General features: G+C 40.4%; 16 protein-coding genes across 31 annotated transcripts; 7 read left to right on the top strand and 9 right to left on the bottom strand.

Moving 5' to 3' along the window:
- Positions 1-10,326: 10,326 nt before the first annotated feature.
- On the bottom strand, positions 10,327-11,298 carry ora2 (olfactory receptor class A related 2; the record flags this gene model as incomplete). Its single annotated transcript, XM_080461314.1, has 1 exon — positions 10,327-11,298. The coding sequence occupies one exon, from the start codon at positions 11,296-11,298 to the stop codon at positions 10,327-10,329; it is 972 nt and encodes a 323-aa protein (XP_080317440.1).
- A 4,533-nt stretch (positions 11,299-15,831) lies between these two features.
- ora1 (olfactory receptor class A related 1) lies at positions 15,832-16,773 on the top strand (the record flags this gene model as incomplete). The annotated part of the gene is made up of 1 exon (XM_080461316.1): positions 15,832-16,773. The coding sequence occupies one exon, from the start codon at positions 15,832-15,834 to the stop codon at positions 16,771-16,773; it is 942 nt and encodes a 313-aa protein (XP_080317442.1).
- Positions 16,774-17,937: 1,164 nt separating this feature from the next.
- On the top strand, positions 17,938-27,479 carry phtf1 (putative homeodomain transcription factor 1). 3 transcript variants are annotated; one of them, XM_080461301.1, is made up of 17 exons: positions 17,938-18,205; positions 18,393-18,512; positions 18,944-19,000; positions 19,096-19,165; positions 19,276-19,434; positions 20,043-20,226; positions 21,359-21,479; positions 22,040-22,234; positions 22,386-22,634; positions 22,874-23,002; positions 23,689-23,958; positions 24,507-24,638; positions 24,741-24,827; positions 25,015-25,170; positions 25,272-25,367; positions 25,612-25,737; positions 26,727-27,479. In XM_080461301.1, the coding sequence occupies exons 2-17, from the start codon at positions 18,483-18,485 to the stop codon at positions 26,745-26,747; spliced, it is 2,082 nt and encodes a 693-aa protein (XP_080317427.1). In that variant the 5' UTR covers positions 17,938-18,205; positions 18,393-18,482; the 3' UTR covers positions 26,748-27,479. The 3 variants fall into 3 exon arrangements, with proteins under 3 accessions (XP_080317427.1, XP_080317428.1, XP_080317429.1); XM_080461302.1 differs by having other exon boundaries at positions 22,386-22,592; XM_080461303.1 differs by lacking the exon at positions 22,040-22,234.
- Positions 27,480-28,088: 609 nt separating this feature from the next.
- Positions 28,089-41,443, top strand: pfkfb2b (6-phosphofructo-2-kinase/fructose-2,6-biphosphatase 2b). Of its 5 annotated transcripts, none has more exons than XM_080461304.1 (17): positions 28,104-28,308; positions 28,699-28,846; positions 29,525-29,650; positions 31,255-31,351; positions 32,778-32,844; positions 33,057-33,131; positions 33,998-34,054; positions 34,211-34,335; positions 35,328-35,535; positions 35,692-35,838; positions 36,916-37,020; positions 37,169-37,298; positions 37,401-37,463; positions 37,541-37,605; positions 38,809-38,976; positions 39,625-39,647; positions 40,212-41,443. In XM_080461304.1, exons 2-17 carry the CDS (start codon positions 28,771-28,773, stop codon positions 40,279-40,281), a joined length of 1,602 nt encoding a protein of 533 aa, XP_080317430.1. In that variant the 5' UTR covers positions 28,104-28,308; positions 28,699-28,770; the 3' UTR covers positions 40,282-41,443. The 5 variants fall into 5 exon arrangements, with proteins under 5 accessions (XP_080317431.1, XP_080317430.1, XP_080317432.1 ...); XM_080461308.1 differs by lacking the exon at positions 39,625-39,647 and adding an exon at positions 30,463-30,635 and having other exon boundaries at positions 28,119-28,308; positions 40,212-41,407; XM_080461305.1 differs by lacking the exon at positions 39,625-39,647 and having other exon boundaries at positions 28,089-28,308; positions 40,212-41,407.
- Positions 41,444-42,147: 704 nt separating this feature from the next.
- yod1 (YOD1 deubiquitinase) lies at positions 42,148-46,465 on the top strand. Its single transcript, XM_080460841.1, has 3 exons — positions 42,148-42,208; positions 43,334-43,546; positions 43,845-46,465. The coding sequence occupies exons 2-3, from the start codon at positions 43,339-43,341 to the stop codon at positions 44,540-44,542; spliced, it is 906 nt and encodes a 301-aa protein (XP_080316967.1). The 5' UTR covers positions 42,148-42,208; positions 43,334-43,338; the 3' UTR covers positions 44,543-46,465.
- A 1,497-nt stretch (positions 46,466-47,962) lies between these two features.
- Positions 47,963-53,695, top strand: LOC308108156 (specifically androgen-regulated gene protein). Its single transcript, XM_080460911.1, has 4 exons — positions 47,963-48,019; positions 51,195-51,345; positions 51,563-51,758; positions 51,859-53,695. Exons 2-4 carry the CDS (start codon positions 51,241-51,243, stop codon positions 52,995-52,997), a joined length of 1,440 nt encoding a protein of 479 aa, XP_080317037.1. The 5' UTR covers positions 47,963-48,019; positions 51,195-51,240; the 3' UTR covers positions 52,998-53,695.
- A 1,064-nt stretch (positions 53,696-54,759) lies between these two features.
- kif17 (kinesin family member 17) lies at positions 54,760-61,709 on the bottom strand (the record flags this gene model as incomplete). The annotated part of the gene is made up of 14 exons (XM_080461145.1): positions 54,760-55,245; positions 55,509-55,632; positions 55,726-55,787; positions 55,899-56,157; positions 56,575-56,803; positions 57,198-57,295; positions 57,393-57,499; positions 57,659-57,824; positions 57,926-58,020; positions 58,154-58,606; positions 59,543-59,732; positions 60,005-60,106; positions 60,467-60,613; positions 61,479-61,709. The coding sequence occupies 14 exons, from the start codon at positions 61,707-61,709 to the stop codon at positions 55,058-55,060; spliced, it is 2,451 nt and encodes an 816-aa protein (XP_080317271.1). The 3' UTR covers positions 54,760-55,057.
- Positions 61,710-62,789: 1,080 nt separating this feature from the next.
- sh2d5 (SH2 domain containing 5) lies at positions 62,790-68,398 on the bottom strand. Of its 2 annotated transcripts, none has more exons than XM_080462331.1 (10): positions 68,260-68,398; positions 67,670-67,734; positions 67,512-67,592; positions 67,353-67,427; positions 67,120-67,266; positions 66,206-66,406; positions 65,407-65,590; positions 65,050-65,155; positions 64,283-64,442; positions 62,790-63,681 (listed from the first exon to the last, which is right to left on the bottom strand). In XM_080462331.1, the coding sequence occupies exons 2-10, from the start codon at positions 67,718-67,720 to the stop codon at positions 63,472-63,474; spliced, it is 1,215 nt and encodes a 404-aa protein (XP_080318457.1). In that variant the 5' UTR covers positions 67,721-67,734; positions 68,260-68,398; the 3' UTR covers positions 62,790-63,471. The 2 variants fall into 2 exon arrangements, with proteins under 2 accessions (XP_080318457.1, XP_080318458.1); XM_080462332.1 differs by having other exon boundaries at positions 62,792-63,681; positions 66,206-66,367; positions 68,260-68,396.
- A 1,364-nt stretch (positions 68,399-69,762) lies between these two features.
- Positions 69,763-77,844, bottom strand: hp1bp3 (heterochromatin protein 1, binding protein 3). 4 transcript variants are annotated; one of them, XM_080461441.1, is made up of 14 exons: positions 77,683-77,795; positions 77,195-77,272; positions 75,822-76,002; positions 75,582-75,635; positions 75,188-75,250; positions 74,898-75,054; positions 74,664-74,801; positions 73,716-73,775; positions 73,204-73,343; positions 72,914-73,004; positions 72,611-72,770; positions 72,264-72,375; positions 71,800-71,964; positions 69,763-71,339 (listed from the first exon to the last, which is right to left on the bottom strand). In XM_080461441.1, the coding sequence occupies exons 2-14, from the start codon at positions 77,253-77,255 to the stop codon at positions 70,793-70,795; spliced, it is 1,929 nt and encodes a 642-aa protein (XP_080317567.1). In that variant the 5' UTR covers positions 77,256-77,272; positions 77,683-77,795; the 3' UTR covers positions 69,763-70,792. The 4 variants fall into 4 exon arrangements, with proteins under 4 accessions (XP_080317567.1, XP_080317566.1, XP_080317568.1 ...); XM_080461440.1 differs by having other exon boundaries at positions 75,582-75,659; XM_080461442.1 differs by lacking the exon at positions 75,582-75,635.
- A 1,817-nt stretch (positions 77,845-79,661) lies between these two features.
- Positions 79,662-133,922, bottom strand: eif4g3a (eukaryotic translation initiation factor 4 gamma, 3a). 2 transcript variants are annotated; one of them, XM_080461623.1, is made up of 35 exons: positions 133,354-133,922; positions 122,168-122,240; positions 119,060-119,227; positions 116,564-116,656; positions 116,271-116,330; positions 114,834-114,866; positions 107,655-107,834; positions 106,280-106,391; positions 105,974-106,134; positions 104,245-104,379; positions 102,780-102,972; positions 101,173-101,955; positions 100,224-100,312; positions 98,268-98,550; positions 97,907-98,031; positions 96,130-96,249; positions 95,651-95,809; positions 94,649-94,846; positions 93,151-93,297; positions 92,804-93,040; positions 91,605-91,709; positions 90,618-90,756; positions 90,189-90,313; positions 88,753-88,843; positions 87,605-87,722; positions 87,266-87,486; positions 86,841-86,953; positions 86,266-86,438; positions 85,522-85,647; positions 85,240-85,321; positions 84,684-84,782; positions 84,251-84,397; positions 83,288-83,369; positions 83,000-83,146; positions 79,662-80,976 (listed from the first exon to the last, which is right to left on the bottom strand). In XM_080461623.1, exons 1-35 carry the CDS (start codon positions 133,515-133,517, stop codon positions 80,795-80,797), a joined length of 5,463 nt encoding a protein of 1,820 aa, XP_080317749.1. In that variant the 5' UTR covers positions 133,518-133,922; the 3' UTR covers positions 79,662-80,794. The 2 variants fall into 2 exon arrangements, with proteins under 2 accessions (XP_080317749.1, XP_080317748.1); XM_080461622.1 differs by having other exon boundaries at positions 83,000-83,369; positions 104,245-104,370.
- On the bottom strand, positions 133,922-164,438 carry ece1 (endothelin converting enzyme 1). 2 transcript variants are annotated; one of them, XM_080461625.1, is made up of 19 exons: positions 164,222-164,438; positions 156,570-156,656; positions 153,419-153,557; positions 150,411-150,623; positions 150,161-150,285; positions 149,903-150,049; positions 148,370-148,435; positions 147,077-147,265; positions 146,814-146,956; positions 145,711-145,825; positions 142,321-142,431; positions 142,135-142,233; positions 141,344-141,421; positions 141,145-141,248; positions 140,716-140,826; positions 139,282-139,349; positions 138,960-139,150; positions 138,300-138,395; positions 133,922-136,597 (listed from the first exon to the last, which is right to left on the bottom strand). In XM_080461625.1, the coding sequence occupies exons 2-19, from the start codon at positions 156,654-156,656 to the stop codon at positions 136,421-136,423; spliced, it is 2,259 nt and encodes a 752-aa protein (XP_080317751.1). In that variant the 5' UTR covers positions 164,222-164,438; the 3' UTR covers positions 133,922-136,420. The 2 variants fall into 2 exon arrangements, with proteins under 2 accessions (XP_080317751.1, XP_080317750.1); XM_080461624.1 differs by lacking the exon at positions 164,222-164,438 and having other exon boundaries at positions 156,570-157,233.
- Positions 164,439-167,690: 3,252 nt separating this feature from the next.
- Positions 167,691-187,106, top strand: alpl (alkaline phosphatase, biomineralization associated). 2 transcript variants are annotated; one of them, XM_080462626.1, is made up of 12 exons: positions 167,691-167,952; positions 173,296-173,451; positions 174,417-174,536; positions 176,245-176,360; positions 177,211-177,385; positions 178,262-178,437; positions 179,627-179,767; positions 179,875-179,944; positions 180,067-180,201; positions 182,795-182,986; positions 183,083-183,202; positions 186,312-187,106. In XM_080462626.1, exons 2-12 carry the CDS (start codon positions 173,379-173,381, stop codon positions 186,575-186,577), a joined length of 1,584 nt encoding a protein of 527 aa, XP_080318752.1. In that variant the 5' UTR covers positions 167,691-167,952; positions 173,296-173,378; the 3' UTR covers positions 186,578-187,106. The 2 variants fall into 2 exon arrangements, with proteins under 2 accessions (XP_080318752.1, XP_080318753.1); XM_080462627.1 differs by lacking the exon at positions 167,691-167,952 and adding an exon at positions 168,724-169,056.
- A 17,566-nt stretch (positions 187,107-204,672) lies between these two features.
- LOC308108197 (guanylin-like) lies at positions 204,673-210,107 on the bottom strand. Its single transcript, XM_080460969.1, has 3 exons — positions 209,989-210,107; positions 209,396-209,582; positions 204,673-206,284 (listed from the first exon to the last, which is right to left on the bottom strand). Exons 1-3 carry the CDS (start codon positions 210,058-210,060, stop codon positions 206,214-206,216), a joined length of 330 nt encoding a protein of 109 aa, XP_080317095.1. The 5' UTR covers positions 210,061-210,107; the 3' UTR covers positions 204,673-206,213.
- A 4,655-nt stretch (positions 210,108-214,762) lies between these two features.
- Positions 214,763-215,989, bottom strand: LOC308108707 (guanylin). The gene is made up of 3 exons (XM_080461876.1): positions 215,825-215,989; positions 215,401-215,593; positions 214,763-215,276 (listed from the first exon to the last, which is right to left on the bottom strand). Exons 1-3 carry the CDS (start codon positions 215,897-215,899, stop codon positions 215,218-215,220), a joined length of 327 nt encoding a protein of 108 aa, XP_080318002.1. The 5' UTR covers positions 215,900-215,989; the 3' UTR covers positions 214,763-215,217.
- A 22,479-nt stretch (positions 215,990-238,468) lies between these two features.
- On the top strand, positions 238,469-244,604 carry nmur3 (neuromedin U receptor 3; the record flags this gene model as incomplete). The annotated part of the gene is made up of 2 exons (XM_080461146.1): positions 238,469-239,315; positions 244,177-244,604. 2 exons carry the CDS (start codon positions 238,469-238,471, stop codon positions 244,602-244,604), a joined length of 1,275 nt encoding a protein of 424 aa, XP_080317272.1.
- Positions 244,605-246,232: 1,628 nt separating this feature from the next.
- On the bottom strand, positions 246,233-271,449 carry lactbl1b (lactamase, beta-like 1b). 3 transcript variants are annotated; one of them, XM_080461263.1, is made up of 8 exons: positions 271,194-271,449; positions 264,345-264,422; positions 261,018-261,264; positions 259,627-259,733; positions 257,878-258,035; positions 250,940-251,187; positions 249,582-249,687; positions 246,233-248,601 (listed from the first exon to the last, which is right to left on the bottom strand). In XM_080461263.1, exons 2-8 carry the CDS (start codon positions 264,402-264,404, stop codon positions 247,623-247,625), a joined length of 1,905 nt encoding a protein of 634 aa, XP_080317389.1. In that variant the 5' UTR covers positions 264,405-264,422; positions 271,194-271,449; the 3' UTR covers positions 246,233-247,622. The 3 variants fall into 3 exon arrangements, with proteins under 3 accessions (XP_080317389.1, XP_080317391.1, XP_080317390.1); XM_080461265.1 differs by having other exon boundaries at positions 261,018-261,143; positions 271,194-271,425; XM_080461264.1 differs by lacking the exons at positions 264,345-264,422; positions 271,194-271,449 and adding an exon at positions 261,469-261,715.
- Positions 271,450-287,432: the final 15,983 nt, after the last annotated feature.

The following is a 287,432-nucleotide window of genomic DNA, read 5'->3' on the forward strand; positions in this document are numbered from 1 at the left end:
CAGTCTTATGGACGTGAAAAACTAGCGTGGTCGTCTCTGTGAGAGTTGCAGGTTCAATTTCTCTTCGTGCCTGCGTGGCACATGAGGCCGCATCAATCATCTCCCTCCAACTTTGGCGGTCTCTGGCTGCGAGCTCTGCCAATCTCTAATTCGAGGTCGGCTTCCAGTTTACAGGCTAAAGCAATTTTGCCTCTTCCGGACTTGTTCAGGAACTGGTGTTATTTTTGTCTGTCTGTTTAGCTCCTCGTTGAAACAGTTGAAAAGGGAATATATTTCAAGGCACACAAACACAGGCAAAATAAACCTTTCGGTTAAATCGAAACAAATTTTAAAAAGTGAGTTTTCAAAAGACATTTTCAGGAAATGGAGCAAAGTCGGCCAGAGTGATATCCTACAGCCTCCACACAACCTTGCAGCTCTAATTGCAGAGGCTTCATGAGCAAATTCAAATCCGGAACAATCAACATTGACACATCCGAGGATCTCAGGGAGCTGCGGGGAACAGGGGGGAATTAAAAGACTGGTCAAATAACTGAGGGCAAGGTGGCTCAGCGCTTTGTGACTAAGGCATGATATTGCAGAATCGATGCTTGACGCAGCAGGTAGCCAGTGCAGAGCAGCCAGGTTGGAGGAGACGTGGTTATCAGAAGTGGAATCGGCTTTAAAGACAAACACCTTTATAAATAGGTCTCAGCTGCGGTGACCACAGATGGCAGGCTGCTGATCCACGTTTATTCGTACAGTGTGTCCCTGAGTGGCGACATCATTACTGATCAGCACCTGCTTACATGACAACTCTCCTGCTGGATACTAATTCAGAAATTATCATCACAATAGTTTTTGTAATACTACAATGAACAGGACAAGACAAAACATGTGCATGGGGGGAAACCGGCGTCTCTATAAAGACTAATCTGGTGCTGCTGCTGTTCCATTGATCGTCTGGTTTACTGTGGCGCTCCTCCAGACAAATGAGTCAATACATTATTCAGTGCATTGAGACTCCTACAAAACATGTGACACTGGAGAAAACTAGTGGCCTCGGCTACCTGCCTACCTTTAAACATCTCTATGACATGAGCACAACACCGTGTTTGGGATGTTCTCTTATTTGTGTTATTTTTGCTGTTTTGACACCTAACTTGTTGAAGCAAGCATTATTAACAAATAATGACTAAATCCCGAGAATCAATAGTTGACACATTTCATCACTTGTTCTTTCATCAGTTTTATAATGAAAATGCTCGAACAAGTCTAACATCCTTCAGTCGTATTAATATAAGCTTCTTTTAAAGCAGGATGGCTCACTCCAGGCGTTTTGCTTCTTTTTGTGTTGACAGTATTGGTATTCCGCTGCCGCTGAAGTGTGACTGCAGCAAAGCTGAAAATTGCAAATATTTCAGCATACGTTTCCCGAGGTAGAACAATTAGGACCAAATAAATCCAGTCGTGACCAGAGCTGCTTTGAGACAGACAGTGTGTGAATTTTTTGACAGGAAGAGAGCCGAAAGTACAAGAATTTATGTGGAAGGATGAAACAACTGTGAAGCTAAAGCGTCACTGGATTCTAAGTTGAGAGAGGATCTGTTTAAAACAAGCCTTAGAAAACTTGAGACACTTTAAAATGATGCAAAAGCAGGACAGAATTAAGAATTAAGGTCTGTTTGGATTATCAAGTCCAATCTTCACAATAGATTAGTGGCGTCACAGCAAGAATACCGCAGTTTGACTCTGGACCTTTCTGTGTGGAGTTTGCACATTTCCCCTGTGACTGCCATATTTTCCAGACTATAAGTCACTTGATCAATGAAGAAGGAAAAACATATGTAAGTCGCACCGGTGGATAAGTCACATTATTTTTCTATACCCAGCTGTAACCACACTGTTGTTGAACCTCGGACAGCAACTGCTTCGCAGCTTCCATAGTTTGATCAGTAAATGTAGGCAAAGGTGCCCCAGACCTCTAGGGGGCACCAAACGTCCCAGTTTACTGCGTGGTAGTTGCTTTTGAGCCATTTTCATCTTACATTTTGTTCTGAAAATTTCCACCAACTTAGGCCTGCATTATTGTGCATGATTGCAACTCCTCTCAAAGTTAAATTCTAAATGGTTTTGCACTTTGGTTCATGCTGTGTTCACATGGTGAATATTCATTTATCAAGATGTTTTTCATCCTGGCACTGATCTGGGTTGTTTCTGGGTCTGCGTCCAAAACATAATGTAACAGCAAGTGAGTGTGTTGTTTACTCTGGAAGGATGAACAATGGCCCAGCAGCCTTTATTGTTTTTCCTCCAAACAAGTTAATCCTGCAGTGCACTTTAGAAATTGAGCCAAGTGCCAATAAAACTATCTACTGCAGTTGGCCAGACTCCACTTATGTCTTCTGTCAGACTTATTTATGACATCAATGCTGCCCGTACAATTTCAATACTGTACGAACAGTGCTGAAATTGCCCCTGCATGAGTAGTAGTTTAAAAAAATCAACAGATGGCACTCTCTCCTCCCCCATTAACATGTGCTTAGAGGTGCAGTCTCTGATCTGTTGCTCCAAGCAGCAGCTCAAACAGCCATAATTTCTTCTGAGTTCGCTACTGAGGCTTGACCACAACCACAAAAGCTTTGGGGCTGTGGTGCAGCAAAACCAGAGCAAAAACCCTCAGTGGGCCTTTAATTTGTGAGTCTGTCCACCTCGGCAGACTTGTTGAAAGCGCAGTCGTTCCAGCCCCTGAGCTGAGCTGATACTCTGATACGCTCAACTCGGAAAAACTCTTCTGTCTGAGCGTTCCACTCATGTCTTTTGTAATTACACTGACAGCAGCTGTATGATGCACAGAGGAACCATCAGATCTATTATTCAGCTTTAAGTGGGTGGAGCAGCACCACTTGTTCTGAAAAAGCACAAGGCGACTACATTTTTTACAGTATGTAGGAGTAATGCTCCTTATTATCACATGCCAATGACTCCCCACTCAACTGCATGACATATATATATATATATATAAGTGTTCACTCAGACTTTCCCCTGTTAGACTCAGTAACACACGCTAAGTTTGACTCCAAGCAAGCATTATGTCCTCGTCGTTTTTCTCAAAGGTTATTCTGCAATTCCTTCACCTGTGTGATGGGTGGCAGTGGTAAGATGAGGCACGTACAGCTGTTGTGTTAGCACATGCCCCGCGTTGTATAACTTTACAAGGTCTGTCGCTCTGAGGCACAGATAGCAATCTACGCCTGTTTAATAGAGCAATCATAAATGTCTCCAACAGCTTTGAATTCAGACTTGTCTTAAAGCTTCCTGCTGCTTTTAGGGCTTTTGTGAGCGATGCCAAGACTGATGAACATATTGGACGGAGCATTAAAATTTCTCAACGCGCTAAACTCATTAAGCTCAATCAGAAGTTAGAAGACAGAATTAGAAGACACAGACATTACTGTTGTTGAAACACTCCACTGCGGGATCCTCACAACAATCAACAGCAACAGTGACAACTACCAGCACTGCAGGACAGAGCTGCACTTTGTGTAATAGCTTAACAAATCCCCCGAAGGGAGAATTAAGGAGGTGGGCATGATGTGCTGAAGCGAACCACCTCAACATACTGTTACTGCCGAGATGCCGTGCTTTGCGGGCTTGCTCCGTCTTGTCTGCATTCCACAGCGGACTCAGGGAAGTGGCTCGTGGAAAATTCCACCATTGTGGCATTTAAGGGGCAAGATGAGAAAGATAAAGGGCAGGATCCTTGTTCCTGCTACAGTGTGAATTAAACATGGAAAAGGTTGTGTTCCTTTTCGATCAAAGGTATTTCTTTTTTTCTTCTTCTTTTTTTTGGGGGGGGTTACAACCAAGTTGAAATTCATAAATAAGATAAAGCTTGAAATTATTCCACATTTAGCAGACTAAAACAAAACGTATTTACCAGTAACAGAATATCTTGACATTTTCAAGCACATGCTTCTGGGTGCAATTTTACTCTCATCATCCCTGTTCATTAGAAATGAGCCTCCACCACCACCAACGGCTGATTGTCTCTGCAAAGCACTAAAAGTGGATGCAGGGGGAAAAGTTATCTTGGCTTTTGTCCAGAGGTATTCAACATCTCAGAAACTCGCTAATTAACACGTTCTGCCTCATTTGTGTAGTCTGAACGAAAAACCGAAGTGCAAGCTGACTAAAAAAAGGCTGCAGCCCGCCACCCAGCACCTAAAGTCGCAGTGCTGATTAAATTAGGCAAAATATAGCCTGCTAATTTTGTGACATTTAGAGGTGCTTCCCTTTTGACAGAGCCTCGGTGCAGAGCTCACGTAACTGACTTCAGGCTTCAGGTTGATATTTACTATGCAGTTATAAAGTGCCGTCCCTTGTCTCATGTGACTCTCGGCAAGAAAGTGAACGACTTTCCCCGAAATGTCAAACTGTTCTTTTAACTTCTCACCTTATTTAAATGGAATTTCTCTGGTACTTCAGCTGAGTTCGCAGGGCTTCCAAACTTTAACGCCACAACGTAAATCCAGTGCAACATTGATGAAAAGTATGTTAACAGTGTGTTGGTTTGTTTGTTTGGTACTGTTGGTGTTTGGGATATACGTGTCACCAGCCATGTTTGCGTGGCCACACTCAGTCTGACATCTCAGATTGAGCGATCTGCTTTACTTCCCCCATTTTCCTCAGAGCACCCTGCGTGCCGACATGCGCACAAAGCTCAAACGTTGAGAAGCAACAAACCCTTCGTAGACTGTTATCAGATCATATTGAGGGTTAAACCATTTCCTGTAATCTGGTCGGACCTTCTAGCAGATAGGGCCAATTTAATCAGAAGTGTTTGCATGATGCAATTATATTCTGATCTTTGTTAAATCCAATCATTTCAATGTCACCGCAGCTCACAAGAAATAATCATAAACTTGTATTTCATGCTGTTTATAAGCACATAAATGCTATCATTTTACGAGTCCCCTTTTCTCTGATTCGCAAAATGAAGTTAACAGAGGTAAGATTAAGACTAATGTGTTGCTCCACAATCCTCTTCCAGAAGCACATAAAGTGTATCTTTCAAAGACAGAACAGAATGTTTTATTTGGTCATTAAAAATGCTGCGACGCCTTGAAAGCAGGTGCTTTCAGTAGATATTTGTTGTGAATGCTGTATCTCTTTATTCTTCCATTCAGCTCTTAAAGTGCACAACAGTGTTTAAAGCCGGTGACGAACATGGCGGCTCCCGTTTCTGTAACAGATCTGATTGCATAGGCGCAATGTTTGGGGTCACTTTTGTGCCACAGAGTTAACGCACATCAGTGAGACTGGAGGAATGACTTTACAAAATATGGAGTCTTTTCTGCTGCTTTCAACTCTTCCATTTTTTGTAAACTAGTTATCCCGCTGCTGAATGTTCCATATGACTCAGAATCAACTTTTAAAAAACACTTTACATGGTATAAATATCCATAAAGGTGCCATGTAACGTCTGTATTGAGAGACGTTATCATCAGATTGTCTGAGTGTTGCATAAGAACCTGCATATTACTTTCTTAAGCGATCCAGTGCCGCTACGTTGCTTATTCAAATCGGTATTCATCCATTTTATTCAAAATAAAGGACTAGTGTGCTGAACCAGGAGTTGCCGATACAGATTCACTATTATTCCTTGAGTTTAATTTCAACTTTCAAACCCCCTGTCAGGAGCCCCACTGCGTTAGCTGCCTTTTAACTGCAGTCATTTAAAGAGATTAAAATCTGGGCGCTATAGGCTTACGCTTTCACGCAGCATTCAACATGAACCAGCGTCCCTCGGGGACACTGGATCGGCTCATCAAAGAATAAATCTCTGCAAACTGACAAGTCAATGAAGCCAGTTCGTGACTGATACACATTTATTTCTCCCTTTTTCACGTTAAAAAGATATCTTGATCTCCTGGAGCCTACCTGCATGAAGATGAAACAAGCACTAATTCACCCCTGAGTAATAGACTATGTGCTATATATTTACAGAATACTGACGTAGCACACACAGATACTTCGGTTCATGTCAGGGCAAGTTTCATCTTAAAATTCAGCCAATTCAAACTGGAATCCCCGACTTTCTGCTGAAAGATGATTCATATTCAGTTATTTCTCAGAAGCTCATATGACATATCCATGCCTGTTTGTGCAGTTTTCTCCTACAACACAGCAATCCAACTTTTTTTTTTTTCCCACTCCCTATTCTCATCCTCTTTTCCATACAAAGTAATACACTGCCGAATAGGGAGCAGTGCATCTTGAATGTCTTTCAAGTCTCAGCACAGCAGCACATATCTTACCTGAGAGTGGTGGAGTTGCAGCAGGCTGCTGCCCTGGGGCTTCTAAGCTTTACCCCTCCCCCACCCAAACCTTATGGTCTGTGTCCTCACTGATGCACTGGAGACAGATATATATACACACCAGTGGATTCCATAGACAAAGAGTGTAAAAAGTATTTTTTTCCCCCTCGTTTTGCTCATGTACGTGTTATATTTTGCATGTCTGGAGTGGATTTAACTCAAAACAAAGCAATACACTTGTAAACATGTGCATGCAAGTCTTTATCTTACATTTTTGGCCGTTTAGAATTTATCAAATGTAACATTTTTCTTTTAAAGATCTTAAGAAATGCTTGTTTTGTTGCTTGCAGAAACGATCTGCAGTTTGGTTTTATCTATCTGGCTGCAATTAGATCTTGAACCTTCAGAAAAGGATATTGCTCATATCACTTCAAAAAAAAAAGACAAATAAGTAAATTTTTGCAAAATTCAAACTCGTCCTTTGATATCATTTTCCTACAGTCCCTTTGTCTGAACTATATTGAGCTATTAAACTCTGCAGCTTGCAGTTTTATGCCGACATTAAACCTGATCATCAGCCTGTTCTGTGAAATGGGGATTATTGAGGACAAATTAACTGTTGGCTGAGACAGAACAAGTCAAACTTTTGCCTCGACGTTGTAACTTTTCTTTTCACCATTTTAAATACAAACCTCGTCTCTTTGGTGCAGCGCTGCATTCCAGGCAAGCTGGAACACGACCGTGTGTGCGCTCTGTCTGAGGGAATCAGTTAAACCGGGTGGATGCAAGGAAATGGGTCGCACATAACCAACTCTGTACCACAAGAGTGAAAAAAAAAAAAGAAAAAAGAATAAGTTAAAAAAAAAAACTATTTTACTCAGGTCACCTCCTTGCAGGTATTCTGAGGTAAAGTTTAAAGCCACCATGTTGCTTTTATTCAAAAATGTTATTTGATTTCAAGAGGAACAATGATTCAGAGCCACTCCTAAGATTTGTTTTTTTATTTTTTATTTCTCTTCTCACAATTTACGCTGCACTTAAAACAAACAAATGAGTTGATTTACATAGAAGTACAGTTTCTCGATGGCATTCTCCACCAGCAGCTTCACTCAAACTGGGAATAAATCCCCCAAACAACACGCCTAAAGAAACAACCCTTTGAAGGAAAGGCAAAGACGGTATCAGCAAACTTAAAAAGGCCTTATTACGTCTGTCATTTCCATAAAATTTAGGTTCTGAAAGTACCCGGGGATGTGTTTATAACTGATACATTTTTCTCCAGAGTAATAAGCTCCAAAGTTTCCAGTTGCCAGAGTCTTGCCTGTATTTCTCTTTACTGGAAAAACACATCAATGAGGGGAATGTTTTGTGGATGAATTTACAAAGTTATAGTTTTATCCGGAAAACAAAGAAGACAGTTACTGACTTAATTGATGTGTAATTGAATTTTTAACATTTATGCTTGATTTTGTTTATCAATATTATTCTATTTGTAATTTAAAAAAAAGTATTTTCAGTTATGTTTGCTTGTGTTTAATGCGCAGATGTTGTGTTTATGTAAAATGTGCTGGGGGAGGAGATTTTGGTTTAACGTTCAGTTCTTGAGTGAAAAGGACTATAATAGGGTGTGGACAGGCTCTGGGGCAGGAAAAGTGGGAGGTTTACGCTCGTTCCTGCTTTGCCATTGGTGGAGAAAGAGACAAAAATGCCTGTACCTGCTGCAGGTAAACAGACTGACAATCAGACACTGCAGAAGTGGATCGGCTGAGGATATTTAGTGCAGCGCGTCGATTTTCTTTTTATCAACCACTCTGGACAACTTGATTGTGCAGGTTTGTGTTGTTTACTTTGTCTTACAGCAATCGGGAAAAAAAAAAAAAACTGAAAAACTTGTCGATTCTTTTTCGTAATTCACTTGTGTTGTCTTTTTTTCCAGATGGTGTTTTGTTCTTAACCTTGCCTTGTCAAGCAGGTAAGTTGAGCTTTTGAACTGAAGCAAAAAATAAATAGATAAATACATTTATTGGTGTACAGGTTTGGTTTAGTGTGCAGAACTTATGTCCTGCAAGGGCAATGCAGGGGGTTTTATGGGTGTTCAAGAGGAGAGTGAAGCAATAATAGAGGACTTTGGTCTCTAGGTGCAAAACTCTACCCAGTATTCATCGTGCTCAAAAAGCTCCAGAAGGATGGAAAGCTGTGAAAACAGGTCCTGTCTTGTGCAGGGAGAGGCCTGTCTGGCACACCCTTCCAATACACCCTGTTTCTCACGCAGGCAGAGACTTGAGCCTACACTCCTCTGGAACCCGTCTTTCATGTATTTGTTCCTTTCAACTAATCTGCCACTTTTTTTTTTCCAGACAGAAAGAGAAGGAATGACATCATTGAAAGCATTGAAGTTAAACATCAGTGTCAACGTTCCCAGTGATTCCACACCAGAGGCATCAGTGCGCTCGCTGCTCTTATGAAACCATCCATGTATTCTATCCTTCATTCCACCGGAGTCTGTATAAAGTGCCAATCAGATTTCAGTGGTTTGAAGAGTAAGACACATGGAATTTGTCATCTGAAGAGAGCTTTAACAAAAAAAGGACAATTAAAATCTCATTATTAAATATCCTGTTAGTTGCTGGGGGATTTTTGTTTTCTTTTCTTTTAGGTTTGTTTTTTTGTTTTTTTCCTTCTTTTTTTTTTTTTTTAACAATAAATGAGAATATTTCTGTGTGACATAAAAATATGCCCGTTATTGTCCTTTGATGTCAACTTTGTGGTGAATGCAACAGTTCTGCACAAGCACCGGCAGAGGACTTCTCCGCCTCCTCACCTGCATTGCGACAGCAGTTGAAAAACGCTGCACTGATTGCACTTTGGAGTTATTGCGGGATCACAGAGTGCCAGTGGCCCCACTTTATGTCTTTTGGACTGTCACTCAGTGAGGGTTGTTATGTCCTTACCCTGTCTTTCTGTCCTTGCTTCTCCAAGACACGGCAATTACATAATGACTCCTAAATTTCCACTTTGCCACATCCGCAGCAAACTCCTCGGAGCTTGTGCCAAGATGTATTTCTGTGTCTCTAAAGGCGCTGCACCCCGTCACTCTGCTCAGAGAACTCAGACATACGTTCTCAGCATTGTGTTAAGTCATTTATCACAAAGCAATGAACATATTTTTTCTCTTTCTCTCTAAAGAATATAGTTTTCCCATCAGGTTTTTAACCAATTCACTGTGGGACAATTAACCTGCCTCATTAGCACGGGACATTTCCCAGATTCTATTCAAAGCCTTAATTATAGCTAAATGGGCAGCTGGAAGTAATTTGACAGCTACATTGAGCCCCGAGTCACCCAACTATAATTCTTCCACCCAATTAAGATGGAGGGAATGTAACGAATAAACTAACAAAACAACTTAGTGCAAGATCACCAGTGATTTGCACCAACTTGTACTCGGTAGGAGGGGTGTTATTCTTCTTTAATTATAGACGGTGGCACAATAAATCTAATAACTGTCATCAGCAGTAGAACATATCTGTCTCATGAACATGCAGGAAAAAAATATTTTTTTAAATCCACACCTACAGAAATTACTACAAAGGAAAGATGAGTATTTGCAATTCTTGTCGCAATAAATGATTAATTATAGTGTACACGCACATACTCCAATCATCTTGATCCTTCAGACATCCAATTACAGCGTTACCCACGCCAGTGATTACAGATCTTGTTAGCCTATTGGTGTGAATAAATTAAGACACATGAGAGTGTTTACCATTGTTGTAAGCAGGTAGAAATGACAGAGATTCAAGCTGCTTAAAAAGTGTCTAATAAAAGATTTGATTATTAGAGTACATCGAGTACCCCGTCTCCTAACAGCCCATGTGATGAGCACGTAATTATCCTCACTTCAAACACCTGAGGTAATTTACCAGCTTGTTACAGAGACAAAGTAACGCCCACATGACCCAGACTTTAGGAAAACGTTCTCAGCTTTATCTGTAGCCTTGTGAACCATCAACCTTCCTGCTGGGCCTCACATGGTAGAGAGACTCGTGGCTTTTTCCACTACAGGATTCTCCTGCGTTAAGCACCTCAGTCTGCTATTTACCTTCCTGTTCGATACAATTATAACCAGAGGACTTAGTGCTGCATACAATGAGGAAAAGAATATACGGAGGTCTGATATTAGTGAGGAACTCATACTTTTCCTAACAGTGAGGGTGTACACCCAAAGCCCATTGTCCACCCCGTAGAGGACCACATACAGGGTCACCAGAGTCACCACAGCTTTAGTAGCTCGTTGCTCAGCTCCACCACTTCCACCACCAGCACCGCACCCGCCGCTGCTGCGCAGTCCTTTAACTTGCTGGCTGTGCTTGTAAAGAAAGACCAGGATGATCAGACTTGCGAGGGTCATGAGGGCCATTGGCACCACATCTCTGCCCACTTGGGCTGCGCCATTAGCCTGTTTGGACAGCTTCGAAGGGAAGTTCACGTGGCAGAATTCCACATTTATGGCATCGTTGGCCAAAACGGACTCATTCTTGGAACTAAAGGAGAACAGTATGGCTGCCGTGGTCATGCAGGTGTTAAGGGTCCAGAGGATGAGAAACACAAAGGACAGATAGTTTGACACAAAAGAGCGGACAGAAACCCAGCGTGATCCGGGAGGCGCTATGCTCAGGCACTGGTAGGCGCTCAGCAGGAAGGTGAGCCAGATTGAGAGGGCGCGTGATGTTCTGTAAACAAAAATCACAGCTTTACAGCCTGTGTCACCAAAAACATCGGCCAAATGGAAGGAGGCGAGCATCTCCAGCAGACATCTAACACCAACCACCAGCAGGTTGACGCAGGCCAGGTGCAGGATGATTGCATCAGCCGTGAGAAGCCGATTCTCCTGATAGAGCAACAGGAGGAACGCGACGATCACCACAGTGTTACCTGGAACTCCCACAACTGTGAGAGACAGATAGAGCATCCCACGAACAAACACCTGGGATGGCATTCCTGCAGTGAGGAAAAGGAGGGGGGAAAAAAACAACTCATCAGTAAAGTCACATTGTAATGTCATACTTCAGAATGAAATATAATAAGCACCTCAAAATGATAAGAAATCAAGTGAAAAATCCTTGAAGAGTGGTTCACACCTACCCGAGCGAAGTCAAAGCTGAAGAGATCCTAAGTGGACCTTGTAAAAGACACGCTGTGATCCCCCTCTCTCCTGAAGTAGTCAGGTTGTTTGTGTTCTTATACTTGCAAACAGGTAATGACTGTTGGATCTATTTAGCATGGTCCATTGACTCCTCTTCCCTCAGCCTCCAATTACTTGAGATCAATTCTGATGGCTGCTTCTGTGGCCTCACTTGTGTTCAGACACCCAGGATAACACTGGAGAAGTCCAAAGAGCTAACCAGAGGGCTCAAAAACACACTCTTAAAGGCAAGACAGTATTTATTAGTACCATGTTTATCATAAAAAAAATAATAAGAATTTTTCAATGTCAGACTACTCAATACGTCTTCTAGTTACTGGTTCTATTTATAGGTTTTGTTATAAACCCCTTGACATTGCTTTTTTTTTTTTTTTTTTTTTTTCATTTCTGCAATCAATTTTAAAAGCCACTATCTATTAAAAGAGCCCTTCCTGTGTTGGTTAGCCAGATACCAACGCCACAGTGTCCTCCAGTGGAGAAAGATGAAACAAAATAAAAGGCCAGGGGACAATCCACTCAGTGTGCGCGATAGATCACTGGCACTTTTCATTTGTAAAGTGGGACATCGCATCCAATTTAGGAATTGTGTAACTCATCCAAAGCCATAAAATTTCTAAAAATTGAATTGATCCTAAACTGTGAGGCTGTTGTGTGGACAAATGGGTGTGTATTGAACATGATTTAACTGCAACATGTCCCACTGCAGAAAACCAGGAATTAATATTAAGCTTATATTTCATAAGCACATGAGATTTGTCCTCTATTGAAATTTAAAACCCTTTTAATGGAGAGTTACAAATATGACCCTACTGGTTACACTTACAAAATCTCATATAGGCAGAATGTACCAACTGTGGGCGTTAATATTTTTGCAACATTCACAAATTCTTCATTCTCTCTTCACTTTTGACCTGAGCAGCACTGTGATATAGATTTTAACGCTCACTTGAATTTAATTTTTTTTAATTGAAAAAGATTAATTCGAACACTTAAATATTACACCCAGATTTGCTTCAAGCTTCCATGTTTTGCAATCGGTTAGAATGTTCTTTTGTGTGCATACAAAAGGCCAAAAGTCTTGTTAAGTTAGTTCAATAAGTAACGCTTAACCATGTGTTATTGTGAGTGTGTGTGTACAATCGTGTCTCTCTCTCTTTTAGCCCAGAAATTGATTGCCGACCTGCTCAGCATGCACCCTGCCCTTTGGACAATGATTGTTACGACAGGTCATCACCTCTATGACCCTTACTTAAACGAAGAAGGTAAAGGGAAATGGACTTATTCTGTTTTTACCTGAAGTTAAAGTGACATTGAAGTCAACTGAAATTCAGAAACACATTCAAAAATTTGATATTCACATGGTTTGATTTTATCAAGGATAAAAACCTGCAAGATTTTTGCAGTGGAATAACTTTTTTCAGTGTAATGTTTTCAACACCAGAATATAGTGTTGCGGAGGAATCTCTGTGGCAAACTTCTTCCATTTCCTCTAGGAATTCTTAAAGGTGTGACAATAAAATGTTGCTTTGCACACATTGTACGGATTGATTTGAGGTAATTGATTTGTCTTGAGCGTAATTGGTCTTTCTGGGTCTCGTTTGCATGTTCTACCTGTGCATGCATAGGTTCTCTCCAGGATTGTCACATTTCTTCTCACGGTCTAAAAACATACATTTTAACTTAATTGGTGGCTGTGCGTGTGTGTGTGATGGACTGCAATGCAACCCTAACTTAGATAAAGCAGTAAAATGGATTGATGGGGTTTTCTTGACTTTATTCATCTTATTTTATCTATCAAATAGGTTGAATGGAAAGAAAACTACAGACTGATACCTCAGAATAATCAGCAGTTTGTAGATTCGATGTACTGATCAGACACTATTTTTATTTTTCTATTTTTCAAACAGTTCAGTTTGTGGGACTGTTTTTTTTGCACAAGGTTTTTGGCCGAATAAGAGAGTTCAAGTTGTACTGAATTTAAGTTCAAAACAAATCCAAGGGAAATGGAGGTCACTGGCCCCCTTTCCTTTCAATACAAACAAACATGAGAGTCATTGTGACGCTGAAAGCCTCTTAAACTAGACTTTTGCTCTGGGGCAGATTAACCAGCACGGTGAGAGAAGTCAAAGCTGTTGCCCTCACCGAGGCACTAAAAGGAGCAAAAGGTTAAAAAGCAAGTCAACTGGTTTGAGCCAAAAGAAGCATTCATTTTAAGACCTCAGAAGGAACCTGCTGATGAAATGCACTCCTCTGAGTTTTAGTGTCTCAAACAGCAGCATCAACTGTACATTGCGTCAAGTCCTATTATACATGCAACGTTATTGGCTTGTATTACTCTATTCATGTACGCATTTATTAACACGTTACACTTACATTATTTCAACAAGCACAGAAAAAAATATTAATGCCAACATGTTATCTGTGTATTTCGACATGATCTGTGTAATATATATACATGTAGCTACATTTAATCTATGAGGGCTTTATTGTAAGTAAATGTTTAAAAAATTAATCATAAAGTTGTGGATGGAAAAAAAAACAATTACACAAGTGATGAAGTAAAAGAACTGTCATGGAACGGAAAAAAAAAAGAAAAGACTTTTAATCTTACAATGTAGTGTACTGTACATGTTGCATTCCCCTGAGAGGGACATGCTTGAACTTGCCATTTTAATTAGCTCTCTGAACATGTAAACATGTATAAAAACACACAAGGAGATTAAAAAATAAAAATCCCATGATGATTTATTCCGAGGCTTTCTCCCCTGAGAAAACAAGCCTCACAAACAACAGCTTCTGTCCACTATCTGTATTTTACACCTGAGTAACTATAAAAAACGAGCAGGTGTTGAGTAGATTCAGTGGCACATTTACTATTTGCTACTGTTTAGATGACGAGCAAACCAAAGTGTGGATTTCAAACTCCTCTTGAAGTGCAAGTCTGTGCTGAGAGTTGCAGCATAAATGAATAATGGCTGATTGTCCCTACGCCCCCAATTAGTACAGACATGCATTGTTATATGGTTAATTGTCTTGTTCCTCTGCGTCTTTTAACATGCTCCCAGGACATGAAGGGGGAAAGGAGCACACACTGAAGCACCAGCTGTGCATAAGAAGGCCTCTTGATGGCTCATTCAAGGCATCATCAGGCTGCTTTTGCATCAACAATAACTGCACACTGTTGTCTCCTCGGGGGTTGCTTAACTGTATTTTTCAGCTCCCTCGGGGGAATAGAATTAGAATATTTCTAAAGCGTGATGTGTGGTTTTTCTTTCAGTAGACACTGAGTAGTGACGTGCATTTCAATGACCAGAAAGCCACTCATGTTAAGGGTTTACATAAGTAATAAATCAATATGGCCATACACAGCTCACAGCTCACACCATTTCGACAATGATTCATTATTTTTGCAACAATAAACAATGAGGGAGAAAAAGTCAGTTTAACTCAGTAGGAAAACATTGTATTGTTTGATTTTTCTGTTGGAGAGAAAGACAATGCCATAGTGTTAGACAAGTATATCTGATAAAATAAAATACACTTATTGTATTGTAAAAGTTTATACATGGTGTAATATTCTCTCCATTCATGCTTGATTGATTTTGTATAAAAGTAGATTTTATCTGCACTGTTTTTCACTTCAAAAATATGGGAACTACATTCACAAGCCGTATCCTGGAAGTATTCAAATTTTGGGTATGTGACTGTCACTTCAGTATGCAAAGCAGCCAAATAGTGTCTGGGGAAACATTTAGAGCCAACTATAATTCTTAAAGTTAATACCAGCATTTATCTATAATGTACTCAGATTACAGATTCTTCATAATGGGTTTATGAAAACATTGGAATACAGTGAGGACTCTTGATTTTGTCCCTCACAAGCGAGGCTTGTTAATTAAAGATATCCTAATGTTAATTTGAACAGGAATAATACACTGTGTTAACGTCCATATAGGTGCCTACTGTTTTGAATAAATGTGTTTATGCAGTGCTTGACCCCTGAGACTATCGAAGTTAGTTTACTAAGTTGTGTTAATTTTCCAATATGTGGGCTGAACAATGTAATCTTGGCCAATGGTCTTGAGGGGCATCACGGATTATAAATTGTAGTTGCACAAGCTGTTCTGCATTTAATTCACCACAGGCTTCAAGTGTTGTCTGCGGTTTCAGGTGAGCATGATGGATGACACAATTGCATTCACGGTATCTGTTTCCTGTGTAATTTGATGTGGCCAACTTGGAAGATTTATGTTACACAGGGTGAATTTGAACCGATCTGTTTTTCTGTCTGCTTTGCAAATCTTGATCTGTGCAGGCTTTGTCATCATGGACCTGTGTGTGACCATCAAAGGGGTATCCTTCTTCTTGCAAACAGGTCTGGGCATCCTAGGGAACACAGTGGTACTGCTGGCATATGCCCATATTATTTACAGTGAGCCCAAGCTCCTTCCAGTGGACATGATCCTGTGCCACCTGGCTTTTGCCAACCTGATGCTGCTACTGACCCGCTGTGTCCCCCAGACAATGACCGTGTTCGGGATGAAGGACCTGCTGAATGATCCGGGGTGTAAGGTGGTGATCTACGCCTACCGCATTGGCCGAGCCTTGTCAGTTTGCATCACCTGCATGCTTAGTGTGTTTCAGGCAGTGACCATTGCCCCTGCTGGGCCTTGTTTGTCCAGATTAAAGTCTGCACTTCCATCGCTGGTTCTCCCCACCTTTGCAGGGCTGTGGCTCCTCAATATGGCCATTTGTATTGCCGCCCCTTTATTCTCAATGGCTCCACGAAATGGCACTGTCCCAGCCTTTACCCTCAACCTGGGCTTCTGCCATGTGGACTTCAGAGACGGCCTGTCCTATGTGATTAACGGGGTGGCTGTCTCTGGAAGAGATTTTGCCTTTGTTGCTCTGATGGTAGGCTCCAGTGGTTACATTCTGCTGCTTCTTCACCGCCACAGCCACCAGGTGAGAAGCATACGTCGGCCTCAGGGCGGTGGGGCAGAGACCAGGGCTGCCAGGACCGTTTTGACCCTGGTCGTCCTTTATGTGGTCTTCTTTGGGATTGACAATGTCATCTGGATCTATATGCTGACCGTAGCAAAGGTGTCACCAGTTGTTGCTGACATGAGGGTGTTCTTTTCGTCTTGCTACGCCTTTCTCAGTCCATATTTTATCATTTCCTCTAACAAGAAGGTCAAGGCGAAGATAGTCTGTGCAGCTGAGCAAGACCTGCCGTCAGTGGACACTCAAGAATCAAATGACAAATGACTCTGTCTCTATCTTGACAGCCTGCAGACTCACTGAAAGACAGTCGAGTTGTTTTCTCAGACCTTATCATTTTGAGCATTTGCGCACGGATGACTATTATTTAGAAAAACAATGGAGCCTTCAGGAAGTGGTAATAGAGTGTATGGATAACTGTGGAGTAAAAAGCCTTTTTGCTTGTGTATGTACTGCATAGGTTCATCTTAATCATAATTATACTCACATTTTAAATATGTGCTCTGTATTAGTGACATCTGTTCACTGGTTAAACCAGTCGAAAAGTTTTTTTCAAGGTGGTCGGTGTGTAACATCAAATCCTGTTTTCTTCACTAACAATGATTAAGAATCAATGCAATGCAAAACAAAAACCAACTAATATGATATATGATGAGTGTATAACCTTGCGTGTATTTTTATGTATCTTGGCAATTATTGGTGTGAGAATATACTTGTTGTTCTGTATACTTTCTAACTACATGATTTAGTTTCTTAATTTTTTTTTTTATTAACATGCAATATCTGTAATTGGTTTGATTTCGTAAGCTTAGGTAAAAGTAGACATTGCTACGTATATTTGTGCATTCTTACTGGCAATTTTTTACAGGTACATTTCAATATTCAAGCATTGGAGTTTTACTTTGTGTAATCATTTTTAAAAGCCTGGGAAACAACTTAGAATTTGAATTTAAGTTGCCTCCTGAGAACCAATATTGTATGAAAACTTTAACAAAAGAAGAGTCTCTCAATCTTAAACTTCAGTGGTAGATGAATAAGTGTTTGAACTAATTCTTATTAATATTGTACAGGAGACGAAGTAGGCATAGTTAAAACACATTTTCGTTTGGAAATAAGGGATTAAAATAAAGTTATGCTTATTTATCAAAATGATCGCTTGCGCATGCTGCTCTATCAGTGGTTGAAAAATGATGGAGGTTTCGTAAATTTAGCCCTGGGTTAAATCTTGCAGGAATTGCTTTCCATCAAAACAGCGTGGAAGTTTTATCATTCAAATATTCATTTTTATAGGTCAATAATTTGATAAGGATTAATCTCTCAGGTAATGTTCTGTTGGATGAATTATCCGAAACCACTGACATGTTCACCTGTCAGACCTTACTCGGGGGAAAAAAGATTTGGCCACAAAACCCGGAAGAGGAAAGCGGAAGAACGAAGTAAAAAAAATGAAAAAAAGTAGTGAAGAGTTGAAGTAAACGTCTGTGAAGGTATCACAAGAAAATACTTTAAAATGTGACATTTAAGTTTATTATCTTTGAAACGTCGGAGAAGAAGAGGAAACGTGAGGACTTTATGTCGCCGATGGTTTCCATTGGGGCCGCTGAAACGATGCGAACTGATTAATTTCAGGAGTGTTGTGTGATGATCGCTGACAGTTTCTTCCAGTTTGGGGCAGTTCTACCGAGCTGCTTCTTTTCAGGTGAGTTATTTTGACTGCAGTCAGTGTTCGCCTGTTTGCATGTACCTGCTTTTCCTACCACATTCCACGTCGACTGCGCGTTTTCAGCTCATTTTTAGCATTTGGTATCATGTTTTGATCACCTTCCCTCTGACTTACCCGGTTTTCCCATCCGATTCTGCACGTCTGTGCACTTTCCTTTGTTTAGGGAACAAATGTGGATTTCTGCCCAGTCCTCCTCTCTTCACTGTGAAATGACCTGATCCGAGTTCACTGGGTTTTTAATTACCTGACGACAATGGCCAGAATAGCCTGGTATCAAGAGAAGGTAAGACTTTTCTATACAGACTGGCCCTTGTTGATTACAAAGAGCCACAAAACAAATGGGTTGTTGATGTTTACCGCTGACATTCTGGATTATGTGCATCCAGTACTTGTGACTGAACTGGTCTTGTACCTAAATCTCAATCTGCTAATTTAATAGCTATTTATTTTGATATTAAACAGCAATGAACTCTTTTTATATGCTGCTGGTTTTGGAATGTGTAATGACAATAAAGATTGTATTATTACATGGTAGTTCACAAGATATGCGAACAGTTAAAGCAATTTCTCAATTAAAAAAAAAAAAAGATCTGGAACTGTCAAAAAATGGTAGGTACACAACAAAACCCCAAATTTAACTATTTGGATTGATGTACACGTCACCTAAATTGTTTTATTTAGAGAAAAATGGTCCGTGTGTTGTTTGTGTTTCAGATCGGGGCCTACGATCAACAAGTTTGGGAGAAATCACTGGAGAAGGCAGATTTAAATGTAAGATATTTAGATTTCTGTGTACGTTATTAAAGATTAGCAAATTTGCGTTACGACTTGACACAAGCCCAAGTATCTTATGACTTTTGACTTAGGGTTTGGATAGTAAACCAAAGAGGACCGGTCACATCAAGTCAGACCTCATCGATGTTGACTTGGTACGAGGTGAGTGAAAACAAAAAATGACTTATATAATTTATATTAGGTTTGTTTAACAAACAAAACCCTACATACCAAGAAGGGACCAAATGTCATTATCTCTTTCTTCCCTGCAGGATCAACATTTAGTAAAGCCAAACCAGAGAGTCCGTGGGCGGCTCTAACTCGAAAGGGTCTGGTCCGAGTGCTGCTGTTCCCGTTCTTCTTCCAGTGGTGGATCCATGTGACATCCAAGTCCATCTCCTCATGCATACTCATGCTGTACCTCATGCAAGGTTTACCCACGTTTCTTCTAAAATTTTATATTAGTTTAAACCTTGAAATGACACTAATCAATGTCCACGTAACATAATTCCTTTTAAAATGAATTGTGCTTTGTTGTGATCATTTCTATTGAACAGTTGTGCTTTGCCCGTGGGTATCTTCCTCTTGAAGTTATTTACATAGTTAACAAACATGCAGATTAGATCTGGAAAACCGGGGAATCCTTTATCACCCTCTTCTCTGTCACTATTATCCCATCCATCATTAATGTGCTTTAAGAGAAAAAGAAAATAAACTTATTGAAAGAGAAACACTTGTCAAATGAAATATTGTTCTTTTAGTTTTTTGTGTTTGTAACACCCTAAATTAATGATCAAATGCTGTTTCAGATTCACTATGTTGCTATTGTTTCTATCAGACAAACATATTCCCATTATTCAATATGTGTACTTTCTTCGAAATTTTAGTATTCCATTCATTTTATGTGCAGCAGTAAAACTGTTATCCATCCCACCTTAGCAGCACAGAAGAGGCCTCATTAGTAAGCATGAATTCTGTTATAATGTCTCCCCTACGAGACCGTTTTGTTTACTGTTGCCAAATGTTTTGCTCCCCTCAGTGGCATCAGCGGTGCTGTACTTGGAGGTCCCTGGGGCGAGTGCCAACGAGGTGTTTGGGCCCATGTGCCTGATGCTGCTGCTGGGTACCGTGCACTGCCAGATTGTGTCGACTGAGTCCAGCCGGTGGCCCTCAGGCAGTCCAGCTGCCGGCAGCACCACCACCAGCCCCGGGCGCAGGAGGAGGTAATTTTCACATTGTTAGGCACCGCACGTTTGTTTTGCTTACTCACTATCACAGTCTTGGCTCGTGCAGGAAGTCCCACGTTAAGTCACAAAGATATGACACGAGGTCTACCTGTGCCTTCTAACCATGACAAAGTGTTCTGCTTTGTCATCATTAATTTATTCTCTGTTTTTCTATCCCGTCCAAATATTGTCCAACGTTCACATTTCACTACATATCAAAACAGACAAGAAAGGGGAAATACATTTGTATAGAATGTTTTTGCAACTATTCAATTTAAAGTGCTTTACATCCACAAACAGGAATGCCAACAAATGCAGAAAAATTAAAAATATTGTAACAGTATAAAAAATTTGCTGTTGCATCCAATTGCTTCCACTTTGTTATTGTACTACTAATAGTTGATTGTAAGAAAAATTCCCAGCTGGACTCATTGCAGAGGTGGCATCCGATCACTCTACCACGCTGGAATTCAACGAGCTCTTGAGAGTGAGCCCTTCTTTCACAAATACACCCGAATGAAATGACTTGAATAGCTGAGCAAATACATTTGGCAATATAATATAAGTGATTACTAAAAGTCAAACCGAAACATTTTCAACTTCATTTCAAAATGCCTCACAGCTGGCGCTCGTTCCAAATATTTGGTTTTGTTGTATAAAGCAGCTTCTGTAGCTAAAGCATGACAGGATTTTAACTTACCTTGCTGCACAAATAATTCTTTCTTGACTTGGAAGAGCTTGAGGATGGATAGAATTACAAGATGTATTAGATATAATATAATAAACAGAGGTCAAGTAAACATTACTGCATTTATCTGTGCGGTGAGTGCTTTTCAAGTCTGAGTACAGTCTGTGTTATAAACTCATATCAACCCAATCATCACTTCAGTAAAAGCTTTAAGTGACTGACCGGAAGAGGACAGCAAGAATAATTGTAGTGATTGTCATTTTAAATATTTTAAATTTAAATCTGCAGCATACTTGATTTTGAATGTGAGTGACTGAGATGAAGCCTATTATATAAATTATACTGCATTACCACACTGCTGTTTTAAACTGGCACGGTTGTGTCAGTTTTTTTTTTTGTTTTGTTTTACCGTGATTTTAATTTTAATTTTGTCTTCTTCAGGCCGAGGAAAAGCAGAGGGGTGAAAAAGCCTGAGGAGAAGACTGACAGCGGGGACACGGAGCTGCAGGGGCCCTGGCAGTTTGAAGAAAGCCAGCGATCATACAGACAGGAGGAGGGGAGGGTACAGTCACTCATCGCTTTTGTCAGTTATTTTTAGTCAACAGGCGGATGTCGTATGTCTGAGTTATAGTGGGAGGCGTCGGAGTCAAAATCCAATTTCTCAGCTGTAAAAGCAATTTGCCCAATTGAAGAATCTAAATGAAATACCTTCTGTTGGTGTGTAAGTTATGAACATGAGCTCGGCTTATTTCCTCAAGTCTTTCTACAAAGACAGGCACATTTATTCTCTATATGAATTTATTTTAATGTTGGCACATAGTTGACTCTAGTATAGGAAAGCTACCAATGTTTGTCAGAATATAGTAACCTGGAATAGACCGTCTCTCCATTCATCACTATGCAAAACTACAAGATTCATTACGGTCAGGTTGCCTCAACCAAAACCTTTGGGAACGTGACCTTGTGCTCAAATAGGTGTTTAGTAATAAAAAAAAGAAATAAGATAGTTGAGACCATACTTTTTGAAGTCTAATTCATGCAAACTGCTTTAAATCAGACAAAAAAGTTAATAAGATTCTTGTGGAAACATTTTTAAAATGATGTTTTGACATCTTCTGAAAGACCAAAAGAAAGTCGGGGTTCGGGGCGTCAGACGAGCTCTCCAGTGAGGAAGACGAACCCGTGCAGCCGGTGGAAGTTATTCGACCATCACCACTTCATGAGGGACGGCCCGCAGACAGGCCAACATCTGCCCCAGTGTCCTCTGTTAGGAAGAGGAACCTGATGGCCAGCCCCAAACACACACCCAGGCCCCAGGTGAGCCGCACTGCTTCATTTAGTGCGAGTGGGACTGAAGATAGAAGCGCCAGACACGTTTCAAGTTGTAGGCACTACAAGGCAAGCTTATACTTGTTTCCAGAGGTTCAGATCTTGCTAAACGAGACACGTCACACGGTTCTGTGCGCAGGAAGGCGGTGGAACACCCACCAAGGTGAAGCCACGTGAGGTGGACCGGCTCAGGCCAAACGTGGGCTCCCGTCCCGCCTCGGACACCGACGACACCATGTGGGAGGAGCTCCTCCAAGGACCGGACTCTCCCTCCACAGGAAGCAGTGACAGCGAGGGAAACGGGAGGTACAACGCCGGGATAACGGCCCACCAACAAACTACGACTGTGAGCAGCGATGATGAAAGCCTACAACAAGGAATCACCGGAGTGAGACAAAAAAAAAAAAAATCATTCTAACTCTTCAAACAATGTTATTTTATGAAAAGTAGGATCTACTGATTTCTGTTGAGTGCTCCTTAAAATATTAGCAGTTCCATTGAGTAAATACGTCTCACAGGACTTAAAGTAGTTCGCTTTGCGTCCATGGAAAGACGAGACGTCGCGGAATTGCACGCTACATTTGCACAGGTTGTGAACAGGATGTCATGTCTTGTGTTGGATTTCAGAGCCAGTTGTCCTGGCTGCAGGCGTGTCATCCCTCCAAGGACCGTGTCAGTGCCATAATATGGGAGCAGGGCGAGTGTAAGAAAGCAGACATGTCGGTGCTGGAGATCAGCGGGATCATCCTCACACGGGTACGCATGACACTCCTTACATACGACGACTCCTCACGAATAACCTATCACCAGAAACATTTGAAACCAAGGAACCAGAGAACCTCATGCACACATTCAAACCCACTGACTTGCATTTTACGTCGGATTTCATATGAAATTTTTTGTGGCAATGTTTTATTCTGATTATTATGACTGAGCGAGACTATTCACTGTTTGTGTTGATGCATCGCAAATATATCAGCGACCACACAGTGGTGGCGTGGTTAGCTGTCTTGCCTCACAGGGTTTGTACGTTTCCCCTTTTTTTCAGTTAGTTTGCTGTGGTTTCCTCCCACAGACCAAAATGGGCCATTTAGTTGGTGTTTGTTGATGTGATTGTGAGTGTAAGTGGTCGTCTGTTTCTTAGTGTTGCTCCTGTCTTTTGTATTGTTTTTTTTTCTTCTACTTTCTACTTATGTACTTGTATGTTCTTGTTTTATATGGACCTGTGTCTGCAAAAAAGATTATTTATAAGTACCTTGCATTTACCAAATATGAGTCTGGATTGGCTCCAGCCTCCGGTGTTCTAAACTTGGTAAAAGCTTGTAATTAAGATTGTTATCAACAACATTGAAGAGAGATTTCAGTTTGCATCAGTATGAAAATGCTGCTCTGTTATTACATGTCGCCTGGTTCAGATACTCTCACTTGTCTCTTTCATCCAGGTGAAATTAGTGGAACAGGGTATGGGTTACCTGGTCTTTGGTGGCCTCATGACGGCCTCCCTGGCTCTGCTGCCCTTCGCCTTCCGTTTGGCTCAGCATCTGGACGTGTCGAGCCTCGGCTCCCTCTCCCTCACAGAGCTGCTGGAAATGGCGTTCGGGCCCCGTGACGCACGGGCCTACGCCTTCTTCCTATTAACAACTGTGCAGCGAGTCTGCCTCTCAGGGCTGTTCTTCTTCATGATGTGTGTGGCAGAGAGGACTTACAAACAGGCGAGTGGCGGCTTTGGGATGGAGTTGGAGCTCTGATTTCTAACCAATCTGCAACTGATTTGGTCATTTTTTGAGTATTTATTAAGCAAAATGTCAACTAATCTGTGACTCCAGCTAGAATTAACACCAGTATTAAAAAAAACAACAACACACATCTCAGTATAAGGCAGCCCGGCTTAAACATCATTGGAAACTACAGCCTTCAAATGATCGACATCTCTGATTATCCTAAAAAAAGGAGGCAGAACTGTCGTATTGACTCATAGATTGTACAAATATACCTAATGAAGCAATAGTGAGGGCATATTACTGGGATATAAACAAAAGTCTGAGTATCACAGCCCATTTACTTACAGTTATTCATTTCTAAAGATGCGTTTTGTTTCTCAGTAAATCACAATTTCCGTCACTTTCTCACTTTGCTGCCATTTGCATCTGAGCTGTTGCTGTTGCCCACATACCATAAAACAACTATTCACTCGTCCTTCATCTTCAGCGATGCTGGAGTGTTTGTCGTGTTTACGAGTCTGTGTTTGTTTGCATTCCAGAGACTCCTATTTGCCAAGTACTTCAGCCACCTCACATCAGCTCGCAAGGCCAAGAAATCGGAGGTCCCTCATTTCAGGCTGAAGAAAGTGCAGAACATAAAAATGTGGCTGTCGCTCCGCTCGTTTCTCAGGGTTTGTGGTCTCACCTTGTCCTTGATACTGCTCTGCCACTAGGGGGCTGTCATTGACTCTTCGTTCCTCTTAACGGCTTTCTTTTCCAATTGTTCGTTGCAGAGACGAGGGCCACAGCGATCCGTTGACGTCATTGTTTCCACCATCTTCCTTTTAGCGCTCTCCATTTCATTCATCATCTGTGCGCAGGTCAGTCATAGAGCAGTGCATCGACTTTGTGTGGTGAAACAGTGATGAGAAAACGTCGCTGCAATCTACCAACATCATTTGCGTGGAATTGAGCCATAATGTTAAAATAATGAACATTTGACTAAGAAAACATCATTTTCACAACAATGCGCTGAATATTAGTATCGCCACTGTCGCTTCCGTTCAGCTTCTTCACAGCCACCAGACAATCCTCCTGTCGCTGACAAACTGGGAGCTGATGGTGTGGGCCTCCTCCCTCATCCTCTTTCTGCTTCGACTGGCCACGCTGGGCTCGGAGACCAACCGCAAATACAGCAACTCCTCGGTGCTGCTCACTGAGCAGGTGAAGCCTCCAGGCTGCGGCTCACGTTCTTGTGGATCCGGCCAGTTTCTATGCGATATCTTCTAACACAAATCTAACACCAGGTCTGTTGCTGTTTGCAGATAAATTTATATCTCAAGATGGAGAAAAAACCCAATAAAAAAGAGGAGCTCAGCATTGTGAACAATGTTTTGAAACTGGCTACAAAACTGATGAAGGTAAGAATGATTTTTTTTTTCTGACTGTTTCAGATTCTTGATTTTCAATTGACAGTGAAATTTTGGGTGCATTTAAACCCCCAAATGAGAGCAAAAACGTCATTTGTAAATTATACATTTTAGATATTTTTATCTTGTTAAAAAGGTTTTAGAGATTTCTGATCCCTGATGACTTTATGCCAAGAAATGTAAAGTAGCTGTATGAACGAATGCATTTTTGAGCCCCTTTGTTCTCCCCCTTCAGGAGCTGGATACTCCTTTCAGGCTGCTTGGTTTAACAGTGAACCCTCTGATCTACAACATCACCAGAGTAGTCATCCTGTCTGCAGTGTCCGCCGTGGTCAGCGACCTGCTCGGGTTCAACATCAGAGTAAGTAAAGTCCTAAAGATGACTTCTGTGATTATGCTGGAGAGAAACACAAAGCAAAGCTCCTGGGAGGCGCTCTGCACACAGGATAGTTAAATGAAAAAACAAACAAACACACTTTTCACTATGGGAACTATTCATTTGCTTCAGTTCAGGGATTTTTTTTCTTTTTTCACACTTTTGACTAATTTGACACAATCCCTGTAATAGCAGATCACCCTCTAAATGAATTATAACTTCATATAGTCCTCGGAAAGCACACATGGGAACCTCAGACACCCTTTGGTTCTATTTGAGTCCATCTGGCAGACAAGCTGGCAACATGCATATTGAAAGGTGAAGGTGGGTGCCCGTGTTTTCTCGCAAATATACAAGGTGCTAATGTTAAATAGGGCGATAGTGTCAAGACTCAAAGAAATAATGGCATCACATAAATGGTTTTAATGTATAAAGAATGAATTGCATCCATAAAGTTACATTTAATCGTGATCACTCTTCAGGAAGCCATGAAACTTTCCACAAGTGATGCATCAGGTTCGGTCTCTGTGTAGAATGTGAGGGAAGGAAGGCATAAAGGGCATATGGTGCAAAAGGTGAAAAAAAACAACAACATCCGAATAGACACCAATGAAGCCATTTAATCCTTTTTCTTTCCTTTTGCATGTAGTTCTATTAAGGCCTGTCCAATAACTAAATGAGTGCAGCCTACAACATTTAAAAATGGATGCGTCCTCATAATAACCACAGATCTTTTGGAGTGGTGGATAGTTATGGGGATAGTATGAAAAACTAAGCGTATCTAAAATAACCCCCAGCTCTCAGTTTGTATTGCAGATATATGAGACTGAAATTAAAGACACTCCGAATCGGGAATACCTTAAAATATAAAGTCTCTATTAATTATTCACACCACTGCAATTTATGTAATTGTTGTTGGGTTTTTTTTGTTAATAAATTAAGATTTTTTTTTTCTTCCTCTTTATAATTTTCAGTTATGGAAAATCAAGTCTTAATGTGAAAAGAAGACTAACAACAGTCACACACTGGACGCGGGATACTCTTCTTCATCTGCTACAAACAGTCTCTCGGCTACAAAGAGTGTGCAAACCTACTGTCGAAAGAATTGTGTTGAAACGTCTGTCTGGATTTCGTCGGTCTTTCACAAGCCTGAGAAGCTCTGACAATCGCTGACTGGCAGCACAGCTGACCTGGCAACGCACAGTTTCCATCAGCTGCACCACTGACCCAGTGCCTCACCTGCGACCTGCGAATGTCCTGCCGTAACCGGTTAAAAATAGCAACTTCATCTTCGGGATACTTTTCTGTTTGTGTTGCATCCAAATGTACAGAAATACAGTTATGTGGACACAATGCAATGTACATAGTCTCTTCCGTTTTGTTGAGTTTCTTATGAAAACCAAGTTAAACAGTGTGCTATCCAAAGCCAGTGAATCAAAAGGGGTGACTACATGTTTCTATTAAATCATTCTTCAATTCCGATTTAAAACTTTGTTTTTACTATTTATGGAGGAGCATTGTGATTGTTTTCTTTACTTTATTTATTTGGGGGATCTGTTTTGGCACTTGTTGTAAGACTGTAAATCAAATGACTCTGTAACCACTATCTCTTTCGTTTTGTATTGAGGACCACTGTTGATTAAAATAACTGCAAAAAAAAAAAAAAAAAGGTAGTTATGTTCATTTGAAACTACCTGAAAGAGATGAATAAAATACATTTTATTGATGATTGCATGAGGGGGTTTATTTCTAGAGCATGTTTGTTTTTTGAAAGTTGATCTGTTTTTGTATTGCAAATGTCCAAAATGCATAACAAACAGGGCGCATTGTACATATATCAATATTCAATTCAACCAAGTTAACTGAGACAGGTCAGGAACAACACAAAATACAAAGCAAAGATTTTATATATATATATATATATATATAACTTAACTATCTTTGAAAACCCTACAAATTTAAGGCAGAACAGAAAATGCTATGTCAATGTATAGAGAAAGAAATTAAAGTAAAAATTTACAAAATAAAAAAAAACTAGGGCATCATCACAACAAGTTAAAATGTTCAAATATTGATTGTAGTTTACATGTTTATTTTCAACCAATCTGAGAGATTGAAGATATCAAATCATTCTTCCACAGTTTTGTTTTTAATTTATTAATCCAAAAAGTACAGTCATAGGGGAGAGACCATACTATTTTGTAGATCTGTCCAGAAATGAGGAATACTGTTGTTTTTTTCACCCTAATCCTCTGCAGGTTTTATTGCCTCGTGCAGTGGCGCACATGCTTGAAGTGGATCTACTATCTATTTTACGGTAAACGGGGAGGGACTGACGTGGAGGCACACCTCTTGCTTGGAAAGACACCAGCCGAGGACCGAAAAGGCACCTTTAGCGACAAGGACAGGCCGAGCAGACTGGCTCGTCCGGCCGCAGCAGGAGGACGCAGACTCCCGGTGCGGCAAATCCGGCGGAGACTCGCGAACCGAGCCGAGTTGAGCCGAGCGCGCGCGCGGCGGCGTCCCCGCATCGTATTCGGCCCCTGCAAGATTCAGGTAATGAATGAAAACACGGGACTTCTTCCGCCGTCAGACAGCCGTCGTGTGTTGTGATGCGATGCCGGGTTGAACTCACTCACCCCCGGTGAAGGAGGCACGTTATTGCTTCCCTCGCCCATGTGTGGTTTGGAGAATACAGAGCTGCCAGCCAGGACTTTTATTTATTTATTTATTTATTTTATTTCCCTCCGTGAGCAGATGATGTGGCAGCTCCTTTTCTCCTCACCCTGAACCCATCTGCTTCTGCAGTCTACGTTACCTCTGACATAAAGAATCTAACGCCTGATCATTCATTTAAACAGTCCTGTGTGGAAAATAACCGAAATCCCTCTTGGTGTGAGACTGATTCCCTGACATGTTCAATATGTCTGCTTTTCTCTGTTTCAGACCTGCAATGCTCCTATTGTGAGAGGCCGGAGACACAGTGCTGCGGTTAAAAACGGGAAACTTTATTTCAACATGTCAGGCAACAGCAGCCCTGCAAACTCCACAGAGTTCAAGAAAACCGACTTGAGGATGAATGAGAAGAAATGCTGTAAGTCGCCGTCTCTAAGTCCCCCACAATTTTAATTTCCTCTGCCTGAGTGCTCCCTAAAGTCTACAGGTGTAATACAACACCATGTAAGATTGTTTGTTCCTGATTAAGTTACAAATAGATTCTCACGCCTCGGCTACATCTCCTCTCAGCACACGCACGCATAAGAAAATTGCCCCCTCCATCTCTTGAATTTTGCAATGCACTTATATATATATCCTTTATCTTACTCCTTAACCACCGACCTGAGCTGTTAAATCCTTCTTCAAGCAATAATGTTTTCTATTGTGATTCTCGTATCCGAACTTATGATTGCGGTGAAGTAAAAATACTCCATGTGACACCCTCTCTGCTTTCCAGGGTTTTTAAGAAAATTGCTTTTTCTCTCTCAGGATGCCGCCTCCTCTAATTTCCTCAGATCACATCACTCGGCTCAGGCCACTCACAATATTGGCGTCCGACGAGACACTTATTTTTGTCCAGTACACACATGGCCTAGTTTTCATTATCGCTGCAAAATGCACTTTTTTTTTGTTTTGCATCAGTCGTGCTGAAATGTAGATTGTGTTCCTGCTTGTTATTTTCATATCTTCACATTATCTTTCATAGAAATGGACAGGCGTTGTTCGCACCGGATTGTGCTTGATGTGTGTCGATGTGCATGTCTGTCACGTGCAGCTTGGGCTTCCTATATGACGAATTGCCCAACAGTGATTGTGATGATCGGCCTGCCGGCGAGAGGGAAGACTTACATGTCCAAGAAACTCACGCGTTACCTCAACTGGATTGGAGTGCCAACCAAAGGTGGGGTCGCGTCCGCATTGCATTTCTGTTTGTTACATGCGTCTCGTGACGTGTGAGAAACGGAGTTTGGGTCAGGAAGAGGGTCTGCCCTCTCACCTTTGACCTGATACGAACGGCGATGGCGTGGAGATATTTAGGTTTGACGGTAGAGAAGGCAGAGATGGACGCAGATGATCCGAGAGGAACAAGTGCAGCATATGGTGACTTGTGAATAATTATTAATCCGTATTAAACTTTAATGCTGAAGCGAGACACTTTGTTTGACTTCAGTACTTTATATAAGCTTAATATTAAAAAATTTTTTAAAAGAGATGCAATCGATTTATCAAAGCCAGTTTGATTATCTTGTTTAATAAAAAACCTTTCAGTGATCTGATCATGTGCATTAATTTTTTTTTCTCATTTATTATTATTTCCCTAAAATGTTGGTTATATAATGAAAAGACCTTCATCTACTTCATTTATGGCAAAAGTGCCTCTGTCCTTATAGACTGTTTTTAATTTAATTTGCTTGTTTTTAAACTATAAAACACATCGGGCCACATGTTTGCATGAATATGTACTTGAAGTTAAGAAGTTAGTGGTTTCTAGGAGAATACCGTGCATTATGTTGGTCCATATTACTCAGCATAGCAGCATAATAAAAAAAAAAAGTCAATGTTGTGTAGTGATCAAACGAAAACATTAATGCCTAAATTCCACAGTATAACCTTCAACATCAATATGAAATCAGCTGTGAATAACTCGAGAGAGAGAAACCCAGAGTACCCGATGTGCATGGTTAAACGTTGAACTATATGTGTGCCCACTAGTGTGGGCAGTGGTGACCTAGAGGGGGACTTCCTTGGGATCGGACTTTCACAGGTTCGAATCCCACTGCTGACAGGTTACCACTGTGGGGAAAGGCCCATGACCCCCCTCCAGCTCCGCGGGCGCCGTACCGTGGCAGCCCACTGCTCCTAATTTCCCCAAGGGGATCAATACAGTATGCTTGATTTCTTTCTTTCTTCTATATCTGGCCTGTCGGGGGTAACGTAGTCACAGAAAGTCGGCATACAGACTCAAAAGAAAGTGTAAATGTGTCGTGCTTATCCATCCATCCATCCATCCTTCTGTACCACTTTATCCACAACATGGTCAGAAAATGCAATCTAGAGATGCCATCACATCTCAAATGCATGCTTTTTTTTCTGGCTGTGGGAGAGAACAGGCCCAGAGAAAAACTCGATCCAACCAGGGATTTTCCAACACTGCACAGTGTAATCATAACAAGGTAAAACAGAAAGATGTGGGATGAAGTCGTTCCCCTATTGGAACGGGTTCTCCGAGACTTATCTGTGGACTGAATGACAGTGGAAGTCAACTTGGTGACACAAGTAACACAAAACCCTATAGTGATGTTGGAAAAAGTCATATTCTTTTACACACAAACCCCCTCAAACTTTTCCAACGCAAACTTGCACACCAAAATGAACCGAACCGGGACTCTGCTTACTCATGTTTTCAGCTCATTTCACAGTTCTACAAGATGTGGTTCTATATATTTACTGGAATATATAAGAGCTGGCGGCACAGCAGTGTTAACGTCGTCTGTTCTTTTTCAGTGTTTAACTTGGGCGTGTACCGCAGAGAGGCCGTCAAGTCTTATAAGTCCTATGACTTCTTCCGTCACGACAATGAGGAAGCCATGAAAATAAGAAAGTAAGTCTCATTTTATTTACCGTGAAGTGACCACGGGCACCTGATTAGCCTTTAAAAGGTGGCGTTTATATATATATCCTCTGCCCGGCAGTAGGGAGGACTGTAACATGTCGACTGTCTGAGCACCCCGGCATAAGTCTGCTTAGTATTCTGCAGCTTCCACTGCCGCATCAGTGACTAAGCTGGTTTTTTTGGGGGGGATTTTTTTATTTTTTTTTGGCAGTCAAAACTCCGTCTGGGTCAGCCCAGACTTAATACCTCCTCACACTGATAAACACACACATCACAAAGTGTCACCGACACGTTTCCATGAAGGGCCTTTATCTCCTTTTGTGGTTTTATCTGGTTGGTAGTAATTGACATGTGGGTTTGATGCACGCAGCCCTCGTGAAAATGTGACAGACTCGTGACAGGGTCCCAGTGCTGAATTGTGACCTAGATATTAAAGAAGCTGCCGCTGTCACTCTGAAGCCGACACGGGCTCTCCGGGGAGCTGCGTGGGTACACAGCCCGGGTCAAGCTGTAATGGTGAATAACTCTGAAGCGGTGTTATTTTATTACTGGATGGATCAGCTCACCCGGAAAATCTGACCACGTTGAGAAAATGCGACTGAGAAAAGTCACAGAGTCACCTCCTTTTTTTTGAGTTACGTGAAAATGGAAGATTGGCTGTGAGTGATTTCATGGGAAGAAAACAACAGCGTCTCTTTGTGAACTGCCTCTGATTTGGGGAAATAGTTTTACAATTTTTGGAGTGCAAAAGAGAGAACTACTCTGATTACTTTGTTCTCGTGTGACTCTCAGCAAGACAAAATACATGTATTTCCCCAAAGGATTTATTTTTTTTGCGAGAATAATAACGTGCTCTTGAGTAAATCCTGCCCATGTGCACTTCAAAGCAGATTGAATCAACCTAAAAAAAAAATATATATATATATCACTTGTCTTCCAATAGATTAGTCCAAACGAAAACACTGCACACTAGGATTTATGGATTATCCATTCTGTAAAAAAAAAATAAACACACTTAAAAGTGTCATTCGTCAGTGGTTTGTGCAAAACAATTAAAATATGTTGCACCTTTATTATATTGAATTGACAGCAGCTATTTTATCGCATGATTAGACACTTTCCACGAGGATACACCAATAAATGAGAGACATTTGAGGAAAGTTATTTTAATCAAAAGAGATGGATTTCCCTTTCACCATAAAAGATGCACATCGCTTTAGATCACCAGTACTTCTCGTACTTTTATTTATTTTTAATTTTTTAAATAGAAATCTTTAAAAAGAAAACATTAAGAATCACACTATTTGCAATATCTTTAAGTCACAATCTTAACATTGACAGGTAAACCTGAGTGAGTGTGAATCTTTAGCTTCCGATAGAGGATTGCCGTCATGTTCTGGTCTCTCTCCCGCAGGCACTGTGCTCTAATCGCTCTGCAGGATGTGAAGGCATACCTAACAGGGGACGGAGGGCAGATTGCAGTAAGCTATTTATTCTTTATTAACCCTCTTTTAAGCACATCTTCGTCCAATGCTGGCTTGTGTCTTGACGATGGCTCGTCTCCAACAGTTCTATAATATCAACAACTGAAATGCATCTGGTAGTAGAAGAGTTGTGATCCACTTTCCCGACACAATTGCCATTAAAAATCAAAACGTATGCCCATTGTCTTTCGTCTTTTCCCATTGATCAGGTCTTTGATGCCACAAACACGACAAGGGAACGACGAGACCTTATTCAAGCTTTTGTGAAGGAGAATGCATTCAAGGTGAAACTGTCTTCTCTGTATTTTTGTGATATTTTTGGAGAAAATTCATTCTATTGTACGCAAGTAAAATAGTTTCAACTTCCACAAATAGTTTGTTACCTGATTAGAAACACTGTGTTCATAGTAGACATTTCCCAAAAGGTTGTTTATTCTTAGGAGTCATCACTCTTTGTTTTAGTTTGATAAAATGGATTGTCGCCATTACGACATACTGAAAAAGTAAACTGCGTGCATATGGGTTGGAAACCCATGCATGCACAGGGAGAACATGCTTACAGATCAAGAAGCATTCAGAAAATGGATCTTCTTAGATGTTAAATTAGGAGGTTTTTTAACCCCACACATTCAGTGACAGTCTTCATATATTTGCGGGAGAACTGAAATTGTTTTGATAGTTGGAAAAGCATGCTTTCTTGTGCTTTCTTGCTTTTTGCCAGTTTCCACGATCGCTCATATATCTGTCTATTTCATAGGAAGCTACTACTCCCGGCAAGCAGCCAGTTTACTTCAGCAGTTCTAACTTTTAAGAGGTAGAAAAACGCTGTGTCTGTAAATGTTAGATTCTGCCTACCGGCACCTCTGAAGCTCGCTAACTCAAAGAGGCTATTTTCGTTGCTTCCTCTGTACGTTGTAAATTCTGAAACACTGGTTTCTTTGCAGCCAAGTTACAAAAGCTGGAGGAGTTACCGCCCCTCGCAGAGCTGTAGTTTATGTCCGGGATATAAGACCTTGAAAACTCATCTCCTATATATATATTTTCAGAAAAACATTGATTTTGGTCGTGTGACCAAGAAAGCGTCTTCATTTTTATCAGTTTCATTATGAATCAGCGTAAATAACCAGTGAGTTTCCGTTTTTCCCAACAGGTTTTCTTTGTGGAGTCGGTGTGTGATGACCCAGAAGTCATTGCTGCCAATATTCTGGTATGATCCTATGCCACCTTTGTGACTTTGGTGTTTGACTGCCAACTTTTTGGCCGGTCAAACCTCTAATCTATTAATACTCCGACTATCTGGAGTGTCATGCTGGAGCTATGCACTTCACTCACATTGTTTGAATGTGTCATATGCCTGTGATAGGAAGTGAAGGTGTCCAGTCCAGACTACCCCGAAAGACACAGAGAAAGAGTAATGGGTGACTTCCTTAAACGAATTGAGTGCTACAAGGTCACTTACCAACCTTTGGATCCTGACGACTATGATAAGTAAGAATTCATTCATTCATAAACCTTTTTTCATATTGATTAAATAGAAGTTAATAATAATCAATAGTTAATTAAAGCCGCAAAGCAGCGTTGAACGGGTCCTCGCACAACCACGCACGTTGGAACGTGGTGCACGCCGAGGTTTGGTGCACACGGATGGAAATTTGGCCAAAAATTTGACTTGAAAGTCCAATAAATTCTTTAATTGGTGGTCCTACGACTATGAATGAACATTAGCATATTTATTTGTTCAGGACAGCACTGTAATGACACGTGTGACGTTTCACGCAGATCACAGCATGTAGAGCAGAGTTATACGTCATTTCCTGTTTCATGGCGAACTATCAGATATTCACTGGAGCGCCGTGGCCACGCCCTTTAAATGTTACTCAAAACTCATCAAATTTGATCCTTTTCACCAGGAAGGCCTGTTGTATATGCCGGCTATATCTCGGGTCTCTCGGACTTAATACCTTTTAGCGTTCTCTTTCGCGCGCAACGCAAAATGGCTGTTGGGTTTTGAGTATCGGTGTCAGGGACACGTTTGTGCGGCTCAACGTGCTGCATAGGTCTACCAAATTTTTTGTACATAGGTGAAACATGTTAACTGTGTTGCTCCTCGTAGATGTTATGAATGTGAAAACAATGTAGGGGGCGCTATGGAGCCAGACACATGCGCAATGGCCATAAAATATAAAACGGTGCTGACGTGTGTGCAAATGTTCACGAAGGTTTGCATGTTTAGGCAGTCAAAAATGCAGTAGTTTGTGCAGTAGTAGAAGAAAGTATAACAATAAAAATAATAACGATAATAACAATAATATTTCCTTAAATTCAAATAGTGTCTCGCTCTGCTTGGACTCTGACCCTAATAAATTGTCCCTAAGGTATGAACAAAAAGGGAGAGAATTAGATCTTGCAAATCCAAAATGGAACACTAGGTGGTGACAGTAATCAACCTTTTAATTGGAGGATTTTTCTGGCTCCTGCAGGGACCTCTCCTTCATCAAGGTGATAAATGTGGGCCGGCGTTTCCTGGTGAACCGGGTGCAGGACTACATCCAAAGCAAGATTGTCTACTACCTCATGAACATCCACGTGCACTCTCATTCCATCTACCTGTGTCGGCATGGAGAGAGCAACCACAACGTTGAAGGGCGCATCGGAGGGGACGCTGAACTTTCCCCCCGTGGGAAACAGGTATGATTTCCCAGACTATCCAGTATAATGAGGTGGAAGAAGTACTGTGGTATGATATCACAAACACCCGATTTGTGACCCTTTTTTTTTTTTTTCAATGAAATTCTCTCGGTTGCTCGTCTGACTGTGAATCTAATGAATCTCTCACACCCTCAGTTTGCCCACGCGCTGCGACACTTCATCGATGAGCACAAGCTGTCAGACCTGAAGGTGTGGACGAGCCAGCTGAGGAGGACCATTCAGACCGCGGAGGAGCTCGGCGTGCCTTACGAGCAGTGGAAGATCCTCAACGAGATCGACGCTGTCAGTATCCTATCGCATCAACAGCCCTCATCTCAAAGCTGTGTCAATCATGAGCCGCCGTCTGTGTGAGATGAGAAGGAATTTCCCATCGCGCCATCTCTGAATGAAAACTGATATAGAGGCACCCAAAGAAATTGATGTGTCAAATTTTATGGTGTTATATTCTTGGGGTTCTGATACAAAAAGTCTTTAAAAAAAACATGTTCTGTAAAAACGAGTCTTGTTCAAAAGGATAAGTTTAAAAAATATATATATGGATAATCTATATTTTATAACATTTTGGTTTTACATAAATTGTGTAAAAAAGAAAATTTGCTGTACTTTCATGCAGAAAATATGAGATGCCATTAATACTAAACATTGTTATTACTACAAACAATTCCTGAGATGTTTGTTAAGTTAATAATATATACTTGAATGTAATTGCAAGTTTATTGTTTGAAATATATTGAAATTCTGCTAATAATCATGTCCAACCTATATTTCAAATAAATGCCCCTGCGTAACAAGGGCAACCATAAAACGAATCATCACATAAACATTTAGAGAAAATGATATACTATTTGCTCTCGACTAAAACCAGACAGAAGAAACAAGAAATCTTTTATGAAGGTGTAAATAGACTTGATATTTAAGTCGGGTAAAACTAAAATGGTTTGATGGTGTAAACCCAGCTCACTGTTTCTTAACAACGGGTGAAAAATCCAACGCTTGGTGAATTCGATAGGCAAAGTATTTGTTAGTGATTCATTCAGATTTGAGTATTTCTACCCTGGTGAAGGTTGTGTGAGATCTGAAGTCTTCAAGGTTTAGAATGTAGCTCCTTTCTTTTGTGACCCATTTTTAAAATCGCTAAGATTGCCTTCCGGTTCTCTTGTCTTCCTCCCTGTCAAACTGACTGACTTCTTGAACTGGTTTCTTTATATAGTCATTTATCTAGGTGACCAAGTCTGTCTTTGTGCTTTCTCAGACATGAATCAGAAGGATTTAAAACATTTCTCTGCTTCACCTGTCGTTACTGTTAGTTCGTGCTCATGTCATGACATGAGACATAAATGTTTTGTACGTCCTTTCCAGGGTGTGTGTGAAGAGATGACGTATGAGATGATCCAGGAGACGTTTCCAGAGGAGTTTGCTTTGAGGGATCAGGACAAGTATCACTACCGCTACCCAGGAGGAGAGGTCAGCGCCCACACTTATCTCTAGTTTGTTGTTTAGCTACAAGCTCATGCCACATTCTCAAACTGCCAGCATTTGTCATGTATGATTCCCTTGTATGTACTGTATTTGAGAATGAAATAGTTTCGTTTTCTTTTTTTCTTTTCATTAGTCCTACCAGGATCTCGTTCAGCGTCTGGAGCCGGTTATCATGGAGTTGGAGAGGCAGGGCAACGTGCTGGTCGTCTGCCACCAGGCTGTGATGAGATGCCTCCTTGCGTATTTTCTCGACAAGGGTGCAGGTTAGAATTAGTCAGAAGCGGTCCTCAAAGCGCCTTACAATGTAAAATCACCTTCACTCATTCACAGTGATGTCATTGTGTGCTCCTTCCTCCGTTCCACAGATGATCTTCCCTACATGAAATGTCCGCTCCACACAATTCTCAAGCTCACTCCGGTTGCATACGGTGAGCATTCGCATGAGAAACATTCGGGCGGGGAAAAAAAGGAACTTTTAAAGTTAATTCATCTTCTTTCTTTCTAGGTTGTAAAGTGGAGATGTTTTACCTTAATGTGGAGGCGGTAAACACACATCGAGACCGGCCTCTTGTAAGTCGCTCTGAACAGAGCTGAAGCCGTGACGTTGTTGAACTATAGCGCACTTTTTAAATTAGGCGATAAATATGAGTGTAAAATGTGCTTGTTGTCCAACCACAGCTCATTAATCACCAAATTTCAGTATTGGGTCGGTAATGTAACGAGGCTGCTGTTTGTTGTGTCTCTTAGTTTAATGCAGTTACAATCAAATTGCACATATTCCCTTAATGCAAGGCTTTGCTTCCTTGATTCCTTTCCTTACATGCATCTTTTGCTATGCTCTTTTTTTTATATCTTTAAATTTGGCCTGGCTGGAGCTGTTAATCGTTGATTTTGAAACCTACCTCAGTTGAAGCTGTGGCTGAGCATGCGATTTCGCTTGGCTGATCTGGTCATTCCCTTCTCTCTGGTTGCATCGTGACTTAAACAAATATCTTAAGGATACACCAATCAGCCATAACATTATGACCACTTGCAGGTGAAGTCAACAACAAAAATAATGTCTCCTTCATGACACTTGTTGGTTGATGTCATATATTTGGTAGCAAATCAACTTTTCATCCTCATAGTTGATGTCAGAAAGAGAATAATTGAGCGTAGGGAAGTCAGTGAGTTTAACTGGGTCAAATAGAAACAGTTCCAGCTAGAAGACCTGGACAGGGCACCTCTAAAATTTAACTACCTGTGCGGTGTCCCCAGTCTGTAGAGGTCAGTATCTTTGAAAAAATGGTCCAAGGGAGGAGAAGCAGTGAATCAGGATCAGCCAAGGCTCGTGTGAAGGAATGGTTGACCGATGTCGTCCAGTCCAACCGAGATGCTGCGATCGCTCAACTTACTGCATAACTGCTGGTTTTGATAGAAAAGTGTTAAAAGCACAGTACATCGCAGTTTGATGCATGTGGTAATGATGTAATGGCTGATCGGTGTCTTGTGCATTTGAGTTGATTTCTGACATTTCTTTCAATTAACAACATTTCTATGTCTTGACTGTAATGCATTTTGGTCCTCTGAGGGCAACCAGGGTGGTGCTGCTCCTGTTCACTGATGGTATCCATTGTGTGGAGGAAAAAGGGTTTCACTCGCTGGAAAATCTGGTTCAACTGTCTCAAGTGTTGCTGAGTTTGGGCGTGCTGCTGTGTCTCGTCAGGTGTCCCACACTGTTATACGTTGCCAGGTCTCTTCCTTTAACGGCTGCGGTATTTCATCTTCTGCCAGGGTAAATTCCCGAAGGACTCAGTCCCCTTACATCGGCGGAATAGTTACACCCCTCTGTCGAGTCACGACCAGGTCAAGCGGCCCAGGCTCTACAGCGCAGGCAACCAGCCCTGGCTCCCACTCGCCCCCACCCCGGTGGCTCTGATGCCAGAGGGACTGCAAAGCCAAGTTAGTGACACAGTCGCAGGCTCCCCCTCGAGATTTCTCACCATCAGCTGTTCTCGATCGTCTCCCACCACAGTCGTAACCCTGTTTGACATTCCCTTACCTGGTCTATGGATCCCCGTGTTTCAACTGATGTACATGAAATCCACCTATCCATCTGTCCTCCTCTATCAGGGCATGTGTTAACGTAGTTTTTCTCCTATCAGATGTTTGTCTTGCATGATCTCTGCCTCATCTCCGGGCTGTTTCCAGCTTGAATATGCAGACCAGCATGCCAAGTGTTTGCTGAAGAAAAGTTCCACATGGAGTCAACCTTTACTGGATAATAGAAGACACACAAACATCAGCGACACCCCCTAAACTACTTTGTTACAACCAATCATAGACATATATGCATCAGTCTACTCTCATCTATTATATAGCTGTTGAGTTCAAATGAATCAAAACCTCATCCTGGCTCAACAAAACAAAAATAATCTGATTTTATACACTGAAAAATGAAAGAAATTTCAGATGGAGAGAAAGTCTTTAAACTTTAAGGTGCATATTCATTTAATAAATGTATATTTGTTGGCATTGCCTTGTGAGTGCAGTGCTTCAGCCTTTCTCCATATCTCTATATGTCTCTTTCTCTCCACATCTGTCTTACAGACTCGGATAGGAAGCGGTTGTCTGTAAGTATTCTGGCGGTGGAGTACATTTCCCCAAACATTCATTTTCTTCCCCATTATTCCACTCATGCCACTTTAACTCATGTTGTTATATGTTTCCATAGCAATGTATTTATTTTCTGTTTCTCTGACAGATCAGACATTTTGCACTGAGAACGTTGTACTCAGCTTTGGTTCGTCTCAGCAGCCTTATCGACAGAAGTCTCATCATTTTGAATTATTTTAAGATCTCATTATACACCGTGTCTATAATGTCAACGGCTTCAATAAAGTGCTTTGATAACAGTTCTTAATACACCAAAATATATCCTGTGAAACAGTGATTAATGTACAGCATTATAATAGAGGGAAATACACGGAAGGGGATAATGAGATTATTAATGAATTACTTACTGAGAACACATTAATATAGCACATAATGGCCTAATTTTCAAATTTAAACCTAAAGCTCCTGGGCTGCCTGGGAAGCTATTAGCTTCCTCACACAGGGTTTGCTCCTGTAAGAAATTAATTGGCGAACATAAGTGACTTTTTTTTTTTTTTTTTTTTTTGTTCCTCCCATCGAAGGAATCCCTGTGCGAAGGAGATGACTTTGACAGCCCAGAAGAAACTAGTGGCTGTGTCCGCTTCTGAGTGAAGGAGATGGAATCGACTCGAAGCCTTTGCTCATGTTGAAGTGTGGACGTTGTTCGGGTGCCGTCGATGATTCAAAATACATAAATACACGTGGGTTATTTTAGCCTCTCTTTTCAGTATAAGGCCATTTAAGCACGAGGTGACGATGTTTTTATCCGTCTCAGGCTTTTTGTCCGTCCTCTGCATGCTTTGAACTAGAAGCCTTTTTATTAGTGGCATAAACACATTATGCATGTCCACCAAAATAAAGCAACCAACCCAACAGAACCAAACATATTACCAGTGTGGCAACGGATCCTCATCATCTCACAATTCAATGCCTTACTGACCTGTAAATGTATGATATACTGTATTTATGTGTAGAACAGTTCCACTGAATGTAAAGCTTCGAGTTGTGATCGAAAAAAATCTGGTTTCGTGATTACAAAGAGGAGGTATTATGAAGTGGATGCTACAGAAATATTTTTGTAATGCCAACACATCTACACTGTTTGAACAATCAGTAGTTATGATTCTTGTCAGGTGTGTTACTAAATCATCCTCTGTTTAAGTCTTAATTTAAGAAAAATGTGTTTGTCAGGTGCCGGACAGTCGAAGTACCTTATTAAGATTTTTTTCCATAGATATTAGAAGTATTATATTTTGAATGTGTTGTTAAAAAAAATCTGTTATGCGTTACCGGACATACTATACTCCAGGAAAGCAAGTTTGCAAACTTATGGTATTATAATACTCCATATATCTCTTGTTCTTCTTACTTCTGTATTCAGTAAAGGGACTTTGTTTAACAAAACAAGCCATCTAATGTGTTATCTGTTTCTTGGCGTTTGTGATCATGTTACAACAGCATGTATGAATGGCATCATGCTATTTTTCTCCCTTAACGCACACTATCTTTTTGTTTAATTTAAAAATATAGAGTGGTTTAAGTCAAGTCCAGTTGCAAATGTTGATGAGTTATTGCCCTGCTCAAAGCAGCCCACTGTGCCTTTTAAGCAGACAATAAAAGTGAATTTTGAAGGGACGAGACTTTTGGCCTGTTCTGTTTGGTTAAGTGGGCTTTCTGCGTGATGAATATTACCCTGTGACTTTTAATGTAGATTAAAAAGTGTGCTGTTTAAGTTGTACTATGTGAAATTGAAGTCATACTTATTGTTTGAGGTATATTGAGTTTCATTCAACTAAAACATGACATTTTGCATATACACATAAAGACGTGTTGACTGATTTGCAAGTTACTTCAACAAAACTGAAGTTAAAGTTCAACCCATATTTCTTTATGTCATCTGTGAGCAAATAAAGTGAGAAATATTTTATAATAATGGATAATATTTTAGCCACATAATGAAATAACAGGATTCTTTTCTGTTCCCATAGTGGTTTAAACATTGATTTTATAAATAAAAGAAAGCCTACAAGTTTGGTCCTGTTGGTGAAAATGTGGACCACTAATGTAACACAATCTAATGTTTTGCTCTGGTAGGTTTTATGTGACCAAGGTTAAAAGTGAGGCAAGAATCGGTCTTATTTACTTTGGTCTCCAATACAAAATAAACTTTTATGTTATTTTATTTTTAACACTCAAAAGAAGCCAATTTCACTGCTTTAGTTTGTTGTGCTTGTATGCTTAATTGAATTTCGCCTACATGTTATGGGTTTTTACAGGAAATAAATGCTCTGGGTCTCTGTGAAGAAGACATTTTGAAGTATTCATCCTTTTGTTTGACGCTTCTGGAGAAAAGCCAACATTTATCAAAAGTAAACGACGAAAAGTGAACACTTTTAACATTTTCGCACAAACCGCTCTCCACTACAAGACTGACGGGTACGCGCGTGGCCGCGCTGCGCGGTGACGTCAGGAGGACGCACGGTGACGTGCTCACTGGACGTTTATTGTTTAAGGCAGGCACCGCTGCAGTCAACGACAGGTAAGAAAACACAGCTTTATACATAACGAGCCTCATTATGTCCACGGCCTTGTTGGCAGACTAGTTTTATTCTTTGATAAAAGTGAAACGGTTCAAGGAAACTGTCCAGTTTGCGGCCAGTTAGCCGGCAGGATAGCATTGCTAACGTTAGCGGATGATACTCGATAGCTGCAATCTGCATTCTCTTTGACAGCGGTCCTGTTAGTTTCTTTCTCACATTTTCAGCTCCAGAGATCTTTAAAGTTTTCACTGCGTTATAAAGAGTTCTGAGTACATTTTTTATTTTTTTTTATTTTATTTTGCTGGCTTTTCGTTGAGTTTCCGTTCGCCGGTTAGCCTGCTGTCTGTGTGTCCCTGTGAAGTCGATCACGAGCAGAACAAAGAAAGCAAAACAAAAGCAACGTCGCTGTCATGTGTTTTTAACGCCACTGTTGTTCTTCATCAGCGCTTTGATTGTTGTGTTCAGATGGAGCGATTGTGATCTAATTGTCCCTGGTGGGATCTCTGAACCACACTGCTGCTGCATGCATACAAATTCAGCCCACCATGTTAACCACAAGAAGAAAAAAAACAACACACAAATTCACGTTTTTAGAGGAAGTAGTTTGGATTTATTTATTTTTTTACACGTTTTCTAAAACTTTCATGTCCATATGTTTTATTTAAGTTGGAAAGTCCTTAAACCTATAGTTTATTGGTATATTCCTCACTGCTGGTGTTTCTCCACTGTCAGCTGATGTCTGTTAATCCACAAAGTCTGTCAACAACTTTTTCAAACAATTCAAACTGAAGGAAGTCATGGGCAACTTCAGAAAGCTGTTGATTCAGTAACCACAACTCGTCTATCAGGTCTAGAACCCAATAGGTTTCCTCCAAAATGAGTCGGATCACAAGGGAATTGAAATGATCATTATACGTAGTTTATATTATTTCGTGTTTTGTCAACATAACAATCACTTTTAACATGCATGCCTTGTCGAAAAAGGCACAACAGCGACATTAGTTTAATGTGTTACGCAAAAAAAAACACTCAGTTTTCAGGTGGTTTCACTGACAAAAAAACCCAACTTATCAGACAATTATTAAAATAATGATGTGTCTGTTTTGTTCCCCTTGTTCTTGCAGGCAGGATGTTGCGGCTACGCTGTAAGACCAAAAATGGGAGCCACATCATGCAGGGCTTGACTCATCAGTCCTGTGTGCAGGAGTTGAAGAGGAAGGTGGAAGAGCTGACCGGTATACCATGCGACGTGCAGAAAATTATGGTCGGCTACCCACCTTCCAGCCTTGATCTTCGAAATGGAGACGCCCACCTCAAGGATTACCCCATCAAATCAGGTCTGCTGTCATAGATTTCATATTAAAGTTCCCCGATTCACCGTATAACTGCTCTGTGTTTCGTGGCTCAAAGTCGTGGATTGTTTTTCATTCTTTAATTAGCTCATACTAAGATTGGCACATTTTATTGTCTTGAAACGCAAATACACAACACGAGATTTCGAGACGTTTCACGTTGAGTTTTTACAGTCATTTATTTGAACGGTTGGCTGTCTGCAGAGAGGACGGTCTTTTCTCCTTGTCTGTACAAACTGTCGGCAATGACGCTGTCGTGCCATTGCTGTCTCATCCCCTGCAGGAGACACGCTCATCGTTGAAGAGGAGAAAAACAAGCCAAAGCCTCAGGAACATCCCGTCGTGACTAAAGCGCCGCGCCTCGAAGCCTCGCCTGTGCTGGCACGCCGGGTGGTGCCGGCCGACAACTCCTGCCTCTTTACCAGTGTTTACTATGTGGTGGAAGGCGGGGTGTATGACCCCGCTTGCGCCCCGGAGATGCGAGGCCTCATTGCCCAGATCGTGTCCAGTGACCCTGCAGCTTACTCCGAGGCAGTGCTGGGAAAAACCAACGAGGAGTACTGCGCCTGGATCAGGCGTGACGACACCTGGGGAGGGGCCATCGAGGTGTCCATCCTGTCCAAGTTTTACCAGTGCGAGATCTGCGTGGTGGACACTCAGACAGTCCGGGTAGATCGATTCGGGGAGGATGCCGGCTACCACAAACGCGTGTTGCTCATCTACGACGGCATCCACTACGATCCGTTGCAGAAAGAGATCCCCGGCTCCGACGCCCCGCCGCAGACTATCTTCTCCACCACGGATGACGTGATCCTGGCCGAGGCTCTGGAGCTGGCGGACGAAGCTCGCCGCAAGCGGCAGTTCACGGACGTTAACCGCTTCGCGTTGCGCTGCATGGTGTGCCAGACGGGCCTGGTGGGACAAAAGGAGGCACGCGAGCATGCCAAGGAGACGGGCCACACCAATTTCGGTGAAGTGTGAAAGTTGTCTTGTCTGTGTGTCTGCCCCCCCACCCCCCCCCACGGTCACAAAAACAACCCCCGCCACCTCGTTCCCTACGCCTGGCTCTTGTCGGTCTGTCTGCTTGTGTGATCCTCTACCTCACATTATCCGGCGACGTGTCTGGAGAATCTGCAGGCACCGTGTTCAGCCTCTCAACCTGTTCAGTATTACTTTGAACTGCTGTCAGAAACGCCACTGCAGTGCGCCGATGTCATCAAACCATCGTGTTCAGTCTGCAAGGGATGGTTTGAAATCTGTTATTACCGGATCAAAAAGAATATGCAAACAATTCTTAGGATTTGTTTTGATCTGGCGTGGCTCGAGGTAATCCTGATGGTTCGCACCGACTTGCCTCTCCTCGCCCAGGACTGATAAACAAACAACCACTAAGAATTATTTGCACCGTTACGTGATCCCTTTCACTGTTGTCTTAAACGCAGCACACCAGGTTTGACTGTTATTCACCGTGTTTGTCATGTAGCATGTTTTGTCTTTTTTGTTGTTGTTGTTTTGGGGGTTGTTTTGTTTGCTTGCATGTTTGTTTGTTGTTTTGTTTTTTTTCCTCTTGCGGACAAATGTCAGAAATTCTTCCAATACTGAGATGATTTAGTTAAACTTTAGATATCTGAACTATTCAGTAGAGATGGCCTGTGTTCATGCTGGATTCATCTTAACATCTCATCTCATCTGCATTTATTGAGCGGTGGCCATTGAGACTGAGCTTATGCATTTTTTTTTTTTTTTGAAGTACCAGAACATATTGCAAGCTGTGGTCCAAGTTGGAGTGACGGTGCGTGTGAACCTTCTTGTTTTTAATGTCATTTCTCTGTGGGGCTTGTTTTTGAATGAGACAAACCGTTTGAAAACAAAACCATAATGGTGCTGAAAACAAAACTCTGTAGCTCATACTTTTCCTTCATGGATACGACAGGCTTTCAAGCTTCCTTTTTTTTTTTTTTTCCCTTATTTGAGTGTGCAAGTTTTAAAATGTCATGATGCTGTAAAGACTCATCTTTATTAAAAAAAAAACATGTTTTATCTTGAGAGTTTCGATGAGCACTCGGAGGCTGACGACAAACGTGACGCGTGACTGAGGCATGCTGTGTAACATCACTTCGGCTCACTAAGTGAATTTAACGTTCAGGTACACGAGTTCCTTTTTTTTTTTTTTGTTTTGTTTTAATAGTTGCTTTAAGTTTAATGGTTGACTACAACACGGAGGCGCATTTCGGTTTAAAATGTAGTGCATGTTGTCCAAATACTGCCACTACGTTCCACTCTACATTTTGCACAACTGGAGCATGTTCTCACTTCTCATCGTCTGCTGATGCACACTGCCTACGAGGATGACGCACGTTCCCGTCTATGTTGAGCGTCACTACCATGATGACCAGATCATGGCCTATCAAATGAGGGATCGGCTCCCGTTTCATTGTGGCCTCATGCTGTGCACAACCAGTATTTATATTTCACAACTCTGCAATGGGAATCCTGGTTGCTCATTTGTTGCCAAAAGCTTTTAAGTTTGAAGGTGAATGATGCGACTGGAACTTTCTTTTTGATTTACCGTTAGTTGTGGTTGGGGGAAAAAAAAGAATTTAAGAATTTTTTTTTTTTTCTCAATACATCTTTGAATGTGAATCGCTAAGAATTTATTCTGCACCCCACCCCATTTTTTTTAACATTTGGTAATATTGTTTGATTTTAATAGTGTTATGGATTAATAAGCTTACATTAAGGTGAAATGGGTTTGTATTTTTTATTTTTTTTCATTATCAAGTTCTCATGACTAACAATAACAATGAATGTTGCTCACAAAGCACTACAGAAATAACTGGATTTACTTGATTTTATTTTTATTTTCTTCAGTGTTGTGTCACAATTAAAGGTTATAGCCAAGCGTGTTGTGTCCGCCTCATTTTGTGTGCAAATGTTTTTCACTTTTGTTTCCTGTTTTTGTAATTTTACAGAGTTTGAAAAGGTGACGTGTTAAAAGTAATTTTGAACCTACAGGGAAAATAGTATTAAAAAAAAAACAACATGAGGCTAGTTATGAGTCATTTCTGTTACTCCTATTTATGTCCCGATTCCCTCAGGAATTGAACCCTCATTGACCGGATAGCACTGATCCTGCACGATCATGGTGGGATTACACTTCCTGCATGTTATTTAAAGGACAATCTACAGGCTCTTAATGGGATTTAAGATTTATGCGCTTGCTGTTTGACCAACTGCAGCAGCTCCATACTACAGGGAAGATGTCCAAGAGCTCCTGTGCAGCTATTATTGCCTTACCAAGCAATGATTAGATAAGCGATGAGACTTGAATTAAACCTTATTTCCATTTGTGTAACATATCCCTCTATTGGGCTTTGGTCATGACTTAAATTTAAATCTAATCGGAAAAACCATGGATATAACCATAATCTAAACCTGCATCCATTCAGTGTGCCACCGTCTCTACAGGTTGGAAAAGTTTATTTTAATCTGATGGTGGGATTTCAGTTTGAACCAAAGTAATTGGCAGGAACAATGGTATTCATGTGAGTCGGCCATTTCAACTTGGGTTCTGTTGGTGAGAATGTTTTTGATATCCAACATCACTTTGTAGGAACTCTTCAAAAATAATGCAAAAACAAGCTTGTAATCATATAATGTATTAAGAAGTGATTTTCGATGGTTGATAGCATCAAAAAAATTTTTTTTAAAAAGAAACAGAGGACTGAATGAAACACATTTGAAATAATGATTAATTATTTAACCTGCTTGGATCAAAGCTGCATGTTTGTTTTGTGCACATCCCTATACCACCTTTCAAATGCGCTCCTGGTTAAGGGCCTTGCTCAAGGGCCATTAGTAGCATATTTACAGTCACAAGTTATCTTCCTTAACTTCCAAGCGAAGGTTGGGCTTCTTTAATTATGGTGGGTACCGCATAGGTGTCATCCCCTCTATCAATGGGCCAATGAGTGATTAATTTAATCAATGCATTTGATCTTGTACAACTTAAAATGCACTTTTAAAATATTTAACAAATAATTGCATTGTGTTCATTTAAAAAGATATATATATATCCTCTATGATCACCAGTTTTGCTACTTTTTTTTTTGCTGTTTTTGCAAAATGTTTGTTTTTCCAGTTTCCCGTCAAAAAGAAAAAATGTTGCATAACAAAACAAAATTCAATTTTTTTAAAAAGTCAGAAAGTACACAACAAAGATACGCGCACACACATTGTACTGTAGAATATGAGTTATGAATTAAGGATTACTATAAGTAATGGAAACAGATTACGGGTTCTGTAACAGGGAGGACAACAGGTCACGTCAGAGGCAGGATGCCGCTCTCTGATTGGCTGAAAGCCTAAAGCACAAAGTCCCCCGTGCAGGTGTCTCAGGCCAGTCTCTCGAGGAGCAGCGGAGGGAGTGAGTGACCGTCGCGCGCCTTTTCAGAGAAGGTATGTGCCTGATTAATGCCACAATTTCATAGAAAACTAGAGCTTTGGGAAATGTTAGACTACTTAAATACGTTTTAGGCTTATTATTGATATTACGATTATTTATTGCAAAGGTCATCTCAATCATGACTGGCAAATGATGGCAAGCCAAACATTTCTAGTTACATAAAAAAAGAAAAGTTCCCCCAACTTGTTTTAAATGTTTATATTTAGTACCATAATGTTTTCAGCATCTTATGGACTTGTTGACCAAGATGCCATTTTTAGACACTCAGTGTACTCGCTATTGTCCGGGGGGATGTAAACTGATAGACAGACTGTAAGTCAGATGCATTTTAATTTCAAGATAATCATGTGATGCCAATTGTACTTGGTGCCTGAGGTACTACAATGAAATTCAAGAAGAACATTGAAGGCCCTCCCTGTTACATAATCCCTTGTGATCATCGCATTGAAGATAATAAACTTTTCCAACTGCCTTTTTTTTTTTTATTTCTTTACAACTGCAATCAAAACAAACTGCAAACACTAAGATATTATTGTCCTGAGCACTGCTCCATGGCTGTCGCATTTATTGCTTTAACTTCTGCCTCATAGAACAGTGTGTTTGCTCATCCTGTCCTGGTTTCCATGGGTGTTGCTACTGTTTTGACAGATGTAACATACCAGGTTTTCATAAATTCTCATTAAAGTATAAAAGGCTTGTGCTCTGGATATGGTCAGCGGAGCTAAATGGCCAAGTTTTCTCCTGTTAAAAGAGCAGAAGCGATCAGTCACAATAACTGGTTTCGCAGAGTTTCCACCGCTCAGAATTACCTCTTGACCTGCATTCAGCAAGACAGATGGGTACAATTACATATGTGGATGTCACCATGGCAGCTTCAACATATGGAAGGACATGGCAAAGCATTAACACTCAACAGAAGTGCTTTTGTGCCTCCGCTGGCCTCCCTGCCAGCCAGTGCCTCCCGTGTGTTGAGACTTCACACAGGGGTCCCTTTGTACTATCACAATCTTCTCTTCTACATTACTATCATACCTTGAATGTATTTAAGCAGTAAAGTTTTTCTCTTTAAAATTGTCATGCTGAGCCACTATTCCTTCAGTCTTCATATAGCTTGACAGATATGCTTTGATCCAAATTCATTTTTATCAACAAAAAAAACTCTGGCATTTACAAAGAATGGGCTTTTTCTGTGCAATAACAAATAAGAGTAAGCCAACATGGTCAAGCTGGATATCATGTAACTTTGGGGAGATCATTGCGGCAGTCCTCCATTCCCTGTGAAACTGATCCGGGGAAGGGAGATTAGGAGGGCCATGTGTGCTGTAATCTAAGTCACATGCAGTAAGAAGACTAGTTCGATATCTGTCAGAAGCACACGAAGCTAAGGGAGAGAGCCTTTCTGTGCCGGCGAAGCACTGCAGTCATCAGAAAGGCTGTGTGCGTGTGCGACACGCCAGCAGGTTATAGGATCCTGATCCATGTAGACATGAATGTGTTAAAAGCCACAAAACAGAGAAACTATTATTCATCCTTTATAAGACAAAGTCGGCCTCTGAAGGCAAACTAAAGTGATTTGAGCCTTGTCAGACATTTCAGGTGATTTTTGTTCAGTTCTGCAAACCGTTGGTCAAGAGTAACCAATCTATAACAATGAGCTGTTTAAGTTGATTATACAGTTAAACATTTAGTAGCTTAACACCGGTTATCTATTAGTTTTTTTGTATTGCTGACACAACAATAAGGATATTCTTGTTTGAAAACTCGTTCTAAGCCGCTCCGCCTTAAAGCGGTCTGGACGAGCTATAGGACGAAAAAGGAAAACTTATAAGCCCATTATTAATAATGTATGTGCAGTAAAATGCTACTGTTATGCAGTAACTCTTTTTTGTATTTTTGGGGGCAAGCCTGTAAACACAAACTGCCACAATAAAAGCACCTGATCATGATGAATCAAGGCCGAAGTTTTGCACTCTTATGTAAGTTTTTCTTATTTTTTAATACAGTTTTGTAAGTTCAGGGCGACTGTAGGTCCTATTCAGCCCCACAAAACAAAACAGCAATTTATTTTTACACTATGGGACGATTAATCTAAAAGAAGTCACGGTCAACAAAGAGATTAAAGGTAATCTCTTTGTTGACTTAATCCTGGATTGTCCTTATGTACCTTTAATGTATATGTTGTCTATGTGAACTCAGGGTGCTTGAACCACTTTGGTAACGATCACTAGTCACACGGTGTGTAAAATCAAATGTCCCACTCATTTGCTAACATGTAATTGTTACTTGTTTTTTCTGTCGTCTTCTGAAGACAACCTGAAGACATCTTGTCCTACAGAGATGAAACTAAGTTTATCTAAAACCCTAAAATGTGACAGATTCTGTTTCAGACATTTAAAGTGAAAAGTCAACGTCTTCCCTTTGTATTCTAACTGAGATTAATATTCATCTTGGTTCTTGTCGCGCTTTAGTTTGTTTTGAACCCTTTTGAAATCCTCTCCAATCAGAAAGCAATGGAAAAACCTATTTCTCAAACCAGGGCTGAACTTTTCCATACAAAGTTGGACTTCCCAAACAAGTCCCAGACTCACATAAGTCGACACACTAAAGCCTGGACATTTTACATATGGACTATTTTTTTTTTTTTAACCAAACCCGAACTCCTTAAAACAAACTCAACCTTGAAAATCCACACCATTATTTTTTTATTTTTTTGTCAACACATATCTGCACTCTTCATAGGCAGACCTAGATTCTTTAAATAGGATTCACATTCTTTATTCCACACTTGAACTTTTGAACGTAAACATTTCAGTATTTGAATTACGCCTGGATGTATAAAACTACAGCTGAATTATTTAAAAGAAGCCCAGACTCTTGTTACTAGACACTGTAACGTTTCAACAACAACTGGATTCTTTCGGCCTGACCAGGACTCAAGAGCCTCAAATTAGGCAGCGACCAAACCGGGATATTTTAAAATAGTCGGTTCAAGGTGACAGAAGATGAAGCTTTGGGGGGAAAAAAAAAAAATGTATAAGGTCCTATTTTTTGTTTTTACATTACAAATGTTACCGTTTTGGATTTTGTGGAAATCAGTTCGTACGTTTGCCATTAAAATGAATATTTTGCCAAAATAAATTTGACTCTATTTTTTCTATTATCTCACAGGGAAAAATCGTCTCTTCTACTATCCTTGGACAAGTAGGTTACTAAAATGCCCCAAAGTGATACCTGGCCAGGCGGCACTGGGTTGGAGCCGATGTACGGCATGGAGAGCGCTGGGAGCTGCGACAGTGTCGTCAGTGCTCATTCTGGCAGTGTAAGTAATAAAAGACTTACCAGCTTTAATCTTTGGATCTGTACAGTTCTGCTACTGCTTCTGATACGAAACCACTTGAAATGCCGAGACTAAACTACGTTGACGACTCCGAGCTGAACTATAAAATTTGGATGTTGTGCGTCTAGTGAAATGTTTTTTTGAATATCCTGTTGTGACTTTTTCATCATGAGGAAACTATTACCCGTGTGTTTTTCAGAGTGACGACAGTCTCGACCACCTGTCTGCAGAAGAAAAGGCCTGCCTCATGTTTTTGGAGGAGACCATTGATTCTCTGGATAACGAAGAAGATAGTGGATTGTCAAATGACGAACCTGACCAACTGCCTGTTCCTGGCAGCCTTGCTTCCAAACTGGCAGATCTGTCAGCCTCGATGAGCAAAACCAAGATGAACGGTGAGTTAATCTCTGGAATTAGCGATACAGTAGTCCACTAGAAGCTTTGAAGGGAGATTCGTTGTGTTTGTAGTGACAGTTGCGCTTGCTTGTCTTTCAGGTTTGGATGAACGTGCGTCTCGGAAAATCAATAAGGACAATGTTGAACCCAAGCTCATTTATAGCTACCTGGTTCCTACGCCCTTTGTTGCGGCAAACAGTGCTCCGTGTTCCATATCCGGTCCTAAAACAGTCCTCTCTCTGCCTCCTGTCACGTCTAAAAGCAGCACACCCGGTCACAAAGACAAGCAGAAATGTTCCAGCTCCCCAGTACCTACAGAGGTTGAGGTTGCAGTACCCCCCCCATCAAAATCACAGGAGTACTCAGGTAGAACAGGCGATGGTCCTCTGCCGAGAGGACCTCTGTCTTACGAGGCTCTTGTTCATCTGCGGAAAAGTGCTTCGGCAAAAAAAACTCCTTTGTGTCCCACTATTGATCACACTATTGACTCGGGCAAGCCCGCTCCGACACCAGTGGCTTCAAATCTTAAAAATAATCCAAGATCTGGCAAATCCCACACAGAGGCTCCCAAATCTAAGGCAAGCACTCCATTTGTGCTCCCAAAACCCCAAATCATTCCCGCCAATGTTCCAGTGAAAGCGCAAAATGGATCCATGCCCACAGACTCCTCAAACAGTATCAAGCATGCGAAAGATCCCCCAGTGGTAAGAGTTGAGGCTTTGCACAAGTTGGGTCTCGTGACAGATGAAGAGCCCGAAAATGATGACGTAGCTCCCCTGCCTCAGCCCAAATCTCACTCCTCTTTGGACCCAATGCCCAACAGATTCACAAGAGGTCCGCCCAATAGCAATACATCCAGGAGTCCGTCCTTTTGTTACTCCCAAGTGGCCACAGAGCCGAAGAACAGGCCGCTGCAGAGCAGTGCCAGTTTCCATCACTACTCCAGACGTGACCAGCAGCCTGTGTCTTCATCACATCCCACACAACCCACCGGGTCGAGGAAAACTGGTATGGAGCGTTCGGCCACCTTGGATAACTGCCCTGAAAAGAATCCTGTTGCATCTGCAAAGCCGGCAAAAACCAGCTATACCTCCCCACCCAGAGCCCCGGAGCCATCAAAGTCCCAGCCTGCATCCCGAAACCCCTCAAACGTGGTGGGATACACGGTGATGGTGGTGCCTGGGATGGGGGCTGATCGAAAAGAGGCTCTGAGAAAGCTCGGTTTGCTCAAAGACTGAAATCACTGAACGGCAGACGTTTGACTCAACAAGTATAAAGCGGGAATTTTGGTACAATGGCACTTTGGCAAACCGAAGCGGAACTCCAGGATGAAGAAGAGGAAGATTTTAAAGAACGACACGAGCACTCTCCATTTAATGATAACTTTAGCAAAGCTTTACGCTCAGAAGTGTGTCTCCACAATTACCGTCAAGAGTAAATGAAAAATACGCACTCATTTTAAAAACCGGTTAAGCTCAGCGCACCTGCTGAAAATCACATCTTCCTGCGTTTGCTTTAGTGAACTTAATGTAGGCAAAGCCCAACAAAGCACAGCACTATAGTGAATTAGAGTGCACACGGGTGTGAGCACCAATCAAGTCGGTATCGTTATGCTTGTTTCACAATTCACAGATGTGCCTGTTAGATTATTGAACGCACTTGCTGGATCAAAGATCAAAATTCGAGCTTTTCATCATTATGAAGCCATTTTTCATTGTTTAGTAGCTTTTTTTGTTTTCCTCCAATCTGTAATGATAAATAAGTAACCTGTTCCATTTTGTTTTCATACTGTATACATGGCCTTAAATGTGTGTCCATGTAATTGCCTTCATTGTCTAAGACCTCCAGATGAGATTGTGTAAGTAGTATTTCTACACGCTTTCCTTTTTTTCATACATGTCACTAATAATAATAATAATAAAAATATGTGTGGGTCATTTTTTGCATATTGTTTTTTTATTATTATTTTTTTTAATTGTAAAAATAGAAATACAGTCAGAATCTAAAGCCAACATTTTTGATTAATGACACCTTGTGTCTTAAAGTCACTTTAGTTTGACTTTTTATAATAATTCCAGCGTCCCCACAGAGCTTCTGACTTAAACAAAGTCTGTGAACCTGCATAGTTCATTCAGCAATCTTGTTACATGACTGTCAGTCAAGCTACTCGTCTTACACGCCGTTCAAATGATGAGGAAGCCGACTCAGCTGTTCTTCCATTAGCCGATTATCCAGAGCGCCACCTCCCCGTGAACTTAGGAGACCGACGCCGTCCTCTCTCCGTTTCCTCAACATGCCTCACGTCTAACATTTCCAAATTGGTTTCGGTGGCTGGTTTCAATGGCTTGGCGTTTATTGCGTAACAGCCTTAAAGCCTCTCGATTGGTGTTTGTTGAATTATCGTAAGAGACTACTACAGTGGCCTTCTGTTTAGTTTCTTCTGTGTAATGGACCCACCCAGAGGGCCGGTCTGGGTTTTGTGTTTCTACACACAGGCAAATAAAGGGTGTCAAATTTTTTTTTTTGAAACTGACACGGCTGTCTGCCGCTCAAGTAATATTAAACAATAGAGAACGAAATCAGGCCATAACCGAGACGAGAAATATGATAAGAGTTTTATAGTTGGGAAAGAAATTGAACTGCTCTTCACAATTTTGTTACTTTTCTTGAAGATGATACCCGATGTTTAAATAATGAAATCATCAAGTTAGTGTAATTGTTTATATCACAACCAAGACAGGTGTAAGAATTTACGAATCTGTATATGGAACAAAGTAGCAGCACTTCAAAATTTACTATGGACCATCCAGAGATAAAGTATCTTGTAATATGAAGTACCTGTCCACACTGCAGCCATGACAACAGCTCTCCTGATCAATTTGTCATCATGACACTATATACTGAACTATCACGTGTGAGACTTTATTACTGTCAACTGATGGCCACAATACTCTCAAGTAAAAAAATAAAAAATGAAGTGAGTGCAAGTAGCAAAGGTTTGGTTAAACTGGTTTCTTTTATTTCTTCAGGAGCAGGAGTAGAAATTCACATTTTTGGGTAACAAATTCCATTCAAAATGCGATAAAGTAAAAATATCATGGAGAAGCGCAGTGCAGAAAATCAAGGATAGGTAGAATATCATGCAGAATTATCATAACTCATACAAACATGACACAACTGAGCGTGTAATGTAACTCAAGTGTCCTCTTAACCTTCACAGTATATTCACTATTTTAATTTATATACTATCACAAAACAGTGAGGTGTGTTCAAATCATATAAATGGCTGGGAATCCTTTCAAGTCCTTTCCTCATGTTGGATGTGCGTTTTGCTTTTTTTGCGCTTCGCCTTGGACACCGGGACATCCAGCGACTCCAAACGGAAGGGACGAGGCAGGACGGAGTCTGAGCCGACGGGGGAGTTCATGTTAGAGCCGCTCACAGAGAGGTGGGCTGCCACGTTCAGCAGGGGCGGAGAGTGGACACCTGCATGAGAAGGGGGACGATAGATGAGACAAACGCTGGAAGGAAGCATCTCGATAAAGCTGGTTTAAGAGAATGTATTTAAAGACATTATGAAAAAGGAAAACCGGCATTGACAAATGATATTTAAACAGTACAAACGAAGGACACACATGAGGGTTTAATGTATGCAGGTGTGGATGGACGGATGGAAGGACTGAACGCACACATCAGCTGCTCGAACTGTTTGTGTTTACTTGAACATGTCAGCAGTTTGTGTGTCTCACCATGTCCCTTGGCGGCTTCAGCTCCCAGCAGCTGGCTGGCTCGTTTTGGCTTGAAGTAGCTGCTGGCAATGTTCTCACTGTCACTTCGGTCCAGCATTTCCTTGTACCTGTCTTCTTCCATCTGCTGAAACACACAGCAGTTATCCTCTGTGAGTATGTCAGCATGTGCGTTTTAAGCCGAAAAGATGATGCATGAAAAACAAACACACACACACACCATAAACGAGGCTCCGGCCTCAGGGCCCGTGTTTCTGCAAGGTGATGGTTTTGGTGCCACTGCTACGCATCGAAAAGGAACGAATATTTCAAGAGAATGAGCCAAACAGGAAAAACAAAAGATAAATACAATCTCATCAGCTGCCGTATTGATGCCCTTGTCATATACCCCACCTGAGGGTAGTGTCGTTTTCTGCAGGATCACGTCCGGCAGCCTCCAGGTGGCGCTGTCCTCGTCCCAGACGGCCTCTTTCTTCAAGCGGTCCAGGTTGCTGTAGTTGCAGTCGCGACGCACCAGAGGAACCATTCGCTCCAGCAGGCTGTGCAACAGCTGACCTTCTCTCTCCAGCCGGCGGATGGTCGTCAGGTAGTCCTTTCTCTCCTCCTCAAACTCGGCCTGCAGGTCGCGGATCTCCAGTTTTGCTGCTTTCAGCTGTTTAGACACATTTGTAAAAGGTTTTAAGGCTTTATGGTCGAAGCACAAATAAAGTGCACGTTGGTGCCTCAAGCTCATTTCTGTGGCAGCTTGTTTTGTGTCGATCCAAAAACCATTTTGAGGTTTTGAGGTGCCATCCAAGAACGGTTTCAACACCACATCAGCAAACCCCCGAAGACACAGGAGTAGCCTACTTGTTCAGGTTAAGAAAGTTAATAAAATACTTTAATTCCCGAGTTATATGAGTCTCCAGGGGATTGATGTCCAAATTTGACACACTTCATTAAGATAAAAATGTACCTCTTCTAGGATGTTCTCTGTGTGTAGTTAGATAAGATGAAAACATACAGTGTGCATTTTTAGATAATGACAAAAGAAATAAAAGTTAAATATGCAGTATTTACAGTCTCTGACCTTTCCCTGGACTTTGACCAGCATGTGGCCTTTGGCATGGACTTCTTCCTGAATGGAATTGTAGACGTTCAGCAGCACACTCTCGCTGTCCTCGCTGTTCTGTGACAGCGCCTGGATGAGCTGCACTTTCCTCTGGTCAGCCAGTTTCTGCCTCTGCCTGTGTCTCTGTTGGAGCTCCTTGTTCCTGGCCTGCTCCCCTCCCACCACCTCCTGTTCAAGCTGCTGCAGTCTGGGTAGAAGTACATAAACAGTGTCACTGGATGAAATGACAAAAATAAATAAATACATCATGTAAATATTACTGTGTTCAAATGACATGACACACAAGAGGCCTGAGAGGAATCCCTAATTATTGTTTAGGTGTGTTTGTTTGTTGTTGTTGTTGTTGTTTTTTACACAATGGACTGATGGATGGATGGATGGATGGATGGATGGATGGATGGATGGATGGATGGATGGATGGATGGATGGATGGATGGATGGATGGATGGATGGATGGATGGATGGATGGATGGATGGATGGATGGATGGGATGGGATGGATGGATGGATGGATGGATGGATAGATAGATAGATAGATAGATAGATAGATAGATAGATAGATAGATAGATAAAGCAACTAACCTCTCCAAGACATGCTTTTGGTCCAAACTCCCTGTTGTTGGGACCTCGTCTCCCCCTGAATGCTCTTGTACACCGACTTCGTCCTGCAGTACAGCGGCCTGTCCCGACAGTGAAGAGAAGCAACATTCGGTTAGTCTCGTCCATTGTTGTGTTTTTGTAACTTCTAACAAGCTGGTCGTGTTTGTGGAGAACCACCTTGGTGGGGAGGCTTTCTGCAGTTGTACTGTGGCACGTGGGATCAGTGCTGAGACATTGCTCTTCCTCTGGCTTCGGGGTTACACAGCTGGAGCTCACCGCTGCTGCTAAACAACACGACGCATAATAATGTCAGTGTACATGTGGTGATAAAAACAAGAATTGGTCAGAACCTCACTGTTTTATAAAAAAAACGTTTTGTTAAAAAATCAAATGCATGAAGTGATTTATTGACAATCTGTCAAGGAGCAACACTCTTGTTGTACCATTTTTAGAGACAGAGCTCCCCCTGCTGGTTTGAGCCTTCTCCAGAAAGGAAAGCTTTGATTCGTAAGAGGAGCGCAGGGCAGCAATGTCCTCCTGCAGTTTTGCTTTAGACTCCTGCTCTGCATTATAGTCCGCCTGCAACTTGGCCAGCTTCTCCTCATAGTCCTGTGGCGAGAGCAGAATGCAGACCATAAATCACACGGTTCTCACGCAAGGCACACATTGATATGAAGTGATATATCGGTGTGAGAATGGTCTCCGAATGCCTCTTTAATCTTCTCCTTCCTTGCTTCAGTGCCACTGGCTTGTGGGGTTGAAGGAGCAGGAAGAGATACCTCAAACAGTTGACCTGCCAACAGAGCTGCACAAAAAAAGTTTTCTAACAACTTGGATCATAAAAATGTATTAAAAAAAACATGTAAATGAAAATACAATTAATATAAAGATGTACATTTAAAATTAGCCAGACGAAGCCCTTAGACGTTAAAACTTACATGAGAGGTCAGCAGAGCCCAACTGGCCTGATATGAGAGCCCGCAGGTTCTTGATCTCCTGCTGGTACTCTCGCAGCAGGGCGTCCTTGGGGTCCTCGTTGATTCGGGGCCGGTTCTGGATGCTTTTGGCCCGGTTCGCGTAGCGCAGCGTGCTCAGGCTTTCCTCATAGTTGTTGTCCGCCGGCGAGAGACAGGCGATCATCAAGGTGCGCGTGTTTCCTCCCAGGGAGTCCTGCAGCAGCCTGGTCAGCTTGGAGTCCCGGTAGGGGATGTATTTGGAACGGCCATCCACCAGGGCGGAGATGACGTTCCCCAGGGCCGAGAGTGACAGGTTGATCTTCGTGGCCTCGCGGAGACGGTCGCCAGTGGCGCCGGTTTTGGACTGACGCTCGCTTCCCGCCAAGTCCACGAGGTTGAGTTTTCCTGCTCGCAGATGGTCCTGGCCGTCTGTATCTTAGAAAGGAAATACAGAAAAACACAACTTTTAGGTTTGCCTCAGTACTTTCTTCAGAGACGAAAGTTCCTCTGTCAAGTACTAAAACTTAAAGCGATACTGTTACATATTACACACGTTTTTATTTTATACCTGTTGAGCTGCTATAACTATAATGTTAAACATGTAGAGACAAACAGTGAATGAATCTCGTTGGAAGAAAATTTTGGGTGTGAGAGTTTAAATGGAACTAAATTACCCATCGGTGTGAATGTGAGTATGTGTGGGTGCCCGTCTCTCTCTCTCGCTCTGTTTGCTCTGTGACCGACTAACCAACTGTCCAGAGTGTACCCTGTTATTGTCAGCTGGGATCTGCTCCACAAGTCTGAATTATATAAAGCAGTATAGTAGATGGACATAAAGGCTGATTGGTTCTCAATCCCATATGCATATCAAGGAAGACTTTAGTTCACTGGGGTTGTGTGATTACGCCCCAGAGAAGGAAACTCTTGCTTCTTTTCTTAGCATTCACTGAAACATTACTTCTCGAAAATAAAAACAGACATTTTAGTCAATCTGCAGATATGATTGTCTTCATTAAACACACCTCCAGATTTGGCTCTTCCATCACAAAAATTAATGAATGAATGAATGAATCAATCAATCAATCATTATATTCAATTCCAAACATTTGGTTTATAGTGTTTAAGTAACTTTAAACGCTTCTTTCAAGGATTACATTTATAATATGTTAGTTAGATTGTTCCCTAAGTGTCAATTTCAGTTTAAAATAAATAAAAAGCAGCATTAGGTTGTGAAAATCTTCTTTTTTTTTCTTTTTTTTTTTTAATAAGGTGCTCTTTTTATACCATTTTGTAAGGGTATATATAACAAAACAAAAAAGCTTTTCAAGCTTGCGTTATAGTCAAAACCTATTCTGTTAATTACGTGCTCACCAGTGCTGCAAATCTCCAAATGGATTGTGAAGATTGAGTGGGAGCGGGACGAGTCCTTGTTCATCAGCGTGTAGCCCACCGCCCGGTTCTTCCAGCCGTGCTCTATGATTCTCTCACACTCCCTCACGCTGTGCACGGTGTGCATGGACAGGTCCCGTACATACACGCCACGCTCCGGGTGCTCTTTCAGCTGGGCATTCAAGAGTCACATAAGAAAAAAAATACCCACACAATTAAAACATCCGTCGCCCTGTTCAGACACCTTGACCTTCAAGCTGTCAAGTAACAACTGTGCTTTAAGTCACAGTGGCAGCACGCACCATACAGGACATACGTAAACAGAGCACAGTGCCACAAGCAGAAATATATCATCTATTGTTCCTTCCTAAGAAACCACTTTTCTTATGCCCTCTGCGGTTACAAGATGTGGAGCGGTTTTGTTTTTTTGAAACAGAGGCTTACCTCCAATCTCTGTTTGGTGTCGCTTCCCAGAAGGTCTCTGATTTCTTCATTGTAAATCTCTAAGTAGGAGGCCCTGACCAGGAATTTGGTATTTTCTGCACACTGGCTTGCACCAAAAAAAAAACAGATGACATATGATTATTTCTTCTGAGCAAACAGAATCTCTGACAAGCCTGGACACAAACCGTAACCACCACACTGTTGACAAAAGCATATTTTCCCCCTGCAGAAGAAGCTGCCGCTGCACATTGAGTGAGTATTAGAGGTACATTCAAACAGCCACTTTTTACTCTCTTATCTTGAGTACATTCCAGAATCCTATTTTACACAAATGATAAAAGAAATCAGTGTGTTTAATGTTATTCCACCAATACTTTAACAGGAAATGCAGCATGTCTCTGGGGTTTTGACTTGAACTTGTGATTTCCTAAGAGGAATTTGGGAAAAGTTCCATTAATTTACCTGAATGCTCTCAAAAATATGTTCAAAGGCCCGGGGGATGACGCCTCTCTGAGACGTCGGCTCAGACACACCCTGCATGGTGAAAGACTTGCCACTTCCAGTTTGTCCATAAGCAAAGATTGTGCCATTGTATCCCTCAGTGACACCCTGCAAAAACCATTTCACAAGGGCTTGTTGTGCAGCAGGCGTCATTCAGGAAGATGACAAGGTAAAGATACACACAGAGATTTCTCCTTTCATCCAATGGAATAAACAGGAGTAGTTCAAAAGTACATGACGGGACAAACTTTATTTTTTTTAAAGCAGAAAAAGATGTCAATAAAACTGTATTGTTGATGTTTGACACATTCAAAAGATTTAAAATATCGACATTCCCACTCTAAAAAATCCATCTCCAAAAAATAATTGTACATTGAACAATGACTATATTTATGGGATGATTAGGATTCCATAAAACCAGATACTAAAGTGAATAACATTATTTAAAAAAAAGGAAACTATGGGCATCTTAAACACACACATTAGAATAAATAGCATTTTGGTTATATAAACAATCTGAATATAATATTAGCATTAGAATTATGAAGCGGAAATCTGTAGCAGAAATGACATGAGCGGCAGTGAAGGTACTGGCATACACATGACCTTTGCATATGTCTGGCTGCAGGATAATAAGTTATAAATGAGACCTGAAGTAATTTGCAATGAGATATAGGCTCCAAACTGACGGTGTCCAGTGACCAGTGTGTTACTCTTGTAATGCATAGCTCCCGGTCAAGATCATCTATACGCATGATTGACTAATCGCCGATGCTAAATGATTGAAACAAGGTGAACTGCAATGTAAAGGTCAATATAAACAGTCAATGTGTTGTGAGTTTGGTCATGACTCTGTGGGAAACTGAACTTGAAATACTTGAGTACGGGATTTTGAGTAATGTTGAAGATACCGCCAAGCCTTTAACCTCAATCCAGACAGACGGGGAGTTAAAACAAAAAAAAGACCACGTACCTCCACCAATGGATAAGCAATCTCATTGTACATCTGCTCCGTTGTCTGATCAATGTAGTAGGTCCCATCAAAGGTGAACTGCTTGGGGGGCTCGTCCACTGCCCCGGGCTTCTGGATGAAGCACTGACAGCGGTGCAGGTCCATGGACAGCACCATCTTGGAGCTGAGCGCCTTCTCCCTGTCGTTCAGGGGCCTGCACCTGACGATCACCTTCACCGACTCCGACCCCATGTCTCAATGGCCAAACCACAGCAGCCGGCTGTGTGCCGCCAGTGACGTGTTAAATCCAAAGAAAGAAAAAGAGCAAATCGGTCTAATGAGCACAGTGTCCAGAGGGGAGAGACGCCTCAGCTCACCTGGACAAGAAGTTCTGGAAACCAAAGACTCACAAAACGGTCATCCGATTTTACATAAAGCCTTTAAATTCCTCTGAAAAGACACAGGAGGTGGTATTATGTCCACACACGGTGCCGACTGACCTCCTCGGGTATCGTTTCAGCTCTTTTGCCATCCCGCTCCGCTGCTCTCGGTGGTTTGAAGTCGCCTAGCAACTGTAAACAACCGTGAGGTTAGAAACTCTTTCAAGGCGGCAGCCATATTGGTGAGGTCATTGAAGGCCATTGATTTCTCCACAGAAAGGCAACAGTAAACCCAGGGAATGAAATACAAATTTTTATTCAACTCTCTAAGCTTATATTAGTTTTCAACTCTGGGGGGAAAAAAACACTTTAAATTTCCAGCAAAAGGACTAAACCACACACACGGGTGTACTTTTCAATTTTTGTTAACTTCCTTTTAATCATGATGCAAATTCAGCTGAACCTAATGTAAAGTTTAGACAGACAGCTGAGCTCATGTGTCCCAGTAGAGGCCAGTAAAATCCTACGTGATTCAGACAATTTGAATTTAAGATTACCGGTATGTAAAAAACATCAATTTTATTTCTCTTCAGTAACTAATAACTAGTGGTTTAGAGAAGTAACTAGTAACCAGAGGTGGCTGTACTTTTTCAGCTATGGTTTGATGGTTATTTGTGAGTATTTTCAGATGACTTTTAATTTGTAGATTAATGATCCACACTGAAACTGCAGAAGTGGACAAATTAAAATTAAAATAAAAATTTAAAAAGTCATCAAGCAATCAGTTGAACCACAATCTGTGTCAGTACTACAGATTACTGAAGTTTGCACTTATGTATTTGAGCACTTTGTACTTTTGCACAAATATCTGTGTGCAGGCACACGCCCCTTAAATCAAGCTGTAGATGAGGGCGACCAAATCATTTAGACTTAAAATAACAGGAAACACGATGTATGACGACAAGTCTGGTGGTTTATTTCAAACACAGATGAGCAAAGTTTGAAAATGTTAGTATATAATATTAAGGTTTCCATGAAAGGTCATTCCTCACGAGAAACATTCAAAGTGTGCACAACATGACGAATATAAGTGCGTTACGCTGAAAAACATTCCCATCCGTTTTAAAAAAAGAAACTGTCGCTTTGGCCATAATCTGGTCTAATGAAAAAAAACGGGACATGTTGAAACTGAAAATAGTCGACATTTTACTAGTGGCCACGAAAAAAAAACAACAATAAGAAGAAATTCTCAGTTATACATGTCTAAAACACAGAAAAGTGCAGGCAGCAGTATCATGTCACAAGGAAACAGTAAAATTTGATCGTTTGTGCTCCGCCTTCACAAACTAACTGGAGCTGATCATTCTAAAAAACACACGCCTGATGCCTCGCAGGCTCGCGTGAATATATATATTCATGATATTAAAAAAAGACACTTAAAAAACATAAAAGCAGCATTTTACGAGCAAGTATCACTGTTGAAGTGACTTGCAAACGGTTTATATATCAGTGCATGTGTTTTATAGTTTGTGACGATTCTCCGCAACACCTGTGCTTTACGAGTAAATGTGCTAAATGTGTACAAGAAATATCCTCTGATGCCGTTGTTTCCCCGTGTGTCACTATCCTGAGGATTAGGCCCATTGCTTCGAGTGCCGGGTACTTTGATTCTTGGCTCTGCTCGAGTTCTTGCTCGGCTTCGCCAGCTGCTGATGGCCGCCGCTTTCCTCCCACTCGTAGCAGTGGTTGACTCGGGCGCAGCTCAGCGCGCTCGGCAGATCGTCCTGGCTCTCCGTGTAGGAGTCAATCAGCTCAGCTAAGGAACTGAACTCAGTCTTACATTTCTGTAATGAAAAGAAAAACATTGTGTAAAAAAATAATAAATAAATCATGCTCAAGTAGGACGGAAATGTGGGTTTTTAATTTGCTTTTTCAACAATAAATCATGTAACATAAGACACTACTTGCATGAGGTTATGTTAAAATAAGTATTAAATAAGTCAGTAAATACATTATTGTCCATCAACAAATGTATTGTCCCGGAGATGAAATCTTCCAATTTGATTTATTTCTTCTTCTTTTTTTTTAAAGCCTCAGCTGATTTACCTCATCTGGACACTTTTAAATAAAGTCTGACCGTAAACATTAAGTGTGAGGCATTCTTTAGTCTGGTAAAAGCAAAAATTAAATAATTAGTCTCACTTAATGAAAAAATAAATATCTTCATATATACTGCCACATCCAAGAATGTCTGACACTCCAAAAAAAGCCCAATACTAAAATGAAACTTTTATTCTTTTTTTAAAATCTTATTAATAAGTAAATGAATAGAAAGGTACAGTACATCCAAACACGCAGTTCTCTGAATGCTATTCCGTAGTTTTACTTTTCCGTCTCAAAGTTCAACACAAGTTCAACTCGTAATGAGTGAAAACGTTTATTTACCTCCAGCAGGAATTTCCCTTCATGGGTGTTTTCTATCAGGTAGGTGATCAAACCAGAGGGGGAGCGAATGATGAGGGAACCACATTTCTGTTTTTTGGGATGCGGACACAGAAGATAGGATCCGAGGACGTCGTCTGCCAGCAGTGAATAGCTGCTGTCACTGCAATAGACGGGATAAATAATCAGTGACGTATTAACAAGGAAGTGGCTCGACGCGGCAAAAATAAAAGCAGATTCCTAAAAGGCTGGGACAATTTGCAAAACGGAAATGAGAGAGAGAAGTAAGCACTTGCGAGTCTCAAAACGATTCGTCATTCACCACTAAATCAGATGTTGAAAGTCGGATATTTTACAACTTCTTGGAATGTTAGTGCAACGTCAAAACAATTAGGACGGAAAGTTATAAAAATAACTGAAGGAACAATTTGTTAGTAAATAGCAGAGTGAGTATAAACGTTCTGATGACTCATATTTAAAGAGACAGAAGTTCATCAAAATGAGTCAATTTGTGAAAGAACGTATGGAATAAGTTCAGTAACTATTCCTCAGTCGTTTGTGTTAAATGAGCTTTTTCTTTGACGACAAAGTGGAAAAAATGTCACTTTAAACTTCTGAAATGTTGTGAAACTTCTTGTAAGAACCATTTTGATACGTAATCAAAATGAGGAAAAATAGAAACGACCGCTTCCTTTTACATTTCACACACTGCACCAGCCTTTTTTTTTTTTATTTCCTCTCCTCTACATTGAGGTGAGTGAGGTACTGACGTAGCGATGCCCGCCCAACACCACACAGCTTGAGCCAGAGCTTCTTCCGTTTCAGCCAGACTTGGAGCCTGTGATCTCCTTACTGCCGTCCTGTCTTGGTCCTTTTCTGAGTCACATAAAAAACAAAACACAGAAATAAATAAAGAACTTGAGATTCAGATTTGTATCAAGAGATCCAAAGGTTAATGATTTTCCACCAGCTGCGTGTTTGTGTAGGAAAACGTCCAATTTATCCGAAAGCCCACAAACCCCCTGACACCACACCAGTGAGCTGCTCCTCCGGACTAAAACGCAGAGTTTTGCTTTACCTAATCAGCTCTTTGACTCGGGATAGCGCTCTGTGAACGCTGGGCTGACCTTGTGACGCGTTCAGTCGCTCCTGAACGCAGCGCTGCTTGAGCGGCGTGAAGGTGAAGGAGCGGTAGGCGCCTGAACGCAGCGCCTTGGTGCGGATGGCTTTCTTGCGGACGAGGGACGGCGAGGAGGCGAAGACCTCGTCCTGGCTGCTGAGGGTGTCGTCCGAAGACTTCTGGCTTTTCAGCTGAGAGAGAGAGGCGGGAATGTAAAGAATGAACACGTCGATGAACGGAAAAGGAAACCTCTGACTCCTAAAGTGGCGCGGATCAACTGATTCGTATGTCCAGACTGTGAACACTGTACATCTTCAGTCTAGATTAAAGTGCTTGTTTATCAATCTTAATATAGCGAAAAGAACAAAAAATGTATATATATATATAGAAAAAGGAAAAATATTTGCAGTCATGCACCTCCGCTCATACAACACATAAAACACACGTTCACACAGATCATGCAGAGTAACAATAATAATAATAATAAAGCAGAAGACCAATAATATCTTTGAATGAAATAAGCCGATAAAGGTGGCAAAATTGTAAGATTTTTGACAGAAAATTATAAAAACTAAATGACTTTAACTCATAATCAACCATTAATCCACAATCATCAGTGCAACAGGCTCTCCATGAGGACTTACCAAATCTGAAATAAAAACAAAGAAACATCCAAACCGGCGCGAGAAGAGCTTGTGCTTTCTCCTGCATTCCACACTCAGGGAGTCCCTGGGTTAACTCCAAGTTTACGACTCGCCTCTAGCTGGGGGATCAAATTAAAGAAAAGAGGAGGATGAAGTCCAAACCTTGGTGCCGGGCAGCAGCCCTCCAAACGGGGCTCTTCTGAAGGACACCAGGGCGCTGACGCTCAGAGGGAAGCCGTGGTTGAGCAGCGAGGGGCTGCGTTTGGGCAGAGAGCCTGCGGGGCCGTCCTGCGCCTCCTCCGGGTGTTTCTCCAGGTACGACAGCTGGAAACAGCGGCACAGCAGCAGGTTCAGGAACTGGGCCTGACGGAGAGGAGAGTATCATCATTACACTCACGTCACTTATGGAGAAGTTCCCTGCCAGAGGATTGGAGGTTACAGTGTCGTGTAAAACTACAAGTCAAACACACCTGGAATTTGATTATATAATATAATTATCAAAGAGCGGAAGGTCGAGCTGCAGACTGAGAGGTATGAGCTTGAGGCAAACTTTAAATCTCGCGGGATCAGCGATTCATGATTAATTTCAGGAGCACAGCTCGTTTCATCGACGTCAATCAGCAGAGCCGGCCGGGACTTGACTTTCCAACGCAGAAGGAGACATTCAAATTATTTTCTCAAACCAAAAAGGCAAATATTAAAAAGGTTCTCGAATGTACCCAGCGTGCAGAAGTAAAAAGTGGAAGTTTTTAGAGGCTGTAAACCCTTTTACAACATTTCGCTTCAATAATAAAGCCTCAAACTGAGAATCTGTGCCGTTGCGCCGAGTCTCTATCATTGTCGTGTCATCAATTAGGTGGCAATTGGTTTTTTTAAAAGTTCTCCTCTTTAGTTTTTCTCATCAGATTCATTTGTACGTTTGTTGATGAAATCAGAAGTCAGTTAAATTCAAGCACCGCCTGAAAACGAGTGCGTTTCAATTCAAGACTACCATTCACATGTGTGGGAGTCAACAGAAACACTGGCTGTCATCACCGCTTGAGAAAGGGTTGGAAAAACCTCAGTTTCTGTCTTACCGCTCTGGCATGCCTCGCTTTAAAAACATGGCAATAGAGCTGTGCGTCGGTGCTGCCGGGGTTATGGGAGACAAAGGCAAACTGGGCATCGACGGGCCGGGCGGTGGACAGAGAGACTCTCTGCAGAGCGTGAGCCATGAGAAGGGTCTGCAGAGAGGACGGGGGGGGGTCAAATACAGCGCAACACCATCACCACCGACATCAGTGAGACCGTGGGAAAGTGAAATACCTACCGTTTCATCTTCATTGTAGATTTTCACACCTTTAATGGAGAACTGGAGGGACACAGGCCTCCTCCTCTTGCATGCCTGCGAGGAGAAACACCGCCGGCGTGAGTTCTCTGCGTTTCCCGTCGAGGTTACGAGTGAACGGATCTCGGCAGAGACACTCACTTTGAGAGACTTCAGCTGTGTGTGCAGTTGCTTAATCTGGTCATCCAGACAGCGGTCATCCACAGGAAATGAGCCCACATACTTGACAGGTGAAGACACAAGATTTGAACAAGATAAACCCAAAACACAGAAATAAAAACCACATTTTCAAACAATACCTCTGCAGTCCTCGTGACCTTGCTGTCTTCGCTGACCGGTGCCTCCCCCATGCTGTGAGTAATATCTGGAAAAACAATAATAAAATGACATCTCAATGAATTTAAACCCACAAAATAAAAAACACACAAATTGAACTTAAAAAAGGAATGTAAAAGTCATTTTTGGGGAAAGAGAAAAGATTTAATGCTGTGTGTTTTTATTTTTGTCCTCTTTCGTGTGGTCCAATGCACTTTTCACAGGTTTTCCGCCCTGTATACACATCGGTAAGTTAATATTTACAGAAAACATGTGGTTGTCTTTTTCATTTTTGGCACTTTTTATGAATGCGTAAAAGTAAAACGCTTTAAATGAGTAGAAATTAAGTTAAAAAAAAAAACAAAAAAAAACTTTAATTTATGAGCAATTCCACCCTGAAATGTCACCAATGGTTTATGAAATCAAGTAAATGTGAGGTGAGATGATATAAAGACGCTCAAGGACACAGAAAACAGCCGGTTGTTTGTTTGACGCGGCGCAGCGCGGCGCGCCTCGATCAGACGCTCAACTGTCCACGCGCCATCAAATCACAGAGAATCAGAGAATCACAGACCTGAAGCGACACCTCCTCCCTCCGTCCCGCGTAGTTTCTCCACAGGCCGCCGACACGGACACCGCAGCGGGGTTTCTTTCTCACTTTCCTTCAGCCGCGGCCGCTGCTCAGGTCCGGACTCCAGGTGTGCTGCCGGACGGGGCGTGGCTCCGTGAAGGGGAGGAGGAGGAGGAGGAGGAGGAGGAGGAGGAGGAAAAGGAGGTGCGCAAACAAGTAGTGAAACAAGATGATCCACCTCCCTCCCCTCCTGTACAAGTTTTTTTCTTTTTTTCCCAGCTGCTCACATTCCTGAACTTTGCGCAATTCACCAGGAACAGTGGAAAAGTCACCCCAGGAGCACCTGTGGCTTTTCATTACAAGTAGAGAAAACGCTGCTTTTTTATTTTATTTATTTAATTAAAGCAGTTCGAGGGGGTTTGTTTGCAAAGTAGATGCTTTTTTTTTTTTTTTCTAAACGAAGAAGTATTCAATATTTTTTTTTTTTAAATAAAATATCGACATCATGTCTCAGACACACAATAAAGAATACAAAATTACTCAAACAATATTTTTTTGGACACAATATGTGATACAAGCAGGACATTTTACATTGAAATATTAAACTTATTGACAACAAACTGTTGGAATATTGATTCAGTTGTAATTTCTATTTATAATCTTATTGGTAACGACATAGATTGCTTGGGGTAAATTGCACTTGGATAACAGTATAATTCTGTACTTGAAAACACTAGTTTAACTTAATTGCTTTATTTTTTATTGTGCACTTCATCCGCCTGCTGTTCCACCGACCATCTCCATCCTCCATCACTACATCCATTAATTCCTCTGGGGTCCGTCTTCTCCTCCTCCTGGAAGCTCCTTCCCTTTCACCACTTTCTCTTCTCAGCAGGAGTCCAAACCTTCTTTCAGGGCGTCGATGGGGATTTCATGCAGTACATAAAATGTGAACTGCAGCTCCAAACAAACACGAGGGTGTGTTCTTAGTTGTAGTACAAACAGCAGAACACTTGAAATCGAGGACATAAGAAATGAGCTCAATTCTTATGAACATATTAGGTCATTAGATTTTACTTTTAAAAGTTGTTCGGGCACGTTACATCCTGGCTCTCAAGCCTTCCTCACTCTGCTGTGTGGCTGCTCAGCTTTCAGAGCTTTAAAGAAACTTTAAAGAAATATGAAATAAATAAATAACATTAACGACGCAACACAAAGGCAAGTTAAACTCTTTCGTCACTGAAGCGGAGGGACCGGTCCGGACACTCTCTCAATGTGCAGAAGCCGGGTGAACGTTGGGCAATGTCAAAAATATAAGAGGCTACAAAATAAGTGTGAATAGTACCTAAAGTATGAGTAAAATACTTAAGAATGCATTAAGTGGCCAAAAATATAACCTAACTACAGTAATGAGAGTATTTGTAATTTGTTTGTAGCATCAGACTTTCACAGCGTCATGAGAAAATGCTCTGGCGTCAGTTTGAATAAAAAAATAAATAAAAACATAAAATCTAAATACTTTTATTTCTGGAGTCTGGAAAAACTTCCAACTGCACATAAATAAAGCAGCAATTTCATTTTTTACCAAGTTAATACGTCCCAGTTATACAATAATTTACAACAAATGTTCCAAAGTTAACTTTCCTTTTGTTCACAAATAATAACCAAACACAAGTTTACAAATATAGTCATTTTATTAATGACTTGGAAAAAAAGCTTAACAACACAGGGAATACAGGCATGCAGGGTATGTATCAGCTATTCTTCTCCTATTTTCTTATTCACAACACGTCTTACAGCTCGGTAGTTACAGCTGTGCAGCAATAAAACCAATTTATTTATATGCTTGTTCAAACACACATACCAAAAACTTTTTTCCCCCCTTCAACGTGACTTTAATACTAAAGTGTTTCGTCTTATGCGAGTCCTCCATGTCGCACCTGGATCTTCTAAAAAGGGGATTTTTTAATTTTTTTTTAATTGATTTGATTGAATTAAAATCATAGTAATAATAAAATGACAAGAATTGCATAAAGAATAAATTAAAAAAAAGAAATCAAATTTGGATGTAGTACTGCACGGCCTGAGACAAAACCACTCTAGGCTTTTACTCTCAAAATGCAACAGTTTATAAACAAAATTTAATTTTAGGATAGAAATCTTTTCGCCCCCCCCCCTCTAACACTGATACGTCCGTTCATTTCAGATTAGGAATGTGAGCTCCGCTCAGTCGATGGGAGGGGGGACATATAAAAACAGGTCACTACGTTGTTAAAGAGTACGATGGGTCTCGCTATGCTTTTCCTGAATTGGCAGCAAACTTTTCTACACATGGTGATCAAAGAGGAGGAAAAATAAAATAAAATAAAAATCCAGAAAACTTTAAATTACAGTGAACTTAACAAGTAGGATAATCGTTCTTGTTCTACAATAGAAATGATAAAAAAAGCCTATTGCCCCGATAAAAAGGGAGGAAACGATGATAAAAAGAGGGAGAACAAAGCGACAGACGGCTGCCCTGAACAAGCCGCCGGGTTCAGTACCTCCCTCTTTTGGACTTTCGAGCGGGCGGCTTGCTCTTGCCCTTCGCCGCCTTTTTGGCCGGAGGCTCGTCAGCGGGCGACTCCTCGGCCTTCGACCGCTTGCCCTTGGCCGCCGGCTTTTTCGGTGCGGGCTTCTTGGCGGGCCTCTTGGCCCCGCCTCTTGGCGACTTTGTGGCGGGAGCCTCGTCAGACGACGAGGCCGCCTCCTCCTCATCCTCCTCCTCTTCCTCCTCGGACTCAGACTGTCTGGACCCTCGTTTGCTCGACTTTTTAACAGCAGGCGTTTTGGACTTTTTGGCCGGGGCGGCAGACTTTTTGGCCGGGGCGGCTTTCTTGACGGGCGTCGCTTTGGAAGGGGTCTTCTTCTTGGCGGCCGCCGTTTTCCTTCCCGTCCTTTTGGCCGGAGACGCCGCCTTCTTGGCCGGAGACTTCTTTGTGACCTGACGTCCGCTGCCTTTCGCTTTCGACTGACTGGTGCTGCGAGATTTCTTCTGTGGTGGGGGGCGGCGAGCCTTGGGCGGGGGCCTCTTCTGAACTGACCTGCAAGAAAGACGACGTCAAAAAGAGTCGATGGAGTTCCAGGAATGATCACATGGAAAAGGACAACATCGGGAAAACACCAAAGGAGATAAAAGTTTGCATCATGAAAAAGGTTTAAAAAAAATAATAAAAAAAAGAAGACAAACATTTGGCGTCGGATTATAAGGCACGTGAGCCGTACGCAGAATTGTTAGTAGAATTCTAGTATTTTCTTGTGTTTAGACCAAAAACACCACCAATGGACTCCAGAGAGTTTCTGCTGTTGAACCACAAGGAATTCAATTCAAACAAAAAGACACGGAGTGTTTGGAGATATTTTAAGATTTTTCTGTTTTCCTGAATCGTTAATGTTTGTCTTATCGTAGTAAATAATGTTTCTAAACCAGGGACACTGAAGCAGTTTGTGACTACGGCCCTCGACGATACCAGCTAAAAATGTAGTTGTGTTTCTCCAATGTACCTTCTACTGGGGGCCACTTCCTCCTCGGACTCGTCGTCTTCCTCCTCTTCCTCCTCCGACTCTTCCTCATCCGAGGAGTGGACTGTTCGCCTCCGCTTGGCTGGGGCTGCCGTGGTGTTTTTCTTCGGGGGATCTTTGTACTTGTCTGGGTACAAAATGGTGGGACTAGAGAGGAACACAGAAATCACAACGGCTTCAGAGGAATCGTTCCTCTGTGACACCACTTTGTATTTGTTCAGAGGAAACCAAACCAGGTTTAGCAGCGTTTCCACATATGCAGTGTTGCAACTGAGCCCATTTCTGATGATGATTTGTGCTTCAGAGAAGATTTACTACATTTTAAAAACTCCAAAGGGTTAATAATTCAACTCGAGCCTGAAAAGAATACTTGTAATCAATCTCATAATGGAGATGAATACAGGCGTGACTAGAAAAGCAGGACTGTGGTTAAAATGAATAAAGACCTTGGGTAGTAGGGGAATGAGAGCTGGTACGTCCCCGTGAAGCCGTGACCGGTAATCTGTTCCATCCACCCGAGCACTTTACACTTGGTCAGAGTCCGCCGCAGACTGGACACTGGAGAAAGGGACACAACGGGTTGCTCGCTCATTATCACAATAACAAAACAAAACTCCCGTCAACCCCTATGGGCCAATACTCCAGCAATCTCTTTAAGTCACTATTGGGTTTCAGTTGTCAGCAGGAAACACAAATAAAACACCCGAACAGACGCTGCTCATCATTTTGGTTCAGGCCAGAGGAAACGAGACACCATCTATTGTTGCAAGCACATCGAAGCAGGTCGTCTCACCTAACTGGTACTCTTTTCTGTCCTTGTTGGCGTCTACTAGATATTTGCGTAAAGTCGTGGTGCTGCAGGTTTTGGGCTCATTCATGGCTGTGATGGCGGCGGTGATGGCGTCCTCTAGTGCGCCGCCTTTCAGCAGGATCTTGCTGCCAGTGCGCTTCAGCTGCAAAAGTTGGAGGGGAAAAAAACAAAAAAAACAAACAAAAAACATTTTAGCGGATGGGAATGATTTTTTCCTGGAGTCTACTTCACTATTTTTCTTTAATCAAAAATAGATGGCATAGTCCTTTTTTATTTGAGCGTTACCTGGAAAGTCCCATTGGCTCCCTTCCCAGTGATTTGTTCCAGTTGTCCTCGTTCCACCGCCCTCACCAGGGCCGACTTTAGGACATCTGGTCTGATGAGCAAGTACAGATCACACGTCATTAATATATTCTCATGGGGGAATAATAAACATGTAACAAGCAAACCGAGACTGAGCAAATCTCTTCTATCAATACAAAAATATTTAGGGTGTTCTCTTTTTAAAAATAATAGATCAAGCTTTTCAGTTTTTAATAATAATTTTTTGGGTGTTTTTAGGTTTGTGCTCTCACCTGTTTTCGACGTTGAGGCCGGGGAAGTGCTGCTCCAGATACTTCTTGATCATGATGTACGAGGCCTCTTTGGGCTCACAGAGCCGAGTGATGATGAGCGGAAGAGCGTCTCCTAGCGACTCTTTGTTTTGTGCGTTTTTCTACAAAAGAACCCCAGACATGAGGACCGAAACCAAACAAACAGACGAAGGACAAACAATACAAACTTCTGCTCATTGAGAACTAAACAATAAACAACTCGACAAAATAAAATCACGGTGGATCTCGGATGTGAAGGTAAGTCGGACTAACATCTTTCAGGAAAACAGTCAGATTGTTTCTCTTCCTCTTTTTTAGAATTCAAAACATTGCATTATTGCTTTGTGGAGTCCACTGCTGTTATTATGTTTGTCTTTAATGAAGGAAAAAAAACAAAAAAAAAAACAATCTGCACAAAGATCCCAAAGCTCTTAAACACACTATCCCTCATTTAAACTGCAGAGGAACTCCAGCAGGTCGCTGACAGGATGTACCTTATTGAGGGCGGTCTGCTTTCCGATGGTGAAGGTCCCCGACAGACCTTTTCCCTTCAGCTGCATGACAAGCAAAGGAGAAACGGGGGGTGAGCGCAACAGGCGGCGGATGTATATGAATGCGTGGGACTGAAGTGAGTAGGTTGGCTCCGTCGCTGCCAGTCGAACCCTGATAATCACTAAAAGAGACCGAACAGGCGGTCTGAGCTCAGGTGAACATCAATATGAAGTCTGAATGGCTTTTCAACCAAAGACATGAGCTTCGTCTCAAGATAAATACGTTGACTTTTTGTTTTCTTTTCTAAAGCTTGATATAGATTGAGGAAACTGATGGTTGATTGTTTCTAAGTAGTGATTAGTACACTCGCCTCAGAGACAGAAATCTCCTTTTCTCGATCTTTCTATGTGGAGTTTGTACGTCTTCCTCATGGCTGCTGAGTCTAAAATGTGCATTTATGGCGACTACCCAGGGTGCACCCTGCCTTACACCCCCCCCCCCCCCCCCCCCCCGAGCCTTGAGTAAATCACAAAGCAACTCAACAGATCAATGGATGGATGTTGGCATTTTATTTTTTTTTTTTAAATTAAGTGCAGAACACTCCCGAAGGGCAAAGTGTGAACTATAAGGAGGACTAAATAGGATTAAATGTATTGAATTGAATAAAGGAGGGACAGAATCTTCAGAGTTGGTTAAGTGAAGCGTTGCCACTTGCAGCAACAGTTTCAGAAAACAATGAAGTATTTTGAACACAACATGGTTTCCATCCACCTCGATTGTAACCGAGGGCCAAAGGTGTTTCCACAAGGCTGCTGTGAGGGTGAGGAGTGACGCAGGTGGGCGTGGCGGTTCAAACCCAGGAAGACTGAGAGTTTCCAACCCAACGTTTTCCAAAGACCCGAGTTATAATTCCTCTCCCGACGTGATTTTAAATGAGTGAAATTCTTCACCTGTTTGATGGTTCCCTTCTCCAAATGCTTCTTCATGGCCTTCTTTATGAGGAACTTCTTCTCATCCATCACTGGGTATTTCTTCATAATATATTTCATGACGGACTGGTAGGAAATTCCAGACCTTTCGTTACAAGACTGCAGAGGAAACAAAAAAATAAAAAATAAAAAAATTGGAACAGCTTCCTCAGATATGAAGTCGGGGAAACGATGGGCAAACTGTGGGTCACACACCGTGAGAGCTTCAATGACGATGTTGTCCACTTTGTGGTGCGTGCCTGCGTAGTTGGTGACGGGGAGCTTTCTGCTGGCGGTGACGCTCGCCCACGCGGGGATCGTGCGCTTCACCTTTTTGACTTTGGATTTCTCGTACTTGTAGCCATCCTTCAACCTGTCGCCGGGAAGGAGCGAGACACAGATTCAGTGAAGCGGGCCGACTCTTCTAAGCGCGATATTTCACTGTGATGGTTACCACTCTTATCTTTATTTTGTTGTTGTTGTTGTTTTCTTTGAAACATCCTCACCTTAGTAGGAGAACATAGCAGTGTGTTGCGCACTGTCCAGCCGCGCAGTCCTTGCATTTGTCACTTTGTCCATTTGTCACCGACGGGAAAGACAAAATGAAGTTTGAGAACATCTGTCTTGATGACCACAACGGTAATTTGACTGTGGCTGAATTAATACTAATGATCTACATGAGGAAATGGTGAATGTTTGATCTAAAGCTATGAGGCGATTCAGCTAAGGGGGAGTGGGGATTCTTTCCCCAACTTTCTCTATCCCACTTTCCTTTTCATGGATTTCAACTATTTTCTGAGGAACAGGTTCGAGCAGAGAATGCTGCTCTCTTGGGACATTTAAAACCAGATTTAAGGGGTAAAACGAATCATCAAACCGTCGCAATGCCAACTTCCTCACCTCCAAGACTCCTCCGTGACTGCGGGCTCATGGACGGGCACGTCTGTCTGATAACTATGATACAGGGAATGAATGTGGCTGTGACAGGTCAGATTGTTTGGCAAAGCAACACCGCATCCATGAGAGGAGCAGCCTGCTGTCATCCAGCAGAGGTAAGGATCACGTGAACAGATAAAAGTGCTATCAGAGTGAAATATCGCAGTGTTCACACTCGCAGAGCATCTCTCTGGTGACACTCACTCTTTCTTCTCGCCGCCGTCTCCATCACCTTCCTTCTCCTCTGCTGCGGCGCCGTCGGTCTTCTCCTCGCCGTTCTCCTCGCCATTCTGCGTGGGCTCGGCGGCCTCGCTCCCGTCCGCCGCAGCAGAAGACGGGGCCTCCTCGTCAGCAGAGGGCAACTCTCCCGTGGAGCCCTCAGGGTCTGAGAATATAACGAAAATAAAGTGTGAAAAATCGTCTGACAAGCCCTAGAAGGTTCATGTATCACTGTGCTGAGACATATTCTACAACTATGTGATACCGGCCGATATAGTTGGAGATACTGAACACTGCTATATGTGTTTTCATGGCTTTGCCAACCTTGGTTGTTGTTTTGATATGCGTATTATACAAATAAAGCTGGTTTGGATGTAAATGCAAAATACAGTAAAAATCTTATTTTCTAAATTTATAAGACTATTGAAGATGTTTCATTGCCACTGCAATTACATCCACATTACTCATGAACATTTATCAAGTGTGTGAAAGCACCAATGAGGCAAGTTATTGTCAATAAATAAATAAACAGCTCAGCCCTTTTCCTCAGTTTATTATTGTAACTGTCTGACTGATGAAGATAAAACAAATAAAACAAATAATAACCTGAAGGCAAGCTGCAAAACTACAACAACGAGCAGATCAAATTTACAGTCACTATGCAGATCATTTAAGAAAATGTTTACTTGTCTGTGTATCTTTATTCAAGTTAAATATTTTTCTCCACATAGCGGGATTATTTGAACTAAACTCTAAAACTGAGGTGTCAAACACGCTTCAGTTCAAGGTTTATGTACAGCCTAATTTGATCACAACTGGACTGGTGAAGCAAGAACGTAACAGATACTAACTACTTCAATGTTTTCCCTCAGTTTTCATGCAAAAAAACCAACAACTATTAGTACACCTTCGAAAAGTTAACTTTGCACTTTTTAATCAATGATTTACTGCATTAACAGTAATATGGTGACTGCTCCTTCCAGGGTTGCCACAGCAGGTTGGGATCTGCATGTTTGACTGTGATGATGGGTGCCATCATCCTCTGTGATTTTAAAACGGGATTATCTTTAAGGACTGAAAATGTAATTGTGCTTAGAACTTTGGTCGCCTCGTGAGACCAATAAACTACATTCGTGTCTTTGTTTTGTTTACAACTCAACACGTGAAAAGTGCACTATGAAAGTGTGTTCCGAGTACAGTGTGTGTTGTGGAGTGTGCAGGAGTGACTGAACTGTTGACTCAGTCCAGTGCGCGTGTGTGTGTGTGTGTGAGCGCGCGCGGCTGCAGTGGATCCAGTGTTTGTGAAGATGGTGCGTTCACGGCCCCACGGTTCAGGTGTTGAGCCACCCAGTCCTCACCCTTTTCAGCTGCCGCGGAGGTGGACTTCTCCGGGGTGGCTGGTGCTCGACGTATGGGCATCTCAGGAGGTCTTTAACCTGGACAGCAGAGAGAGCTCGTGAACGATCATTTCGGGCCCGTGTTTTTTTTTTTTTTTTTTGGCGTACGTGCAGCCAAACCCACTCCATTCATTGTGGCCTATCATCTTCAAACCGGGGATAAAGTGCAGCTTGTGATGTGCAAACCGGCCACCACTTTCTGCAGAGCACCTTATCCCCTCTGCACACCTACACTGAAACCATACGAGGTGCCAGAATTTTTTTTTTTTTTTAGCGATTTCGCCATTTTGTCCGTTGGTTTATACGCACAGTAATGGCGTCGCACAAGGCAGATCAGATTCATTTCACTTGCAGGGCAGATAAAACACGGGCCGGCGGCGCTTTACACGGTCGCATCCGTGCAAACGACACTCCGGCTGACAATCTGTCGAAACGCGGGTGAAACTTACCTGAAAGTCTTGTAGGAAATGTGAAATAGTTTGAGAGAAATTTCTGCACGATCCTTTATTTCGATGTGTTTACGAGCCCCGCCCCGTTTGGACCGTTGGCGACGTGCTGCGTCACGCGCGCGTCGGAGGATTCCCACCGTCAGGGCCAATAGTGACGCCCCTCCCACTTCAAAAAATAACACCACAATTAAAAAACAAACAAAAAACAAAATACAGGCCCATAATATCACTGCCTGATTATCCCCCAATATTCTATATGCATTTATCTGTTTGGGTTTTAGTGTGTGCGCCTACACATTTTATTTATAACTTTTAAAAGTCTCACTTCTATGAATAAATCCACCCATGTTGTTATTTTTATTGTTTTAAGACAGCTGAGGATTTGAATTTCTTTCAGGAAAAATTCATTATTGCTCCATCCATCTATAATAGTTCAAAGTAAGTTTTAAAAACAGACTTGACAGCCACTCCCCCCCCCAAAAAAAAGTTGATATAAAAAAAGAAAAAAGCTTTTATTTAAAAAAAAAAAAAAAAAGGAGGGGGGCTTTTGTTAAATCTGCCCCCCAAAACTCTGCTTAATTTTTTTTTACTAGTATAATAAAAATTCAAAATTTTAAACACAAGAAAGCTTGATGGGCTTTTCCGAATATACAAATACGAATAAAAAGTTAAAAAGTGCAGAAATCCCAAATATAAAATACAAACTAAGATCAAGATAAAACCATGACGGTTATGGCTACTAAAAAAATAAATGAAGCTCTCAGAACTTTAATAAGTCCGACCAACCAAATGGGGTGGGTCAACAGATAACCTGTAATATGGTCAGTTAAGAAAAACCCTTCTATAAATATCAAATATAAAAAGAAAACCACAAACCCGCTCCTACTGTTTGATTAAACCATCTTCCCACTGCAACGTTCAAACACAAATATAGTCAAAACTAACACACCAACATAAACTACATAAATCTATCAATGGAATAAGTTAAATAGCTTCATTAAATATTAGTCTGTCACTGACAGTATTTTATGTTGCTGATGAGATTGTCTCAATATCAAATACTATTAACTGCAGTTTCAGATATCCGAAAGTGAATTGTGACTGCATGTTGTCACCATTTCTGAAGGAAGTTAAAACAATCAGCGGCGACCGTGTTTGTGCGTGTAGTTAAAATGCTTTCAAAGTCCAGAAGGCAACCACTCAACCATGATTATCACTTTTAAGTGAGCTGACAAGGGAAGACTGTGATATCTCTGATTACTTCTCCCACTTGGTTCAGTTTTTTTTTTAGACAATTAAACCAACCGTTCAGCATATAAATCACAATTCAATTTTCTGAGACTGGGTTATTTTGGCTTAGCACCAGATCATTAACTTTAAAAAAAAAAACAAAAAAAAAAAACAACAGTCATGAATAATTGGCATCTTTGCTAGAAAAAGACACTTCTCGGCGTGATTAATGGCTGCAGAGTCAAGCGAGTGAATAAGGAGATTCAAAGAACGCAATCAGAAATCCTCTGCTCTGAGATCCAGATTAGTGACGGCTCCCTTTCTAAAATCACAACACATCGATACCGGGGACACGTGATTGCATCTCTTCGTGGTCATTTTCTTTCAAGACTGTCACTTTATGCAACTTTTAATCTCTGTGGCTGTTTCGTGGTCCATCTTTAGATGGTATCTTATAATTCATGTCACATTTCCCCCTTATTCTCCTCTTTAGTAAGATTTACTCTGCAGTGTCAATTTCTTTTGTTTTCTCTTTTTAGTCGTCTGCATTATATCTCCTTAATCCTTTCCTCTCCCTTTGGACGCTTTGCTCGTCCTGGAGGTCTTCACTGGTACATTTTGAATCTCTGTAGGTAAATCGCAAGCGTCGGAATGGCGGCAGACAAACCGTGACAAAACAAACAAGAGTCAAATTAAAGCAGAAGAACAACTCGTGCAGCAAAAATTTTTTCACATAACACGTCGTTCTTGATTCCTTCTTTGGGATCGTTGGTTCTTCTGGATTTTCCCGCTTCTTCCTCCGACGGGTCAGATCGACCCGACTCCTCTTGATCCAAATCAGAAAGACCACCTGGCTTCATCAGGCACCGATGTCGCATTAAATAAACCACATTTCCACTGACGTAAAGAAGAAATCATGAGAATAGTGACTTTTTTTTTTTTTTTTTTTAAATACCTTTTTTTGTCTTTAATGTATTTACAAGCTTTAATCTGCTCTGTTGGTCTTAAGTATTACAAGCATTTTCATGTTCAGCAACCCTGGCCATTTGCTTTTTTAAAGTTGCAGGTTTGTTTTTTTTTGTTTTTTGCTAATTTTGAATGAATCCGTTTTGTTCGTCTGCGTTTGTGCGACAGTTCTGTAGTCTGGCTTGCATCACTTCTCAAATGCATTCATTACCTCTGCCTCTCTCTCTCTCTCTCGCTCTCGATCGAGGCGTATGTACATATCAACGCAGAGGGGAAACACTTTGCGGTTATTACAAGATAACCTGACCTCAGACAACATTAATAGTTCCTGTGCATTCGCTCCTGGTTTGTTTCTTTTTTTTAATTTTATTTATTTATTCTTTTTTTTTTTTTTTTTGCGTTTGTTTTCTTTTTTTTTATCTCTGCTCCCCTTTCATCCCAAAATAATTTTGTTTTACCCTGTTGTAAATCAAACAGTGTGGAATCCGGGGAGGCTATTTATTTCACAATTATTATTTTTGTTATTATAATTAATTATATTGTTATTTCTGTCGTCGTGTTCTCATTGTGAACATCTGCAAATGTTAAATAACTTTTGTATATGCAGTCCTTAAAAAAATAATAAATTAAAGAGTCCAGAACCTATGTATTTTTTTTTTTTAAGTCTCTTCTTAAAAAGTAACAAAAGAAAAGTAAGTTAAAATTTAAAACAAAAATATTTTCTATATATAATACAGGTATTTAGTGCTTCCGCCGTTGGAATCCAAACTCAAAATGGCGGCATGTTTTTAGAACCGTACCGAAGAAAAAAATTCCAGCAGAAAAACATGTCGTCCTGCCCACGCATCCATTTTGAAAGTTTGCTCTGCCGTGAGGATGCAGTCCCACTACGCCACGTCTCCCGAAGTCTCCCTCGTCAATTGTCCTCCGACTCCTCCTCGGCCTCCCGCAGCCAGGTGAAGAAGGCCGTGACGGACTTGAGGGCCACGCCTTTCCCCTGCTGCTCGGCGGGGTCTTTGCTCGTCTCCCACTTGTAGAACGCGTCCTCCGAGATCACGTCCTCGTCGTACAGACAGTCAAAGAACATCCGGAGGAGGTCTGGAGGACAGGAGCAGAGACAAGGGTCACTTTCTTGCTTCGGAAAGAACTTTTTGTTTATGCTGAATCAGAATTTTCTTTTCCCCTTTCAAATCGCAATCTTATCTGATATTAATTCCATTTGAAGTCAATTTATTTTCCCGCTCTGGTCCCACAGTGGTTAAGTCTCGACCTTCCATGTGGGGTACCGGAGTTCAAATCCCCCTAGTTTGTTTTTACATGAATGTAATTGACAAGCTGGTTTCATTCAGCTTCAGCACGGCCACTTCAAAGAGCCGTCAGAATAATGCAACCGGATTAATCTGAATTTAAATTCTCATCTTCTCCGCTCTATTACAAGCTTTACCACTCGATCGTAATGTCCTGTTCTCCAATAACATAAAAAAAAAACCAGGGTTATAAAACGTAGAAACACAGTCACAAGGAGGAAATCCATTTCTACCCACAAGGAGGGGAAGACATAAAACACCCCTTCACCACTGCTTTCACCTTCTTCACACACCATAAAAAGGCACTTACATTTTATATTTTATACGCAAAATCATAAAACTATTTAGAAAATGCATTAGTGAATTCATTCTGCTCATGAAACCAATGTGATGATCTGGAAAAATTAAAACCACCATGTGATGCTCCAGCTTTTATTGCTGGGAAAAAAAAAAAAAAAAACATAAACAGAGAGAAGCATGAATGTAGAAGCGGATTTAATTTACAGCTTCATGTGTCATATCTAAAAAATATTGACAAAAGTTTGTCTTAGTGACTTTTGCACATTCTGGTGTTTATTTACCTTTTCTAGTGTAAATAAGTATTGTGGCTAGTAAAATACAAAAAGCATGCTCCATCAATAACAAAACCTGAAGTAAATCAAGTCACATGTTATACAGGTCGTTAAACTGCCGTTTCCACAACCAAGATGGAATCACAACACACGTTTTTTTTTAATTTACAAATAACCAAACGTGCTTAAAGTCTTTAGAAAATGTGAACGCCTGTATTCAAACCCAGAATTAAAGAGAGTGGCGAAGCACAACACTGGATTATCTGTGTGAGTCGTCCTTGCTTTTGTGTGTTATTTTTTTTAAAAGGTGAAAACTGTTTCAGAGAGGATAAGGAAGCGATTTTTTCCCTTCAAGTACAGTAAGCTGATCAAGCAGCCGATACGTTACTGTAAAGGTTCAGCCCTAAGGTGTGACTCTGACTCTCAATTGTTTATGATAATTTATAAAATAAACAGCATGTCATGCTTTGAAAATCTTTTAAACCCAGATTTTATTCACAAAATATATATTTATTTAAATTCCGTAAAACCTTAGTTCTTTTAATTAAAAAAAAAAAAAATAATTTTTCACGAATTGCTTTAACTATTTTTTGATCATTTTAAGTAGATTAGTGAATCTATGTTTCCCTAAGAGGCTGTTTTCATTATCAGTCTGACCTTTCGCCAATCGAACATAATATGATGCAACACGAAGTTCCAGTTTTTGGTGTTTCAAGTAATTTTGCCTACAGTTGTGAAAAAAAAAAAACCCAATTCAAAACCTAATTTCCACTGTTTTTGTAGTGTTGCTGTATTTATTTGTGTGTGATTCTGGAGAAATGGAACAATACAATTCCTTAAAAAAACTACAGCTCACACACATATTGTATATGAAAATAAAAGAAAGTATTTTAAAATACAGTGAGCCAAAAGACAACTATGTCGCCACTTTAAAAACCTTTGGTACAAAATTTCTATATAATTGACACTTTCTATATTTTCCACTCATGCAACACATTTTCAAATCTATTTGGTGTCAATACCAACAGCAATATTTAAGTATCTAGTCATACAATTCACTTTCAAGCTCGTATTATACATTTGCGTGTGCAGTAGACTTTGATTTCCCTCAAAAGTTGTGGTAAAAGGCTTTAAAACTTCTTGCAACTGCTGTTTGGTCTCCATTTATGGAAAAAGGAAGGCGTCGGAGAGCTGTATCTCTGCGTATCATTAGAAAGCAGCACGATGGGATTCAGCACTTACTTGGAGGCTGATCGAGGGTAACGATCAGCGCCTGAAGTGCATAAAGTGCTTGCAGCTGTCGCTCAGTGTCTGAGTTAAGGTACTTGAGTAATACAGGCAATCTCCTCTGGATGATGGCCGTGTCCACTCGACAGTTGGTGTTCTCGTCTGTGCAGCAAAGCAGGAGGAAGAGTGAGTGTGTGCCGCGCCGCGCCGCTCCCCGTTCGGCAGAGTGGAAATATTGCAATCGGCGTTGCCATTTGAGCAGAGCACGAGAGGAGCGTCTCCTCCCGGTGGTGGGGCGCTTACCTTTCACTGCTGCCTTACACACGGCGGTCATCAAAGCCCTCAGGAAGGGGGACGAGCTCATCTGAGGCTCGTCTAGGTTCGCCTGATAAACCAAGCGGTGAGGAAGAGGAGGACAGAACTGTTGTCAGCTTCATGTTGGCTTCCACTCAGTAGCGAATTCACAAAGTCATTATGTGCATTATGTTACCTCCTTTATTTGTCTTCGTCAAACTATCTTTAATTCAGTTTTTATTAGATTTCATTTCATCAACCCCTTTTATTTGACCCCATAACCCTTTTAGCCCGATGGAGCTGAATCTATATTCACTACATTTTGAATATGCAAGATGTTTTTGTTGCGCTGGGACCGGTAACTACAAGATTTGAACTCCAGACATCAATAACAGACATATTTTTGACCCACGGGGCTGAACCCCCCCCCCCCCCCCCCAAAAAAAAAACCCTAAATGGTATATGGACTTGACTTATATAATTTCTTTCACTGTTTCAGCAGATTCACAGTGATTTACACAAATCCTCACACTCCAGTGGCGACGAGGCAAGACAGCGACTCAAACCACCAACCTCTGCTGACACCAACTGTTGTTGAGATAGAACTGCTCAAAGTAGATTCCCCTTCCCCACAAACTCAGCATAATAATTGTAAGAAATAAGTTATCAGTGTTGAAATAACTACATTGACCGTCAAATCAAAAGTGTTTCTAACGGTTTCCCGTTGCACCATGAAGTTTTTTTTCTTTTCGACGATGTTCTTCATTCAAACACTTCAGCTGGAACCACAACTGCTTCAGATTACACTGGATTATCTAGAATGGCAGACATCAGATCCAAATTGTTTGACTCACTACTTTACAGATTTGCATTAGGGGCCCTGATGACTTCCCTCTCATGTACTGTACACTACAGCTGTAGGGACATGGGTACATTCATACTTGATCTTTTTATATATCGACATTTTCATACCTCTACCCAGTCAAAGATCTGCTCATCACTGGCCATGTCCTCCAGGAGGAGTTTCTCCAGCTGCTGGCTCAGCTCCTCAGGAGATAAGGTCTTCTTCGATAGAGCCGCCTCGGAGCTGGAGCTGTCCAGCTGAACGAACTGGAGTTTCTGAGGGAGGTGAGAAGAGAGAAGCGATTGATGTGATGAACACAAAAGAGACGATACACCCACAACTAAGATGCAGGAGCGTGTCTGTTTGCTTCGATTCAGGCCAATCAAGGCCCACGGTCACATTTCTTTGAGCAAAAACAAAATAAAGAAATTCTACATGTAATTTCTATTTCTAACTAAATATTAGCAGCCTCCATACATTTTAGTAAAGTCTGGAGCAATCACAGCTTTTGTTGTCTGCCATTGGTTCAATAATAAGCTATTTGTTGCATTGATGACCGACCTGTTCTGAGATGAAGGTCTGGACTTCCTCTCCCTCTGGTAGAACATCAGTCCAGTTGAGGCCAGATTCCCTCCATAAAGAACCCACAGTCCTATGGCTCTGTGGAAACAAGATGAGAGAACATCACACTTTTGTTTCTACAAATATCTTGTCCATGTAGTAATGCAGGTGGGAGAGAAAAAAACTGCACAGATAACATGTAATAGTACGAGTGATACATTACATATATTTCTCAAAACGCAGAAGAAAACCAAGTGAATGAACTTGACGTTGTATAACTGATGCACGATCAAGAACATCTTGTGTTCTTGATTCAATATAGTCACATTTTATTTGCTATATTAGGTACAAGGAGAAATGTTGCCGCAAATTCCCTTGAAGAACAATTGTGAACAATTATCAATTCATATTATTCACAGATCTTGGACCAAAACTGTGTCTGATCACATCTGTAACGAAGCTGCTGATAAAACTCGTAAGGCCTAAAAATGAGTATAAATAACGCACAGTTAAGATGCAGCTGAAAACATCTGTTGCGCATCACAGTGTTTCTTACCATTTGTTTGCATAGTATGTGCAGTATTTGAGAAATCAAGATCCCAGCTCTTCCCACAGGAAGCAAAGGTTTGCTTAATTCACTGTGAACCAACAGAGACAACAGAAATTCAAGTGAGACCGCCTTCATCAACATACTTACATTCACAACAATGCTTAATGAATTTTCGTTATCCGTCGGGAAAAAGGCAGAAATTCAGACACTAAGGTATATGTTCGATTTTCCCAATGAAATACACTAGTTATCGCTTGATTTTTCAGTATGTGGACTCCGAGGCGGTACCTAAAGAGCTCTCTCATAGAGAAGCCCCCCTCCTTCAGCATAGGGCTGAGCAGCTCGGCCAGGTACAGCCAGATGTGGGGAATGTCAATGGCCATGTCGTCTGCTTGCTCCAGTGTGTCTGCAAACCTGAGAGGACGGAAAAGACAAATATGTTTACAAAATGACCCATACAAAAAAAGAAAAACCCCACTGACAATCGTGTAATCTAAGAATAATGACAGACGTTTTTAAGACGTTCACAGAAGTGACTTTGGGCATGTGACAAAAACAAAAAGTACATAAAAAAATTTTTTTTCATCATTGACATTCACTTAATATTTGAAGTTGGGAGTTTTCAATATATCCTGAAAGAATGACCAAGGAACAACATCACGAGAGCACACATGAAACACTGTTCTTTAAAACGTCATAGAGTACACATGCAATTTCAAATGGTATGAAACAGCATTTCTAAAGGGAAAATAAAAATTTGGGACAATAATTTACCTTCTAAAAAAAAAAAAGAAGGTTAAAATTGACAAAAAAAAAAAACTTTCTCACCAATGTGGTTATTTTTAAGGACTACTTCAAAATTTTACTTTGAAGTTTTCTTTTACATCTTCAACCAACGCATACCCAAATTACTAATTGCCTCAAGTTGCTGCTGCAACGTGGTTAAAACGAAGGAAAGCAGTAAAAGAAAAAAAAAAAAAAAAAAGAAAACAAACGGGGTAAGCGTTAGTATTTTCCCGCAGGTGAACTGACCCTTTGTAGAACTGGGCTTTGGGCAGGATTCCATGCTGCACCAGCTGGAACAGGAGCTGGCCCATGTGGTCCCGGGTGATTTGACTGCGCTCCAGGGTCGACTCAACACCGACGCGCACAAAGATGTTGAGCTGGGGGCCCAAGTCAAGCTCGTCCACACACTGGACAGCTTCCTGCAGGACGGAAAGAAATAAAAAATAACAAAATACCATGAGACGATCAACTGGCTGAGCCGGATGCTGACGAGACCAGCTTTTATTGATGAATGTGTTATTACATTATTTGATTGGTAGTATTGTACTGGGATGGTTTTTCACTTCCTCCTGCGTAACATCTGTTCCTTCCAGTCCGTTCATCAAATTGATGCGTTTAAATTTGAAATACCACATCATACAAAAATCTTTTGAAATAATACGGGTTTATTCAGAGTAAAAGACTTGATTGTCAACACTTTCGTAGACCTAATCAGTTATCATTCCAGTGAGCAGCAGCTTATTGACATGTTATGTTAAATATTACTCAACTCTGGTGAGTCGAGCGTGGCCTCCCTTTGATTTTCTTGTGAAACTCCGTACCTTGTAATCGTTTATGTGCAGGAACTCGTCAATAATGGACTTGGACTTCCTCTCAATTTCCTCTTCAGACAGGGCAGGTCTGTCTGGGGTCGGGGCCACTGGCTCAGGTTTCACTGTCAACAAATAACGAGGAGTCACACTTGTGTTTGTGTGGGATATTTATACACTGTTTAAAGTCACAACCACCAACTCATGCTGCTCTGATCCAAGCAAATGTAATAAATGATTTTATAATCTAGTGCACACAAAAAAAAAAAAACCCAACAACATTGTTTTTCTTGATCTCAAACAGCAAGTGCAAGACCATTAATTACAGAACAGCAAGTGCGATCAGCTAAAAGTAATACTGCTTTTGAGGAAGTAATCATTTTAAAACATCTATTAGTGTTATTGCTGGCTTGGAGTAGAGCACCGCCCCCCCTCACCAGGCTCCCTGACTCTGCTGCGCTCCATCTCCGGTTTGTCTTCGGTGACACTTGGTCTCCGCGGCTCAGCTCCCTCTCGCTCCCTTTGCTGCTCCTCCGGGCTTTGACTATCCAGCAGTTCTTTTGAGCTGCCTCCCCGAATGAACGGGCTGGGCCTTGAGGACGGCGGGGCAGAGATCAGAGGCTTGTCGCTGCGCTCTCTCCCTGCATTGCTCCGACTGCTGAGAGGAGCGAAACACAGAACAAACTAATCAGTCAATCTAGGACGATACAGTAAAAGAAGCATGGAGGCATCGGACACAAATTGGACGACGAACAGAAGCTGGATCAGGCCTTTACCTTCCCAGAGTTCGCCGGGAGTCAAAGTCTGGGTTCTGTGGAGGTGTGGAGGAGGGTTGAGGCACAGGTGTGGACTGCAGTGCAGAATATCTGTTAAGGCCAGCTGTCCGGGACAGTTCTAATACAAGAAAATAGAGAAATCAAGGATCGCGATTCAGATGCAGCAGCAATACAGGACAGAAAACAATAGAAAAATTTAATTTCGACCTAAAATTTGAGGGGGAAAAAAAGGTTTTTGCAAGCTTTGGACAGAGGTGTCTAATATAACTGTAAAATATAACGCTACCTTAATTATAAGAACACTTCCCCTTGTTTTTATGAATTTGACATGAATTTTCCTTTTTCTTTTAAAAAATAAAGATAAGAAACACACATGGAATTAAATTAATACTATTCATACAGACATACACTTAAAAGTATAAGCTTGTTTGCTTAACTTCTCAGATGTCTCCGCAATACATAGTTATTAAACTGTATAGAATCTTCAATATACACAGCTCGTTCCTCGCACACATCTGCTCCTCTCAGAGAAAATCCTTAAAGATGCAGCACTGTAAAGCCGTTAAACGGTTCGCTGACAACACCCGGCACCTGTAGGTCGCTTGTCTTCCCTCTGGTACAATCACCATTTGACTGCAGGCAGATCGCACCCAGCAAGCTCATCTTGTTTCTGAGGTGCATATGTTTTTTAACATAAAACCTGAAGCTGAATATTAAACCCAGAATATAAAGCAACTCACTAAGTCATACTTATTTCCTGGAAAGAATTCGATAGATCATTATTGCAATTTATCCTATTATTCACTTGTGTTTTCTACGTTTACCTGAAGTCAATTACCTTCTGTTTCTTGTCTGTTCTATAAAACTTTTGAGAACTTTTGTTTTTTTAAATTGAATATTTAGTTTGAACAGCCAGTTCAGCAAGTTTAATGTCAGCAAGTCAACAGATGATTGAGAGAACCTGATTCTGGCAAATGTTCCAAATTGCAAGAGTTTCAAATAATTTTTTGTGTAAATGTAAAGGAGCCTCTTTGACAGAAGGCAAAACAGTTGTGTGAGAAATTTGCATCATTTACGTAGTTTTGTGCACTAAGATTCTCATTTGGCATTCCTATGTATTGAAGCTGCAGCTCAGGAGAAGATCTTACCCGAGTCGCTGGCTTTTGCCCCTCCACTGCTGCCCTTCACCCATGTGACCTGAGCCCGCGGGCCCAGCTGGATCTTCTCATCCATTTGAGGCTGCAGAAAGGAATATATATATATATAGATATATACATATTTCTGTATTCGGAACAATTCAAGAAATGTCACACTCACAGAAAAAGAAAGGACAAAATATTTAGTATTTTAAATGTGGCAGTAACTTTTGTATCCAGTAGGGGGACGAATGTATATATTATTCAGCATGTAAACCATAATATTGTGGATCAACTAAAATCAAGGGAGGATTGTGTGCACAGCCAAGTTACGATGCTCCTCAAGCTTTATCCTGCCGTTCGGTAAACAGTTATCTTCTGTGCACATAAACTCTCCACCAGAGGAAAGGCAGCCAGCGATGTGGGAGTCTGAGACCATTGTGAGAAAACACTTGATAAATGTGGGACAAACTTGTCACAACATGATAAACATCCACACCAATTGAACTAAATTACAGTGTAGACCTGACAGCGTTCGGCACTGAATGCAGCCTACAGATTCAGCGCAAACCATCAACGTGATTTGTCCATTCATAGGGTTTTATGGGTTCCCAAAACCAAGTTATTCTGCAAATAAAAGAACTAGTGATGTGAAACTTGATCAATCTGAAATGTTTCTACTTCTGCGGCTTTACTACCCAAGACTGCTCCAATCATTTCACTGTAACTTTGACTAGAATGAATGGAGGTTTGAGGTTTTGAGAACGTGAGGAGTCACAGTAAACGTTCATCAGAAAAGAAAATACTGAAGCGCAGATGTATGCCTCAGTGCAGTAATAAAGAAAGCGCAAATGATTACCTCCCACCTCTGTCAACCAGTGGTGACGATGTTTCAGGATTTTAATTATCACATTGATATTGCATAACGAGCCTGTACAAACTCATAATCTAAAGAAATATAGAATATCATAAATACTTAATATCATAAATTAGCAGGTAAAGTAAATAATGTCTTTGACAGCAGATATTTCAGCCATAAAAATATGTCTTTTGTGTCATATTTTATGTTCTTTTATGCTCCTTTGGGGCAGAATCTCTAAATAGTACTCACAGAATTAACTAAATATAGTTTGAGGATCATCAGTTCTGCAGGTGCACAAATAACACACTGTCACTTTAGTCAATGCAATGAATTCATTGAGCATCACTGTGGGTCACTTTCTGTCAGCTCTGAATTATTCCACATCAAAAAAAAAAAAAAAAAACATGTTGCGCTTTAACAGTCTTCTCTTAAAATAATGTAAAAGTGGTCGTGTTGCTCCAGCTGGTGGACTGCATTTTTAAAATAAATTTTTGGAGGTGGTTAGTGTCACGAGTGGTAATGAAGCAGTCAAGAGTCTTTCGTTTCCATCCAGTTGCTGGTGATATTACCAAGAGGTGAAGCTCACCTTGGAGATCTTTGGGATCTTGCTGGGGTCGATGGTCCTGCTGTTCTTTGTCATAGGCACAGTGTTCCAGGTCTCTTCTCTCTGCACGCGCTGCTGCTCTCGTTGCTCTCTCTGTTCTCGAGGATCTATGAGGGCACCCAGGAACACCACCACCACCACACAAAGAAATTTACTTTGTTAAAAAGATTAACCTTTCAGTAAAGGAAGGGCATATTCATGTTTCACTATTTCGGCTATACATGATGGCATATTATCAGTCAGCGAACAGATGGATGGAAGTAGGGGGGCCTTCCTGTCTGCTGTTGGGCACAATAGCATCTCTGCAGGCCATAGGGACAGGAAGTCTGCCGGTATGCAGGCTTCCTGAGTCACTGTGGTTGTGCCGATGTGATTCTAAGCCTTAAAGAGGATTTGGACTGTGGGCCTGACCTGTCCGTCTCTTGCTGTCCTTGGAGAGCAGCTGCTGGTGCACTTTTCTCTGCTCTTCCTGCTCTTCAATCTTAGCCTCCTTGTGGATCTGTTCGATGGTTTTCGGGCCCTGGTCGGCTCTCCTAGAGACCCAGTTGTGCTGGGAGAAACAAATGTATTTCATTAATGTGAATCAATGAGTAGGTCAGATTCTGCAGTTTCAATTCAAATAACCAGAGCATATTCTCAAATATCTTCAGTTTTTATGAGTTTTACCAATTCATAAACAGCTCATAGATTTAAAAAAAAAAAAAAGAAGAAAAAAAAGAGATGTCAGTCATGTTCACCGTTGAGATACATGCGTGTTGACGGGGATATCAAGTTCAACTTATATGACAATCCATCACTTGTGCCAGAGCGCAATGCTCAACATGGAGGTTTTGTTTTCAAACAAAGTGGATCCTTATAAAGACCGAGCGTCTTTGCTCATTTAAAATTCAAATTGGACAGGAGTGCAGCGTAGCGGGGCTCGAATCTGAGTTTTTTAGCATCCTGAACAAGAGAGCGGCATTGATTTAAACAGCTTGTGCTGGGTGAGATGTAAGGGGGTGCTCAGGTATTTGACAGCACAGATGTCTCTATTGAAATCACTTGTCCGTGCATATGTATCGGTGTTGTGAGGACCGAAAATGGTCATATGTTCCCAACTTTTTATTATTCGTCAGTTTATTTAACTGGAATATCAAAAATACTTTCATTAATAAAAACAAAAACTTGAGGTTCAGATTTCATATTGTTTTACATTGCATTGACTCTGATCATGCTTCCCCCCCCCCTCAATGTATTTAAAATGATTATATTTCAAGTAGATGGACAATCAAAATATGACCAGCACATAAATATTCTGTTTGAAGAAGATAAAGAAATCGGGAAAATCAATCAATATCGGGCAAAGCATGAGCTTTGCAGGACTTCAGATTCTAACAGACCTCTAAACCAAACACTCACCAATCTCAAGTCAATGATGTCCTGTAACATAAACCTGATCCGAGACGACGTCTTGCGCTCCTTGACGATTTTTTCCATCTGGTGGAAATACTGATCCATTCGAGGCTGATCAAAAAAAGACATGGAGAAGGTGAGACAAAACTTCTCCGTTATATAAGAACAAACAGTAGTTTTTATACATTTACAACTTATTTCACTTTATTTAGAGCAGGAGCTGCTCTGACCAGTCAATGTAAAACTGGAATATTTTGGAAGCAGGACAAAAAAAAAAAAAAAGAAAAGAAGCCAAATTCAATGTAATCATCATAAAAAATGTGTTCAGAAAAATGTTCCAATGTTAAAGTGGACCAATGTCCTTGATTTACGCTCATATGCTTTAGTTTATTCTCATTTCAAATGTAGATTTTTGTTTTTAGAACAAAACGCAAACAATGCTGATTTATTTTCATCTGTTTGGTTCATCGCATTTCCCTGCTGTTCCTTTTTGCAGGACGGCTGGCAGAATGACAGAGATCAAAGCAGCGATTGCAGTACAGCACAAATGTAGCAAAAAGGTCTTTGGGTCAGTTGTGTCTCTCCAAGCATCTAAGGCCTCTGTCAGTGTCCAGCAGAGAGTCACTGATGTCCACAGGCGAGCCGGTCAGACAGAACAAAGCGGGGCATTCACAGTGGGGACACAGTGAGGATGTCCCGTCTGCTCGTAACCCACATACCGGTTTCTCCTCTGCCTGTGAAAGTGAATGCAGTACAGCTGGTTTGGGATAAATTTCCCAACAGAAACTCTCACTAACGTCTGCAGAAATGTTTCTTTTATTTCTGAAAACACTGTCACAATGCTCATGTTTGTTTGGTTTTTTTGCGAGTCATGAGTTTTAATGCAGCAAACTGTGAACAGCAAACTTATTTGAAGTCTCCGCCCAGGTGCAGTGCATCGCAAAAATGTTGCAAAATGCACACAACAGCCTCCACTACTCGATGTGAATTGATGTAAATGCATCTGGTGGTTTATGCATTTGCACTTTCCGCAGACAAGCAAAGCTACCCCTCTTTGTGCAGAACCTTCAGTTTGAATCTGACATAAATATTGTCCTGTAATTTTCAGCAACAAAGCTATTAGGTGTATTTTTCCCAAATGTCAAAGTGGTACCTTCGACACAAACAATAATGCAGAATCGATAAATCGGCCTCGTCAGTCTCACCTTGGCCTTCTCAAAGTCGAGGTCCTTGCCGATGGTGGTGAGCAGCCTGCATAAACACTCCAGTGACTCTTCATCGTGATTCTTCAGCAGCTTCACCACACAGTCGTGCATGATGGCCTCGGTCAACATCTTCAGTTTGAAGAGCTCGCCGATGAACTTGATATTGCCGATGGAGCGCCTTCGAGCCTTGTCCTTGGCTTCTTCCAGCTCCTCCTGAAGCCGCTCGCGCTCCGTCGACTAAAGAAAACAAGACAAACAAATGAGAAATATTAATATTGACCTTGGTGAATTATTCAGACATATCTGAGAGCTGTAATAAAAAAGTGTGAAGTTTAATCAACGCAGACCGATGCAGCGGAGTCCAGCTCCTTCTGCTTCCTCTCGAACACCACATCGTCCACTTTGTCCTTCTCAAACTCCTTCTGGCAGCGGTTTAACAGCAGCTTGCGAAAGTTCACGGTGTTGTTGGGTTTGTCAGTCATCTGCACTTTCAACTGTGAACCACAGGCAGAGGTTGAGGTCAGGAGAAGAAACAAACCACTAAAAATGTTTAACATTAAATACCACACTGGTGTGAAGAGTGCTGGTCTCTACAGTGACACGACAAGCAGATATTTCTCAATTTATATAATAATTACAATAGTCTTCATTCATTCATCTTCTTTTCTAGAAGATATGTTTTACCGTCGTACAATTTAAAGGTACTCTAAAAACAAAAGTTTTTCTGACCAGATTATTCACAGTGATAGATAATTACTTCATGTTTCACTAACAGAAGTCTAATCCCAACAGTAACTACACAAGTAAATGAGTCTCCAAAACAACAGATTGAGACAATCAGGGCAATCGTTATTTTCATTACGGATTAATTTGATATTTCCTCTCAGTTTAACACCTATCTTAAAAGCATTAATTTTCCCAGCATGCCCAAGGTGACGATTCCAGACAACTGGTCTAAAACATTTTTCTTTTCTCTTCCATACAGGACAAAGAAAGTGAGCAGACCAACTGTAACATGTGCAGGTCTTCAATTAATTCTGTGTCACCTGAGCAGCTTCACCTACATAACACACGGGATCAGAACGGAACATTACTGAGTTTAATCGAAAGCTGTGACGTTCTGGTTTGACTTTGTTAGCTGGCTATTATTCAGCAGTTGCTGACTGCATATTGGATAGATTTTAGTCAAGACAATCACACCTCCGACAGACTGCAGTGGAGAGTCAGGAATATTTATTTACAGGAATTTTCACGTCATCTTTAACCCATTTGCACCACAATAGAGGCATTGTTCAAGCACTTCTCCCATCAAGATCATTTAAGCAATTTGATATTCAAACAAACTAGGACTGTCAAAATTGAGAGGTTAATGCGGATTAATCCATCATCATGAGTAATCTGATTAAAAGTTTTAATGTAATTAACCCGTCTGCAGTGCAGAAAGGTACGTGTCCACAGCATCTGTCAATTTCTCGCCACGGAGCTGCCCTCAGCTCATAAGCAAAATCCTGCCAACTTTATGCAAATGCAGCAGAGCAGAGGGCTGACGCCTCGCCAAACTTTTATAAAACGTTTAAATAAGCTGTACTGGAACCAAAACAAAACAGACTCACAGCATATTTCTCGCCACCAATGTTTTCAGAAAATACTTTTCGCTGAGCTGCTCTAGTAATAGAAGAGAAAGTTTGTGACCAAGCCAACATCTTGGTCTGGTTTGAACTCTAGAATCAGCCGGCCCCCCGAGGGTCACGTCTCCTCTCGACCAATATCATCAAGTATGTTTGTAGCTGGCTAAAGAAAATGTCCACTCTCTTAAATGATAAATAAATAATAAAGCATCCTTACGGTGGCAAGGCAGCGGCACATGTTTCCGTAAGCCACGGAGAAGCTGGGCTCGTCGATGGCCTTCTCAAAGACCAGGTCGATGACCCCTTTGAGCCTCTCCTCGGTGTCGATGGTCAGGTCTGTCACCTGCTTCATCAGCTGGTTGAACTTCTGAGGAGTCAGCTTGTTCAGGATGCTCCGGACTTTCTTGAAGAGGTCCTGGGGGGGGAAACCAATTAGAAAATGTAGTTAATCACTGAGAGCATTAATCAATCAGCACGTTTACATGCACAATGAAATCCAATCATTATCCAATTTCTGGAGGTGTCAGATTATTAAGTGATCATGTGAACATAATGCAACCTTCTCTATCAGATATGATGAGTATCTGATAATTACAAATCAGATGAACACACGGAGATTTCTCACACATACTTCATTGTCTTTGTGCATTCTTTCCCTACTGATCTGCTTTATTTTGTTCTGTTAAATCTGCTCGTGTGTTTAAAAGGAAAACTGTAGACGAAAGACAAACGTCACATGCAGCCACAGGAAGTGAACAAAGAGCTTTTTGGAGAGAAGAGGAGATTAACTTTGTATCTAGGGGTCGTCATGTTTAACAAGTCCAGACCAGGAATTTTGAAAACACTGACAAGTGTGACTTTTACATTAAAATGTATGTACGTGTCCTGAAACAAATACGGTAATTAACTAAACTAAAATGAACTCATGACATTTGAGAAGTGCTTGTGCACTTGCCAGAACCGATTATTACAATTATCAGGTTATCCGATTTTTATGATCAAGCAAACAGGCTCAGTCACTCTTTTTGGGTTATTGTGGATGAACCACTCAAAAATATCAAAACGTATTTGTTTCATTCAGAGTGACTCGTTTTGCTTCTCTAATCTCTACAGAATCAAGTTCTGACCGATTTTGTCAACAGTTTCTGAAAGCTTGAAGCTCTTAAACGCAACAGATTTTATTCAGGAAGTGTAGTGTTGGTAGTGCGTTTGTCCGTGCCTGTGTTCTCTGCACTTCGGGATCCTCTGCAAGAAGCTCCCTCTTCTTCAAGCCGGGCTTCCAAGCATTCTCAGACTTTTTCAGCTGAATATCATCATTCACCGACACGTTCATGATGATCTTCCTGGGTGGAGGCCGCCGAGCCCCAATATTCATTAGCTGTGGAGGCAACGGAGGGACAGAAAGAGAGAATACACAGAGTCAAAACATGCAAAAAAAAAAGGAAAACGAAACAAATTAAAAGTAAATGTTTTCTTTCTTCCTCCATTTACAATATTATGAACTCTCCTCTCCCTCAGTGACCTCATAACTATATATAAGGGAAAACTCCACTACATTCCTCCAACTTACGACATAAAATGAAACAGATCTCAACTGTGACACTGGCAGAAGTGTGTTATGTTAAAGCGAAATGAGAGGTAGTGTGTGTCTTATTTATTGAATGGCTGTGGCAGTTTGTTAGAGAAAGGGTGACTCACTGCAGCGCCTCGTCCTCCCGTCATCTGCCTCCCAAAATCTGCAAATGCAGGTGTGAAATCAGGTCCTCTGGATATCACCCTGGAATCCACCGCCCGGGATGGCAACTTGTTTTGGTTCATCTGGGTGACACACAATTCATCATCATCATCACACAATTGAAAAGTGCACCGAGGATGAATTGAACAGCAGGGGGAGCAGTGACTCCCTGGTAGTACTGAGAGTAGGGCTAAAGGAGTCAGTGTAATGAACGTGTGAGAGAGAAAGTGTGCATGTGTGTGAATTTCTAACCCAGTGGTCTCTTTAAAGGTGACCTGCAGTAAAGGACTGCAGAACTGTTTTACTAGCTTTTGGTTTATGTATTTTTGATGCACTAGAAGCAAATTGTGGAGGGGGGGGGGGGGGGGGGGGGGGGGGGGGGGGGCTTGTTCATGGGATGTTGAGTGAGAAAAGTCAGAACCAGATGTGGAAGGGAAGAACAGAAGAAAGGAACGCAGGAGAGAGCGAGATAGTTGTGGGGGAGGAGAGAAGAACAAATCGAGCTCTTTGTCTTTCAGCTGTCCTTGAGTTCTGCTTCACTCTTTCCCAGTGAGAATTCACTTTCTCCCACAGAGAGAATGAGACTTTGGGATCGTACCAATCAACTGTTCGCCAGTCTGGTTGTTCTTTTTGGAGAGGTGGGGGAGGGGCATGTACTTTTAACACTGCCAACTGTGACATAACAGCAATGTGATTTTAATCAAAACAGCATTTCGGCAGGCCATATGCTCCGCCCATACATATGTGTGGATGTCGGACACAACTCAAAACTGTTGTGTCTTTGATGGAGTGCACACAATCTCACAAGCTAAAACAATAAACTAGTACTGTCCGCTGCTACACTGGAATCGAAATGAAGGCGATTTTATAAAATTAAAGCTGCTACAAAATGATTATTTTCATTACCGACTGATCTCATCAATCATTCAAAAGCTTAATCGCTCAGTATTTAGAAGCGCTCATGAGTAACGGCCATCACAGGATCCCACAGCCTGAGGTAAGGGTTTTTAATTGCTTTTTTTGTCCAACCGACAGTTTAAAACCCAAACGGCTATGCATTACAAGGATTATAAATGTTTGAGAGACCAGAGCCACTGTCTGTTTCATACTCATGCTTGATAATGTATTTAAACAAAAAGGTCTTGTTGAAGCATTTGCAGAGGATTGATAAGAAATAACCAATAAAAATCTTTTTACAGACACACTGAAGACAAATTACTACATTGTTCTGAATAAATGACGACTTTGTTTGTAAGACGATTGTTTTATGAAGACATGATCTTTATTTTCTAAATTAAAGATAATAAAAAATGAAGTCCACGTACATGCTAAATAGTGTTTCGTTCTCAGATGTTTCCTCATAAGACAGTTTTACATACAGTCTACTGTCTCCAGTGTCTTCAGACTATTCCTCACACAGATCTCCTTTCTTGCTGGTTTCACACCAGATATTCTCGCGCTCACGCTCGATCCAAATGTGCCATCCAATCCATTTCAGATGCAGTACTTCAAAGTCTTCTGGATAGATTTTATTTTAAATTCCAGTACCTATACTTGGCTCAAATGGGTTTTTTTCCTTCTTTTTTTAAATTTGATTGATAAGAAATAGACTACAGATATCTGTATTACCTCATTCCGAGCTTTGACATCTGTTAAGCTGTATTATTTTGTTTGATTTTGGTTTTTTTCTTTAAGGTGAAAGAACGGATAGCTGAGACTGCAGGCTTATCTGTTACCTACCTTGTCCAGCACCACATCACTGATCGGGGGCAGCCCCTCAGGCTTCTGAACGCAGGCAGGCATGAACTGGAAGCCTAACAGGAAGTCCCTGTCATACTGACGCTTCCCACTGGACTCAGTCAGGTCTGGACCACCAAACAGGTTTTAAGAGGAAGCAAAAGGGGAAAAAGGGAATAAATATAAACATATAGAGGTACTGGGATTAATTAGAGCAGATGCTACAATAAACCATTTTGGCATCTCCACAAGGCAGAGGCCATTTTGCTGTCTGCAAGCAAGATTGTTGTGCTTTCACAGAGTTGTAGAGATAAAATGTGTTACTTTATTTGTCACATTTCTTTCTACTTTACGGGGCCCTAACCTTCCATATCCTGTGGGCCGCCTGTAGAGTTTTCCTTGTCTCCAGGAGCCGCACCACTGTCGCTGCTCTCTGTCTCTGAGGCATGGCCTGCTCCGTTTCTCATTGGCTCAAGCTCTGCTTCGCCGTTTTCCTCTGGAGCGGTGGGCTTCCCATCAGCCTCTGGGCAGGTCACAGGAGCAGGGGTGGAGCTGAAGACGGATGGTAGGGGCACCAGGCTGCTGCTCAGAGGAACTGGCTGTGAGGTTTGGTCTCCGGCAGGCTGATCAACTGTTGTGGACCCGTCCTGTGTATAGGCAGGATTTCATGATGAAATAGCTGACGTTTTCGTCTAGCAAGATAATATGTTATGCCTAGTGTTGCGGGAGAAATCTCTGAACAAAGTGTATGAATTTAAAGTACAAAAGTAGATAGCTAACTGTAAAATAAATGGCTGGTAGTCCATTACAATGAATACAACATGAGCAGCCTTCCAAGAAGAAAGAAAAAAAAAAAAAAGAGCGCAATCAGCTTGTCGAAGCAGACAGAAGAACACTGGTATAATTTTCTTCACACTGTCCTCTACAGTCATTTTACTCTCATTTAAAAAGCCCAGTGCATTCAGCATTCCTCATCATGTGGAAGCAAATCCGTACAGGCAGTAAAAAGGGCACAGTTGGAAGCAATGGATTTTCTCCCGAGTCCTCCAGAAGGGCAACTGTGAACAACAGCTTGCTTCAAAAATAAATGTAAATGTATTTTGATTATAGCACAATTTAAACCAGCCACAGAAAGATGAAGAATGGGATTCAATCCCTCAGCCGTAACTCCCTCAGTGCGTCCTCAGTGTGTGTTGAAGGTGTCTGTAGGGCTTTGTGTAGCACTACTGGAGATAGAAAAGCACCACATTGTCATTTGCCTTTCTGTCCCACCCATCAGCCCTCAGAGGCTTAGAGACTTTAGTAGAGTTTCCACCTCAAAGAGAGGTTTCAGTTTGTAAAACAAACCTGAATCCCCTGAAAGGATGTGAACCTTTCTGGCAATATTTTTGAAATCTTCACTAATAAAACTAGTCTTTTGTCTCTTGCACAGAATGTATTCAAAACCTTTAAGATTCATCTTCTTGGTAAACTTTTCCATCTAATAACAGTGACTTCCAGCAGACAGCTGATTAGACATATTTATATTCAAAGCTATCACAATGCGGCTAGTTATGTGTTTTTATATGCTACATTTTGGTTGTTTCATTACGTCCACCAAGGACATAAAATCATCTGTCACCTGTTTGTATGATCTATGCAAGATTACGTCAAAACTACTGCACTGATTTTGTCGAAATTTTCCAAGACTCCACCAAATTCTGGAGGTGCTCCAGATCCGGATCCGGATCCGGATTCTGCATCTGGATTTCATTTTATAGGCTTTTAAGGATTACGTCAAAACTACACGACAGATTTTCACCAAATCTCAGTTGGCGTTAGAAATCTCTGATCTCGTTTGTATATTTTGGCATTAAACTATATACCAAGATTTTTTATTGAAGAGAAAAAGAATCCTTTATTTTTTTTCCGGCATTATGTAGTGGTGTTGAAAATCTCCACAAGCCAACGGCAGAACAAAGAATCAGGAGAAAAATCAGCTGATTCTACATACAGTGGGCAGGGTGAGCAATGAAGATGATGGATAACTCCAACACCGTTTGTTCTCAGATGAGAACAACACCCCAAAGTCATTTATGTCTGCTTTCCTCTGCACATGTGGAAACATTTTCCAATTGAACTATTGCCTACATTGTGCGTTTCCCCTTCTGTCCCACTCCCTTTACTATTTGTAGTCTTGCTCAAAACAGAAATACACATCGTTTGAAGAGCCGACTATTTATCAGGGAACTATAGAGTTCTCCTGTCCTGAGGCAAACTGGCAATAACTGAAGTGTCTATTCTTCTAAATATTGTGCATCATATGGAAAAGGAGTCTTACCTCCTCCTCCTTTTGACATGCGTCTTCAGCAGAGATCCCTTCATTTGGTTTTCTCCACGTCTTTGGTATAGCAGAAGCGGTTTGATTTACTGCAGGGAAACACGTATAGTCACAAAAACATCCAAGCCACAATAGGTCAGAAAGTTGCATTTGTTTTTTCTTTTTTTAAAGAAAAAAAGCAAAAAACAAACAAGGCAAGTTAAACCTGTTTTTACTTCCATAACCACGACTGACAATTGTTAGTACTAACAATCCCGGTAAACATTTAGTTATAGTTAACAGATGGTTGTCAGTTTGATAAACTACTGCAGAACATTCCACAAAATGTTTTAGAGTTAACCGAATAAAAACATGTTTGTTCTCAACAATAACATGAATGCATTCCATCTAGATTGAGTGTCACCAGAATAAAAATAATCAGTGTTTAAATATTTGTGGCGGCTTGTTTTTCCCCCCAATGTGACTGAAACTGCATTTAGTCACAAGTTGAGACATTTTACAATATACACTGATCGTACTCATAAACTGAAGTATTTGTTGTCTACTATGAGGTTCTTCATAGAGCTCGTAGTTGTCTGTGGCAAACAGATGTACTAAAAGTCTCCAAACAAACACATTTGAACATTTCCATGAATCCCTCCATGCTTGGTGACTGACTACAATGTGAGTTTATTTAGCCTGACTGTGACTTCCTGAGCATCAACCATGTCATCACAATGCCTGGTGAGAGATTATGTTATAAACCTGAGCCGTACGAAAACCCGAGACATAACAGAGCAGCTTTATTTACCTATTCAGTTATAACATCATTAAAAAAAAAGTCATGGCTTCATAAAACAGTCCCTCATTTTATGCTGGCCTGTTGTGGTATGTTTTTAGTGCTCTTTTTAAAATGTCACATGCAATTAAGTGGATTATAAAAATGTAATCTAGAACAGAAGATAAGTACCTGTAGTGGGACTCCTCCGAGTGAGTGCTTGTTGCTGGGGCTCGATTTTGTTCTCTGTAATGCCACCTTGATCCTCTGTCCCTCCTCTGGGAATGAGGTCTTTAGTGTCTAAGGGTTTGCTCGGCTCATCGGCCTCTGTTGTGGCCTGCACCAGAGGTGGAAGGCCAGGGGGGAGCATAACAGGCAAAGTTGGGATGGGACTTGAGGTCAGGGTGACTGGAACCACAGCCACAGGTGCCATGGGGGAGAGCGCAGCAGCAATTGGCACCTCTGGCTTCATGTCAGAGGTCAAGTTTTCAGAGGAGGAGGGTTCTCTGTATGCAGGAGTGGAGGCCTTGGGCTGGAGTGCAGCTGGGGGCAGAAGAGGGGCCTCATGTGCTGAGGTATCTAGCTCAATCCCAGATTCTGCAAGACCGTTCAAAGCCTTGGGAGCCACTGACGGAGAGGCAGCTAAAGTTCGCGGAGAGTCCAAGAGAGGCTTGTCTGTGTTGGGCGTCTGAGGTGGTTCCAAAGAGGGTTTGCTCTCCCCGGCAGACGAGGAGGCAGAAGAAGAGGCTGAAGCAGCAGGCTCCCTAGCTGAGGGGCGTTCACTGGTGTTGGCCACTGTGAGTGGGAGAGAGACGGGCGCAGTCAACGAGACGGGGAAGAGATGCTCTGGTTCAAGAGGAGGAGACGGTTCAGATACAGGAGTGTTGGCCTCCGGTCTCTCCGAAGGGGCCTCAGGCTGCACGAGCCCGGATGAGGAAGACTTCTGGACAACTGGCTCCAATTTTGGCGTATCATCTGTGTGACAGAAGAGAGGTGTAGATGTTTGTTTTTTTTAATAGCTAGTAATGGTGTAATGGAAAACTTTTAATCGTGGCAAGTGATCCAAAAGGTCACAAATCAACACACAGTTCTCCTGCAGCTGTTAATTTAATGGATATTTTGTCATTACAAAGTTGCAAAACAAATGTGTGAAAAAGAAACAGGTTTGTGGGCACCTGAAACTAAGTCAGGGAAAATTGGAAAATGCAATGTTGCTTTCTAAAAATGGTTTCATACAGATTAAAAGGTTATTTAATTTTTTGTTAAAAAGCAACAACAAAAAACACCCATGACTCCAAAGTCGTGACACCTTTCACCAAAGGGGAAAAGATAAAGTGAATCAAACCAGTGAGACAAACATGCAGGTTGAAGAAAAAAAAAAAAAAAAAAGATGGCTCCAAAAAGAGCTGGTTAGCTGGTAAAAAAAAAAAAACACACAAGTGAAGTAATTACAAGAGGAACAGCAGGATACCCTGCTGACTCATCAATCTGTCTGATTTGAAATAAAGGCAGAAGTATTTGCAGCGATGTTGCAAAACAGAAAGTGATGCATAAAATATTTGGAAATGATGCTTTTAACAGATGATTTCAAGCTGGCCAGACAAGCAGAGTCATTATGAGTTTTAGTGACCCCTGATGGTTTTCTGAGAGAGGAATGACATCAGTGAGAGTATTTCTTTCCATGAATTCAAATATAACTGTCTGAATTTGCCTTGATTAAATGATGAACAGTGGGCCACTACTGTTGAGTAATTTGTTTTGTGTGTTTTAATGTAAAGAAAAGGAGAGCTGGTGCAGACCTGGCCCTGGTTTGGTGTCTGAAGCCCCAGGTGTCAATGGCTGCTGGGGCTGCTGAGGCTTCTGGGGCTGTGGTTGCTGTGGCTGCTGTGGTATCTGTGGCGGCTCCAATGTGTAGCTTCCAGGATGGGCTTGCTGTTGCTGAGGAGGCTGAGGCTGCTGCTCTGGAGTCTGGCTGCTGCTCAGTTGCTGCTGCTGCGATTTGAGGTAGAAAATGTGAGGATAATGAGGGTGCGGCCATAAAAACTAGCAACACAGAAAACCAGAAAGAGAGGCAGAGATGTCGGCAAGCACGTATACAAACAAATAAACAAGCCCAAAATGCAGGATTAAGCAGAAACAAGGAGCCCAACGAGGTGTGGTCAGATAAAGAGGACAGCAATGGAGGAGACAGGAGGAAACAGGCAGAAGATCAATGCGAAAGAAAACGATGGAGGAGGAGTGGAAAGACTCAGGACAATGCAGACAAAGGTCAGCGTAAAGGAGGGTAGATGTATAAAGAAATGAATACGAGATGGCACAAAAAGACAGAGAAAGAGAGGAAAGACACTGTTAACATCCACAGAAGGACACAGGGAGGAAGAAGCCACAACGTTCTTCTTCAGAATCCAGGAAATGACTATTGTGGGCTTCTTGTGTTTCATTTTTATAAAGTTCTAATTAGCACAGCAGATTTCGGCTTCAATAACATTGTACTTTACTTTATGGACACAATCCCAGTATTAGTATTCTTGGACTAAAGTCTCGGGCCATATTTCCATATTTATTTTCAGGAGTGCACCAAAATAATTCCATTTCTTTTGTTCAGCCAAATCAGAGGATCTGAGTGGATTCTGTAGGAGGAGGAGAGATATACTGACAATACAGATGCAATAAACTGTAAAAGATAGTGAATGAATAGAAAAAGTGAGGAAAGAAAGCAGGTGTAAGGTCAAAGTAACTTGTTAACAAGACTATAACTAATATGATATAAATCAGCAAATATCGGAAACAGATTTCACATGCCCCACATGCCTAAACATATGTGATCTGATATTACTTTTCTTTGATATTGTGTGAATGTAAATGCAATGTGAAGATCTAAAAAAAATCTGCCAGACTTCTGTACTTGTAGAACGTGACTCCTAAATTAGAAAAGTATAACTAAAACTGCTCATTACGTGTAGTAATAATGTAGTTTTAAATACAAATCCTGAACAATAGACAACAGCGATGTAACATTTGGGACTCAAAGCCTTCATGAATTTCTTATGAGAGGGTTGGACGGTGAAATAAATTATCTAAGACTCACAGGCCAGATCCTGTCTGTCACACACATGGAGACATAAAGGAGATTAGAGCAGGGAGCTCAAACTGTGCCCACGCAACATGAGACGCTGCTCTCCTCTTGATTCTCCGCTACTCCGGCTTCAACAACTGTAGGTGTGTGTGTGTGTGTGGGGGTGGGGGTGTCAAAGCCACCCTTACCTGTGGCGGAGTCGGGGTAGAGGGGGGGTGGCCGACCGGAGGTGTTGAATTCCTGCTCCCTGAACCTCCTGCCATGATCTCCTCTGTGATATCCCTGCCACCCTGATTGGGGTCACGGATACGGATCTGGGAGGACAATGGCGCAAAAAAACAGACCTCACTAAAGCGCCCGTGTCTCAAAGCGACCACGCCAGATTTCATGCCTGTATCCCCTCAGCTGTTGGAGAACACAGGGCTTTAATATTAGTGCCACAAAAAAAAATAAAAAATAAAATCTACAATGGGGCCCTTATGGGCACTATAGTATTGCATATCCGCTTTGATGTCTGTCACAAACGTGTAAATAAAATACGGCGTTGGTCTCAAGTGTTTTCATGAGACAGACATATTAAGTATTGACACAATTCAAGATGCTTCGATACAAGAAATGACAATTCTGGACTTCTAAAGTTTTAAAATTGTACAATGACTATGACAAAATTGACAATAGTGCTTGTATTGAAATGGAAATAGCCATGTTGGTCAGTTAAGACGATTCCCTCCCTTACAAATGTCTTATTTGGAAAATGTTTTGCAGATAAAATCTTGTCTTTATATAGACATCAATTAGACTTTCTAAAATAAAACCAATACAAACACGGAACAAAACAGCTGTTACTTTAAAAAAAATGAAAAGAATACTGATCATGGCACTCAAAAAACACGAACTGTTTATACAATGAGACATGGGCTACTTCACTGAGCTTCTCAGATATTTCCCAATTTTATTGTCTCAGTCTTCAGGTCACATCCAACAATCTTATTATTATTTTTTAAAACCCCTGGTTTATCTGAAGCACAACTCAGCATAACAGCAGAAGCAGAATATTAGATCCCGAACATGAGGCATCAATTTTATAGTTCAATTTCTAGTAAGAAAAGAAAAAATAAGTATATAGACCTTCATCATACCATATAGAAAATTATGAATCAAAATGATTCATCATGTTGACATTCCTAGAAGAAACATTTCTTTTGCAAATCTCCAAAGCATAGAAAGTTTTTAAATGTTCCAAGTCAATCCCTAAACTGCAATATCAAAATGCATAGAACAATGTGCAATGAAAAAAAAATTAAATAAAAAAAGAGGGATTTAATTTAAAGTTTAAACTAAAAGAAATTCCAGAGGAAATTCTGTGTGCCTGCCTCTCCTTCAATCTCAACGTCTCCCTGGTAACAGACGCTGATCTCTTCCATGAGGCGCCTCTCCCATCCGCTTTGTATGGGACATTTTTTTTAAGTATTTTGCCATTTTTTTCAGAAACGGTTAGCCAAATCATTAAAAAACGTCAGCTCAACCTATTCCTGAACGTTCAGCACATTCACGTTTTTGTGTCCATGCTCCCAACGGTGTGGGACTAGTTACTCTCAGAAAAAAACGACAGAAAATAATAATAATATCACACGGCCGCCTAGGATAGTAATCTTTGTGCCTTGCTACTAAGGCGGGCAGAAGAATAGAAATTTCTAAAGTAATTATATTTTTCCCATTTTATTTGAATCAATAAAATGATTAACTGGGTTCATTTTACTTGATTGTGATGATCTTATTGTATAACATCATACAAGTCTAAAGAATTTTGTTATAAAATGTCATCCACAACAAAAGGCCTGCTATTACTAGAGCCGCAGTCAACATAAATGTATGCTTTGTCCAGAGAAGAGATCAAGGCACTCCTAAGATACTCACTGTTTTTTTCTCACGCTTGGCTGGTGGAGGTTGCTGTGGTGTAGGCACTATGATAGGGGGTGAAGGGGGATACACAGACTGTCCGGGGTAGTAGGGTGGACCAGCTGTGGGGACGGGAGCAGGGACAGAGGGTGAGACAGGTGGGTGGTACCTGAGGGGATCTGAACGGATGGTTCCGGAAAGGGAAAGACAAAACAGAAGAAGAGAGATTTTAGTACAACCGTCATGTTCTCTGCGTGGCAAATTCAGATTATATAGTTGTGGGAATTGTGCTGGATGTGCATCTGTGTTGGATTAATGACTCACGGTATGGGGCAGGGTACTCCCCTGGCCCTGGACCAGGATAGAAGGTGCCAGACCCCGGGGGCTGTACAGAGTACTGCTGAGGAGGTCCCACATAGGGCGTACTGTGGCGATACTGAAAGCAAGGAGGACGGGGAGAGACGTCATCCACAAAGTGAGACAGCTTTATTTGTACAGCACATTTCAGACATGCAATTCAAAGTGCTTTATATTAGCAAATGTGCACAAAGACCAGGAACACTTTCATCTTTCAAACTGCTCACTTTACAATCACCGTTTTATCGTTGGAATTGTATTTAGCTCCAGAACACTCTCAAAGTCATTTTTACCCCTTCATAAAAAAAAACGCTTTACAATGCGAGGCTCTGGCTTCACACCATATCTGAAGGCTCTCACACCATGAGTGTGCTCTGGCTAGGTAGATTGATGAATGGACAGATAAAAATAAATAACCAAGCAAGGAGGAAAAGAAGAGGAATCAATAGTTAAAAAGTTCTGATTTAGGTCCGAGATGGGAACGCGTGAGAGGAATCGAAATGGCTCGAGATAAATAGCCGATCTTTTTTATTATCTGAACACATCTCATGCTGAGCGTGAGCATGATACTATTTTTTGGAAACATAGAACAGCTTTTAAGATCGGCACAATACAGAGAAAGACATCCAAGCTAGTCTTTTTCTAAATAAATAGGCCGATAGCAAATTCATGGAATTTATTTGCGAGAACTGCCTTTCAGATTTTCTCCAACTATTCACAGAATAAATTCATCCATCTTTATCGCTTTATATATATGGCAGCACAGAGAGCAAAGAAGCCCAGACATCTATGTCCCATGCAACTTCCTGCCGCCCTGGGCCAGTTGGAAGTGCCTGGCAAAGAAAGAATTCCCCCCAGGGATTAAAAAAATACTCTGATTCCGATTCTAAACCTCCAAAGGGAGGCGACCAGGGGGCGTCCTAATCAAAGTTCAACTTTGACTTTGACGCCCGCCACCCTGCAGAAAATGCTCGTTTCGGCTGCTTGTAGCCGCGATCTCATTCTTTGAATCAAAGATCCTGACCATAGGTGAGGGAGTGGATGTAGACCGACTGGTAAACGGAGAGCTTTGCTTTACAGCAGCTGGAAATCACAAGTAATCATGTAGATGATTGTAGCTTATATGTCAATAATGAACTTAATGATTTATCAGATGGCACTGTTGCAGCAGGAGTTAAAAAAATACCCCATCATTTATTTAAGGGGGTGTTAAATGTTGGAGCTGGAAGCTGGAGAGGATTCATAATACTGGTCTAGATTCTGCCTAGACCTGATATACCAGTCATAAGTTTTATTTCCAAGTAATTATTCAAATTTGAAGAATTGACGGAACTCATCTTACCTGTGGGATGTAGTACTGTGCAGCCTGTGGGGAAGGGAAAGGCATGGGTGCCATGGTCATCATGATTGGTTGATTAGTGGGGTAGACAGCGGCGGTGGGAGTCTGTGAGCCAGGCCGTATGGAGGGCGTGTTCGTCGGGATAGTGGGCCTCGCAGTCTGCATTTGAGTCCTCTGAAAAAACTAAAAAAAAAAAAAAAAAAAAAAAAAAGACAAAGACAACAAAAGACATTAAATACTAACCCAGAAGTTGCAGTTGTAGTTTCAGCATGTCGCCATACTTTATCTATTTTCACAAGCCAGTGCAATTTTTCCAGATGTCTTCACTACTTGTTCAACAGTGAGCCCCGTTTTTTTTTTTTTTTTTTTTTTAACAGCAGACTGCGGCAGATCATAGCAAAAAATCCACTCTCAGACAAAAGACAAGCTTCTTTTCAAGTAGAGAGACACTGTAACACATTCATAGCGAACTTATGATCCCTACTAAGAATCGTCTTAACAAAAACCTCTTGGAAATTACTATTTTATATACTTTTTTCTGAGAAATCAAATCTATACAAAAAAAAGGGCACCAACCTGCATTTACCTTTGTTTGAATATTTTATTACACAATTTGTAATCCCACAATCCTCTAACAAGACACCAGACAGACTTAACCAAGTCATTCAAAGAGGCACAATTTGAGTCGGAGAAATCCACTGCACAGGAGTCTTCCAAATCCCATTTAAAAAAAACTAAAACTGTTATCAATCATGTTGCATTATTCCATTATTCGCCAGAGCTATATATATATATATATATATATATATATATATATATATATATATATATATATATATATATGACACTTCATGCCATCTCTAATTAATACACACTGATGTAACTTCCTACAGCTATTAAGCTATGAAGAGTTTCAGTGACTAGTATTCTTAGCTTTATAAAGAGACATTTGTTTTAGATTTTTACAATAGAGCCTGGTTAATCGCTGACTTATTCTTAGAGACATGCATCACTTATTGCGGTTTTCTTGTGGAAGCCCTGAACAATTGCAGAGGTTTCCCCATGTTCAGTCTTTCTTATCAATATCATAGTATTTAGTCCAGCTGCCTTACACCGCACAGCTGCAAAAGAAAGAAAATGCTAAGGGATTGGAGAATGTGTTCAACAAACGTTTGTGTTCCTAGACTGCTTGACCAATTGGGCGGTTACTCTAAATGTGGGACACCTGGTGCGACTCCGGTCATATTGTACGAATATGGTCTTTTCTGGTGCATCATAGAGTGAGGCAGATAGAGACATTAGTCTTCGTGGCATAAGTCTTCATCGTCTATAGTTTCTCACATGCACATGTTGCAATTACTTAAAAGTTGCCTATTGTATTGGCTTTTGAGTTTGGACAGCACATAAAAGTTAATGTTGAGAGTAATTATGCGCAGAGCCTGAAGTAAGACCACTACCAACAGCTGTGGCCGACTTCCAAACAACTAGGACTCAAGCTGGGAATACCCAACCACAATGCTTGTATGCACCAGTGAAGGAGAGCCAACTAAACAATGCTGTAAAACTGTCTAAAAATACCCAGGAGGGAAATCACCTTTATCATAATAAATCAAGTTCAATGGCTTTATTGTAAATGGCTCTGTGGAAATCTGGGCAATTACCAGGAAACTTTTTATTAGCAGCTATATGAAGTCAAATTCAGTTAAACTGGAAGGCTGGCAAAACGAGAAAAATAAAGGAACAGATAAAACAACTTTGTTACAGTACTGCTTTTTATTAACAGTGTTAATTACTCAAGTCAGACACTTCTATTTTCACATGGAAATCGAAAGGCAGAAAAAATATTTCCATGTATATCTGGAGAAAACATATCTCATCTTTTTCATTCAGTCATGCTGTTCATTTAAACTGCAAGTTTAACAATAAATTATGAATGAAGGGGGGCGGGGAGGGGCAAAATTATGAAATGAAAATTCCAGTAATCATCCCCCACAGAATAAGAGACGGGACATAGGGACAAAATGATAACTCTCTACTGAGAGTACACTGAAAATGATGGGAAGTGCAGGGTTCAGAGTCAGGAGAGCTGCGATCATTTCAGGATGATCCACGTCATGCCATGCACGTCTGCAGACACTTAAGACACGGAGGGAAATGTTACCTGGATGGGCCTGAATCCTCCCTTGGGTATTGAAAGCAGGAAAGAGAAAAGAGCCAATGGGAGACCGCACTGGTGAGACTTAAGTAACCACATACATCAACAGGAAACGGTCCAATTATTTTCATTCACCTTAGACTGAGAATGATCCTGAGCCACTTTGTTCACTAAAAATAGCCCAAACAATGGAAATTAACCAGTGAGTGTGGGGTGCTGTATCACTGAGTGGGAGGTTAAATGGAAAAAGCTTAAAAGTCACGGTCAAAATGTCACATTGGTACTCGACTTGTGGCGAACTTGATGTAACATGCACAGATACCCAGCATGCAAATAGGGCTCTGATTCAAAAATGCATTTCTCTTCAAGGCGTATTTTCTTTCTCCAACTGCGTGGATCAAGTCTACGGCCAGGCTACCTCACATTTTCAAACTGCCATTTCCCAGCCCCACTGAGAACTGGCCGTCACCTGCGACACTTACTTAGCAACCAGGGATTAGTGTTAAGGGCCACATGCCAAGGGTGAGCAGCAGACACTCGACTGCATCATGGAGCTCAGGCTCACGTTTACTCTCCTGGAAAGTTCCTATTGTGGCTTGTTGAACTTGATATTCTTTTGTCTGGTTTCGTAATTGTATAAAAGACATAATAACATCTGTTATAATGCGATGAGATAACAAGGTGAACTGTCACAATAACCCGAAACATCCTGTCACAAAATATGTCATCTTCATGTTCTGTATGTCTGAGTGTGTGAGTGTTGCTGAAAATGCTGAAAGTGTCATTTCCATTCTTTAGAGCAAATAAAACGGAGGAAATGCATGATACCCACCGTTTTTTCATGGCAGTGGCGGATTTCAAACATGTCTGCTGTGTGCATATGCTAATGAAAGCAAACCAGTTACAATAATATTAAAACCTCATACTTGTTTTGAAGCAGATATGCACTTTCCCCAGATAAGCTTTCTGGCTTGGATGCACTCTTTACAGTGAATGGAGTGTGTTTCAAGGGACAATAGCCGTTTTCTCTATTGGTATAAAAGGCCACTGTTCAGCTTCATCTGCTTTCCGATTCCACTTCCGTGGTGGCACAAGAATTCTCAGCGCCAGTTTGTGACAGCCTGAGCATGCACTTGGGTGTGTATGTAATGCCAACAAACTCACTCGTTACACTTTGACACCACACTATTATTAGTCTGTATGAAATGTGTCCATGCAGAAGCTCCCAGAAGGTGAGGATATAAGACAAGTAACACTGGGCATCTATTGGGGACGTGGAGGTGTGAATAACATGTCAATCTTGAAAAACTGGCAGCTGTATAAATCATTACAGTGTGAAACAACAAACACAAGGAGAGCAAGAGGCCGCTCGGCCTCAATGTCAGTGCCGAGACATGTCTGAGTCGGTTAGCATACACAAGGTAATAGACGGACAGGACCATAAATACTCAACTGTCAGACATGAAGACATTTACATGCCCTTCATAATCCGTCCACATTGGTTCACAAAGTGTCAACGGTTCAACAGGACCCGGGCTGTTTACACAAGTGTCAGCCATGAAAACAGACAAACACTGGGACGGTCTACACACAATTGTCGTGGCTTCTTTGCTTGACCACAATCTGACCCATATTACATAGTTTGCTTTCACACAAAAAAAAACAAAAACAAAAAAAAAGCCTGTAATTACAGCGTGATTCTGAAACTTTTCATATAAGAAAGACGAAAGAATCTGAATCTCATAGGATTCATTCTTACAATCGTTTTGTCACTGCTAAATGTGGCATGTAGTTGTGATTGCAAAGAACTCCAGACCACAAGGCTTTCCCAAGCAACTATAAAACCAGCCCAGTTAATTGCAGTACCTTGGTGTTACTACTGGAAACAAATCAGACCAGTTCCATGAGGTTATTGCACAAAGTGACAATTTTAGCTACACAAGCACCAAAATAATCATGTTCCTATTCTTATTTAGATCCGTGACGTGTCGAAGCTAAATATTTGGCAAATGTTTGGGACAACTAGTTTGGTTAATAACCACAATGTCTCCTCTTCGGGTCAATTGGAAATAAATGATTATCTATATATATAATCATTTATTTCCAATTGACCCGAAGAGGAGACATTGTGGTTATTATATATATATATATATATATATATATATATATATATATATATATAAACTATAGCATTACAGTTTTAGTACTAGAAACGGGAGTAGAACTGTACAAATGTCATCAAAGGGCACTTCAGCCAGCATGTCAACTGAAAGTAATTCAACAACTATTTTCCCTAAACGCTTGTGCATTTGGACATAGCAGCCCAAATATTTGAACAATCTTTTGTTCTTCAGTACTTGTTTTGTGTTTAAAGAACAGAGTAATGGATACTAATTGTAAAGCTAGAATGTAATAGTTCTGTTTTAAAGAGCTGTGCACATGTTATAGCCCATACAACATATATACAGATCGCAAACGTTTATAAAAGACGGAAATCTGTCATTCAGCTCCTACAGCTATCTTCCAAACTATAACTAATTCCTGCCAACAAGCACTGAAATTTTGGGTGAAACCTGGACAGGTCACATGACTATCACACTTATTTACTGAGAGTCCATTTAGAATCAGCAATCAGCCTATCCAGGATGTTTTGCATTATGTATACATACAAAGTCTGGACGATCAGCAAATGGGTTTGCTCTAGGCAAATTATGTAGGGTCATACTGCAAGCAGCTGAACAGTTTCAAATTGCATTGTATACAAAAGGACTTAGATTATCCATGGGAGGAGGAAATATTTGTATAATGGTTCAGTTGATTTTAGATACAATAAGCAGATCAAAGTGAGCTTTTTTTTTTTTTTTTTTTTTTTAAACTCATCTTAAAACATGAACTTGAATTTGGCATAGAAACACACACCAGAAAACACGGCAGCATCATTGTCAGAGAACTTTTTCTTTGAACACGATCAGCATGCAACCTGACAACTGGAACCTCAATAGATTCACTTCAGGAACTTGGGAGACTCAAACAAAAAGGTCAGGTTGCAGTTTGAAACAAGAAGAGAAATAAGGCAGTTTTCTACTGGAGTGAAATAATTAAACAAAAATCCACCTTTCAAATTCACGCCTGAAATGTGGAGAATAAAAGGAACACCGCGAATCGCCTCATCTGTCAAACATTGCGGCTGTTTGGTTGATGATTTCACTGATGACGGGCAGCAGGATGAATGCGGACGTATATCTGTGTGCGTCTATTCAATCAAATGTATCAAAATCGCAACTTCTAACTGAACAAACAGAAAGCAACCATTAAGGGTTTGCAGGATGAAGAAGCAAAACATAACTGACTGCCAGAGTAAATCTGATCTCAACCAGTTATACTGGATGAAAACAACGGTAAGAGACGCCCCGCAATAAGCAAGAATTGACTGTGGCAGTAGTGAACTTTTGGAAAAATGTCATGTGTGTTTGCTGACGACTATAAGCTTTTGTTAATGTTTTTTAAAATAAAACCAACAAACAAAAAAAACCCAACCCAACAGAAGTCTCTGTGTTGACGAAGACATACTAAAATGGAAACCTGACAAAATAAGGCCCTTCATTTCAGGTTATATTTCTAAACCACAAAGAACCGATGTTTATCGGCACTACTTCTTCAGTCTGAAGCGCATTTATACAGTACAATAAAGAGAAACACAAACTGTGCACAGGATGTACAACACCACTCGGGTTGCTCCCAGCTGTACATTGTGACAATATAAGCAGTTAATTCCGATAAACCTCAAGGTCCCATCAAATGTTGCAACTTTTTAACTGCCTTTTTCAACACAAATCAGAATTTTGCAAGTTTTGCCTCAACGTTAACCAAGGCTGAAACAAATTGTTTGTTACAGCTGTTAACGGTTTTCCCTTGAGTATAAAAAACACCTGATGTTTGATCTATATTTGCATGTGTCTAAGTGATACAGTGCACATTCCTTAATGTTATGGCCGTAACAACAATAAGAACCTACATTCTATGATCGCAATCTAATGGTATGTAATATTGTGTTTTTCCCTTCATTTCAGACGACCCTGTTCTTCTGAAGTCACAATTTATACGTTATCAAGCAGCTGCACGCAGTCAAGACTGCCAGCTGTCACTTTCACTACCGCTTGACATTACCAGTTATCAGACTTATGGGGTCCGAACGTTTGAATACAAATCCAGTATCAACTGCATCAGGGTCACTAAGGAGGATGTGGGTTTGAGTCTGGGCCCGACCTTCCGATTCCTTCCAGAATTTAAAAACATGTATCTGAGGCTAGTGACGACTCCAAATTGTCCGTGGGTTTGAATGTTTGGGTGTTTGATTGTCTGTCTCTCTGTGTTTGCCCTGTGATGGACTGGCGACCTGTCCAGGGTATACCTGGCCTTCACCCGTTGTTAGCTGGGATTAGTTCCAGCACCCTGCAACACTGAATCGATTGAGGTGGTATAGAAGATGGATGTCTGCCATGGACTTGGACACATCAAAATACACCCTGTGCATAGCAAGCACTTTCGATCTCACTGTTGTTGAAAAGTGTTAAAACAGGCCTTTTAGAATCAATAACAACCGAGAATAATGAGTAAGAGAGGCCAGGAGACAACAAATTGCACAAAAAGTTACTTGTTTAACATGGAGCTTGACATTGAAAGCCCACAAGCTCCATTACAAATTTCTGGAATGAACCAGCTCACTCACAGGATATAAATAAATGCGAAATCCTCGAAAGTCACAACCAGGGAACAACACTGTGCACCTGGCTGGACATCATAATTAACTAGCTCCAAAACATCACAGGACAATGAAAAAAATAAAACAACCTCTTAAACCAATTCCAAGACATTTGGAGGGCTTCGAAGCAGATTTTTTTTTTGGTCTTTTTGAGGAACAGCATACGCCCTAAAAACAGCTCTTTGCCAGCAGGGACCTGCAAACTGCTTTGATGATGATGATGCAAGAAAGGGAGCAGGAGGGGTGTTCAGCGGGGGTAAATTACCTGATGGTGGGTTGGTCGAGGGCCCGTAGCAAACTGGTGGGGGAGGGAGGAGAGGTCCAGCAGGGGTATTGAAGCAGTGATGGCAAAGCAGGGAGAAGAAAGAGCACAAGAAAGACACAGATACAGTATAAGATGAGCGATGGAGGCCTACGTTTGAAAATATACTATACAACAACAGAGCAACAAAGCTTTAAAGGACACATGGCACATGATGCAGCTCCAGTCCACAGGCACAGTGTGTATTTGCATTTACCAGCTTGAGTACCACAAATAGTGGGTTCACATGAGGCCACAGATATTGTTCTGGAAAATTATCAAATACAGAAGAAGAAAAAAACAGTTTACATTCTATGAAGCATTCTGTAGAGGAGATAACCATTTTTCAGGGTGGCAGACTTTCTCAAAGGTAAATGCACAGTTTGAGCCAAGACTTACTGTATGTGTAAATACACACTGACTGAGGTCTGGTAAGACTTTCTCTCCTGATGGGGGCTGGGCAAGAGCCTGGCATGACTCATAAATAATGCAAAGTCAATATCATATTTGAATTTTGTTTTTTAAACTAAGCTTTTCATGGTGTGAGATTATAGACAAAACATTTTGAGGTGCTGTCTGTTTTAAAATGGCTTTTCCTGCCTACACTCAACAAACCCAATAAAACGGCTGGATTTTTCTAAAGAATTTCATACAAACACTAGCAAACAACAAAAATAAACTAAGAAGCATAGCCAGTCACAACTGAAACTTGAGCCAAGAAAAAAGGGAAAAAAGCAATAAAATAAATACTCAAATGCTTTACAAAAAAAAATAAAACCCTCTTCAGGGTTAATGATGCAGTTTAATTTCTGAGTCTAGACGCCTTAAGGAGCCAACAAAATAGAAAGCTTAAATTTCCCTTCAAATCTAAACAAAGAAACTGGCTAAACAATGCACCCAAGTCATTCCCTATCAGTCAAGCTTATTTCTATTTATAAGAGAAAAAAAGACAAATTAAAAAAAATAATAATAATAAATCACTAGAAAGACTAATTTAATCGATTTTAAGCGGTTTAACTTGAAAAATACCGCCTGATGGGTTTTAGTTTGACATCAAGTTCAGCAATTTACCAATCACTTTATTTCTGCTAAGAGAACTACTGATCTGGCAAAATCTTTTGTATTTCCTTTCCCATTTTCTTCTGAAATCCTACACTCAGACAGCCAATATTTCTAGTCTTCTAGTCTAAACTTTCTAATCTGTATATGTATATATATACACGGTAAAACTTTTAAAACATATTTCTACTACGCTAACATTGCATTATGGATTACACTACTACATATCAAACTGTATTATGTGTTAAATGCTTATGATGAAGCGCAGTGTGTGTGGTCAAATTTCTAGATAGCATATACATGATAGTAGAGATAAAAGGTAAAGGTAAAAAAAAAAATTACATAGAGCAGACTCATGTCCAGTAAGCCATCAGCGATACCACCACCACCCACAATCAGCTTCTAAGGAGTGAATGAAGGAGACCAAATTAAATAAATGCAACATATGTTCAAGTACCTCATGGCCACAATCAAAGATCAGCCAACAACTGCCAAGCTTCATGTGGCTTCTGAACACTTGCTCAATGAAACTTCTTTTTTTTTTTTTTTTTTCAAATACAGTCACACTGAACCTCAAACTGCTTGGGTACTAGGAGGCAGGTGTGCTGTAAATCATGAGCTGGAGGAGCACTCACCGGGCGACTCTGTGGCTGTGCATTCATTGGCTGTGTCTGTTGAGAATACACTAAAGGAGCGGAGCCAGCATTTTGCCCAGGGTTGTATGGGGACTGTTAAAAGAAGAGATGTAAAAAGAGAGAGAAAAAAAAACAAAAACAACAAAGTATCTGTTATGTACTGATCAAAATATAAACAGCCGTCAGTCATTTCATTTAGACATTATGCATAAAAAAACAAAAAAAAACAATATACCATTTATAACAGGACTTAGTTGCTTTGGATGTTTCTGGGAGAAAGTGTTTTCAACTGGGGTTTATGTACTTCTTAAAGATAATTGATGCCCTCAAGGACGCTAAATCCTGTGTTCCTTTATTCTTCATCCTGTGTGCAGCGGAGCTAGGCAGAGGTGGGTTTAAGCAGGATCTGCTTACTCTTCTTCAAGCTGCCGCTGAGACGTTTGCGATAATTTAAGTTTGTGCTGGCTGACGAGACTATTTATAGAAGGCTGGTAAGAGACTCGAGCTGCTTTAAGGTGAGGCAGTGGGCCATTAGGCTATAACCGTGGAGTGGAACAACTAGATTCTTTGCAAGCATAATCGCATACTTTCAGAGAGGCGCTGAGTCACAGAGTCATCATGCTTATAAACAAGAGCAGCACAAAGATGCCGGCATTACCACAACACCAACACTGCCTGGTACCGTTTATGTCTTCGTTATTAGGGGACTGGCCTTACATAGTCACCTGTGTATGTTGACGTATTTTAATGAACAATCGGGGCAAACCAATAGATGGAGTACAGAGAGGCGAAAGAGAGGACATCTTATTGTAACACTCATCCCTGACTTAATATTGTTCTTCAGCTCCTATGAATTTTATCATTGCCCTTACCCACCTTCATCTATTTCACTTGCAGAAAGAAAAAGAAGGTGAAGAAAGATTTTTAACTGTAAATACATCAAGAATTCCTCTCAACTCCTCTTAAATGAGTTACATTTTTTGGTCTACTTTTAATGTGACCATAATGATTCTGCCAATATCTCTGTATGGGTGAAGGACTTTATATGCATATCTCAAGTCTAAATAATTATTCTGCACAATAGCCTTTTACAGAGGTTTGACCAGGAGCCTCGAAATGGAAGACAGTCCGTTCAAAGGTTTACAATGCACATCATTTTGCAGATAAAATAGAATTCCACAGTCAATAGAATTGAATTCCACAGTTAACCTATGCAGCCAAATAAATCACCAAACAGACACTGTTCAAAGACAGAATACAACCAAAAGTCATAAAATACACACTCACCAGCCACTTTCATAAAGAACATTTTCGTGATTTAATATTTTCAACTCCACCATTAAAAAAATCTAATAAATTCGATTCTAAAAAATATTCAATTAAATTGAATGTTTCTATTTTGAGAGTGTAGTTAACAGTATTGTGGGAGTGGACTGCATTATGTTGGAAATTGTTCCTTTGCCTTTTTATTAGGTATAAAAAGAACATATGTACAAGAGAAACCTTTTTTGTAATAAAGTATTTTGACTACTTCCTTAATCCTGAAAGGAGTAGAGTATAGAAATAGATTTTATATAATGCAATTCAGTTGATATTACTTTGTGAACACTGGATTTATGGCTGGACTGCTGCACCATAGATTGTACCATAGATTTTGTAAATAACTGGGTGAAGAGTGGATCCTGACATATACACTTACACATGTATATAGTTCAAAATATACTGACCATTAACTTGACCTCATGGTGTTGTAGACACACTATACTGCCATGACTGATCTGAAGTCAACGTGACCCTTTGACGTTAAAGGACTTTCGCAGGCTCAAAAAATGTTTTCCGACTGTTTCTGCACATTTTCTCCCGGTGCTCTACTTTTCGGTGTTAGCCTTTAAATATATGGGTCACTTACAAGTGAAGGTCTGTGTGTACAATTAGTTCTCAAACAGACTTTTACCCTAACCAGGCTGCAATGTTTATCTTTGTTTTGCTACATGCACTCTGGGCTTTTCTCTTCGCAGCCTCTTATCAGGAATGTCAGGTCGGTACACAGAAAACATTAAAGCCCTGTTTAACTATATGCAATCATTATTGTGGTTCGGTCTGTTTGAATCCTTCAAGTCACCAGAGTTCCCTTAAAACAATGCAGTCATGCACACGTTACCTACTGGTGGATTACAAATGTAATCAAACAGAAATAAAAATGACAATAATAGTAAAACTGGGAGAAAAATGAAAAACAACCAATAGCAGGTAGAGGGGAAAAAGGGAAGAAATGAATAGATTGGGTATTTTATTCCAATTATTGCTAATGTTTTAAACACTGGTTATGCAGATGACTTATTATTACAGACAAAAAGAAGATACGGGTGTAAACAAAAGCAGTGTTTTTAAATCCAATTTGGACTTTATATTAGGAAAAGAAAGAGAGCAGATAAATGAAAACGACCGACAGTGAGCATGCAGAGAGGATGACGGCGGTCACAGTAATAAACTCACCCCTCCGCCTGCCTCCCAGCCCTTAGGGTAGCGATATGGGGAAGCTGTGGGTACTGATACCTGAGAGAGCACCGGGGAGTGAGCATGACCAGGTGGGGTGCCGGCCAAGTTAGGATGTCCCTTTGTGATGTCGTGAGCAGTGTAAGGAGGGCCAGCGTGCCTGGGTACCTGTGTGACATGAAGCAATGAAGTTAGATGCGCAAAATGAGATAATATGTCAGACTGGTGTAGCGGAGGAACAGCACGGGTGGGATTCCAGTAGTCATTAGTTCCCCTGCCGAGTAATGTAAATTCAGCACTCAAGCAGCGGGATTAGCCCCACTGTGTACAGACGTGCTATAGGCACGGCTATAGAAGCATGCTGCGGTTGGCTAAAAACTCAGATCAGGCCTGTTCTGCAGCGGGCAACACTATGCTGTGTAAGGAAGTCTGGGGCCTCATATGGCAAAAGTGGACTGAGTAATCGCGTTACAATGCCCGTTATCTGTAATAGATAGAGAGCACCTGGTACAATAAGATACAACAGAGTCATGCTGAACAAATCTCATTGATATTAGCCAACAGAGGGTTCAGGGAGTGGCCATCAGACACAAACAGTATCCAGTAAGGATGAGGTGTGATTCAGTCCTCAGTCTGTGGTGTGGCAGAGTGGGCCTTGGCTGCTGCAGCTACGGGCTGGCACCACTGCAGGTGCCGCTTGTTGCTGCAGCATGCCTGCCACACCAGGGAATGAGACAGGATACTGCAGGAGGAAAGCAGAAAGCAGACACTGAAGCAGAACGGAAAGCCGGGTAACCCACCTCTTCTCCTCCAGAGTCTGTTTTTTCTCTCACAAAGCCTGGCATCAATGAAGGGATTTAAGAGCTCGTGGATGCAGCGACTGACGGCAAGATTTAAAAAATCGCCATCATCAAATAAGATGTATTTATTCTGCCAAGTGATGCAGCCTACGTTCAGTGCGGCTTCTATAGCATCACTCCCTTATGCATCTCTGCACCTTCTCTGTGTGGCCCACTTCCCTCAGATGACCTGGGATAAAGCAACTAATCTAGCTGCTGTTGCCAGGGGAGGAGCCTGCTCTGCTTCAGGCGAGTGACTGATTCTGAGGACATGCAGCAATGATGCGATGGGGGAGGGGAAGCAAGAGGCTATAAGGGGGCTTTACATGAGAGAAAGGGGAAAGAGGAGTAAAGCCTACATCCACCTTGCAGGTCAACCCTATAGACACGACTAGTATTGAATATTTCCACCAGTGTCATCATTATTCCAGCCCAATGCTGAATACCACACTTTCCATGCTCAAAATCTTGTAAACCCTCCAATGCTTCCAGATATGTTATGTCGCAGTGAATAAACAAGCACACAGCTGAATAGCCTGTCTCCAAGCACACAGTGGCACTCCTTGTGCTATGTGCCGGTACCTACAATGCCTCCCACACTATCAAACCTTGAAACATTTTCTTTGGGGAAGCCAGGGGTTAGACAATAGAAAAATCCAGCGGGAAGCAAGAAAAACTGAGGATTCAATATTTTCCAACAAATGACCACTGCAAGCGTTAAGAGTCCAACATCCTGGTGAACTGCATTTGTCAGTTTCACTGGATGCGAGAAAAATCAATACAGTGAAAATGTAATCAATTCCTATCATCCTATTGTCTTAAAAAGATTAATTCACAGGATGTGCCTCAGTGTAGGGGTCTTTGAATTTAATGGTGGGATTACCACTCATCAGCATCTAACAGCATCTAAGTCGACAAAGCCTTTAACAGACCTAATCAAAGTCACCAGGTCATGACACACATCTCTTTTGGGCGTAGGATCCCCAGCCGGGAAGCATAGTGCAAGGTTTTCTTCAAACACTGCTCAACATCCAAACTCAAATACTTAAGAGAAAAAGAGAATCTTGTCGGATACCTTTGGGGGGATGCAGTCTGTGCGGCTTACCAGTGAAGATATAACAATAATACTATGGAGAACTCTATTTGTCTACCTGATTCCTCTAACTTATGCGGATGCTTCAGACAAGATCAATTGAAAGCACTGATAAACATGGGACAGGTATTATGCCAGAAATCTTATATAAGAAATGTTAATGAGTCAGTGAATGCCGGGGTCCCCTGAGGTGACATATTTCCACGGCAGGCCGAGTGCGGTCACATCACAGCATCTGAACCAGTACGGCTCCCTCTGTTTGGAATTAACAACACAAATGCATGTATACAGAGCCAGGAAACAGGAAACTCAAAGCTTTTATGTTGTTCAGTGTAAAAAAAATCCTTATGTCATCTCTGTGCTAAAAGCAAACTCAGTGACTTGTCCTGCATTGAACCTCTACCGGGCTCTATAATGGCTGCAACAGTTCAGACATCACAAACAACAAAAACACAGTTTTGTTTTTTTCATGCTGTTATTTGAATAATCATACCACAAATGTTTTGGTTGACACTGTTGAGGCATTTCATGAAAGAATCTTCATCAAAACATGATTATAATGACGGAAAAAAAAAACAAATGGTGTGACAAGAGCTTTCATTTTCCTGTCAGCTAAGGTGGAATAAAGATAAAACCCTACTGGTGTACTGACAGCATCAATTCAGTTTCGGTGTCCGCAATGATGGCAATGTGAAAGTTACCAATTTTGGTGATTTGTCTGATTGCATTGCAGCGTTTGGCCAATAATTGTGTTAACAATAATGTTTTCTTAACTTGCTGATTTTAGATTTTTTTAACAACGGTACTAGTCAAAGTCATTTTGGCTTTTTGAGGCAACTCTGCATCCAGATTTAAGAAATCCTGAAAAGGCAAAAGCAGCAGTAAGTCTGTATTCAACATGTTCATTAAATATTGCAATGCTTTTGCAACCTGAAAACACCACAGAATTACATCACTTTTACCAACATATACATATTTACATGCTGTGTACCTTAAGTCTGTGTTTTAGGTGTAAAATCAAACTTGCCACAACTTGAAGCAGATACAGCTGTTGAATGAGTGCATGCATTACTTTACTCCAAACATAAACTTTGAAACTGTGTATACACTGTGGCACAAAGTGTATGCAGGTGTGATGTGCATGTGTGTGAAAATATTCAGCATGCGGTGACTCACGCTGTAGACTGCAGCGACTCCAGGCTGTGTAGAAAAGATTCGGTCGTCCAGTGAGGGCTGAACCCTGGGGATTCTGGAAGGGGTGCATTAAGGAAAGATCTGCAAAGGCAATTAGAGGGTAAACGGGTTGCACTGCTAGATAAGAGTTGAACAGCTCAACAGGTGAGATTCCTGTCATGCCTTAGGTATTTGTGAGTCTAACTATTGTTGATTAAAGCACACGAAGAGACTCTGAAAGTTTCCTGCTTAGCAAACACTGACGCGGCTCGGCTGAAATTACTTCATGCTGCTGTTTTATACAACACTTTCAGCTCATTCACATCCACCAGGCTTTCCTCAAACCCCAATAGCCTGCATAGTTTGATTTCAAGGATCCCCCAACCACACCACCCCGCCCAAAATGCCCCATCTCTGAAAGTACACTATGTACCTTCACCATTTTGTAAGAGTTAAAGGGAAAAGCTGAAATGGATTTCTGGGCTACTTTAGTCAGGGGACAGCCAGAGCACATGATTAGACAACTGTTCAGCCATTACACAAGGTACACACTGCATTTGCTAATAATTCTCTTCATCTTATTTAAACAGAAGAATAATAGGTCAAGACCATGCATCAATTTACAGAAGTTGAGGCTTCAACAATTCTTTAATATACAATCCTAGCAGCTGATAACTTTCTCTACAGCTTCTGAAATATTTAGTAATGAGAATCACTTGCGAGACATCAGTCAGATATAGGAATACAACAGAGGGAATGTGTAATAGCCACATACAAGAGGAAAGCCCTGTGGTTAGTAACCTGCTCAGGCAGAAGACTCACACACTGCTGATCACATGGTTTAAGGGAAACCGAACGTCTGGCTTTCTTCCTTTCACCCAAATCACGCCTCTCTTTGCCCTAAGCCCTCTTCCTTTACTCCGCTCTAGCCTGCAGGCGATGTCATCTCTTTTGGCGCCATGCCAGCACCAGATAGGGAGGGGGAATGTAAAGAAAGAAAAGAATCATTTAAAAAGAGGGCTGCGATTCAAAATGCAGGCGCACAGCAGGAAACATTATCTGTTTCATTGCCCAGAATTTGGAAAAACAACAAGCCCACACCCCCTCCACCACTCGCAAACACACATACACACACACAAACACAGAAATTAAGGGTAATTGGAGGTTGAGTCTCTTCACAATGGTATGCGAGGTGAGGATGAGCACATAATCTGTGGGAAACAATTTTAACCTGTTCTTATGTACCCTGAGCGGCAGAAGAAAAAATACTTCCCACATGATTCTAATACCAGAAGGAAATATTGCATCAGTGATTCACATATCAATATAATGATCAGGCTATTAGGCACCACTTCAACCGCTTCTCGTGGGAGGGCAATATGACACATTCATAGTATTTCAGTATCAGTGAGAACACAGATCTGAAACATTTGTTTTTAGACTGTAAAACAACACAGAAAACTCTTTTTTAGGACTTCAGCAATCTCTCTCTATATAGTTGGTCAAATTTCCGCTCAAGGGGTCAAAAATCATATAAATCAATATCAATAACAAGCTGAATCGATTAATTGAAATTATTTCCTGACCAGTGTGTGTGTGTGTGTGTGTGTGTGTGTGTGTGTGTGTGTGTGTGTGTCAGACAGAGAAAAAGGCAGGAGGCGGGTCTATCAATAGTGGGACAACCTGATCTGCTCTACATGGCAGGCGCAGCTGTGGGGACTGTGAACGTGAGGTCGGAGAGCCAAAAGTTGAGATTCGAAACCAAGGAGAACCCTGCGACGGCAACAGGTGCAATTCCACCTGGGAGTTAGGTTGAAGGCAAGCCAGCCCAGGTTGGTGCAGGAAGAGAAACTCCAAAACCAATCAGCCGAGAAGAGGCAGATAAATGTGCCACAAAAATTGGCACACCTGATTTTCTTACAATGGATGATTTGAATGTCTCAAAGCCTGCAAGCAGATTAGTAGTTGTTTTTTTTTTATCCCAGAAGAAAACACCTGCAGCCACTCAAAACAGTGTTGTGTGACAAACTGGGCTCATTGTAGGAAAAGCAACACTTGGGTCACGCCTTTGTTATGAACACTTTCAACACGTCAACAAAACAATCTGGATCGCTGAACTGATTTGGTTTGTCTTTCCACGTTATTTTAGAGACAAAAATAAGATGACCAAGAGTAACTATTTATGAAAAGTCATCAATTAATTTGGCAATTAAGACTGATGGCTTCGGTTAAACGTTAGATTTTAATGGCAACTTAAATGTTTATGGAGTGCCATACTTCAGTGATCATGCTGAGAAAACAAAATGTCCTGAGGTGAAACATCATTTATATCAGGCAAGGCACACGGGTGGCCGGGCAGACCAGATGGATGAAAACACTTTGGAGACAAGCTCTGCTGCATGCATCAGGCCCAACCATGAAAGTGGCTGACCGCACTAATTAGACATAAGTCATTTGTTTGATCTCCATTAATTTTCTGCTTTGGGAGAGAGGGTGACCACATTGTCAACCGAAAGACTCGCGATAGAGTTCCTGCTTCAGAAAGAGTGGAAGCGTTGCTGAAAAATTACCTGCACGCATACAGCTGATCCAAATGACATAAAAATTGTGAGAGATTCATATTTGTCACGGCTGAGATTAAAGGGAAGCAGCCCAAAAGTCAAGTTGACCTTAAAACTGGAAGCCATTTAGGCTGAAAGCTCTTGTGAACAGTCACAAGACTTTTTTGGTTTTTTACTGCACTCTGAGAAACAAGCAAATGTCAACATTTGGGTCAACAGTGCATTTTTATTAGAAGACTAGTTTGTTTAAATGTAGTAATAATGGCAAACTTCCAACTATTTGGAATCAAGCCATTTTGCTGCCTTGGCATTTATTATGCTTGTTGTTTGTGTAACTTGCAAGATAACAACAGGCAGCTACAAACACCTCTATACTCTATCGCAAAGTTTCCAAAAGGTGGCCAGACTTAAAAGAGTTTCCCCCTTAAATCAGATGCCTTGTTTCACAAAGTAAACTTACTGACATTAGTTGCGATCTGGTATAGCTTAAGCAGCCAGTTTAGCAGAGCAGAAACGTATTAAGAGAGCATGAGGTCACATACGTTTCGGAAAAGGTGAAATAAATTCAAACAATGTGTGAAAATCTACTTAGGTTTATGGCCCAGCATAAAGCAAAATAAACTCCCGGTACAACACTAACATAAAATTAGAGGGGAGCAACTAAAGGATATTACTTTCAGCTCGGAAGCTCTTAAGCTATTTTTAAATAATGTCACTAATCTAAAGGAGTGTGTGAATACAGACGGTAACAATTTGGAATTTCTCAAATCGACAGAAGATTTTCCCCAGGGTTCAATTTTGAGGCTTTTTTATTTTCAATTTTTAGGAATAATCTAGAGAGGGCTGTTAATGCATCGGTACATTTTTATGTTGATGACACTTGCCATTTGTTTTGTGTGTTGGGCATTATCAAGCACACACAGACAACAGCACTGGTATATTTGAGTCAACAAAGCACAGAAATTGGAAATATTACCTTTTCATACTCTACCATATGGTTGGGGAATAATTCAAAGAACACAAATCAAGCTAGAAACACTGATATCGCTCAATCCGAGAGGAATGTTTGGATTTCATGATACTTGCATTCATGTCTTGTGGGTTTCTGTCTCATACTGACCACTATCATCGGTAGGTTTCCCTTGATTAGAGATATTTAGCTCAATGGGACTTCCAGGTAAACTAAAGAAGAATTTTCCTGAGGAAATCAGAAAGTAGTTTCAACCAATCCCCCCCATGTCCCTTGACCCCAGTGACCTTAAAGCCTCATTTAGGCAGGAAAAGCTGCTGCAGCTCCAGCTTCATCATTAGCTTACTGTAAAGCCATTTAAGTGCTGAGTGTGTGAGAGCAAGAGAAAGGGAACGAGAGGAAGAGATACGGCCTCACAAATAGCAGAGGGTGTGATCAAGCGGATGATACAGCTCAATAAACTGTAATCTGCTAACACTGAAAAAAAAAATATGAATGAATCAAATCTGCAGAGTGAACAACCTAACTTGTAAATAAATCACAGGAAATAATAAAAAAAGAAAAGGAAAAAAAACAAACAGCAAGAGAGTCAGGCTGTTCCACTTGTGCTGACTGTGCAGGTCTGCAGACAAATATCACATCGATCAACCAATCCTGTCGGCACTGCCTTATGATTACACACATAAAATGTCTTTGCACACAGCAAAGATTGTCTCGTCACACAACTGAAGCATGCGCTTCACACGGAGAAACGGAACCTTTCACATCTCATTTGACAGACGCAGACGACCTGGAAATCTCAGTGCAGAGGGCTCAAAAGTGGAGGTACAGGAAGTGAGCGGCGACGGCCCAGATGGTGCAGATTCAGACCCTCCTTCTCCATGCTGGCTCACTGGCCACACGCGCACGTGCACACACGCACGCATACACAGCGGGATAAAAGCGAAGCTCACAAAGCTCTCACTGCCTGCCTGCTGTTGCTGAGACTGCTCTTTCACTACAGTGGGAACAATAGGAGGTAGGTTGGTGGATTCAACTCTAACAAACCAAATCTTGAGCAACAATGGCTCCGGATGCAGACATCAGAGATCCTATTTGTTTTCAAGTTTTAATTTAAGGGCACAACTAGTCAAGAAGCAACTCTGCAGTGCAAAAACCCAAAATCTTACCAAGTGTATTTGTCTTGCCTTTAGTCAAAATGTCTCCTCCTGATTGATTTAAGATACATTTACCTAACAAGTAATATTTCAGCAAGACAGAGGTACTTGTTTTAAGACAATGCATTTTAAATATCTTGTTAGGTCAAACAATCTTGAAATTATCTTGTTTTGAGTTGTATTTTAGAAGAAACCAGGTTTATTTGACATTTTTGAAGCTGAGGTGTGATTTGTACAAGATAGGTAATCTTCATTTAAGAAATACACTTTACTTGATTCAAGTGAATGCATTTCATTTTAAAACCCAAAGGTTCATGCAAAATATTACAATAGTAATAAAATGACCAAGCACGCGATAAACCAATATGTTCCAAGTTACCCCTTTCTTTATGTTTCAGTATTGCGAGGCACATAATCATGGAGAAATGATTACGTGGTAACAAGATTAAATCAATATTTTCAAGCTCAAGACAATCACTTATCACCTGTAGGGCGAGACATTCTCAATACTGCTTTAACATCTGTTAAAGGTTGAACGTGTTGGTGGCACTGGATTTAACAATGAAGACACTGGACTCTTTTCAGAGCCCGTGGAACTTTTACAACTGCACATCTACAACCTATAGTTACTGAAGGACAAAACCCTATTAGTACTTATTACGATGTATAGACTCAAGTATATCTGAAATGCAGCCAGGCACATTGAAATGAGAAACTATATCGCTTACCGCTACTTGGTACTAAATACAAATATTAGCTGGGAGATGATGTGTCAAAAGCAGAGGGTCTTACCAGAATTCAGAAAGAAGCAATGAATTCTTATTCACCAGGTTACTGGCTTATGTTTGAATCAGACATATAAGTCCCACTAAACGTGCTGCAATGAAACACTGAAGATAAACCCAACCGATACATGAAAAAAGAAAAACATTCTCAGAAAACCCGATCGGCATTAACATGCTGACAGAGATGATTGAACAAGGCTGAGAGACGACATGTTTTGTAAGTGAAGCCCAACTGTTAAAATCATCTTTGTTTCCTTGACAAACATAAGAGATACTTCCTTTCTACAGGTTTTAATTTGATGCTTCCAAATAAATCTGAGCTTTTCAAAAACATCAAAAATACTGACTAAAGTGACATAAATCATGTTTGCATGTTCTGCATGTCAACATATTTAGACATTAAGGTTAGATCCCTGCTGTTTTTCATTTTGTGATTTCATACCTGTGGCCAGGGGAGGAAGTCAGCGCTTGTCAATTTCTTGCAAGGCATACAAACAGAATAGCAGCAAATCATACTGTATGTTGAACGGATATCGCCTGATCACAATAATCAGAACTGCAAAGCTTATGCTAAATGAAGAAACTACACAAGGGTACGAGTTCATTATTGCCATTGAGCACATACTCTATCACGTGATTGGAATAAACATATTTAGCTTCTGCAAATTTGTGTTCTTATACTAGGTGGAAAATACTACTTACTGATAAACTTAGATATAATTTTGAATTCTAATGGTTTGCAAAAGTAGTACGAACTATACAAAAAAAGTTAGCTTTTGATCACCTTTCTGAGACATGTAATACTTAAAACAAAACAAAAAACCTATGTGAGGTACCTATATGACAAATATATTATGTTTTAGGCCACACATTAAAATAGTGCTTCTATTAAAGCCTGTATTTTATTATTCTGACCTAAAATCTATTAAAAAGAATGGAAACCTAAAGGTGCAGAAATCTGATTTTCAAGGTTTCAAGACTCCTTCCTCTAAAGATCCATTGGTAACTATGACTTGCATAGCTCAGTGTTTATATGGTTTTCAGAACAATCACAAGGAAAACATCTTCTCATCTGCTAACTGATGACGCAATTGTCAGGTTGCAGTGTGCATGCAGTACTGCCTTGGTACGCCGATAAGACAAAGCATATTTTCTTGATCTGATACACTACTGGCATATTACGAGCAAAAGTTGCATCATTATTTGCTGAAAAGTGGTCGTGAATATTCTCAACTTCATCGCTGACCTTCCAGAATCACTGTGTGGGTGGGATGGCTCCCTGAATGCAACTAACTGTAAATACTAACACTACCACAAAGATTGAGCACTGTTACCACAAGATACTGATGCCAGCTACGTATAAAAGACCTTTCTAAGAGTAAATACAGAATAAACATGCACAACGATATGTAAATGTCACTTTATACCTAAAACATGGGGAAATGACTGGCGCAGAGCAGGATATCTTCTCCAACCAGGCTACTCCCTCTCTGGAAAGAACAGTCCTGCATGCTGGCTCATAACAACTCAGCAGTTTATTTATAACATCCCACAGTGAGTATGCTCATGAGAATATCTTCTCATGCAGGCTGCACACACCTGTCCTGAAATACAGGACTACTGTGCTGTGTGACCGACCAGCTGGGTACATACGTTACGTAGCTCTACTGCTTAACTGACAAGAGAGTGCCACTGCACGCCTAGCCTACTGGTACCATGAAACATTACTGCTCGGTACTGGGAAATGCTGCAATTCTTTGTGCAAAAACACAAACAAAGAGCCCAGGAAAGAAAAATGTTGAGAAAAAAAAAAAACACCCAAAAAACTGGCAAGGTTTTCAGTGATAGAATATAAACAGGTCTATTTAAAGTGAGATGGAAGCACAATACCATGAACATGAAATGAGAGAGGGGTTCAAGGGGTGCACAGAGAGGGGAGAAAGGGGTGGGGGTGGGGGGGGGGGGGGGGGGGGTGGATGTAGGAGAAGCCCTCAGTTTTCTCAGCTGAGCCTGAAGCGGGGTGAGGTGAGCTGAGGGGGGATGGAAGGAAACGAGGGAGGGCTGAGGCAGGCTGGGTGACCTGGGCCTTTGTTGGCAGATGGTGGGAAGCGCCACCTTGGCCTCTCACTCTGAATGCTAAGCAGCAGTGCTATTGTCTGAAAAGTGCAGCAGCCGACGCATGCGCCGGGCGTCTCTCTAGCAACCAGGAACAGAAACAGACTCCCCCCATCCACTGCACGCATGCACACACACACACACACCATCAGGTCTGTCGCTCAACCCCTGTGAAATTCTCAACTCCACAGACACACACACCAAAATCCTCAAAGTCGGGATTCCCATATAGCCGGAGCAATGACCAGACCGAGCAGCACACTCCCACACTTGTGACCTCAGAGGCCTAGAGAGAGTGAGGGGTCAGACGAGTGGCAACACTCCTGTGTTCATATAGACAGGAAAATCAAATGCTGCAAATGGCTAGTGGCGTGGTAACAAAACCAAGGGTCCAAGCACTGCCACTGGGGTGTAGCAATTAAAAATGGAGATCCTGGGATGAATTTGTGTAGTTTTTGAGTACTTTTACTATGTTGATACTTCTCTTTTTATGTATTTTTTTGTTAACTCTGTCAACATATGCAGGAATAAACCAAAAGAATATTCTCTAGTCATTGATATTCAACACAATCTGACAGCCCCACAAAATACAGACTACAAAACTACCAACCACCAATTCCAGCAAGTCTGCAAACCACCGTCTTAACAGACAGAATAACTTTGAGTCCTTTACAGTAATGAACTGAATATATTTTGGTTGTAAACTGGCGAGGACAAACCAGACACTTGATAAATTAAAATCTTTTTCATCTATTTTATTTTAAATCTTTTTTGCTATTTTAAAAACCAAGCAATAATGAGGCACTTGCATTGAATGACAGTTGCAATAATTAAGCATATTGTATTATCAAAAGGATCCATTTATTACACCTACACCTGATGCACTGAGATTTTTTGCTTTTTATATATCCAACTCCTTAATATACAGCAAAACCTCAGGTTGATCTTAATGTAAACATATACTGCAATAAGCCTTAAGAGGTGTGCTGCAGTTTGCATCTGAGAGTGGTAGTTGTACTGACAGGTCAGACAGTCAGATTTTGTATATATAATATTTTTGATGGAGGGAAAACATAGCTGCTTAAGTGACTAAAAAGCATAGTAATGCTAAAGTGGCGTGAGAATATTTTCCACCACTTTTTTTTCCCAGAAGTATACCTCGGTCTTCCACAATGAGTGCTCTAAGTGAATGTAGAGGGGTGCTGTTCTGTACTCAGACAGCCGGCACTTTGCTGCCATACGTCTGAAACTAGGTTAAGCAAATTTTACAGTCATTTCAGCAGCCTTGAGAGTCAAAAGAGGACATGGCACCTCGGATAAAGAGACCATTATCTTTTGAGTAACGTTAGGTTTACTCATGTAATTCACAGACGTCTCCAAAAACATCCTGACACAGCACGAGCAGGAGAGATCCTCACGCTGCCACCTGCTATAACCAGCTACTTACTGCCCCTTACAGATGTCACAAACACAGGGTGGCTGTGATCGTGGGAGGCAGGAAATCAGGTTGAGACATCACACCTCAAAGCTCAGCCACAACTGAGGCTGTCAGATCACAAAAACACACGTCTCTCTGCCACTGGCAGGCAGGAGACATCAACTTAATCCTCTCCCTCACACTACTGACACCATGCTGTAAATAAAACAGGAGGTGACATAACCATAGTGACTTCGCTCCACCAAAAGTAGGGTAAATTGATACTGGGTCAACACTGAATAAACTCAAAGGTGAAGGTATAAATGGAAAGGCAATGATAATGCCAGTACATCAAACAATGTTGGAAATGTCAGCAGAGATTTTTTGGCGAACAACGAAACAAATAAGCAATTTTAACTGTTAATATTAAATGATCACGGTACAAAACAGCCTAAACCAACAATCTTTAAATACAAAAACGTGTCAACGCAGTTGTCCAGATCTTTGTTTAATCACTTTTGCAAACCTATGAAAATATAATGTTAATGGTATTTCTGAGCAATCTCAAAAGCACCATGCACATTTATAACCACAGGTTAACCACACTACTGTAACTTCCTCCCTACACGTGTGTCAAAGTATGAATAAATGTTATCTTGTTTGATCGCTGCAGTCAGAATCCATACCACAATTGAACAAGATATTCTAATGCTGCCATTTTATCTTCTCTTCATTGTTCTTATACTTTTAAAGCCTTGCCTGGACTTATGCATGTGATTCTTTAACCATCCTGTCATCTTCAGCCAAAGCCTCTTCTTTCATCTTATAGGTTTGAAGCCTTTTTGTTATAATTCACAGGTGTTGAACAATCTCAAATGTCCCTTTCCACCATTTGATACCTCAAATCTAAACTTTAACTGTATTTTATAGAACAGTGTCGACTTATTTCATTCCTGGTCCCGGAGGCTGCACATGATTGAAATGTCTCCCTCATCCAACACATCTGGGTACTTGTACCACATCTCAGTGTGCATCTTATGCAACTGGATCATTTTTTAAATACTTTTATTGGTCTACATCAGCATTGGCTACTCCTGGAGTGCAAGAGCCAATGCCCAACAACATTTTTGAGATCTACCTGCTCTGGTATGCCTGGTTGTAATGAGTTGCACCTTAACAAGCTTTCTGCAAAGCCTGCAACACATTGATCAATATCATAGCAGTAGCCTTCAAAGGAAACACATATTGGGAAAACACAGATTTCCAGCTTGATTCATTTCCTACAGTAATATGTACCAATTTTTTGGGAAGTGCAAACACAAATAAGTAATGCATAGTATTGCAATAGATTGTTGCTAATAATCAATGCATCGTTAGGAAAAGAAATAATAATTAAGTAATTTCTTTGTGATTGCGGGAGCTCAAAGTGCAGAGCAGCACCCCTTCTGCAGCTGGTGTATTCTGTAATGGGGAACGAGGGTGTAATTCCCACTAGCCCGGGCCTTGCACCGGCTATCATTAGCCCCGTTCCACCGCGAAGCCACAGGTCACCACCACGGTGAAATGGACGGAACTGGTTTCATCCCCTGTGACCACCAGAGACCACGGTTCTTTTTAGCCCGCTGGCTCGCTGTGTAAAGAAGCCGGCTCGTCAACAACCACGACTGAACAATACCGGTGACCGGCGAGGAAAGCCTGATAGCCTCCCGGTGATGGTGGGGTGGGTGCGGGTGGGAAGGCGGGGGCGGGGGAGGGGGTTCCTTCGCTTAATAAAAATGAACCTCGTCTATCCTAAATATGCCGTGCCATTGAAGCCCGGCGGTAGCCGCGTCCGCTCACACACGTAAACATACGCAGCGATGTGGCGTCGGCTGCCAAATATCAAACTTGACATTTCCGTTAGCTTTTCTGACAACCGGCGTCGAGGAGCTAACGTTAGCACACTTAGCTAGCTAATTGTCCCCTCCCCTCCCAGCTCTCCCTCCAAACGAAACCATCATCCCCGCATCCAGCCTCTATTATCTCCCCAGGAATAATAAAAAATTAAAAGAAAATTAAAAAAAACGCGGTGTGCATTGCTGTCATGAGTCCAAGTTAAATGCATTTAAAAAACACACAAAAAAAACAAACAAAAAAAACAACAACAACAAAGCAATGTGTGCGTTACCCACGTCAAAAGGATACTGAGGCGGCGGCACGGCGCCCGGCTGTGGGGCTGTCGGGGCTCCCGGCGGCAGAGACACGGAGGTCAGGGTAGCCCGCAGTTGGCTCGACGGAGAGGGGCCACTTCCAGGTCCGCTAACTGCGACAGCGGCGGGTTTGGGGACCACTTTCGGTGGCAAACTCATTGCAACAAAATCAACAAATAAAACAATACCTCAATAAATACCGAGACGAACGGTGCCTTAGCTCGCATGCATTGAGCAAGCGTAGCAAGATTCTTGAAGCAGGCCCCAAATCCCTTTAACGAACTGGGATAACGAAGCTCGAATAGCAACACAATCGTCTTTTTTTTTTTTGTTCATGGAAAGTCGCTGTTCGGATCAGCGGTGCTATTCATGGGGGACGGTGGGAGGTTTAGCCTCCCTCGCCCGTCCGGAACCTCTGCGGATCCGGCCCGGTTCGTTTCTCTCAAGAAACAAAAAAAAAAACAAAAAAAAAAAACACGAAATAATCGCCGCGATCTTCGATCTCCCTCGGCGATCTACCTTTTCTTCTCGGCAAGTGTGTTTTCTATCATTTTTTTCCTCACAGAGATGAGAGACTTCGCCAACATGGCGTTGCGGCCGCTTCCAGCAGTCCGGGCAGGACAGATGATTCGGCAACTCTCGGCCAGTTACGGAATCGCTCGGCTAAACGAACCAGCCTTCAATCAAACACAGGCAGCATAGTTCATGCTCCAATCGCGAGTACATAATCAAATTTGAAAGTTTTTTTTTCTTTAAAGCGATTGATTTTACCATTGTTTTTTATTTACGGACATAAAATACCCCAAAAAATGTTTATTTACATTATTTAACATATTGTAAAAAAACCATAAACCCTTACATTAGGACTAAGATTAATTGTATGGATAAACATATAAAACTCTGCATGTATTTAGGGCAATTTATGTATTTTGGGGCTGCAAGCAACAATATTAAGTGTTTAACTGTATGATTCATAACCCGTACTCTGCACTGAGCAGAGTACTGGTTATGAATAGAAAATGTTCTCCTGTGTTATCATCGCCATCTACTGTTCTTCTCACATCTTCGCGTCTGCAAAGTGACGACGACACATTACACCTAAATGGCTTGCTGGATTTGGTTTGGTAATAAAATCTGAGACACTGAATAACATGTTCATCTCTGGCCTTCAGCAATGGCATCATATACCAAACTAAATCAAGTATAAATGCAGTCTTCACAACTTGCTACGTTTATTTCAGGGAGCAAGAGCCCATCCCAACTGATACTGAGCAAAAAATAAATAAAAAAAATGGCAGTTCACACTTTGAAAAAGCTGCCAGATCATCAGAGAGAAACAGGCTGACAAACACCCACATGCGCATTCACGCCTATGACCAATTTAGAGACACTATTTAACCTAACACAAATGTGTTTGGGTTGTAGGAGGGAGCCATATTCCCTGGAGATAACAAATGCAGGGAGAACATGCAAACTCCACACACAAAAAAACAAGTCTGGCATCAAATCCAGGTGTTATTACTGAATTTTGCAATTCCATATTATGATCCAGCAATTTTTTTTTCTGCTCATTTCAGGCCTGGTCTGTACACTGAGAAAAAAAAAAAAAGTTAAAGCATGTTTACATCTGAAAACCTCCGTATGACAATAATATGACACTGTCTTTTCTTGAGACGTGCAATACTGCAGTATCACCCATGTATCTGTGTTAAAGTGGTATAAAAAATGGATGGATGTACATTCATTCATCTTGAACACCATCTGTACTCAGGTGTAGGTGAAGCGTAAAACGACTGACAAAAATGTGAAACTAAACAGATACGCCTTCAAGAGGCTGCCAGCAGGACATGACAGAGTTAATACAGCTATCTCTACACACTCAGCGACGGTCAATGTAAAGTTAACAGTTTCATGTAATTTTGTTTTCTGTGGGGGGAAAAAAGACCCAGAAAACAACAATGCAAGGTCCGGGAGAACTAGCAAGCATGCAAACTTTGCACAGCAAGCCCTGAAAGCCAGAACTCAAACCTCCATCTTCTTGGTGTGAAGCAACAGTACAAACCACTTTATCACCATTACACCACACGTTTTGTGTTTATGATGACCATGACCCTGATAAGAACCATCAGCTGCAACACAATGCACAGTAAACTTAAACGAATCACAAATATTCCAAATGAATTTTCACTTTTTTGGGATTTTCATTAATTTTCCTTTTCACATTCGAACGAGTGCACACGTGTCATTTATCGGCACGCTTTCCTACTTGAACAAGTCAAAAGTTTTAAGGAATTCAGACGAATGAATAAAATGTAAAACATTAGATATATGTGGTTTAAGATTGTTTTTATTATACAAAATATTTTGTGGCAAACTCTCACTCATAAAAACAGGTATGGCACATCAGGGCTTAAGTCTACATCACTGAGACTGTCAAGTTTTGACTAGACTGTACACACACACTTTGAAAAAAGAAACATTGCAATGCTTTAAGATAAACTGATGTTTTAGTATTAAACCCCAATTTAACAGCATTTTTATTAGAAAGCTTTAAAACGGTCAATTTGCCAATTAAAAAAAAAAAAAAGTTATTAGTTTAAAAATCTCAATATGTCTGGTTCAATGTCATAAAAATCTGACTTAAAATAGAATCTGATGAAAGTGACCTGGAGCATCTGCAAGCACCGTAACTCACAACAGAAGCATTGAAGTGCTTATTGTTCACCTCACATGAGCAACGTAGAATGAAATAAAATGAGAGTGGTTATCACATTTTTGTAACCACTTGTCGAGTTTCCAGTGTTCAAAAACCACACTGTACTAAATTCAACTTGACAGTTTGAGGAAAGCTGTTCTCCCAACCGGCGGTCCTTGTGGTTACAATTCTCCACACAGGGCAGGCACAGTTTGTCTGGATACGGAACCTGATAAGCATTAAGTGGCAAGGCAGTAAGAGTTTCAGTGGTTTTTGGCATTCCCTCCCAGAGAGATTTTGTTCCAGTCCTGCTCTCCACAGTGTCCATCTCACATCGTGTTGGAGAACAGCACTAAGCAGTGAGGCTTCACCACAGCTCACACTTATGCTTCGGGTTCATGGGAGCATCTGCTTTGCAGTTAAAGTGCTTGGAGAAGTCATTTAAATTGGAAATGCTGCCGATGACTCTGTATCTTGACGGGCTGTGAGGATCTGTGATAACACCCTCGTGTGAGCTCTCGGGCGTCCTGACAGAGCACCAGACCTGCAAGACAAAGAAAGAGTAATGCACACAGAATAAAGAACTCACTGTCCCATCAGGCACTTCAAACTTCATCTCTTACTTCAAACACTGAACAGATTTAAGAAAAACTCTTCATAGTCACTCATCATTTCCTGAATTAATCAACATAAATATGTTACAACTACAGGTCTGTGAGTTTTGCTCCAATAGTAACGCTCCAATAGTAACGCTCCAATAGTAATGCTGCAATAGTATACAATTGTAACGCTCCAATAGTAATGCTGCAATAGTAACACTACAATAGTAACGCTACAATAGTATACAATTGTAACGCCCCAATAGTAACGCCACAATAGTAACGCTACAATAGTAATGCTGCAATAGTATACAATTGTAATGCTCCAATTGTAATGCTCCAATAGTAACACTACAATAGTATACAATTGTAACGCTCCAATAGTAACACTACAATAGTAACGTTACAATAGTAACGTTACAATAGTAACGCTACAATAGTAATGCTGCAATAGAAACGCTACAATTGTAATGCTCCAATTGTAATGCTCCAATAGTAATTCTGCAATAGAAATGCTATTAATAGTATACAATTGTAATGCTCCAATAGCAATGCTGTAATAGTGACGCTGCAATCGGTGTAGGCGTTAGCACATTTGCCTCAAAGCAGGAACGTGCCTGGTCCAAGTCTGGCCTGTCCCCTTTCTATGTGGATTTTTACCAGTTTTACCCGCATGTGCGCCTTAAGTTAGTGTGGACTGTCTCTGTATTTGCTCCATGACAGACTGACAACGTGTCCAAGGTGTAGCCTTCACCCAGTAAGCTGTGATCAGCTCCATCACCTCATGGGTATAAAAGACGGCTGGACTCTCAAATCACTTTGTCAAAACATATTTCTGCTCTCATTTTTCAGTGTGAGCACAATTTTAGTTTCAGTAAGAACACAGGAAGGCTCATAGTCATCTGGTGAATGTTTCTCTCTGTGGTCACATTACGCAATGATGTACGAGAACGATTGGTGACATAACAGCTCACTTGGAGCCAGTCACGGTCAAGCGCAAAACTTGGACATGTGTGATATTGAAACCCGAGTTCTCCAGAACACACAAGAACTCTGAGAAAAGGCTTGTCAGATAAACACAAGACATCTTAGCCACAGTACTTGAACTTTACACAATGCGGACACTCATACCTTCCTTCATTTGTCCAAATTAAAACAATCTGTGAGTTACTTTTTCAACTCCCTCTGTTTTAATCAGCACGCCAAGCAAACGTGTCCTGACACATTGCTTTTAGTTTCATTAAAATATCTGTCGATGTTTGAACCAGAAACAATATTCACAAATAACAGCTTTTGTTGAAAACCAGACTCTTCTCTGAAACCAATAAACGTCTGTTTTAGCTTCCTGTCATTGGCATTGCTTTGAAGAATTTTTGCTTATAGTATGTAAAGTGTTTTCTTAGTGTGCATCAGGATGCATCACAAATCTTCTGTTTCTTTACCCTATCCCTATCTTTTTCTTCTTCTATCAAATTAGAGATTTTATTTTTTTTTTTTAAAGAGGGGATTAGCAATGTACCTACATCGGACACATTTTATGCCCACAAAGTATCTGAAGGTGAGCTTTAGGTCAGTAGCAGTGTTATTATGCAGCCAATAAGATGAAGTCAGAACAAAGCATATACTTTGAGTGTGGGGGGTACAAACCTGAGCAAACCCCACAAAAAACAGCTGACGGTTGGTCATTCCCAGGGCCGGCAGCGTGGCCTCCTCACCGTTCTTTTTGATCCAGTTCACGTAAGCCTTCAAAGTAAGAAATTATCATGTTACACAGACGTTTCACTGGTTGTTGTTTTTTTCCAGTCAGAAAAATCCAAGGCTTTAAAGACCCACAAAGGAGCAGAGGATCGACTTTAGATCCTCTGCGGCGTTACTTCTATATGGTTTGCTTATCTGCTTCATAGCTTGTGACCTTTCATTGCATGGAAAGAATGTGTGCATGTGAAGAAGTGACCAGAGGCTGAGAAGGCCTCTCATAACCACCTGTTGCATTTCCAGGCTTCACTGTAAACCAGACAACCAACTCTTTCCAACACAGATTAATGGACGTGACCTGCAGCAGCCAACAACAAATAAACTAACACAGGAGATTAATACCAGATCTGTGTGCTGGTTTCCCAACCTTGGAAATGTGCGGTCTGATGTTGCGGAAACAATAACAGTAATGCCTCATCCTTTTCATGACACACTAAATTGTCTCTCTTTCTCTCACAGGAGTCTCTGGATCTACATTGTTCAGAGAGAGCCATTACGAGAAAAAACTGATGAAAACTCAAGGTGAGTTACGATTCCTATCAAACATCAGACCTTGTAAGCAGCTTTGAGTCCGCCATTGTCAGCAATATTCTCCCCCAGTGTGTGTCTTCCATTCACAGGCTCTTGGTTAATGCTGTAATTGCCATACTGCTCCACCATGCATTGAGTCTGCTTCTTGAAGGCCTCCACAGAGGAATTCTTCCACCAGGGCCGTAGGTTTCCGTCCTTGTCGTATTCCCTTCCTTAAAATACAAAAACATACATTCATATTGTATGTTCACCAACCCTTGATTCCTACGCACTTTATTGACCCATTTAAAATCCAAACAATCACTGTACAGTATATCAAGTCAAATATCTTTTTTGAACTCACCTTGGTCATCAAATGCGTGAGTTAGTTCATGACCCATGACTACTCCAATTCCACCAAAGTTGAGAGCTCTGCAAAACAAAAAAACGAGTACACAGTTATAAATGCATGTACGTATTAATCATGTACATGTTTTTTAAGAACTTGAACAAGAAAGACATTCAGTTTTTCAATTACCTCATGCAATAGATGTCCTATCACTTTAAACAAAATATTATGGAGACATAAAAAATGCTTATTTAAAAAAAAAAAAAAAGAAAAAAACCTTCATGATGGGTCAATGCAATTCAGTAGAAATGTGCTGTGTGATTTTTGTTTGTTCAGTTTTTGAGATGCAAAAAACCCCCAGGCAGACAAGGAGCAAAACAAATGGACTTAGTTCGCAACTGCTGGTGTTAGAGCATTTACTGACCACTAAGACTGTATTCATGTGTATCATTTTACACTTTATGAGGTCTGGACTAACACCCTCACTCTGCCATGCACACGATGACTAAATTTTCACAGTACAGGAGTCAAGTTGCTCCAGTCACACACTTTTTTTTTTCTTTTTTTTTTAACAGATTATATCTGTAGAAAATCGACAAACCTTAAAATCACCATTGAAACATTTTATGTGTTTATTACGTACAATGACCATGGTTTGATTTTTTATGATAAACAAATCCTTGTGAACACCGAGGACAGGACATAAGAAGAGGACATGTCTAAGCAAAAGAGAATACTTGGTCACCCTATGTTTATGACAATGCATTTTAGGATTTCCAACCATTTTATAGCATAGTAGAATTCATTGACTCACTGACTTTTATAACCAATGCTTCTTTTTAAACAGTAGTTTTAAAATGAGGAAAATCAGCTCTGTGATTTCACGAAGAAATGAAAAGATTACCTCATATCAATACTCTGTTTGCTAAGTACTGAGCCTATTAGGTGCTCGGCTTAGGAGAACTAGAGTTACTTGAAAAACTTGAAATGAAGAGAAAGTTGGAGATTCAGTTTACTTTTTCTTTTCAAACTCCATTTTTATCACTTTCATTTAATCAATACTGAAGTCAAAGTTTAAATATCTGTAGCGGTTTCACTACAACATTGCGGTTATGGCCATTTCTGTGATTTCAATTTGTATTTACATCTATATTTTCTGCAGCAATTAACATTAGCTTGGATAAAAGAACAAAAAACAACTGCTGTATATTTACACTTAACCACAGGACGCTGCTGTCTACTTAGAAGAACAGCTGTGAAATCATGCCGTCCGTGGATAATGTTGTATTTTTCGGTGTTAAGAGTGTCATGTGAATCTCTGTGTTTATGTTTTTGTTGACTAAACCTAAGCATCCGTTCCATTATGCAATAAAGCTGTAGCCTGCTTTCTTCCTATCATGGATGTCTGACATGATTTAGTGAATCGAAAATGCAGAGTGGAGGACATACTTTGGCCAGGAGCGACTGTAGAACGGGGCTTGAAGGATTCCCGCTGGCAGAACCATCTCGTTCTTTGTTGGGTTGTAATATGCATTCACAGTCGGAGGGGTCATGCTCCACCTGCAAAAAAAAAAAGGGGGACTACAAATTCAGCACTTTGTTCTAATATTCAATTGAGAATATTGATTCTGCACAACCTGCTCTGGCGAGAGGGCTGTGCTTCCTATGTGGAAGGCTTGAGAACCCTAATCTAAGCTTCTCCACAGAGCCTAATTAGAGACAAGGATCAGTCCAGGGAAGCTGGTTGCCTGGGAACATTTGTGGATGGCAGCAGTATTCCGCTGAGTCAGGATAGCAGGAATGTGTTCCCATCGGAGCGTCCCACCTCCGCCGTGGCAAGAGGGGTGACAGTGTCGTAGACTGAAGGAAGCTACTCACTGGTTTCTGTTGGGAATTTTCCTCAGCTGGTCTGCTGTCACTCTGGCTGAGAAGTTGTAGTATTGCATGACATTTTGGAAGTAAAATTCAGACACCACCATAAACTAAAAGACAGGAATGAAGAGTAGTTCAGTGATTTGATGAAGAAAAATGGGACAATGAAACTAATACAATATAATACAGTTCCACATTTACCTACATCATTGAATACTTTGTCCAGCTTTGTAGTGTTCATGATGAATTCAGGATATCCAACCATGTTGTATATAGCGTCTGCCTGTGTGGGACGACGTATAAAGATTGTAAAAGACACACTTTCACACCAGGTGGCAGTGCTGCATTCTCCAGCCTTCCATTCATACATCTTTGCCCACTTTATCCATCATAGCATCACAGGATGGCTGGAGGCTATCCCAGCCAGTACAGTGCAAATACCAGGGAACACCCAGAACAGGTCAACAGTTCATCTTCGAGCCAGACAGGTGTTCACGTTTACAGACAGACTACCAGTCACTTGTCAGCCTATAAGCATGTCTCTTTAGTGGGGGAGGTTGTACAGTATCTCCACGAAAATAAATGACGGCCTCTATGACCTTAAATGACATCTCGCACTTTTATTATAACCCTTGTTAAATTTTATTTCCTTTAATAAATTACCATTATTCAGTTGACTTGTTTCCTCAAACAATTCTTTCTGTGCATGTTCACACACAGGGGCTTATGTATGGCTTCATCTGTGCAATATAAGATTACAGTTATAAATAACTATAAATATCATTCATCTGTCTGATAGGAGTTATAGAAATAAATCATCTAAGAATGATTGATTAACGCAAAACCAACACTTAAAGAAGCTGGCCTTAAGAGTTTAAAACACAAATTGTGACATTGTGGAATTCATGAGCCACTTCAACGTGGAACAAATTTAAACCGACAGACACCGTTATTAAGTTTTAGTACAATACTTTGAAGCAAAATTAAGACTCTCACTTTTTCTTTTGCTGCTTTTTTGGTTTCTGAGTCCATCCAGCTAACGTACTTCAGGCTATCCTCAAACGCCCATTTGATTTCTGCAACCATATCTTCGGCCTGAAACATAAAAGAGACGATTCAAATTCACGTCATGGCACACATCAAGGAGACACTTTTATGCGGGGAGGACCTTGAAACACCTACAGTGGCTTTGCTGTCCTCGGCGAAGGTGGCTTTGACGAATAAGGCTCCGAGAGCAAAGCCCAGGGCGCTGTCCGTGTCGCTGACACACAGCTTCCACCGCGGAGTGCAGCTCTGCAAAAACAACACATCAGGACATGTTGAAGAAGAGGAACCTGCATTCTTACACACCTGAACTCACACCGTTCCCTCGCTATTTGTTAAACCGTGTGTGACATGTTTTTCTTCCGTTCCAAGTTTTTTGTCAGACGATACTGTGTATTTCACCGTCATGGCGTGCTTTTCCTCGCCTGCGTGTGACTAAGAAAACAGTGTTCATCCTTAATGAGCAGAGAAATAAAGGCATGAGAAATTCAGGATTTCTGCCCATTCCTCTAATACACTACAACCGGACAGTCAATCCCCACTACGTCACACAGTGTTTGCTCGTACAGCTGCAAACCCCCGAGGCTCTGAACCGTATGTGCATGAATATAAAAGTGAGGGACAAAAGGTTTTCTTTCTTAAAGGTGAAGCTGACAGTAACTACTGTTTCTGTAAGAGGAGCATTTGTATGTATATATTCTTAGCACTTCAATACAAAACGGCATTAACACTTTGCTTTCTGTTATCACATCAAATAGAAACCACATCTAAGGACAAACATCTGCAGATAAAAAGAGAAAAAGCAGTGTCACCTTCATGGCCTTTATAGCTCAGGTTTTTGGAAAAAGCTGAGTTGTTATCTCTGCAGGCTTAGAGACTCAGAGTTCCTGCCACAGGGTACAGAGGTCTTTGTGGATTTTCATGATTTTTTTTTTTTAAACACAATGGCAACAACAGAAGACCCAACACATCAAACGTATAGTCAAAACATTTTACAGACTGTTGGCAATCAAATTTAAAACCATGCAAATGAACCCAGCAGCAGAAAAGCAACATATATAACCAAGGTGGTATTTTCATTTTACAGCAATTTTCTATTTCATAATGAACTATTTGATAATGCACACACGCATACAAAGAAGGCCTTTGATTTGATATTTTTGTGTGGTTATATTTTTGTCCCTCTTTGCTCCAAACTGTTTTAAACCCGACCTCAATTACAACAAAACAAGTTTTTGTCACTTTCTAAAAACAAACGTTTGTGCGTGAAAAATGCTTTTCTAAAATAAATCATTCTCACTGAATAGATTAAACCTAAACGCACACCCTTCACCTCACTTCTCTTAAGACAATGACTGGCCAACAAAAGTATTCAGCCGACGATAGGCAGCCCTATATGTTAGATTTATTATCAGGTTAAAGGAAGGACAAATCAGTTACATGCACGTAAAAAGGAACAAGGTCAGAATGAGGAAATGAGGAGGGCTCTGAGCAAATGAAGCAGTAAAATGTACCAAGGCAGACAGTTGCAGAAGAGGGGAAAAAAAAAAAGAAAAAAGAAAAAGACACAGCTGCACTCTCACATAAACCAGAGACACAAAGAGAGACACACACACAGAAAGTTTTGGTTTGTTTTTACAGCTTGACCCCAGTGGAAAACAAGGCAGAAGGAACAGGATCTCCCTCAGATAAAGACCAGGATCGCTGGAGCCTTCACAGTCACTCACTGAGGAGGAAGTGCGCCTTACTGAGATAATTCAAAACACATTCACACGTATTCAGATTTGACTGCATCGGTGGGTCCAGTTGAAGGGTCAGTTTGTCGACATTTATTTCATGTCGGTGTGTGTAGACTTTTTTTTTTTCAAGAATTTCCTTTGAACTTTTGGTACTTTGATAACTGAATCAGAGCATTCTATTTGAATTATAAGAGCCTTGTTTCCCTCCAGAAAGTATGAGCAACCAGCAGGACCTTCTATCAGCTGCGGTTTCTGTTTGTTATGTTTTTATTTTGTTTATCTTCAAATTGTGCAAAGCAAGTTGAGTAAAAGTTGTACCCGGAGTTGTTTGTAGATTATCTGTCCTCACGCGGTCAATGTCCCTGGTGTCATTGAGTAGAGGAGTTTGAATCTTTGTTTGGACTCACACAAGTTTTCTATGTGAATTTCCTCCCATGAACAAAAAAAAAAAAAAGAAAGGTGCTTATTAAAATGAACATGCTGATATCGCCACAAAAATCAAATAACTGGCAGTAATCCGATCATTTTAATAATCAAATCTAAATTGTTTAATTTCATAAATTGTAAAAGCATGGGTCACATGTTTCAGTCAATTATCGGAATTCTTTCCAGCCCTGCCTGTGGCCAAGTTTTCATTTTATTTAACATGAAATTAGTCTCGTCTTCACTCCAGAAGCTGCTCTTTGTTGAGTTGCTGCTGCAAATACTTTCTGACGTCTTTTGTCTTTCACTCATGTCGAAAGACAGCAGAGTATTGTGGAAGAATCTAGGTGTGTTCATCACATTTCTAATATTCAGATAAATGCCGTGATCTAACTAAGAATATCACATTTTGCTGTTTGCATTATTGCTTGAATAATCTGATAATTCTCATGTTGGAATAATAGTTGGGTTTTTGGCGTACATGTAAACAGGCTTGGTGAATAGTGGAAATACATTTGAGATAATGACATTTTGCGCATGTGCTCCCCTGCCCTGCCTCCCTGTGGCCTAATGTAGGTAAACTGACGAGTGATTCAAGATTCAAGCCTATTTTAGATCCAGCAAGTTCATTTCTTATTTTCTAGGTGAAAGGAGAGTGAAATTCTGTTTAATAATGCATCCCTTCATCGTTTCTTTCTGCTGCCCCAGTGATACTGTCACATGCACTGGCTCCGGTTTACCATGAGTATAAAGACATAAGTATTTCAGTTGTGTGAAGTATATTTTTGTGAACCTCATAACACAGTGAAAGAAACCCAAGAATTTGCTTTAACGGGTGGAGGAGTCAGGCTTCTCCAGTAATAATAAGCCTAATGTACTTGTTAAGTGGAAAGTACTCAGGCTTCTCAACTGAATATTTTCATGTATCTGTGTACAGTGAAAACAAATCCTCCATGTCACACACAAGAACAAGAGGTCAAGTGAAACTCTTGCTAAACCCAGCTGCTTGGCTCAGGGCCACTTCCTCTGCCAGCATATACCGGACTTTTAAAAAGCCTACATACCCTCAGGCCGATGGGGATCTTCTAGATTCCCGAGTGTTTTTACTAGCTTTTCCCTGCTTGGCAACAATTCAAATAAACACTGAACTGTTTGTCTCAACAGTAAGACCATGACAAGTCAGCAACTCCTCGAGGTCTGCCTACAGTTCATCAAGATGATCCAAATAGATTTCTGTCTGGGTAAATATCCCAAACCAAAGTTATGTTGTGATGTTTACTTTTTACACGCTGAATCAAACCCCGACATGTAAATCTCTGTGCGGCTCCGTTGGTCATAGTGAATGACTTACATTTCAGTGACTCACCTTCTTAGTCCCATACATGACTTCGAGGAAGCGCTGCTCGGCATCCTGGAATCGTTGGTCCAAAATGGAAACCATCTTCCGTACCACCTTCATCATCATGTAGTTGTTGAGTAAGCTGCAAAAATTTATTAAAAACAAATTTCTGAATGCTTTTGGGACAAAGATTTTCAACCAAAAGCTGAATGAAATGAGTTGGTATGAATATCACGAGATGTGGAGAGATCACTCTTTCTCTCCCAAGTTTGCAATTCACCTAACTGTCAGCAGTTTTAGAAATATTCACAACCCCCCCGGCTGTAAATCTTGTGAAACCTGATATATACTTGATTATATTGGGCACAAAGCAACATGCTCTTGTGTCAAAACTTAATTATGCTTAAAGCTCTCATTTATTTTATGCTGAATGAGCACAGTACTATTCCTCATTACTTGATTACAGTTACTTCTTAAACAAGTAGTGGTGTTACTTCTTTTAGTTGATTCTTGGTGATGAATTGTCGAATTGTATTTTTGGACAAAAGGACAATGAGAAGAAATGGGAACAAAAGAGTTGCGACCAACATGACGCCCGCTCTCATAAGAGGCAGACTAACGTGGAAGCAGCCGCATGATAATGTTACTTAAAGCTGACCAGCCTTGATTTTCAGTAACGGTATCGCATTATTAATTTTAGAACAGCCATCTGCCATTTCTAGCACAATACTGCCAAAAGTAGTGAGAGTATAGTGACATGTTTTTTGCTTTTATAATGTGTTATTACCAACACTGACAATCATCAATGTCTTAAGTTTTTAACTTCTCATTTTGACCCCGTTTTGAAATATATTATGATGTACTGGTTAAAAGCATTTTGAATTGCCTTGTTGCTAAAATATTTTTTCAACTGGAGTTGCTTTGCCTTCAGGTGCTTAATAGCAGAAAGAGCCACTGCATATATAAGGTGTAAAAAGTCCAACCTTGCTGCTTTATTTGATTTATTTCCTTCTAAACACAATTATAAATGAGAGGGTAAACATTTACACTATGCAAGTGTGTACTAGTAGCACCCCACTTGTCTTTGACACATAAGTGGACAAAATATCAGTCATTATTTAGTATCTCACCTTTTATTGGTTTTGGTTATGAGGTCAGAAACTTTTTGGAGGTATTCTTTGGCATAAACAACCACTGGCTCGGAATCATTGAGCGGCACAGGGGCAAACACTTCTCTGAGGAATGGCATCCATTCCACCGCGGGCGCTAAAGTCTGCAGTAGAGGAGATGAAACACACACATACTGTAAACACATATAAGAATAGCTCCAGTCTCACACGTTTCAGAGTGGTTGGGTTTTAGGTGATACCGTTTTAAACCAGGAGGCACTCACTGACAGGTCTTTGGCTTCCATCTTGTGGTAAATGAGCTCCTCGTCTCTTCTCTCCTCCTGAGGGACCGTGATGTTTGCCAAGGTGGTTTCAAAGTCCACAATCTCCCCCATCATTCTCCGAGAGTTTTCCTCTGAGCCACCGAGAAGGACCCCTAATTCCACCAGGAAGTTGAGGTATGCTGTCAGATACTGCGAAGATCGGGCGGTGAAGCGATGCAGAGGGAGACGAGAAGTTTGAGTAAAAATGATTCAGCACAGTAACCTAAAATACATGCGACAACCAAAGTCGTTTAAAGCCACGGTAAATGTGACGTGCATCAACCCAAGTGTTAAAATTCAAACACAGAAATTCCCTCTGGGAACGAAGTAAAGTTCAGAAGAACACCTCTCAACACAACAGCATTTGTAAATCTATATGAGAAAGAGTATTCCTAAATACCCTGATGGGTTCAGATAGCATGGTATGATCTTTGCATCCCACGTCTGCTAATTCTTTTTTTTTTTTATCGCACAAAGAGATCAAACCAGCCTTCCTCTCATAGTGATCAATGTGACTTTACTGGCACACAAGACAAAACACATCAAATGAATGTATCTTAAATTCTAGGTAAAGCTGAGTTGTCGTTTATCAGAGTGAGAGTGAAACAGACACTCACAATGAAGTTCTCTTTAAGCCAAGTTATACGTTTGGACCTCATCTATTTTCACATCAAAATATATTGCTGACAACAGCTGATCAGGAGGACATTAAATATTTGTTGATTCCACTGGTAGAGGTTTTTACTTTATATACTAAATAATAAGTCTGTATATATAGCCCATTCATCAATATATATCACCCATTAGAATTATGGCCTCGCATTATTATTCATTTTCGGATTTATGCTTATCGGCATCATATTCACAACATTAATTCTTAGGAAAAAAATGGGGTTATACTTTTTATATGTAATATCTACTACTTTTTAAATGGATGAGTTCCTCTGAAAGATTTGGTCCCATTCCAACCTGTAGGAAATAATTATTCTGCTTTGCACCTCTACTCCTTCACACGCCAATCTTATCATAGTTGAAGTAGTAGAGATCCTAGTTTACTAGTGACAAAAGCAGCAGTGTTGCCAGATATGTCGAGATCATCATTTGTGTGTTCTCTTAAACGAACCGTGACAACATTGCTTGTCATTGTTTCTGCAGATATTAAAGGGGCTGAACTCTTTCTGAACGTCCCGCAGCATGAACACACTTAAAAAGTGAAAAGTCACTGTAAAGACGTGAAACTTTTCCCAACACTACCTTTTCATTTGCTGTTTTGTTGAGGTAGTAATCCTGTGACGGGAGTCCCAGGCTGGACTGATCCACCTAAGGTAAAAAGAAACATCGCATGACTTTTCTCGTCACCCAAGATTATATAAACACACAAATAGCCCTGTGTTTTCACTTCTGCACTGCCAACGTGCATGTGAAATGCCAGGTCTGATTAGTTTTCCTGATCTGTTTTTAAAAAGAAAAAGGGGGGGGACCTGATGAAAAATAGCATCATATATACAATTCGTTGCAGACACATGACGCACTATAAAGAAAGTGAATTGTCTCTGTGTCTGTTTGACTTCAACACCACTGTAATGTCAAGTGGACTGTTCCAAGAATATCGAGATAAAAATGCATCCGTGAGGGCAGACTGTGAAAACAAGCCTCTGGTGCAAACATGTTTCTCTTAATGTAAATGTATATTAAGACACACATTATGACAAACATGTAGATTTACATTAAGACAAACAGGTTTTTAATGTAAATCTTCAGGGTTGTCTTAATGCTGATTTACATTAAGACAAACATACTTTAATGTAAATCTACATAATAGGAGTGCCCTTTGAAATAAATTACTTTCAATAAATGCATTTGATATTCACATAAAAACAGCAGGCTAAAGCAGATTTTATACAAATTAAACTTGTTTTATAGAGCAACTTTTGTGCAAATTTCTGTGTCTGTTATAGCTAAAACGTTTTCCTGAGCTCTGAATGCCAAGTTTGCAATCAGACAACGTCACACACTGTTATTATTGTTATTTTTATTGAATTTTGAAGGGGGTTTTTTTCCACCATGTGACTGACTGCATACAAGTACGGTAGGTCATATTGTGGCCTGTACTTATGAAGTGACAGTGTTTCCTGAATAAAATACAATTTTATGTTTTCATTAATACTCAGAAAGCGTAACAAAAACAAGCTTTCCTGAAAGCAGCTATATTGTTTCCCCACATGTGGTCAACTGGAATACAAAAACTATTATACTCGATGGTTAAATGAACTCTTAGGACTACTAGAGCGCAGCATTAGAAAGGGTCGTAGTTTTTACGAGCCAAAAGAGCTGACGCAAGAGGGGCTTTTCTGGACGCGTCAATACTGTCTAATGACTTGCAACTGGAATGCCACAAGCCATTTTTTTTTTCCAAGGAAGTGACAACTTTAACACAGTATCAGAGGGCCAAAGTGTAGAGACAAGGGAAAGCTCAAACAGGGATATGGTGACGTTAGGAGGATCCGGTTTGGTGGGTTTTTTTTTGTTTGTTTGTTTGGACTGGAGATTACTGGTAGTTAAACTATTTGTCTAATGCTTTGGTCGAGGGAGATGATAGATCATGACCCTCTGTAATGTTGGCTCAGTGTTTTCCTCTCCTTTTGTTCATTTTAATCAGTGTCTTTAGTCAGTAATTAGCGTATTTTGGTCAAATGCTATTTTTTCACCGTAAAGTCTTATTTTCTGCAACGTGGCAACAACAACGTAGAGTAATGAACACGACAGAGCGATTTCCGACCGTCTCACCTGAATGACATTACTATTGGAGTTTTTGGAGTCAGTGCTGACGAACACAGTGAAGAACGGCGAGGTGCGTAAGCCGGCCGACACCATACGCAGAACCTCCTGGAAGTTGTTTTTGTCCCACGGTTCGTTCAGAGCCCACCCACCAATCTGAGAAAGACAAAAGGGAGCAAAGCCCTCATGACGATGGTTCATGACGAATCAAGTTTTTCCGAACGAAAATATAGTTTGATATTTTACACCTTTAGGAAACAAGCATACCTGACTGATTAGCTCCTGAAGAGGCTTAGCTCCCAATTCCTCAATCTTGGCCTCGTTCATGCAGGCTTCATAATATCGCTGGGCCTTTTCCTCGGCTTTACTCAAACCTTTTACTGTTGTGTTTTCTGCCAAAATAAACCAAGTTGTTAATACAAGGCCAACTTTATTCCAGAGACTAAGAAAAAAACAACAAAAAAACCCACTGAAAAAACCTTTTGCCTATTTATGCTGTTCAGGACATTATTCGTACCTAATAACTGCTTCATTATCAGCATGTTGTGCTCCCACAGGTTACTGAAAGGACCCCAGCGAGACTTTCCCTCCGGGAGCGGGTTGTTCTTCACCCAGCCCCCGCATGCAAAGTTGTAGAAGTCATGGCAGGGGTCTACAGATCGGTCGAGGGCTCCCATGACCGCACTGGCTACTGTGATGCATTGGTCTGTCAGGCAATATCCTGGGTGAGCTGCAAGTAAGAAAGTTTGAAAATTAAATAAATATATAAAGGAAAAAGAAGTTTACAGCGATCTTGTATTCAGCAGCGATTCAGTGGGAAAGACTACAGCGGATAATCTCAAAATATTTCATGGTAGGACAAATATGCAGGAGGGGTTTCAGACCATCTGGAAACTGTTATTTTATAAGAGGTATAACAGCCAAAATACACAACCTGAAGAGATTAACTCTCCTTGTAAAAAAATCTTTTGTAAATGATTAGCTGAAACATGACGACTGATAACCCGTGCCTTAAGAGGAGTCAGTGTCTCACATTAATGACCACCAACAGATTAAACAATGAAAAGAATAACAATAAAGATAAATTGCACGGATGACTTCATCCGAGGTGTATTGTACGAGAGTCATTTCGCTTCATTAGCAGTACTTAAGTGGGTGGCGCATTCAGTCTCACGGTCACTTGCTTATGTCACCACCTAAATGTGACTTATTATTTTGCCAATGAAAGGATATTCTCCAAGTTTTGTTCTCAGAATAAAGTAAAGAGGAAGCATCTGAGTAGGATTTTCAGAGGTGCTCTTGCAACGTTTTTAAAGTCTAAACAAAAAGCACTTTAACGTGAAACACTTTTGGAATTCAGTGTTTGGATAAACACGAGTGCGAGTCCTCTCAGGCAGGGGCGACTCACCTTTCCGATACGTGAATTACTGTAAAACTTTGCTTCATCTGTCCAAATAAGGAAAGGGGCAGAAATGGAGACACAGCGATGAGCATTGTTAAGGTTAGTACCCCGAGGATGTTTCATCCTTGTTCCTTTTATTATTTCAAAGTGTGATGTGACATGCTGTGCTGAATGGCAGGATGTGGTGTCAACTTTCCCATGGTAAATCTAAGGAAACCAACACTGATGAGACACTGCCAGGATGCGATGGTAAATCCACAAAGTCTTTTTCCATAATGATTGAGCTCAGGGGACCGATTTAAGGTTGTTTTGAAGACAGCCTTGCTTCGGTAACGTCTTCTGTATTAAATTGCATTGCTCTGGGTTCGTGCATTCAGGTCAAAACTTCAAGAGATTAGTGGACATTCAGAGTAGAGGGGCTATACCTCGCAGCATCTGGCTTTCGCTGTGTCTAAATCAGAGACTTTATTATTTCCTCCTTATGTAGACAATGAACTTTGATGAAGGAGCCAGAAATATTTTTAAAGACCGGAAAACAATCATTATGAGTTAATTTTCAAGGACAGGTCCAACACTAACGTTTGCCTGTGTTTCTCATCATAGACACAAGTAGTGAATGTTTAAGCAATAATTTGATCTGTCGGGGAATGCTATTTGCTTTGCAAAAAAAAAAAAAATTAAAGAATCTGTCCAGTAAAAGTGTAGCTAAACAATGCAAGCAAGGACAAAGCGTGCACATAACTGCCCCGTAAAGTATCTCGGCCGAGTTTTGGCACTTTTGCTTTTGCAGATTGAACAAAATATATAGTGTGGTAATGTGGAGGTGTATGAATAAAACTAGCATTCCATTCTCAGAGGAACAAGAGGCAATTTTTGAAAGCTCACAAAATCCAGACAAAAGGGCGTGTTTCATAAAAACACACCTTTTTTTTTTCTCTCCAAAAATAAAGAAATGAAAAGCACATTGCATTAAACACCCATTTTGGAACACTGGTAAGAGGACGCGTGGTTATGCTTATCCTTGCAACATTGCATCACTTTACAGACGTTTCATACAGTTTTATATACATCGTATATACTGTATTGTAATATCTATCTACTTCATGCTATATGCCACATGCTGCCGACGCACATACATTCCTAGTTGTGTAAACCTCATCACACGTTCTTTCCATGTATGGGTATTGTTATTGTCACACAGAGAAGAACTCTTGTCTTCGCGCACATATATTCTTTTCATATGTGGCAATCGTCATATGAAGAAGACAGAAGACATGCCCAAGCGAGTTTCCCAGCCATGCGTTCCTTATGGTGGAGATAATGAACCATTGTAAGACTCACATAGTTTATAATGGAGGACAACCTTCCCTGGGGTATAAATCTGCAGATGCCACACCTTTTGAGGTTCTCCCGACTTCATGGAGGCAGGACTTCTCAGCTGAGACCTATTTGACTGTCTTATGTTTTAATAAATATCTAGTGTGATCCTTACTCCTGGATTCAGTTATCTTTTGTCTGCCGCGGATCTGAACGGGTTGTGGGACCTTCACAGAAAAAATACCAACATTATATACAAACATACAGGAATTGAATAGAAACCCTGAATAAAAGCCATAAGCATTTTTCCTTTGTTAATTCAGACCAATACAGTACATTTGTTCAACTCGCAACAATTGGCCTGAACCAGTTTTTTCCTGTTCCCCCTAGTTTCGTTAGCATTGTGGCTTCTGATTCAAAGCCGTAAAACTGTTGATGCCTTTCAGTTTTGATTTGTTTAGAAGTTCATGGGTTTTTCCCCCCATCTCATCTTATGATGTCCACAGTGTGTTCTGTGCCAGTGCCGACTGGAGATGATGACATTTTACAGGTATTAGTCATCAAAAAAAAACAACATTCAGTTAACACTCGGTATGTGTATTTATTTTGAAGTCATTTATATGAAATGGTTGATGAATTACTCGTATTTTGGTTAGACCACATACAATAAAGATTATAATTGAAAAACCAAGCTGGGCGTTTATCGAGAGTCTGTTGATCAGTCTCTTTCTCTTTCTCACAGTGACTGCGGATGTTTGTTTTCAGCGAGGCTGCCATATTGAGTTTTAATAGAGTTGTGAACTCACCCTGTTTGTAGAAGACTCCTGATGTGATGAGAGATATGAACAGGCCCAAAGACAGGGCGCACACCAAGAACAGCAGCTGCCTTTCTCTCTGTGTCCTCTCAGCCCAACATGTGGGACCACGACCGTGCAGAAGAGTCACCTACACACACACATATGCACACACATCTTTATTATTTTTCTACAGACTTACTCAAAGCCCAACTGTAACTAATATTTGCACAACCCTAACCCTCACCTTGGAGCAAGTCTATACCTACAAATGTAATGATTGTCTCGATTGGTACCTCAACTAACACCCACAAGAGTCTCTGTGGATCCGTGGACAGTATGTCTAATAATTTATCAGAAAAAAACCTCCCATATGCAGCTATAAGTTTTTTTGTTTTTTTTTACTCATTTCAGATACATAGCATCGTCCTACAATCATTTCCTGGAGATTTATAGTAACAACTTGCATATCCTGAACTCACAATTTGACATTTACCAAAGCATAACTTTCATTTTGTGTCAAAACATGCCTTTACCTAACCATTTTAGTATTTTCTTCATGTGCACTTGATTTTTGTCTCCACAAGGAAGAGAACGGCACCAAATTGCAAGCATGTGAATATGCAGTGATAAATAAACACTCAGAGTGCTTCATTCAGCCAACAGAAATCTAATCAAAACATAACTGTTAAAAAGTGTAATAGAACTGTAGCTTCAAAACCCACGAATACAGTCAGTGTTACTTCAGTGAACTGACGATGGGGAAAATATCACATGTAGCTGGGCAGTTTCTCAGAAACCTGATGATAGCTGAGGTTTCAGAGCACAATGGCTGCTCTTATCACAACATTCTAAACTTTCTCCTTCACAAAATGTTAAGCATTGTTCTATTGTTTCTTTTTCTCTTGTACAGACTATTTTCCTTTTGCCCCAGATTGTGAAAAGACAAAATAGTCTTGGTGAAACAGATCTGCTGCTGTAGCGGTGCCCCTGGAGATGAAGGAAGCCAAATGAGGGCAACGAACGGCACAGAAATACAGAAGCAATGGTCTTTGAAATATCAGCCACCTGAAAAATGCCACAAAGCTCAAAAGCTGGTAAAAACTCATTGTTCCTAAAAAACATGGATGGATACATTATATTCTCCTGCCAGTACACACTGTCTGTGCACTTTTCCTGCTGGATGTTGCTTCAGTTATAGCTGATAAGGAAATTTATATCCAACAGGAACTACTCCAGGAGCCAATTAAAAAACATTCAATGGGCACACTTAGCAGTCTGGGTGGACTTTAAGTATCCACCCCTATTAAATTAATGCTGTTATTTGGGTCTCATATATACACTGTGGAAGGAACTTATGTCAGGAGTGTAGCAATAAAGATTCAATTTACTGCTATTAATCTGGATAAGAGTTCAACAGTCAAACTAAATGTGATCTAAGCAAAGGCCAAGGCCACAGTGGCCTCATAATCCAAGAAGCTCAGCACGTTGGATTTAAGTTTATTTCTGAGTGTTTGTAGGAGAATCTCACTGCCAAGGTCTGAACACCAGCCATCTGTGCTTTATCTCTGGAAGCTGCATAAACCACCCAGGAAACCACTGTTAAATTATCAGGGAGGAATCAAGACTTGAATCCAAGCACATTGGGTTTGAATGAATTAAAAACAACAAGCACAAAACAGAAAGGTAGTCTTGGGCTCCGATGACAGGAGAATGATCGAGTGACAATGGTATAACGTTTCTGTATTCATTACAGAAAACCCATGAGTGCAGACGGCAAGGTTTTGATAAGCAACTGGCATACACACTAGAAACTGGGAAAGATTTGAAAACAATGTGGTTCGCATGCCAGGCCACTAGTCATGGTGTGCTTTTTGTAATGCAACCATGAGCACCAAGAATGTGTAAATATTGAAGCACCTTTATTGTTGTTTAGGATCACTCAATACCTGGTACACGCTGCCTAAAATAACTGGTAGTAAATGCAGCCTTTGTTTCGGATGCGCTGTAAATTTGCGCTGCAAGTACTGCACGTTTCAGAAATGTTGCGCTCCCACTGTTTGCATGGAGAATGGAGACGTTTTGAAAACATTGCGCTCTGGAATCAGCTTCAGACTCATCACAGTTCGGTACATCTCTTGTGATCTGAATCTGGGTCAGCTGTGAATGTGAAATCTCTCAAATGCACACTTTGTAACCTGTTGCGAAATCCGGGTTAATGGTTAGCTTCGAGTGTGAAACTAGTCATTGAGACACTCTATGACAAGGCTTCAAGGAAGTAAAAATTTGAATAAGATTTAGGATTATGTGCCATCTCCATCATGACAAAGCAAATATTTTCACATTGCAGCTTCACGAAACAAATCTTTCAAGAAAAAGAAAATGTTGTCCCAGCGTTTAATGACAGCTGTTTGTGAGTGAGCCGTTTTTAAAACAGTATGTTAGATGTTTTCCTGAGCCTCATGGGAAATTTCTGAATAAGAACAGCTACTACTTAAACCCATTAAAGTCTTAGAGGAACATTCACTTTGAAATCAGAGACAGAACAATTAAACAGCTTAGATCCAAATCCTCTGTAATTTGAGCAGGACTCGATTTTGTATTAATATAACAACATAAAGGTAATGTGTACTTAAATTTACTAAAATACACACGAGTGTACAAAGTCAAAGATAAGACAGTATTCAAATAAATTAACTAATACATTAGACATGTATGAAGACTTGGTTTGGTTCATGTTTAGTGAAGAAATGTGCATTTTAAGCCATATAAATCAACCCTTCTGTTACAATGTAACTAAATATACAACAAGCCTGTTTTCCCGGACAGGAACAAGGATCTGTTTGACACACCTGAATTGAATCATGACTCTGTTTTAAAAAAACAGGCATCCATAAGCACAGATACAGACCAAACACTTAATTTTAAAGGTTGAAACTTGTGTTTACGTTATGGACAGGCATGTTAAAGTAGCTGTAGTGGTTTTCAAATGTGTCACTGAGTTCAGATGCTTGTCAAACATGCTCTACAACAACTCCAAACCGCACAAAATAGTTATTTGAAAAACCTTCAAAGCACGTAACATTTTCCCTCACTCAGTACTACATAATAACACAGTGTTGGCGTACACTTATTTTCAGTCCGGGGTATTAAGTGTGTTTACCTGCATAGGGGATGATGGGTAGATGTCGTCACTGGTGGAGTCCACCAGGTCCTCCTCATCCAGCGTTGCCCTCTTGTACGATGACATCTGAAAAGTCAAGTGAAGAAAAGAATCCCTCAGTGCTTCCATGTTTCTCTGAGCGCCAGTCTTGTCCCTCTGACATGTGCCGGACTGTGTTTGTTTGTGTGTGACTTCTACTCCTCAGCCGCCTCTGAGGCTTCAGACTCGGGTTGCCCTTTACAATCCATCAGAAGGAATCTGGTTGGTCTGGTTGGAGCTCTTTTACATATTGTTACAGAAGCGTGTCAGTCCTCTCCATTCAGGTCACCTCTCTGCTCTCCTCAGACACCCCTAACAGCCTCCATGTGAGAGCAGACTTTCAAAGCACCAACAAAAGTCTCCTCCCAAAAACTCTGCTAAGAATTCCTCATGGTTCTTTTTTCCCCACTTTTTCCTGGAGAGACTTTTTTTTTTCTTCCCTCTTTCCCTCGACTTCCTTTCCAAGTCAGTCTGCGCAAACACGGCACGAGAGAAGACGGAACTACTGAAAAACAGGAAGGAGCTCGGAGTTGAGCGATTTACATGACGGGACTCGAGTATGTGGAAGTGATTGTGCGACTCCGTGTGTGTGTGTGTGTGTGTGTGTGTGTGTGTGTGTGTGTGTGTGTGTGTGTGTGTGTGTGTGTGTGTGTGTGTGTGTGTGTGTGTGTGTGTGTGTGTGTGTGTGTGTGTGTGTGTCTAGTGTGTGATTGTGAGACAGCATTCCTCAATGTGGTTTCACTTGGGATCGGGGAGGGAGCCTCACACGGTTGTAGTTCACACCCAGTGTCCTTTCTATAGGACACAATACAGTCGGGGGAGGAGCAGGGACAAAACATACCCTCCTCCTGCAGCATGTTGCCGTCGCTTCCCGTGGTAACCGTTACCTGATAGCCGCCTCGTCTCCTGTTTACCCCTCACCCAAAAGGGCACATGCAGGCACCACGTCTTTAGCCATAATAAAAAAGTAAAACTAATTGAAAAACGATTCCAATTTAATTTACTGAGGTGGAATTATTATTTATTTAATATTAATTTATATATAAAGAAATTCTCAGGGTTTGTATAAAAAAATCCTAGAACTTGCTAGAAGACTGTCAGGTTTATAAAATGTTTAGGTTACACTTTCCGGGACCTAATTCAATTCTGTACATCTATAATCTACTTTTTGGATATCAACTTGCCTGATGGAGTAGAGAAAATACTCTGAAAACGCTGGCAATCACATTTTAAGTTTTAATTATAATCAGAAATATAAACACAATATTAATTCAAACATTCCAAATGATGTCATCACATATTGTCAACTTCATTCTGAAGAAATAGTATATATTTGTAAGAAATAAAGTAAAGTAAGCCCTGAGCACCGATTTAAATGAGGACATTTTCACAGTGCTTACATCATGTTGACATACCACCACCAGACTCTTTGTATTTGTCAAAAAATGCTAAATATCCACTCATGCAACCTCTTATCATTATCTACCAAGTGTTCATACATGTTTTGTTTTTTTATACCAAGGCCATTACAAAGATGTCAAGAAACAATTGAGTGTTTTGACGTTAATGAGAAACTTCCTAAGCTAAGTGGGCGTTTCCCTCACTTGGAGAAAATAGATCAAGAGATCATTTAATACCAGACCAGCTTTAGACGACAGCTATCCAAATACTCTTTGCAGTGTTCTCTAAAGCTGTTTAGGGTTTGTTTGTACCAGTGATCTTCACAAAAGTAACAAAAGTCCACAAAATATAAAATGCTTTTACTTGATGAGTCATAATCACCCATTCACAACTCAATGAGCCCGAGCTACAAAAACAAGGTGTTCGTCCACCAATGGGAACTACTTTGGTTTAGTGCCTTGCACATGGACGGCACAGGATTGAAGCAACAACTACAACAGGACATTAGAACGACCCGCTTCGCCACCGAAGCCACAGTAAAATGTTGAAATGCTATTTCCACATCTTTGCAGAGGCTGCAACGACTTGCTGGTGTTGTCAATAAAATTCAACAATTGTCACATTTTGCTGAACCTGTGAGAACTGTAGCCCCAGTTTCCTGTTCTGAGCCACGGCACCTAATGTGATCTTCTGCTGCTGGAGCCCACCGATGTTCCATGTGTGGTGTGATTAAATTTGGTCTCATGCATACTTTTCCTCTGACCTCTTGCATGAACAAGGCATTCAATCCCAGAGACCTGCAGCTGACTGGATGATTTGTCTTTTTTGGAACATTGTCTGTAAATCTGAGAGATGGTTGTAAATCAGCATTATCTTAAATACTCAGACTAACCACAACACCTGTACCACCTTCAAAGTCACCTAAATCATCTTTCTTATTCATTCTCATGTTTGGTTTGAACTCCAACAGATTGTCTGGACCGTGCCTACACTCAGCTGCTGCCCAGAAATTGACCAATGAGCTTTACCTAATAAAGTGGCCAGTAAGTGTACGTGTGCATTATTGGAGGTGTTGAGAGACGTCATGTTTAGGCAAGGCAAGGCACAGTTAATTATAGAGCACCATTCAGAATGATAAAATAAAATAAATACAGTAAAGCTTTACAAAGAGACAAGCAATTAAGAATTATGATTACAGTATAACCAAATCCAAAGTAATGGCAACTTTTTATTTTCCACTAAAACTAAATTACAAACATTTTGATGATAGCTAAAAGTGATTTCTCTGGACATTTGAAGATAAAACTGTTGGTTTAGTGTCAAATTAAAAAACAACAACAACAACAACTTCTCCCTCAATGCAGGATTTCCAGAGCTCGATATATTATTTTGTGTCATTTGTAGGTAATGTTAACTCCTCAGATAAGCTTCCACAGCAACACTTCAGGCCAATGTAGCTCGATCGTGTGCGGTTCCTGAAATATATTTTCACTGCTTTCTCGCTGAACCTAAGTGCCCATCTGTTGGGGGGTTAACTGGTGAGCGACTATGTTTTGGGGGGGAGCAAGTGGCCTGTAGGCCTGATTTCATATTTTTGTTGCCTTGGTCTGTATTAGACAATCAAAGCAAATTCTGAACACAGACATCCATCCCTGCCTACAGCTTTTAATCAATCCTGATGTTGGTAATGCATGCAACACTGCAGAGAATCAATTTCTCCATGACAAAAGTAAAACTGAAGTTAGAATGCTGTTAAAAACTGTACTGAAACATAGTTATTTGTGTTGTAGTAGACTGTTAGAGAATGGAAAACTAAATAAAATGTCAATTCATTTTAAAATGTCAATTCATTGGCAGTCTGAGCACCAGATCACATTGCACCGATTAAGAACCTTCCTGCAGGTGGTGAGCCCACAGGAAGGTGGCGCCCGGCGTGCGACATGAAACCACTACCTTGAGATTGTGAGTCTCATGCTCTACCAACTGAGCTTGCCGGGGGCTTAAATAAAATGTAAAGCAGACAAATGTAAAAGCTTGCACAGTAAGTGTACTTTATTACATAATTTATTACACAACATGATGCCGTGTTCTAAAGTTTGTATAAATGATTTCTTCCATTACTTTCTATTTTGGATTGTCATGCTTTGCTACACATCAGTGTGTTCCTCTTATAAGAGAACGCACATGACAAGAAATCAGATTTTACGTATTGTATTGATTTTCTTCTCTCAGACTACATTGGCTCCGCTGTAAATAAAATTGATCGCAATGCCTGACCGCAGCTGCTTGGCAGCCTGACAGTGAATCAGCTGACTTCTGACCTATTCCAAACACAATAACATACAAAAAAAAAATAAAAAAATCGACATTTCGTCTGACCGCCATCATTTGAAGCGTCAAATCTGCAGCCAAACTCTGAAACAACTTTTGTTCTATCAGTACAATCTCTGTCTATATCCTTCTGGGCATTTATGTTCATGCCTGGGTTTGTGTGTTCACATGTTAATTCCTTCAACCAACGACTAAACATAAATATTTATGTGATCGGGACAGATTAGATGTTCTGGTAAACAGAGCCGGAGAGGCAGTCCGGTCCCAGATCCATGCTCCATTTTATTTCCCCTGCTTGTGTCACATGAATATGTCTGAGCAGGAAAAAAATAAATAAAAAATCCCCCCACAGTCATCCAGCGAATTCCAGGGAAACTAGAAGCACAAGTTGTGAAATGTGGTTTTCTATAATGTAAGATTTTGCCAATCAATTCCAGTAACACAGGGAAGTGTGAAGTGCTGATAACCTTATCGTAACTCTAAAACTACAACAATGACTGAATCATACACATGCTCAACTTCCTGCTGCACTACCATGTTTGTTTTCTTGTGTTTGTTAAACTCTTTTCAAGCCCAGCAGCTCTCCCCGCCAAGTCATACATTCGGCTTACAAAAGAGCTGGTGGACAACTGAAGTGATGAAAGTGGTCTGGGGAAGGTATATGCCGGGTTGTGGATAAAGAGGACACTGATAGTTTGGGGATACTTTTAGTTACACAAATGGTTTCGGATGACCTGAAACGGAAAGCAAAAGGTCCGACAGGGACACTGACGTTCGACTCGTTCCACTTTTCAAATGCACGCCTCGTTTAGCGCATCAATATCTAACCAGCAACTCACCACGGGATCACACAGTTTCTATTTAAAACACAAGTTTACCTAACTATTCAAACTGACGTAAACCAAGAAAACGTGTATTAAATGATACCAATAAATCAGGTGAACTGCTTTAGATCACAATGCAGAATTAACAATCGTTACTTTCCAGAATCACAGGCCATGTTGTTGTCACAGACACTGGCATTCCTCAGTCCGCACACACTGTTTTCCGAACACTGTGCAGATGTTGTCACACGTGTTGCCACAAAGACTGATGAAACGGCTTCCTCCCTTCCTGGAATCTGATGACTAACATTAGAAAATGTACCTCTGGAAGTTTGTCTCAGATGCAGAAGCGCTTATACTCCACTACTTACTGAGACCAGGAATTATTATCATTATTCCTATTGATGCCGGAGCTTCGGCAAAGTCCCACCAAGTGACACCTGGGAGCGATTTGAAAATACAAAATGATGCAGGTCGCAAGCTAATAGTCTGTGGTCAAGTTTGGTTGCCGACAGCGTTGTGTTGTGTCCCACAGGGCCTGGAGATGTCTTCCCAAAAGAAAGGCTGATGCTATGCGAGGTCAGTATCCTGCAATTCTTGGAAACGACGTGAGGCCGCAGCCTTTGAGTGGGGCTGTAAACCTCAGACATGCGTCAGTAATTCGTCACTGATCCTGCAAACCAGACGATTATTTGTAGCGCGGGAGGCATTCCTCCAAGAATAACTGGCGTATGTTTGTGTTTGGGATCATGGCGCTGCATGTACTGTGGCGCACTGACGGTTTATTTCTGAGGAGAAAAATTAATTCAGAACATGAGCTTAAAGGGAGAGAAAAATGTGAGGGATGTGTTTGAGTGTGCGAGTGGAAGACGGAAGCCTGCACGTGATTTATAGACGTGTTTGACGTAAGCTGGCAGTATAAACACACTGGGCATCTGAAGGAAGGCAGCTCAGTAAACCACCATGGTAAGCCAGTGAGATGCCTGGTCTACATGTGGTTCCAGACCACATGAGATCTGCAGTTAACAACTACACACCAAGAGGGAGCGACAATCTGAGCCTCGTACTCGGTGACAAATTACTGGACTTCTGCGATAGAGGCTTCAATTCTGCTGAAATCAAACTTCTGCTTTTGGCTTCTACCACAGGTAACACAGAGATGACTCACAGACCACAACAGCACTGACAGATATAAGAAATCTTACGTCTAATGGCCAATGCTCAGAATAAACCCTTTCACGTGAACATTGAAGGAGAACATCAATGTTGGTAAACAATTCCAGGAATACCACAAGGTCAGACATCGCATGACAACATTGACATCCAGTTCAACATTTTATCACCTGGTGGTAAAGTGACCGCTTGCACTACAGCTGTATCATGCATAAAGACCATTACTGGAGTGACGCTTGTGTCTTTAAATACAAGCGTCTGTCCCTGTGCCATTGTGTTTTCTGTTAACATTTGATATGATGCAAGAAAAACAACCAAAACACCATGTTGACAATAAAAAACACAGTCACTATTAAACTGAAATCGAACCAGTTCAGTCATGTTATTGTTTAAAGCGGTCCCCTGTGCTTTCGCCTGAAGGCCACAGATGAGACAAAGTTGTCTCCAGCTTCAAGCTTTAGCTTGTGACTCCTGACGTCAAGACAGCAGTGGAAATTTCTGCTGGTCACAGTGCAGAGAAGCTTCCTTCAGCTAAAAACACCCTAATAATGGTGTTGCATTTAAAAAAAAAAGCTACTTTCCCAGGAAATCGGCTTTATCCTGCACTGCAATAGGATTGTCGAACTAATCTGAGGGATTGTGCTGGAATCATTACACTTTTCAATTATCCTTAGTGTTTCATGTGAACACTTGCCTGGAAAGAAATAGCAGTTGTAGTTTCTCTCACATGGGTTTTAATGTGCATGCTGCAACTCTGAAATTCCCTGAATTCCTGGTGCCCCTGCACGTTTCAGGTGCTGTGACGTATGTGAAATGATCAAGTGTCACCCAGCCAGGTCTTGTGTCACTTTACACGCTGCTACTCCTGCAAAACGGCCAAAGGTTTTATCCTCAGTCGGCTGTAGCAGACATGCAATAAAACAAATGACATAAACTGTTCTGTGATATTATGTAATTACATAGATATTTATATATATACTGATGTAAAAATAGTCAACTCTCAAAACACAAACAAAGCGCTCCTTGGAGGACTTTTCCAGCTCGGGTCAGGATTAAAGGAGTGGCACATGGAAGCTTGCACAGACACAAACAGATAACAAGAGATTACCTGTTCCTGCTGTTGTTATGGTGCTGTGCAGCACACTCCTGAGAGCACATCTAGGTAATGAATAACTGCAGAGTAAACCAGTCGTCATGAGTGCAGGACATCCAGAGACATGCAGTGTTATTGAACCAATCAATCACTCAAGCATGAGGTTGTACAAACAGTGCTCATAAATTAAACTGCTTCATAAATTAGAAAAAACACGTACCAGCGCATAAGTTAGTGCTATATTTACACAGGTGCAATCCATGTCAATAAATCATTTTGGTTAAAAAAAAGAAGAAAGAATGTGTTTTTGTCATATATTTTTCTTGTGCAGAACTTGAGTGGTCTCAAATAAGAAACACATTACTACATTAAACTTTTTTCTTTTTAACGTGCAAAATATGTTGTTTACTTTGTATTCTTTTTGTATAACAAAGAATATATACTTAGATTATGCGTAAAACCATACTTTAGTGTGCACACATAAAGGGCAATGAACATGAGTGAAAGTTGGAGATGGTTACTTTACGCATAACACACACCAGCAGTCAATGTGGATTAAACTTAATACAAGTACAATTTCTATGAGTGAATCATATTATTTAATTAGTTTTGAATTGTGTTTTGAAATAGAAAAAAAAAAAAACAACAACACGCACTTTAATGTCAACTGCCATGGACAGTGGAGCCTTTTTGACACGTGATGGATCATTACGCATGAACATTATTCGGCGTTTCGTGAGTAACGGAACTTGTCTGAGTTTCGCATGCAAGGGGAAGAGAGGTGGTCTTACCCTGCTGCCAAAACGTTCCGCCGCCGCCGCCGCTGCAGCCGTGACTCCGGTTTGCTTTCTGACCGGGGACCGACTCACAGCCACAACAAGCAGAGAGGCTGCGCGTCTCTGTCAAGATGGTTCACGTATCTCTGAAAGTGCCCTCCCACCCCGGAAAGCAGCACGTGCTCAGTGGGGACCTTCACTGGAGTGGACCCCTGAGATGTTTTCTGTCAGGAGGGAGGCGTGCCTCTTTCGATAAAACTCCCCACAAGCGAGGAAGACGTCTGTCAAAGACTTCCTGGAAGAACTCCTTCCTGTTAAAGTCAAGCAAATCACACCACTTTGTTTTTAAAATACACATTCTAGTTTACTTGAGCGGATGTCACTGGGACAGCTATTTTTAATGTATTAAAAAAAATACCATACTATTGAGTTATAGTACATTTCAATGCCATTGTGTGACACTGTCTGGCCACAAAATAATGCAAGATGACAATCATACAAGTTTATTAAGTGTTTACAGGTATCCAAAATTAAGGTAGGTAAGGCAACTGTTTATGTTTTTTTTAAGTGCAACTTGCAACCTCTACTATTGAAAATCTTTATTCTATATTAACTCATTTGTTTTTAATTCAAAACATCCATTTTTTACCAGTGGTTTTAAGGTGATACCTTTCACCTTTCCTAATAAACATTTGCACAAAGTCATGGGTTTTGTAGGATTGCACTTCGCTGTATTCTCCAAACATTTGATGATGAGCAGCATTTATGTATGTAGGTTTAAACACAGTCATTACCAGAAGGAGATGCAGCTTTGAAAGAGGCTCAGACCTCAATGAGTGATAGTCAAACTATGCACAATGTAGGGGAGAAGAAGAGTTTTGTGTTGGAGATCAGATACAGTGGCAAGACCGAGCTCAGTTATAATGACAATGCCTCTCTCAGGCAACTAATGAAAAGCAGAGTGAGGCTTCGAGACAAGCTGATCAAGGTCTTTGAAAGAGGCACAACGAACAGATGAATAGAACGGATCATAGATCAAATGTATGGCTAAGTAAACTCACTGCATTTTGGTCTCACCTTCAATTTAAAGAGTTTATTTACTGGTGCAATCATCTCAGAACTGGAAGTAACCAGTAGGACCCAGGTCACCTACTCTTTCTAAACTTAAAGATAGATTCTTAATTTCAATGTGGGAATAAGCCCAAGTGACTAAACAATGTACTCAAATAATAGGAACCGAGGAGCGGAAATATGGCAGCAGTAGTTTTCAAATGATTAATACTGTTGTACGATTTCTTGCAGAAGGTATACTCATATGGGACTGGAGTGGTCACGAGTGTTTACAGACAACAGGAAAGCAAGTGCAAGCTTGAGGGAAATATTAAAAGAGGCATGTTGTTGGCTCCAAATGAACTAGACTGAAGGATGGTGACGTCAGCCAGTGACAGTGAGCAGCCAATTAAAAAGTATTTTTGGTGTGAAGAAGAAACCATCCTGGTATGACTCCTCCAGTGTCAAGACTACATACAGTATCTGGCCAACTTGAATTTGAGTGAGAATGAGGATTGGGTTTGTATGGAGCACATTTGATCTATTAGACGTTGTGTAATATCAGCTTTAGTGATAATAGCATTGCAGAGCATGTTTCAGATTGCCATTAGATAACTGGGGTTGAGTTTGTTATTACCATAAGAAGACACAAATATCTGTGTTTATTTCAGTTTGGGTGTACATTCCTCTCAATAAATCCCTCCAGAAGCTTTTATGATCAGACCAGATCAAGGTGACTATAATCTAAAGCACCAGCTCCCCCAGCAGACCAGACAAAACACAACAAATAATTGGTAAAGCAGAGCTGTTTACTGCCTTTTGTAAACACATTTTGGTTAATGTCAGAATTCTTAAAGAATTCCCTCATTAAAATGTTTTTTTTAAACAGCTGATGGGCGCTTGTTAAAGAGTTTCTCTTAAAACAACAACAACACCTATATAGTAAAGTCTTCATACATAAACTTAAAACTGACATACTCTTCACTATAATATTTTATTTATGACATCTGGTCCTCAAGCATGTCTTCCAAATAAATAATATAATATAAATTTTGTTTTGATTTCCACACCAAGTAGACTATTCCTAGCTACCGGCTTGAGACATGGTAAAACTCTGAAGCCTCTAAACATTAAAAAAAATAAAAAATAAAAAATAATAATAGAAATAGAAACTGCTCTAAAGCCTTCAGAAAAATAATAGACATGAAAAAAGAAAAGGCAGGGAAAGCAGATACAGTGTGTTCTGTGAAAGCTCTTCATTAGCCTGACTGGATCTCTTTCGACCCTGTAAATATTGATTATGTAGGCACAGATCATTAAATACTGTGGAAAAAAAAACCCAACTCACCAAATAAATTGGGTTTAAACGTAATCGAAAAGTGTTGCACGGACGAAAATCTATCCCAGTGGGCTTTAAATGACACTAATTGGTTAAAATATTCCATAACGCATTGAGCTGAGGCCGTTTTAACACACACAGGCCCAGGGCTATTTGACTTCATGATGGTTGGTGGGTTAACTCATGCTAATCAGGTTAGTTGTGGTTTGGGGTGGAAAAATATAAGAATCAATGAAATAAATAAAACACAGCTCATATCATAACTGATAATAGACCTGAGGTGAAACAGTCATTGAATAAAACAAGTCTTACAGCGACACCCACAGGAGGTTAGGGCAAACAGCAAGGACTTTTCCACCAAAAGAAAGAATCAGACATTATTCACTGTGCACATCACGAACTTCAGTGTTTGCTGGTTCATTTTTCTGGTTAGCTTTTGACTGAATTTTATCTCATAACATTACATTAAATTTCACTCATCCATAAAGTTTATTCATTTATTTATCTGCTGTCAGATCACTTACTCATTTTTTTATATTAAATAATCTAAATTTCAATATATTTTGTGGATGCGTTATTACTCACCTTGGATTAGTTCTTAATTTTTTCTTCATTTTAATGGAGAGATGATTTTTACGTAATGTCTGGCTCCAACTACAGGTGAGCGGAGGGAGAGAGTTTTTATTTCGTTGCTTGTTTTATATATATATATATATATATAAAATCTTTTTTTGTATGTAAATTATTTTGTGCAACAAATTTCTTTTCTTGTATACACCCTGCTGTGTCAATCAAGTTCTTTCTGAAAGATTGATGAGTTTATGTAAGAGTATAAATCAATAAACTGGAGTAACTTTATTACCCCAAAGTCAAAGACAGGAGTTTTTGATACATTTTTCAGTCCAAGAGTATTTATATGTCAGTATTTTATCATTCAAACGGCAATAATGTAACAAATGTAACATATGTACTTCTTTGATCGGGTCGTGATCTAATTTTTACAAACACCTTGATCATGAGTTATTTTGTGTCTCAATAAATAACAAAAAAAACAAAAAAAACACCGCTTGGGTCTTTCGGCAGGGGGCGCTCTCAGACCGTCTCCTCCCACATCATCAGCAGCCGAGCATCGTTATTTCTAAGGGTTTTTCTTTTTTTTTTTTTCATGCCTCCTCCTCCCTCGACCCTCGTGGGATACAGATCGGTATTCTCAGAGTCAGGAGCCACAGTCGAACAAGTGTGGCCTTATAAAAAGGAGTGTGAAAGCAGCGACAAGGACGCTCATTTCAAGGTGAAAGATCTGAATGGACTGCACGCACACTTGGATGTGGGTTTGAACCCCGGAAAGCATACTGCGGTGAGTTAAAACTACAGTCAACTTTTTTTGTTTTTTTTCCCCACTGCGAGCGTTTCCATACATAACATGTAGGCTTTCTGGAGAAAGCACGCTGCCAGAGCAGTGATTCTTATTATAAGGGTTCAGTCTTCTTCAGCTTTCCTCTCTGCATCTTCTCTCACAGTGGACCCCTGCTCACTGATCTGCTCTAGATTATTATTAATAGAGGGGTTTTTCCTCAGCTGTTGCACCGACATCAGGTCACTTTGATCACATTTTCACAAAGACATCGTGTTGGTGGTTAATCAGTTTTACTATCACTCTCCCACGGCTACTATAAATGAATGTAACGTTCTAAAGTTACTTTTTTCCTTCTTTTTTTTTTTTCAAATTTCTTACTTTGAGGATTCATTCAGTCAAGTGGATGTATTAAAATGTGTGTATCCTTCATCTTTTAATGTACACGAGTTAACAATCGAATGAACATCTGACTCAGTTTTGCCAGGAAATTAAGTTCAAGCGTAAGTTATTCTGTGTGCAAGGAGGTCGGATGAGGCAAGACTGGCGTGAGAAGGAAATCAAGTTGCCTCTTTAAAAGTGGTAACGGTTTGTAGGGGCTTTGCCAATCTGAGTGAACAGAGAGGGAGAAAAAAAACCCAACAACACTATCTTGGCAGTGTTGCTATAGGAGACTGCCATCGTCATGTCCATTGAATGAAATAGCTTTAAGGTAAGCCTTTGTCGTGCCCGTCAGCCTGTCAACTTATAAACATAATGACAGGACTAATCCATGATTTGGAGCAGCAACTTGCTGCTGAGTGCTTGAATGATTTGCCTCAGCCTTCAACAGGAACTTAGTGAAGGGCTGAGCAAGGCTTTGACAAGAAATTGAATCCATCTGATACCAGTTTGGACACGCTGGAGTAGCCGAATTCTTGGTGACACCATGGTTGACGTTGGATTTCATTTAATGCTGACCACTTTGCTGACTGGGGCCTTGCTGGTGGCCGTCGTGGCACTGCTCTGCTACTTCACCTGCCGACTGGCCGGCTCCATGCCTATAAGTGGACCTGGGAAATTCTGACGCCGTGAACTGCCACACAGCCTGCTGCAACTGATTTCATGGTACAAGAAAGCGTTGCGCAACACTAATGCTGTATCTTCCAGGCATGTGAATCATCTACTCTGTTGGTGCCGCTTTCCTTTTGAATGACCTGGTTGGTCCAGACTTGTCTGATTCTCAATAAAACCGATGGTGCAATTTCGGAGTCTTTGTCATCGAATAGCTGACAAGGCCGTCTCTGCAAGCTGCTTTGTGATTAATATCACAGCCAATAAAAAGGAGAAGCTTACTTATATGATTACTACAAGTCACTGGGTGATAATGTTCAGGTAAGAACATAGGGTGTTTAAATCAAGGAAAATGCATTTGCTAAACCTGCACAGGTGAAAGATTTGTAATGGTGAAGCATTAACATATGGAGGTTTGTACTCAGTGGTGGATGTGCCCAGTCAATCATTTGGTGTTAATCGGCTTTCTTATGGCTCTTAAACCTCTCAGTGCTCTGGAGCTCAATCCCATTAAAATGACCTTGACTATAAGCACAAAGAAGAAAGGAGGAGGGTGTGGATAATTACTGATGAAAGTCTGACTGGCCAGGACCCAGAAGATCCCCTGTTGTTAGTACTTCAATTCACAGCAAGGCCTTGAGCTTAACTTCACCAAGCTCTTCTTTTGTTTCTCCTGCGATGTGTACACAGCCTGATAGGAGCACTTGAGACGAACGAACCAATTACATAACTTTCACTCACGCAGCTTTGATGACATTAAATCGAGCGGTGGTATTCTTCTTGTGATTTTTACCTTTTTGCATTTAGAAAAAAACCCCAAAAAAAACAATGTCTCCCAAATAATATCACTGCTCTTTCATTTGAAAATGCTTGTCAACAGATAGCACAAAAATTTGAAATAAAGATTCATTCGTCCATTCATCATTCAGATTTCTGTTTCAGATTTGAGCTTACGCCTAAATGAATAAAACAAATACAGAGAAACAACACAATCCTCTTATTTGTATGAACAAAAAGGAGCAGGAAGAAGTAAAACTGTATTTACTCCTACCCCTCAAACTATCTGTTGTAGCTATGCTTACACTGAGTGTACTGAAGAACTCGCAAAGAGGAAGGACTTAAATTCATGCGCTTACATTGAATACATTTCAACTTTTGTTTACAATGCACCATTTGCAGCATAGTCCCTTTGAAGCACTTTTACAAAGAAAAACAACCCGACCATGCCACAGGAGTCCCCATCAGGAGTGGGAGACCTTTCTGCTCCAACAGTTGAGGTTAGTGGAGTGTAAGAAAAAAAAAAAAGGCGGCTAGGAGAGCAACAGAGAGCAACAAATAAACAAGTCAATAAGCAAACCAGTCAACCCAAAGACAACAAACTTGTATTTTCTCTGTTAGAAATCTGCAGGACGGTACAGAACGAGAGGAGAGAGCACAAACTACAGGAGCGGTTGCAATGTTGACATATAAATGTATGGAGTGCATAAATGGAAAGAAGCTCAGTGCAATAAGAATGTCTTCCAGAGTCTAAACCTAAAGCAACTTAACTACACAAATGGTCCAGAGTGACATGAGCCGTTTTCATCATACAGGAAAGTTGTAAGCCCGATCTTAAAAGCAGTGAATGTACGCATCTCCCTCACTCCCTTACATGCGCTTACAGTGAAAATCACGGTTAATTTTCAGTTTTGCTTTCCCGACTACCTTCCCCGATCCCTGCCCTTCACTCTCCTCATCACTGACCAGATGTTCTGTTTAACCTGTGTGACTTCTCACTTGCCTCAGTGAGCTCGCCTTATTCAATATGTCCACTAACTCGTCTTTTCACCCTCATTTTGGGGTGTTAGTCCTGATCAGTGGGGTCACTCCTTAGCAGGGGCAAAAGCAACTACCATATTTTCCGGTCTATTGAGCGCACCTGGATATAAGCTGCACCTGCAAAATTTCAGAGAGAGAGAGAGAGAGAGAGAGAGAGAGAGAGAGAGAGAGAGAGAGAGAGAGAGAGAGAGAGAGAGAGACAATCATCTCTGTTGATAGAGTATTTTATTGTTTTTTTTCTGATTGTGATTCTGAGGAGGAAGATTTCTCAGCCACGGGGTCCAGCAGGGCGGCTTTACCTGATGCACCTGAACGCATCATTCACGGCAGTCAGCTGCTTGATTTTCGGACCACGGAAAGCAGCAGAAGACGCGGTCCCAAAGAGCAGAAATATCCCTTTTAGGGCAAGTTTTGGAGAAGCAGAGGCTCACAACAGCATGTATCTACATGGGGAAGAAGAATGTGGTGGCATGAAGTCCGTTAACCCGCAAAAACCCATAAATTAGTGGCGTCATTGTATAAGCTGCAGGGTTCAAAGCGTGTGAAAAAAGTAGTGGCTTATAGTCTGGAAATTACGGTAACTACAATACATATAATACTTACTTTAATGTCCATCAAGGAGGTTATAAATTCACCCGCGCTTGTCAACAAGAAACGTAAAAAAAAATATGAGCTGATCTTCATGAAAATTGGTACAAAGATGCTTTTTGATCAAAGGAATAACCCATTAAATTTTGGTGGTGATCCAGATCCAAATTAATTATTACAAATTTTCATTTCACTATATATTGTTGCATGTTTAGCCTGTCGCTTTATGTGGCAAGTGCATTGTAGGAAATGGAGCCGTAGCATGTTTTTGGTTTTGGGAAGTGTAGTTTGTTGTTGTCCTGTTGCGTTCCGGTGCTATACTGCAGGTGTAAGTGAAACTACCGGTGTTAGTCCAGGGTGTGCTAAAAGAGGAATAAACAGCCACAATTCTGCAACCACCGGCGTCTTCCCTTCTGCCTCCATTCAACATCCAACATCAGAACTGGACCGACAGACCGCTTTTGTTACCGCCAGACACGAGCCTCAAGTTAGTGAGTCGAACTGAATAATCAGCCAGGCTCCTCAACTACGGTTCGGTCTTATTTTGTGTTCTTTCAAATAATGAAATAAAATCATGTCATCACCTAACTAAATGAATGAATAAAGGCAGTTGATCTGGATGTCAAATATGTGTCATTTCCCTGTGTCCTTGTCTGCTCTTGGCGGAGTTCAGAAATCTCTGATTGCTCTTGCTTGTACATATTTATGTGTATTTCTTTCAAGTAACTTATACTACTCATACAAGGCTTAGTGAGGGAGAGGGCTGGATAAAAGCAGATAAATACTGTTGCAATGTGACTGTCAGGACGGTAGATATTTAAACTTCCGGTATCTGTTGGTCCAAAGATATTTCCCAAACATCACTGTTGCAGCACAGAGTGTAAAATTGCTCACCAAAACAGGAACTGCATCAAACTGGGTCAGACTGGCTTAAGAGCGGAAGATTCGCTCAAGGTCGTTCGGAGTGGTGTATTTTTTTGTGGACGCCCTGGGCTCCGTTTAGGAGCGATGGGGTTAACAAACCAATGTATCGTGGGCACGATCAGCAGAATATCTGCATCTCAAGGTCATCCCACTCCATCTTTAACAAATGAATTTGAACTGGTGAGAACGTCTGCCAGGTGTGGCAACATGTAATTGACTTCCTGATGTGAAATCGTTGGTCACTAATGAGTTCACCCACAATTAGAATGAATATGCAAAGCATGTAACCTGCTCCTGTTTTGGAGCCAAAAACTTTTTTTTCATTTCTACCTATTTCAAAAATATGCATTTCTTTACAAAACAAATTGCCATAGTGTCGTCTTTGAATGTCGGTAAGTAACTAATATTTTGTGAAAAGAGTACTCAGCCCTTTTTCTTGAATATATTTACCAACAACAAGTTTTAATTGTAATTGTTTATAATCTATACAATGTAACTGTTCTTAGTTTTAAGCACATTCAAAGGCCCCGCTCTACTTTTTATTTATGTACAAAGATTCAGTTTAGTGATCCGTTAGGAATCAACCCTTTGCTCAGACCATTGGTGTTTGCAGGATTTGGGTTTGAACATTGCTACTGATATGATATTAATCACTATCCATGTGCAATTTTGGGATTAGCTGAGATATCTGCTGACTTCATTGCACGTTGCTATTATAAAACCTGTCGTTTAGTGTCGAGCTTTGCATCAATGATCAAGCTCTTTTGTATGAGCGCATGTCTACACTACTGTGTAACTCAGTGACCCACTTGAAATTTTTAACACAGAAGTGTCATTATCCTGAAAGTGTGCTTTATGAAATTATGGCTCGGGTAATCATCATCAAACAAGTGTGTCAGAGTATGCGTATGTCGATGACAAACACCTAATTGCTTGGTGTGGGCTTCTTTTATTCTCCTGCAGCTGTGACACAACTGCAGACCGGCTCCTCAAAGTGGCACGTTATGGCTGTCTAGAGCGACGTGTCAGCCACAACAGACGACAACATGAAGGTGACAAGTCTGCTCATCATTTGCTCCTGTATGATCTCGGGAAGCTCGGGAAAGCCACAATTCCCTGGTAAGTTAATGTGCTGTTTGTGCTGCTGCACAGCAAATGCAAAACAAAAAAAAAAAAAAAAGGTTTTCAGTCTGGGTGGAGCTGCACCGGGACACATCAGAGATTTCCAAGGTTGAAGTTTTCTCAAGCCAAGATTTCCTGTTTTACTTTGTGCTGCTGTGTTCAGTCGGAGAATAAGAGGAATGATTTTAATCTAACAGTGCTTGGAGATGCCATTCCTGCTGCCACCCAAATTTGAACCGAGGCTCCCAAATGTCAAGATTAACTCAATTTGCAAAGGATGCATAATATCAAGGGCATGTCTGAAGTATCAGCTGATGTTTCACATTTCATCAACAACAGCTACCAGGCTGGAAGCGTTGTACAAAATCATGTCTCACATAATCACAGTACAAGCCTAAATCCTCTAAAGTCCACAGGAAAAGTCATAAAAGCGCCATTGAATTTTGCACCTTTCTCATTTACTCCGTTATTAAAAGGAAAATGAGTGTATATGTCCCCAGTGTTCACACTATTCAATTTCACATTTGTAACATAAAATATATTCAGTATTTCTATAAGAAATTAGATGAGTGAGTTGAAAAATAACTGACATATTAGGTAGAAATTCAATGTGCATTAATAATTTCACGAAAATCACATTTTTGTGCACGAGGTTAGGTCTAAATGGGATTATCATTATTTTGTTGATTCTTATTGACTCACCGTGGAAAAGGTCAGCCTCCTATGAAGACGTACTGTTTTGATTGACCTGACTAAACTGTAAGCATGAAGGTTTTAGGATAGTAAGGACAACAACAAATATTTACAACAACATATGCCACGACAGTTTTCAAAGCATCATCACGTCAGCATTATGAAACGTGTCATGTAGGTTATACCCATGGAAAAAGCCCACATTCTCAATTGTTCAGAGTTTTGCAAAGATGCCAAATGTAAACACACTTGTTTTTTGTGATATGCAGAACAGGAGAAAGACCCCCAGTTTTGGAATACATGGGCTCAGCGGACGCTGAAGGACGCTCTGGTGCAGCAAAAGCTTAATCAAAACATAGCCAAGAACATCATCCTCTTCCTCGGAGATGGTAAGTCTCAGCATCATCGTCTTCACATTAATATTTGTGCAGTGAAGCTACAAAAGTTTGTCAAATACCTTGTGAGAATCGGATTTTAGTGAGCTCAACGCTAAAGACACATTGTCAGTGCAGACCTTGGCTTCCTTTTAAGTGATGTAATTAATGTTACTTCAGCTCAAATGGTTTTATAAAAAAAAAAAAAAAAAAAAAACCTGGTTATGTTGTTGAAAATTAATACGACGCTTCAGATGTTTTCTATTACTGAGGTGAATGAATACCAGCAAAACAAAACAATCCTGCTGCTGTCAGGTCACTGGGCTTGTGTTTGCGCTGGGTCACCGATTGGTAGCACAAAACACTTTTATCCTCCGTTGGGCCTCCGTTGGCTCTCTCTTTTTCCCTCTGTTTGCACTACAGGGGCAGCATGACATTCTTGCACACTGCTGCATTCACAGTCTTGTGAACATAGTTATAGGATAACAGGCAAAAACTGCAGAGAACAAGAACTGAGGTTAAAAACCAAGAGGGAGGGTTTATCAAACTGGAAAATCATTCTCAGGTCTTTATGCCAGGAACATTACGGGATTGTGTTTAAGTAATCAAAAACCACATGACTGTAAAATCTATTCCTCCGGGAACCTCAAAACCTCAAGTTCTTCGAAACGTGCAAAGCTTCAAGCGTGCAGAGAATTCCTCCACGTTACAACCGGTGGTCAAACTTGACGTGGGTCAGAAATAATTTGTTTTCCCTCGCGAAGATGATACCAACTAGCAGAACAGTCCCATTACAAAGTGGACCACAAATATTCTCTATCACTGGGATCTTTTTTTTTTCCCTGGGATGTAATCTCATAATCATTTCCCAAATGTCTGTACTGAAATGGTGAACACGTTCATGTCTTTTACTTCCTTTAAAGGAGTTTAAAATGGCCTTATTTGGGCTGCAATAGTGTAGAAATGATCAGTCCTGCTTTGCAACAGGAAGGACCCAGACTGATTCTTAACCCAGGGGCTTTTTGTGTGTAGATTGCATTTTTTTTTTCTTTCTAAATTGCCTGTAGGCTTTGGTCAAAGTTTGTCACTTTACCCCTGTACCTTAAGCACAATGTAACCTTAGGACGGATGATGGATGGATGGACAATTGATGTAAACCTAGTGGTCTTGGATATGGATAAATGAACTCTGCTCTGGCTGCTGGGTGCAATTTCAGGAAAAAGCTAATTCATTCTAAGAGGCTGGTTGTAATTCCGTGGTTCCAGCTTATTTAGGATAGTTTTAGCACATTTAAGACTTTACTATAATAACATTAAATAAAAACACGAGCTGAAGTGATAAAATTGACATTCGTTCTGATTTGACTAGTTGCAGACATACAGTAGAAGTGGGATCTTTGTCTTTTTCACTGTTTTCCTGACATTTGTTTCTTAGAACTGGAGGTTTTCTCTTACTGTCTAATGCGTGTCAACTTTAGTTATGTTTGTTGTTCTTTCCTCTTTCGCACCTTTTTTTCCTCGCTGTCACACAGTTTTTATTGTAACATGAATCTCGAAAAACGTTTTGCTTGACAGCAGTTTTCCTGTTCTAAAATGTCTATAAAAGCAAGATGGATTGTTGTGTTACAAACACGAGGCTGCAAATGAATTGTTGATTATATGCTTTGTTCTTGCTGAGAACAAAATTTATTTTTCCTGAAACTCAATGTGATTTTGATGCTTAGGGATGGGCATTCCCACGGTCACTGCTGCTCGAATACTGAAGGGTCAGCTGAACGGACAGAGCGGAGAGGAAACGCAGCTGGAGATGGACAAGTTCCCTTTCGTATCTCTGGCCAAGGTCTCCCTACGACACAGTATGGCAGAATGTATTGATCTTGCTGCGGACATTAGTGGCCTCCCGATAAGGTCTGTGACCGCAAGCAAGGTCACATGCCCTGAGCATTACGTTACAGTTTCCTCGAGAAATACAGACACAAATCAAAGAATAACTGGATTCGTTCTTCCTAGTGAACGTAATCAGGCAACAGCGTTGTTATTAGTTGTGCCATTGTACATATAAACACTTTAAGTTAATAGCCAGGGAAATTAAGTCTACCCTCTGGTGTAAACTGAGAATAATGTCCTGCTATAATCCTGCTGACACACACTGTTTTGGGATTATATAGAATGATTAGTGCTAGACGTATTGTGTGATTAGTCTGTTAAGGGGCAGAAAATAGAGATTTTCAGCTTGAGTCAATGAAGTATCCAAACAGTTGTTCTTTGGACAAGCACTCCAAATAATACTCACTTAGCCACCAAATTTAAAAAGCTAAACTGCTTTACTTTTTTTAATTGATTGATTGATTGTGTTTGCATATCGAAAAAAAATGTGGAGCAATAATACCCAACTTTCTTCAGGATATAATTGTACAGTTAATATAATGTAGGACTGGAGACCCAGAAAGAGTGAGTGCAAGTTAGAAAAAACAAAAACATTATATAGATATGGACTATTGTTTTGCTGGCTGGCCTTTTTTTTCTTCTTTTTAACAACCATATTATAAGAATGATAATAATTTTGTTCTTTTTCCTTGTTCTAAGAATAAACCCAGTCTACGTACGAGCTTTCGTGAATAAACTACAGAGAGCGTTCACAGGTGGAATTGTTACAAACAAATCTGACCGTATGTCTTTCGTCCTTGCAGACGTACAACACTAATGCACAGGTGCCAGACAGCGCCGGCACGGCCACGGCTTACCTCTGCGGGGTGAAGGCCAACGAGGGCACAGTGGGGGTGAGCGCGGCTGCCGTCCGCTCCCAGTGCAACACCACCCAGGGCAACGAGGTCACTTCCATTCTCAAATGGGCTAAAGATGCAGGTAAATCGACATTAAAGATACTGAACAAAAAAAAAAAACCCTGATCAAATAGCTTCAGTTTTTTAATAACGTGGATGCGGATTTGTTATTTTCCAGTTGTGTTTGATTATGAAATTTCATGCCAGTTATGACTGAGGTAGCCACTTTCTGCCTGTAGATTATGTTAATGTGAAGTAAAGTTTGAGACTCGACTGCTTGAGGGAACGACTTTGAAGTGCATTTCCCTTTTTACACTATGTGCACTTTTTCATTCTGGAATATTTACTTTGAACCAAAGGACCCTCAAGAGAAATTTGTAAATAAAATGGACATGACCAGAAAAGTTAACTCGAGACAGAAGATGACTCACTAACACATTTTTTATTTGACACCTTCTCCTTTCTGCCATGTGTCATCTGCGTTTCATTAAAATATCACATCTTTCCACTATTTTGTGGATAAAGTAATAACATCACATGTGTTTAATTCAATCACAGGTTCACTGATGTATCATCAGAGCGTGAAAAGTAGACAGCCTCTGTTTATGATGAATGCTTTTATCCTTTAAGGGTGCGTATAATCACTTTGAACATATGTTGTGTAACTAAACACTTTTTTGGACAAAATGCCGCATATCAGAGGTCGAAACCAGACACCAGAAAAAAACAGACATCAGCACAAATATACTGTGTGGATGAGCATTAATGTTTTACATTCTACAGTTAGTAATTGACAGAAAGACCATCTCTGGTAACACTGGTTCATCCATTCAGCCTTGGTGGTCCGCTATGACGGCGTGCGTCTCAGTGTGAAAACTAAATGTGTCTTTAACTAAAATGCTGCAGCTTCCCTGAGCCTGGATTAAGAATAAAGGTAGATATTTTGCGTCCACTGCAGGCAAGTCGGTGGGAATAGTGACGACAACTCGAGTCAACCACGCAACTCCCAGTGCCTCGTACGCCCACAGTGTAGACAGGGACTGGTACTCCGACGGTGAGATGCCGCCTGAAGCTCTGCAGGCCGGCTGCAAGGACATCGCCAGGCAGCTCTTCGAAAACATTCCCAACATCGATGTGAGTCACATGGCAGCAAGCATCGATTAATTGCTGTAATTGCTGCTTCTGCCTGTCTTATTATAGTGGTGCTGCCATTCTGTCCTTGAAAATCACAACCGCTGTTGCATTGACTCTCATGAAACTTTGCTGACACTGTCAATGTCCAGTGATGAGCCCCATGACTACCCCGTTTTTAGCTCCATCCATCCATCCATCCATCCATCCATCCATCCATCCACCACAGGGTAAAAAGAGGTTATTGCCTCACTGAGCTGACACAGAGATACAATAACCACACGCATTAAAACTTAAAGCCATGATTGACTATATTGTTTCTATTTATAGTAAAGTAGTTGGAAAACTACTTGATAGAATCCCATTTCAATTTAGGCAAGAATTGATATCAAACTCTTCTATCAAACTGTAATCTTCTACATTTCTACTGCAATTTTCTTGTTTTTCTCTTTGTGTGAAATTAGGAACCAAGAGTAACGGCCTCGTACATCTGTGTTTCCTAATCCGTTTTGTGTAGTGACTCATTTCTATATGCTTTTTATGTAGTTACTCAAAACGGCAGGTTACATTTTGCAAACTGTCACTGTGTGTAAGTACGCCCCACTGTGGCAATTATTTGTAAATCAGACAACAAATTAAGTGCTGCTTTAAACATAATATTGGAGTAAATATAATTTATTCGTACCATTCAGGCCTCCAACAAGTCCTGATAAAATATGTGTCGAATGGTTTACAAAAGTGAATGCATTAATTTGATGTTGACCAGTTCTGGTCTTAAAGGGCTGCTATCATACATGTTTAATGCTCTCTTTGCTCCACAGTGTCAAAAATGGCTTATTATCACTTAATGTCAACACCTTCATTAGATTTAGGCATGTTGGAATAAGAAACATACCAATCCTGTAGAACGCGGGACCTCCAGAATCAAGATTGGACAACACTGTCATGATTATTTGCAGTACAAGTTTTCTGTGGATTTTGAGTTCAGTTGCGTTGTTCTTATGTGAAAGTAGTACAGTTTTACATTCTCACCCACCTTCATGCAGATACTCAACTAACCATAAAGTGTAACAATATGAAATTGGTTGTAGTTTCTTGGTGTTTCGTGATTTAAGTATTTTTCCCCCCATTGCATACTAAGCTGTATGGATGTAAAATTCTTGCAATTAGGTTGCAAATGTGTACTTTTCAGGTGATTATGGGTGGAGGAAGAAAGTACATGTTCCCCAAAAATCAATCGGATGTGGAGTACCCCAACATACTGAAGCATAGCGGCACGCGGAAAGATGGGAGGAACCTAGTGGAGGAATGGATGGCCAAAAAGAAGAATAAGGTGAATTTTAATCCTTTTTATTTTCCCATTCAGTCTTTATCTACCAAATTACATTTCATGTATTAGTAAAGTTCAAAGTGCTGCACATGTGTCTTTTTTTTTTGTAGAAAGGCCATTATGTATGGAACAAGCAGCAGGTCTTATCGCTGAACCCGAACAATGTGGATTACTTACTGGGTAAGTCTCTGTGTCATTATGAAACTTGCCATTGAAGTGTAAATGAGGAGCTGTATGTGTTTGCATATGCCGTAGGCTTATTTTAAAGTGTAATAATTTGCCTGCACCATCTATTATTGAAGGTCTCTTTGAACCTGGAGACCTGACGTACGACTTGGAGAGAAACACTGAGACGGACCCTTCACTGACAGAGATGGTGGAGGTGGCCATCAGGATCCTGAGGAAGAACTCCAATGGATTTTATCTGCTTGTAGAGGGTGAGTGTTTAAATCTGTGTTTTAGAACTGCATGGCTCTTTTTTGCTCTGTGGCACTTTCACACAGATGTGTCCAACTAATGTATTGCATTCAAAAAGACCTTGAGTACCACAACCTTTTTTTTACTTGAAAGACTAAAAGCAAGACAAACTATATGCTTACATTAACTTACATAACTGGTTTGGCTTATTGCTCAGGAAAGGAATGTATATCAGACTTGCATCGATATTATGTTTTTGAATGTAGCAATTCTTTGTCTATATTCATCATATTTTGATTTTGTTTGGGAAAATCACCTTTAGATTATGGAATAAAATATTTAAGAGGTTCCCATCTAACTTCTCCTAAATGCCCATAAAGGAAACATTCTAATTAAATAATAAGACAATGACTGCTTAGTATTCTTTGTATCACTTCTTGTGAAAGGGGTATAGAAGTATACCGAGTTTATAATATACAAAGCATATCGGAGAAAATTATTTTGAAAAAAATATATTGTGGAACACGAGTATAGTATATTATCAGTTGAGATTTAGTCGATAGAATAAATTTTAATATTGCATTAGCTTGATATACGTGATAGGTTATTATTGGTGGTGGATATTTTATATTTTCTTTAAATGGCTATTTATATGAATAATTGGGCATGCTGTTTTACTTCTACTTCGCTGTGATAGATTTGAAGTAATAATAGTCCAGTAGTTAGCATGTTTGCTGATACCTCACAGTGAAACAACCTTTATTTGAGTTTGCATGTTCCACTGGAGCTGTTTCTCAGACCCCAAAAAACCCCCAAGGAGAATTATTCAATATCCGTCTTCAATACTGCTTTATCATGTGCAGAGTCGCGGGGCGCTGGAGCCATTCCCAGTCTACTATGGGTGAGGGCATGGTGCACCCTACAAATGGCAAAATTCATCTTTTTAGCTCGAGAGTTTAAAAAAAATGTACTTGGTTCAAGCACTGTTATTCTGGGAAGTTCCAGAATAACACAACAGTCTGTAAAAACAAATGATTAAAAACCACAAGTTCAAATCCTTCTCAACCGCTCCAAACAAAGCAATTTTTTTCTAACATAAAATAAATAAATAAAAGGTTTTTTTCAAGGCAGGCGCCATGTCTGAAATGCTCTTGGCCAGATGCTTTAGGGATCTTCATACAAAGTTTGACAACAAATTCTTGAACGACCTTCAGAGAGACGGTTGCAATGGTGAGGTTGCGGCTCAGCTGCTGGAGTGGATTGGCTTCCACTTGCGCAATCTGGGTTCAATTCCACACAGCATTCACCAGTGGTGCGAGCTTGAATGGGCAAATGTGACAGAACATGTACATTTAAGCAGAATTCATTTGATTCTCAGTTTGTTGTTTGAGGTCAATCAGAAACTGTCCGTTGTGGTGATCTGCACAACACAGCCTGGATAAAACACGAGTGACAGAATCAGAGGATAGTCTCTGAGTTAATATTTCCCTGGGCTATAAGGTTTACCTGTCTGTTTTATTGTCTATTATGTGCCAGTCACCAGAACCTTGTGTTACCATGGAAACAACGTATTTCAGGTCCTTTTAAATACAAGTGAGCACTTGAAAGCTTAAATACATAATGCCAACAAAGTATCATTGTTGTCCACTTGATTACAAAAAACTCTTTATTTCTTGACGTTTCTAAACGTTGCTTTTTTTTTGAAAAACAAAAACAATTAGTCCAAATATGCAATAATGTGTATTTAATATAGAATTTTGAGTATCATATTATAAAATTTATCAACATAGGAAGCTGAGCCAAAAAAATATTAGAATTTTATGGAAATTGGATTGAACTCATAAATGTATAATTTTAAGGTTACTTGTTTTTATAATTAAAACTTATGACCTGCAGGTCAGAGAAGTTTCCCCACAAAGATCTTTGAACGTCCAACTATGACATAAGATCAATCAATTACAATATGGAAAAGTTCAACTTTGGATTTGTTTCTTCATTGATGCAGTCAACACTTTTGTGTGGCTATTGCGTCTCCTCTTAATAATAGCTCATAGATTCGATGAAATAGACCATAGCTTTGATAAAACACAATGGAGCAATCACAGAAAATAAGTTGTCACAGCCTAAATCCTCATTGAAAAGTTCTTCTGTTTAGACCAAGTGAGACTACACAGAAGAAATGCAACGATGGTAGTTCTATTCCAGGACATTGTCTGTTCTTGGTGGCTCTTGATGCTCTACCTCTTGCCTCACTCCACTCTCAAGTGAAGTTCGACCGAAATTCTGAAATTGTATTTGCTGGACTGTCTTCACGGGGTCTTCAGTCCTGTTACTTGTGCTACTTTCCTCCAAATGTGTCCTTCCAGTGAATGCGTCGTCACTGTGAATCGCCACTCTGATTTCAATAACAAATTCATTGTTTTATAATCTTCTGTTTATCATCGGGGCATGACTAACAATTTTCCTTGTTTTCCAAACCAACTCTCTGATGTACATGTACACTTCATCAGTTTTAAGGAGGTCAAATCTCAAGCCGAGATTTTTAACACTACTGCTGCACTTTTCGTGTATGAAAAACAGATGTGATCAAATTAATTTGGAAAACTTTGCCAGGCGGACGAATCGACCACGGACATCATGAGGGCAAGGCCAAGCAGGCTCTGCATGAAGCTGTGGAGATGGACCGGGCCATCGGCCGCGCGCATCTCATGACCAGCATCCATGACACACTCACCGTGGTCACTGCAGACCATTCTCACATGTTCAACTTCGGCGGCTACACGCTCAGAGGAAATACAATATTTGGTATGCAATGACAAGGACGTAACAGACATGCTGCATACTCTATACCTGTGGAAGTTCATGACTTGTGAATGTGCATGCGCTGCTTTCCATCCACAGGCCTGGCTCCCATGGTGAGCGATGTTGACCAGAAGCCCTTCACCTCTATCTTGTATGGGAACGGACCGGGTTACAAGCTTGTCAGCGGAATGAGAGAAAACGTTTCTACTATTGACTACCGTGAGTTCAACATTCCAGTGATCATGCATGCGATGGAGAACAAGAAAAAAGTTCCCACTCTGCGCACTTTGGCATTTCTGGCATTTCCTATTTTCGCAAAATGTTTAAACTAAAAGTCTGCTGGACCTCCGTTGTGATGTGTGTTGTGAGACAAAACTTCACAGACAAGACTTTGTGCTTGGGAAAAATAAATGTCGGATCATCATGCGGGGGATTTTTCTCTGCTCAGAAGTCGCCAACCAGTGTTTGCAGCGTGATACGTCGTCATAAAAGCAGAAGACATTCCTCTCGGAGGCATATCAGTTTCGAGTTACTTCTTTTCAAACCTGCCACATTGCATGTTTGGTCTGTTTAGAAGTCTGAGCTGTGTTTAGTTCATCTTGAATTCAAACCACACCAGTTTGATTGGAAGCAGACTGAGGCATACATTTCAAACTGACTTGGTCTGCTTGATTGTAGCACTCTCTCTTCTGTAAAAAGAGCAACCAGCTGTGTGCTTTGACCGCCGACAGGAGGAGACGGCCGTCTTTAAACTGAAAGCACATCTGCTTTTAGTTAATTGGAGAAACTAGCAGTGATTCATTTGTAAATTTATGTTGTAGGTTGACTTTAGGAAAGACGACGTTAACTAAGGTAAACAATAACAAACAAAAGGCAAGAAAGCTGCTGGTGTAAGACCGTAGTTTACTTTTATGTTATGTCTAGTAGCTCATCCATTTGAATTAGTGCACTGGCTGAGTTGTAAGGGATGGAGCATTTTCCACTGCTTCCCTAATCTCACCTGCTGCTAATTATGTGGCACTGACCTGATTTATTGACACGATAGATGATTTGGCTTGTTTTAAAGGGTTAGAGCCCCCTTTGCAATGCTCCTGAAATAACTGCCTGATCCGTGTCTGCCCTGAGATGCATAGTCTTAGGTAAACCTGCCTTCTTCTCTCTTCACTTTCTTTTTTTTTTATTTTACCATCTGTTCTTTTTTCAAATCATCAACCTCTTCACCTGACTCTCTTTCCTCTCCTTCATCCTGCCTCTCTCCCTGCTCGCTCCCTGTGCTTACGTCCATCCTGGATTGCTGCTGCTGCTGCTGCTGCTGCTGCTGCTAACAAAAACAGATCTATTTCACTCATGTAGTAACTTCACCACTGAAAGGATGCACACGACACGTACTGCTGGTTGCTCAAGTCGATGTATTGTCTCTGTTTACACATTATAAGTAAATACAAACTGCATAGACGGACTCCTCCTCACACGTGCTCGCCCCAGGGTGATCACACCGGCAAACATTTGAATGGGCGGTGCCTGCAAAACACTCATAGACACGTCATACATCATCACTGGGGCAACGATGCCACCTAATGGGTACATACATCCTCTCCACCCTTAACACCTATGACTACTGTGAACATTATAACAACTCACCTCAGCCTTTCTACCCTTCTGCCCATCTTCTACAACTGATCTGGTTGCTTATACGAACAATCAACTTTCAACACCGAATCAGTAAATGTCCAACCTCATTGCATTAACGTGTGCATTAATTCTCTTGGCGAGCTGAGATTACTCGCCATAAATCATTGATTAACCATTTTCAGAACATTCCTTCATCACAACCATCTCTGCAGCTCTTGTTTGTAACATTGCAGCAAGCATTGGGATATGAGTTTCATTCCTCTTTTTTCACCGCCACATTCACAGCAGCTCTCGACTCACTTGTCAGTCATTCCTCCAGCTCTTCTCTGTCTTTCACACTTGCAGCAACACACTTCCCCAAACATTCAGAGATATAATCACTATCTCAAATGCATCAGCGCCTCCTCCACAATCTCAAACCTCTTCTCATTAAATGAACCTTCATCCAGCCACTGACCCTTCGTCTTATCAAACACAACAGAAGTAAAAGGGAAAACAAATCTCCAACCTTCAGCCCTGCTGACCAGCCCAGCTGGTGTTGAACTCATCAAACACTAAGAAAATTCTCAAACGGATTGAACAGTGCACTGGGTGACACGGTGCCGCTAGGAATCTAGGAATTCGGTTGCACTGGTGCTGCTGCCGGTTTTTCAATTTATGTTGTTTTGTTTACCAGTTCTCTCTATTTGGGACTGATTCTTTCCTATGACTGAGAAGGTTAACACAAACACCAACAACAAAAGAAACACCACATGAGACAACAACACAAGCGACAACACATCTCCTTCACAAAATGAATAAACCTTCCCGGCACCTTGACCCCCTTTTTTGCTAAAAATAAATAAATTAAAGTTTTTCTTCAGCGTGAGAGAGAGAGAGTGAAAGTTACAGTGTGTGAGCTGATCTTGCAGTATTTGTCTTCAACAAATTTCAAGTGGACCAGCCTCATCATTGCACATACACAACTGTGACCCAAATAAGTTGGTCAACTCGAATCCAGTTCGAGAACTCAGAATCGAAACCAAGAAAGTCCCAACCTCCACAGCCACCAGACCAGCCTTAGCCACTAAGGTATTCCAAATAACTCCATCACAGTGTGATACATGTCTTTCTCGTATCCAATTCCAAGGATCACTTCAGGGTCCAACCTCTCAGTTACAATGGCCCCCGGGTCGGCCTGGACTCCAAGGCCAAGAAAATAAAATTAATACGTCTTCCTCAAGTCAAGAGAAAACCCAGGTTGCTACAGGGTCCAACCCTTCAGCTATAAGGCCCCCAGGGCAGTCTAGACTCCAAGACTGGACACTCCTTCACTTCTCTCAATCACAATTCCAAATGTCAATTGGAATTTTCCAATATTAGTTTTGAATTTATTTTGGGATGTGAAGGCTGCGTCACAAACACACAGTGTCCCAGGGTGACACGGTAGTCAAAACTCATTGGAGTCACAATAATCCATATCAATTGCCAATCATGACAGTAGAACATTAAAGATTTATCATTGCTGCCTCGCATGACCTTCACAGTACTTCATCGGCTAAATCAGCTTTTAGTTCGTTATTCTGGAAAGGACTTGGGCCCCAACTCACCCGACCAGCGCTGAATGCTTATAACCAACTTCAGAATTAAAATTCCACATTAGACACCAGGCAAAAAAATTAAGCTCTCACATCTTTTCTGCTTCCTTCTATTTCAGAGGAAAACAATTACCAGGCCCAGGCGGCTGTGCCTCTGAGCATGGAGACCCACGGAGGAGAGGATGTGGCCGTGTTCGCGAAAGGACCTCTGGCACACCTGCTGCATGGGGTCCACGAGCAGAACTACATCCCCCACGTCATGGCATACGCAGCCTGCATAGGCCAAAACAGGGAACATTGTATCTCACGTGGGGGAACAGACGGCTTAAAACCCGCCTTGTCCAGCATCGCTGCACTTCTCACAGTCACTCCATTCCTGTGCTGACCTTCCTCAGATCACCTTCTGTTTATAACCACTTTTTTTAACCACTCTTACATTTCAAAATTTTAAATGTCATTTTAATTTTTTTCATCTTTACACAATTTCTATAATGGGACCACTGTTGGACATTTTTTTTTGTTGTTGTAATAATTGATTGATGAAACATTTAGTGTATTTGCTTTTGTCAATTTAACCAAGTCTGTCAAAGTCATTGACTGATCCACTGGAATAACAGATGAAAGTTTTTCCACTGATCACCATGAAATAAAAAATATCTCAGATTGTGATTTGTTTAATAGTTTATTCCCAATGGTTTTTAGGACAATTTCACCTTGTTAAATGTGAACCCTTTTGGTTTTGATAGACTGGATTTGCAGATGTTGTTAAATGTGCAGTTACCAAAATCTACCTCACAAGCTTTCAAAGGATCACTCGCATAATAATTATGGCCCGAGAGAAATTGTCAAGAATTAACTGTATGGTGTAAGAAAAAAAAAAAAAAGCGCACAACTGAATATGTAAATGACAAAATAGTACAATATATCTGCATTTCTATTCATCGAATTTGTGCACCATCAGAAAAAAAGCCCACTTACTATCATTCTGTCCAATAACAAGCTGTAAACTGTCATCAATAATAAAGGAATTGTGTCTGTTCTCTGGAACTCTTGTATTTTTTGGCAACATTTTGTTATTTTATATTTTCCTAAAGAGTTCTTCCCATCAAAATTTATTTCGATTCCACCACAATGTGCTTTTATTTTAAATTTTTTGTGGCGACTCTTAGAAGTAACACAAAACGCAAAAGGGAATGAATTTTAATTGTCGTTCCAGGAAAAAAAAAAGATCTGTGAGACAATGTGTTACTTATTTTCATTTCATGCAACATTTCAAAGCAAAACATTTTTCTGTCCACATGTGTGAGTTGTACTTTTCCATTTGCTCTGTTGAAGGCTGTGCGGAATGTGAAAACACACGAGCCACTCATTCCTTGGCATCATGTGGACACTGGAATAACAGAGGACTCGCGACGGCTGAAGCATGAAAAGAGAGATTTTAGCATAAGCATCTATGAAATTAAGGCCTTGTGTTGTCACGTCGCCTTTCCCTAAATCTGCACTCATAAGAGCTTCTTGAGATCCTCGGGGGGGCCCACTTCAAGCCATTATGTAAACTTGCTTTGCTGATTAGGATTTTGCCGCTCTTCCTCTGGGCAAGTACAAGTGCTGTAATCTCGCCATATCTTTTCTACTCTAGATTCCGACATAGATGACGATGGGTATCAGATTGTTATGAATATTCAAGAAGGGTTTCAATCCGCAAATTCCTCTCAAATTTCTCATGACTCAGGCCGCATCTTATATTTTAAGTATAATGAAAACATCTCTTATGTAAAATGATCAAACAGTGAAACCAAAGAGAACAAAAATGGCATGATTGTGGGAGGAAATCCAAACTAGTGCCGCTGGGCTAAGTGGAGCACCATTGTAAATATTTCTGACCAATCAGTGCGTAGTGAAGGGCATGACCCGATTCCTGGCAGGCCAGAGTTTGGAGGGGTGAGGGTGATGTAGAATCTCACATTGCATAAGAGCATGTCTTGCACAAACAGATGAAGACGATGGAGAATTGATTCCTCCACTTCCTCTGAGAGTTCCTCCTCCAGCTCTTCCTCCCATTGAGTTTTTGTTTAGCGTGGGGAAGTCCAGTGCAGCAAAAAAATCGAATTAATTATGCTCAAATGATGAGGCTGCTGGAAGGTTAGGAAAACGGTGGCTCAGATTTTGTTCGCGATTGCTCTTATTGTAAATAAAAGAGAGTTGCAGCTATTGCCTGCATATAGAACCTTTAGTTTTTTAATGGCCAACGTTGATCACTTCAAATGAATGCTTCAATGGTGGGATGTCTCTCATACTGAATCCAAAAGTGAATTATCCTTAAATTATTTGCCCAGCGCCAAACCACCACTGGCCGTTGGTCTCTGCAGCAGCTCTCTCAGCACTCTTCTAATTCCAAATGAACTGTGACTCAACTGTCTTATTTACTGATAAATAGGTACACACTTGGGGGAGTTTGGGGAGGATGTTAAATGTAATGGAAGCAATACACACTACGAGTGAAAGGGGCAGCAGAGACCACCACTGGAAACTCTTTCTGTATGTATGTTAGTTATTAATGCCACAAAGTTGAGTTTAAACAAATCCCCAAATCTCCTTTCAGTTGAAGATGACTTTCATGTTATTTCAATTAAACAACAAATGGAGCCCAGGACAGGGCAATCCTAGAGGAAAACCTGTTAGAACCAGCAAAAGATTTGAGACTTTAAGCAGGACAACAAGCGGAAACATACGGCCACAGCCATATCGGAGCGGTTTAGATCAAAGCATGTTCATGTGTTAGAATGGCCAAGTCAAAGGCCAGACCTTCATTCACTTGAAAATCTCTGGTATGAAAATTGCTGTTTACAGACGCTCTATCCATCCAATCTGAAGAATGGGCAGAAATGTCAGTCTCTAGATGTGAAAAGCTGTTAGAGACATACCTCGAAACATTCACAACTGTTGCAGTTAAAGGTGGCTCTACAAAGTACTGGCTGTGGTAGGGCCACCCGGCAGCATAATCCTGAGAACCACAGGGAATCTCTGACCGTTTCTTTGCGACTGCTGATATGTCGTCCGGGAACAGGAAGAGCGTCTTTCCCTGGTCTCTCCGCCCCACTACAAAATACTGTTCCTCACGTGAAAAAGTGCATTCTGATAATAAAAGCTTGGGGTGGTACATCATCTTTTGTGGCTGAAGAATGTAATGTAAGTGGCCGAGCAGAGGTGTGTCTCAACGAAGAGTGTCTTTCAGCAGTTGAGTGAACAACTCAGTTGAACTGGAACACATCCAGTGCAGTTAATTGCTTACAGTGGTCTGTAGATGCACGCTGAAGTTCGGTGATGGTCTGCTCATGGGAGCTTAGCTTTTCTTACAAAGGCTCAACTACATGCCAAAACTCCTCTCTTTCTTAAATAATTTCTGACCGCAGGTCTGTGGACAGCCGGACAATTTTAGCGCAAACTTTGCTTTCAGTAGGTCTATTATTGCCTGTAGCTGATCGGACACGTTGAGTAGCATCTGTGGCAGTGGGGTGGAATGGTCAAATCTCAAAGTGGAGCAACGTGTCTTTGGCGGCCGACAGTCCAGCGATGTCTTATTTGTGGACTGCTTTGAATTTATCACTTTGCTAAATCCTTCACTGTTCAATCCATCAACAGCAAGTCCAAGATTCAACATGAGGACAACAGCCGCTGACGTCCTCCACTGAAGTCACTTTCCTGCCTCTGGTGTGGAGACACGGTGAAAGTGGCCTCCCCAGACATACAATTTTCTTGGCCAAGTTATGGTCTCTCTTGACTTCGTATCACAAAGCCATATTTAAGGCTGTCGCAATTGCAGTTACTCCATAATTTTCAGTCGAACCTTGCTCTTTATGGCTGTCATGGAGCCAGAACGCATATAATTTTCACTATGGATATACAGTGGCTTCATAAAAAAAATTAAATGTACTTTAGCCCTTCTACCGCAATTCATGCCTGCTTCAGATCACATATAAACATTTGTAAAGCTTTGAGCTTTTTATATTTTGTATAGTAACCATAGTTCGTCTCTTCGGGCAACAGCTGACTGATTCATAGTGTCTGGTCTTTGGAGTAAATAATTGTGGGAAAAACTGAGCTTTGTAGAAAGGATTGAGAAGGAGGAAAGGTCTGCACGATTAGCAAGGGTTTAAAGGTACATTCGATAATAAAAAAAGAAAAGAAAACAACGATTGCAAACCATGATCACTGATGTCAAAAATCTCCATTGCTGTTAAATCACCAATTTCTTTGTATAAACGACACGGAGGATTTCAAGGGTTTATACAGGAGAACTACCTCATGACCATTGTGCTCATGATTCACACGTTTGACATGAAAAGACTTCATTGTTTCACTAAACAACTTTCAGGCTGATCATGATTGACCACTTACTTTTTAATCACTTTTTGTTTCTTTAGGATGTTAACAAATGATTTAAAAAAATAAAAATAAAAAATTGTGTTACTTAATCCTGAAATGTGAAATCATCTTTTTTTTTTTTTTTTTTACCAGAAAATACAATTTCTCAAAGAACATCTTTCATCTTAGTGGTGTACATAATCATCATGACAAAAACCATGCACAGACTGGAGTTTCCACCAACTTGAAATAGTTCATTTAAGGCCAACTGTATTATTTGATTAGTCCTAACGATATGGAGGAAGCAGTGCACCTTCTTCCTGGATGACTCAGTAAGCCGTTAACGATAACGTCCCCAAAGCTATTACAGTTTAGTTTTTGGTTGGGCTTTAGTACTGATAAAAAAAACAAACCACTTGCTTTGCTTTCGAAACGTGATGGTATTTACTATGTAATTATACTTCTGTACGCCTACATAGATGTTTGACTAAAACTAGGTAAAAGTGAACATGTAAGCTTGCGGTTCTTGAAACTGAAATACATGGCGTAATGAAGGAGGCCACAGTTATACGCTTGCTGTTACGTTATTGTGAAAGTGGAGATGAAAACTCCTGTTGAAACACATCTTGTGGTAACTGAAAGATTATGAACTGAATGGGAGTGGAATTGGTGGGAATATGTCTCTGTCCAACCCAGTTAGAAAGCATTTTAATGTACTTTTAAACCACAGACTGGTTAGTCATTACACATAGATAGTGTGCAGCCGCACATTTTTTTTTTTTCTTAAAACAAGATAACCTTGTATTGATTGCTCGGGGAGATCCCACAGTTGGTAATGAAGATTAAAAAGTCAACAAACGTAATATGAACAAAATCTTACAGAAAAATAAAAAATTTCGATAATTTCAAAGAGAAGCTGCTGCAAACTCATATCAGAGTACATGGCACTGTCATTTTGAAAATAACACATGTCAATTCATTCTTAATTTGTAAAGTGGCTATATTTTACTCAGCTCATTGTAACAGATATGAAAATGGTTTGAACTCTGTTGTCGCTACCCTTAATCAAAATGTGACGTGTGCTCGCATACAGTCCCTGCAAGCGATGGTGGAAAGGAAAAACGGAGCGTTCTCTGGAGATATGGATCTTGATTTATCTTGAAAAGTTCTGCCAGTGTCATCAAAGTGTCGCTCGCCCCGAAATGAGTGACATGACATTGCTCATCAAAGACGTCGCCCCGAGTCGCTGTGACAGTTCAATGCTTTGCATTCATCCCCTCTGCCCCCTGCCCTTTGAAATGGTCACTTTTACTTTGAGTTCTGACGCCTTCTATCACTCATGATCTCCAGACCTTTGTTTCACAGTGAGGAGGGCTGAATAATTAAAAATTTAAAAAAAAAGAAGACAAGAAGAAGAAAAGAAAAGAAAGAAAAATCAGGAGTGTGTTGGGATTCCGAGGCTCAGTCGGATCAAACTGAGAAAAGCAAAGACGAGGCTGACAGCGACTGGACTGCTGCATAAAAGGAGCGGCGAGGCTGCAAGAAGATGCTAATTCTTTTCTTTTTCAAAGCAGAGATCTTTCTCAGGGGCAAAAATGAAGATGATGCCCCCCTCCTCCTCCTCCTCTTCCTCCTCCTCCCCCTCCTCCTCATGATCTGGTTCAGCTGAGTGCGCTTGATAAATAAATGACAATGATCCCCACCCACTCACCCAGTCACTGTGCAACTGACTCCTCAAACCACTGTGCAATCTCATTTACTCTGTCACAGAAAATAAACTTAGAACAGAGGGGACCACTCGCAGTTACGCTTGCAAGATATTTAGACTCCACGCTGCTGCGGATATTTATCATCCACATTTCCTTCCACATTGCTGGATATGTTTATAATGTGATACTTTCTCATCATTTCCCGACAGGGAAAGGGATGAACATGTCCTAATAACTTTCCCCCACAGCTTCCATCGGTCCTCTGAGGGCAGCGACCATGAGGGATAATCCCCATGCAACTAATGAGGGGCGAAAGAATCAGGTCTGGACCCTTGCTTCACTTCTACACATATTTCCATTTGGTCTCTCTCTCGCCCTCACACAGCCTCACAGTCATGAATATAATGGCCTGAAATACCTCCACCCCCCGCCCCCAAAACAGTGCAGGGCATGAAGGCAGCAGGAAACGAATGAACTTGAGAGTGAGACCAGCCATAGTGGTCAATTTTATGGAAGAAAAACTTGGCAATAATGTCCCTGGAAGGGCGTGCCCAGCAAATTTACATCCTAACTAGAAGCGAAAGACACCATGCTTTTCACTTGGTGTCTACTACTTAAAAAAGAAAAATGCAAAGACGTAAACTATAATGACTGCCATTACGAATTAGACCCCATCTACTAGTATTTCAGCCTGGCAGTTGGTCTGTGTGTTTTTGGGGTCTTTAATGAAACAAAGCCCAAATCTTTGAGCTTGTTGGTATGATTGAGTGATCTGCAGTGATTATACAATATATTTCCTCCGTCAAACATTGCGGCTGATTTGCTTATACTTCCTGTGTGTCGTTTATACTCGTGTCACCTGCTTCCTTCGCCATCACAACAGTTCTCTTCCTGTTCCTGTTCCCTCTAGTTGCCGAATTTAATAAGATTTACAAGAGAGAATTTATGTCCTGTCTTTGTCTAAAGTACAATCTAAAATCATCGGGGGCGAATATGTTGCAGAATGCTTTTTTTCTTGTTGCAACTGGCAGACGGTTGCATCGATATGTAGCCAAAGATTTTTAATTGAATTTATTTTATTGCCCAGGAATGTCTCTTGTTTACTCATGTTCATGTTTTCATGTTCAGACACCTGACATAACTTGCCTGTGTAATTACGACCAAAGAACCCAATGGCCCTCTTTCACTGATTAACTCATATAAACAACTTCTAATGGGAATAATCTTTCATGTATATACACACACACACACACACACACACACACACACACACACACACACACACACACACACACACACACACACACACACACACACACACACACACACACACACACAAAAAACCCCTGTCAGAAACCAACTCGATCATAGCGTTGTTGTCACGACAACATAATTTAACTGATAATTTTAAATCAATTTAACTTTTTTATACTGGAGTAAAAATTAAAAACTGTCATATCAGCAGCCCTTAATATCAACCATCTATTTCCGACTGAGAACTAAATCTCCAGCTCTTATACTAAGACAAATAAATAAATAAATAAACAAACAAACAAACAAACAAACAAACAAATAAATAAATAAATAAACAAACAAATAAATAAATAAATAAATAAATAAATAAATAAATAAATAAATAAATAAATAAATAAATAAATAAATAAATAAATAAATAAGTGACTATGTAAAGCAGCTACTCGTCAGTCAAGACCATGCTTTCATTAGTTGAGATTCTTTTCCATGATTTTCCATCAGCTTGCTGTGGTCCCATGATTCCCTCTCGTGTCGACGTAGACCAGACACTCTCACCTGCCCTGCCTTCCCCTTTCCCATCTGCTGAATTCCCTCTGCTCACTTGACTCATTCAGCTCATCAGCTGCAGTATAGATACTCCCAGCCTCCCACTTCTCATTTGCCAGACTGTTTTTGTTCCGAGTGCTTCAGTTTTCCAGTGTTCTGTTCACCTTCTGATTAGTTCTCGCTGGCTTTTGAAAAAACCTTGTTTATTCCCTACTTTTTGCCGTGTTCTCAGTCTGTTCTGATGTTTGTCTGCCTGTTTTCTGTTCAACCTTGAACTGACTTTTTAAATGATATAAAAACAAAGTTTGCTTCCATAAGCTGTCTCTTGTGTCTCCTCTGAACTGATTTCAATACTTTGCTGTGTAACTTGCTGGTGGTTGATTTAATACTTAGACGTATCTAAAGTATCATGTTGGGTCAATAGATGATTCTGTCTGCAGGGGAAAAGTCAGGAGGTGTTTGCTCAATTTCTTAAATCTATATGTCTGTATATATAAAGGAAACCTCACAGGACTGAGAGTATAACACCAAACATATGTTAAAAGCTGCATGACGTTTTAATCAACTCCAAAAAATGATGAGTGGGTGGAGTGGAAATACCACGGGCAAAAGAGTATGTGTTTGCAGCTTGTAACACAAAAGCTGCCATGGGATGGTAAATGATAATAATGTACTGAAGGTCTGGATGAGGAACAACGTATAAGCTGTTCTTTATCCAGAAAAAGACTTTGAGCTGCAATTTTGTCCAACTTGAGGTCAGCGCTCATTTTCTCCTCAATTCTGAACATGAAAAATCCATTAATGAAATATAATAACAATAATAATCATGTATGTATGGCCTTTTTATGATCAGTGCTATAGCAGAAGTAGCTGAACCTTTCAGTCTCTTCAATAGGTTTTGTTTGTTTGTTTGTTTTTTGCATAAGGAAGATGCTACTATCACATCTGCCAAATATACTTAAAGCTTACTTGATTACAATTAAAAGTAATTCTGAAGACGATCTAGACAACAGTCATTACAAACCATCATGTATCCAGGACAAAGACTGTCAGTGTTCCTCAGTCACAAGCTGGCAGTGTGCCTGATGATTGAGGCTACGCAGTGACGGTGAGACTGAAAGAAGGATGAGAAAATGCATCAAAAAAACAACAACAACAACAACAAGAACAAAAAAACAACCCTGATGCTGTTGCGTTTAATGCGATGTGGAAAGGACAGTGTTGGCGTTGACGAGGTGTCGGGCTCCAGAACAGCTGCAGCTCCCTTCCGTCCAGCCAACATGGAGAACCTTTAAGCATTTAGGAGTTTTACTTTGTTTCTCAACTCTGCTGCTTGTTGGTTCTCTCCACAGTGTGAATGCACACAAACAAGCGAGTGTACGTGTGATTTAAGACCCTGTGCACTGTTCCCTTGTATCGTCTTCCAAAACACGTTCTTTGCCGGGCCTGGACTTTGGACGACGTCTCAGCATGCAGTTTGCGTTTGCCTGTGTTGTGTTTGTTATCTGGAACCTTTTATTTTAGCTCCCTGACTCGTTTTTCATGTCTGTAGATCTTGTGTCAATAATCTTTAGGACTGTTTTTTTTTTTTTGTTCTTTGTGTCATGTGCCTGTCTTCAAACACCATGCCTAATCAAATACAGACTTTCAAAAAGACTCTTTATATTTAACTCTCAAGGTTTAATGAGTGACACATTTTCTTTCCCAACGCTTTTGTAACAACTTTTTTTTTTTTGTGCTTAATTTTCTGTTTTGTGCCAAATTTTCCCTAAACTGGGTTGTAACTTAGAAATTCCCACAAAACCTCCATTCCTTCCAAAGTAAAGGCTTTACAGTTTACAAGTCACGGAGAGAAATGTTATTTTGCGCCAACAAGATGAGAAACACCAAACCACCGAACACAGTTCTTATTGGAGAATCCTCTCACAGACACAACCAGGACAATCTTTCTTGTTGTTCTTTCCATGACATCAATAAGCCATTAGTAGAAAATACATAACATAACATTTCTGGTTTTACATTTATCGGTATGGTTTGCATGTTTCACCCCTCCACCGTTTCATTTTTCCTCTCACATTTCCAGAGAGCAGAGCTTTGAAATGAAGGAGAGCTGATCTCTTTTGTAGTCTCCTGGCTCCCGCAGACCCCCTCTGCCCTCTCATTTCGGTTCTCCGTCACCTCCCCCACCCCAGTGTCTTGACTCCCCTTCCACTGCTGCATGCATAAGCTGATCTCCGGTGAATGCGGCACTATCCCTCTCCCCTCCTCTCGCCATATACCTCGAGAAACCCCGAGGTACGGTGGACGCCAAGTTAACCTTTAATGAGCTTTGTAAGCCAGACAGCAGTCGCTGCTATAGATTAAAGAGGACAGATAGGAATCTAATGAGGCCCGGATCTGGAGCACATTAACCATTGCGGGAGCGTGTCCGTCTCACTGGATCAGCCTTGAGATTTTCTTTTGAATGAACTGTGTTCTACTGTAAACAAAAGTGGTGCGAAACACAAAGCTCAACGTCACAGCAAGAAAACAACCGAACAAAAGTCAAAGGATATATAATACATTTAACAACACAAACAGCAAGGAGCACTCCTCCGACAACACAGAGTGCTTTATCTGTCTGAAAGAAAATCCATCCATCTTCTTTTAACCTCTTTATTGAAGTTAGGGTCACGAGGAGCTGGAACCTATCCCGTCTGACGTCGGGCTAAAGACAGGGTGTACCGCAGACATCTTGCCGGTGCGTCACGGGGAATCGCTGTGAACACCGAGGGAATCACAATCGCCTCGCTGGAACGTCTCGCCTCCAGAGCTCATGCTACTGAAAAACAGTGGAGAGAATGTAACGCAGGTTGTGGCTTAGTAGATTTATCCGATATAGATGAAGTGACCTTTTGGCTCATTGAGCCTTACAGCAGCAATCCACCGGGGGTTTCTGGAGAGGATCGGCTGCAACAGGACAATGACTTGTTGTTAAGCTTGCACGTGACGTTTTCTAGTTCAGGAAGATGAGCCGATGAGTTATAGCTCACGGCGGGCTTTGTCCTGTCATGCAGATCGTGAGATCTTCATAAGAGAATATCAGGGCTTTACGAAGAAAAAAAATAAATCAATCTATCATTTTCAGGTCCCTCAATTCCAATTGTGTTCCAGTGAGTAATCGCACGTGTCTAAATCGCAATCTGGATTGCTGGATTTCAGATTTGTTGCCACACTTTGGCCGATGTCCCAAAACTGCAACGTTCATCTGACGGTTGCAGAGGAAAATGACTTGCCGAGTACAGTTTTCGCTCAATTAACCCGACTGGTGAACCCAGCGCTCGTTTCCCGGAGGCTTCGACTGTTTATTAATGCCCCCAATTATAAGACAGTATTTGAGGCCTTTTTGCATTGTCACATGGCAATTGACAAAAGACCCTCTTACTCTCCATTTGTACGGCGAGCTCCTCGTTGCTTATTACCTACGACGGCGTATGAAAGACTGCTTGAAATGCGGCTGAAATAGAGGACTCTTTGATGGGCACTAATGAGTCACTGCTGAGGATCCACCGATTTCAGAGCCAACCTTGAGGGCGAATCACCATACGCGCTCTCCTCACTTCGATGGACAGGAATCATCCGTGAAATCAAACCACCAGTTTTCTGTCGAACAACCTTCATAAGCTGCGGCTGACATCTGTTGGTATTTAACCCTCTGGAGCATGAAGGCTTCATTTTTATGGACGCCAAAAGATTATGGTTTAAGCCCCGAGTCGTTACAGCAACCTATTGTCAGTCAAACTTCGTCACGTCCAGCATTTCCCACATGAGTTAAAAAAAAAAGAAAAGTAAAAGCCTGGTGCAAATCGCGGACTTATAACGAGTGTTTTCAATCACAACACTGAAACAAACACCCATCCCTAATCTGTCCATCTGGATATAAGTGAGATTAATGGGACTAACCGCTGATGATGTTAGGATGCAAAACGGAGACGAGAAAAGGCTGAGCACACCAGATTTCCTTTGTTTGCATTGACTGAGTCAATAGATAAAAAAAAAAAAAAAAAAAGTTTCATTGGTATTCTTGACTTGTATTTGCATATGCAATTAATTTTGGGGGGACAGAGTTTAATTTACATTAAAAGTGGGAGCAAAATATTCTCTTGGCTGTTTTCTAATTTTCTCCATTGTTCCAGATGGCGTTTCCAAGCACAGAAAAATGAAAGAACACGTGCGTGTGCTGAATTCGAGACAGAAATCATAAAACCTTCTTTGAGTCATGACTCTGTCCACGATAGGAGACGCATATTGATATCTTTCAACGCGTTGTGCATTTCCCCGAAGACGGTTGTCATTATCTCCCCCCACAGAAGTCGTTTGGGAATCGTCACAACCAGGATGAGATTTGCTGGGAGGGATGGGATTGATAGACCTTCTGGTCTGCACATTTAATCTCGCCACTGGGGTAGGAAACAATTTATCTCCCTCTCACAGTGATCAAAACTAATTCACCAGCAGAGCAGAGAAAAACACACCAGATACATGCATTTTAAAATGAGAGTAAAGCAAAGCTGTCAACGGCGTTTTGAAAATAATTGTTTTTTTAATGTGGCCAAAATGCAATTATTTTTCTATTTTCAGTTTTCAGTAATTTCACTCCAAAGCTGGCAACTGATGAAAATGTGAAGCGTTAGACATTCATCCATTCACTCATCTTCTATACGACTTTATCCGGACGTTCATTTTGTGCAACTCTTGGCGATGTTGCGACTATGACGCATCGTCAAACGCGACGGCCGACACAAGAGTTTGACTTGCATGTGTCACTTTTATTGCTTGAGTGCGCTCACCTTCCGCTCATGTTCTTAAGAAATCCTTTTGTATTGAGAAATCTGTAAGGAGTAGGATCGGGAAAATGGTGGGTGTGGTTTCCTTAAAAAAAACTCACCAAAGAAGTTGCTCATTCTTGTCAACTTGGGAAAAGTTCGTCTGCCAATCCAAATCTATTGCGCTATTACTCGGAGAAACTGAGTCACACAATATCTGAAGAGTCCATATAAAGAAAAGTATTCTTTATTTTAACGTGAACTTTGAACTGCGCAACGAAGAGTGTTCTGAAGTACCGACGCCGTCGCCTGTTTAAGTTCTACTTTGTGCAAAGCTGTACATACACACATGCTTTCTAAGATTCAGCCTTCTGTCTGCCTCTACTTGGTCAAAAACAAGGGGAAATTTTACTGAGTGTCAGAGAAAGACAGAAAAGAGCGTCATAAAAAGTCCCTCTGTGATGCCCAGGAGCCTTTTGCGAGGACTTCTCTGTTGTTGTTGTTGTTGTTGTTGCTGTGTTTAGTGCTTCAGGTTCCCTGGAAGGCTCAAGCTGACTCCTATAAAAGGAACCAAAGACAGCTGGCCAACGTCGCAAAGTTATATAAGACCTACTCAACCTGGTCGTCTATAGTCAAGTCTAGTCAAGTCAGCTTTATTTATAAAGCACTTGAAACCAGCTGCGGCTCATGTCAAAGTCCTTCAAATAATAGACTAGTAATAATGGCCAGTGGACGCTCATTCCACGACTGATAAAGCTCTATCCCCTCTGAGCTTTGGTGTGGACCTCGGTACCTCCAGAAGCAGGCTCTCCTTTTTCCTGTGTTGAATGTTGATGATCTGTGTGGTTTATTTATGATTATCTGATTCCCCGTTGGACTCGATTCCCTGCCTGCAGGAACAATAAAGAAACATGTAATCTGATCTTTTTAATTAGGTTAAGTATGTTTTTATTAGATTTTTTCTAGTTACATATGCATGCATGCGTTTTCCATATGTAACTGTGCAGCAGTGTTAGACAGGTAGCCAGTACATGTAATGACTCATCTATTCACCCATTCAATCTCATTCACTCACTAAGGGGATTTAAGACTCACCTATTGACCCGCTATGCATATCGTTGGAATGTGTTAGGGAATAAGAATAATCAAGAGGGTTTGTTTTAATAATGTTTGATTCAACCGTCCGGTTCCTGTAGTCGTGTCATTACTGGCTGACATTCGGTGAAATGCAGCGTTGTCTCACCAGTTTAGCGATAATTCAGTCATAATTACAAGATATTTCATAAAGCGAAGATCGTGAAAGGTTCAACACTCTTTAATCATTGAAACAACTGAATTTCACATCATCACACTTATCTGCATTGAAAATATATCAACTATATACTCCCCATCTCCTCGGCTTGCTACTCCTATCCCATTCCACCTCGGTCAGCATTTTGCTTTGTCATTCCTTGGGTGCAGACAACTCTATTAAAAAAAAAAAAAAAAAAAGGCTTTTAGGAGGATTTGTTGTTGCTCTTGCAACAACAAATGGCAATCAAATTGCTGTTGTTGCTCTTGCAACGGGAAATGTCACATGTGTCAGATGTTTTTAGATTTTTATTCCGAGGACAAAAGCGTCCCCTTATGTTGTGTGGAAGAGCTGCTGCAGAACTTTACTTTGGGAGGATCTTTTAGGATGCCGCTCTGCTTTCAGAGTGCAAAGTGGAAGTGATTCACTCTCCAGGCTTCACTGGGATTCACTCGATGCTTTTAAATGTTGGTGTTAAAAAAAAAAATATATATATATATATATATGCAGTTCAACTCAGCAGATTTGATAATACATGGCAACAAGTAGATAAGTATCCCAGGAGAATCACAGTTTGTAGATTCAGTCACTTTAAATCATAACAGATGTTTTGATTCATTATTTTTTAAGAGTTTAACCAGAAATGGATGTTTTTTATGAAAGTCGAAGTTGAACTCATTTGGTATATTCTCAGCCTTTAGTTAGTTATTTCCTTTGAGTAACAGATTCCACTGGGAACACAATGTTGTTGTTTTTTTTCCTCTTCTGTGTTGTAGATTCCTGAATATCTCTGGGTTCTACACAATATTCCAAAGATCATTCAGCTACAGTATTTTTGTCACACTTTGAGATATTCAGGGGAGATTTTGAGTTGGACAAAGAGGGAAACATCTGAAGGGGCCAAAGCTCCAACTTCCCTTGCAGCATGAAAACTTTATAATTACACCATTGTGTTTTCAGGCTGTCCTGGTGAAGGACACAAGCCAAACCCAAAATGTTGTGTGATTCCTCATATATACTCCAACTGTTGGAGTTTTGACCTTTTGTGATTGTGAGATGAAATGTTGCACTGACATCTTATCAATAAGCTTTGTAATGAAATGTATTTGCTTTAATGTCACAACAAGGTGGAGTGGGCTCTGTTGCTCGTCACCGAGCTGCTGGACGATGAGTCCTGTCGAGCAAAGTTAAACGGAGGTGCAAATATTAAAACGACTGGAGTGGAGCCGAGTTCAAAAGATCACAAACTGGTTTAAACAAAAGGTTTTTTCTCGAGGCAGACTGAGCGGACACCTCCCGCGTCAGCCGCCCTGAGGAGCCTGCTGGAGCTGTTTAAATGGCCTCAGGTGGTGGGCGGAGCTGAGCCAATCAGCAGTCATCCTCCAATGAGAGTGCTCCACATCAGGACAGGAGGAGGAGGAGGAGGTCGGTGAGGGTACCTCCTGTCAAACGGCCCACGGTAACAAACACACGCACACACACACACACATACACATAGAGCCCCTCAAAAAACAGCAGGGCTGGATGGAGAGAAAAAAGAAATAAAGCAATAATCTCCCAGATTAGAACTCAATAATTTGAGTCTAATCAGATCTGCTCTGTCAAAAACCAGTGATGAGTGTGTAAAGATCGCTGTCAAAACTCTTAAGCTACTTTAAGAACTTTCGGGATCCACATAATGTTGGACCTGTAATACCACGGTTCCTGCCTCCAACTTGGAGACAGAGGAGAACTTGGTACGGTGCAAATTTCTCCACATGAGAGATAAAAAAAGGATATCTTATCTTATCTTATTTGTTAAATCCCTTCTCCGAGCAGCATTTCGTCAATCACAGCTTAGGAAGTTTATGCTCACACAGCGTTAAGCTTTGTATTCCTGAAACGGGGCACGGGGCTTTACGGGCAGAACGATTCACTTTATATTATTTCTACAGTTTGCCAGTGCCTTTAATCTCACAAACAGAGCTGCTAGGAACAAGTGTAACGGTGAGTTTTTCTGCTTTCACATGCTCCTGCAGTGGAAAAGCACATTGTTTGGTTCTCAACCGCTCAACTAAAACATCAAGGTGAGTATATAGGAAGACAGATGGTTCACTTTTCATGCACCCATATGTCCAGCTGCACGGCTTAAGGATGCCGGGTTTCAGTTTTACGAGTGGCCTGGTACCAAGAAAAACATTCTGAGGAAACGGCGGGGGGATGTGGGAGAGCTGGACTGATCCGACATGACCAGTAGCATCTTATTCAAGTTCCAAATACAGTTCTGTGTTTCACTTCCTGGCTTTGGGTGTCATGAGTTCGTCTGTTAGAGGAACCCCACCCAAAAAAACCACAAATCAACTCTCTAAATAGCTGTAAATGTTTACAGATGTCAAGGTTTTACAGTGAGATTCAAGGTTTTGAAAAAACCCCAAAGACCCCCAAAGTGTTCTGGATTCGTTTGAATTATGACTCAACAGCGAGAGTCCCTCAGCTGGAACCGGACATGCTGGCTGTGACCTTGCTGTGCGGACAGCAAACTTTCCCACAAAAGATGAGCATGTTAAGACGACCTGGGAAATATAAAACGTGTGAGAATGTGATGGTGAGTTTTCATGGTTATGTACCGTATGTGTGCTGGCCCTTATAGAGCCTCTCAGTGTGCCCTTCCACTCTAAATGAGTCGGCCTCGGAGACGCACAGCTCAGGAATTGATTGTTTCTTTTATCAGTCTTCAAAAGTAGAGGAAAATAAACAATGTTATTCAGAAAAAGAAAAAGAGTTGAAGGATGTGTGTTTTTTTATGGCTTCTCGATACAGGAAACAGGAGCGATGTTACTGTGACCTCTGCTGTGTCAAGGTGCACTCCAACATGATGGATTTTTTTTGAAGGAGCTGTGAACTGCAACATGGAGACTGGGCGAGTATGTAGAAATGCAGAAGTTATTGTCATAGATCATAAGAAAAGCATGTTTTGTCCAAAACGATCCTAAGAAATGGATTATTTTCTATAAACCTGGAGGTCAGTCATGAAATCCAAAATATGCAGAACAAGCTGTGGCCACATGGACAAAAAGAGCAAATACTGTTGAAGCCGACGGAATGCAAAACATCCTTTTATTTATATATATTTTGAATAATACACTAGGATGTGAAGCGTGATGGGGAGATATGAAGAAGTAAATGTCTTCTTATGAACATTTTCAAACCTTCCTTTTGTTATTTAGCATCAGTGACTTAATGAATAGATTATAACAGCCTATTTGTTTCAATTTTACCAACACTATATGAAAAAGCAATATATCATCGTCAAATTGCAATCTGTGGTGAGAAAATCTGTTTGTGAACTGTGCCCTCTAGTGGACATGAGTGGGAATTAACAGGATGATTAGAAAATACACATAGCGTGTACAAAGAATATACAATATATTATTTCTATTCTATTATGTTGCTCCAAATACAATTACTGGCTACTTATCCAACTAACATATTCTAAATTGTGATTATTTTATACCCTTAAAATATTCACGTCACATTTGTAGAAACACTCATGATTTATTGTAGACAACAGACGGACATAGAGTGAACGTCTCAGGAAATATACTAGAAGTAAATGAAAAGAGATCATTAAAGGTATGACTACTGTTCTATAGTGGTCTAAAATTAAAAAATTAAAAAAAAACCTTGGGCTCGTCCGGGATTTGAACCCGGGACCTCTCGCACCCTAAGCGAGAATCATACCCCTAGACCAACGAGCCTCATGTCGGGCCGAAGGCAAAATACCAAATCATAGACAAACACTCGTCATGAGCACGCTGTTGACAGCCACTTCGAATTCCAACAGAAAACTGTCGTTGAATACTTTTTTAATTTACATAACACACACAAAAAAAAAAGTTTTTAATCACGCGCCACAACGTTTTATGTAATGTCTTCAAATAACCACAAGAGAGCGACATTTATCAACGACGAAAACAGGAAGTCGCAGTCAAAGAGTCAAACATGCAAGAGGATAGACGCTTTTGTACTTCCGTTTTGGCTTCGTAGCCCGAAACACAATACATGCGTTTCCTAAATTACAGGACGTTTTCTTCATACATTGAGGCCACATACAAGCATATTCTACAGACATTTCCCTGTTATTCATAACAAGCATAGCTTGACGCTTTTGTAATTACAATTTGAAAACACCGGTGTTAAGCCCAAGTGCAGCCTGCAGCTACAAAAGCAATAATCTGTCATAATCAATGTTTTTCATGACTTCCATTACAAGCACCGCTTTCGATACCATATATAAAAAAAAAAAAAAAAAAAAAGGAATTGTTGTGACCAGAAACATCAAAATATGAGACTATAATCAATGTATTAAATTATTTACATTACATATGAAACATCCACATTAAATTTTTAAGAACAAGGTTTAACAGCAATCTATGTACGCTACAGTGATGAGCAATGAGATTCATGGCAGGTGAGGCACTGATATGATGCCATCAAAATTAGATTCATAAATACATGAACCCAACAGAGTAGATTATTCATCATTTTATTGGCATTCTTTACACATGGAGACAAATACAATATTAATTCTAGACGGGGGGAAAAAAAATGTTTAAAGAGCAGCTCATTCCCATATTTGAACAGGAACAGAAAAATCTAAATTGTTCATGTTAAATGCAAAATTAATTTATAGTTCAAACAATTGAATTAAATATAAAGGTTCAACTAAATTGTACATTGTTATACATTTTGTTCATTTCTATGACGACGGGTAAGGCTCTGCCTCCCCTGCCACTCCTGGCTGCACATGGCTGGTAGGCAGTACGTTTGTTTGTTTTTAAATGAAGAAAATTTGCATTGGTCTTGTTTGAATACCTTTGTATACCTTTTTTGTAAAACTGGTTCATTCTGTAACCTTAGGCTTTTGGCTATATGTTGTTTCCCTTCCTGTGGTTGGGAGTAACGCAACATAGCATCGGTTTTAATGAAGATATAAACTACAAACAAGTTTTACTGTACTGTGAAGTTGGGAGTTTGTTATTCATTGTACAGCGAATATTCATCCGTTTAGTGTGAAAAATAAACCGCACCTCCCGAGCTTCATTTCGTCCCATTCTTGGTTAATACATGTTGTTGTGTCTTCTTTTCTGGACTCTGACGGCAGCAATAACGTGGTACCGCCGGAGGCGACCATGTTGCTTGTTTGTCATTTGAATAATGTTTTTTGAAACCGTTTGAAGCTCTATGAACATAGCATTACTATTTTGGGGGTAACATGTAATTCAATTGACGGTTGTGTTATTACATTCAGTTCTATTTTTTTATTTGCACAATTCATAAACAACTTAAAACATCAGCTTCCAAATTGTATTGTGCTGGTGCACAAATACACACATTAGCCACAGAGAGTCTGACGGTGTAATTGCTGTTGTTTTTCACCTCCATTTAATCAGGCCATTAAGTCTTCCGTTAAAGCTGCATTTCCATCAGATTTTTAGGTCAATGGGGGCAATTTAGACCAACGTGTGGAGAACAGAGTGGCTCTCAGCGATGGAAAATTTGGCTTCGGTGGCGTCTGCTGTCTACATGTGACAGCTTTGATGGCTGGAAAACTGTTAAATCGGGAAGTAGGTTGCAGTTTGTGATGCCAGAGGTCATACAAATTAGTGTCTGCTCATCTGTCAAAAGGAATTTCAGCCCATCATGTCAAAGTCATGATAAATTATTGCCACAAGCACAAAACTCAATATACTCACTTAGATTTATTTATTAATTTATTTTTTTTTGATGCTTTATTGACAACTGACTACGTCAACACTGATCAACAGATTTAAAAATAGGAAATAAGTGTCGTCATTACACGACTTCTTTCCAGAATCCAGTACGTTCACCGCTGAGACATGTTGCCCGCTGGGCTTGGCTGCTGGGTGATAGGGCTCGTTTTGTTCAGTCCGTGGATGCCTCATGCATAGAGATGTGGGGGGAAAAAAAACAAAACAAAAAACAACCTATAGAGGATGATGCCCCAGACGGGCTCAGCCGACATGTTTATGTGCAAAGCGGATGGCAGCCTCACACCAGGCATCCATAGCAGGAGGGGAAGGCACATATTTCACAGGGATCTGCAGGCGTGATGATATACACTGAGAAGCAGAAAAAGAGTGGAAAGATGTTAAACATCTGAGCCCAAACACAGTTTCTTCTCCGTTTCATGCAGCGCCGCCATTAGCGATGACGGGAGCCGGTTTGGTCTCAGTAGGGGCAACAAGTGTGACGTCTGTGTCCTTCGAGGTTTTCCAGCCCTTTCGAAAAGGACGATTTGTTCAGTTTTTCACAGTCCACATATCACACATTATCATTTCAGAGCCACTTTTTGACGAGGCCAGTGCGGCGTGTGCACAATGCACTGAGTAAACAGTGGACTCCGGGAAGGCACTAAATGAATGCTGTGCCTGCGTTCTAACACTTCATCTGGCATGTCTCCATGTTTCATACCGTACTCACCTCTTCACAGCTCTCCAAAACACAGAAAACACAACAGATTATTTGCTTGTCGCAAACGTTGAGATTGTTGCCGCTTGTGCAGAATTGATACAATTTGAGAAAATGACCAAAACGCCTGCCTCCAGTTCTTTGCTGTTCTCGTAATGACGAAAACACTGAGGTGTTTTGCCACGACACTTTGAAAAAACATCTCCTCCTCCCTGTTTTTGCACATTGATATGTTACGACAGGATAGTTGATCCTTTACAGTCCCCGGCACCGAATTAACACATACGGTCGTGTCTGTTCAGTCTGACGCCTTGTCACCAGTCGAGTAAATCCAAATTGAAAAAATTATCATATTCACATAGAGACTGTTTGTGGAAGTTGACTGAGGCGGGATACGACTGTATTTATTATAGTTTTTTGTCTTTTTTCTTTTTAAACCTTAAAAGGTGAACATGTCTGTCGGAGGTTCCTGACACCATTCTGCCCTCCACCTGTTTCAACGGACGTCAAGGAGAGGGTCAAGCATGTGCTTGAGAGACAGACGGTCCTAGAGATCGTTTATCCCTCCAGCCTTCTGGTTCCTCCATCACCCTCCCCTCCTCGTCCATATTTCAACTAGAAATTATACGTAGTTTGTGTATGTTTTAGCCCTCTTTGTAAAAGACATGATTGTCAAATTGGTTTGTATTTCTGTATCTTTATGATTTTGTTAAAGATGGGAAGTATAGAATCGACTGACCAACTGAATATTCATACAATGTGGAAATAGCATTGTGAAGCCTTTTACAGAAATCCATTCAGAATTAGATCACAATTGTTAATTTCTTTTACCTGGTGTGTGATATTGATCCATTTTAATCTTCCTAATAGTTCTGCCACTTTGAAATGCCACAGAGTGTTTACAAGCATTGACTTTAAAGGTAGTCGATATATAATAAGAGTATATATAATTATAAATAACAGTACAACTTCGCATAACTCATTTAGCTTCTCAGGTGCTGCTGGGGAGCATTTTCTTATGTCAGCACGGAGGTTAATTCCAACCTTTTGTGCATTAATTAATCAGCTGCTGGATGTCTTGCTACAGATAAGAGAAAATGTTTGTGCCGCTCTATATTTTTCTACAAAATTGAAAAAGCAGTGAGCCTGGAGCAAACTGGCTGATGTGTCGGATGATGGTCAAAAATTTTCTTTTCAAAAAAATCCCCCATTGACTGTTAAATCTCCGCTTATCTTATAACCGCCAGCCGATGCTTAACGATGTAAAGCGCTTTGGGACTGCGCATGCAGTTCAAAAGATCTATATAAGTGATGTCAATTTACCATTTATCATTTAATTTGTTCCCGTTTGAGTATGCGGGTGCCAAAAAAGCAGCACTGCTATTCAGGGGGAATTACTCTACATTGCCATTTGGTGGAAAAAAAAAAAAAAAGGCCCCATTTCTTTTCACATTTACATAACTTTCAGGAACAAGAGCGCCCAGATCTGTGCTTTATGAAGAGGGAATGTAATGACTGACAGAGCAAGGCATGTTTTAACAATCACTTTAGCAATCCTAAGCCCAGACACTCTCAGCTGTGGTGGGCATGCATGCAGAGCAGTGGCGTCTCCGCTCTTTCCATAAAGTGTTCCAGTTACGTTTTCCTCCATTTACATGACGACGGGGTGGGAGCCGTTTTTAAAAAGTTGTGTTGTTGTCAGGTGCTTCGATCACCCTAAACGCAATGAAAGTTCTGCATTTTCACATGAAAATGTTTTGAAAAAAAGTCAGCAGAATTGTGTTTTACTCTGCTGATAATAATCAATAACAATTGCTCCAGTATGCTGAATACAGCAGTGCTTTTTTTTTCTTTAAGAAAGTGTGTTGATGATGTTGTTTTTAGATTTGCATGATTGATATCCTACAAAATCGAAGGATTTAACAGCATCTCAAATTTGTATTCTTTTGTAAACTGTTTTCTAAAAAAACACCATTTAAATAAAAACAATCTGCTGCTAATAAAAACCCTAAATTGCTTAATTTGCCGCCACATTTGGTGGAGAACACGTTCACATAGTTTTTGCAAAACACGCAATTTTAGAGAATAATCTTGCGACAATAGAGTTGTGCCAAATGTGCATTCAATAACAAGGCAAATCAGTAAAATGAGTAAAGACGTTTTTCTCAGAGGAACGGTTTACCAGAACAATCTTAATGAACTCGCATCAAAGCACCTTCCAAACAGTTTTCAGTGTAAATATTCATTTCTACATGTTGGTGTATTAATGTGCTGCTAGTAATTCTTAATTAATGCACTATTTTCTCCAGTTTCGCTAAAGACAGTAGCTGCTGAGGGAGATTATGTTGTTTTATGAAAAGTGACGCTATGTGTGTCTTATTTCTAAATATTTACATCTCCTGCAGGGGCCCATGACTTTATGCTATTATTGGATAGCGCAACAGGAAAGTATTGATTGACACACACACATTGAAAAAAAAGCCTGCTTCAGTCGCTCTCTGACTTATTGGCAAAAACAAAATGCCGAAAATAACCATCGTATTTCTACATTATTGACTGATGACGGACAATATGAGACAGACAAACCGTGTCTTTGATTTTTTGCTTCAGTCCTGCGATCATATTATGACTGAATATCCAATATTGCACCAACGTAACTGCTCATGTCACATATTGAGGCACGCAGTCAAGAAAATGAGCCGGTGTTCAGATTTATATGTAGACATTAGATGGAGACTTGTCTCTCTCTGACACGTTCTTACCGAGTCTTGACAAAACAATTCCAGCTCCTTTAGCCCGGCACACGGGCTGAAACACCTGTGGGAGCAGAGGGTTGGCGCACGCAGCAACAACGCTCGTCTCAGAGAGGCGACGGCCGACACCGTCGTCTAAATCCATCAGCTCCTTCAGCTGCTTCACCGCCTCCAACGGGAAGCTCCTGTCTCCAACCTGGAGGGGGAACGACAGGAGACGGTTTCACAGAGACAGGGCATTTGAACCTTTTTGAAAAGAGAAGAACACGCTGTTGTAACGGGAAGCTTCTGACGGAAGAGGCGAGAGCTGCAGGGATTTATCTCTTGGCGTCAGCATGAATGGACTGGTAATCAAACCTATAGAGACAGAAATGAACTGCAAGAATCGCAAATGTAAAAACAAATGCGTGAATCGAAAACAGAAAGTGAGAGAGAAATAAAAGCTGTTTGTGTGTGTGTGTGTGTGTGTGTGTGTGTGTGTGTGTGTGTGTGTGTGTGTGTGTGTGTGTGTGTGTGTGTGTGTGTGTGTGTGTGTGTGTGTGTGTGTGTGTGTGTGTGTGTGTGTGCGTGAAGCAGTATTTCTAAGAACAGGCATTACTCACCTTCACCTGCACACTTAAAGCTCCAGTGCACAAACAGATCACCAACGCAAGGCCAACACGGAGCGCTCCCATGTTCAGATGATGCAAGACGTTGTTCAGTCCAGAGTTGTGGTTCTCCTGTGGTCACTGTATATCTGCGTGCCGTCTTATAAGGTTTCAAAGCGAGCAGTTGGTGATTTATTAACAAACAGAACTCAGTGTGAGGAGAGTAAAGATAGGAGCCCTGATCAACAGATAACAACGGCCGCGAGAGTGGGAATGTTTTGAATCTTCTCTTTTGACAACCACATTGCCGTTAACGTGTTTATAGCATCTACGTGTGCGTTGTGTCCTCTGACGGTGTGAAAAAAAATCATTATTGACTTTGGGTTGACCGATGCCTCGGTGGCACCTTATAAATACAATAAAACACCTCGTCTCTTTCTCACAGACGTTCATCACAAGCCGCCAGATAGCAGACACAAAGCTGAGCCAGATAGGTCACTTATTTCAACAGCTGCTGTATTTACAAAGGATGGCACTTCAAGATAAAGGTGGCAGATCTTTCACAGTAAAAGGAAAATAGCATCTTAAAACAACAGTTTGTCTTTGTTTAAAAAGATGGAAACAATCCTCCCTCCAGATATCCATTTGAAAGCCAACGGGTGTATCAGATGTAGGAGCGTCGAGTCCGGTTTGACGGTATGTAAAGAGTTCGGTCTGAGACGTCGCTGCGGGTCAGTCTGATGCTCGTCCTGCACAGTGAGGATTCTACGGTTCAGCCTCGTCGTTTCAGACGTCATGGCAAAGTCATCAAATCAATCTGCGTTTGAACGTTTTTCTTTGCTTTTTGTTCATAAACTTTGAGAAAGATTTTGTTCCCGTGCATGGCTGAACTGTACCACACTGGCCTGAGATGCTGAGACTGAGTGTGTGTGTGTGTGTGTGTGTGTGTGTGTGTGTGTGCGTGTGTGCGTGCGTGTGTGTGTCAGGACAGTGATCATCAATACTAAACCTCTTCGTGAGCATCCGGTCTCTGCACCCAGAGTAATAAAGCAAATCAGCTGTGGGTGACGTCAGCTTGGGGCCATTTTCACGTAAATTCCCAATTGGAAAGGTCGCCGCAATCCTTCATCCTTCATCCGTCGTCCCCGACCCGCCCTCCCACATGATTTAAAATCACTTTTGTTTACATGTCGTAAAATCAAGTAAGATTAATTAGGCCATATCATGAATGGATTCATCTATTTTAGTGTGATCAGGTGAGTAATGACGTTGCTTTCTTCTAATTCGACGGGCAAATTTCCAACAGCATGAAACAATGTAAGAAAAACATAAACAAAACAAAGATTTACTAAGATTTAAAAAAAAATAAAAAATGGAGGAAGCTGCGTCAGGCTGACAGTGAAGGTCGTTTGTTAGTGAATCATTTCTCTCAATTGTTTCCTCTGCTCTGTCAAAGGATATATGATATTGAAACACTCACATATGCAGACACACGTGAAATATCCGTTGACAAAAAAATAACAACGTGATAAGTAACTAGACCATAATTGTTTGGAAAATCAACTTTCCATTGACTTTTCTGTAAATAGGCATTATGTAACTGTTACCTGGTGGCTGGTGTGTGTCTCAAAACGTTTGTAATGTGAGGTCACTTTTTAAAGTAAAAGCTTAATATGGTTTTATGGTCACACTAGTTTGTTGTCTGCAAAGGGAAGCATCTGAGAGACGTTGCCAGAGTTCGGTGGTGTCATGAAAGCCAATATGTTTGAGGTTTGGTCACCTGATTGTGAATATAACATCAAAGGATGCCGCTTAAAAAAATATTAAATTAAAAAAACCTCATGTGAGCGATTCAAGTCAATAAAAAAAAAAAAAAGCTTTGTTGTGGCAAGGAATAAAGGTAAATATGGTCATTTCCACTCGCATTAAGCAACCAGAACCACAGTTTGCCCCCGTGGCGTCTCGTTATCACCTTAATTATGTGATTTCAGGTATCAAGAGTGTCGAGTACATTGCAGATGCAGAACTGGTATGCAGTGAGTCCACTCGTATTCTGGACTGACTAATGAGCTGTGTTGGCTGCATGAAATGAATTATTCACAGTAGTGATCATTGACATTCTGTGCTTTTGAGTTTGATATGAAGGTGAAAGGGGCTTGAGGAGATATGGGTGTTGTGTTCCAGAGGTACAGGCCAAATGCTCCAGAAATAACCTGTGAAGTGGGTTGGAAAAAAAACACACACAATAAAGGCAAAAAAAATAAATAAATAAAAAAGATGCAGGCATAAAGGGGGGCAGTGCCATTAGTCCTGCACACACAGCCAGTGCTCAACAGGCAGGGCTCATCACTGTGTGGATGTTACTGAAACCAAACATGCTAAGAAAATGTACATTTTGACATATCTTTATATGAGTATTCCTTTATCTATTGAACTCAATGATCACAACTAAGACAAAGCGTCACGTCAATTTCTCCCTTTTACCAAGCTCAGAACTGAAATGCCTTTTCTAACCCAACCGGGATTTAAACCACGCGCAAAACCAAGACTGAAGACAATGCTCCTTTTAGACATGAATTGGTTTCGATCATATGGTTATTTTAACCCACTGATTCAACAGTCCCGGTGAGGGTTGCAGGCAAGACGCTCAATCCATTCACTGGCAACAGTTTAGGGTTTAGTGTTTGTTCCAGGTCGCTGTGACATATCGACAAAAAGAGATGGGGGGTAAATTTCTTCCAGAAATGTATTGTTTTTAATAGAAAAGGGCATCTTCCATTAATAGTAATAAACTCATGGCCTTGTGTATGGCTTACGACTCTCACATTAAACAAATTTGCATTCTGTTTAATATCTCTAAAATCAGTGACATGTTGACTCAGAGTGATGCTGAGAAATTAATCTATATATTATATTATTATATTAACATATAAAGCTCTTAACAACCAGCCGTCATCATATAAAGAGCTGTTCGTCCCATATCACCCCAGAAGAACACTTCGTTCTCAGAGCGCTGGCTTACTGGGTGTTCCTTGGTTTTCTAGAAGTGGAATGGGAGGCAGAACTTTCAGATGTCAGGCTCCTCTCATGTGGAACCGGCTCCCAGTTCCAGTTAGAGAGACTAACGCAGAACCTATTTTGAGATCAGGCTTAACACTTTATTATCTAACAAAGCTTAGGGCTGCTTCAGGCCACCCCGGAGCATTTTCTAGTGAAGCTGGACAACGCAGGGACACAGGAGCGATATGACGACAAGCGGCGAGACATGTTGACGAGACGATCCGACAAGGACCACAGAGGGAGAGGGGTTTAAATGCACAGGGAAAGGTGGAACACAGGTGGAACACAACGATGGGTGCACACAGAGGGAGAAGATCATTGGTTGATTGGAAACACGAGGCGAGATACACAGGGGCAGACACAGAGACCTGACAAACTGAAGCACCAAAAACTCTGTTTAAATGTCAAAGTTGAGTTTTTCCTTTCCATTCCCGCCTATGTTTGCTCATGTGGAATAGCAGGCCTTTCCTCTGTATAAGTGTCTTAATATGACCTTGGTGTCATTGTTGCTATTTAATTAAAACTGAATTGAATTAACTTGCGTCAGCATTTATCTTTAACCTTATACCGTTGGACTGAAAGATCCATCTATCAATGCATTGTCCTTTTCATCCCACTTGGGGTCAGGTATATCATATATACTTGCATATCTATTTACATATCTGATCTATATTCATGCAATTTTGTCTTGAAGTTGTTTTTTTAATGGTCAAGATGAGACACCCTCTGACCTTAATCCACATCTTGCCATTAGTGGGAAGCAGAATTCAACACTGGAACAATTAAAAAAGAAGAAGAAGAAGCTAAACAAGAGTTTCTAGTCACATCCATTGAAAGGGATAGTTGCAGGCCGAAACATGGAGGACTGATCTATTTTGGTCAGTTTGATCTTGACATCGGGGGAGAATACTGTGCAATTACAGACTCAAATGTTTTCTAATCAGCATTGAACTGTTGCATCTAATATCTTTCATGAGTTGCTTAAATTTGTATTTTGTAAATGTGGAAGAGATGTTGTCGGTATATAAAGTCTGTTTTCTGCCTTTGTTGTTAAAGTCTTTAAGTATTCACTCAGCAGACCAGCTGCGATGGGTTGTACGGCACAAGCATTTTGCTGAAGGATCCATTTTTGTTCAGCTGGATGCATAATCAACATGTTCTTGAGAGCCTTTAGCCCATGTTCAAATTAAATTATTCGGCTTGTGGAATACATTTCTAAGAGGGCCTCTAGAAGTGGGTTCTATAGAGAACACACTGTATACAAAAAGGCAAAGGCATTGAGACTGGACATGTTTGATCTCCCTGAAAGATGAGAGTGCTTATCACTACAACACTGTGCACCCTAAGTCAGTAAAATGCTGTCAACTTATATGATAGACTTATAGACCCTTGGGTATAACATGACCATACCTAACCCTTTTTCCACAATATCTACTTTTACTACACTTGTATTCCTCTTGTGGTCGCACCAAAGGAGACTAAGACAAAGTTCTTTCCATTAATGGTTCAAAAACCAGTAAATATGATGACATTTTCAACTGGTTACAACAGACACAACACATGGTGCCACATTAACATCCGTTTCTGACCTTTTTTTTTAGGCCAGTATTAAATTTCCAAGCCATCATAAGTAATGGAATATTCTTTCTACAGCTTATAGTGTACAAACATTTTTTTTAAAAAGTGAAAATTTATAAAATCAGAGTAAGAAAATGCACAACGCGTGATTTATGAATGAAGGCTTTTTATTCAAAACAATGTTGATAAAAAAAGAAGATACTTGCAAATAAGAAAATGTTGCTTAAAATATGTAATGAAAGCAAGGCAAGGTTAAAATGTAACAAACAAATATAGAATCTCAAAATATAATGTTTCATACAGAACTGTAAAATAAAATGGTGAATGTGCTACAAAGTAACAGTTTTCAAAACATTCCTCACTTTGTGTGATTGTTTCTTTCTTTCTTTCTTATTTTTGTTTTTTGTTTTTTTCTACATTTTGGAACGCAGCCTTTTCTTTTAGATCAATTGTGACTAAAACAGGCCATTGGATCGGGGACAGAACTTCAAGGATAAAGTCATCGCTGTATCATTGCAGTAGTTCCTTAAAATATCTTTGCGGGTTAGAGGAAAATAAATCACAAGTCTGAAGCTGAGCAAGATGTGTGGGGTCTGCTGTGTCTGTTCAGCAGCCAGCGCAGGCAGCGAAAGCGCAAATCTCGCAGACGTCCAGAGGAACCAGAGCTGAAACAGAGACACGGGAAGACGACACATCAGCCCTGCAGTATTCATACTCATACTCATCCACAGTCATCTCGTGTTTTTCTTAAAAGCTCAGCCAGACTGTTTAAATTCATAATCCTCTCACCTAGTCTGGCGAGCGATGCAGACGCTCCCCTCTGCTTGCACAGTGGCAGAAACTCCTGGGGCAGCATGGGGTCAGCGCAGAGGGAAAAGGATCCTGCCCTCAATCTGGGATTCTGTTGTCCTGTGGCGTAGTAGCTCTCCGTCAGCTCCTGAAGCCTCCTGACGGCTTCAAGTGAGAAAGACAATCCATTCTCCTGCACAGAAAATGAGCAGATGGTGACATTAAAACCCTTCAGCTGAAGTCAACGGCTCTGCCTGCGTTTAGATATATTTACGAGGATGCATACATATAAGGTGGAGATTACACAAGTTTACACAACGGTCTGAAATTAAGCAGAACACACAGATACACAGGACTGCACAGCTCCCTCTTCTAAATGAGCAGAAAGTCGTCATGAAAGCATCAGTGAAATCTTGAAACTCACTTGGACTTGCACGGCTTCGGAGGTGCAGCTGAGAGCCAGGACGAGAAGAGCAACAGTGGCGATCGCGGCCTTCATTGTGATGATGATGATGATGATGATGATAGCAGTTTGCCTTGGAGTCTCTTGTTGTGGATGTGCTCAGCAGGTGCTCGGCTCTGTGTGTCTACCGTCCCTCCGTCCACGAGCCGTCCTTTTAAACCCTTGTCCCCCGGCGGCTCGGCCGTCATGTGACCAGATCGGTTTCAAATGGGAGCAAAGTTTTTCTCATGGGTTAATGAGTAGTGGCATGGCTTTACGAGGTTGTAAATGTGAAATCATAAATTTTACTTTGACTTCATCTACTATCTGATTGCTTTTTTTTTTTTTTACAGCTCTTTTGCTAACTTCGGGTGTTGACTTTGGTCAATTGATCACACCTTCGAGGACGTCACTTCAAACTCCGACGATGACGACGGAGCCACACCAGCAGATTGCTGAAATGTTGAATCACTCATCCGAACTTCATCTTTGTTGAGTTTTGTGTAACATGAGGAAGTGTCTGTCAGTAGTGAAAGGCATATTCAATCATTTGATCATCTCTGACTAAACCTTGGTTATTACAGCATTACCAAGCAAAGTACGCTTACAATTTCCATTTTGTTTTTACTTTTATGAATAAAATAGGGCATATTCACATAAATAAAAGGAAGTACATCTCTACAGTTAAAAAAAACAAACAAAAAAAACCCCCAAATCTTAATCAGATTTCAAATTGGTGTAGTGCCCTGATGGAGTTAATGAATGGTGTTCTTTAAAATGATTGAAATAACCACCCATACAACCACAAAAGGCTTTCACATGCACTTAAACCATATTAGAGTCACACAAGTATTCTAATTAACATTATACTACTCACAAACTGTGTGAAACGTCCTACTTTGTTACTTTGTACGTTATATAATATTCTTTTATGTAAACCATCACTCTTTCAGAAATAACATAAGATAAGACATAAGATCAGGTTTTATTAATCACACGTGGTTAAATCCAGTAATACAATTATTCAGTAATACAATTATTCAGTAATTAAAATATTCACTTGAAACGAGGAAAATGACAATGTTGTCCGTTTCAGTTTATTTTTTTCTTTTTGTGAATGTGTTGCATCTGCTTTAAGCTCCACAACATCACACAATATGTTTTATAATACAGATGAAAAGGTTTATTAAATCCATGTGAAATACATTCCTGTCTTCAAACACAAAAACCTGCTTAACTCCACCTAACTAGACTAATGTAAACCGTTCAATTTATATGCAAATGTTATTCCATCATGCGCGAAACGCCTGCAGGGTCGTCATCAGACTGTGACGCGAAATACTTGAATGGTATTTACAGAAGACAGTTTCAGTCAATTGTCTGCTGCTCCTGCTGCAGAAAAATATCAAATTGTATTTATTTAATTAGCCCCCGAGTCTAGCTGAAATTAAATAAATCATTTGTAAAAGTATTTAAAAAAACCCATTTGTTTACTTCCTAAATTGTTTTTAGGCCTGTTGAACAATTGCTTGAAGATCATGAGCGGCAGAAGTTTCATATATGTGGACGTGTGATAAAAAGATTCAAACTTTTTTTTTTAAGTTATTGCAAAAACAATGAATCTACAAATGCATCACCGGGGAAGTTGTCGCACTTTGCTTTCGGCTCCTCACGACATATAAATACATCAGTTGTCGCAGCACCTGTGACCTTCTATTACTGAAACAATATCTGATCATAACACATCTCAAGGGCAGGAGGGAAGCTGTGAGAAGAATCGATTCAGTTCAGTGTCTCTGAACACACACACACACACACACACACACACACACACACACACACACACACACACACACACACACACACACACACACACACACACAGTGGCGTGTGACCGTGTGGGTTGCCGAGGCCAAATATGAGAAGATTTTAATGATCTCATCAAACAAGATTTCACACGCCGAGTGTGACGGATCTATTTACCTGCCCAACACAATCAGATTCGCTCAGCAGGTCTGGGTGCTGCAGCCATCATCTAAGGCTTAAATAAAAAAAAAATTAAAAAATCTTTTTTATGAAAATGTGATGGCTGAAAGTCAGAAATCTTCTTGTGGGAGGCTCGAAGATGTTGTAAGTTTGTAAATATCTATTAAATTGTAAATGACATGGCTGATACATTTGCATTATTATAGTTTGCTGAAATCGCATCATAAAACAACACTGATGTATTTGATCATTGTGTTGGACTCAAATCCAGACTTGAGGGCTTGCATGTTTTCTTAAGTTACTTCAGCTTAGTCCAACCATCCAAAAATTGAGGTTTACTTCGGTTAAGCACCTGGAAACTGTAGGTAGTCGGACTTATTGTGTATATTTTTGATAAACCTTGCCTTTCGCCCAGTGCTGGCTTGGCTTGGCTCCTCCAGAGCACCTGCACAGTGAGAACATGCAAACTCCACACAGAGTGGTTCCCTGCGATTCCAATAAAACAATGCTCTTCTAGAATAGTACCCTTTCTTCATATGACAGTCAGTTCTATTGGACAAGCGGATGTTGTTTTAAAATAATATGTTGATGATACAACATTGTACACAGTATCAGTTCATCTCGCCATGAGAAGCTGTGTGAATTCAGCGAGTTCTACTTCGCCGGCTGTCCAGTCGTTGTTTACGACGCTTCTTTTATTTTCGTTTATTGTCACGATCCAACTGTTGGCATCAAACTTTATTGGAAGTCCTATTATCTCACCCGCGCATTTCTTATGGGCAGAGCAGAAGGAATATGTCATTGTGGTACTTTGTGATGAATTTATGTGTTAACTTTCATTTGCACATAAATTCACTGAGGTTGATGGATTTATGCTCCCTGGGGGGAGCAGTTTTGTTTTTTTTAATCTGACACGCTGCAATATTTCAAAAATGTTTAGTGGCTTTAGGTACGTTTACGTCTGCTCGAAAAGCTCTAAATGCTTTATATAACATCGAGTTAAAGAACGTTTCTGAGTTTAAGTGGTCACTTCATGCTATCACAATTCAGAATTAGGTTTGCACAACTTTAAAAGTATTCTTGATATTGTTTGGAAAAAAAAAAAAACCAACCTGTTAATGTTTTTTAGTCTTTCTACCCCGTGACAGGCTGGTGCTCGCTTTAGTTTAGAAGCGGGATGACTGAGTGAATGCTACTTATGTTTAGTGGGTTTTTAGTCATGTTAGGCGCTATCTACACATCGGACAAATCGCAGCGTTTTAAAATCAATAGTGAGGAAAGTGTTATGGTGGCCAGCAGTCACACCTCCTACCGAGATCACCCGGCTTTGCTTTCATACTGAGGATGTTTTTTCTATCTAAGATCCGACATAAAGTGGGCTAATCACAAAAGTGATTTCACTTTGAGTATGCATGCATTTTTCAGCTGATTCACTAAGAATAACGTATATTCAGAAAAGCAGATGTGCTAAATGGACCGTGTGTAATTTTGGGTGTTGTAATTTGCAATTGCAAAGCAAGTAGATCAGCTTCCGCAATGCGTCTGCTCAATATTAGGTTTGGATTTGTAGATCATCCTCTAATTTGGCACACAATTGTGAGAAGAAGTACAGGCTTTTGTTTGTGTTTTTGGTCGTCCTGGTTTTTGCAGTTGGCTGCCCAGGACGTAGAATACCGGTTGCCTATGATTGGCTGAGATAGCCTCCGACATGGATGGATGCAATATAAATTTAAGTGTCTTGGTTCAAATAATGATTGAAAACTTTGAATTTAAGCTATTTTATAGGGGACGGTTTTCCTTTCCTGTCTTTGGAAATTGGTTTGCGGGCCACACAAAAAAAGGGAGCCCGAAGGTCGGTAGTTGCTCATGTGCGGATTATCAGAGCAATACAAGTGCTAGACGGTGAATAGTTTTCAAGCTATTTATCATTTATTGGCTCAGTTCTAAGTATTTCTCCATAGCGTGATAATAGCCCATATAAATGTGTGTGGCTTAAATCAGGGATGGGCAGATTGGCTCATTGTGAGGGCCTGGCTATGACTGAGCACTTTGGATTACGATTTTATAAACAAATTCCACAACTATGCTTTCAATCTTTTTCAATGTAAAGTTAGTGGGTATTGCAGGAAATACACACTGTTTAAAATTGATATCTGGTTCAAATGTGGGTGTAATAACCTTCCTCCGCCAATCCCCAGTGACGTTATTATGCATGTATTAGGCATGCAGTTGCTCATGTCCGGTCTTGATTGTCGGGCTCCTGCCCAAAGACTGAAAACAACCATAGGCGTATTGAAGGTTGTTCCTCCGCATGGATCACTTCCATGACAGACCGGCAAAGTTCAATGTGCCTCTCCCTAGTTTACAATGGCCCCCTGTGACCCCCGCCAGATAATGGATTTATAACACCAGAAGAGCTAAAATAAGGCCAGCGTCATCCTCTTCGGTGTTACTCATTTGGGCATCACGCAGCTGTAGTAGACATGTGGCATCAGTGTGAGAGACAAAGCTGAGTCTGCACTGTTAATCAACAACCTTTTGTTTCAGGTAACTCATGAGTTTCGAAATCTGCAAAGAGGACTAATGTGGCGGAAACGTGTGGGCGGTACAGGGTCAACTACAGATGAGAAAAAAAATGATGTAAATAAAAAATAATCATGTTTTTTGGGGGCTTTTCGATTTTGTGATATGTCGAACAAACTATTGAGAACATGTTTAGCATAGGAAATTTGACCGAGCCTGACATTTTGCTGCGCTCGGTAATCTCCTCCGAGGGGGTGCCCAGTGGTCAAACGCTAAATATGTTTGATTTCATTCTTCCTATATTGATTTCAAGTCAGCCTTTGTTGACACGTGTCAAAACACACGTTTCCGGCGGCTTCATAAGGTGAAAAATAACCTCAGAGCCATGGGAAAGGGCAATTGTTTCAGAGAAGCAAGACTAATGACAAGTGTTTAAGGGCAAGGGGAGTAAATCATCAGCCCAGGGTTTCAACCAAATATCTTTGATATTCTACCTGACCTCCCTTTATCACAGATGTCTTCCAGTAGGCAGTGTCTGCCACAGTTATTTTATTATGCTGTTATTATGCTTGATTCTGATGTTTGGAACAAAACAGACTTGCGTTTTATGAAAGGAAAAGGTGTGGTGAGTGTCTGCTGCCCGGAACAATGTGAGGTCAGGGAAACTCACAACTCGTCATGTATTTCCCAAAAGGTCAGTAGACTGTATACTGGTACATGCGTTCAACCTCTTAGTTTGAAAAGACTCAACCTCCTTCCTCTTCTTCTCTACTCCTTCTTATAAAATACAAAAAAAACAAAAAAACTTTTCAACCTGAAGTTAACTACAGTGACTTTGGAGTTAATGACTTGGTGATTTTGCTGGGGTTGTCCTGTTTACTTACGGCGTGAGCCTACTTAATATCTAATCATTTGTATGTCGAAGGTGGACTCTAATCAAGGTCTAGACAGGTAATAGCAAACAGCACGCATCTGACCATGTCTACGTCAACAGTCCAAGAACAAGTGTGTGAGGTTGATTGGTGACCCTAAATTTCTTTTTGGGTGTGACTCTCTGTGTTTACCCTGCGCTGGACTGCCAGGCTGTCCATTGTGTAGCACGTCGACACCTCTACTTAGCTGAGGTCAGCTCCTGCAGCCAACAACCCCAAATAGGCTAAAGATATATGGATGATGAATGTATGGATGAACCGGCAATAAATAGAAATTGTCCTTTTAGAATTTCAAACACTAAAATAATAGTCACTTGTACAAACAGACTTTTGTTGACATATCTGAGGCTGTAAACAGGACCTGTCTATCCCTGTCTATCAAGTTATGTCACTGCATTGGAAATAAAAAGATAAGAAACTTCCCAGTGTAATGCCTGGTACGCTGGGGGGAAAAAAGTATTGTTTAATCTTTTGGACAAATGTGTGGCAGCAAATCATTTAAAAATAAAGTAAATTGATAAGAAAAGGTTCTCGTCAATCTGCAAGTGAAAAATTAGCGCAACAACAGTCCGATGTCAAAATGTGAATGACTGTGTAGTTATTCACCTGTGATTGTTATTTCCTACCTTATATTGTTTTTGTGAATGATTGCACAATATTATCTTTGTTCATAACTACTATCAACAAATGTGCAAAAGTAAAACATTTACTGAGTCTTTATGACTATGTTCACATTACTTTATCTGCTGTGCTGCTTTTGCACAGACAGAACAATAAATACAATGTGGACTCTGGAAATACATTTATTGTCACGATGACTCCTGTTCAGTCACTGTTCATTTTGCAACAATTATACCAACAATGAATTGAATGTCGCTGCTTGAAAAAAAGCCATTCTCTCAACTCTATCTCATTGGACATGTTTTATTGGACTGGAGCCAATAGTAGTTTTCAAAGACACACAGTGTGTGACAGGAGCTACTGTGGAATTTATTCCCAGTCGATTTACCCCTTCCTAATAAATCAGCATTGTTTGTTTCACCAGCAGCCTGGACGTCATGTTCTTCAGTGTATCCTCCATCTCTTTACTTTTTCCCTCATATCATCTCTAAAATCTCACGGGTAACAATGCAACATATTTTTTGATAGACGACTTGTCATATTGAAATGATTCATTAATGGTTATGTCGCAGGGATTTTGCACTTACACACATTGTAAATTATAGCTTTTGTCACAAAATCTTGGTGCACGGAAATTATTGTAAATATCAAAAACAGTGAAAAAAGGTGAAACCATTTTTAGTCCATCATACTGCTGTGATCCTTACTATAGAGTTGATCATTTTACTGAATCGAGCATTCAAACAATGAAAGTCTGTAACATATAATGACATTCCGGGATATGAGCATTCTAAATATCAATATAATTTGTACAAGTGAGTTTGAAATGGTCAAAATAGTTTGTTAAGGTGTAATATAGAGACCTAAATCCAACAAGCAGACCTCAAAAACCAAAAATACCCATTATACCTCAAACCAAACACTACTACTGATTAAGTATTTAGAACAGTAAGATCAGTCTTGTCCAAAAGATATCCTGGAAACACAAAGAGACACGGCATCGTCTCAAAGAGACAACAAATTAGTTTTAAATAAAAACTAACAAAGCGACCCATATTGAACACAACACACTCCTAAATACATTTTCAATATCAGACAGAAAATCACCCGAATCAGAGGGAAAATATGGCATAAAAGCAGCAGATACACAAAATAACCAAATTTGGGATACACACTGATCACAGAAAACACTAAAACCACCAAAACGCTTCCCAGTGAATGTGTTTGATTTATTAACTGTTTGTGTCTGAGAACGTGCAGATCCCGTTGTAGTTTCAGTTGGTTTTGATGTTATCTTATCTGTTACAAGATTAAAAGAAGGAAAGACTTAAAAATAGTATCCAGCAAACACAAAACTATGAAGTCTGTGGTTTATCTGACAAAGTGAAGTAATCTATTAGCGGCACTGATTAGAAGCAACAGGCAAAACTGCTGCTGCTCGTGCATCACGTATGGACTCCAACAGGTTGTTTTTGTTTGGGGTCTTTGTTGATTGCATGACCTACTTATGCAAAAGTTATCCGGGTATTACTGGTATATGACTTAATATGATAAACAGTGCCTTGCTTGTTAGGATTTTGAGATTTTTGACCAGAAAGCTAATGAATTGTTTTAATATTAGTGAGAAATTAAACACAATGAAGAACAATCCCAGCTAAATTGTTGGATTGATGATGTAGCCTCGAGGGGTTTAACATTTACAGACTAGAGATAATTAAAAACCATAATGTTTCTTTTTAAATAAATAAATAAATAAATATATATATATATATATATATATATATATATATATATATATATATATATATATATATATATATATATATATATATATATATATATATATATATATATATTGTCACATATAACAATTCAGTAATAAGTCAATCATTTTAGGCCACAGATAGGGATGTGAGTTGACTAAAACAAGCAGGTAAAACATAATACATGATCACTGCATACTGTTTGAGAGAATAAAATGAAGGTGAAGGTGAATCTATCGTCTTAAGCAGCCTGCAGATATTTTGTAATACTAGGAATTGAAGTGTAGTTTTGCTCAGCTGTCAAGAGACTCTAAAACCACGATCGGACCATGACCCACAGTGATTAGATCAAAACCCTAATAAATGTAAACTTTTGACCATATAAAACTAATCAAAGTCTCAAAGTTTTCAGACAATTACAGGGTATATGCATGCTAAACTCCCATGATAATGTGGATATAAACATCATATCTAAAGGTCAGTCTGAATGATGATATTAAAGTTTGAACAATTAACCTATAGCTCATATTTAACCTAAAGCACTATAGTTTTGAAGTATAATTGGAGAAAATGGAAAACAACCAGGTGGAAATGTTTGACTAAAAACTCAACCTTAAATTAGTGTTACCTTAAAAGCATCAGTTTTTTTTGGTCTGTGGTCCACGCGGGACCGCAGTGTCTCCGCCGAGTGGTCGGCGTGGTAGAGTGCACTCTACATTATACTGAGGCGCTCAACTACTCAGGAAAGCCTCAAAGTCGAGGTACTACTCCTCCACGTTGAGAGTAGAAAGCTGAGGTGGTTAATTAGATTAAAATGCCCCTCGGTCACCTCCCGTTATTGTTTACCAGCCACGTCCCACTGCGAGGAGGTCCTGAGGTCGGCCCAGGACTGCCGGAAGAATCCTATCCTTTGTTTGGTGGTGTTCGCTGCTTGGGGTCTCTAAAAAAAGACTTGTAGGAAGTTGTGGGTGGCGAGGATGTCTGGGCTTCTTTGTTCTCCAATCTGCCACAGCAACCCCATGTGGATCAGAAGAGGAGAAGATCGAAGGATGAATGTAGTCTGAACAGCTCTATTCTGAACAGCTCTATTCCCAGTGAGACGCTCATTGACATGGACGGTAAATTCTGCACCATAACAGAGAATCAGTTATATTTTCTTAGAATAATAATGCCTGATTTGAGCTGCAGTTCTGAGAAAATGGAGCAACTTGACATAGCACCACTTTCTCTATCTATTTTTATTAATCTTTTTACTGTTATTTACTTTATGTATAGTGATTTGGTTCCCTGTAGTTTTTTAAAAAATGCGTTATAAATAAAGACAGATGAGATTGAACTGGATGATTATTGCATGCAAGCTTACAAACTGTATCCGAACATTAAATAACACAACACCAATGATTTGATAATATTTGAAAATTGTTCAATAAACTCATTTTGAAGAGCGATTCCACATCTAGCTGGAGTCATGTTGTGTTTTTGTTCTAACGTGTAAAAAGCCTTGATAGTGTATGAGTGTTTTCATTCAACCGGTCTTGAGTTGAAAGAAACAGCTATGGAGATACTGTCTTTTATTAAATTTTTAAGTGCTGTCAACTTTTTTAAGAAAAAATGACTCCAAGACAGCGTTTCAATTTGAGGCTGAGCTCAAGGTTTTGCATCCAGGATATGATCTCGACTGATTGAAACACACTTCGTCTTGTGAAATTGAATCATTAGCAGTATTTTGTTGAGGGAACAGTGCACGCTTTATGCCATGTTCCTGATTGTTCTTCTGTAAATCATCACCTCAAAGCAAAGAAACGGCCAAGGGCTTTTGATTTATGTCTCTGGTGTATTTTAGATCCTCTTTCCAAGGCCGCCTGTGAAAAGATTTGTGTCGAGGAAGGCCAACATATGATAAAGATAAGCGGAACTGTTGTGAGAAGGCCCTGTGAAAGCTATATTATGCCAAGATGAATAGCCCTGCTATAACCTCAATGCATTATGCTGATAATAATAGTGCATTCATTGCAATTATGTGAACCAAGGTTTCATATGTATGAGCTTTCTTTGGCTTCTTTTTCACAAAGGGTTAGGATAAGATCGGGACTATAGTGTGTGCATGTCTTCAAAGTGGCTGTCAGGGTCTGGACTATACTGGGGAAAGAAAAGAAACAGACAGGGAACAATGCATAAAGACATCACAGGACAAGCTAGAAGACAGGAGACGAAGAAACTAAAGAGACAGACCAACAAAGATGCACAAACAGACTCAGAGTGAAGTCATGAGACACAGGGTAGACCTACAATGCAAAGGCAGACGTGCGCTGGTAAAAGAAACGTCAATATAAAGACCTAAAGTGTGAGAAACAAACCCAGGAGAAGTGTGGCACTGAAGCAGAACATGCATTTGCTGGCAGTGACCGAATGAACATCAGATTTCCGCTTAATGATTATCAGGGGTGAAATACATCACGACACTATAATGACCGAATCAACAATAACCTAAACATTTAAGACACAATTTGTATCACACGCACTACTGTATTTAATAATTATAAAAATAGTTCGATTTTATGTATGTGTGTTCTCAGCTAGCTTGTGCTATTTCTGTAACTGTTCTGACCTTTTCTAGATTCATATCACAGGACACCGGCTCAGCATGAGGAATTGAAGTCTGTGAGAAACCAAAAAAAAGAACCCACACCTTGTCTAACGGATATTTATATAAAGACTATTTCATATCGTGAGAGACATTTGAGAGTAAATTATATTGCTCATTTCAGTGCACCCTCCACTCCTCTATTCAGCCACCGTCCATCTCACGACAGCCACCGCTAACTCTGCGTATGAATTGAGTGTTGATTCCAAGTTCTTGTGTTTGGAGAGAACTGCTCACCAGTGTGTGATGGTGCAGATAGGATATCTGTTCTTTAACCAATGGATGTGGCTGCCATGCAAGATGCACTATACATCCAATGGGGTTCAAGTCTTGCTCAAGGACACGTCAACATGTGGACATGGAGAGATCGGGAATCAAACCCTGCAGCCTTCCAGTGGGAAGACAAACACTCTACATGTCCATCTGTCACGTGCACATTTTAAACTCAATAATATTTCCAGTATCGGTGGATGTCAACGAATGTACACTCCAAAGAGTCAATCAGTTTGTGATAAACCATGTCTTGAAATGAGGGTCGACTGTTCCTGAAATGATGCTTAGGGAGACTTTGAAGATTCCCACATCTAAGGTAGCCTATATTTCACAAATTATGTTAGAGAATGTGCAAAAAAACCAAAAAAAAAACAAGAAAACAACCTTGTGCTTCAGAATAGGTCCAAGGTCCGTATTTGATCTTCAAGCACTCAGGTAGCGCTGCATTAAGGACAGACATGATCCTGTTGTGCTCAGGAATACCTCCAGAAACAAACGCGGCGCTGCACAATGTTTAATCCTAATTTCCTAATAAATCTGACATCTGAATAAATCCTAATATGATGCACGTGAAGACATTTATACACACTGAAAGGTTGTTCAGTCGAGCTGTTTGCTTCTCTACATGCTTGTAATTTGTCTCAGCTATTTTCTATTATTCCTGTTGTCATTAGTTCATTATTCCTTTTCTTTCCATCTGCATGAGAGCCGACGATCCTCCCCATATCAGTGAGGCACTTCTGTTTGAAAATATAATAATGAATGGTTACTTCAAACGAATCAGAGTAACTTGACAAAATCGCACAGATGAGCATTTCTCTCACAACTGAGGGATGAAACTTGGAGTGTACGTTTCATAATAATTCTTTATCCATCCAACCATCCATGTAGAAGACTCCATAAATGTTAAAGTTTAAAGAAGGCTCCAGAAAATAACCAAAACAGGAATAATTGACCAGTTAAAAACTTACATTAAAATGTAAGATCTTGTGTTTTACAGTTCAATATGTTGCTGCATCCAGCTGTCCTCAAGTCCTCAGGGAGGCTGTTCCACATGTGCAAACGACAATAACAAAGATCAGCTTCAACTGAAATAATCTGATCTGGAAGGATCAAAATTATAAGGCAACTTCATAAAGAACTTGTCCCGAATAACTGTACAACTGTAACTGAATATGTAAATATCAACTAAGTCCACTGTAACTAATCGCTGTAATGAAGTTGTTATCTTTTCGTAATGTGCACAACGCTGCATCTGCGGTTTGAGCTCTTCCTAACGACTACTGACAGAAACAAGTTGTGCCAATTGAATTCCTCTATGATTTACATTTTTTGGACACACAGTGGTCTTGTCACGCTTTCCGTGGAGGCGTCTGGCGTCTGTGTCACTTGAACTTACTGCGCCCTCTGTTGGCTGCCTCGGGTATCGGGGCAATTGGAGCACTATTTTCTCTCGGTGCATTGACAGAAGGTTGTGATCAATTGCACCACTGATTGGATAGATTTTATTGTCACCATTATTTAAGTTTCCCTCCTTATCAAAGACAACAAAGGGTGCCATCTGCTTGTTTTGTCAAAACGGACAAAATACTATATAATAATTGAAATTCTGACGCTGCGATTTGTCAGTCAGAACTCTGCAATGTTGGCGTCTGTATTTTGAATTGTGGAGCTGATGAATGAAGACATCCTTCCAGTTTTATTAAAAAAGCAGGTGTCTGCACAGTGGTGTTATTATAATTGAACATATTCATTATAAAAGATTCATTATATGAGCAAAGAACATAAATAAGGAAGCTCTGCTTGACAAATCTTTCAAACCGGTATTTAAGTGGGACCATATGGATGCTATAATTGCTTCTTTTCTCTTTTTTTTCTTTTCCCGTGTGTCAAATGGAGACAAATAGGTGACTGGCAGTGAGAAACGTTGACTTGGTCATTAGTGTTCTGGCTTCACCTCTGCTCATTTTATTGTGTTCTTATCTTTTATTTATTTATTTATTTTTTAAATCATTAATTCAAAATCCAGTTGGACATAAAATACTCTGATAGCGAATTGTATTTTGACTAGTTCTCAACCAAACGGTGAGCACGTGTGTACATAAGCATGGACACTGCTCCCCTTCTGCGTCTATGTAAAGAGTCCATGTATTGCCTGTTTTGTCTCGTCCTGTAATCTTTTTTTGTAAGACAAAGACTAACAATATTCACAATCCTCACTCATCAAATGTGTAAAATTTAAAGGAAACAGGTTTACGATCCTACTGCGAAGCGAAGTAACTGTGTTCAGAAGTGGAATTTGTTTGGGCTTGTTCTCTTTTCACAAAGGGCAGAGCAGCCTCACGGTAACAGATGTTTTATCCTTCATCCCTCATTTTACTGGCAAATCCTAACAGCATTAAGGTACACACAAGAGGGTGTAACAACACACCCTCACTCGCATCCTGAAAACCTCTTTCCTGGTGATTCAAAGGCACTCTGCCTTTTCCACATCATTTATGTTTTCTCTGACTCGCATATTCCCCTTCATGTTCTGTCTGGTTTACAATAATTTTTTCTCCTATTCTGTTCCTTTTTTCCAGGCTATCAATACCACAGACTACTGTGTGAGTCGTTCTTTCTTTCTTTCTTTCTTTCTTTCTTTCTTTCTTTCTTTCTTTCTTTCTTTCTTTCTTTCTTTCTTTCTTTCCAAAAACTCGGAGGCGTGTTGCCCTCGGATAAGACAATCCATTTATTGTTTTTCCTTTTCCCCACATTCAGTGTTTTTAATCGTCGTCTATTCAGCTCAATACTAAGTTTCCAACATTTCAACATAACAAAATAAACCTCTGCCACACTGACACGTCACACTGAAATGGTAAAAGAAATAACTAAAACTTCTTGCTCTCCAGTCACTCACACCTGGTCTCATTTACCTGGAAGCTAACTTTACCCCCATGCTCCACCTAGTGGGTTAACAAGGGAACTGCACAATATCCAATAATATGTTAACTTCCTGAACATTCGTTTTACAAGAATTAACTGAAACTCTACCTGCCACCGTGTATCTCTTGTTGCTTCTCAAAATACAGCATTTCTTTCTTATTCACAGATAATTTCAATAAACTCTTATCCTCCAGAAGGAGCTAAGGGCCCGAGTAACTAAGTAAGTTTCAATTAACTCACTCTCAGATTTGATTGACATTTCCTGTAGCCTATAAATAAATTGAATTTCCGTACCCTTCAACAGGATACACCAGCAAGTATGCATATACTCTATTAATAATCTTAACGGTCCGGACAGTTTTACAAGGAAGAAAATAATAAAAAACACAAAAGAAAACAATTTACATTTAATTTCATGGGACAGTATAATAATGCAATTCGTGTCAATGTGATAAACACACAAAAGCCGCCACGCAAGGTTTTCCAAGCCTCCACCAGCTTGTTTCCTGCAGAGAACGCCAGAGAAACCCCAGAAGCCTTGCTATTCTGACATTCTATGCATTTCAGTCCTGCATCTGGCCTGGACATGGTGGTGGAGCAGGGGGAGCATGTTTGCTTCGATCAATCTGGCTTTCTTCACAGACTTCACTCTAAACACTCGTCATTAAGGGCGGGGGCCGGCAGGTTTTCTGCACATTTTGTCAATGCTCAACAGTTTATTCGTATCCCGAACAACCAAAGGTTATAACTTAATAGAGGCTTGATGAAAACAATTTATAACCATTCTCATAAAAGTGGAATCCACAATTAAGTTAATTCAGGAGCTTTCAATAGAAAGAAATAAGTCGTCCTCCAAAGTGAGTTCACTTGGGTTTTAAAGGACAGTTTTTCCATCAACAAGTCATCCCAGGTATTTGTATCGATTCATCATTTCCAGAGCTTAGACACAGTTATTGTTCCTGAATCAGTCTGGTCCCGAGCTCCTACGTAACCAGAATTTCAGAGTTCACACAACAAAGCATGCACACACAATATTTTCAATAAACAGTCATTGTCAATGTCAATTGTCGTTTGGTCTCGTAAGAAGAAGATTGAATTAATGATGGAATCAAAGAGGTGAAGACCCGTATAAGATTATTCTCACAATACGTACCTCATTAAGAAGAGAGCAGGCGGTGTTACTGATTTAAAAACAAAAGCTTTAGACAGGCAATTTCATGCTGTGCACTTCAGGAAATCTGAATGCAGGTGAGAAAGAAGTTATCCACCTATTTCAGGAAAATTATGAACCCGTACCGGCGCTGAATAAAAATCACAACATCTTTGACTTATATCGTCAAACACTTCATTTGGAGAGAACAGATTCAAAGCAGGTAGGTTATTTGTGCTTCATTAGATACAGACGCAACCGGAATAAATATTCAGTCAGAAATGCTTCAGTTTGTTTCCATAAAAACGACCAAATGTTATTGCACTGATTTGTCAATGTTCTTTTTTTTTTTTGTGATGGTCGCATTTTATTTCCAACTGAGGACGGCAAAGTTTAATGCATTATGCATGAAGCGATGTTCATGAATTGACTGCGCTTATGCATATAACCTTTACAGCGAGAAATCGAGGACAGCATATCCAGGGCCGTATCGGTCGAGGGGCTCGGGGTCAGCGGATGTCAGCCAGGTAGGTCGTTAGAGGATCAAGGTGTGATACGGGGGGGGGGGGGGGTCATATTGACATTGTCCATAGCTGCAAGCCGCCAGTGGAAAAGTGCTCTTCGTGAAACATTCGCATAATAAAAACAAAGGTCTGCAGTTTCTCTGTGTACATTTTGGGAGTCATTAAAGGTTTTTCCAAACAGTAACAGCTCCATTTCAAAAGGCCACATTTCTGATTTGGTTCTGAATTGTTTCAATTAAAGTGAAGACACGTTTGGTTTTCAGTGACAACTTGTAGAGAGACACACGCGTAGTGTCGTTTCTGACAGTCGCATTACTCTCTACGCCGGCTCATCGTTGTTCTCAATGGTCACTTAACTTCAAAGTTATTTCCTGTATTCACCAGGTGAATTCCTGCGCCCACACCGATTTTTTTATTTTAAAGATTTTATGTGCAGACATGTCTTTCGCTTTTGTCTTTTGATATTCAAACTGAGATGTTGTGAACTTGTATTTTAGAGTCAGTGTGGTCAAAATACCAAGAGTTAACCATGCATTCATACATTTATTTCATTAGAGAGATTTCTTTTTTTATACTGGGGCAAGTGTTTTCTGTTCGTTCCCACCGAAGGGCCATGTCTTTGATTTGTGAGAGGAACTAAAGAAAACATACGGAGGCCAATTTAGGGAAAATACAAACTTATTTTTCCTTCTGTGAGGTGACATTGCAAACCAGCCATTCATCCTTATTAAATAATAGTGATTTCACATGGGGATATTTGCTGATGCTGGAAACATTTAAACAAAACGACATAAAACAAGTGACTGCAATTAATTTTGAAGTATTTATATTGTTATTAACAAAGTGTTGAAAGTTTCCCAAGGCTGAGCTACACTATCCAGTACTACATTAGTGAGCTTGATTACTTTTCTCTAAAATGTTAAATGTCCAAATATTTTAAAAAAAAAGAACAAATTGTTTGGGTAATATGTCCCTTTTTAAACACTCTTCATTAACATTGTGCATGACAAGAGAAATTACATTTATCCCTGCCATACAATGACTGAAATAAAAAGAACTTGCCCAGATGGATTTGTATTGAATTTATGATTCAGAAAGGAGAACAGATAGTCGCATTAATCACGCCGACGGACAAGTTTGCAAACTGGTATCAATATATCCATTATATGAAAATACCTCCTCGGGGACACACTGAGTCATTTCTGCAGCGCTTTCATCCAACTACGGTACACTTTAATTATAACAGGTGGACTTACAGTTCATCCTCCAGTCATCCCAAGGTCAAGTCAAGTCTTTTGGTCAGCTCATAATATTTTTATAAGGGTCTATATTTAGACAGTTCACTTGAATTATTTAATCAAGGTGTCGCTTCACACATCAGGGACCACTTTGTGTCTCGAGCTGTGAAAAATTATTGGATTTTAGTTTTTTTTAATTAAGTCGTCGTCTATGAATGCATTAAATATTGGACAACTCAATAGACATATGAAGGCCAAAGAAGCTTCACATTCAGGGCTACCTTACGGGAACATCAATAGGTTCTGGTCTATCTGCCTGTAAAGTTAAAAAATCAATTGAAGCATTTCTGCACAACCCTGACAGGATGGTAAAGTTAAACTGAGCACATGCAATATTGTTTAAGATGCAGGCTAATGGTGCACATTGACAGACAAGAAGAATGGAAACCATTTATTGTGCGGCACAAATGAAAAGTGCCACGCCGAGCTCAACCTTACCCCTTTCATTTGCCCTCACACAGTCAACCTTGGCCTGAAGTGAGCAGGAACACTGCATTGTGGGTGTTACCATGTCAACCCCCTTTACTGTCACTGAAAGAAATTACTATCATCAGGAAAAGTTGATTAAGCTCCCTGGACACTTGCCAATTGTTGTACATTAAACTGTAAAGACACAAGAGCTGGGATCTGCAGTGGCCATAGTTTCTGTTCGTTCAGCATGAAAGCACATGTGCAAGAAAAACAAAAAAAGTTCCATTAGAGGGGTATAATCAAAGACCATCAGTCACCAGGCTGGCAGTGTAGTTCATATTGGCACTTCAATGTGTAATAGGCATGATGTTTCAAAGCAATAACAAGCAGGGAACACTAAAAAGAGCTTGTGTACTTCAAGAGATGTTTTGGACCGGCTCTCCATGTTAACTGGTGACTAACTCCAGATTGCATGAGTGGATGTTAATAACTAGTGAAAATATGTAGTATATTAAAAAAAAAAGAAGAAAAAAGTTAGGAAGTTTGTCGAAGAGATGAAGCTCCACACACTCTCTCCACACTTCTGCAATTTATACATGCAAATCAGAAAACTCTGCTCCGCTGAGGAAACCCACGGCCCTCGGTTGCTGAGAGGTTTTTCTCTTCTGGGCCTATTTCTAAGAAACAGCCCCACTGTTGATGTAGGCAGGGCCTGCATTCTTATTTAATATGTAGATTTTTAAAATGTGCCCTATGTATCCCAAAGAGGCCACAGAACCGCTGTGGAAGAGTTAAGATGGCTGGCTGTGGACTGGCAGGTGATATGTGGAACTTTGGGATTTTTCAAGCCTTTCCAGACGTGGCTTTTATGTTTTGTCCAAGTGCACTATATAGTGCAAATATACTAAATGAATACGAAAGAATTGTGGCTCTGGAGTGAACTGGTTAAGACGAGCCTTTACTGCAGGGATAGTGGAAAACTGACGTCTGAAGCACAGCCAAGATGTTGCAGTTCTATTTTGAGCAGGTAATTTATAGGTACTTTATACAAATGGAAAAGTAAAAAAAAAAAAAAAAAAATCAGATCTCAGAGTGTCCCTGTAGTGGCTAAGATGACTGCCTCTGAAGGTGGACTGAATACAAATCGATGTTTTATACATGGCGATTCTAAATTGACTGCTGGTGTGAACATGTGCGTTTGTCTGTTTTCACCCTCTAATGGAGTGGCGACATTGTCCCAGCCATCCTCCCTACATCGAATATATATTTTGTTATTTACGCTACCTGCTAAAGCTGATCAATGTATGTTGTATTTTTTTTTTAAACACTGATAGAATGGATTGTGATTCAGAAATAAAAATTAAATGTTTTGGTTTTTGATCATTTCTACAACATACTAGACTCCCTTTATTCAAACAGGACTACACATGCCTAACTTTACAATAAATTCATAGGCTGCACACAATTTTAAAATCTACACGCAAGGACTGCTACATAGTCTTCAACTGGTTTTAACACCAGCAGCCGCTGATCGGAGGAACAGGTCGTCTTTTAACGTGAAAAACAGTGAATCAAGAGTCGACTCCGGCTAACAAAGGTCAAAGGCAGGTTGCATCATGGAAAAGGTCACCAATACACAGATACAGACTCAAAGTGGTCCCTGATGTGTGACATGACACCTTGACTAAATGATTCAAGTCAACAATTTAAATATAGACAGGCCAACCAGAGAGATACCTAAAAGCTATTTTAGACTGTGTGGGAAACCAGGAGAAGAGTAGGGGAGACCGGGGATGGTGAATCAAATAATGGTAAATAAACAAAGGGATAATTGTGACGTTCTCAGTTTGACCAATAAAGATTTTAATCACAGACATTTCTTTTTTTTGCATAGTGTCCATTGTGTTGTAGATACAATTGTTTCACTTACATAAGCTCAAGTAGTAGATTCTAGTTTTATTTGATGTGATGCATTAGAGCTGGCTTTGAAGCTAAATGCTAAAAAAGCGCTAAGCTCTGTAATGTTCCGCCTGGCATGGAGGTTTGTCAAGGTTTGTATAAAGTGTTACAGTGGATCAGATGTCAGCATTGTAGATTGTAGACCCATGAAGCCTGCACCCCAGGTGTAATGTCGTCTTGACATAAATAAGCGCCACCACACGTACTGAACAAGAGCTGGTCGTTTATTGTACATGCTCAAAAAACAGAACTGTCCCGGAGATCTCCGTACATCTCGCGTTGTTATATGGTGCATTCAGGGACCACATAGTGTGGGAAATAACACCATTCATTACACCAGGCAAGAACAATTACATTTGCCACAAGTGGCTATCCAATTAAACATATGTATTATGACTTTGGCAGTTAGTAGTTAATTACGTATTACCTTAAAAACACACGGTTCAAAATGGTTTGTTGATTGTTCCAACTCCAAGTGTTTAAATGCTGCTTCGCATTAACCTGTTCTAGGCTACATAACGTGCACGACACAAACCAGTTTATACTGTGTTATTCTTTATTTTATGTTATGTGTATTTATTTTATTGAAGCCTATTCATTTTTATTTTATTTAACTTACACTTTTTATGTCTTTTATTGTTATTATTATTGTAGTCTAACAAGTTTATGGTTTCTTCTTTCTTATTCATTAAAGTGCTTCCATACATTTGTCAGTGTGGCTCCGTCTTAAGCATAATAATTTCATTGTTACAGCCATCCCCAAGTAGTGGTACAACTCACCCCAGTAACACGGTGGGTTATAACAACTTGCCTCTTTGTATTTGACATTAATTTACATAATCTGTGATGGTGCAGAAGTGCAAGCTTATGTTGTTTATAGCAGACAAGTATGAGTACCATATGCCAACATTATGGTGTGATGGAGCGCTCTTACTGCGCTTGGTCATATCTCACCCCCTCCCTCCCCTTCCTTCTGCTCATCCACTTGTAAACAAACATGGTGGACTGTAGTGGTATTACTAGCGGTCCGTATTCGAGTTTTATCAGTAGTTTTATATTAGAGACTCACCCTTGATAGCATCCGATGCGTCATCAGTCCATAAGAATGTCAGGTTCGCTCCATTTTCTTCACGTTTATAGCGTATTTTTCTCTGCACTCGTCTGTGTGGTTTCATTACAATATCAAGCAGCAGCGCCCTCCCGTGGCCCGGCATACTAACTACACCACCGTCTGTTGTGTACGCTGCTGGAGTGTAAACGCTCCTTTTTTTTTTATTTTTAACGGATTAGGTGTTGTCACGAAACTTTGTGTGTAAACGGGCCTCAATCACATGCCATTTAACTCTGAAACAATTAAAAGAAAAATTGTAATAATTCAATTCAAATGCACAGAAAACAAACAAACAAAAAAAACCAATACAGCAAATAAGTTAGATGTCAACATTTATAAAGACATATGAAATTTAACTTTTAATGATGAACTTGCTCAGGTGGTCAAGATGAAACAACCTCCTCTGCTATCCTAAAACTATAAATGTGAGGACAGACTTCTTCCTCTTATTCTTCATCCATCAATCTTCCTTACAGCTTTATCCTGTTTTGAAGCAGGTCGCCAGTCTATCCAGCACAGAGAAAGACCACCACACACACACAATTTACTGTGACAAATAAACCTCATTATGCAGTTTATTTTTATTATTATTATTTTTTTAATACAATAGCACAGGGAGAACATGTAAACTCCACACTGGCCTGAGGCGCACACCACTGCGCCGCCATGCGTCATGCAAGAAAAGCTTTTCTTCTTTACTTTTTCAAAGTCCTACAGCCCTGCGGGAAAAAAAGAACACTGTTTATTATCGTCCTCCTGGCCTTTTGTCTTTATGAATGACTGCTCCTGCACGCATGGACGTTGTGTCTAATTGAAAGCATCCAGGTTAGATTAAGCAGCTGCGCTCTCTCTCTGTCTCTCTCTCTCTCTCTCTCTCTCTCTCTCTCTCTCTCTCTCTCTCTCTCTCTCTCTCTCTCTCTCTCTCTTTCATACGTCTGTGTGGTGGTTGCAGCGCACTGACACTCCTCTGTGTCTCCTTTCCTCTGGATCTGCAGGACGCACGTCAATCAGCGTTCGTATTCACCCGAGCATCTTTTGTGCGCCTCTTTTGCGCTCTTCGCTCCCTCATGTCCTCATCATGACCACCCGGAGAGCACCCTGTAAAAAAAAAAAAAAAAGCACCCTGCAAATCAGCAGCAGCAGCAAAAAGGTGAGGATTTAATTTTAACGCAAAATTATGTTGAACTGAAGTTACAAAGGTTTTTTTTCCTGTTATTGTGTTTATTTAGTTTTTCACTGATGCTTTTTAGAATTTACCAAACTAAAGCTTGTTATTATTAGTATAATTAGAACTAGAAATGTAGGGCAGTTTTCAGCATGTTTTATTAACTTCTAATTGAAGATCTCCATAGAAATGTTAAAGGGACTTACGCCATATTAGTCACATAATCTTGGATATACAGGGCTATGCATGTCATGTTGGAACATAATTAACCTTCCATTAAAAAAAGCTATTAGCAGCTATCAGTGCTCTGTCTGAAATGCACATAATCCTCAGTTTTGATGAGAATGATTTCAACAAGAATACTGTGGCAGTAACAGCAGTATTCTCCAATCAACTGGGTAGAAAGACACCCCCATAGAACATTGACTTTAAGCAGAATTTGGCTTCTTTGAACCTGTGATATTTTAAAGCAAAAGTGACAACATTTGTTAATCGCTTTTATTGCTGCTGCTTATCTCTAGATTGCCTCTCGATGTCTCCTTAAAGGAAACAGAAAATGAAAGTTGCTGCCATTGCACAAGTTGGGTGAATAAATAGCTTGTCTTCTTTGCGGAGTAAATACAAAACAAACAGATTCAACCTTTAATTATTCAGAAAGACATTTATGCGGCAGGTGTTCCTGACATTATCGGGTTATTATGTTTATGCATTGAGAACACTTGGCTCCGATGTTGCCTGCAGGTTTGCATTTGCCTGAAACACCTGCTGTTGCTGTATGATACTACAAGTTGTGTTACTGAAGTGTAAATGTGAAAAAAAATATTGCCCAGCTATTGTAGCTGTCATCAGATTCAGATTCTCAAAATCAGGGATATGCTGCTTTTCTCTATGAGATGATTTAAAGTGGACACCTGAAGGTTTGAACTGATGACTTCAATTGTACATTTACTAATATCACCCTTTTTGAACTGAAGTAAAAAAAAAAAAAGAATTTGTTTATTTTATGAAAACTTAGTACCTTAACAATTTGGAGCTTGTCAACAATACAACCAGTGGATAAACAAACAAAATCATATCAGTCATCAATTGCAGTTACAGTGCTGTACTAATTCCTCAAATCCTTAATTTCTAGTGTGGAAACAAATAAACAATACTTCTAAAGCTTCAAGGTAAGACATAATTAGGCGTCAAGCTGAATCAAGTGAAAGGTTAATTGTGAAAGAAGAACAAGACCTCCAATGAGCTTCATATACGAGCTCACTATTTTCATTCTTCTTTTCCAGCTGGTCTCCAGAGGATGCGTTGACGTCTGAAGTTGCTCCTCCAGCTTTCCTCTCCACAATGGAGCGCTCTCTGCAGAGCTCCTCATTAAATGTATCTAAATTGATCCACAACACCAGTGTGCCACTGAATGACTCTGCGAATTACACCAGCGAAGAATCCTCTGAAGTCAATCTCTTAGAAATACTGGGTCCAAAACGATCGCCCTTTTTCCTCCCAGTGACCATTGTTTACCTCGTCATCTTTCTCACGGGCTTGTCTGGAAATCTGCTCACGTGTGCTGTGATAGCGAAACACAAGAAGATGCGCAACCCCACCAATTTTTACCTTCTGAGTTTGGCCCTGTCGGACCTCCTGGTGCTCCTCTTCGGGATGCCCTTGGAGATTTATGACCTTTGGCAGAACTACCCTTTCCCCTTTGGAGAAGGGGGCTGCTACTTCAAGACCTTCCTCTTTGAGACCGTCTGCTTTGCCTCCATCCTCAACGTCACAGCGCTGAGCGTGGAGCGGTACATAGCTGTCGTTCATCCGCTCAAAACCCGATACCTGTCGACCAACCACCACGCCAAGCGGGTCATCACCATCGTGTGGGTGGTGTCGATGGTCTGCGCGATCCCCAACACCTCACTGCATGGCATCTTCTACCTACCAGAGAGGATGGAGGAGTCGGCCATATGCACCGTGCTCAAGCCCCTGTGGATATACAACATGGTCATGCAAATCACAACGGTCTGCTTCTACTTCGTACCCATGACAATTATTAGCATGCTGTACCTGGTGATGGGCCTTCATCTGGGCCGGGAGAAGCGGCACTCCAGCGAGAACCTGGGAAAGAACTGCTCTGGGAACACCAGAAGGAACATCAGCATGGAAAATGGGCGTAGACGGCAGGTCATCAAGATGCTCTGTGAGTCTTTTTGTTTTTCCTTATCTTCTTAGAAAGTATCAATTGTTCTGACAGGATGTTGTGAATTGGAGACACTTTTCCCCTAATCTGTGCTGTCAGTGCCAAGACATGTTCTCGAAAGACGGTGTGTGAGGGGAAAAAAACATCGTCAATAAAGACACAAGGTCGACAATTGTTTGCATGAATGTGTCGATCGCTAAAGGCCTTCGTTTGAGTCACGGATAATCTCTGTGAGATTTCTTGTTTGCTCATTTCTGAGAGCATTCAGTCAGCATAATCCAGTGCACGAGCCCTTTATTCAGAGCCATGGATAATCTTTCTTATCAGCTCTGCATGGGGACTTTCATTCAAGACTGTCATGTTGTGATGAAGTGATTATAAGTGACGTATCCTTTGTAGTATGGATCATTTTGAAGAGTCAGTTCTGTATTTGTTCCTTTGTTGGATTAATTCTCATGAGTAGAGGATGTAGAGGATGTAGAGGAGTAGACTACTTCACTAAATCATTCATAAAAGTAGATGTTACTTTATTATAACTGCACAGCAACAAAACTGTCCGCATAATCGGGAAAATAACCTTTGAAAACATATTGGATGACAGGGATCCATTTTCCTGAAAACGGATGTATGAAATTCATAATGAGTTAAGTTTTACTGCAAAGACTTAGACCACCAGTCAAATAGATATACCACCCGAAGGTCTGACATTAGGTTTTTCAAGTGTTTTATATTCTATTCTCACAAATACCATTCTCCCATGGCTGATAAAATAACTAATAAAAATTAAAAAATCAAAAAATTAAAAAATCAAAACTTATCTATCACACCCCTGAGTTTCTAACAGTCCACGCATGGTTACTGTTATTATCATTATTATTTTCCCAGTTAATATGAAGTTAACCACGGTCTTTCCTTGACTGTCCCTCCATTTTCTGTGGTCCTTTGCACAGTTGAGGGTCATGGGCGGGGGCTTGAGCCAACCTCAGAGGACGACTGGCAGGACAGTACACCCTAAGGAGAGGTCATCAATCCGTCAAAGAACAAACAGAGAGAGATAGACAACCCAACACACTCACTTTCACATCTCCGGGCAATTCAGAGTCACCAAATACTCCATGCACGTTTTTGGACTGTGGAAGGAACCTCATTGGCTGTGGGTCAGTCCTATGACAGAGTCATTATTTGATTTAGTTTAAGCCACATCAGTTAGTTGGAGGTACCACGTTGGAAGTCACGCATTATCTTAAGCCTGTTTGAGGTGCCAGATTTTATTGTCAGATGTTGTAAGAAACTACAAATTAAAAGAATAGCATGTTAAAGAGCGCATGGCCTGAATAGGATATTGAAGAACAGACTGCAGTGAGCAGAACTGTATTGTTATTAATGAAGGATGAAGTGAACAATGTAGAAAATCTCTTATTGCCCTTCATGCAAATAATCATATTTGTTCTAATCATCTCCCTTGTGATCACTGATTAGTCAGTCATTTATGGTCATGATAGCTGCATGGTATGTGGTAGATGACAGTGATTCTTTGTAACACGCTGGATGCTATGTACCGCATAGAATTTCTCCACGGTGCCATGTGAATCCCTCCGCGCAGCCAATATACGAATAAATTCGCATTCCTGATCACATTCATTTGAGTTACATTCCCATTGCACCATAAATATTCATTCAAAGAAAAACAACCCCCAAAAAACCCCTCCCAATTAAGACTTCACTTCAATCTCCAGTGCTGAAGCCAATGCTCATCTTTCAGCCCCTAATGTTGACTGTTTAGTCTGGAAACTAAATGTATTGTGACATGGGGGTGGGGGTGGGGGTGGGGGGGGTGGTGTCAATTTCCCACTGGAATTACAGGAAAAACTACAATTGCTTTGTTTTAATTGAAATGAGCTTGTTACGTGGTTTTTATTCCACTCTGTCCCCAATAGTATTTCTCAATATGTTTTGTATTGCAATGGTGATTCAAATTTGAATGATTAATCACAGCACAGCTTTAGCATTGGACTTCAGTGAATATATCTCACGTCTGCATTGTGCAGCAAGAATCTTGCTCTCGAACACACAGTTAAACAAACGTGTGTTATCACTCCTATTTCCTCCTTGACATCAGGAGAACAACATAACCTCTTGATGTAAACAAGCACGTTAATGTGTTGCCATATACTATACATATGTACTTTATAATATAGTATTGATCAATTTCATTTGGCATGTGTATGTGTGGACAAGACTTAACATCTGATCTGTATTCATTGTAAACTCTAAATGTCCTTCAGGGAGATCACGAGTTTGGATTTACCCTCTGGATTCGTGTGGATGTAGGCGTCTGTGCATGTGCTCGTGTGTAAATCAAAAAAACGTTTTTTTCCCGGAAAAGTATTCAGACAAGCCTGTCTCCTACTTTAATTTAATGTTCAATTTATTAAAATAAATTAACCTGAAAAAAGATTGCTCAAAGTTATCAGTAATAGTATTCTTAACAGCTTTATCCTTTTTCAGGTCACAGGTCATTGAAGATAATCCCAGCTAATTATGGTAAAAGGTCACCAGGTCACTGCTAAATCAATCCATTAATATTCTTTGAATATGATTCTTCTGCTCTGGAACATAATTCCTGGATGCTTTCTGAAGGCTTTACTTCAGCATTCACAATTCCGTTCTGTTTGCATATCGCACATTTTCACCACGGCGTATGGCGTCTACGAGAGGGAACTTACCTGTGGGTGTGTGGGTGTGTAGGTGTGTGTGTGTGTGTGTGTGTCTGTGTGTCTGTGTGTCTGTGTGTGTGTGTTTAACATCCTGACTTTTCTATACGTGGAATAGAGCTGAAACAGTAATTTGTCAATATGACTGTGATTTAGAATCAGGTCATGCAGGGTTTCTGATAAATAACAGCAAAGATGCTGAAGTTTCCAAACTTATAAATCATCCGACACTGAATTTGTTCTCATCCAGAAGTGAAATATGTGTTTTCATTTTTGCTGACCTGTGCATCCACACAAGTTTGGTGAAAAGGAATCGACGACTCAGAGTAAATAATCAATATTTTAATAATGAGCTTGAAAATAAATGATCCAGAATGTCAATTCAAGTCGACTCTGTAGTTGGGAAAAGAGGGAAGACGGATGTTATATGTCTATGCCTGTCACAAGTCTTGGCAGTGCGCAGTGCCATGGAGATCCCAACAAAGCATGCTTGATGCCATATGTCCACCGATGATAAGAAACGGTCTGGTCCACCTGCTGCAGTGAGAGCTCCCAGAGGGCATTATGCAGGAATTATTGGAGGACTATAAGTGTGATTCATCACCAGATGATACTAAATATCCTCTGCTGCCCAGATTTAAGGATTTACTATTAACTTTGAATGAGAATCAGTTTTTTTTAACTCTGTGTCATCAGTTTTATTCTTCATTTGTAACAGAATTGCAGAGGGTGAGTAATTTATGAGCTTTTTTTAAATTAGTTATGCATTTTTTGGTTATAGGTTTGTCTTTTGCAGAGTTGGCAAAAGTACTGTCAGAAGTATTGGTCTCTGTGTAAAGAAAAAAAAAAGTATTTAATCAAATTTTTAAGTTAAGTATAAAGGAAAAAGTAAAGGTTATGAAACTCTCTCAAATAGAAAGAGTAAAAAGAACTTTTATTCGATTCTCTTTTTTTTTTTTTTACAAAATAAGTTTTTTCTTTTTTTTTTTCAAGGTATTATGAACTTTTTTTTAATATATATAATCCAGTGATTTTATATGCCCCTGCTGCACATGTGCACTCTATTGTTGTTGTTTTAATACCTTGTTTGGAAAAAGGAAGTATTGCTACTGACCATGACTGATGTAAATTGATCACTCTTGAATTGATCAAATTCACGAGGACAATTACCATCAACTGCTTAGTCAGTACTGTAGTGATGAGAACAATACAAAACAGTTTATTTGATGTAAGGACTGGGATGTACAGATTGACCATGACCCTGACCTTAAAAATAAAATATCTTAAAAAAACAAAACAAAAAAGATTATAATTAAAGCGTCAAAACCTGAAAAATCTACTTACATACACGAATAAAATACACATGGTGATTGGACTTTGCCTGTATAACACATTTCAACTGCATGAGCACCACCAATCCCATTTTAGTTCATAATCAATGAGAGCTAACATTTAACATTTGCTGTGTCAGGGTTGTCATTAGGGATAATGACAGAGTAAAAGCATTTGCCAGTTCGCCGAACACCACTTAGCAGTTACAAATTCTTTTTTTCTAAAGGTTAAATTCCCTGTAAAATGTTTGATGAGGTGGGAAAGGTGAAAAAAACCCACTTTTAGTCTAAAAGAGCCGACACACATCTGAATGATGTCACCGATCGTTAGTTTACAACACAGCGAGATCAAGGAATAGAAGTTGAAACATATTTCGTATCCTTTCTTTTTAATTTCTTCCAACGTAACTCTGGTGAACTGATAAGTGTCACCAAACAAATCAATTGACGTTACAGCATGCTCAACGTTCAGATAAGGGTTGCCTTTCTGGGATTATTAGAATTTGGTTTGCATTATGCAAAATACAACAAATGCTGTTCTGATTCTTGTCAGTGTAGTAACTCTCAGTGTACCCAATGGATGCTTTCAGTATATAACATGACACAGTTCATCATCACTGTTATGAAGTAATGCCACTTTTTATTAGATTCAGTAGATTCAACTTCAGTACACACATCCACAGCACAACACAGAGATCCATGAGTGATACCTGTGGTTTCCTGTCAACAGTTCATTGTGAAAGTGCTTAATGAAAGACATTCTACAAACTGCACCTTTAATGACGGAACTCTTTCTCTCACTTGCCGGACCCCCAGCGATCGTGGTGGCCGTGTTTGGAATCTGCTGGGCGCCCTTTCACATCGAGCGCCTGCTGTGGAGCTCCATCAGCCAGTGGACCGACCTGATGCACAACGTTTACCAGTACGTCCACATCCTGTCCGGCGTCTTCTTCTACCTCAGCTCCGCTGTGAACCCCATCATCTACAGCCTGCTCTCCACGCGATTCAGGGAGTCTTTCCGAGAACTCATGTGCCCCCAGCCGGAGGACAACAGCTCCATCAGAGACTCGCCACCTTTCCCCAAGATTTTACTGGATACCACCATCTCCAGTTCGAGAGCTCGGGCGGAGGGTAAGGACTCCAACGCCTTCATCCCGTTGTTCTCGCCCAGCATGACTGTGAGTTTGGACACCGCCGTGCTCTCCTGCGCTTGTAAGGAGTCGTCGCTCTGTTCTGAGATTTGACCTTCATGGGTTAATTAACTGTCCGGCAAAGGTTTAGAGAATTATCTTCATCTCTGTGTAATCAATGTGAAGCGACTGCCTGGAGGCTGTTTGCTTAGCATTAAGACTGGAAACAGCTCGCCTGCTTCAGCACATATCAAAACATTATCAGGCATGGTTTAGTGGTTTTACAGGGTGAAATAAGAAAGAACAAGGTTGATTCCTAAATCCCCAAAAAGTTATTCTTTCATAACTCAACATTCAAATACACTTTTGGATTGATTGTTGAACATATGTAAATTAATAACACAAACACTGCGTAAGGTGTTTTAATCAGCAACAACAAATAAATGTGTAAATGCTCACTTTTTGGTTGTTTTTAGCTTCAACATGGAGAATTGCCACGATGTGGTTAAAAGAAACTTCTGACACTGATGGAGATGTCACATTGTCATGTTGGATGTCGTGTGTTTACCAGTACATGCCTCGTCGTTTTTTGCACGTACACTAATTCCCAAACCCAAACAGTCAGACTTGCAGATCTAGTACTTTTTAAGTGAAACAGAAAGTTGAAACAGAAACGAGGCTGATGCTAAAGTCACTGTGACTGTGACTGTAAATGTGATTATAAACCGACATTGAGCATAACTTGTGTTCTATGCAACAACCTCCAGAACATCTAAATGGCTTTTTGTCAGGTTGATGTGACTGATGCTAAGTTCTGGTTTGCCCATAGTTATTCTTCATCCCAGTAACGTGGAATATACAAATGAACATAATAAGTCATACAGAAAAGTAATTTTTTTTTTTTTACTTCAGGCAGAACTAGGTTATTGTTAACTTGTTATTAGTCTATAACCATGATAAACTACAATAACTACCTCCTGGCTCCTGGCTCCTGCATCATGTTTAACAAAACAAAAGTGTCGGATAAATCAAATTTTTCAACTGCCGACAAGTAAGTAAATAAACTTATATGTCCAACTACTCTACTAAGTTTATTTAGTGTACATAACGAGCTTGTATATAAAGTTTGACTTGTGTATTCGGCTGTTGCTGTGGATAAATATCGTTCATCGGTGCCTGTATTTTCCAAATGCTGTCTTATACTGTAGCTGCTGTAATCAATGCCTTAGCAGGGGATTTAAGTGGGAGAGAGGAACAATTGAATTGAAGGATCACATGATGTACTTGCTCTTATTTGAGAATCAGCGTGATGTTCCGCTTTGAATAAGAAATCAGTTTCATTTTGATATTTTTTTTTTCTCTCTCTCTGTTGTTCGAAGAATCTTGTGAACAAAGAATGTAATGCTGTACTCAGAGATTTTGCTTATCTCGTTCCGCCTCCTGTTGCACGGTCAGTCGTCATGTACATGATTTGAGTAACAGGTAAGCTCTTGTTCAATGTGATTGCAAAGATGTAAACTGTGGCTATTGTGTTTGATTGAAAAATGGCACAAATAAATGTTATGCTGTCCCGACAGAGCAATTACATGTTTAAAATATTTTAATGTTTGTTGTTAGTAGTTTTGTTGCTTTGATGGTTTTTAAGAATTTACCATAATTTCGTCTCTGCTTAAGCCTGCAAAATAAAAAACAACAACCCTCATTTGACATCGGATCCAAAATAACACACCTCCACAATAGCTCAGGGTGAATGCATGTTTTAATCAGCAAACGGATCCTCTGGTTTGGCTTAAACACACTGAATGAGTCAAGTGATTTATTTTTTTTCTTCTTCACTGAACAATCTCAAATCTGTCTGCTGTAACAGCGCTGCAGCGCTCAGCGTAATGCGAATTTCAATATTCAATCCATAGCTGGATGAAGCTGATATAGTCAGGAGCTTTGCATTCAATTTCTCTTGATTTCACCGATTGTACGGGATGTTTAGAAACTGAATAACATAATCAGCATCTCGTCTATTTTGGAAAGCCCTTCGTGCATGGTGTCTGCAAAAAATATAAGGTAACACGTCAGCCTTTGCGTTCTTCTCATGAATTTTCCACCAGTAGTCAGAGGAATATAATATCACGAGTGTGAGCGGTCAGGATGAATAGGGAGTCCATTTTCAGGGATTAAACAGCAAAGTGTCACAGCAACGAGAAGCCTCCATGTACTTAATCGCCTCTTGAGTGCAAAACCAACATTAATTTGCATCTTAGAGGGATGTTCACACTTGTCACATTTGGGGCGATTACAATGAACCCTGGTGGGACTGCTGCATTCGTCGAAACGTGAATGTGGCCATATAAACCATGTTGTGCACCAAACAAGTGGACTGCTTACAAAACAAACTCTGGTACAGTTTAATCAAAGTCCGAATGTGGCACATAAAAAACGAGCTCAAAAAGAAGTGAACGTAACACAATATGGGCTTCAATGTGGGCTTGTTATTGGAAATACAGTGTAACCATCATACAAACAAAACAGTTTTCTCTCATTTGCTTTCTGCTTTGGTCCAATAAATGTAATCATGAACACTGTGTGTGTTGTTGACGTTTTCTCTGCTGCATTTCAAGCATAGCAACATTCCTATTCATGGGCCCTGTTCTTTTTCCACCACTAAATAATTGTGATTTCACCTGAAGTGGGGCATTACAAAGGAACTGAATATGCATTAGCCAAAAATGTTCCCATTTCCAATGATAATTCAGCAACTCAGATCATGATGCCTTCAAATATTAATGCACTTCAGGAGCACGTTCTATTCTCTCTGATGAAAACTCTGGATCGGGAGGGGTCATCTTTATGTGAGAGCATTTAAATTGAAGGCAGAAAAACACAAGCAATGTATCACCACAATGTAAGTGTCCATTTAAGAGGCATAATGGAGCAGGAAAGATATTTGTACACATCATTCAGCTGAGGAATTAATTCATTTTCTGCAACAGACATTATACAGCCGGGCGAACACAATGCGGTCTTTCTCAGTCCTTTCTGTAATGCTGGAATGACCTAAATTTCTTTTAATGTTCTCCGTCACTCTCACAGAGGATGCATCATTTGTCTGTAGGCCACAGCCAGCACCGCTGCAGCTTAGGTGGAGAAAGTCGGCCTCCTGGCTATTCTGACCACATTATATGTGTTTAGTCCGGGAGCATCAAAACCAGGGGATAAACCCCGCTTGTCAAACAGGTAGAAGTTGAACAACTGACCATCCTGGGCTTCGAGGGACACTGAGGCTGTGCCAACTCGTAAAACGCAAGGGTACTCTGTTTCAAACACCACCCTGAACACCCGCTCAACCAAGTAGTTGAGCTTTATTGTCCTGTACTTCTCTGGGATGAGCTCTTCGATCTGAGGACCAAATTGCTGCATGATCAAAACTCCATCTGTTCCAACTTTGATCTCATAGAAAGTGATGTTACTGTACGTGTAAAAGCCGATGTAAGGGTCCGGATTCGGAGGAGCAAAGAGGACCTTCTTGGCATCCCTGAACGCTTTTTCTATGGCTGGCACGATGTAATTGTAAGCCTTTGTGACCACATCCTGGCTCTGGGGCCGACTGCCTGCCATGAGCACCACGAGGCCGAGCTTCAGTCTGGGAACCAGGGAGAAAGTGGCGGAGTAGCCATCCAGGTCACCGTCTTTACGCAGCAACTCATAACCCCTCAGTTCATTCACTTCCCATGGCGTTCCAGTACGGTTGGCAAAATAGTCCTTGTCGCACTTGAAGAGCGGCGTGAGCATGATCTTCACAGAGTCTGGCTCCAGCAGCTTGCGGTGATAGGAGCCGAGCAGCATCATGGCGAGCTTGGCGAGGTCTGCCGCTGTGGAGAACATCTGACCCGAGGGCCGGTACCAGCCCAGGTCATAGAGCGGGGCTGGTTTTCCATTGGAGTAGACTCCCACCGCCAGTTGGCTTTGCAGGCCTGGAGTCAGATCGAAGCCGGTGTCCTCCATCCCCAGACGGTCCAAGATGTTGTCGGTGACCCATCGCTGGTAATCCACTCCTGCCACTCTCTCCGCCATCACATGAGCAAGCAGAGAGAAGGCCAAATTACTGTAGTGACATCTAAAAGGAATTAAAGGAGAAAAGCAGATAGAGTTTTGAAGAAAAGCAGCAAAAAAAACCCCAACTTCAGTTGTTTCAAATAAACTGTTTAGTATTGTGTGGCAGAAGTCATTGATCAAAGGTCTTTTCTTGAACTGAATGCTGGTGTAATGGAAGGATGACTAATTGTACCACTGTGTGGTGAATATAAAAATACGGGACTGATTAGCCAGTCGCGAGGTGGTTCTCATAACTACTTAACTTAAGTTGCTTTTGACTAAACACATGACATACTATACCTATACAGACATAGATCAATACACCTTCTCAAGTCAACATAATGGTCATCACTACTCTCTTAAATGTAAAAAACAATAAGGAAAAAACAGCATTAATACAAGTATAAAACTACAGCAACAAGGTTAGTCCAGCTCTATGAGAACACTTAAAATGGGAAACAGCTTGTTTGAACTTGCTGGTCTTTCTATCTTTTTGACAGGGTGTAGCAATTTGACCCCCACCAGAGCTCAGTTCAATGTAGTATCTGAGATTTCATTTTCAACAAAAGAAAATAATTGAAAACCTATAGTTTTACCAATGTATTTGAAGGCCCATAGTGTGTATAAAGGCGCTAATTTCAACCTCCTCCCCCCAGAAGTAGAGATGTCTCTCTCAGGATATGTTTCTATGTTAATCAGACGGTTTTGGGGAACTCTATATTACATGTAGAGGTGCTATTAGTCAAATACTTTCCATCAAATTAACCAAACGTTTCTTTTTTCAAAAAGGCTGTGGGTTCAGCTGAGGGCTGCTCTTTTGCAGACCACAATTTGTGAAATACATTTTCTTAGAGTTCTTTATAAATAAATGTCTACATCATTAGAATCATGTATAAGCAAAGAAGCCCAATTCTCAATTTTTGAATAATGCAGGACTTATTATACTCTGAACATGTGCAGTTTATAAAGCTGAAGTCAGTAAATTGGTTGGGTATTTCTTACCTGGTTCCTGGATCTGCAACAAGGACATCATCTTGCAGCAGGTTGATTGCAGACTGTGTTTTTCCTTTCCACAGCAGATTTGTGGCCCGGAGTCTCCTGGGCAAACCTGGATCAAAATGGTAAAATGATGGTCAAATGCTGAATGCCTCATCATTCTTCCACTGTCTGTGCTTCATGGAAAGATCTTGTCACCTTTCACTTCTGCCTGATGGTAAATGTATGTGTCATTTCACAAGACTTTTATCACGATACCCTGATGACGAACAGATATTTTATGAAGTTTTTTTTTATTGTCTTGTCTGTGTTTTTCATCTCCTACTTCTAAATTATGAAGCAGACTGAAACTCTGAAACAATTTTTTTTTAGGTAAATATGAGTCTCCATGGAAATCTTCTAATTGTTTTGATTACAAACAACAAAGATGCTCCATGTTTGATATCGCTGCCTTTCCTCTGCTGCATGATACTGTTTATATTATCGACGGCGCCTTGATGACCGTGCATACAAAGTCATTTATGACTTACGATGGAATAAGTGGAGTTTGCATAAACATCCAGTAATATTTTTAATGATGTCTGGAGTCTTTTTGCATACTCATTCCCGTCCCTGTCTTGTTCAACAGCTAAGGCGTAACTGTTATATGAGAATAGTTTTTGATTTAGAAACAGGCAGAGATTGATTGTGGTAAAGCAAGTCCACCACTTCATGAAGATATTACAGGGAATCGTAATCTGTTACTATTTTCTAGGAGCTTGCTGAACACGGGTATGAACTGAATCACTGTTTAACTGAGAAAACAATGACCAATGTGAATGATGTGAATTTTTAATCTAAAGGTGGGTGGCATTGACAACTTTTAAAATCAGTCAAATTTTAATAAAAAAAAAAAATCTGAAAAATTCTATGAACTTTCAATATTTTGGCATTCGTGCTTAAAAGATCCGCTCATGGTTTTCTCTTGTGGTCTTTTTTAAAATGAAAAAAAAAAGACCTTTTATTGTTACAATGCTGACTTTAATTTCAGAATTTCGACTTTTTTTATCTACTGTGGCAGTCGCACACTTGAAAAGAGAAGAACGTCAGTCAACTTTGAGATTAAAGTAATAATTCTGAAAAAGAGAACCAAACATAATTCTGAAGGAAAAGAAAATTGGATTTTGTGGGGAAAAAAAGAGAAGAAGACTTTTTTAGAGTTGATAAAGTGAGAATCTTTTAGGTAGGCCTTTATCCCTTATATCCATACATCCCTTTCTGATTAATTCGGCCTCAAAGCTATTTAGCAGCAGTTCGCTGCTTCATCACACGAGGAGGGTGTCCGGAGCTCAGGGATCATTGAAGGCAGCTCGCTGGAATCGTACCTGAGAGCTGGCTGGCCATCCTGCGCAGGGTGACGGAGGAGGAGCGGATCTGAACCTCCCCGCTGTCTAGAAATATCAGGCCATCTGTCACATACTTCAGCTCAGAGTCTCGCGTCTTCCCCAGAGGGTTTTTGATTGTGAAGTTCTCCACGTACTTCTCCAGAGGGTCGTCGAGGGACCCGATCTTCCCGTCTTCCCACAGTTTGTACAGCATCAGTGTTGGGAAGATTTTGGACAGGCTGGCGATTCTGAAAGAGCGATAACAACACAACGTGCTGAAAATTAATCAAGGGTTAAATACACAACAAATATGTAACACAGGAATTGTTACGAGATGATTCAATATGTCATCCGTTGTAGGATCAAAGCTTTTTTCTTATTCTTTTGTGTTTTGTGTGACAACTCGAGTGTTTTTGTGCTTCTCGGGCTCTGTCTGTATTCTCACTTTATTCCCAATGTTCATTCATTCATTCATTTTCTTCCGCTTATCCGTTTCCGGGTCGCAGGGGTGACAGTCTGAGCACCGTCACCCAGATCACAATGCACCATTCCCAATGTTCCCAGCTGCCATTGTTCCTGTGATATTGTTTTATTTCATTTCCCTCAAGCTCCCTTTTTCTTTTTCATTTGTGCAATGTGAACTTATGATGATTCTGTGGACTGCACCACTCGGTGCTTTTTATTTTTTTTGTGACACGTTATCTCCTCGAGAGTCTGGTTGCTTTTCCCTCCAGTTGGATCTTTGTTATACTTCTTGTTCTCACGGTCACTCCTGGTGATTGATTTCACTTTATTCTTAACTTGGATTTTATTATACTACTTTTGTAAATTCTGTTGTGGTGTGCACCATTTATATCAAACTTTGTTCTGTTTGAAATGTACCTGTGTTTTCTTTTTGTTTTTTGTCCCAGCATGCATATCTTCCAGGTAAATTCAAAGTTGATCCGAGTAACCATTTTAATTGTTATGAGAGTGATTTCTTCTTGGAGCCATGAGAGAGGACACAGTCGGAAAATGTGTACTATGTTAAGTCACGGACATATATCAACCTACATGCTGCACCATCAAATAAACCACATAAAAATACTGAATATGTATATAATTTGTTTTGACAGGATGGTGGTCGTCAGTTCAAGAGCAATTCAGATGCTTGCTCTTCAGTTGATGCTCGAGTTATAGTTTATAATAAACAGTGGAACATCTTGTCTGTATCTCTAGCCATATTGTTTCCTGCTTAAACAATAGAGCAACCCAGACAAGTATCCTCTCCAGCCTCTCCCAGACCAAAAGAAATATATTTTCTCACCTGCAGGCCCCAGCTGATTTGACCACATGGATCTGCTCAGTTGAATTGATTTGAACTGTTATTCTGACACAATAATATTCTGGGAAAAGCACTTCTTGCCTCCTTCCAGAGAGTTTCGTGATCGAAGCCAGTGTCATCTGAGTTCAAAGCCTGGAGAAACGGCCAGCATGACGTGATATGACTGCCAATGGTCAGTTCAAAGGTGAACCGACACAGCCCAACTTCCAGCACCTTCGGCATCGATGTTGCATCAAAATTTGTAGTCTGAACAAATCTGTTGTGTAAAAACAACAAGCCATTTTTGGAGCTTGGTTATGTGCCGGAATGTTTTTTTCCGTGTTGATGAGGAAAACAGACCATTAATCAGTATAGCGTGAGCATTTCTTTTATTGATTTAGTGATCTTTGAAATGGATAAGTTTGTAAATAGATTTAGTGTTGCATTTGATCTTGTCTTCCGATAAGGATAGCTGAGGTGTGGAGGACATGCACCACAGGGGTTTACAGTTAGTTTGTGCATCAGCCTCTTCACATGTGAGTCCTTGTTGTTTTCATTTGAGAAAATTATATTTCCTCTCCGCATATGGAGTAAGAGTCTTGAAGTAACCTGGGGCCTTATTCATCAAAACTGTACAGTCTTAGTTAAAGGTCAACTGAGTTACGTCTCAATTCCAGCTCTCACCTACGGACGTAAACTTTGGGTTATGACTAGAAGAATGAATTAACAGACTGAAACGTCAGATCAGAGAAAATTCAACAGAGGAAGCCCGTCTCCTGGTGGTCTCCACGGCCTTGAGTTAATTAACTTTGTCTCTCTCTGCTGTTGTCTCTGCTCTGTCCTTTCTCTGTCTGCCTTCTTGCAGGAGATAAAAGTTCACGAACTGCAGTTTCTTGCACAAGTCACTTCCAACACACTCACTATTTTACTCCAACTGGTGAAGAGTCCAATCCTCTGGGAGGAAGTGGAAATTGAGTCACTACTCAACATTCAGAGGAGACATTTGAGGCGGTATGGACCCCTGAGCCTGGGATTAAGATGCTTTCTGTTAACTTCCTGAAAGAGATCCACGCTTGCTCTAGGCAAGGTCAACTGGAACAAATCCCTGATCTTGAGAGCCGGCTTGAGAGGAAATACCTCATGGTTGGCGTGGGTAAGCTTAGGGACTCCCAGGACACTTGCACATCAGTGCTTCAGTGCTCTCCAATTTGCCAATCCAGCCCCATGTGGACGGGGTCTTCGAGGCAAATTCCCCCAAACGTGTAGAAGATGATATCATGTGTCATTATTGATTTATATCTCTTGTTGAGGTTTTATTCTAACAAATGCACGAGTAGTTTTCTGGTGTCCTTTTAAAATTTCTGTAGATTTTAGATATGATGCTACTTTATTCACAACGCACACATACCTGTACAATATAGACACAAAGGAAAAACAACCACACACGTTGATTGTGCACGCATAGAAAAACTGCTTCTGCACATCTTGTGCCATCAAAAAATAATTACCAGGGAGCATGAAGAACATCATTGGAGCAGGATGGAGTCAATAGATCGATGAATAGACTAAACACAGTGTTCTGAAAGAAGACAGCAGTTTCATCTCATTGACAGACAAGCTTGAACTTTACTTTTATCTAAATTGTGTAAGCACCACTAATTTTCCACTTGTAACGATTAAGGTGAAGTGATGTTCATACTCTGAGGGGCCGGTAGTGTTGTGCTGAGATTTCTCAGCATTTCTTTTCTTTCTTTTTGCATAAGAAATAAGCAACAGACAGAATATAAAGGGACACACTGCTTACACATTTACATCTCTATGGTAATTACATGACAGTCTATTGGAACGTGCAGCTTGTATTAAATCAGCTTTGCTTACTGTACTGAACAAACCTGCCGTTATTCCGAACCACAGAATCAATGTCTTTGTCAGACCTTTTGGAACAACCTGTGAGCAGTGTCAAAGCACTTTTCAAAATGTTCAATAAATCCTTCAATACTCACTTTGAAATGCAAATTTCTTCTAAATGCTACACATCTATTCTGAAGTACACAGAAGATTGTGGACAGCTGCTGTGATTGTCAGCAAATTTTATGTGGGAATTGACTGAAAACCATTTCATGAAACCATTTATCAAATTTGCAATTGATTTAAATTTACGTTTTGGGAAAATACAATAAACACTGCAATTAACTATCCAAGAATAAAAGAACATAAAGAACAGAATTTGAGAAGCACAGAGGAGTCAATAAACAGTCATCTTTTGTGGCTTTGGAGGAACTTTCTAAAGCAGGAGAGAATAACCTCTAATCATGTCATCCGGCTCTTCTGTGATGGAATTTGACATCTTTCATCTGAAAGTCTGGCTTAACAGGCTCAAGCAGAGGAGTTTGAGATAAGGATGTTCATCAAGCAAGGAAAGTTTGATAAAAAGACATGATCACATTGCTTCTGTTAAGGTGGCGACACGCTGTGCCAGTTCGTCGGTCTCAAATGAAAGACGGGCAATCTGCCATTGTGACCACCGACAGCATGCGTTTATACTCTGAAAGTGTAAGAAAGCCAACGGTGGCGGATTCACCACACCGCACAGCTACCACGTACAGCTACTCACCCACCACTCAAAGTACAGCTGAATACGATGCGACGATCAATACACCTAAATAATTTGACATATTGAAATGAAGGTCAAAAATGGAAAAGATAACACTGGTGTGGTCCTGCAATAGAAACTACAGCATTCTCCAATTTCTATAATACCTCATATACTAAAGGTTTGTGCATATAAAAACATGCACAACCTCCTGCGGGCACATTCGTGTGAAAGCCGGTCGACTGAGAATCACGTCTGACAGATGCACAAAACATCACGATAAAGCTTTCTTGCCGTTGCGCGTGTGGAAGTCACCTCTGATTCGATGGTTTACATTTCATGGTAAAACATGATTCCATTCCCAGGCGTCTGAAATCTGCTAGTGCGTCAAGCAATGAACTTATAAGATGGCTGAATTTGTCCAGTCTGAATCCACATTTGGTAAAACTCAGCTTATGCTTCACTGAGTTGAGAAACACCATGCCTCTTTGAATTACTTGAGATAAGGACATAAGAGAAGCTACAAAAAAAAAAAGAAAAAAAGTTGGTCATGAGATTCTTGCGCAGTGTTGCACTCTCAGTTTGTGAGCTTTTGTCTGCAGTGCGGATGACCGTGAATGTCATTTGGTTTGGTTCGTAACAAAGAGATGGATGCATACTGACAGTGTGGTCAGTGTTTTCACACAAGGTTACACACACATGCAATGTCACATTCTGTATAAAACAGTAAGAAGATGGACATTTTGAAATATTAGCAACAATTAGTGACGTTTCAGTGGGCTTGTTACTCATTTACTATTGCCATCAAGAAAAACAAGTTGTAGAGGTGAAGAGCTGCTGCAGCGTTTACCTCCACTGAAAAGCAGGTGTGTTAATATTTCACTTAAAATCTGTTGACTCTGTGTGTTATATTATAGATTAATAAAAGTTGTTATTGAGTCCCCTTCATCAGAAGACGGGAAACATGGCTATAGTGCACAAACTGATTAAATAAAAGTTGGTAATAAACTAAACACATGACTGCATGTTGGTGAGCTTATTGTAAGTGCAAAGTCAAACTGACGTGAGCGTTTGGCCTAATAACCGTTATTTTGTATTTTCTTTTTAATACCACATAATCTGATGACTTGGCTGGATGGTTAATGCCGTTGCCTCACAGGAGGTTACTGGATCGAATCCGCAGGGTGCCAGACTTACTTTGAGGATTTCACATGTTTCCCCCTGTGACCGTGCAGGTTTTTTTTTTTCTTTACACAGGCTTCTTCCCACAATCCACAGACATACTTGATATTTCATGACTCTACATCGGCTGCTATCGTGATTGTCCATATGTGTGAATCGTGTGATCAATTTCTGTTTGAAGCAGGTAAAGAAGATGAAGCTCCCTTTTCTCTGCCAGTGATTATTCTAAAACAACAAGACTGGTTGCAATTTCCCAGGGCATCACCAGTCAATAGGCAATAAACCCGACATTGAAATTGTGGCAATCTGCGATTCTGGTGTGAGCAGGTCATCACTGCCTGTCTTGTTCTATCAGTATTGATCCCTCTTGGTGTGACTGAGAGAAAATTGTCTGAGGCGCACTGCAGCATGGGGGTAATTACTCAGGTTGTGTATTAATTTGACAAGTTAAGCACAGCTCATTAAAGTGAGTTATCCTGCTATTCTTCTTTGATGAAGGAGTAAATACCCTCAATTGCACAGGATGCCTGTTTTTACTGCGATAATTTAGATGATTTTTTTTTGTGTACATTTACATGTCTTTCTTATAAATCATTTATTTTTATTTGTTTTTCAGATGTATTCTGAATACTCATATTTAATTATTCTGCTCCTACCACAATAAACTGACAGAACGAAGTAATAAGATGGTTCTTTATTGCGTTTTAATACACTGTGAGCATTGATCCAGCAGTAAAATCAACTCAATCCGATTCTGTGCAGAACAGTTATTCTTCTTGAGGTGTTCTGGTTGTGATGAATAAACATCACAACACTATGTTTATCTTATGATGGGAACACTCTGCTCCCACTGATGCACAGGATACTGTGTGTTTAAACATGGTTTTTTCCCCCTTTTTTTTTTTAATCAAAGGACAAATTGACAAAATGAGTAGATTCATGAGTAATCATCATTGAGAGAAAGACACTGAGTCTTCAGCACTGTTTCAGGGATGTTTGCTTTTCCACTCATTGTTTTTCAAATAGTTTTTCAATTTCAATATTTATCAATTCCAATGTTTCTGAAGTCAATATACTCAAATTTAGACACTTTTATGCCAGGTCTCAAGACATTTTTCTGATTTAATCTAATGGTGTGGTGGTTAGCACTGTTGCCTTTTCAGTGAGAAAATCACCAGTTTGAATCCAGGATTGGCGGTGGTTCGATGCAAGACTCATATGTTCTCTGTACTCCAGTTAACTCACAGAGCTAAATATTTTTGGATTTGCTTCTGCTAAAAAAAAAAAAAAAAAAAAGTCGTTTCATTATACATATTGAGCTGTTATTTTTCAAACTAATTTCTAATCTTTCTTTGTGCTTTTAAATCATTATCTTCTCTGTGTCTTCAATTACTTATACATATCTTTGTGTTGTTTCTGTTTTGTTTTGATACCCAGGTTTGTTGGTGTGATGCACTTTGAGTTGCCTTGTTATTAAATAGGTTTGTTTTGTAATAAAGGAAGTTGCCGTTATTTGAGAGTCCGCCCCTTTGGCCCTAATGAGAGACTTCAAATCAGCACTCAGCATTCATGTTGGGAAATTCAACAGCACTACAGCTCCATCATACCAAAGGAACATTTATAATGTACCAGACCGTGCATCTCTATAGATGCATGCAAATATTAATGAACTTCGTTTTGCTTATGATGGAAAATGTAATACAAATTTGCACCAATGGCCTAATGGTTAAAGCAGAGTAGTGGCCGAACTGCTGTCTAACCGTCACCGCTAGAGCCCTGCTTCCCGCTGCTTATCACTTTGAATCACCTTGAACTTTTATGGACACAGATCGGTGATGTGTCTTTTTGTGCAGCACTCACCTGTAGATTGTGTACTCGTTGGGCGCAGCAGAGAGCGGGTCGCTGCCGTTCCGCCGTCCAAAGTTACCGGTCCATAAAACGGTGTCATTCAAGATGACGATGGCCGAGAGAGAGGGAAGGCTGATGGGGTTGATGCTCTGTCGGAGCATAACGTCCACCTGGGGGACACAGAGCGGGTTCGAGGAGTCCAAGTGAAGACACAGTATGTCCAGTTTCAGAAGATTTGATGTAAAGGAAGAATATTGAACACACCATACATTTAATACAAAAACAGACATACTAATGATGATTGTTCTCAGAGGATGTGTGAAAAAAAAAAAAGAGTTAACGTTGTGTTCACATAGTGTAACTCAACAGTTAGCTGAGTAACTTTCCAGATTTTCATACTTCTAATTCATACTTCCACTACACACTTTAAAGAAACATGTTGCATATTGACATATTGTCATAAGCATATGAAATCTGTGATATATAAAAAAAAAAAAAATGTATACGTACGACCAGACAGATTTTTTCCGCCTGTGAACAATCCAGGAATACAGCAATCCACCTCCTACTACATAATCCCTGACACTGGGTTGAATTTGGGCAGAGCGTTTGTATGATTTCCTGGTGCATGTGTGGCTTTTCTCAGGGAACTCATGTTCTTTACACTCGGGAAAGAAATGGTCTCCATGTCGGTGTGAGTGTGTGTGATTGTCTGTTTCTCTGTGTTTGCCCTGTGACGGACTGGGGGACCAGAGTAATTTAGGATGAAATGCAGCCATCCTGAATAGATGGATGCAAATGTTTATGTTTATGAATATTTCCAATACCGCTGCACTGCAAATTGAGCATTTAATTTGAGGAACAATCACATGAAGCTATGCTTGCAAGGTTTGTTTCCTTGATAACATGGTATTTGTGGTAAAAGCGGCACCGTCTGTTACACTGACTTTTTTGTGTTGTTTTATTTTGATTTTAATTTAACAACCGTATCAAATTAAATATCAAACAATTTCGACAGAATGACCCATCGGCAGCAGACACACAGAGCAGCGCTCAGGGTGGATAGATTTTGGATGTACTCGGTCCACATTTATTCTCATTTGTTTGGCTCCTTGATACTTGTAATACGTCTCTCAGAATAATTCCCATTGGTTAGATTGGCTTGATAAGCTCTGGTCAAGAGAAAACACTATATTGTTGTTGTGAAGGAAAATACTGTTCTTAAAGGATCATTATACACTGATTACATTTATGTTGATATCGGTCAAGAGGCAGGAATTACAACAGCACAGGTCTTTGCCTCAATTAAATTCAACCAGTGTTGTGTCTCCTATTGTCCTCTCAGCTCGATGTTTTGTGTTTGTCCGCTGCAGAGATGAAAGATGGCTTCTATTAAGGCGATGAAAGGTTAAAAACTATTATTTCTCAGCTTTTGCCCAATCACTCACATTCTGATGCTGATATGTGTGCGTTCCCTCAGTTGAAGTAGTGTGCACATAGTACTCTACATTTCCAGGTTCTCCCACGAGTGCTCCAGTGCAGCTCCTTGAATGTAGGAACTCAATCTTTCACTCAGACCGACTCTCATCTTTTTCTATCCACCATATCTTTAATCTCCTTCTGTCAACTGCACCGACATTTGGCGTCAAGGATTACCAGTGAGCCAGTAAATTTTCCCCGGACTTGAGTGGATATGATGGCGTAAGAAAAAACAACAACGCACACATAGATTTCAATCTGTGCACTATGCTCTTCTCTCACCTTTTCCAGAGCCTCTTTCAGACTTGGGATGGGATGCTCCAGAGGAAGAGGCTCAGGGTAGCGGGGACACATCATCTCTGATTTGGAATTACGACGCATGGCTTCGTCTGGTTGGTGGTTTGCAAATAACAAAAGATGAAGAAAAGGCAGAAAAAGGACAGGGGGGGGGTGTAGAACATTGTGTTCCCACTGCTGTTTGAGAAATTGGTGTAGCAACGGCACAAAGGCAGGCATATTTTGATGTGAATAGGTTGAATTTCCATTAAATGATTTTGCTTCCCGATGAGATCCATTGATTCCATGGGATACGCTCTGACGAGGTGTATGATATGCAAGCCACTCATAGAAACAAATGTGGTCTGTTCGTGCCGTGAACTGTGTGAACACAGCTTTTTCAATATGATTCACTGCAGCTTTCTGCCACTATCAACCTCGTTTCTTCGAAAGATCTACAATACATGAAATACAATACAGAAAAAGAAAGGCATCCGTGAATGTTAGAGAACAAAAATCAGACCCAGCAGGGACGTCTGGTGTGCATTTTCTCAAAAAGGTTAAGTAATATATAGAAACTTAAAAAAATAAATAAAAAAAACAACTTCTGCAGGGTTTGTGGGGATTTAAATGTTTTTTTTCTGTGTGATGATTATGACGTCTGGAAACCCTACGAGGTACTGCATTTTCGGTGTCGCCATGTAATTAAATCAAGCTGATCAAAAGCACCACTTGTGCTTAACTATGCCCGTGTTACAATGTCACCTTAATCTTTCATTTTTAAAGAAAACTTGCATTATTAAAAGTTCCTGTTCTTTTGGCCTCTTTCTTGGCCCAACAACTGTTTGCTGAGACGAAGACTGAGGACACACTTTCTAGTCAGCCAATGCCTCATCTAATAATAACAAGATAATGACCATACGATTATAGCTCATCTGTCTTTTTATCTCTTAATTGTGAGACCTCCACAATTAAGAAACGCCTCCAGCCGGATCTGATAAGAAAGAATTGTCACAGTTGTGGCTGAAAACTAAGAGTTTTGCATGATTGTCCCAAACAGGAAGGAGCCTGCAGTTAATAGATGGCACATATTCACAGTCACAGATGTGTTGTATTATTTGATCGGGGAATCTCTTTGTAAATATCACATTTTTGGCAATCTCATGTGAGTCAACACAACGAAGTGGAAAACGTAGAATCTCTAAAAACCTTCGATAGAAAAAAAACCCTAATGTTTTTATCAACAGTTTGTTTTTTCTCTCTGAAGTTTAAAAAATAAATAAATAAACGCCTGAAACTTGTGAAAGTCACAGCTCACAGTCAAAGTGGGGTGAGATTAATCACAACGCCTCAGTGGGTCAAACCTTCACCTGTTACTGAGAGTGGGGCTCACTCACCTGGCGGTAGTTTTGGCTGCTGGTATTGCCAGAAAAAGCATCCAGTCATGACCACTGAGAGAATGAGGAAGAACACCAAGCCCAGCTGGCTGCAATTCACCTTCATCTTGTTGGTTTTAGTGAGTCCTTCAAATTTCACAACCGCAGGAGCGGCCACAGCAGGAGAAGCAGCAGGAGAAGCAGCGGGAGAAGCAGCAGGAGAAGGAGAAGGAGAAGGAGAAGGAGCAGGAACAGGAGCAGGAGTTGGCTTTGGGAGACAAGTGTGTGACAACACGCAGTAGGTTAGTTCACCAAGTTGAAAACTTTTGAGTTTGTGCACTCTTCAACACAGTCTCTAATAGCAAAGGACAAAAATTTTCACTTCAAGTTGAGTTTAATCCCATAAAAGAGCTCAGATTCTGTTCGCTTGATCATTATTAACTTGACACCTCTCAGAGTTAATGGTACTCACCACCTGATGCTTCACAGGTCAGAGCAGGATTACCAGTGACACAGAAACCTTCTTTACACTCACTTCACATCCCAAAACACGAACTGAAAATTGGCTCAACTTTGTAAGCGATCACTACACATTAAAGGCAGTAAATAATGTCCCGTGGACGTTTTCCTGAGCAGGAGAAAGGCACAGACACGGACTCCCATCTCTGATTTTTCACTGACTGCGCTGTAATCCCGGGCCGTCGGCACTCCCGTCCCTCACAATTCAATTTCCTCCCTGGCAGCCATAGGCTGTTGACATCATAATCCCCAGATTTACTCCACCAAAGCAGCCGGGGAAATCTTAATCCCTAATCCCCACGAATCAATTCACTTCAGTCCAGCTTCTCCCTTCAGTGAGTTGCACGGGCCGATAAAGATGGCTCTCGCTCAGCCGGCACGGGTTGCATCGGGGCGTTACGGTGCACCTTTTAGCCAGAGCATGAGCTGGACAGTGAGCTCACTTGGATGAGGGTCAACCGGGTGAGGATTGAGAGACAATTTGGGATCCTGAGAGGGGTTTAGAAAATGACCAGGCAAAACATGCACCAGTTTCTTTATGAGTGAGACTCACAACTAAAATCACCAAATCACACAAACACAGTAAGAATGGTCTCACAGCACTGAAGTTATACGTTCACGATAATCAACTACCATATGTATATACTGTACGTATGATTAAAACCATGGTTACATTTTGAAATATGCACATCATGCTTCAAGACTAAAGACTTGTTGTTAAACCTGTTCATCACATCCGGCACTAAAAGTGGATTAAATCCTCTTTAACATGAGTTCATGAAGATTTCACGGACAGATCGTGCCACAGTGGCACATGTATCCTTTGATTGTTTCTCGTAATCTTTTGATGTCTTGTGAGATTCATCTGACTGTATCTATGACCACATATCATTTTAGTTCAGTAATATAGTCCATTTGATGAGCGGAGAAAAAAAAAAAACTATGAGTGAAACTTACTCCGCCGTTTGAGTGGGTCCTTCAGTTTGAAAGATACCTACCTCCCTTCATGTTTCAGTAAACCTTTAGATAACCTTTAGATAACCCCGAGATATGTAGGCTGCAGGTGATATGAAATGTCTCATTTGTAACTATTCCTGCTTCTTTGAGTGACTCGATATGCATGCATTCTTGTGCAGAAAAGTTGCACTGCATTAATAAACAAGGCAAGCGAGATAACTTGCTGATTTAAGTAAAAAATGACATACGGCAATTTAAAGCAGCTTTGTAAGACAAATTTTAGTTCAGACTCCAAATAACAGTGACTGTTGTGCTCTCACCAAGGTTTATATTTTGGGAGAAATGTTTTTTGTGTATATATGGAGCATTTACACCTCACTGGAAGAGATTTTGCAAACCGGAAGTGATTGCGCAACCCGGAAGTGGTGCTATAAAACCGGAAGTGGCCATTTATTAACCGGAAGTACCCATGTGCCACGTGTCTGGTGCAAATGTTTTTAGCCAATGTTTGCATCGTTCTCCAGCTCTTTTTGTTGGCCTTCTCCCATGCAAAGGAAGTTCCTGTGAGTACAATGAACTTCTAGAATTGTGTTTGTTTGTTTGTTTTCAGACAGTGAAACTGTTTGTTTTGTAGTGTTTTTCTAGATTCACAAAATATTAAGTACCCAAATAAATTTCATGCACTTGAGGATCCTGAGTCGAGGAGTTTGTTGGGGAAAAGGTTTGGCTGCTTGGAAAGATAGCCCAAGACAGACTCCAAAAACACAGTAATGACAAAACTTTGTTTCTGTGCAAAAAAGTACAAGAACAACATAAACATTTTTTACATTTTGCATACTTTGTATAAAGGATCTAACATAATGATTCACTGATGCACATTTTCTGCAGCGTTCATCATGCATGAGGTCACAAATTGCACCCTGACAATATTAAAGGATTTCTCATTTAATTTTGAGAGCATGAAGATTTCAGCAAGTATTGGACTTTAGTTAGCAGTTACTTTTATTGAAAAAAAAAAAAAAAAATGCATTTGATGTTTTCATATAATGTCCCCTTTGTAATTTTTTGAATATTGTTTGGTCCACATGTCGCATGTTTAATATGTCTGCTTGAAAGTAAAGTACAACTTTAACTAAAGTTTTTTTTATGAATTGCTGAGCTGAAATTTTACTTTTCTTTTCATAAATAAAAGTCCTTCTTTAAATGAAGTTAACGTTCCTGCCTGATTTCCAAAAGCTTTTGTTGTGGGCTTTTGAGAGTGGATTTATTTTTCTCATTCTTTGAATGGGTGTGATTTTGAAATTCGTTCAACAATCATCCATAATTATCCATGTTTACCATGGATAATAGAATTTCAAGGCTTTCTGTAACATTGTGGTTATTATTACCTCAAAATGATTTTTCCAGACAAGCTATCATCACTAGAAGTTGTTTGATTTGACCCATCATCTTCTAGTAGACAGTTTATATAAAGACCAGAGTGCTTTCTGTTCATCAGCGGGTACATCCAGCGACTGTTTAATCACTGGATATTACTGGCTGAAATAGTTTGTCCAAAGCTCCGTAATGTGTTTTGATGATTATAGGTATGATGATGCGATGTGGAAAGTGTGAAAGCAGGCAAAGACTGATCCTGGTTGCATAACCTGTGATGGCTGGAGAGTACAGCAGCTGGCCCATTTTACCAGGATACACACACACACACACGCACACACACACACACACACACACACACACACACACACACACACGCATGTACACATACACATGCACACACACCAGCAAAGCACAGTAATGTGTTTTTACTTAAATGTACATTTTCAGCACTTTCCACTTAGTTCATATTTGTGTGCGTGCGTGAGCTGCCTTTACCTGTGCCTGAACCCCGTCCACAGGGGTTTCTCTCAGAACTTTACTCCCCACCTTGCCCATGTTTTCACTGCTCCAGAGCTGTCGCACCAAACAAAGAGAAAGAAAAGTGTTATTGCTTCAGCACAAAAGCTCCACTGTTTTATTACTCAGGCATGTCAGATTTGGAGGAATAAAATGCTTGCAAAGATGAGCTGGAGCAGCTTTAAGTGTTGCAACACGGTGACATAACAGAGGAACAAATACTACAAGATTTGTACTGAAGATGTTTTTTGGAATGATTTTTCTTGGAGTGACTGTTTAATATCCAGTGACAGCTGGGCTGTGTACGCCTTTGAGATACTACAGTCTGGATAATCCACACTGTCCGCAAACCCGATGGAGAGCTCCCACCGCCCCCCCACCCCCCCTACTTGACCACCAACAGCTGTAGGAGCTCAGCAGCAACCGCAGTGTACAGTGTGTGGAGCAGTGACCGACAGACACACACTAAAATGTGAAAAGATGACAGGGGCGGGGAAAGCGAAGAACTCCTGCTGCATGTCAGACAAATATTTCACAGTGAGATGACCTTCTCCTGCAGTGGGGCCGGGAGGGAAGGGCAAAACGCTGCAGATCCCGTGCTCACACTGTGTCTTTGAACACAAACATCAATCAGAGCAAACGCATCATTTTTGACATGGACAAGACCAAAGAAAGGTTTGTGTTTTTTACAGCGCAGGCTTCGTGAGGACTGCGTCACCACAAGAGGGAACACAACAGAGAGCACAAACACACTATCAGAAGAGGTCTCCAGGAGACAGTCGCTTATTTTCCTCAACTATACAAAGAGGGCAGTTTCTACATTCAAGTTACTGTGTTTAATGGGTGGTTTCTGAAAGATGAAAGAACCAGCTTTCTACTCAAGAGATGGACTTAGAAAAGATAGAGAAGGAAATGGAAAAAGCAAAAGCGACGGCCACTACATTACATGGAATGACATAAGCTCACATTTCAGATTAAAGGACAGCCTGCAACCTTGTTCTATTATAATTCAAATAGTCCTTTGGGTTTGTGCCAGGAAAAAACTCTTTCCAGGACATCTATGTGCTCAAGATATTGAAAGATACCTTTTGATAGTGAAACTCACATTTGAATAGCAGATTTTTTATATTTTGTAGAGTTTTTTTGTGTCATTTGTATAAGTTAGCAATGCAGAGCCTGTGAGTATCACATACTAAAGACAGAATCCATGAATGTCACCCATAAGACTTGTTTCACTACAAACTACTATCTGTTTTGTCTGTTTATCTATTAATTTTAATGTTGATCTATTCCTTGAGTTTGACGATAAACAACTTTACAATATTTTGTAGTGACTTGGTAATACGTGAACTGGTTTAACACTGGTATACCCACCAAATGTTGTTCTTCATTGTCTTAAAGGTAAATCACAATTTATTTTCTTTAAGAGGAAAATACTCGTAGAACAGGCATACTGAGAACTGCAAAAAATCTGAACTAGCAAGAGTCACAAATATGAAATAGTGTATATATTATATAACATAGTATATACCATTTTGTAGTTTGGCTGGTGGTAATGTGACTTATACTGTATCAAGAGGCAACTGATACATAAAAATTTACTGGTCTATACCACCTGGGACCTCTAGATGGCACTGTATGGCAACATAATGTAGCTACAGTACCACAGAAAAACCTTCATCACTAATGACAGTACCAGGAACATTTTTCAGAAAAGAAATAGCTACACAGCAGAATATAAATTAAGAAACATATATTAGAAAACAAAGATCCTAAAGTGTAACAGAGGCTTGTGAGGGACTGAAGAACAACAGATAAATCGTCCCCATTATGGGAAAAACAAAGGTCAGGACATGTATACATGTATACCATACTACAAGTATACTCAAAACAATTTCAAAAGTACATAAGAACTTTTTTTTTTTTTTTTTTGCCCCGACGACTTGTGGAGAATGAGCGGGGGGAAAAAGAGTGTTGCCAGTCTATTTTCACAGAAGAGAACACATTTCGCTGCTCAGCAGGTTACGTACAGTATGGACCTTAGAAATACAGTAACTCTCGGATAGGTTTTTTTTTTTTTTTTTTTTTATGGATTACTTCACCCACAAATTTTTGTTAATGCTTAGAGTCAATAAAAAAAAAGCCTAAACAGTTTGTCAACCCTGGTGAAGGAAAGGGTCTATAACTATTCAGTAATTCAACCAAGTGCTGAGGAGGCAGTGTGAAATATAACATGAGCATGTGATTCAATACTTGGCACTTTTCGTTGCTTTTTGCAGTTTTCATGCCACTGATTTAGCATGGCAGATTCCCAATAACCCAAGAGCATGTGTAGCCTTAATTTCTGTCTATTCATGGCACATAGCACTGACAGAAATACCTCAGAACAACGGATGAGAGCGACGCATAAAGTGCCAAAGAGCAGAGAATTGAATGTCAGTTGATGCTGTGGAGCTGATGTATCAGGCTTCCTGTCCTCCAAACAAACAAGTGCTGCACTTTCTCTCCTGAAATGACCCAATTTTGTGGTGGTTAATTTCGATATTAAAGACTTTAATCGACTCCGTGATACAGAGATTTATTTTCAATATGGGACGACTGATAGACTTCGGCACCTTTAAATGTGAGACAAAACAAAGAAAGCAAGAAGAAATCTAAAATATTCATTGGTGAAAATTGTGTTTTTATTGTTTTTCATTATGGCAAAATGGAAATATTAAAATTTATCAACACTATTTAAACCGATCCCGGGATGTTTACCTTTGTAGGAATAATTGGAGTTATTAGGAAATAAACTGCCTCAGAAATACCAGTAAAGGAACTTGTTTTGCACATTTTTCACTGTTGCTCTATGCATTAACTGTTTTATTTTCACTATTTTCTCTTTCTTCTCAAAATGTATAGGAGTTCTGATTATTTTTCAAATTTCTGTTTATATATATAAAAATTTTTTTTTCCTTTTTAATTCAAGGTCTGAGCTTTTTTCAAAGCAGCAGGTTATAAAAGGCCCTGCTGCCTTGTGTGAGTCATCCAATAATTCACATCATGAATAACACTGATATTTTCATACCAGAGGGAGGTTTTATGTATTCTTAGGAGGATGCAGTACTATCCAGCTCACACAGTGAACGCTGCACAGGATAATTAATCGGCTTGATATACTGGGTGAGAACAAAAGGTGTATTAGTTGCATGTCCTTATATCCTCCTCAACGTTTCAGTCATGTGATAAATTGCAGAAACACTGCAGAATTTCCGCTTGACTAATTCACTTGAAGGACATTTGCTATTTTTTTTTTATAAACGCCGCCTGACAGTCAAATATTATTCAGACTTTAAAGCAGGGAAACACAATGCAGCGGCAGCACAAAGGAATACAGTAAAAGTGTGAGTGAGTCGTGTGTGTGCACCTGATGATTGTCAATCTTCAAAATACGTTCCAAGCAATAATTGAATCCGCAAAGACGTTTTCGCGCGGAACAAATTTAAGAAGTCCATGCTTATAGGTTTTGAAGGTGACGCGCTCGCACTTTGAGGTGAACACTGGATTATGCGCGTTCATTCCCTAACAAAGCACGAGGGAGGGAGCGAGATTGCAGTTTGCCCTACATCTCTTGGTCTCCAGACCAATTAAAACTTCATCAGATATTCCTCAACAAGCCAAAGCCTGACCTCGCACTTCAGTGCTTACATAATGCCAGGGGATAGTGAGCTGATAAAAAAAACAACATACAGCTGCATTATTATATTTCAGAGGGACATTTTCATGTTCAAAGTCCGTCCCATGAGGCACAAGAAGGATGTTTTTTTTATTAGTCTGCTGCTCAGGTTGACCACTTGGGGAAACAAACATCTTTCACCTGACTGAACAGCTTTTGTTGGAACCCTCCACCAATAGCTGCGTCATCATTTGAACCCCGCTGACATCGGTCGAAGACAGACGGGAAGAAACTGTGTTCATCAGTCTGTGTCGGTGTCAATAATAACGCAAGCAAAAAATTATTTCCTCATTTCCAATCAAATGTATTTTTAATCATTTGTTTGCATCAAATCACATGAAACAAATATTTTGTTTCCTATTTGTAAACAATGTGAATAAGGGGCTGCACAGCGGTTTTGTGGTTAGAACTTCTCATCTGAATCCCGCTTGGTTTGGGAGTCATACATACATACATATTTATATACATGCATACTAAGTTTTTCTTCTCACAGTGCAAATAATGTGTTTGGGGTTAATGGGCTTCTATTAATGTGTTACTGTCTGTCCCTCTCCCCGTGACCTCTCCAAGATGTTCAGAGCATTTGCCTATAATTAGCTGGGACTGGCTACAATGGATTAAGCGGCATAGAAGCTGTATTTTTAGAAGAATGATGATTACGCAGCCCAGGGACATACTTCAGTTCTTCCAAATTGCTCTCTTTGTTATGTTAATTGTTAGTATGGTGAGGCTGGAGGAACATTTGCATACTCTTGTCATACCCTAAAATGCTGGTCCAGCAACTGCATCATGATTGATTATAGATGGCTCTTAAAGCACCAGTGACATTTTAATCGTCCTCGTGACATAAGTGACATGTTGGCTCTCTGGATCACAGACATAATTCCAGCACTGAGAAGTGGCCCCGCTGGCAATTTAGTGGCTCCTAAGTTCTTCAAAGCCACTTGTACGACTTGTGAAGGGCGGCACCATTATAAGACTTTAACAACAAGGCTAATCGTTCTTATTTAAGGGATAGAGGACAAAACTCTACACATCTTCACGCTGAAGTGACAGGGCAGCTCTCGCATAAAACATTACAAAACATTACATGCACAAACTGCACTCAACAACATACAAGGTAATTCAACATGTGGCGAATTGGAGATGGCAGCTTGCCAAAGTTAAACAATAAGTATTTATGTTTTAGTTAGTCAGGCCTTGAAAATACTAGTTTCAGTTCAGGAAAAGATGAATTTCAACTCAACTCTGTCAAGTTTGTGAATAAATAACTAGAACAATCATGATGGACAGCTCAGCAGAAATGGACATATCTCACTCAAACAAAAGAATCCAACAGAAAACAAACTGGTATTTGCGGATGAGTATCACGACTGGCTAACAAGATACTTGTTACACTGACAGTAATAAAGCTACATTATATGCTATTTTAATAGTATTCTGATATTTGGCCAATAAATCTTTCAAACTGATGGACAAATAAAATGTTTCCCTGTTTGCTAAAAATGGGATGGAATGTGAAATAAACAACATATTTGTCATAATTTAATTCGAGTTGAGAAGTTAATTGCAATTAGAGTTTAAAGGGACGTATCTGATAAATGAGTCTGGGCTTAAATGCTGCAGTAAAGAGACACGTATTTGTGCTGCATGGCCGAAGTTATTGCCATTGAATCTAATTTGCTCTCAGGTTATTTGATTTGGAAACTGGCTCGACACAAAAAAAAACAAAAAAACACACCTGCTGTGAATATGCTGAATAAAAAAAACCCAAACAAAATGTAATTACTATGAATGTGTGGTTAAATGTGCTGACATTAGTAACCTGACTCAATGGAGCAATTGGCTTGAAATGTTTAGACGAGTATAAAGCTGTTCTTTATGACCTTATGCGTCATGAGAATCATTTTGTATAATGTTGTAATATCATACTGGATAATTTCACTCTGTGTTCACCATGTGCTCTACTCTTGAACCTCCATCTATGAAATCTGCTGCTGCAATAGCCTCATTTCATTAATTGCATGATGTCCACTAGCATTCACACAGATTTTCTCTTTTTATGCCATTCATGAGGAAACGTTATACCTCAAAAAACTGAAGAAAATGTGATTTATCATATTAGTTCCTAATTTTAACGAAGGTCATTCATGCTTTTATTTCATCTCGGTTAGATTATTGTAATGTTTTAACAGATGTTCATCACAAATCCTATTGTCCACCAGTGCAGAATGCTGCAGTGTTTCTATCAAAACATTACAGAACAACACATCCGTCCTGTTTTAGCGTGCCATCACTGGCTGCGCGGTCATTTCAGGATTAACTTTAAAATTGTACTCATTACCTCTGCAAGATCTGCTTAGCTTGGCCCCAGATTACATTTCCGAACTGTTTCACCACAACATGTGCACAACCTGAAATCCACAGCAGGGAACCAGTTGACAATCTCCTCTGGATGAAACAAAAACTAAACCAAACCAAGCTTTTTGAAACTGACGCTGTGAGCATAGCAAAGCTCCAGTCTTGTTCTGCTTTGACAGTTTTATCTAATTTATTGTTTTTATTTACAGTCTTCCTTCATACTCTGTCCTTTCTGTGTCACAAAACTTTGGCAAGTGCGATACACATCAACATTATTGGTACTTTTTTCAAATCAGGACTTCTTTGTTATGACCTCATTCCCACACTGGGCTGACTAATGTAATCATTATTACAAGATTGTATTTCTGGTGACATGAATAGTCTTGATTTCAGATTACAATGTGATCATTTAGAATGAAACACTAACCACTGTAATTTCTTGCAATCTGTTGCCATTAGTATAGTGTATTAAGTGTAGCAAACTATGGTCGCGGCCGAAATTGCTGGAGCTTGACAATACATTCAGCTTTTGAGGATGTAAACAAGTCTCCCCCACGACCACGGACAAAATCCATTATTCATGAGCCATAAGAAATGCAGAAACCTCAGGAATGAAGTGCGGCGCCATTTGCACAAAGCATCTAGGATGCAGGCTGTGGGAAAACACGTTACATAAGCCGCAGTGTACCCAGCGGTGCAATTCCGGGCCATGAAGCATCCTACATTTGATTAAGTCCTTGCACACTTACCTCAAGTTCTGAATCTATTAAATGCCTCCCCACTCCTCTTTATCAAGGATGATGAGACAAAAAGTACTCCGTTTTTCTGCTGTCTGCCTGTGGGAACTCGGCAGGGTATTCTGACAGATGTTAGTATCATGGTTATGGCTAAATCCTGCTTGTATCAAACCCAGCATTCTGGATTAACCATCCTAGCCAATGGCCACATCTGCCATGGCACAAAAATAGTTGCCCTGTCACTGTGTGTGGCGCGCTTCTCGTGAGTATTTGTGCCTCTTTATTTATTTATTTGTATTTGCATAGCATGTGTTTTTTGGGAGTACAGGGTCAGTCAACAAAATCCAAAATGTAACTGGAACTATTTGTGGAGCTTAAAATGTTCACAAAAGATGATTACAGCCCGTTAGTGAGGTTTAGAATCTTGACGGTCAAGTTTTTTCTATAAATTAAATCTTAAAAGGTTTAAAAATATTTAAATGTCTCCCTTGATTTTTTGATATTTTTTTTTTCTAATCCACAAAAGTAGTTCAGCTTGCCAGACATGGATATCATTATTATCATTATTATTAATATTATTGATTTATTTTTTCTAACTTCCTGGCAAATTCTGAAAAACGTATTCCTCTGCCTGATGATTTGGGAAGCGGTTCTTGGAAAGCACACAAAACAAACTGGCAGAGACGACGAATCATAAGACGCCCAAACTCTGTCCCCCTGACTCTTAGATTCTTAGAAGAATCTGACCTAATTATCGCCGATGTTCTCATTTCATGTGGAACAGGAACACGGACGGCATCTCACAGGTCGGATCCATTTTAATGCAAACACTGATGGGTGCAGATAAGGTGCTCTGACGGGAGCTGTTGTCCATGACAACAGCAATGTAAAAAGTAGACATGCTATAGCCTTGTCAACCTTTTCTTGCCTACAATCATGAAGGAACACGGATTTGTACATTTTAATAATAATGAAATACTGTGGGGGTCCTTGCAGCAGAAATGCTGAGGGGATGAAAATGTGAGCAGCGCACGAGGCTTATTGCAGGGAGCCGTGGGCTTATTGCAAGCTGTGCTCACTGCCTCTTTGATTATGTACAAGATCACTGATAGAGTATTAAATGGTCAGTATAATGTGAGTGTTACACAATCCCCACATTACAGTAATACCTCATCTCCATGGGAGATATGATTTTAGAGAAGGATTGATTACATTAGTCCTCATGGATCTATAGGAAGTGCCAGTTGGTTGATTTTATTAAAAATGAACAAGCTGTATTACTTCCTAGGCGAAGTGCTTAAGATCAGGTGAAACATAGTTTTCAAATGGCAAACACACATCTACAGCCACTCAAGAATAATTATTTCTTGTTGTGAACTGATTGACTTTACTTCCTTCTTAATTCAGAGCTAAATGGAGCAATTTTTTTACAATCTACCTTGATTTTTTTTTTGTTTTTGCTCCTGAATCAATCAAATCCATCTCTGTGCTCCACTCTACTTAATTAATTCGGTCCTCACTGGAAACTATATATAATGTATAATTACTGTTTGCTCTTTCCGTCTGACGTTATTAATACTCATCCATTAACATTAAAGCCACTTCAAACTGAAAAAAAATAAAATAAATACAGTAATACTTTGTTTCCTGTTAATAATCGGAGACTGCAGTCGTGGGACGTCTTGATCTCTTTAGTGGTTTATTGAAAAGACACGTTCAAACTGTAATTCATACACAGCTTTGCCATGGCCATAAGACATGAGAGAGTGAGAGAAACAGCTTATTAGATGGCTGAATGTTTTTTTTAATTTAATAAAACATTTATGTAAAACAAAAACAGCAAAACATTTTTGTCTCCCATCATCTCAACAAAATGTTTCCTTGTGTGACTGAACAGAAATCTGAAGCTGGTCCATGCAGACCGGCAGATGGAAACAGTCTGCCCTTGAGTTTCTCATGAAGTACAAAATATCCGGGCCAGAACAAACACTTTGTGTTTTTGCCTCGCTTGCCTGAGAACAGACATATTTATCTGTATCCACATTACTTTGGTTGAAACAGTGTGAAACGTGAGTGGATGGAAGCCTTAATGAATTAGTATTCAAAGGTCTGACAACTGATGTGAAGAAGTATTTATTTTGCCAATATTACAGGAAAAAAACACGGGAAAAGTGCTCATTTGTGGTGTTATGTGCACGTGGATGAGAGAAAGGTAGCAGATACACATGGAAACTAAACAATTAAAAAAAACTGCAGAACAGCCAGTGCTTCAGTCCTTTTTTTATTCAAAGTGAGCACTTCTGGTACAGGAGGACCAGATTCCCTCATGTTTTAATATGCCACTGGTTCAACACACAGACTAAGTAGCTCCTTATCAGGCTCCCTGTAGAGCTTCTTGAAAATGCAATCATTAAATTGAGCTTTTGGATATATATATACGTATACGGATGAGGCAGAAATTAAAAACGTGCGGCATTGTGGCCCTTCAGCACCTGGAGGGTCCACTTCTCTTTTATATGGTATGGAAATCGGTGAAACTACTTTTGAGTTCATCTCATCCACCAGCCATTCAATGACGTGGGCTCAGTAGAGGCATGGCCCCACCCATTTTGATTGAAAGAATAAATGAATCCAATTATTATATTTCCTCTGAGTGGACGACTGGAGGGAATATCAGACAAAACCAACCTGGAGTTTGAAGTGGTAATGAGGGGATCTTGACGACAAGAATTATAATATAGCATTAAGTGGGGAGCAAGAAAAAACCCAGTGGAAACCGGATGATCAATGTGTGTATGTTTAATTTTTAATTTGAGAAATGTGTGTTCAAATAGGAGTTTTTTTAATGAAGGATAAAGTTTTCCCATTTTGACAAGTTTTTTTTTTTTTTTTTTTTTTTTTTAATGGAAACGAATCTTTTTCTGATATTTACTTTGTGTTAGTTACACATGACTTCAGATTGCGTTCAGTTTCATTATATCGAATCTCATTAGGCAGTCCAATCCGACGCCAATTTTAGTCAAACGCGAGACTCTTGACCGGTCAGAAGTCCACCCTTGGGCTTACAGGAAAATACAAGCGTTCCTCAAGTTAAAGGGATAAAGTTTAGCCACTAATCCAGCTGACAAGTCCATCTTTTAGTTATGTGAGGAAGCTGCACGGACCCCATGTAAACCCCACTCAGAAAGGAATTGAACCCTGATCTTATTTCGATGACGTGGTGACGCTAAGCATTACACCATCGTGACGGCCATTTGGACAGAAGTGTCAGGAGCTCATCTTCAAACAGACGGGGATATACAGTATCTTGATTCTTTATGTGTTCAATGTTCAAAACAGACTGAACCTATTGAGCAACTTACATCTTTTGTCAATCAGAAACTGTTCTGTGGCTTTTATTTCTTGCACTTTATGCACCACATTCATGTCAATTTAGCCAAAGCTCAGGGAGAGTTGAGTCCATTTTCAATCTCTTTATTTTCTTTTGTCCGCTCCATCAGCTCAGTGAGGCCACTCACTTCTTCTGTGGAGGCGATCAGACTCCTGCCACAACCTCTCAAAGGCAATCATTTCCCCTCCACAGTCTGAAAGCGCCCATTTCAGTGGCAGAGTGATGTTCCACCTCACATCGCAGCCGGTTCGGTTTCCTGCCCTGACATCCATTCATCATCACTGCTGCCAATGGCTGGACTGCCTGATAGAAATACTTATTTCTAGATCTGACACGATAAACCTGATTTGTCTTTTGTCTTTTCGTCGTTCTCTAAATCCTTTTAATGACTGTTACGTCTTTGTCTCTTAGTGTTACTTCCAATTGAAAACAAAAACAAAAAGAACATTCTGAGGGCTCAGATAATGTGTCACACATTGAGTAAGGCTGAATTCAGAGAGATCATTCGAAGACACACAATGGTGAGTAGTTTTATTTTTATGTTTTATATGCAGTAACAAGTAAAGTAACTCCAATGCTTTAGAACATAACTAATGTGTCATCGGCAAACAAATGTAACCACATGTAGTCACATTGAGTTTATGTTACAAAAATAAAGTCAACGGCACTTGTTTGAAATTTACAGTCAATTTTCACATCGTTTCAATTCTAATAAGTTGATTATTAAAATTATTGGTACTGCATAAAATTGAAGTGGGTTTTTTTCTGCAGCTATTTAATAATTTGTGCTGTGATATATAGCTTATCACTGTAAGTTCAAGGATGACAAAATGGGATGTGACAACAATATCATTTGCCATTTATTTCCCTTTTAGAATAATTTAATTAGCCTTTTAGTAGGCGGAGTGTGAGTCGGAGTGTTTTCGAAGGAGTCCCACCTCGAGTGAAAAGTGTGTCCTTATTTTGAGGGGAGGATAATGAGTCATATTTGTGAGGGACCGAGGTGCGATGATGCGGCACAAAATTTTCAGATTGAATGTTCCAGTGATCGAATCCGCATGAAAGCAGGCAAGACATTTTGTTTGCTTTCTGTCTCCAGGCTCAGGAGTAATTGTTCTGTGGCAGCATTTGATGTTTCTGTCGTCAGAAGCAACAGGTTCGGGCTGAATACCAGCCTCCTGAAAATGATGCCAATGGATTTCGAATTGTACCGGGCCTCTCGTGATTCCAATTTGGCAAAAGAGTACATCATTTGTAAGCACAAAGCCTTCTGATTCTGACATGCAAATTATTCTGGTAGGGACAAAAACCACTGCTTGCAGATGGATACTTCAATATTGGATTTTCTTGTCGTTGCCAATGTCTTTTGCTCTTAACAAGCCGTTTAAAAAGACAGAAAACAGAAACGTTTTATACGTTCTATTAAAACAGTATTAAATCAGTGTTGAGACTTGCTACTATAGCAACTGAATAACCAAAACTAATAAATGTCATGTGGTTTGCTTTTTAAATTTTTTAAATGAGCTTTCCTGTGAAATGTTTGGCATTAATCATAAGGTTTAATGTGCAAATCATTTCTCTCAAAGTTTGAAAGTCTTTTTTTTTTTTTTTTTTTTTTTGAGTGTGCCGATTTACAACATTTCTTATTCTAATACATTTCTACTTTTCCTTTCTAACACTTTCAAAGCCAAATTAATTAAATACATTCATTTGGATCGGTGAAAATGTATTACCTTGGGTCAACTAAAAACAATGTTTGTAACAAGGAGATCAAGTGGCTTTGTGGCTGAATGTAGGTCAAAAGTGAACTAACAAGAGTAGATTTAGAGGAATGACACATTCCCATCTGTTACCTTCTTCAGGAAGATTTTTGAACATTGGAGATTCAAACAATATAAATACAGATAGTGTAAAAGTGTCCATCAGGGAGCCTCAAGGGTTTAAATTATATGTTTGTGCTTATGCAGCAGGTCAGAGTATTCAGCACTCAAAGGGCGAGTGGGCAAGGTTTTTTCAGAAACAACAGTACTCATAAGTATCCTCGATACTTGAGCTCCCTGGATCTCCAGTTGATAATTGACTTTGTTGTCAGCCCACATGACTGGAGACTGTAGAGACTCACACACAGGTGAAGGGAGGTGAAGACCTGTCAAGTGATCAGCATCTGAGGGTGGACCAAATGGCATGTAACACTGCAAGTCAGACCCACCAAACATAAGCATATTGTGAGGATGTGTTGTAATACAGAGGACTCTGTTTGGAAGGATTACAACTCCCACCCCCTTACAATTCCCCCCATGTACCAGAGGGAGTTGGGGATATGGAATATAAAGCCTCAAATGTTGATTTGGCTTGACACAGTTGTGGCCAGAGGCTTCTTGCTGCCAGGGCAACAATCCAAGGACATGCTGGAAGACACCAGAGGTCCAGGTTGGGCTGTCAGCCTTAAGAAGGATGCCTTTGGAACCTGGTTGGGTTAGTGGATACCTTCCTTACCAGATGGGTTTCGGCAGGCTGATGGGGCTTCAGTGGTTGCGGTTGCAGAAGCAAAGAAGAGTGATAAAGGGAGGCCTTTTTGTGGACGATATCCTTTGTCACCGAAGGCCTCCAGCGTGCACTGCTTGAGATGTGCATCAGCACCTTCACATCAGAGTCTATGGGTCCTTCAAAGAAAGTGATTGCATGCTCTGTCCAGGCGGAAGGCGGGATGAGGAGCTCGGCTACAGATTCTGACAGCAGGCCGCCGTACTGTGGTTGCTGCAAAGCTTTCTGTTTATCGATAGGTCTACTTCCTTGGTGATGAACTTTGGGTCGCAACCAAAAGAGTGAGAGAAGATACAAGCAGCTGAATTGACTGAATTTAGTTTTTTTTTCTTCAGATGGCAGGTGTGGTTTAACCATCCGAGAGGGATTTAGAGTGGAGCTGCTACTGTTCCACATCAAGAAGAGCCAATTCAGGCAGTTTGGGGATGTAATTAGGTTGCCTACCATTAGAGCTCTACCAAGAATGTCCTACTGGGAGGCGGCCCTCAGGGCAGTCCAGGATCCACTGGAGTGATCATGTCTTTCATTTGGTCTGGAAACCACTTGGTGGGGTCCAAGAAGAGCTGAAGGAAGATTATAAGTTAAAGTACATTTTGGATGGACGATGGGTCGATGGATGCTAATTATATTGACTTTGTTTTTATTTTCAATCATTGTGCCTTCCATACTTTTTACTAAAAAACAAACAACTTTTAATAGCAAAAACCAGCCAGTTGATTTACTAAAATCCCTCATATCAAAAGATTGAGGTTGTGTAAAATGCAAAATATAAAAGATAGTAAAAGGCAGTACAAGATATTTTGTTGATTCCCTTGGAGAGCATTTTTTTCTGCATTTGCCCCATCTCATTCATAGTTTACATTAAGTACACATAGCCACAAGGAGCAAGCACAGGCATATACTGCAGTAACCTCAGTGGGATTTGAACCACAAGCTTGTTTCTCGAGGATGCAGTGATGCTCAGTGAAAAACATTGCCCCTTCTCAACGGTTTGAGATGGGTTTTCATCTGATTTCTCATACCAAGTCTTAACATTTACAACCTGAAAACTAAATTAAATCCTATAGAAACAATTACATAGACAACATACGGACTAACAGACCACACTGATGCAAAGATTTGCTTGTGAGTCATAAGATGATTCAGTATGTTGTTTTTTTTAATTTTTTTATTTTTTCTTGTGTTACTATATTGCATCTTAACATTAGGATGGAAGGAGGAAGGTAGTTATATTTATGAAGTGGTCACCTGGAGGTTGTGACCAGATGTCTGCTGGTTTGACTGGGCCCTCAAATATAGGGGATATTTTCAGCTGTGAGCCTTTTCTGAAGCTTTTTTTTCAAGGTATACATCTCTTCAAACCTTTATACCATTTAAAGTCAGTTGAAATAACAATTGTTATTAGTAGTGTAAAACCCACCAAAGTGCCATAACTTGAAATTGTCACTGGATTTCACAACCCTCGTGTGAACAGCAAGTGGTGCAATAGTGACCTGCAGATAAGTTAATATCTGAAGCTGTTTTTGAATCCTTTCGTCCGTCTCTGTTGTGCAAGAGCTTTTCTAATTTGTATTAACCTTTTTGTGTCTTATTCTTTACCATTTTGACCATTTCATTTCAAACACCAAACCCCTTAACCTCACCCATTAAATGTTGGAAATGTGTTGAAGTCCCCCACACAGAAGGACAACAGAGGACTAATAATGTTGAAGCTGTGTGAAATGGATGGCAAATTTCTGCTTTGGATAGGTTATAGTGATCTCTTGTGGGCAAAATACTTACTACAATGTTTTCTGACATTCAAAAACAAGGTTTTTATAAGATTAGTCTGTCCTATAAGTTAGATAGTCTTGTAGAACGCGGCATGGTCAAATATCTCTGGATTTGTTCAATTGAAATGCCTGGAAGAGTTGAAAACGTGACTGAAGCGAGCATGCTTTAATTACTCTCAACTTTGATCAGCTTCACAGCAAATGTCAGAGCGGATTTATCTATTTGAAATTCCTTTTGCTTCCCGTGGATGGATTGATCTGCCTTCCCTTTGTGCCCATCTGATAATGTCTCATCTTCTACAGGCTACAAAGACACATCAGACGTTTTAAATGATGTGAATAAATTATTTCCGGTCTCCCACTATACTAGAGTCATAAACAATTTGAAAGTGATTATTTTTTTTTTTTTTAAATTGAAAGTATTTTGACCATAAAACTTAAGTTACTGTAGAATGTAACTGTATAAGGATCGGTGAATGATGAGCTGATATAATATATAGACATTAGTCTTTTTCTTGTCTCTTTTAGCTCTTCAGCTCACAACTCCACCAGGCTGATCATTATTTTAAGTCTAATAGTTTTCTATTATGTCTGAAGGCAGTCCATAATAGTTCACATTCACATTCCTGAAGCCCTCTAGGTCAGATACGGTTTGTCAAGCTATTCACAATTCAACTTTGAAAGTTTGAAATTCATCGGTGCAATCCCATAAATTATACAACTTTGCTTTTTTAAGACGTTATTCACGCATTTGAGATTACTTTATTGCAGAAGTCAAGAATGACAGGTACAATGCGAAGGGCTGCACAATGTTTTAGTGGTTTGTACTTTCACCTCACAGGAAGAATGTAATCGATTCATGACAACCAGAAAAAGCTGCAAGAAAGCTGATGAGAAAAACTGACGTCATGCAGACGTGTCTTATAAAAGGCAAACCTAGTATTTATTCAAAACCTCTGATATACGAAGCAGGACAGGGACTGCAGTGAAAGCTCAGTTTGATAATTACACATACAACAGTAGGGGTTTGGTACATGTGGGGTGAGTCACCAGATGCACAACAGGGATCATTGGAAACTCACAGGAGGGGTTCACAACAGGGTTGAAAGTAAATGGCATGAAAGACTCGACTTTGTAATTTGACACAAGACAAAGCCAAAAGGCAGCAGAATAAAGAGTGGTTATGGAAAATTACATAACAAACCATACAAGACATGGCAGACTAGACACCATGCACAACAAAAGTAACACAAACCGGGCCTAATAAACCTTGACACTTAGTAAATTACTCATTTTCATAGTTGTGGATTAGAGTCGCACGATTTAGACTTAAATCTGAATTGAGTCAAAAGTTTAAAGACTTCAGACTTTGACTTTACAAGCAGTGACTTGACTTGACTCGATTAGAAACTTTCAACTTGAAAAGACTTGTGAGTTCCTCCACATACAAAAATATAAAAACCAAAAGTGTATAATGGCTCAATTCCTTTTTCCTTTGCCTCTTGTATGAAAATAATTAATAGGAATTCCCAGGTGTTTTAAATGCACCATCAACAGCCTCCTATGATTGGACAGGTGAGAACTACACTAATTAACGTACTTCACGAGGACACAACGTTACTTCGTGACGACGGGTGAGGACTACATGCAATAAGGAGCTGAGCAAAGAAAAATGCAAATCGAAAAATGACACCACTTGTGATTTGTTTTTATTACGAAGACTGCGAGGTTGCAAACAAACCGTGTGTAAAAACTGTGGACTGTAAAAGTGACAGAGATGCAACAACTCGTCACACATTTAAAGCCGCACAAAGAGGTAAGTCACACACATCTACTCTAACCTGTCCTGGATGCAGCACAGCTTTGTTCCCCACAGCAGCAATTCAGAAGCAGAACACTTTACTTAATTTTTGTGATCACCCCCCCTGTTTTGGGGGCGATTATTTATTTATTTATTTTATGCGATGTCACAGCCACAACCACACCTGCACAGAATGATTGGCTGACAGCCTGAAGCCCCGCCCACAGCACGCAGGTACAAGTTTACATGAGACATCAAAACCCTCGAGGTTTCCCCCCAAACCACATATTTCTAATTAAATGCACATCATTGCTTCAGGACAACAGAGAGGTGAATGATGGTGTTTGATCGTAAGATGAAGGTTTTGAGATTCGAAAGGATTTGAAAAGAATTTTCTCAGGTGAACTGAGGAAGGTTAATTCATGGTGTTTAATGGTGGTAATATTAAATGTACTGATTTGTCTTTCATTTAGTTTTTTTTTAATGCATTTAAATGCAACAAAACACCACCTCAGATTGCACCAAAAACAGGTGTCGCAGATGTTGTTAAAGTTAAAACCTCTATAAACATAATTATATTTTATTTAGGGCAAATGTAATGTACTGGATTGCATTATATTTTATCAGTGTACCTGAAGTGTTTGGTGAGTATTCTTCAGGATTAAGAGATAATGATATCTGTTTTTAAATGCAGTACATTATACCTCCAAAGGCATAAGTGTAAAAATAATAATTCTATTGTGGTTGTGGTTCATAGCACTAGAAGCCATTGTTACAATGTCGACTCAACTTTGTTCTGATCATTTTCAGGTGCACTTATTTTACAGATTTGATCATATTAAATATATATGTTAAAAGGCTCTTGAGATTTGTGTACATTTATTAAGTTACAACACAGTTCAAATTAAATAGTTCCATGAGATGAACATTAGAACGTTGAATGCAGTGACTTGGTCACAGCTCTGCTAAGTTCAAATCAATCACTAACGGCTATGTTCCTGCAAAAGTTGTTGTTTACTTCACAAACCTGGAGAAAACCTGCCATCACAGTAATAGCATGCAAACTCCATAAAGATGAAGCTCTCTGATGTCAGCTTGAACGTTCTGCTTGTTTGAAGGCAACAGCGCATCGCTGCCCTGGATTGACATTTTCTGAGCTATTTTAATCTCTTTTCCAATCTTCAGTGAAGGTCATTATCACATCATAGTGTCAAAATAGATGAGCTGGTTTGATTGTTGGCGACTGACATCTTTTGACAGACTCCCGATCCATGCTGTTAATTCTAACGAGAGTGGACGTTAAAAAGCTGTATTGTGCCACAAAAATAACATCAATTAAAGCTGCAAGCAGCCTCGAACGGGTCCTCGCTACTTGCGGGACTCTGACCAAGAATGTCAGTCGGCATTTGTGTACTGCGTGGGTATGTGCCGGGCAAGGAACCCGGAAGTGGCAAGAAGTCCCTGGCTGCTCAACATGCCGAAACTTTGGCACTGCCGTGTGAGGTACCACGAAAGTACCTGGTAGTGGAGACTAACATGTAGTGGAAAAGCATCAATAGTGGGTCGAGTCGAGTCGAGTAAGGCTGAGGAGGAAATGGTGGAAAAGCGCCATAAGTCGCTGACAGTCAGAGTGAAACTAAAAGAAAAAGAGAAGACACAAAATCTCTGTTACACAGATACAAAACCCTGGTACACAGGTAAACATTACAATGATACACAAAGTGCCATGAAGAACTTGCTGAATATGCAGATGAACAAAGCTAAAGTTAGCACATAGCAACAACTGTGGCGCTATGCCCGAGGGCTGTTAACTGTCTTTTGACTGTGATCAGACGTGGACTCTCCTGCAACGTGGGACGTTTGAGCCCGATCCGAGCATGTACACCTACTTCCTGTTTCCAGCAGGTGGCACTATGGATGATGATCGACATCGCTGTGGTGAGCCTCTGATGGGATGCAGATCAGACCATGTTCATGGTATTTGCATCGCACTTCCTGTTTCATGGGGTGATCGGCCATTGTCAGGCCCCCAAATAGTGGCACGAGTAAAAGTAATTATATGGTCTGATGCAGTGTGTCAAGTTTGACACCGATCAAGCCAATATAAGGCCTTTTACGCCTCACTTCCTGTTTTTACACGACACTTACTGTTTCGTGGCGAAAAGTCCATCTTTAGCCACGCCCTCAGATATGGTGCCATTTTGATATGCTGAGCCGTCCAAAATCTGCAAAAATCCAATAGATATTTCAAAATTGTGGACTTCCTGTTGGGTTTTCGATAAATGTGTGAGAGACTTGTTTGTGCGTCTTGGGGCGTTATATATGTGTGCCGACTTCCATAGAAACGGGATCTGGGGGCTGAATTTTTTAAATTTTCCAGGTGGCACCTTTGAGCCATTTTTCCACTCACGTTTGTGATTCCTCCAAATTATCCAATTTTCCGCCTGGCCTTATGACTGTGCAAAGTGTCTCAAAAAGTTAGGTATGTTTGGGCCCGCATTTTCCCATCGTAAAAAAAAGTATGAGATAATGATAATAATAATAATAATAAAAAATGTATAATTACAATTTCAAAAGGGTCCTTTGCACTGTCAGTGCTCTGACCCTAATTACAGGAAAACATCCACTCTGAGGAGCAGGATCTTTCTGGGTACGTTTTCAATAAGCTATAGTTTTTCGACAGAACAATACGTGACACTGTTTACGCAGACACTCTGATATTTTGAAGAAATAATCAGTCAGACTGTGGATGAATTAATTTCTTCTACTTTAGTTGTCACACTTCAGTTGTCATGTGTTTCTGAGGCAATAGATTAAGTTAGTACGTTTATTCATACCTTTGATGTTGGCGGTTTGATAACCTTTCTTAAATGTTTTTGTGTTCGAGCCACAAGCTTTTCCCAATGAATGCTGAGTATCTTCATTGATGTTTGGAGAAAAGTGTATTTACAATATGCATATTGACGTCTATTACATTTTAGACTGTTTCAAATACCAAACTGGAAGGCAGATGATTACCAACTTAACAGAGTGCATGTTTTTGCAGCTATGTGAAGTCATCGGTTTCATATATATTTGAGCTGAGAGATGGTGAATATCTGGCGGGCAGGACTGCCCCTACTGTACAAGCAGAGCTGTCTGAATATCAGTTTCTAAAATCCTGACTTGTGTTGACACATACCGTCCACCAGATGGCGTCACTGCTCCACTTCATCGTCCTCTGTCTGACTCAGGCCTTCACTAATCCTCAGAGGCTGAGCCACTTTCACAAAAGACACAGTTCAAAGTAAATGTGGGGGTTTTAAAGCATCTAAATGGCCCGGACGGGCTCACACTGCCATACTTATGGTGAATGCAACTAAAAATAACCATATGCGATGTGACAGAAACTCTCATTTAAATATGTTTGGTAATCTTACAGCAGTGGCGTTGACTGTCATGTGTTATCCTGCAGGGAGCAAAAACACTATTTAAGTAAATAACACTGTTGGTTTGTGTTGAATCTTGGCTTTCCACAGTAGTTTTCTTTCAAAAGAAATACATTTGTGTGCCAAGTTTCTGCAGTTTTGCCAACAGTTGCCACCAACACAAAACCCACAGGACTTTTCCATCTCTAATACAAGATTGCAATCAAACTTGATCCCAAGGGAAAAGTCACGATTTGTGATGTCCTGTTGATGGGCGAAGGAAAAAGATGCTTTGCTGTGTGCCAGGTTCTGAAGCCAGGCGCATTAGAGGAGGGAGGGGGGGGTGGGTGGAAAATTAACCGGTGTAATTGCCAGAAAGCTCACGTGACTGCAACACATGGGAACAATGTTGAGGATGGTTTTACATGAGATCCAGCAAATGCACCCAACATGTGACACTCAATTACAGTATCGCACACATTTCAAGAATTATCCACTTACCACACTAAAGGTCAGACATGATAATGAAACTATTACAATGAGCTGTGGGGCTGTTATTACTGTGAACGGGGAATTTGAAAAGAAATCCACAAAACATAAAAAAAAAAATTTAAAAAAAGAGCAGAGGTTTTATTTAGAGACGTCTCTGAAGTGATCAGCAGCCGGACAGAGGAATCCACAGCAGAGGAGCCAGAGATAACCAATTTTCCTAACAGCAGCAGCGTCATCACACAAGAATGTGATGAGGCTTTGTGGGTATTTTCCTGCCTCCACTTCTCCCACAAATTTCACTTTTTCTTTAACAATCAACAAGGAGAGAAACCAATCACACTTAAAAAAAAAACAAAACAAAAAAAAAAAACATGAATAACAATGACAATCAGAATAACAATAATTACAGCTTAAAAAAAAAAAAGCCCTGCAAAATAGGAACAAACTCCCCTAACTCTTTTAATTACTATGATTTAACATTTTAGTGCTGTCCTACTACTACTACTAATAACAATAATAATAATGTGTCAATACCTAAAATTCTAGAAAAAAAAGTGTTGAATGACTTTTGGAACTTAAACTTATTTCCTTACTTGCTTTATGATATGTTCTGTTCAGTTTGACCTGGCATTGATGGATGTTGAATTGGTTTAAATGTTGCATAGGAATGAATAACACACCTACAATCAACTGCATGGCTTTTTCTTTTGGCTGTTTGATACAGGCTTCCTCTTCTTTCTGTACAGCCAACGTTTCGAGGATTGTAGAAACCGTGTGTCCTCTCACTGCAGTGAAGATTAGGATGTTTAGAAACGCACGCCCTTTCTGATCCATCGGTTTCCTCTCATCTGTGAGAATCAACTTAGACTCTCGCATTGTCTTTACATGTGTAGACTTCTATAAACTGCTCCCTCTATGTACTTTCAATGGCTAAGTTCTCTGTCTTCTTTCTTTCACTCGGTACAATCCTTATTTTGTGTCTGTAGCTCCATTTGCTTTAATGTATTTCTATTTAACTTTAATGAAAAACAATTTGATATATAAGCCTGTAGCATCCATAGATTTGTCTTGAAATTTACTAAAACTGTATGACATCTTAGAGTATGTGTTAATATTATATTTTTATTTTGCTGTAACCCCCTCCTCCAAGTAAAAAAAAAAAAAAAAAAATCATTCTAGGTTACATACATAGTCATCAACTTTTTACCTAATCGCTGAGCGTCGCAACATTCCCATCATCTTCACTTGTGCGGTTGTTGCTGCTGTCTGCAGTGTTGCCGATGCATCGTATGAGCGTGTAGTTGACAGAAATATACAGATATATTCTCGCTCCTGACTTTAAAGACCATGAAAACCGTCCGACTACGGCTTGGCAGAGGTTCGGAGACCACGACACATAACCCTTCCTTGTGTGCGATTGCCAGAAAACTACTTTTTCTCTTTTGAACAAGTCAAAAGTAACCTAAAACTTTATGCTTCAACTGAGAATAAAAAGGAGGAGATGCATCTCAGTCGGCACAGAATAAAAACCAGCTTGAGGGGACAAAACGAGAGAAAGTGTCTTGAGAGTGGCAGTCACACGGGGGAAAAGAGAACTCGGTTTCAGAAAGCGTGGAAGAGAAGGCGACTGACTATCCCTTCCTCATATCTGTCAGAGGGACGGCTTGTGTCATCGTGGCACCTCACTGGGTTCATCCATCCATCTTCCACACCAAATTTGGAGTCGGGGCGGGGGCGGGGGCGGGGGGGGTTGGCATTTGGCGAACGGCTGGTGACACCTCGACAGGTCACCAGATCATCACAGGGCAAACTCTGAGGGACAGAAAGGACACACACACGCTCACACTTACAGCCAAAATCCTGACCGCAATTCATCTAATATGCATCGTGTGTGTTTGGATTGTGGGAGGAAACCAAACCTGAACTAAACCCATGGAAAATATTCAAAATCCAGAAAGACCCCAATGTCTGGATTCATTTGGGAATTTTCTCAATAACCATTATACCACTGTGTCATTTCTGTCTGCACTTCTTATTTTCTCAGTTGAATTGCTTGGGAAATTTTTTTTTTTAATCCTGCCAATCTCATTTGTTGAACTTGTTTTTGTTGGTTTGGATTTATTTTTTATTTTATTTTTCTGGACGTTGCCTGAATGCCTCGTGGCGGATGAGGAATGCCGTCTGTCTCCTTATTTCTAATAGAGACCTGAGCTTTTTCCTCAATCCAGCAGTGGGGGGAGACACACTCTTTTTCTGGTCGTGTTCCTGTTTTTTTTTACTTCTCCAATTTCTATTTAGTGATTTGAATTGTCCTCGAAAATGTTTTCCTGCCAGTTTACGTGTTGTTTTCACGTGTCAGGTCATAGCCTAATAGTGTGAAGTGCAATTTTTGTGTTTCTCATGGACACCTCTTTATTTCTTATATCGAGTGCATCTTATAAAGCGTACATTCTCTTTTACTCTCAAACAATTTACTGTAGGTAAACACAGTTTGCACACAGACACATCTTCATCCCGGGTGTCCTTGCACTTGAAGTGATGACTCCCCACCGCTGATGCGTCCCTGACTGCAGCCGTGCAGTGAGACCATAATGCTTTATCTCAGGACCATAGAACAGCATAATGTGTAACACCGAGTCTATCATTATACCTTTATAAACCACTCTATATCGGACCTTTTGATTAACTCACTAATGAACATTTCCGCAGCATGCGAGGGGGGAGGGGGGGGGCTTCTGTGCCGTGGTCGTTTGAGCGGACCTGAAGGTTCACGCCTGCGGTGTCACATATGTGGCCACAGACGAGCCAAGCCGGCCGCAAACATGCTGCCCGGGCTTTTTGTTC

Source organism: Lipophrys pholis, assembly GCF_963383615.2.
Source record: "Lipophrys pholis genome assembly, chromosome: 4".
NCBI classification, from domain to species: Eukaryota; Metazoa; Chordata; class Actinopteri; order Blenniiformes; family Blenniidae; genus Lipophrys; species Lipophrys pholis.

Bases quoted from the DNA above. Each gene is read 5' to 3' on its own strand.
- phtf1 (XM_080461301.1), top strand. From the start codon at position 18,483: ATGGCCAGAATAGCCTGGTATCAAGAGAAG. The intron at 18,513-18,943 runs GTAAGACTTTTC...TTTGTGTTTCAG, and splicing joins TAGCCTGGTATCAAGAGAAG to ATCGGGGCCTACGATCAACA. The intron at 25,738-26,726 runs GTAAGTAAAGTC...TATAATTTTCAG, and splicing joins TGCTCGGGTTCAACATCAGA to TTATGGAAAATCAAGTCTTA.
- pfkfb2b (XM_080461304.1), top strand. From the start codon at position 28,771: ATGTCAGGCAACAGCAGCCCTGCAAACTCCACAGAGTTCAAGAAAACC. The intron at 35,536-35,691 runs GTATGATTTCCC...TCACACCCTCAG, and splicing joins TTTCCCCCCGTGGGAAACAG to TTTGCCCACGCGCTGCGACA. The intron at 37,606-38,808 runs GTAAGTCGCTCT...ATCTTCTGCCAG, and splicing joins CACATCGAGACCGGCCTCTT to GGTAAATTCCCGAAGGACTC.
- yod1 (XM_080460841.1), top strand. From the start codon at position 43,339: ATGTTGCGGCTACGCTGTAAGACCAAAAATGGGAGCCACATCATGCAG. The intron at 43,547-43,844 runs GTCTGCTGTCAT...CATCCCCTGCAG, and splicing joins GGATTACCCCATCAAATCAG to GAGACACGCTCATCGTTGAA.
- LOC308108156 (XM_080460911.1), top strand. From the start codon at position 51,241: ATGCCCCAAAGTGATACCTGGCCAGGCGGCACTGGGTTGGAGCCGATG. The intron at 51,346-51,562 runs GTAAGTAATAAA...TGTGTTTTTCAG, and splicing joins TCAGTGCTCATTCTGGCAGT to AGTGACGACAGTCTCGACCA. The intron at 51,759-51,858 runs GTGAGTTAATCT...CTTGTCTTTCAG, and splicing joins GAGCAAAACCAAGATGAACG to GTTTGGATGAACGTGCGTCT.
- sh2d5 (XM_080462331.1), bottom strand. From the start codon at position 67,720: ATGGGGGAGGCACCGGTCAGCGAAGACAGCAAGGTCACGAGGACTGCA. The intron at 65,591-66,205 runs GTTTGGACTTCA...TCTCTCTCTCAG, and splicing joins GGCTGCTGCCCGGCACCAAG to CTGAAAAGCCAGAAGTCTTC. The intron at 64,443-65,049 runs GTCAGTACCTCA...CGTCTATTGCAG, and splicing joins TGTTGGGCGGGCATCGCTAC to TGACAGCAGCTATTCACTGC.
- hp1bp3 (XM_080461440.1), bottom strand. From the start codon at position 77,255: ATGCCCATACGTCGAGCACCAGCCACCCCGGAGAAGTCCACCTCCGCG. The intron at 73,344-73,715 runs GTACATCCTGTC...GTTCTTTTGTAG, and splicing joins AGCAGACCGCCCTCAATAAG to AAAAACGCACAAAACAAAGA. The intron at 71,340-71,799 runs GTACATTGGAGA...TCTTTCTTGCAG, and splicing joins GAAGTGGCCCCCAGTAGAAG to GTCAGTTCAGAAGAGGCCCC.
- eif4g3a (XM_080461622.1), bottom strand. From the start codon at position 133,517: ATGAGTTTGCCACCGAAAGTGGTCCCCAAACCCGCCGCTGTCGCAGTT. The intron at 116,657-119,059 runs GTGAGTTTATTA...TTCTTTTAACAG, and splicing joins GCTGGGAGGCAGGCGGAGGG to TCCCCATACAACCCTGGGCA. The intron at 84,783-85,239 runs GTAAGAAACACT...TTGTTTCCACAG, and splicing joins ACATACTATGCAAACAAATG to AGCCATAGGACTGTGGGTTC.
- ece1 (XM_080461624.1), bottom strand. From the start codon at position 156,698: ATGGAAGCACTGAGGGATTCTTTTCTTCACTTGACTTTTCAGATGTCA. The intron at 140,827-141,144 runs GTGAGTAGCTTC...TTTTTTTTGCAG, and splicing joins AAAATTCCCAACAGAAACCA to GTGGAGCATGACCCCTCCGA. The intron at 139,151-139,281 runs GTGAGTTCAAAA...TTGTATTTTAAG, and splicing joins TCACGCATTTGATGACCAAG to GAAGGGAATACGACAAGGAC.
- alpl (XM_080462626.1), top strand. From the start codon at position 173,379: ATGAAGGTGACAAGTCTGCTCATCATTTGCTCCTGTATGATCTCGGGA. The intron at 173,452-174,416 runs GTAAGTTAATGT...TGTGATATGCAG, and splicing joins GGGAAAGCCACAATTCCCTG to AACAGGAGAAAGACCCCCAG. The intron at 174,537-176,244 runs GTAAGTCTCAGC...TTTGATGCTTAG, and splicing joins CATCCTCTTCCTCGGAGATG to GGATGGGCATTCCCACGGTC.
- LOC308108197 (XM_080460969.1), bottom strand. From the start codon at position 210,060: ATGGGAGCGCTCCGTGTTGGCCTTGCGTTGGTGATCTGTTTGTGCACT. The intron at 209,583-209,988 runs GTGAGTAATGCC...TTCCCCCTCCAG, and splicing joins CTTTAAGTGTGCAGGTGAAG to GTTGGAGACAGGAGCTTCCC. The intron at 206,285-209,395 runs GTAAGAACGTGT...TCTGCTTCTCAG, and splicing joins AATTGTTTTGTCAAGACTCG to TGTATATCATCACGCCTGCA.
- LOC308108707 (XM_080461876.1), bottom strand. From the start codon at position 215,899: ATGAAGGCCGCGATCGCCACTGTTGCTCTTCTCGTCCTGGCTCTCAGC. The intron at 215,594-215,824 runs GTGAGTTTCAAG...TTTTCTGTGCAG, and splicing joins CCGAAGCCGTGCAAGTCCAA to GAGAATGGATTGTCTTTCTC. The intron at 215,277-215,400 runs GTGAGAGGATTA...TCTCTGTTTCAG, and splicing joins TGCATCGCTCGCCAGACTAG to CTCTGGTTCCTCTGGACGTC.
- lactbl1b (XM_080461263.1), bottom strand. From the start codon at position 264,404: ATGGGCAAGGTGGGGAGTAAAGTTCTGAGAGAAACCCCTGTGGACGGG. The intron at 261,265-264,344 runs GTAAAGGCAGCT...TGTCTCCCAAAG, and splicing joins TGGACGGGGTTCAGGCACAG to CCAACTCCTGCTCCTGTTCC. The intron at 259,734-261,017 runs GTGAGTGAGCCC...ACCACCAACCAG, and splicing joins GCAGCCAAAACTACCGCCAG to ACGAAGCCATGCGTCGTAAT.